Genomic DNA, 288,358 nt, shown 5'->3' on the forward strand with positions numbered 1-288,358 from the left:
TGCCGCTGTTGGTCCTGGGTCTGGGAATTTAAAATTTTCTCATAGGTAGCACCCGCTATCCAAAATCTTTTTCAAAAATTTCTAAAATTGTGGTGTTTTTTGGGGGGGATTGTGAAGCCCTGGTGTGTACTCGTGCATCAAGCAACTCCAGGCTGTGTCATTCAGGCAATATATGGGTTACTGATGCCGCTGTTGGTCCTGGGTCTGGGAATTTAAAATTTTCTCATAGGTAGCACCCGCTATCCAAAATCTTTTTCAAAAATTTCTAAAATTGTGGTGTTTTTTGGGGGGGATTGTGAAGCCCTGGTGTGTACTCGTGCATCAAGCAACTCCAGGCTGTGTCATTCAGGCAATATATGGGTTACTGATGCCGCTGTTGGTCCTTGGTCTGGGAATTTCAAATTTTCTCATAGGTAGCACCCGATATCCAAAATCTTTTAAAAAAAATTTCTAAAATTGTGGTGTTTTTTGGGGGGGGGGATTGTGAAGCCCTGGTGTGTACTCGAGCATCAAGCAACTCCAGGCTGTGTCATTCAGGCAATATATGGGTTACTCAGGCCGCTGTTGGGCCTTGGTCTGGGAATTTTAAATTTTCTCATAGGTAGCACCCACTATCCAAAATCTTCGGTTTAAATTTCTTAATTCATCTTTTAAACTTAGGGATTGTGAAGGCCTAGTGCCTACTCATGCTGCTGGCAACTCTGGGCTGTGCCATTCATCCACTATATGGTCTCCTCATGCTGCCAACACCTCCATGCTGTGTCATTCAGCCACTATATGGTCTCCTCATGCTTCAGCTTCATCCAAGCTGTGTCATTCAGCCACTATAGGGTGTCCTCATGCTGCCAACACCTCTACGCTGTGTCATTCAGCCACTATATGGTGTCCTCATGCTGACAACACCTCCACGCTGTGTCATTCAGCCACTATATGGTGTCCTCATGCTGCCAACACCTCCACACTGTGCCAGTCAGCTACTATATGGTCTCCTAATGCTGACAACCTGTCCATGCTGTGTCATTCAGCCACTATATGGTGCCCTCATGCTTCAGCTTCATCCAAGCTGTGTCATTCAGCCACTATATGGTGTCCTCATGCTGCCAACACCTCCACACTGTGTCCTTCAGCCACTATATGGTCTCCTCATGCTGCCAACACCTCCACACTGTGTCATTCAGCCACTATATGGTCTCCTCATTCTGCCAACACATCCACGCTGTATCAGTCAGCCACTATATGGTGTCCTCATGCTGCCAACACCTCCACGCTGTGTCATTCAGCCACTATATGGTGTCCTCATGCTTCAGCTTCATCCAAGCTGTGTCATTCAGCCACTATATGGTGTCCTCATGCTGCCAACACCTCCACGCTGTGCCATTCAGCCAGTATATGGTGTTCTCATGCTGACAACACCTCCACACTGTGTCATTCAGCCACTATATGGTCTCCTCATGCTGCCAACACATCCACGCTGTTTCAGTCAGCCACTATATGGTGTCCTCATGCTGCCAACACCTCCACACTGTGCCATTCAGCCACTATATGGTGTCCTCATGCTGCCAACACCTCCACGCTGTGCCATTCAGCCAGTATATGGTGTCCTCATGCTGCCAACACATCCATGCTGTGCCATTCAGCCACTATATAGTGTCCTCATGCTGCCAACACCTCCACGCTGTGCGATTCAGCCACTATATGGTCTCCTCATGCTGCCAACACCTCCACGCTGTGTCATTCAGTCACTTTATGGTCTCCTGACACTGATGCCACTACCAGGCTCTGTAATTGTGCTGCTGTGCGGCAGTAATTCTAAAAGCGATGCCGGTAATCTGCATGTTATTCTGAATAACAGTATTATTTCACTAACCCAGCACACTCCATATGTGTTTTACAACACAGGAAAGTGTTCTATACACCTATAGAGGCTGTATGTAGGCTAGAAATAGCCTTTTTTAATATAGATTCGCCGCAAAAAAATTCAAAACGAAACAAACTTTTCCGGAAAATTTGGCGAATCGTCCTAATCGAATTTTTTTAAAGTTTGCTCATCTCTAATTGTACGATATGATACACAATACACCAAACACAATTACCCCACAGGCAATTCGGTATTCGCACATGTACAAAGCACAATTACCCCAGAGCCCAATGTCTGGGGTAGAGATATCCCTATGTATGTAGATTGCCCTAAACTTAACTTTTAATAGAAAATTATTAAAAATGATTTGAAAATTATATGGTGCTCAATGTGAGTTAAAATTACATGTCACACATGCCCAGCCTCATATATCAGCAGGTGGACACACCACTTTCAATTACTAGATAAGGTGGGAGATGCGTAATAAATCCCACAATGTAAGGCATGTTTAGATATGAACTAAAACCACCAATATGTGCCCCCTCTACATGTTTTGGTGAATCATCACCGTCATCAAGAGGTATATGGCAACACAGCCAGCCCACGTTGGAAGCCTGATATATATGTCAACACTAAGTGCCTAATTGTGCGTCCAATAACCACCATACAAAATATGCTTCATAAACAGAGCATATATACATAGCAATAACAGCATGTTGGTACATTTGTGCGGCCCTTATTATTTTATTGTGTACTGCAAGGGTTGGGATATTTATTCTTTTTAGAGTTTGATCTATGGTAACCGTTTTTCTTGCTCATCTCTGTGTACCTTCTGTAGTCTGACTGTTGCTGCTACTTATTGATTGATTCCCATGTTGATAGCTTCAATTATCCTGTGGTTGTAACACTGGACCTGGATTTCAATGTGTTTACTAAGCCCATATAATGGTTTATACATGACTTGGTGTCAAAACCCTTGTTGGCAATCATAGAGGTAGTTGGCCACCAGGTTTGCACACATCTCTGGAGGGATTTTGTCTCACACCTCCTTACCCACACCCCTTTATAGATCCTATTCAAGTGATTTAGGTTTTGAGGCTTTCGCAACTCAAGCCTACAGCTCCCTCCACAGTTTCTGTGGAATTTAGGTCTGGAGACTGCCTTCACTAATGCAGGTCCTCCTTGTGACACTCCTTTGTTGAAGTGTGTTTTGGGTAATTGCCCATCCAAGACCCATTTTTAATGCCTGGATCGAGGAAGGAGGTTCTCATTATTTGATGGTACATGGCCTCATTTTGATGGGATGAAGTCGTCCTGTCCACTTAGCAGAAAAATACCCCCAAAGCATAATGTTCCCCTTCTCCATGTTTGACGGTGGGGATGGTGTTCATTTTTGGGGTTTGTATTCGTATTCCTCCAAACATGGTTGAGTTGATGCTAAAAAGCACAATTTTGGTATCAACGGAGCACAACAATTTCATCCAATGAATCAGTTCTCCTCTGAATCCTTCAGATGTTCATTGGCAAACTTCTGATGGGCCTGCATATGAGCTTTTTTGAGCAGGGAGACCTTGTGGCCACTGCAGGATTTCAGTTATTCACAATGTACAGGTGAAACTCAAAGAATTAGAATATTGTGCAAAAGTCCAATTTATTTTATTAATGCAACTTAAAAGAAAAGGAAGCATGAAGTGCTCCAAAATCTCCTGCTAGACGGATGTGTGATAGGGCCTTGGGGATGTAGTGTAGTTGGGGTGATGCTTCGGTATATGAGGGGTTAATTTAACCCCTGTCACTTGTGACGCCAGGGTGAGGGTTAATACGGTGAGGTAAATCTTCGGCCTATTGCCACCCTTCCCAGAAACGATAGGTGCGTGCTTAAATGATTGAAGGTCCACAATAGAGATGAACTTGAACTTGTATAAACTTTACTGAGGTACTTGCAGTACATCCAATTAACAGCAACAGTCTTAGCAATACAGTCTCTATACAGCACGGCAGTGATTGACAGATGCTGCGGACCATTAACTTATCCAAAGGACTAGTAGAATTAGGATTGATGCAGAGATCCGTCCGGATATAGGGGTCTGTTTAGGTCCGGTTATCTTGCAGACTTAACAGGGATTGAGGTAACTCAAAGTTTTGTAAGATGGCTGCTGCCGCACGGCTTGGGCCTAGTCACTGCTGATGACAGCTGCGCAGATCCTCCTCTATCAGTAGCCCACGAGGAAAGAGATGCTGCTTGCTTGGCAGCACGGAAACAAGAGCACGATTAATGGCCGCCGCTCCCTTATATGGGCAGGGGCAGGGCCGTTTTGGATTGGTCCATGTCAGCTGTCACTCACCGTTACAATGCATGATGGGCGATCACCTGACTTCCTCCAAACCATAGAGTTTTCGAACGCATCACGTGACCCACAGGTCCTGCGACACTACAACAAGGTAAGTACACTTTATTTACATATTTACACATTGAATTTGAATAATTTCAACTATTAAAGGGGTGACAAGGGGCTAACTATAGATGAGGACCCCACCGGTACCTAGGGACTCTGACTTTGGGGACCTCACCACAAGGTAACGGATGCAATCCGGCACCGGGACACCACAGATGTGTTGACTCTGGACTTAATGAAGCACAGTGGACCAACACCAGCAGATGACATGGCTCCCCAAATCGTAGTAATGGGGGGGAGGGGGCTTTGGGGTTTTCATGAGCTGTAAGCCATAATCATCACAATTATGACAAATTGCGGCTTGAACTATCTTTCTTTGCATGTAATGAGTCTCTCTCATATATTAGTTTCACCTTTTAAGTTGCATTACTGAAATAAATGAACTTTGCACGATATTCACATTTTTCGAGTTTCACCTGTATTTTGTGTTTCTTCCATTTGTGAATTATTGCACTATCTATTGTAAACTTTCCACCGAGTTAGTCTTGAAGCCCATTACAGCCTTGTGTAGGTCTTGTCACTGACATCCTTGAACAACTCTTTGATCTTGGCGATGGGGAAAAGTTTGGAATCTGATTGTTTGCTTCTGTGGACAGGTGTCTTTTATGCAGATAACATGCTGAGTTTAGGAGCACTGCCTTTTTTAAGAGAGTGCTCCTAATTTCAGTTTGTTACCCATATAAAAGACACTTGGAACCCAGAAATTCTGCTGATTGATAGGGCATCAAGGAAGGTAAAATGCAAACTATTAACTTATTTGATTTTATTTTTTTTAATGGAATTTTTGTTGTTATTCTGTCTCTTACTTTTCAAATAAACCTACCATTAAAATTATAGATTGATTCTTTTTTGTCAGTGGGTGAACCTACAAAATCAGCTGGGGGTCATACAATCTTTTCCTTCACTGTATCAAGGAGAGAATGACAGGTCCAAGGCTATGTCAGAGCAAAGTTATGGCAATATGGCAAAAGGGGATTAAGATGGAGGGGGGAATAATGGCACAAGGGGATAAGAGGGAGGGGAGATTAGTGGGACAGGGGGATTAAGACGGAGGGGGAATAATGGCACAAGGGGATTAAAATCAACCCCCCCCCCCTCCATCTTAATCTCTTGTGCCATTATTCCTCCCTCCCTCTGATCCTCTTGTGCCATTTTCCCACCTCCATCTTAATCCCCTTGTGCCAGTATTCCCCCTTCCATTTTAATCCCCTTGCCCCATTCCCCCTTCCTCTGATAACCCTTTTGCCATATCTGATAATAATGGCACAAGGGGATTAAGATGGAGGGGGAGGGGGGGAATGGCAAAAGGGGATCAGAGGGAGGGAGGAAAAATCACACAAGGGCATTAATATGGAGGAGAGGGAATAATGACACAATTCCCCCCTCCCTCTGATCCCCTTTTGCCATATCAGATTATAATAGCACAAGGGGATTAAGTTGGAGGGGGGGGAAATGGCAAAAGGGGATCAGAGGGAGGGGGAAATAATGTTACAGGGGGTTTAAAATGGAGGAGGAATGATAGCACAAGGGGATTACGATGGAGGGGGAATAATAGCACAAGGGGATTAAGATGGAGGGGGGATAATCAACACCCCCTCCATATTAATCCCCTTGTGTCATTATTCCCACCTCCCTCTGATCCCCTTTTGCCATTTCCCGCCCCCCTCCATCTTAATCCCCTTATGCCATTTTCATCCGATATGGCATAAGGGGATCAGAGGGAGGGGGAATGGTGCAAGGGGATTAAGATGGAGGGGAGAGGGATAATGGCGGGGGGGGGGATAATAAAGCACAATGCATTACATTTTAATGCCTTGTGTTTTATTACTCACCATTCCCCCTCCGCCATTATCCCTCTCCCCCTCCATCTTAATGTCTTGTGCTCCGTCCCATACATCCCCCCCCCTCCGTCCCATACAGTCCCCCCTCTGTCCCATACAGTTGTTTTTAACTTTTTTTTTTTTACCTGGCGTCCAGCAGTCACCTGTTAGGTGTTCCTTCACGCAGCGCATCCCATTCGGCGGGGCCGCACTGACGTGTGACGTCCTCCTGCGCTGTGCGGCAACTCCGTGCAACATCAGGGGAGGTCACACATCTCCCCGGCAACCACGCAGCTCACTTACAGTAGGCCGGCCGGTATTTGTCAGCACTTTTGTGTACCCCCAAGCAACCCCTGGTGTACCCCTAGGGGTACGTGTACCCCAGGTTGAGAACCAAGGATGTAGATAATACCATTATATGTATATTCGTAATATACATTGATAAAGAATTGTGTATATTTTTGAGTGAAAAAATGCTGTCCCTGCAGCTATTGTCTGTGTGTCTCTATGATGAGTCCAAAAACAGGAAGTGAGGGTAGGACAAGCAGGGATCTGTGCAGACTCCTGGCTTGTCAATCATCCTGATGTATGAGCCAGGAGCATGTTATAGAGCCTCAGTGCACACTGTCCTGCTTGTCCACCCTCTCTTCCTGTATTTGGACTCCTCATATAGACACACATGCAATAGCTGCAGGGACAAAAATATACACATTTTTTAACCAATGTATATTACAAATATACATATAATAGTATTATTTACAATATATAAAAACTTTTTGTTGACGACAGGTACACTTTAAACAGAGTTGCCAGGAAAGCCAATATATCCTCTTTTTGTGTTAATTATCTTTTTATTGAAAGATAAACAAGAGACAGAAAGCTATGCAAAGTATGCATCAGGCAGAAAACACTAATAAGATAATAATAAAAGCATAGAAAACACTTAACAGCATAAAGTAATCAAGGAAGGAGGTGTGAAGGAGGGGTCTCAGTGGAATGCATAGGCTAAAGAAGTTACAACTTGTCATAGACATTGTTATAAGCATCATGAAGAGCTGTGCATCTCATAGAGGCAGTTGCTAAAGAGGCATTAAAATCCGGTCTTTGCAGTGTCCAGAGCTGAGCAAGGGGAACAAATTCTTGATGAAAAGCGTGCGTGATCTATTTGTCCAGCTGGTTACTCCTGAAATATAATCTTATCAAAAACTGATAACCTCACCTGTTTCTGGACCATAGGAGGCTGTGTCTTAGGCCACTTAAGCAGGTTCAGTGGTTAAGCTCCAGCTATAAGGTGGGTGCTTTAAATTCCTGTTAAAGGGGTATTCTGCCCCTAGACATCTTATCCCCTATCCAAAGGATAGGGGATAAGATGTCAGATTGCCGCGGTCCCGCTGCTGGGGACCCCTGGGATCCCCGCTGCGGCACCGCGCTATCATTACAGCACAGAGCGAGTTCGCTCTGTGCGTAATGACGGGCGATACGGGGGACAGAGCAGCGTGACATCATGGCGCTGCCCCTCGTGACATCACGACCCGTCCCCTTAATGCAAGTCTATTGGAGGGGGCGTGATGACCGCCACGCCCCCTCCCATAGACTTGTATTGAAAGGGGCGGGCTGTGACATCACGAGGGGCGGAGCCGTGACGTAACAATGCTCCGGCCCCTGTACCGCCCATAATTACGTGCAGAGCGAACTCGCTCTGTGCTGTAATGAAAGCGCGGGGCCGCAGCGGGGATCCCAGGGGTCCCCAGCAGCGGGACTGCGGCGATCTGACATCTTATCCCCTATCCTTTGGATAGGGGATAAGATGTCTAGGGGCGGAATACCCCTTTAAGTCTGGCTAAAGTTACTACATCAGTAAACATCACAAAGAAGAGGGAGATCATAGATGTGATAATCTGCTCGATATGTTTCTAAAAAGTTGTTACTAACCCTCAGATGCATTCTGAGCTCTAATGACAAATTAATTTTCTTTATTTTGCCATCATCTTTTTCACAAGTCAGCTTGCTTTTTTGTGTGGGAAAAATTATATATTTTAATGGCACCATTTTAGGGTTTGTTAACTTTTATTAACTGTTTTTTTTTTTTTTTTTTTTTTTTGAGGTATTGGAAAAAAATTTGCCTTTATTTCTTGTTTTAAATTTACACTGTATTCTCTGGGTCAGTACAATTACAGTGATAACAGATTTTCTATAGTTTTGCTATAATGGCCCAATAGAAACCCTTTTTGTTTAAAAAAAACTTTTATTTTTACATAGTTACATAGTTCTTAAGGTTGAAATAAGACAAAGGGGGTTAAAAAAAAAGTGTACATCAAATTCAACCTATAAGTTTATTTTGTCCCTCCTGTGTTGATCCAGAAGAAAGCAAAAAAAAAAAACAAGCATGCATGCAAGCCTACTGAGGAAAGGGCCGTGTATAAAGCACATGTGAGCCCAGAAACGCGTCTAGGTATAAGAATATTATACATCACCGCTACCTGACTATTCAAAGGCGAACTCCGATCCAGTTCTGCTAAGCAGTACACCATTCCCGGAATCATCTTCCAGGCAGCATTGCCCAAGCGCCTGTGACGTCACCCACCATCGAGTTACCTAGAAGTCCGCACCTGCTTCATCGTGTGGTTACCATCTGCAGCGAAACATCAGCAATCGGTTATTATTACAGCTGGTCTGTGGCAGGCAGACCGCCGCAAGGACGCATGCCAGCATCTGGTACCACCTAACCGTGCGGACTCCACATTTTCAACTCAAGGTGACTTTCTATCGGGATGTATTGCAGACTGGTAACTATAATTTACCTATTCTACGTTTAAAAATTGGAATCTATCCTATATGGGACTTTACCTTACGTATAATTGGAATCCATACCTTTTAAGGGACATTTAACCCATTTGAAATATCGGAGGCCGGATTTAATGTACTATTGCATTGTTAAAAAATTCTCAAAAAATTCTCAATGCTAGCTATTGGTGTGTGTATAAGTTTTATATTGTAATTCTCCTCGGCACAAGGGCCCTTGTGTTTCGAGGAGTTATTGTTTAGATTTTATATGTATTTTATATTGTGTAATAAATTTGCACTTTCATATTATAATTGAAGCACGATCCAGTCATCATTTTTACCATTACATCACTGTATCAGGCAACTAATGCTAGCCTAGAGGGGTTGGCTACTTTTTTAGTTTTTGTTTCCCTCATTTACAAATCTGTTTAACTTTCTCGCACCAGTTGATTAAAAGAAAAAAAAAGTTTTCCACGGGAGTACTCCTTTAACCTCTTCAGGACGCAGGGCGTATGAATACGCCCTGAATTCTGAGTCCTTAAGGACGCAGGGCATATCCATACGCCCGTGGGAATTCCGGTCCCCACCGCTAGCCGGTTGGGGACCGGAGCCGGATGCCTGCTGAAATCGTTCAGCAGGCATCCCGGCATATCGCCCAGGGGGGTCATTATGACAATTCAATCCAGCGGTCTGCGGCGATTCCGGGTCAATCGGGTCTCCAGTGACCTGGTGACCCGGAATTACTGGCTGATCGGGGCCGTCTCTGACGGCCCCGAACAGCCAGAGCCTGCAGGGGTGAGGTGGCACTGGTGCCACCTCACGATCGCCCTGATTCATTGGCCGATTTACCGGCCGACCAATCAGGGCGCCTGCTGCAAGTGTCACTCCCGCAACCCACTCCGCCCCTTTTCCGGAGGACGTGAGCGGGTGCGGGAAGAAGACCCCGGGAGCTGGGGACCGCGATCCCCGGCATCCCGGGTGGGATCGGGGCCCCAGGAGCGACGGCTGCAGCGAGGGACTGACCTGCAGCGGAGCAGCAGTTGGAGGTGAGTGACAGCCTCCTGCTCTTGCTAAGCAACAGCTCCCAGCAGGCAAAAAGGGCATGCTGGGAGCTGTAGTTATGCAACAGCAGGAGGCAGACCACCGCAACTCCCAGCATTCCCTTGTGGGCATGCTGGGACTTAGAGTTTTGCAACAGCTGGAGGCACATTTTTTCTATGGAAAAGTGTACCTTCAGCTGTTGTATAACTACAACTCCCAGCTTGCACAAACAGCTAAAGTGCATGCTGGGAGTTGTAGTGGTGCATCTGCTGGTTGCATAACTACAACTCCCAGCATGCCCATTGGCTGTCGGGGACTGCTGTGAGTTGTAGTTTTTCCACAGCTGAAGGCACACTGGTTGTGAAACTCAGAGTTCTTTTTACCTAACTCAGTGTTTCACGACCTGTGTGCCTCCAGCTGTTGCAAACTACAACTCCCAGCATGCACCGTATATGCTGGGAGTTGTAGTTTTGTAACAGCTGGAGGCACACTGGTTGTGAAACACTGAGTAAGGTCACAAACTCAGTGATACATAACCAGTGTGCCTACAGCTGTTGCAAAACTAAAATTCTCAGCATGTACAGTCTGTCAGCGCATGTTTTGCAACAGCTGGATGTTTCCCCCCCCCCCTCCCCAATGTGAATGTACAGGGTACACTCACATGGGCGGAGGTTTACAGTAAGTATCCGGCTGCAAGTTTGAGCTGCGGCAAATTTTCTGCCGCAGCTCAAACTACCAGCGAGAAACTACTGTGAACCCCCGCCCGTTTGACTGTACCCTAAAAACACTACATATACACATACCCCTACACAGCCCCCCTCCCCAATAAAAATGAAAAACGTCTGGTACGCCACTGTTTCCAAAATGGAGCCTCCAGCTGTTGCAAAACAACTACTCCCAGTATTGCCGGACAGCCGTTGACTGTCCAAGCATGCTGGGAGTTTTACAACAGCTGGAGGCACCCTGTTTGGGAATCACTGGCGTAGAATACCCCTATGTCCACCCCTATGCAATCCCTAATTTAGGCCTCAAATGCGCATGGCGCTCTCACTTTGGAGCCCTGTCGTATTTCAAGGCAACAGTTTAGGGTCACATATGGGGTATCGCCGTATTCGGGAGAAATTGTGTTACAAATTTTGGGGGGTATTTTCTGCTTTTACCCTTTTTAAAAATCAAACATTTTTGGGAAAACACACATTTTAGGTAAAAAAAAATTTTTTTTTTACATATGCAAAAGTCGTGAAACACCTGTGGGGTATAAAGGTTCACTTAACCCCTTGTTACGTTCACCGAGGGGTCTAGTTTCCAAAATGGTATGCCATGTGTTTTTTTTTTGCTGTCCTGGCACCATAGGGGCTTCCTAAATGCAACATGCCCCCCCGAGCAAAAGTTGGTCTCAAAAAGCCAAATATGACTCCTTCTCTTCTGAGCATTGTAGCTCGCCCGTAGTGCACTTCAGGCCAACTTATGGGGTACCTCCATACTCATAAGAGATGGAGTTACAAATTTTGGGGGGTATTTTCTGCTATTAACCCTTGCAAAAATGTGAAATTTGGGGGGAAACACATTTTTGTGAAACTTTTTTTTTTTTTTTTTTACGTATGTAAAAGTCGTGAAACACCTGTGGGGTATTAGGGCTCACTTTATTCCTTGTTACATTCCTCAAGGGTTTTAGTTTCCAAAATGGTATGCCATGTGTTTTTTTTTTTTGCTGTTCTGGCACCATAGGGGCTTCCTAAATGCAACATGCCCCCCAAAAACCATTTCAGAAAAACGTACTCTCCAAAATCCCCTTGTCGCTCCTTCGCTTCTGAGCCCTCTACTGCGCCCGCCGAACATTTTACATAGACATATGAGATATGTCCTTACTCGAGAGAAATTGGGCTACAAATATAAGTATAAATTTTCTCCTTTTACCCCTTGTAAAAATTCAAAAATTGGGTCTACAAGAACATGAGAGTGTAAAAAATGAAGATTGTGAATTTTCTCCTTCACTTTGCTGCTATTCCTGTGAAACACCTAAAGGATTAAAACGCTTACTGAATGTCATTTTGAATACTTTGGGGGGTGTAGTTTTTATAATGGGGTAATTTGTGGGGTATTTCTAATATGAAGACCCTTCAAATCCACTTCAAACCTGAACTGGTCCCTGAAAAAAAGCGAGTTTCAAAATTTTGTGAAAAATTGGAAAATTGCTGCTGAACTTTGAAGCCCTCTGGTGTCTTCCAAAAGTAAAAACGCATCAATTTTATGATGCAAACATAAAGTAGACATGTTGTATATGTGAATAAAAAAAATGATTTGGAATATCCATTTTCCTTACAAGCAGAGAGCTTCAAAGTTAGAAAAATGCTAAATTTTGTAATTTTTCATAAAATTTTGGAATTTTTCACCAAGAAAGGATGCAAGTAACCACAAAATTTTACCACTAAGTTAAAGTAGAATATGTCACGAAAAAAAAATTTCGGAATCAGAATGATAACTAAAAGCATTCCAGAGTTATTAATGTTTAAAGTGCCAGTGGTCAGAATTGCATAAAACGTCCGAGTCCTTAAGGTGAAAAAGGGCTAAGTCCATAAGGGGTTAAGCTAACAGGCCTATAATTCCCGGGTTACTTTTTGTCCCCTTTTTGAACAATGGCACCACATTTGTTATGCTCCAGTTCTGGGGAACAGACCCTGTCCCTAAAAAGTCCTGCATATTAGAAATAGGGGTCCATCTATTACATTACTTAAAGGGGTACTCCGGCGCTAAGACATCTTATCCCCTATCCAAAGGATATGGGATAAGATGCCTGATCGCGGGGGTCTTGCCGCTGGGGACCCCTGTGATCTTCCACGCCGCACCCCGTTAGAATAAGCCCCCGGAGCGTGCTCGCTCCGGGTCTGATTACTGGCGATCACGGGGACATAGGGGATAAGATGTCTTAGCGCCGGAGTACCCCTTTAACTCCCTTAGAATGCAGGGGAGAATGCCATGTGAACCTGGGGATTTATCTATTTTGACTTTATTTGTAGGCAGCACTGTACTTCTTCCTGGGTTAAGGAGTTGACCTGTACAGGGGAGTTTACCTTATCCTGCTGTATTTTACCTGGCATTTCATTTTTCCCCTGTGAACACAGTGGAGAAGAATGTATTTCATATACTCGCTTTTTTCTTATCCTTGTCTATAACTTCTCCCTCATCACTTTCATTTTTAACCTTTTTACTATAGTAAACCCCTTAAGGACTCAGCGTTTTTCCGTTTTTGCATTTTCATTTTTTCCTCATCACCTTCTAAAAATCATAAAGCTTTCAATTTTGCACATAAAATTCCATATGATGGCTTATTTTTTGTGCCACCAATTCTACTTTGCAGTGACATTAGTTATTTTACCAAAAAATCCACGGCGAAACGGAAAAAAAAAATCTCTTTTTCTAAAAATTTCTACCCAGTGCATTTTTCGGTAAAAATGACACCTTATATTTATTCTGTAGGTCCATACGGTTAAAATGATACCCTACTTATATAGGTTTGATTTTGTCGTACTTCTGAAAAAAATCATAACTACATGCAGGAAAATGTATACGTTTAAAATTGTCTTCTTCTGACCCCTATAACTTTTTTATTTTTCCGCATACAGGCTGGTATGAGTGCTCATTTTTTGCGCCGTGTTCTGAAGTTTTTATCGGTACCATTTTTGCATTGATCTGACTTTTGATGGCTTTTTATAAATTTTTTTATGATATAAAAAGTGACCAAAAATAGGCTATTTTGGACTTTGACATTTTTTTGCGCATACGCCATTGACCGTGCGGTTTAATTAACGATATATTTTTATAGTTCTGACATGTACGCACATGGCAATACCACATATGTGATATTTTTATTTACACAGTTTTTTTTATGGGAAAAGGGGGGTGATTCAAACTTTTATTAGGGAAGGGGTTAAATGACCTTTATTAACTTTTTTTTTTCACTTTTTTTTTGCAGTGTTATAGCCCCCATAAAGAGCTATAACACTGCACATGCTGATCTTTTACCCTGATCCCTGCAAAGCCATAGCTTTGCATGAATCAGCGTTCTAGGGGCTAGATTGTTCAAGCCTGTAGCTCAGGCTTGGAGCAATCAAACGCCGATCGGACGTGACGAAGCAAGGTAAATGGGCTGCTCGCGTCCTAGCTGATCGGGACATCGCAATTTTATCGCAATAGTCCCCATCAGCCCAACTGAGCTGCCGGGAAGCGTTTACTTTCATTTTAGATGCGGCGATCAACTTTGATCGCCGCGTCTGAAGGGTTAATAGCGCGCGGCACAACGATCTGTGCCATACGCTATTAGCCCAGGGTCCCGGCTATCATTAGCGGCTTGACCCCGTTTTAAACGCCCTGCGTCCTTAAGAGGTGAAATAACATTTTGGGGTTAGTTTTACTCTCTTTGGCAATGGGTCTTTCTGTCTTCACTTTTGCTGCTTTTATCTGATTTTTACATATTTATTTTTTTGTCGATGGCTTTTTTGTGATGTACTTTTTGATTACTTTCTTTCTTGTTTCTTTGGGAGGATAATTAACAAAATACAGCAATTCGGCATTTTTTTTTTATATTTTCTTTACTGCACTCAACATGTTTGAATAAAAAAAAATTATAACTTCATAGATTGCATTGGATTATGGATGTATTAATACCAACTATAAAAAACGTATTTTGTAAGGAAAAAATGTTTATTTATTTATGTCATTTATTTCCATTTTTTTGGGGGGAGGGGGGTAAGAATTTCATTTTTTTATTTTATTGTTACTATTTATTGATCCTACAAAGGACCATTGGATACACTGCTCTACTATCATAGCATGACGATGACAGGCAATCGCCTGGGTTAGTGTCAGGCAGAGAGATGTATAGCTCCTTCTCCCATAAGAGAATATTGGCAGGTATATCCCTCAAAGGGATGTTGTATAGGCATGATAGAGTTACATAGGGTGATGTGCTACCGATGACAATGTTTTTATTACCTACATAAAAATTTTGACCTACATGAAAAAACTTTAACTCACCTTCCGTCGCTTACCCGATGCACCAATATCACTCTTCTGTCTTCTGGGCCCAGTCTTCTTCCTCATCCGATGTCATGTCTCGGCCACTGATACGCTGAGCACAGTATCATGTAACGGGCCTAGGCTCAGCCTTCATACTGCTGTTTGGGCCGGTTATATATATCGTATCACCAGCTGAGGCGGGACATCACTGTGGTTGACGATAAGCTGATCGTAGTGTGGAGCGTCAGGCTCCAGAAATGTGAAGACCTTCCCTAGGGCTGACAACCTGGAAGAGCAGGTCTTCAGCAATGAAAAAAACTTGTTGCTCCTCTCTTTTAAACAATAGACATCAGTGTCCTATTTAGCTTTCTGAAGTAATGTTTCTACAACTCAGATGAATGGGGTAGGAAAAAAAAGACAGTCCTGCCTGACCAGAAATTTGAAAGAGGGTGGGATAGAGTGCCATTAATAATTTTGCCCAGAAGGACTAGGGATAATTTTGCAGAGCAAATCAGACTGATGGCTTTAAAAGGCTTCACTAAACTGTCTCTCCCCTTACATCCAGCTGCAAGCCTAGCCTGTTCCCAGGGTAAAAAAGGGGGAATCATGTTACAAAGATTAGTAGCCAATAACTTAGCCCACAATTTGAGAGAAAATACAGATGGGTCAGTAGATGCCACACATTTGGGGATCTTTATGGGGAGCCCACACATTTGGAGATTCTGGGGAGCCCTTCAGAAGTGCATTGCATGGTAAGGCTAACTGACCAATTTAGAACACAAAGCTTGGAGTGCACTAGCCACCTTCGGAATGGAGATCAAGGCAATACCCAATTTATCCAGGATATAGCGTATTTGAGTCTAACCACTTCACTCATTACAACATACATATACTTTCTCTAAGGCTCTAGGGCAACAAAGATCCGGCAGGGAAATGTGGAAGGTCGAGGAATTTATCAATGAGCCACAGGTGTTACTTCACTAATGGGCGAACTGGCCCTTTAAATCTTAACCCCTTAAGGACTGAGCCCATTTTCACCTCTAGGATGAAGCCCTTTTTTGCAAATCTGACCACTGTCACTTTAAACATTAATAACTCTGGAATGCTTTTACTTATCATTCTGATTCTGAGTTAGTTTTTTTGTGACATATTCTACTTTAACATAGTGGTACATTTTTGTGGTAACTTGCATCCTTTCTTGTTAAAAATCCCCAAATTTGATGAAAAAATTAAAAATTTTGCATTTTTCTAACTTTGAAGCTCTCTGCTTGTAAGGAAAATGGATATTCCCAAAAAATTTTTTGGGGGGATTCACATATACAATATGTCTACTTTATGACTACATCATAAAATTGACGAGTTTTTACTTTTGGAAGACACCAGAGGGCTTCAAAGTTCAGCAGCAATTTTTCAATTTTTCAAAAAATTTTCAAACTCACAATTTTTCAGGGACCAGTTCATGTTTGAAGTGCATTTGAAGGTTCTTCATATTAGAAATACCCCATAAATGACCCCATTATAAAAACTGCACCCTCCAAAGTATTCAAAATGACATTCAGTAAGTGTTTTAACACTTTAGGTGTTTCACAGGAAAAGCAGTAAAGTGAAGGAGAAAATTCAAAATCTTCATTTTTTACACTCGCATGTTCTTGTAGACCCAATTTTTGCATTTTTACAAGGGGTAAAAGGAGAAAATTTATACTTGTATGTGTAACCCAATTTCTCTCGAGTAAGCACATACCTCATATGTCTATGTAAAGTGTTTGGCGGGCGCAGTAGAGGGCTCAGAAGCGAAGGAGCGACAAGGGGATTTTCGAGAGTACGTTTTTCTGAAAAGGTTTTTGGGGGGCATGTCGCATTTAGGAAGCCCCTATGGTGCCAGAACAGCAAAAAAAAAACACATGGCATACCATTTTGGAAACTAGACCCCTTGAGGAACATAACAAGGAATAAAGTGAACCTTAATACCCCACAGGTGTTTCACGACTTTTGCATATGTAAAAAAAAAAAAATATGTTTCACTAAAATGTTGGTTTCCCCCCAACTTTCAAATTTTTTAAAGGGTTAATAGCAGAAAAGACCCCCCAAAATTTGTAACCCCATCTCTTCTGAGTATGGAGGTACCCCATAAGTGGACCTGAAGTGCACTGTGGACGAACTACAATGCTCAGAAGAGAAGGAGTCATATTTGGCTTTTTGAGAGCAAATTTTGATTGGGGGGCATGTTGCATTTAGGAAGCCCCTATGGTGCCAGGACAGCAAAAAACAACCACATGGCATGCCATTTTGGAAACTAGACCCCTTGAGGAACGTAACAAGGGATAAAGTGAGCCTTAATACCCCACAGGTGTTTCACGACTTTTGCATATGTAAAAAAAAAACTGGAAACTAGACCCCTCACAGAATGTAATGAGGGGTACAGTGATCATTTACCCCCCACTGGTGTCTGACAGATCTATGGAAGAGATTGCTGTGCAAAATTTTTCATTTTCACGGACCACTGTTCCAAAGATCCGTTAGACACCTGTGGGGTGTAAATTCTCACTGCTCCCCTCATTACATTCTGTGAGGGGTGTAGTTTCCAAAATAGGGTCACATGTGGGTGTGTGTTTTTTTTTTTGCCTTTGTCAGAACCACTGTAACAATCAGCCACCCCTGTGCAAATTACCTCAAATGTACATGGCGCACTCTCCATTCTGGGCCTTGTTGTGCGCCCCCAGAGCACTTTGCGCCCACATATGGGGTATCTCCGTACTCGGGAGAAATTGCATTACAAATTTTGGGGGGCGTTTTTCCCTTTTACCTCTTGTGAAAATGAAAAGTATAGGGCAACACCGGCATGTTAGTGTAACATTTTTTTATTTTTTTACACTAACATGCTGGAGTAGACCCCAACTGTTCATTTTCTTAAGGGGTAAAAGGAGAAAAACCCCACCAAAATTTGTTAGGCAATTTCTCCCGAGTACGGCAATACCCTATATGTGACCCTATACTGTTGCCTTGAAATACGACAGGGCTCCAAAGTGAGAGCGCCATGCGCATTTGAGGCCTGAATTAGGGACTTGCATAGGGGTGGACATAGGGGTATTCTATGCCAGTGATTCCCAAACAGGGTGCTTCCAGCTGTTGTAAAACTCCCAGCATGCTTGGACAGTCAATTGCTGTCCAGAAATGCTGGGAGTTTTTGTTTTGCAACAGCTGGAGGCTCCATCTTAGAAACACTGCCGTACAATACGCTTTTCATTTTTATTGGGGAAGGGGGGTGGTAGGGGGGGCAGTGTATGTGTGTATATGTAGTGTTTTACTCTTTATTTTATGTTCGTGTAGTGTAGTGTTTTTAGGTTACATTCACACTGGAGGCAGATTACACTGAGTCTCCCGCTAGGAGTTTGAGCTGCGGCGGAAAATTTGCCGCAGCTCAAATTTGAAGCGGGGAACTCACTGTAATCTGATGCCAGTGTGAATGTAACCTGTACATTCACATGGGAGGGGGGTCAAAACTACAACTCCCAGCATGCACTGACAGACCATGCATGCTGGGAGTTGTAGTTTTGCAACAGCTGGAGGCACACTGGTTGGAAAACCTTGAGTTAGGTTCTATGACCCTTGACCGCTAGGCGGTCACTGAGACCCTAAATTTCCCACCCAATATAAAACTTAACGTTTAATGAGCCAAGATTAAAATAACCTCACACATATTGATCCATAATGCATTGATTGGCATGACACTGCATGCTATAGAAGTGAATTGAAAAAATAGACTGTGGCTGCAGTCCACAGTCTATAGTGTGAGACAATTAAAAATCTAACACATTGCCCGCCCGCCCGACGTTTCGCCACAGGCTGTGGCTTTATCAAGGGCTAAGAGGCAAATGGCGTGCAAACAAGCCTTGCAGGGGTTTAAATAACCTCCTGTCTCTAACGTCATTAGAACATGTCACTTCCTGTATTAACATGACATCTCATTGGTTACAATCACATGCAAACTAATGATTGACCGCTTCCTGGCCAATAGAATTTGGACCAGGATGCATCTTGCTATATTCGTTTGATTGACAGCATCCTTGACCAACCAGCTGAGACCAATCAAGCTTCTGAACTCCTCATTGGTGCCGGAAGCTGTACACGTATGTGCGCCAACGGTCCTGCGCTAACTGATAGCTTCCCGAACCTACGATATGAACGCATGCGCAGTACGAATGCGCAGAAGAACGTGCGCGAGTACTTAGTCATATACAGCCACTGCTGGGAGGCTGCGCGACAGACATATGCGCCGGTACTTAGCCGATTTGGCATGTGATTCACACATGGCTGTTGTGATAGAGCTGTAATACACAATATAACCACTCATGTGAACAACGACTGCATAGCAAGTAATAACTAATTCGAGAACACTAATTAGGTTACTATCTGGTAATATAGGGCGACCAACCTAGCAACGTAGGTATAGTATCAAGTAAAAATATATTATTCATAATACCGCTGAATTAGTGTAATCGATAGTAAAAAAGGGGGGAGCAAATACTCATCTGTTCTACATAGATATAGTCATAATTAATATCATCAACGGAAGTAATTCATAAATAGGATTAATAAAGGCTTATAGCGGCTCTTCTATATAGTACCAATTGTAATAAGTGATTCCTGTCCTACAAGAAGGCTGCATAGGTGAAGCCTTCATTCAGTCCATTTGGGCTTTGGGATTTTAATCTCCAAATCCATCGGGCTTCTTCTTGAAGCAGTCTGGTGTTAAGATTGCCACGTCTCGGACCCAGTTTGCACTGGGTAATGCCACAGAAACGTAATTCAAAGGGAGCATCATTGTGTACAGTCCTCATATGCCTAGCAATTGGCGTATCTTGATAGGTGTTAATAGTACTCATGTGTTTTGAAATACGTCTACGCAATTGTTGGACTGTCTTTCCTACATAGATTTTAGGACAATTGCATGTGGCTAGGTACACTACCCCCATCGTTTGACAGGTGATGAAGTCCATAATTTGATATTTCCGATTGTCAATCGGATTAGAGAATTCTTTTGTACGTGGCATAAATTTGCAAAAATTGCACCGTCCACATGGATGTGATCCTTGGATTGATGATTTCAACCAACTGGATGCAGACTCCTCTGCATAAAAACTCCTAACTATTTGATTTTGAATATTAGGTCCTCTACGATAGGTTATGGAAGGGTGAGTAGAGATCACCTCCCTAAGGTCATTGTCCACCTGTAAAATAGACCAATATTTCCTAAGTATATTCATGATTTTTTGATTGTGTTGATCAAAAGTTCCGATACACCTAATGATCTTTTGGCCACTGTTGTCTTTAGCCAATTTATGATCACGTAATAATTCAGATCTCGGAGTCGCCCTAGCTCTGGCGAAGGCCTTGTGAAGGACTTTCTTAGGATAACCTCTATTGGTGAAGCGTCTATACAGGAGATCACATTCTTCTTGAAATTTAAGAGGATCAGAGCAATTCCTTTTGGCTCGTAGATATTGACTGATTGGGATACCTTTCTTCAATGGTACAGGATGATGACTTTTCCAATTAAGAAAACTATTGGTTGACGTAGGTTTACGATATATGGAAGTGTGAATGTGACCAAGTGAATCAATAGTGATAGTGAGGTCAAGAAAATGATGAAATTTATCGTGAATTTCAGAAGTAAAGTGCATATTAATATGATTAGTGTTCAGTGCTTGAACAAAGGATTGAAATAATTGTGTAGTGCTGTCCCAAAAAATCAATATATCATCTATATAACGACCCCAAAATAAAATGTGAGAATTGAATTCTTGAAAAGTGTCAGAGAAAACGTGAGTGTCTTCCCACCACCCTAAGAATAAATTAGAATAATTCGGTGCACAAGGAGTGCCCATAGCAGTGCCCTTCAACTGAAAATAAAAGTGCCTATCGAAAAGGAAAAAATTGTGAGTAAGTAGAAAACGTAATAGGGTCAAAACAAATTTGTTGTGTGCTGTATACTGAAGACCTTTAGTAGTTAAAAAATGTTGTACAGCATGAAGTCCCTGTTCATGTTGGATGTTTGTATAAAGAGATTCCACATCCAAACTAGCTATAAGAGTACCTGGAGGGAATGTGATCTCCTGTAATTTCTTCACAGTATCCTTGGTATCCTTAATAAAGGACGGAAGAGAGGAAACAAAAGGGGTCAAGAACTGATCTACATAGTGACTGATATTTTGTGTAATATTGTCACACCCTGAAACAATGGGTCTGCCAGGGATAGGGGAACTCCGTTTGTGCACCTTGGGAAGAGCGTAGAAGGTGGCTATTGTTGGCGATGGATTAAAGAGATATTTAAATTCTTCTTCTGTTATCAATTGGTCTATTCTTGCCTCTTGTAAAATTGTACGTAAATTCTGATTAAACTCCTGAAGTGGGTTATGGTCAAGTTTACGATATGTATCTTTATCATTCAACAGTCTCATCACCATAGCCTTATAATAACTTTTATCCATCAGGACAATGTTTCCTCCTTTATCAGAGGGTTTGCAAACAATCTCATTATTTTGTTGTATTTCATCAAGTGCTCGGATTTCTTCCGTAGATAAGTTAGATGGAATATGGGGAGTCCTTGATCTTAGGGAACTGATCTCGTGTGTAACCATCTTAACGAAAGTATCAATATTAGAGTATTGTGACAAGGATGGTGTAAAACTTGACTTGGGTTTGAGATTAGAGAAGGGAGCTTCAACTGAGACAATTCCTGTCTCACTTTCTTCTTCTAGCTGTTCTAGCATAGTAACAACTTGCTGATCCTGTTGTCTGTTCACAGCAGGATTGGTAGCAAGATTTTTAGCAAGATTTTTGTGAAATTTGTGCAGAGCGAGCTTCCTGCCAAATAAATTTATATCTTTAGTCCAAGTAAAAATATTGCAAGGTGGTGTAGGGGTAAATGATAACCCCTTTTGTAATACGGACAAATGATGTTCATTCAGAACTAGGGATGACAGGTTACAAATTTGCAATTGGTCACTGGTAGCATCAGTTATTATCTGGGAATTGGATTGTATCCCCATTTGTCGCGATCCCTCAATTGGACGCCTGGTTCTAAAAAAGGATGAGGAGGATTCTGTGGTAGTCCTCCCATATGGGTAATCGTTGGAATGCCAGGTGCCCGTGGGGGAGCTGTTGTTACTATAGGACCAGGTATCACTGGGGTCATATGTACCTCTGCAGGATTGGGTATAGCAGAGGATAAAAATCCATGTGAGTGCATGGAGGGATGACCACCTCCTTGAGTAATATGAGGTGGGCATGGTTGTGAATAGCCTTGTGGTCTAGGGGTATTCTCAGATTTAAAAGTACCAGTATTTTTTCTGTATGGTTGACATCTCTTATTGCTCCTAGATCTTGATCTAGGGTGAAACCTCTTAGGGCCACTCTGGACGTTAGTACTATCCTCAGTACCTGAGTATTCAGAATCCGAAACGTCGGGCGGGCGGGCAATGTGTTAGATTTTTAATTGTCTCACACTATAGACTGTGGACTGCAGCCACAGTCTATTTTTTCAATTCACTTCTATAGCATGCAGTGTCATGCCAATCAATGCATTATGGATCAATATGTGTGAGGTTATTTTAATCTTGGCTCATTAAACGTTAAGTTTTATATTGGGTGGGAAATTTAGGGTCTCAGTGACCGCCTAGCGGTCAAATGTTAATAATATTGGATTTACCCTCCACTCATAGGTCCCTTTTGTTGCATTAGGTTCTATGACCCAACTCAGTATTTTCCAACCAGTGTGCCTCCAGCTGTTGCAAAACTACAACTCCCAGCATGTACTGAGTGCGGAAGGGAATGCTGGGAGATGTAGTTATGCAACGGCTGGAGGCACGCAAGTACAACCCCCAGCATGCCAAGACAGCCTTATGCTGTTCCTGAATGCTGGGGGTTGTAGTTTTGCAAGATTTAGAGGGGTTCAGGTTGTAAATCACTGTCCATTGGTCTCAAAACTGTGGCCCTCCAGATGTTGCAAAGCTACAACTCGCAGCATGCCCAGACAGCAAACTGCTGTCTGGGCATGCTGAGAGTTGTAGTTTTGCAACATCTGGAGGGCTACAGTTTGAGACCACTTAGTGATCTACAACCTGAACCCCTCTAAATATTGCAAAACTACAAATCCCAGCATGCCCACACAGCAAACAGCTGTCTGGGCATGCTGGGAGTTGTAGTTTTGCAACATCTGGAGGGCCACGGTTTAGAGACCACTGTAAACTGTGGCCCTCCGGATTTTGCTAGGCAACAACTCACCTAGCAGGACCCGGATGTATTGCTGCCGCCGCCGCCGCACGTGGGGGATCCCTGCATGGAGGATCGCGCTCCGGGATCCGGGATCCAGGTAAGGGACCTTCGGCACCGACCTTCCCTGGACAGTTCCCCCGTTTTGCCCGGACACCGATAGGTGGTCAAAGCGGGGAAACCGATCTTTAACACCCCTTCCCCGGTCTGCTATCAGTCGGTCGCTCAGCCTACCAATAGCAGGGATAGGAGGGTGGCACCGCTGCCACCAAACTCCTATCCCTTCAGGGGGATCGTGGGTGTCTCGGACACCCCCGATCCCTCTTACTTTCCGGGTCACCGGGTCACCAGTGACCCGTATGACCTGGAATCGCGCAGTTCGCAGGTCTGAATTGACCTGCGATTTGCGCCCATCGCAGTCATGGGGGGGGTCTCAGGACCCCCCTCGGCGATGTGCCGGGATGCCTGCTGTTAGATAACCGCTACCGGTGACGCGGCGCTCCCAGAACCGCGCGCCAAGTGACACTTTGCGGCGCCGTACATGTACGTCGCTCGTCGTGAAGGGTTAAAGCTCTGGCATTAGTGCGCCCTAGGGGACGGTGACACGTGTGCTGGAGCAGAGAGGCAGAGGCAGGGGCAGGAGAAGAACCAGGTGAGTGACGGGCTGGGATTCGCATGCGGGCACGTCCCGTTCTCCACCTGACCATTGGACTGAGGGTGGTAGGCCAAGGAGAAGTCCAGATTGATGTCCAGACAGTTACAAAGGACTCGCCAGAACTTAGAGACAAACTGCACCCCATTATCCGAAATGATATGCTGAGGAAGACCATGTAAGCGAAAGACATGCAACAAGAAGTACTTCGCCAGCTGTGGGGCAGAAGGTAGAGGTATGAAATGAGTCATCTTGGAAAAGTGATCTATAACGACGTGTTATTATGAGATGGTGGCAAATCGGTGATGAAATCCATGGCGATATGGGACCAGGGAGTCTCCGGAATGGGTAAAGGCTGTAAGAGTTCTGCAGGTCTCTGTCGAGGAGTTTTGTCATGGGCACAAGTTCCAAAGGAATGAACAAAATCAGAAACATTGTGTTCAAGATTGGGCCACCAGTAGTGCGGGGAGATTAGAAGTAGAGTCTTGCGTATACCAGGATGTCAAGGAAGAATTACCCCATTTCATTACCTTGCGACTCAATCTGGCGGGCACAAAGGATTTTCCCAGAGGAACTTGCTGAATTTTAGCAGGAGCAGCAGGAATCTAACGGTCAGGAGGAATAATATGCCTAGGCATGGAGTCTAAACCAATGACATCAGAGGACCTGGAGAGAGCATCTGTCCTGATGTTCTTATCTCTTGGACGGAAGTGGATGAAGAAGTTGAACCTAGAAAAGAACAGTGACCACCTTGCCTGGCGGGGGTTCAATGCTGAGCAGACTGAAGATATAGAAGATTCTTATGGTCGGAGTAGATGTTGACTGGATGAGAAGAACCTTCCAATAAATGTCGCCATTCATCCAAAGCCAGGAGAGAATGTCTTGGAGAAGAACCCACAAGTTTCAGTCTTGCCCTTGGTGTTTTTCTGAGTAGGAACGGTACCTGCTCCAATAGATGAGGGATCAACCTCCAAAGCAAAGGGCCTCTCCGGATCTGGTCTTGCAAGCACAGGAGCAGAGGCAAATGCAGACTTTAAACAGGAGAAGGCCTCTTCAGCCTCTTTTGGCCAAAACTTAGGATTAGAAGTCTTCTTAGTGAGAGCCACAATTGGAGCAACCAAGGACGAAAAATGTGGGATAAATTGTTGATAATAGTTAGTGAATCCCAGAAAGCGTTGAATAGCACGTAGGCCCGAAGGACGAGGTCAATCCAATACTGCAAACATTTTATCTGGATCCATCTGCAGGCCCCGATGAGAGACAATGTAGCCAAGGAACGGAAGACTAGACTTCTCGAATGGGCATTTCTCCAGTTTGGCCTAGAGATGATTCTTCCGTAGTCGAACCAGACGGACATGAGTACAATGTTTCTCTAAGTTGGAAGAGAAGATCAGGATGTCATCTAGGTATACGACAACACAGGTGTAGAGAACATCATGGAAGATATCATTGACAAACTCTTGAAAAATGGCTGGAGCATTGCAGAGACCAAAAGGCATTACGAGATACTCAAAAGGTCCATCACGAGTATTAAAGGCCATTTTCCATTCATTTCCCTTGCGGATACGAATGAGGTTATACGCTCCACGTAAGTCCAACTAGGAGAAGGCCTTGGCACCACGTAGACAGTCAAAAAGTTCTGAGATAAGAGGTAGTGGGTAACGGTTCTTGACCATGATTTTTTTTAACTCCCCTGTAGTCAATGCATGAACGGAGTGAGCCATCCTTCTTCCCTACAAAGAAGAAACCAGCTCCAGCAGGAGAAGAGTACTTACGGATAAATCCCTTTAGGAAATTCTTCTGGATATACTCAGCCATAGCTTTGGTCTCATGAACGGATAGAGTGCATATCCTTCCCCGAGGAGGATTGGTACCAGGCAGAAGATCTATAGGGCAGTCATAAGGGCGATGTGGAGGCAGAGACTCAGCCTGTTTCTTGCAGAATACGTCAGAGAAATCTTGGTAAGGTGGTGGCAGGCCAGATAAAGGAGGAAGACGAGAAAACACTTTAGACTGAACTGATTGGAGGCAAAGATTTTGACAGGATTGTCCCCAGCAAATAATTTCTCCAGTTCTCCAATCCAGTTGCAGAGAATGGTGTTGCAGCCAAGGAAGGCCAAGAAGAATCTCTGAAGTACAGTGTGGCAGAACATAGAATTCAATCTTTTCTTTATGCAATACTCACACTTGCATGAGGAGAGATTCTGTACGGAAGTGAACCATACAGTGCAGATTTTGGCCATTAACAGAGGAGATGAAAAAGAGCTTGGCAAGCCGAGTGAGGGGAAGATGATACTTGTGGACCAAAGAAGCATCAATAAGGTCACCTGCTGATCCAGAATTCAAAAATGCTGTAGCGCTGAAGGAAGACTTGGCTCAAGCGAAGACTTGTACAGAAAGTTAAGCGTGGAGAGGTAGTACCCTCTCCCACGTACCCTAGGTGCGGGCATTTTCCGGACAATGTGGGCGAACTGTAAAGTCATGGAGGAAGTGCTCCAGGCTAGCAAAATACAAGCACAAATTCTTACTGCGTCGTCGTGACCTCTCCTGTTGCGTAAGACGAGAACGATCCACTTGCATAGCCTCTTCGGCAAGAGGCGCAGGAAACTGAAGAGTTGGATGCTGAAATATGGGTGCCAGGCGAGAATATCTTCGTGTTCGGGCAGGTTTCCTCTCTAAGCGCAGTTCCTCCTGTCACTAAGCAAAACGCACATCAATGCGTGTGGCCAAGTGGATAAGTTCAGTCAAAGAAGATGGAGGATCACGTCCTGCAAGAGCATCTTTAATCCTGCTTGACAGTCCCTTTTTGAATGTGGCACACAAGGCCTCATCATTCCACGCCAGTTCTGAGGCTAGAGTTCGGAATTGAACCACGTAGTCACCAATGGAAGAATTCCCTTGACAGAGGTTCTCAGCAGAAGAGGCATGTGGGGGTTCCTCAAATACATTGCGAAATTCTGCCAAAAAAGCCGGCAAATTGGCGGATACCGGATCACCACGGTCCCAAAGGGGTGTAGCCCAGGCCAGGGCTTTTCCGGACAGTAGACTAATGACAAAGGCCACCTTCGCACGTTCTGTCAGAAAGTGCATGTAACACTGTGTAGCAAAGCCTCTGCATAACTTGGAATCACCATCATACTTAGAAGGTAAAGGCAAACGTAGCTGAGAGCAAGAAGACACTGCAGGAACTGGTGGTGGGAGAGGGCCAGGTTGCGGTACCTGCTGCTGTTGTTGCTGCAAGGCCAATAGCTGTTGCATCATAGACAGTTGGGTAAGTTGCTGTGCCTGTTGCACCAATTGCTGAGACTGGGGTACATCAAACGGAGGGAAGATCCACAACTTCAGGCAGGGGTCCCTCAGCGGGATCCATCACTCACGTTTCAGAAGACAGGAACACCGGTGAATGTGGATCCGCTGGACCTGTGTGGCAGATGACTCGGACCGACCAGGGAGCAGAGTCTAAGGTGCCATTGGTTTTCACCAGAGCCTGCCGCAAAGCAGGATGGACTTGCTGCGGCAGGCGGCACCCAGGTCGCACCCCTATCACGGCTTGACAACACAGGAGTCTGAAGAATTCGAGGCAGAGGAGGAATAAGGCAACTCTTGGTCAGTATAGCAGAAGGTCAGGGCAGGCAGCACAGTAGCGTAGTCAGGAACTCAGCAAATGGTCAGTAGGCAGGCGGCAAAGGAGCAAGGTCAGGTTGCGGAGCAAGGGTATGATACACGGCAAGGCAATACACAGGAATGCTTTCTCTTAGGCTCTAGGGCAACAAAGATCCGGCAGGGAAGTGTGGGAGGTGGAGGAATTTATCAATGAGCCACAGGTGTTACTGCACTAATGGGTGCAATGGCCCTTTAAATCTTAAAGCTCCGGCGCTCACGCCTTAGGGGGCGGGGACATGCGCGCCGGAGCAGAGAGGCAGAGGCAGGGGCAGGAAAAGAACCAGGTGAGTGACAGGCTGGGATTCACATGCGGGCGCATCCCGTGATGCGAATCCCAGCCCCGCCGGCAGCAGCAGGTAACGGGACCCTGCGCTCACGGCCAGCGTGTGCAGCTGGAGCACATAACGTAACAAGTTCTTGTGTATGGGGGATCAGAAGAGATACCCATATGCCTACAGCTATCTTATGTGTATGGCTACTTTAAGGCCTACTTGCTGCCAACTAGCAGCTATAATAGATCTCAGTGTCACTGGCAAGGGAAAAAGAGGATGATAGATCTGCAACTGTGTAATTAATTGAAATATCAGGGGAGAGTTAGGTGCTAGTCTGCACTGTGTACAAGAAATCTCAAGCACATATTTACAGACGTGGTCGTGATCACAGACATATAGAAGTGCTAGTTAGACCCATTCACATCTGGCTTACATGACAGGGGTTATTAAGAGAGAACATGTGGTCATTTCCAACAATAAGGCTATGTACCAGTCCCTAGGTGCAACATTAGGGATTAACCAAGTCCAGCATATTTGAGGATAACGGTACATGACTGAACGATAGCAGTAAAGTATAACATAACTTTTGTAATGGTGCATACATTTAACTTGAATGCAGCAAGTTAATACTGATTACATCAGCTCTCTTCTTGCCCAAGGGATCAAAGATGTCCATGGTAACCTTAGATAAAACCTCTACCACCCAGCTCTCAGGTAAGCCTTTGATGTAGATGTTGTTCCAGTCATGTCTTTTAGGGACGTGTCCTGTTTTCATATGATAAGTGCTGAGAGATAAGGAGCCCAGTGCCCCAGAGAGGGAAACTCATTCTTAGCATTTCATTTCTAAGTTCTCCACTCTTTGGCCAGTTTGTTGGAGTTGACCACCTTGAGGGAGTCTCTCCTCGGTAATACTTAGCTAAGCTGTCACACTAAGCCAAACTATCCAGATCCCCTACATTTTTTTAAAAGCCTTTTTAGCTGCCATATTGGTATGGAAGAAAGGCTTCTTTTCTATCAAAATGCCCTTCTCCCTATTAACTTTTTTTCTCTATTTACAGAGCCATGTGAAGGCTTGTTTTTTGTAAAATCAACTGTACTTTATATTGACTTATGCTATTAACATACAATGTATTCAGAGACAAAAATAAACAATATTTGTGGGGTGAAAGTAAAATTAAATAATACACAATTCAGCAATTTTTGGGGGATTTCATTATTATATTGTTTGGGTTAGTGCAATTACAGTAATACACAAGTTATGTAGTTTTTGCTTTGTTTAAAGAAATATTCCAAGATTTTTTTTTATTGACTATGCTAAAGGGGCTGTACAATTAGTGTAGTTTAAAATATAGTGTCTGTACCTGTGTTCGTTGGTGGTCTCACAATTCAATGTTTATTTTTAACAGCATACAAAATGAGTGTTGTCAGTTTTCCCAAGTTTCAGTGCGGCCCGAGACCTTAGATCACTAGTCAGGGGAGTGGGGGGGGGGGGGGGGGAGATCAATTCCTCAGGGAATTGTAGTTTTGCAACAGCTGGAGGCACCTTGGTTAGAAAACACTGGTCTGTTGTTTACAACACAGATTGGTAGGGAGCTCATGTGTGCTTCAATGGGGGGCTGATGTATGAGAGGGAGATAAGTGACTTCACACTTTCAAACAAGGGATCATGGGACTTGTAGTTGGAGGGAGGGAACTGGAACAGGAAATAGCCATTTCACAAAAAAATAGCAGCAATGTTATGGTGAACACAGCTCATTTATCCCCAAGACAAGCACAGATACTTCCTAAGCATGTACATTACTGTCCGGCAGCTAAGTGCTAAAGACACTATGTGGTGGACAACCCCTTTATTTACAAAAGCTTTGCATTGTGACCTGTAATTTTAATCCGTGTGATTTTTGGAAGGATTCATTTGGGAGGAAAGCGGTTGGGGAGGAAAGCGCTCTTGGTTCTGGATGTTACAGAACCCCCCCCCCCTCTTAGGTCTCCCCTCTTTTTGAGGTTCAAATAGTCCATTGCTATGTGAGACCAGGGAGTTTCCGTAATAGGCAAAGGCTGTAAGAGACTTGCAGGCTTTTGCCAGAGGAATTTTGTCACAGACACAGGTAACACAGGAATGTACAAAATCTGGGACATCGCGTTCAAGGTGCGGCCACCAGTAATGCCAGGAGATTAGTTGAAGTGAAGTGAAGTGAAGTGACCAGCCAGCAAAGAAGAATGTCCTCAATTCAAGACTTTACGTCTCAGTTGAATAGGCACAAAGGGCTTCCGAGGGGGAACTTGCTGAAGATCGGTAGGAGCTGCAGAGATGAATCGCTCAGGAGGAATATGCCTTGGCGTGGAGTCCAATCCTACAACATCAGAAGACCTGGAAAGGCATAGGCTCTGATGTTCTTGTAAGCGGGGCGGAAATGAATGAAGAAATTGAATCTGGAAAAGAAAAAAACCCATCTAGCCTGGCAAGGGTTAATTCGCTGAGCAGACTGGAGATATAGGAGATTATTATGGTTCAAATAAATACAGACCGGATGAGAAGAACCTTATAATAAATGTTGCCACTCTTCCAAGGCGAGCTTAATAGCTAGGATTTCTCAATCTCCAATAGAGTAGTTCCTCTCTGCAGGCGAGAAAGTCTTAGAAAAGAAATCACAGGTTACAATTTTGCCCTAGGAGTTTTTCTGGGTAAGTATGGCACCGGCTCCTACGGATGAAGCATCTACCTCCAAAGCAAAGGGTTTCTCAGGATCGGGTCTTGAAAGCGCGGGAGCAAAGGCAAATGCTGACTTTAAGTGAGTGAAGGCCTCTTCTGCCTCAGGAAGCCAAGTCTTGGGGTTAGAGTTCTTCTTAGTGAGAGCCACAATCGGAGCAACTAAGGAAGAGAAATGTGGAATGAACTGACGATAAAAATTGGCAAATCCCAAAATGCATTGAATAGTCCATAGACCAGTAGGACGAGGCCAAACCAATCCGTAGTCAGCTTGTCAGGATCCATCTGTAGGTTCTCTTGAATATATTTTGCCAAGGCTTGAGTCTCTGGAACAGATAATGGATTGATACTTCCTCGAGGAGGCGTGGTTCCAGGCTGTAAGTCAATGGGGTAGTAGTAGGGACGATGCGGTGGAAGGGTCTCAGTCTTGATTTGGAAAAGGCAGACCAGACATAGGCGGTGATGAAGAGACAGCTTTAGGCTGGATAGTCAGAAAACTGTGATTTGGGCAAAACTGTCCCCAGTGTGTGATTTCACTAGATTTCCAGTCAAGTTGCGGAAAATGGCTAGCCTGCTTATATATTCTCCATCACCACCTTTATGAACTTTTATGCACCTTAAAAACTGTCCTATCCGCTATTGGCAGCGCTGCAGCACCTTTATTTACGGACCACTGTGAGATCGCCCCCGCGATCCAACACGAGGACGCCAGAAATAGTATCTCCTGCCCGTGACCCAGAACCAGGTCGGCCAGACGCACATCCGTGCCAGCCTGCACCAGCACTTTAAGGACCACACTACAAGCAAGTCTACTCACCTGTTCTCACCAACGACCGGACGTCACTCCGTGCCAATGCCGAACGCTGCGAGATAGCCGGCTACAAATCGTGAGTATCGAACATAACTATTTGCGGACTGCAGGTACTACGAATAATACCACACTGTATTACTGCTTCGTCAACAGTGACACCATTGCTGGTTACATTGCCTATGGAACTAACTATAACAAACACTGCATTGCTCCGTAAGCTGCCATTTGAATATAAGATCTACTATTGTTGGACTACCTTGTTTGATACTCAATAGGACTATATGTATTTAAGAGGTGGATGATATAATTTTTTCTACATTGAATATATTTATTTTTTTACTAATATCCTATTGTACTTCACATCTGGTGCAAGGGCCCTGCCCAGATGTGTTAGGCTGAATTATCATTTATGCACATTTTTACTCTATCTTAGAATAAATAATAATTTTTAAATACTAATTTATTATAGATTCAGGTTTATTTATTCATATTTACAGTGGTATATTAATTATACATTTTTACTGTTCTATTTTCTATATCTATTTATTCTTTCCTTTTTTCTTTATCTTTTCATCTTCCACTGCCCCTTGAGGATTGTTTTTTGTATGTGATGGTATTTATTTATTAATATTTATTATTACATACAATAATTCATTTTCTACATAAGTTGTGGAAAATGGCGTTGAAGCCAAGGAAGACCAAGAAGAGACTCCGAAGTACAATGAGGAAGCACAAATAATTCAATCTTTGGCTTATGCAAGTGTCCCACTTGAATGGCGAGAGGTTCTGTGCAGAATAGCACTGTAGAGTTCAGGTTTTGTCCATTAACAGAGGTAATATACAAAGGCTTAGGAAGGCGAGTCACAGGAAGAAGATGTTTATGGACCAAGGAGGCATCTATGAAGTCGCCAGCAGAACCTGAGTCTAAAAATGCCTAAGGGGAGAACGAAGTCTTGGCAGGAATATAGACTTAAACTGGAATGGTCAAATGAGGAGAGGTAGTATTCACGTGTCCTAGGTGCGAGCGTTTCCGGACGCTTGTGGACGTATAGAACAGTCTTTGAGAAAGTGCTCTGGACTGGCACAATATAGGCACAAATTCGGGATCTGTCGGGATCTTTCCAGCTGCGTTAAGCGAGAGCAGTCCACTTGCATAGCCTCTTCGGCTAGTGTACGAACCGTGTAGTCGCCAACGGAGGAATTCCCTTGGCTGAGGTTCAGAAGAGCCATCTAGGCTCAGGAGACTCGTGTTGGTTCTTCAAATACACTGCGAAATTCTGCTAGGAAGGCCGGCAGATTAGAGGAAACCGGATTATTACAATCCCAGAGAAAAGTAGCCCAGGCCAGGGCTTTTCCGGACAATAGACTGACCACCAACGCCACCTTAGCTCATTCTGTCGGGAACTGATCCACCATGAGCTCCAGATACTGTGTCATGAAGCCTCTACACAACTTTGGATCACTGTCATACTTTGTGGGTAAGGGTAAACGAAGCTTGGATCAGGAAGGAACTGCAGGAAAAGGTAGATAGACTGGAGCAGGTTGCGGCTTCTGCTAGATGGCTAGAAGCTATTGCATCATGGCAGACAATTGACTAAATTTTTGCGTCTGACAGGCTAACTGCTGTAAATGTAGAACCACGATGGAAGAAAGGTCGGTAATTTCAGTCAGAGGTACCTCAGCAGGATCAATGGCCGTATCTTACTGTAAGACTCACGGCAATAAGCAGTAGCACACAGGGTGGTAGTGGATCCACTGGACCTGTGTGGCTGATGACACGGGCCCCGCCAGGGAGCAGGGTCTAAGGTGCCGCTGGTTTTCACCAGAGCCCACCGCAAAGTGGGATGGTCTTGCTGCGGCTGGCAGCACCCAGGTCGCTACCCCTGACATGATTCGACCACACAGGCGGCTGTAAAATATATGAGGCAAAGTCGGGATACAGGAAAGTCAGGGTCTGGATAGCAGAAGATCAGGGCTGGCACAGGCACAGGTGCGAAGTCAAGAACATAGCAGGAGGTCTATAGGCAGGCAGCACAGAAGCAAGGTCAGGTCATGGGACAATGGGGTCTGGGACACAGAAAGGCAAGGCAAAGGAAATATTTCTCTCAGGCACAAGGGCAACAGAGGGCAGAGGTGAGTGACAGACTGGGATTTGCATGCGGGCGCGTCCCGCAATGCAAATCCTGGCCCTGCCGGCAGGGAAGGAGCGCACTCACGGCCAGCGTGCTGGACGTTACAATTGTATATTCATTATTGGTTTTATAAAGGAAGAGGATCTGCTGACAAAGTGATGAGCCAATGATTTATGAGCATAAAACTCAACAGTTTGATATTAGCTGGATGAGGTTATGGCAGTGTGAAACAGACGAAGAGGAAAAGGAGACTGTAGGGAAGATGCCACTTGTAAGTCACTGATATTACTGTGTATTCTGCTTTTCTGTGTCCCATCAGTGCTGTAGTCATTTCTAAGTCCTGCAGTGATGAAGGATGAAACAAAAATTCCTAAAATACCCTTATTACTGCTGGGTGTTTCGCATAGTAATAACATCTTTCATGTGTTTCCCTTACTTACCAATTGGTATACTTAACTTTTACAGTAAAAATAATTTTCCATGATGTGCTACACCACAGGCAAACATTTTTAATCCCACTCCTGAGTACAGCTTTATACACTTAAAGGAGCACTGCAGCCTTAGACAACATATCCCCTATTCTCAGGATAGGGGATAACTGTCTGATTGCGGACGGTCACTGAGACCCCCGCGATCTCCTGTATGGAGTTCTGCAGTGGCTCTCCCCATGCAGGAGGAGTGTCGGCCGCAGCATGACGCCGCGGCTGACACACCCCTTCCATGTATCTCTATGGGAGAGGCACAGATGCAGCGTTCGTGGATCCCCGCCTCTCCCATAGAGCTGAATGGAGGGGACATGTGAGGTCGACGACACAAGCATTAGCTGTGCAGAGCCGCAGCAGTTCTGGGTCCCTGTACAAGAGTTTGCAGGGGGTCCATGCGGTCTGACCCCCCCCCCCCCTCCCCCGCGATTAGACACTTATTTAAAGGAATTAAAATATAACATGTAAACAATGGATCTGTTAAATTCAGCACTATAAGGGTGTCCCGTTACCTCACCAACAGGGGGTTAACACAGATCATAAATTCTATGTGCTACACCAATGCAGTGAGAAGCATACCGGCATGTATGCCAACAATATAAATTAAATATTCCCACAGTGGGTCACAATGGTATCCATCCTAAAGTCTATTCCTAACTCTTCTCACAAATTCTTATTGATGGTAGTAAGTGACGAGTTACAACTCACCCATACAGTGGTGCTGTATTCTGGACCCCCTAGCACGCTTTCACTCCTTCCTCAGGGATCTCCCGATTACAGCTGCCTGCCTTCCTGCCTGCTTTGGCCACCTGGCTCAGCCACAGCTTCATTTAGCTTCTTTGATGTCAGGATCTTCTATGTTAAGCAGCAATGCCTTATGCATTGGTTCTTATTATGTGGCCCACACAGAGACCATTGTCACTTAAGTCATTACACTTGCTGGGCTGGGCACTCTGCATCTGGCCCAGATAGTGTAGGGCCAAATCTAAATTGGTCATTAAATCTAAAACCAATTTGGCAGCCAATTCAGCCAAAACCTCCTGAAATGAATCTCAGGAGTTTTATCCATTACTGGCTGCTAATGTCTTTGTGGCAAATACTACAGAACTTTTGCAGAGATCATGTGAGGTCTATGCCTTGACAGGTACGAGCTGTTTTGGTGGCACAAGGGGGAGCTACAAATTTTTTGGCAGGTGGCTTAATTCATGGGCAGCACAGTCATGATTTTTCCCGCTATCCCGCTTATCCTTACCTCTGTCCCACTTTCAGGGCTGGACTGGCCTACCAGGATACTGCATGCCTTGCAGGCCACAGTAGCACCTGATGCTTGGTCACCCGACACCAAACATTGTCACAAGTGTGATACCCACTGCCACTGTGTGTTGGGTACATGTGTGGGTACAGTCACTGCTACCGTCCCCTAGGAGTCTCTGTGAAGACGCTGTGCTTCACTGTGTTCTGCTGAGAGGACCAGGGAACTGGGCAGAGTAAGAGGAGCCCCAAAGTTTCAGGCCCGTGTAATCTTCAGTTCCAGCTTTGCAGGCCAGGCTGGGCAATACAGATGCCAAGCAAGGTAACAATATGACACCAAGTGAGCTCTGTGCATCCTATAGTTGCCTCAGCAACTGTACCAACCAGTGTGGCCTGTGTCCTACACACAGCTGTGGTAGCTTGGGGGCGTTGGGTATATGGGAGTATAGCTGTGCGGTTACTAAGGGTGCTTCCTTAACCCTTTCTATTTTTGACGCCTGGGTGAGAGCTATTCTTTGCTTGTTCTACCACCACAATTCCCAAAAGCGATAGGGAGATAGGAAATAATTGATTGTCCACAACCGGAGATTTGCAGAAACTTGTCGGAACTTTTACTGAAGATTTTAGGCAATAATGAACAGGAACAGTCCATACAACAGAGTCTATTAGAGCTTGACAAGTGGTTGGGACCTTGTGAGTCTATTGAGCTTAGGAAGGTAATTGTTGCGGTGATCCACTGGATTTAGGGGTTTAGATTCGGTCCAGTAATCACGCTAGCTTTAGCGGGGGTTGAGATTTTAACTCACGGTTTAGGTTATGCTGAGGCCGGCAGGTTTCTGGCCTAGCTTGTCTTTGAAAGTTGCGCAGATCCGTCCTGCTAGTCTGGCATCCACGAGAGCAGCAACCCAAGAGAGCGATCATTGGCTACAGCTCTCTTATATGGGCAGGGGCTGGACTAAAGCTCACTGTTCCATACAACTGTCAATCTCCTGTATAGAGAGTTATGGGTAAACATGTGACCCAAGGACCTCCAAAGGTCCTCCAACATACCATAGAGGAACTAACATGGTCACATGACTGAAGGTCCTGCGACGCTAACAAAGTAAGTAGACTAATGTACACTATATTAAATAGACACATTATTAAATACAAACATAATTGCATTATGAGATTAGAAAAGGACGAGGCGACTAGGGACCCTACCTGAATGTAGTAACTCTGACTTTGGGGACCACCATACAAGGTACGGTATGCAATACAGGACCGGGATACCACACAGCGTGGCGTACTGCTGTGATCAATTTATCTGAACAGGAAATTACAATCTTTATCAGAAATATCCTGTACCTATGTTACAATATAAAAACCCATATTAATTTAAAGGGGCGGATTTATTAAGACTGGGAACTCACATGCTTATTTAAATAAACCCCTTGCCAACACACAAGCACGTTGGATTTATGTAGAGGCGCTTGTAAATCTCGGCACATTGGAGGCTGCTGCTTTATCACTGAAATCTAGCTAGCAAACGTAAACAGTAGTAAACTCGGCGGACTGGGTGGCCACACCCCTTCCATGTAAAACCCCGCCCTGTCCACTCGGCATGTGCATAGAGGGGAAACCTTTCATGTACTGATTTAATAAATGTGCCCTAAAAATCAACAAAATAGAGTTATCTCTGGGGTTTATTCCCTTCAAACATAAGGTAGGCCAGAAATTTCTGATAACAGATAATAATAGAGGACAACAGTGTACAGTGGTCCCTCAAGTTACAATATTAATTGGTTCCAGGACGACCATTGTATGTTGAAACCATCGTATGTTGAGACCATAACTCTATGGAAACCTGGTAATTGGTTCTGAAGCCCCCAAAATATCATCCAAAAATAGGAAAAAGTGAGGATTAAAGAAAAATAAGTAGATAACTAATATAGATAAAGCAAATCCTTACATATAAAGGTAAGAAAGATCTGCTGGGAGCTGTAATCACTGTATATGTCAGTGTTTCCCAGCAGGGAGCCTCCAGCTGTTGCAAAACTACAACTCCCAGCATGCCCGGACAGCCTTTGGCTGTCCGGGCATGCTGGGAGTTGTAGTTTTGCAACAGCTGGAGGCAACCTCTTTGGGAAACACTGGTCTATGTAGAGGACAGAAGCTTCTTCAGGGTCCTGTACAGAACACGTAATGTCCTAAAAAAAAAAGTAAAATGGAGCCGCCCTCACCTGATGCCCAAAGGAGCAGGTAACCGTGGTACAGGTAAAGAGTACAGAACATTTAATACCTCCCTGTACTGTAGGGGGCGCTACCAGACACCAGTCAGTGCATGGACAGGGGTTTTACCAGTGAAATATCCAGTAGTTTAGTTTCCAGTTAGTAGTAATTTCTGGCAGCGGCAGGGTTAGTAGTAGTTTCTGGCAGTGATAGGGTGAGTTTCTGGCAGCGGCAGGGTTAGTAGTAGTTTCTGGCAGTGATAGGGTGAGTTGCTGGCAGTGGCAGGGTTAGTAGTAGTTTCTGGCAGCGGCAGGGTTAGTAGTAGTTTCTGGCAGTGGTAGGGTGAGTTTCTGGCAGCGACAGGGTTAGTAGTAGTTTCTGGCAGTGAAAGGGTGAGTTTCTGGCAGCGGCAGGGTTAGTAGTAGTTTCTGGCAGCGTCAGGGTTAGTAGTAGTTTCTGGCAGTGGTAGGGTGAGTTTCTGGCAGCGACAGGGTTAGTAGTAGTTTCTGGCAGTGATAGGGTGAGTTTCTGGCAGCGGCAGGGTTAGTAGTAGTTTCTGGCAGTGGTAGGTTGAGTTTCTGGCAGCGACAGGGTTAGTAGTGGTTTCTGGCAGTGATAGGGTGAGTTTCTGGCAGGGTTAGTAGTAGTTTCTGGCAGCGGCAGGGTTAGTAGTAGTTTCTGGCAGGGTTAGTAGTAGTTTCTGGCAGTGGCAGTGTTAGTAGTAGTTTCTGGCAGTGGTAGGGTGAGTTTCTGGCAGCGGCAGAGTTAGTAGTGGTTTCTGGCAGTGGCAGGGTGAGTTTCTGGCATTGGCAGGGTTAGTAGTGGTTTCTGGCAGTGATAGGGTGAGTTTCTGGCAGCGGCAGGGTTAGTAGTTTCTGGCAGTGATAGGGTGAGTTTCTGGCAGCGGCAGGGTTAGTAGTAGTTTCTGGCAGTGATAGGGTGAGTTTCTGGCAGCGGCAGGGTTAGTAGTAGTTTCTGTCAGTGATAGGGTGAGTTTCTGGCAGCGGCAGGGTTAGTAGTAGTTTCTGGCAGTGATAGGGTGAGTTTCTGGCAGGGTTAGTAGTAGTTTCTGGCAGTGATAGGGTGAGTTTCTGGCAGGGTTAGTAGTAGTTTCTGGCAGTGATAGGGTGAGTTTCTGGCAGGGTTAGTAGTAGTTTCTGGCAGTGATAGGGTGAGTTTCTGGCAGCGGCAGGGTTAGTAGTAGTTTCTGGCAGTGATAGGGTGAATTTCTGGCAGCGGCAGGGTTAGTAGTAGTTTCTGGCAGTGATAGGGTGAGTTTCTGGCAGCGGCAGGGTTAGTAGTAGTTTCTGGCAGCGGCAGGGTTATTAGTAGTTTCTGGCAGTGATAGGGTGAGTTTCTGGCAGCGGCAGGGTTAGTAGTAGTTTCTGGCAGTGATAGGGTGAGTTTCTGGCAGCGGCAGGGTTAGTAGTGGTTTCTGGCAGTTATAGGGTGAGTTTCTGGCATCGGCAGGGTTAGTAGTAGTTTCTGGCAGTTATAGGGTGAGTTTCTGGCATCGGCAGGGTTAGTAGTAGTTTCTGGCAGTGATAGGGTGAGTTTCTGGCAGCGGCAGGGTTATTAGTAGTTTCTGGCAGTGATAGGGTGAGTTTCTGGCAGCGGCAGGGTTATTAGTAGTTTCTGGCAGTTATAGGGTGAGTTTCTGGCATCGGCAGGGTTAGTAGTAGTTTCTGGCAGTGATAGGGTGAGTTTCTGGCCGCGGCAGGGTTAGTAGTGGTTTCTGGCAGTGATAGGGTGAGTTTCTGGCAGCGGCAGGGTTAGTAGTGGTTTCTGGCAGTGATAGGGTGAGTTTCTGGCAGCGGCAGGGTGACTCATTTCTTTGTCACTGTTCACATGTATCCCTTCTCTGGTCCAGTGTTCTGGATACAGTACAGCTCCCCCCACAGACCCCTCCAGTGACGATCGTGCAGCAGCGCAGGGTTTGAATGGGAGAGGATGTGTAGAGATGGTTGTAACCTTCTAGCAGTGGATGTTCTGCTGCTCCCCTGCTGCTCGGACGCGCAGGCGCAGAAGGTAACTGGTCCTCTCCCCCCCCCCCCCCCCCCCCCTCCCTTGGCTTCTCTCTCACACTCTATCACTCCCTCTATCTTCTATGCTTCTCTCTTTTCTCTCTTCCTCTATTTTTGCCGGCTGGGTGCTGAAGTTAGGCGGATGGCAACAATACATCTCGGCTAGAGAGCAGAAGAGCCTCCCCCGGACAGCTCCGAGCAGGCAGCAGCTGCAGCAGCCGCCGTCCCCAGGCAGTGGTAAGAGCCCGGTGTATTCTCCTCCACCTTTCCCATCACTTCTCCATCTACACATGACAGAAATCCCAGCACATCCGCTAAGTGCACGGGAACCCGGCGGAAAGGCGGCAAATGGCAGCATGTAATGGTGTACTGCAGTGTTATTCTAATAGCCCATTATGCTGGCTGGAATAGACAGGTATCTGCACTGCTGCCCATCCTCCCGCATTCATTGTTATGTGTGTAGTGTGTAGTGTATAGTGTGGATCCATTGGGACATCTTTCCTGTGCATTTGTCTGGTAGTGCAGTAGCTGCATTTGCCTTTCTAGCATCACCATCAGAAGCAGCAGCTAGGAATGGATGAAGAGTAGATACCAGCAGCAGCTGCAACAGATCTGGGAGGGGAGAGAGAGGGGGTTCAGAATCCCCATCATCAGGAAACATTATCAAAACGTGAGAACTGGAGGCGGTGGAGGTGGATGAGGAGGAGAGGGGAGAAGAAGCAGGGAAGGGAGGCGGGGATCTAGGAGGAAAATGTACAAAATGATGGTATGTGTGTGTGATATCGGTCCGTCTCTTTCTATACATCCATATATTGGACGGGTACACTAGAAGACTAAAAGGATTTCCTCCTCCTTTGACTGACATTGTAACTAGAAGGCGATCGATAATCCGTATATGCAGCGCTCTGACGGTGAATTAAGGTCATTGTCGATTTCCTAGAGTATCCCAGTGAGCCAGGGAGGAGAGATGTATAGTATTTATGTCTTCTGTAATGCATTGCAATTAAAGGGAAGGAACGCCCACTGGATCCACGAGACCATGTTGGCAAATCCCTGTATGATCATTGCACATTGAGCATCCAGTATGTAAATATTGATAGATGTTTTGTAATGACACAGTGATTTGTGTTATATGTACGACGCTTCCTCTTCAGGAATGAGCTCTAGAGCGACTCTTCCTCCACCATAGAGGTCTGATACATTCAAACAGTGCTTTCATTCCAGGCGAGCTTTTTTTTTTTTTTTTTTACATTTTTTTTAAAAAAAATTTTTAATCAGGGGTACATTAGATACATGAATAAATAGTAATGAATAAATAGTATTTTTGGGGGGCTGATCTTGGGGTTTGTACATAGATCTGTTGTAAAGATCAGGATGACATTCATTAACTATGACATTTAAACTATGTACATATACATGTATACTTAGAGCCCAGGGATATTAGGATGGCGAAGCCTTCAGGGCATAAGTATACTGTATTATGGCATCTATGATACTGAATATTAAGGGTAAGTATATTTGCAGTTAGTACATAGTGTGAGACAGCCAACGATCAGCGCATCCGTTTCTCCCATTATATTCTATGAGAGAGCAAATTGGACAAAACCAGCAGAATGGCGACTTTAGCAGATCGGTTCTCTCGTCTGTCTGAGTAGATTTTGGAATGTTCCGGCAGCTGAATATAATGTAAATATCCTTAGAAGTTAATAGGATTGGCTGAATAAACCGTGACACAGAAAATGTCCTACTTTTACGGGAATCTGTCATCTGTCAGCCCCATTAAATAGGGAGCGTTTTAATAATCCTTAAAGTAATAGCCCTCAGTGGGTGTGACTGCCCAGGTGCCATCCATTAGCTTTCTGTATGTTAATGACAATATCCTCTAGTCCAATTGACCAGGAGACGCCATGTGGTTGTCACACAGGTGCCAAGTAGGGCTGGGCGGTATGACCAGATGTGTGTATGACGGTATTTTTTAAACTTTTGGCGGTTCCACGGTATATAACGGTATTTCCTCCTCCCCCCTCCAAATTAATTATCAGCCCAGCACTGCTCCCATCGGGGTAAATACTCACATGTCACCCACAAGCGCTGCCCTCCTCGTGCGGTTTGTTACGGCCGCCGGCGCTGACACCCCATACTGTGCGGTATCCCTATGCCCGGGCTGCAAAAGGTAAGCAAAATAAACTAACACATGTTCCGACGTCAGCCCTACGCTGGGGACGGGAATGTCGGACAGCCGTCAGCCTATCACCGGCCGCAGCGATGATAGGCTGAGCCCACTGTCATGTAAGGAGCTCTGGCCGGCTTCTTACATGACAATGTGCTCAGCCTATCACCGGCCGAGGCGGAACATCACTGCGGCCGGTGATAGGCTGACGGCTGTCCGACGTTCACGTCCCCAGGAAGCAGGTGAGGCCGGTACCGGACCAACGGGTGGTGAGTTAAAGTTTATTTTGTTTATTTTTTGCAGCCCGGGCATAGTGATACCACACAGTATAGAGAAGAGGTCTTCAACCTGCGGACCTCCAGATATTGCAAAACTACAACTCCCAGCATGCCCGGACAGCCAACGGCTGTCCGGGCATGCTGAAAGTTGTAGTTTTGCAACATCTGGAGGTCCGCAGGTTGAAGACCACTGGTATAGTGTCAGTGCCGGCGGCCGCAACAAACAGGAGGAAGAGGAGGACAGTGCTTGCGGGTGACATATGTGAGTATTTACCCCGATGGGGACAGCGCAGCGCTGGGCTAATAATTAATTGGGGGGGGGGGGCAGAACAGCGCTCGCAGGTCGCATAGGATTAGTTCCCCGATGTGGGGACAGCACAGCGCTGGGCTGATTCATTCAATCCTGAGGGGGAGGGGCCAAACCGGTATTGTGGTATGGGTTAAAATTCATATTGTGCAGCACAAAAATTTCGGTATTCGGTATGAACCGGTATACCGCCCAGCCCTAGTGCCAAGGTACTGTAACAAGTATAGAGAATACTTGGGAGCAGCTCTATGAACCATTGAGCATGTGCAACAGTACCATCTGAAGCAGATTACTGTAAAGGGGTACTCCGGAGGGGGAAAAGCCTGGTGCAAGAAAGTTATACAGACTTTCATTTAAAAATCTTAAAGGGGAACTCCGGTGGAAACAAGTGGAAAACAAATGTTTTCAAAACAACTGCCAGAAAGTTAAACAGATTTGTAAATTACTTCTATTTCAAAATCTTAACCCTTCACGTACTTATCAGCTGCTGTATACTACAGAGAAATTTGTGAAGTTCTTTCCAGTCTGACCACAGTGCTCCCTGCTGACACCTCTGTCCAGATTAGAAGCAAATCCCCATAGAAAACCTCTCCTGCTCTGGACAGTTCCTGACAATGACAGAGGTGTCAGCAGATAGCAATGTGATCAGACTGGAAAGAACGTCACACATTTCTCTATAGTATATCTGTTGTATACAGCATCTGATAAGTACTGGAAGGGTCATGATTTTTTAATAGAAATAATTAAAAATCTGTTTAACTTTGTGGCACCAGTTGATTTAAAACTTTTTTTCCACCAGAGTTCCCCTTTAAAGGAGAACTCCAGTCTAAACTAACTTATCTTATATCCTGTGGCTGATCGCAGAGGGTCCGATCGCTGACATATCCAGGATGGGACCCCGGCTGTTAATAAGGAGCTCTATTCATTTCTATGGGAGCGCCGATGATGTACTCAGGTCTTTTTGGTGTTCTCATAGAAATAAATGGAGCGCGTGCCGTCTGCATCATGCGCTCCTCACTGAGAGCTGGGTCCCGTTTCGGAGATGGGGGGAGGGGTTGCTGTGGTGCACTGGGAACCTCACTAGCCCCTTGGTGCACTCTTATGTACGCCCAGCTTGGTCCTGACCAACACCTTCTTCATAAATGTTTACAGCTGCGCATGCACGTGGTGGTTCATAAACTCTTATGCTGTTGGGATGCTAGATCTGTTGTAGTTGTGTAACTAACAAAATCTTGTGTTTTAAGATGGGCTATATCCTGTAGGAATTGTGCCGCATTTGGCAATATGGCCAACCCACCAGCAGGTAGAGTTGCAAACGAAGATCTAGTTCTGTATACACAGTTTAAAGGAAAACTGTCATCACTGTGACCGCATTAACCTGCTGGTACAGATGTGTAGTGTGGGGGACACTTATGATAACCATACTTACCTACCCACGATCTGTGGTCCTGTTGTCCCGCTATTTTCCTCCGGTCTTTTTGTTTAGCTTGGGCACGGGCAGAGTTTCCTGATGTCACTGCTGCTGTTTGCTGGCAGAGGGGCCTAGCAGAGAAATAGCAGCGATGACGTCAGAAAGCTCCGCCCCATGCCCCAGGTCACCCCCGTAATAAATAAAATGGAGGAAGATAGTGGGACAACGGGACCACGGATCGTGGACAGGTAAGTATGGTTATCATCAGTGCCACACGCACTACACACTTGTACCAGCAGGTTAGTGCGTTGACACTGATAACAGTTTTCCTTTAAGGGGTAGTCAAGGATTTTTTTTCTTAATCCTTTGAGCCCATGATGCTATATTATAATACTGCGTAATATGCTTCTAATACCTCTGTGTGCCGCTTTGTCCTGTTTTCATCCACAGGACCCACACCCAAGAGTGCTGTAGTGCAAATCTTATTATCTTACTGTTGTCCATAACCTTTCCCCGCATTCCATGTGACAAAAGACAATGGCCCTGATTTACTATTGTAAACCTGACCTGTTTTGTTGAGTTATGTGCCAAATTATTGCACATTGCGCCACACGTTGTGTATGCGCCAGAATTTGCAACCATAAAATAAAGAATAAACAACCAACTCTCTCTTTACTAAGAAAACTTAAAAAAGGGACGTGTCATCTGGAAAATGGGGTGTGGCCGTTGAAAAGGGGCATGTCCCAGACATTTTCGAAAAATCAAAACATATTTACTAATGTAAAAATGCAAAATGTAGGGAAAAGTGCAAAACGTAGGGAAACATTAGTAAATAGCGTGGAAAAATAACTGTCAGGAAACAAAACCCACAAAGAAAACTATATTATAAATCAGGGCCGATATTTTCTAAGCCACATAGTCTTTTGGGGCATTTCTATGCTGAAGTGGGTGGGTGGATAGCACGGTGGAAGGGATTTACAGAAGTAATGCTATTCTTCCACCCACTACAGCAGAGCCACAAACCCTAGAGACCATGTGACTTATGACATACTATCTCTGGCTGCATGGAATGCTGGGAAAGGTCTGAGACAACAGTAAAATAAAAAGACTTGCACTACAGCACTTCCAGGTGTGGGTCCCATGTATAAAAAAGTGGTACACAGAGGTAATAGAAGCATATTACACAATTACATAATTTGGCATCATGGGCTTAAAGGGGTACTCCCGTGGAAAACTTTTTTTTTTTTTTAAATCAACTGGTGCCAGAAAGTTAAACAGATTTGTAAATCACTTCTATTAAAAAAAATCTTAATCCTTCCAGTACTTTTTAGGGGCTGTATACTAAAGAGAAATCCAAAAAAGAAATGCATTTCCTCTGATGTCATGACCACAGTGCTCTCTGCTGACACCTCTGTCCATTTCAGGAACTGTCCAGAGTAGAAGAAAATCCCCATAGCAAACGTATGCTGCTCTGGACAATTCCTAAAATGGACAGCAGAGGTCAGAAGAGAGCACTGTGGTCATGACATCACAGGAAATGCATTTCTTTTTTGGATTTCTCTTTAGTATACAGCCCCTAAAAAGTACTGGAAGGATTAAGATTTTTTAATAAAAGTGATTTACAAATCTGTTTAACTTTCTGGCACCAGTTGATTAAAAAAAAAAAAAAGTTTTCCATGGGAGTACCCCTTTAACCCCTTAAGGACTCAGCCCATTTTGGCCTTAAGGACTCAGACAATTTAATTTTTACGTTTTAATTTTTTCCTCCTCGCCTTCTAAAAATCATAACTCTTTTATATTTTCATCCACAGACTAGTATGAGGGCTTGTTTTTTGCGTGACCAGTTGTCCTTTGTAATGACATCACTCATTATATCATAAAATGTATGGCATAACCAAAAAACACTATTTTTGTGGGGAAATGAAAACGAAAAACGCAATTTTGCTAATTTTGGAAGGTTTCGTTTTCACGCCGTACAATTTATGGTAAAAATGACATGTGTTCTTTATTCTGAGGGTCAATACGATTAAAATGATACCCATTATTACATACTTTTATATTATTGTTGCGCTTAAAAAAATCACAAACTTTTTAACCAAATTAGTACGTGTCACGATGCCGGCTGGCAGGTAGTGGATCCTCTGTGCCAGAGAGGGATTGGCGTGGACCGTGCTAGAGGATCGGTTCTAAGTCACTACTGGTTTTCACCAGAGCCCGCCGCAAAGCGGGATGGTCTTGCTGCGGCGGTAGTGACCAGGTCGTATCCCCTAGCAACGGCTCAACCTCTCTGGCTGCTGAAGATAGGCGCGGTACAAGGGAGTAGACAGAAGCAAGGTCGGACGTAGCAGAAGGTCGGGGCAGGCAGCAAGGATCGTAGTCAGGGGCAACGGCAGAAGGTCTGGAATCACAGGCAAGGAACACACAAGGAACGCTTTCACTGGCACTAGGGCAACAAGATCCGGCGAGGGAGTGAAGGGGAAGTGAGGTGATATAGGGAAGTGCACAGGTGTAAACACTAATTGGAACCACTGCACCAATCAGCGGTGCAGTGGCCCTTTAAATCGCAAAGACCCGGCGCGCGCGCGCCCTAGGGAGCGGGGCCGCGCGCGCCGGGACAGAACTGACGGGGAGCGAGTAAGGTACGGGAGCCGGGGTGCGCATCGCGAGCGGGCGCTACCCGCATCGCGAATCGCATCCCGGCCGGAGGTGGTAACGCAGCGCCCCGGGTCCGTGGAACCGACCGGGGCGCTGCAGTGAGGGAAGTGTAGCGAGCGCTCCGGGGAGGAGCGGGGACCCGGAGCGCTCGGCGTAACAGTACCCCCCCCCTTGGGTCTCCCCCTCTTCTTGGGGCCTGAGAACCTGAGGATCAGACTTTTGTCCAGGATATTGTCCTCAGGTTCCCAGGACCTCTCTTCTGGACCACAACCCTCCCAATCCACTAAAAAAAAGGTTCTTCCCCTGACCTTTTTAGAGGCCAAAATCTCTTTGACAGAGAAGATGTCCGAGGAGCCGGAAACAGGAGTGGGAGGAACAGATTTAGGAGAAAAACGGTTGAGGATGAGAGGTTTAAGAAGAGAGACGTGAAAGGCATTAGGGATACGAAGAGAAGGAGGAAGAAGAAGTTTGTAAGAGACAGGATTAATTTGACACAAAACTTTAAAAGGACCAAGATAGCGTGGTCCCAACTTATAGCTCGGGACACGGAAACGGACATATTTAGCGGAGAGCCATACCTTGTCTCCAGGGGAAAAAATGGGAGGAGCTCTTCTTTTCTTATCTGCGAATCTCTTCATGCGAGAAGAAGCCTGTAAGAGAGAATTTTGGGTCTCTTTCCATATGGTGGAAAGATCACGAGAAATTTCATCCACAGCGGGCAGACCAGAGGGCAAGGGGGTAGGGAGGGGGGGAAGAGGGTGACGGCCGTACACCACGAAAAACGGAGATTTGGAGGAAGATTCAGAGATTCTGAAATTATACGAGAATTCGGCCCAAGGTAGAAGATCTGCCCAGTCATCCTGGCGGGAGGAAACAAAATGTCGTAAATAGTCACCCAAGATCTGGTTAATTCTCTCTACTTGTCCATTGGATTGAGGATGGTATGCAGAAGAAAAATTTAATTTAATCTTGAGTTGTTTACAGAGAGCCCTCCAGAATTTAGACACAAATTGGACGCCTCTATCCGAGACGATCTGTGTAGGCAACCCGTGAAGACGAAAAATGTGTACAAAAAATTGTTTAGCCAACTGAGGCGCTGAAGGAAGACCAGGAAGAGGGATGAAATGTGCCATTTTGGAGAATCGATCAACGACCACCCAAATAACAGTGTTGCCATGGGATGGGGGTAAGTCAGTAATAAAATCCATACCAATCAGAGACCAAGGTTGTTCGGGGACAGGTAGAGGATGAAGAAAACCAGCGGGCTTCTGGCGAGGAGTCTTATCCCGGGCACAGATAGTGCAGGCTCGCACAAAGTCCACCACATCAGTCTCTAGAGTCGGCCACCAATAGAAGCGAGAGATGAGTTGCACAGATTTCTTGATGCCCGCATGACCTGCGAGATGGGAGGAGTGACCCCATTTGAGGATCCCAAGGCGTTGGCGTGGAGAAACAAAGGTCTTTCCTGGAGGAGTTTGCCTGATGGAGGCTGGAGAAGTGGAAATCAGGCAGTCAGGAGGAATGATGTGTTGAGGAGAGAGATCAATTTCAGAGGCATCTGAGGAACGAGAGAGAGCATCGGCCCTAATGTTTTTATCAGCAGGCCGAAAGTGAATTTCAAAATTAAATCGGGCAAAGAACAGAGACCACCTGGCCTGACGAGGATTCAGCCGTTGGGCAGACTGGAGGTAGGAGAGGTTCTTGTGATCGGTGTAAATAATAACTGGAAATCTTGATCCCTCCAGCAGATGCCTCCATTCCTCAAGTGCTAATTTAATGGCTAGAAGCTCTCGATCCCCGATGGAGTAGTTCCTCTCCGCCGGAGAGAAGGTCCTGGAAAAAAAACCACAAGTAACAGCATGCCCGGAAGAGTTTTTTTGTAGAAGGACAGCTCCAGCTCCCACTGAGGAGGCATCAACCTCCAATAGGAAGGGTTTAGATGGGTCAGGTCTGGAGAGCACGGGAGCCGAAGAAAAGGCAGACTTGAGTCGTTTAAAGGCGTCTTCCGCTTGAGGAGGCCAAGACTTGGGATCGGCATTTTTTTTTGTTAAAGCCACAATAGGAGCCACAATGGTAGAAAAATGTGGAATAAATTGCCTGTAATAATTGGCGAACCCCAAAAAACGTTGGATGGCACGGAGTCCGGAGGGGCGTGGCCAATCTAAGACGGCAGAGAGTTTATCTGGGTCCATTTGTAGTCCCTGGCCAGAGACCAAGTATCCTAGAAAAGGAAGAGATTGGCATTCAAACAGACATTTCTCTATTTTGGCATAGAGTTGATTATCACGAAGTCTCTGAAGAACCATACGGACATGCTGGCGGTGTTCTTCAAGATTGGCAGAAAAAATCAGGATATCGTCCAGATATACAACAACACAGGAGTATAGTAGATCACGAAAAATTTCATTAACAAAGTCTTGGAAGACGGCAGGGGCGTTGCATAGACCAAAGGGCATGACCAGATACTCAAAGTGTCCATCTCTGGTGTTAAATGCCGTTTTCCATTCATCCCCCTCTCTGATGCGGATGAGATTATAAGCACCTCTTAAGTCCAGTTTGGTAAAAATATGGGCACCTTGGAGACGATCAAAGAGTTCAGAGATGAGGGGTAGGGGGTAGCGGTTCTTAACCGTGATTTTATTAAGACCGCGGTAGTCAATGCAAGGACGTAGAGAGCCATCTTTTTTGGACACAAAGAAAAATCCGGCTCCGGCAGGAGAGGAGGATTTACGGATAAAGCCCTTTTTTAAATTTTCTTGGACGTATTCAGACATGGCAAGAGTCTCTGGGACGGACAGAGGATAGATTCTGCCCCGGGGTGGAGTAGTGCCCGGGAGGAGGTCAATGGGACAATCATAAGGCCTGTGAGGAGGTAGAGTCTCAGCTTGTTTTTTGCAAAAAACGTCCGCAAAGTCCATATAGGCCTTAGGGAGACCGGTTACATGAGGAAGCACAGGGACACGGCAAGGTTTACTGGGAACCGGTTTTAAGCAGTCCTTGGAACAAGAGGGCCCCCAACTCTTGATCTCCCCAGTGGACCAATCCAGGATTGGGGAATGGAGTTGAAGCCAGGGAAGTCCAAGAAGGATTTCAGAAGTGCAATTGGGGAGGACCAACAGTTCAATCCTCTCGTGATGAGATCCGATGCACATTAGAAGGGGCTCCGTGCGGAAACGTATAGTACAGTCCAATCTTTCATTGTTTACACAATTGATGTAGAGGGGTCTGGCGAGACTGGTCACCGGGATGTTGAACCTGTTGACGAGAGAGGCTAAGATGAAATTTCCTGCAGATCCAGAGTCCAAGAAGGCCACAGCAGAGAAGGAGAAGGCAGAGGCAGACATCCGCACAGGCACAGTAAGACGTGGAGAAGCAGAGTAGACATCAAGGACTGTCTCACCTTTGTGCGGAGTCAGCGGACGTCTTTCCAGGCGGGGAGGACGGATAGGACAATCCTTCAGGAAGTGTTCGGTACTAGCACAGTACAGGCAGAGATTCTCCATGCGGCGTCGTGTCCTCTCTTGGGGTGTCAGGCGAGACCGGTCGACCTGCATAGCCTCCACGGCGGGAGGCACAGGAACAGATTGCAGGGGACCAGAGGAGAGAGGAGCCGGGGAGAAGAAACGCCTCGTGCGAACAGAGTCCATATCCTGGCGGAGCTCCTGACGCCGTTCGGAAAAACGCATGTCAATGCGAGTGGCAAGATGGATGAGTTCATGTAGGTTAGCAGGGATTTCTCGTGCGGCCAGAACATCTTTAATGTTGCTGGATAGGCCTTTTTTAAAGGTCGCGCAGAGTGCCTCATTATTCCAGGATAATTCTGAAGCAAGGGTACGGAACTGTACGGCATACTCGCCAACGGAAGAATTACCCTGGACCAGGTTCAACAGGGCAGTCTCAGCAGAAGAGGCTCGGGCAGGTTCCTCAAAGACACTTCGAATTTCCGAGAAGAAGGAGTGTACAGAGGCAGTGACGGGGTCATTGCGGTCCCAGAGCGGTGTGGCCCAAGCCAGGGCTTTTCCAGACAGCAGGCTGACTACGAAAGCCACCTTAGACCTTTCAGTGGGGAACTGGTCCGACATCATCTCCAAGTGTAATGAACATTGGGAAAGAAAGCCACGGCAAAACTTAGAGTCCCCATCAAATTTATCCGGCAAGGATAGTCGTATTCCAGAAGCGGCCACTCGCTGCGGAGGAGGTACAGGAGCTGGCGGAGGAGATGATTGCTGGAGCTGTGGTAGTAACTGTTGTAGCATAACAGTCAGTTGAGACAGCTGTTGGCCTTGTTGCGCAATCTGTTGTGACTGCTGGGCGACCACCGTGGTGAGGTCAGCGACAACTGGCAGAGGAACTTCAGCGGGATCCATGGCCGGATCTACTGTCACGATGCCGGCTGGCAGGTAGTGGATCCTCTGTGCCAGAGAGGGATTGGCGTGGACCGTGCTAGAGGATCGGTTCTAAGTCACTACTGGTTTTCACCAGAGCCCGCCGCAAAGCGGGATGGTCTTGCTGCGGCGGTAGTGACCAGGTCGTATCCCCTAGCAACGGCTCAACCTCTCTGGCTGCTGAAGATAGGCGCGGTACAAGGGAGTAGACAGAAGCAAGGTCGGACGTAGCAGAAGGTCGGGGCAGGCAGCAAGGATCGTAGTCAGGGGCAACGGCAGAAGGTCTGGAATCACAGGCAAGGAACACACAAGGAACGCTTTCACTGGCACTAGGGCAACAAGATCCGGCGAGGGAGTGAAGGGGAAGTGAGGTGATATAGGGAAGTGCACAGGTGTAAACACTAATTGGAACCACTGCACCAATCAGCGGTGCAGTGGCCCTTTAAATCGCAAAGACCCGGCGCGCGCGCGCCCTAGGGAGCGGGGCCGCGCGCGCCGGGACAGAACTGACGGGGAGCGAGTAAGGTACGGGAGCCGGGGTGCGCATCGCGAGCGGGCGCTACCCGCATCGCGAATCGCATCCCGGCCGGAGGTGGTAACGCAGCGCCCCGGGTCCGTGGAACCGACCGGGGCGCTGCAGTGAGGGAAGTGTAGCGAGCGCTCCGGGGAGGAGCGGGGACCCGGAGCGCTCGGCGTAACAGTACGTTTATAATCCCTTTGTTTTGATGACCTCTAACTTTTTTATTTTTCCGTATAAGCGGCGGTATGGGGGCTCATTTTTTTGCGCCGTGATCTGTACTTTTTTTTGATACCACATTTGCATATAAAAAACTTTGAATACATTTTTTATAATTTTTTTTTAATAAAATGTATTAAAAAAGTATGAATTTTGGACTTTTTTTTTTTTCCGTTCACGCCGTTCACCGTACGGGATCATTAACAGTTTAATTTAATAGTTCGGACATTTACGCACGCGGCGATACCAAATATGTCTATAAAAAAAAAATTTACGCTTTTTGGGGGTAAAATAGGAAAAAACGGACGTTTTACTTTTTTATTGGGGGAGGGGATTTTTCACTTTTTTTTACTTTTACTTTTACATTTTTTTACATTTTTTTTTACACTTGAATAGTCCCCATAGGGGACTATTCATAGCAATACCATTATTGCTAATACTGATCTGTTCTATGTATAGGACATAGAACAGATCAGTGTTTTCGGTGATCTTCTGCTCTGGTCTGCTCGATCACAGACGAGAGCAGGAGACGCCGGGAGCCGGACGGAGGAAGGTGAGGGGACCTCCGTGCGGCTTTATGAATGATCGGATCCCCGCAGCAGCGCTGCGGGCGATCCGATCATTCATTCAAATCGCGCACTGCTGCAGATGCCGGGATCTGTATTGATCCCGGCACCTGAGGAGTTAATGGCGGACGCCCGCGAGATCGCGGGCGTTGGCCATTGCCGGCGGGTCCCTGGCTGCGATCAGCAGCCGAGATCAGCCGCGCATGACACGGGCATCGCTCCGATGCCCGCGGTTATGCACAGGACGTAAATGTACGTCCTGGTGCGTTAAGTACCACCTCACCAGGACGTACATTTACGTCCTGCGTCCTTAAGGGGTTAAAGGCTGAAGAATAAAAAAACATCCTGGCATAACCCTTTAACACTCCACAAGACCTGTGAAGTTGCTTTGAAGTATCTGGAATCAGCAGATATTTTAAAGTTCTGTTGTTTTGTTGAAAGAACCAATTGTCATACCCAAGTGGTATACTTTCCATGCAACTACTGCAGCTACGCAACTCCATATACATCAAGTTTTAATGCACTGTGTGTTCTGGCAACTTTCTCTTCTAGCCTTTTTAGCAGTTTGTACTACAGTTGCTCTTCTGTTGGATTGCACCAGATAGGATGTTGTTTGCTTCCCTCCAGGATAAGTGAGCCTTGTGACTCTTCACTGGTTCTCTAGGTGTCCTTCCATGGACTTTTGATAGATACCTACCACAGCAGGAATACCCAACCAGCCATTTATGAATTTTTCTGACGAGATCAGATCTGCAGAAAATTGAGGTTACTCTGGGTTACTCTGGTGGAAATAGTTATTTTTTTTAAATCAACTGGTGCCAGAAAGTTAAACAGATTTGTAAATTACTTCTATTAAAAAATCTTTACCCTTCCAATACTTTTTAGCAGCTGTATGCTACAGAGGAAATTCTTTTCTTTTTGAATTTCTTTTTTGTCTTGACCACAGTACTCTGCTGACACCTCTGTCGGTGTCAGAATCTGTCCAGAGCAGCATAGGTTTGCTATAGGGATTTTCTCCTGCTCTGGACAGTTCCTGATACGGGCATCAGGTGTCAGTAGAGAGCACTGTGGACAACAAAAAAAAAGACATTAAAAAATAAATGAATTTCCTCGGTAGCATACAGCTGCTAAAAAGTAATAGAAGGGTAAATATTTTTTTGCTTTAAATAAAAAAAAAAAGTTGCTTTAAAAAAAAAAAAGTTTTCCACCGGAGTACTCCTTTAAGTCAACACCTTGAACACTTTGTCATGTTCTTCAAACCATTCCTATACAATTTTTGCAGTGTGGCAGGGTGTGTTGTCTTGTTGAAGAAGCCATTACCATTAGGGAACAACATTGCCAAGTGGTATACTTTGTCTGCAACTATGTTTAGATAGGTGGTAGATATCAAAGTTTGCTTTATTTCCTCCCTTTTTTGGTTTAGTTCCAATACACACAAAGGGAATAAAGATTTGTTTAGCAAAACGTGTTACTGCAATCCTTTTCTGTGAGAAATATTTCATTTTCTAGAAAAATGTCAAGGGTGCCAACATTATGGCCTGACTGTATACATGCCAGGACCCAAGGTCTCTCAGCAGAACATTGTCCAGAGCATCATCATGCCTTTGTTGCTCCCTTTCTTCCCTTAGAGCATCTTGGCACAATCTCTTCCCTGTGTAATAGTCCGGTTCTAATGCTCATGTGCCCACTGTTGGTGCTTTCAGTGGTAGACAGGTGTCAGTAAGGGTCTATTCACATGGCAGAAATTCTGCCTCAAATGAAAGCCCAATATACTTCTTTGGGATTCCACATTTTGGAATTTCAGCATGCGGAATTTCCGCACTGTGTGAATAGACCCTAAGGGCACTCTGACTGAATTGCAGACATATGCAGCAAGTTTCAATACACTGTGTGTTCTGCTATCTATCATCGCCTGAATTAACTTATTTTTAGCAGTTTGAACTACAGTTGCTCTTCTGTTGGATTGTACCTGATAGGCTATTGTTTGTTTCCCTCCAGCATTAGTGAGCCTTGTGACTCTTCACTGGTTCTTCAGGTGTCCTTCCATGTACTTTTGATAGATACCTACCATAGCAGGAACACCCAACCAGATCTGCCATTTAGGAAATTATCTGACCCGGTCAACTAACCAGTTCTTCTACTCATCACAGCAACGATGTGAGGGCAGAAGTGGTCCCCCAGCAGGCTTCAGCGATGTTATGCCTGCTGAGAAACAACCACTTTCTCCTGCTGGGAGATTGCACTATGTGAGTGTCACGATCACACCCTATCGGTCCAGCAAAGACATTAGAGAGAGTGTGATGGTGCAAGGGTTAAAGCCGCCAGACCTCTGGGTATTCACTACTAGTCCCAGCAAGTCACCAAATTAACCCTTAGATAAACGTGTTTCCACCAGAGCTGCCTTCAGAAAGGTGAGCTCATATATTTAGAGATCAAAGACCAGAGCTGATTAATTAAACATTTAATCTGATAAAAGGTATCACAATGCTGACTATATAAAAATACAGAAACAAATGACATACAGGTAAAAAAATATATAAAAGAGTTTTGCAAGGCAAGTTCAGAAAACAAAAGATGAAGTTCTTACAGCATGATGATATAGCAGTCCATGAGAGTGCTGTTCTTAGGATGGTCTTGTCAGCTTGTGGCACAGCCTTGAACACCCAACTTTTAGTCTAGCATTGTTTAAATATCATATCTGCTTTCTTGGGAGGGAGACTCCATTCCCCCCTCCCCTTTGATCTCACCAGGGGGTCTTCTCTCTTCCTGACCCCTTATCTGTTTTATTATATGATGGGACCAGAGTGCAGACTTCAAAGGAGATACCAAACAGCCAGACCCGCAATAAAATGCAATACACAAACCCACAGTCTGAATGACCTCTCACCCCCAGGTCTTAGGTTATACACAGATACAATAAAAACACATGTATGTTTCCATAATCAGGCCTTGGACCTGACACCTCCCCCTTAAGATGGAGACAGAGAGATCTGTCCTCTCCAGGCTGATAGATATGTCTCCCTTAACCATCTATTTCTTTTCTTGACACCACAGGCCCTGCATTCCCAGGCAAAGATGGCACTGAAGGGGCCTAGTAACTGATTAAGCTGCCTCCTCCTTTCATCTGAGAGCTGTGGATTGATCTCCACATCCTGAAGGGATCCCTGGCTCTTAGCTTCCTCCACTAGGTCTAGTAGGGGATCACTACCCAGCCCTTCCTCTGGTGCACTACATACACTGAGTACCACCTTCTCAGGGTCATAGTATGCCATATTAATGTGGTACTGTCTCTGCCTCTGACCTTTCTCATCAAGGGCAACTACATATGTGGTGGGTTCTAGGCGCTGCAGAATGGGGAAGTGACCCTCCCAGGCAGCCTGCAGCTTATTCTGCCTGATGGGGTTCAGAACCATTACCTTCTGTCCCACTTCATAGACCCAGTCCCTTGCATTGCGATCATACCAGTACTTCTGCCTGGACTGTGCTGCTATGAGGTTGTCCTGTACCAGCCCAGTCAATGTCTGCATCCTGTCCCTGAATCTCAGAACAAACTCCACCACAGAAGTCTCAGGGGCATGTAGCCCCCCTTCCCATTCTCCCCTAACTAAATCTAGGGGTCCCCGCACTTTGCGACCATACAATAACTCAAAGGGCGAGAAACCTGTAGACTCTTGGGGTACCTCCCTGTAGGCAAATAACAGATGGGGTAAATAATTTCCCCTGTCTCTGCCCTCCGATTCTACAAATGTTTTTAGCATTTGTTTCAAGGTGCCATTGTTACCGGACACTCTGTCCAACCAATGTAGAGGGTTGTGATCAGTTATGACAGTAAAATCCCTGCCATACAGGTATGGCTGTAATTTTTGCAAAGCCCAGACCACAGCTAGACATTCCTTCTCTATGACCTCATAGGCCACTCCCAAATGTCCTGCCAGGGGGATCTCATGGGCCAGCCTCAGCAGCTCTTTCCTGTACTGCCTAGAAACCACTAACGGCCTTTCTCCCTCCTGGGCCCCTAGCATGCCTTTGGAAAGGGACTCCCAGTACAAGATATCATTTTCCCAATATACCCAATGCCCCTCTGTGTCAACATCTGTATGCTCAGCACGTTGTCTCAGCTCTTCAAGGGAAGGGTCACTGCGCAGAGCTTCCCGGAAATGCTCATTTCCCTCCCCCCATCTTTGGGCATCAGGGAGCACATTTCCCCCAGGTGAACTAGCATCTCCACCTTCCTCTCCCTCAGTTCCAGACATAACAATGTTACAGGCATCATACACAGGGCTATCACTCCTTCCCTCCTCCTCCTTAGGCTCACAGGATTGGGACATATCACTCACTGCTGGTCCCTCATCCTTAAATGTCACCAGGGGCACACCAACCCATCCCCCTAGCCCATCTCCACTAGGTTTTGGCATTGGCTATGCATTGTCACCACATTTTACAATACACCCCATTTCACTTTTGGAAAACATTACTGGTTCAGTCACAGGTAAACAATTATCAATCCCCTGCACTTCCTCCCAGTTACCACATTTCACAATACACCACATTCCACTTTTGGAAAACATTACTGGTTCAGTCACAGGTAAACAATTATCAATCCCCTGCACTCCCTCCCAGTTACCACATTTCACAATACACCCCATTCCACTTTTGGAAAACATTACTGGTTTAGTAACATTTAAACATTTATCAATCCCCTGAACTCCCTCCCAGTTTCCACATTTCGCAGTGTCTCCCAAAGTCTCGCACAGTACCTCAGAATGAACAGGGCTCTCTCCTAGCCCTTCCGGTGTGCAGGTAGTGTCCTCTGGAGCATAATGACAGAGCATCCGACCCAAATCATTCCCCAGCAGAACATTAACAGGGATGTCCTCAGAGACCCCCACCTCCCGCAAACCCTTGCCTGTACCCTAATCCAGGTACACATGGGCACAGCAGGCCGCACACCTCCAATTCCATTTAAAGCCATGGTTCTTCCAGGGATGATGTCCTCTGTATCCACCACTTCAGGCCGCACCAAGGTAAAGGAGGCTCCAGAATCTCGCAAACCCACTGTCACCCGGTCACCCACAGTTACACTCTGCAGGTTATCCGCTCTTTTCTCCACCGCTCCGGACACCAGAAGGACGGCTGTGTGTCCTCCAGCTACTGGTGGAGAATTCTTTTTTTGGGGGCAAGTGGCACTCAGGTGCCCAATATTGTTGCATCTGTAACATCGGCGGGTGTTCTCCTGACCCAATATGGCTCCTGTTGCTTTTGGGGATGATGGCAAGAATTTCCCGGCTGACCTGGTGGTGCTTTGTGGTTGTGTGGCTCCCCTCCAGGTACTTGCTCCAGCTTGTGCAGATCCATGCTTTGCTGCTGGCGCCCGGTTGTTGGCAAAGTCATCTCCTAGTTCTGCTGCTTCCATGGCTGTCTTGGGCTTGTGGTCCAAAATCCACTCTCTGGCTTCAAAGCTTCGTGTTTGGAGAAACTGATCCAGGACCATCAAGTCCTCCAGGGCCTCATAGGTAGTGACTTGTAGGCCCCCAGTCCATTGCCTGAATGCAGTCCTTAGCTGACCTGCATGTTGAGTGCAGCTTTCTGTGGCACTTTGTTGCAAAGTCCGAAACTTTTTCCGATAAGCCTCTGGAGTCAGATTAAAACTTTTTAGCAGGGCAGATTTTATTGCCTCATAGTCCTGGTCACTCTCAGAGGGAAGCGAAGCAAACACATCCAGAGCTTTCTCTCGCAGCCGTGGGGTTAGATATTGTCCCTACTGTTCCTTAGGTAGATGGAACTGCCGGCAAACCTTTTCAAATCCCCTCAGGAACACATCCAGATCACCATCTTTCCCTCCAACATGGGGAAATGTTCCAAGCAAGGTTTGTGGTCTCCTTGATCCTGCACATCCACATTCCCAAGGTGTTGTAAGGCAGTCCGCATATAAGAGTCCAAGGCCTCATGGGGAGTACTGTCCTGATGGGGAGTAATGTTGTATTCCCCAGGAGATATCAGTCCTTGGATGGCAGTTCCAGCTGTAGGACTTTGTCTCATGTCACTCAGCTCTTCTGCACGGGCATCATACTCCACAAGATCAGCAATAAGTTGTTCCTTGTTCTTTCCTGCAGTAGGGATGTCCTTTTCTTGGCACATTAGCTCCAGTGCAGACTTGGACTGCTTGTGATATGCCTCCATACTTCCGAGATTAGACAGAGGAGGTAAAACAGAGGATGGGGAGGACAGAACTGTCTTGCACTCTTTTTGTATGTCTTTTAAACCAGCACTGAGCTTGGAATTTACACACAAGAATATGTATGCAATTTCTTTTTAGGGCTAAGATTTCCTTACAGGTAAAATCCAGCAAGCAATAAAAATCTCTATATATATCCCGACGCTGCCACCAGTTGTCACGATCACACCCTATCGGTCCAGCCAAGACATTAGAGAGAGTGTGATGGTGCAAGGGTTAAAGCCGCCAGACCTCTGGGTATTCACTACTAGTCCCAGCAAGTCACCAAATTAACCCTTAGATAAACGTGTTTCCACCAGAGCTGCCTTCAGAAAGGTGAGCTCATATATTTAGAGATCAAAGACCAGAGCTGATTAATTAAACATTTAATCTGATAAAAGGTATCACAGTGCTGACTATATAAAAATACAGAAACAAATGACATACAGGTACAAAAATATATAAAAGAGTTTTGCAAGGCAAGTTCAGAAAACAAAAGATGAAGTTCTTACAGCTTGATGATATAGCAGTCCATGAGAGTGCTGTTCTTAGGATGGTCTTGTCAGCTTGTGGCACAGCCTTGAACACCCAACTTTTAGTCTAGCATTGTTTAAATATCATATCTGCTTTCTTGGGAGGGAGACTCCATTCCCCCCTCCCCTCTGATCCCACCAGGGGGTATTCTCTCTTCCTGACCCCCTTATCTGTTTGATTATATGATGGGACCAGAGTGCAGGAGATACCAAACAGCCAGACCCCCAATAAAATGCAATACACAAACCCACAGTCTGAATGACCTCTCACCCCCAGGTCTTAGTTTATACACAGATACAATAAAAACACATGTATGTTTCCATAATCAGGCCTTTGGCCTGACAGTGTGCAAGAATAAAGGTAAGATAGAGAGCTTTTTAAAGCTCTGAAAGTTTTTTTTAACGGTGGCAGGAGTGTTAGGAGTAGTTAGAGAACTTAGCCTTAGTTAACCACAGTCAGTAGCACCGCATATAAAGAGCATTCTTAGAGAATATTATACTTGCCCTCAGAAACTACAATTCAGTCACACTTTTGTTCACACTCATGAGATTATCTTTGGGTAGTGATTGTTCATCTCACCTCTAAGACAGGCTGAGTAAGCAGTCACCTGGGATGCCATTGAACGGGAGGAAATTATGGTAAAAATCCCATGCCCTTCCTTTGAATTTCTTTCCACAGCCAATGGTTGGCTGTGTCTGAGCAGCTGACTATACAGTATGACCGTGTATACATATATGAGCAGTGATGCACAATAGACATAACATGCATGTTCAGCCAGCAAAGCCAGATGCACAAGCTACTGGAAATAGTTGATCGCGGCGTCTAAAACAAAACTAAGACTGTCCTGGCAGCTCAGCAGAGCTGATCGGTACTATTGCGACAAAATCTCAATGTCCCGATCAGCTTACTGGATGACTGGGTCCTCACCTGTCCGATCAGTGATCCACTGCTCCATGCATGCTCAGCAGGCAGGAGCAGCAGAGCACTAAGAACACTGATCAATGCTATGATATGGCATAACATTGATCAGTATATGCATTCAGAAGATTGCATGTTTTAGCCCCCTATGGAGGCTAGGAAAAAAAAATTGGGAATAAAAGTTAATTAACCCTTTCCCTATTGAAAGTTTAAATCACCCCCCTTTTCCCATTTTTTAAATAAAATAATGTAATAAATAATGTAAATAACCATATGTGGTATTGCCACGTGCGTAAATGTCCAAACTATTAAAATATAAGGTTAGCTTAACCGCACGGTCGATGGCGTACACGTAAAAAAAATCCCCAAAAAGTCCCAAATTGTGCATTTTTGGTTACTTCATATACCATAAAAATATTGATAACAAGCATTCAAAAAGTCCCATCAAAACAAAAAATTAGCCCTCATATAGCCCCATATACGGAAAAAGAAAAAAGTTATAGGGGTCAGAAGATGCCAATTTTAAACATACTAAATTTGGTGCATGTAGTCTATAATTTTTTAAGTATTAAAATTAAATAAAACCCATATAAATTGGGTATCCTTGTAACCGTATGGAACTACATAATAAACATAATGTGTAATTTCTACTGAAAAGGGCACTGCGTAGAAACAGGAGCCCCCAAAACTTACAAAATGGCATGTTTTTTTTTATTTCACCCCACAAATAATTTTTTTTGTTTTGCTGCAGATTATATTATAAAATAGGTGATGTTATTACAAAGTACAATTGGTGATGCAAAAAACAAGACCTTATATGGGTATGTAGGTGCAAAATTGAAAGTGTTACGATTTTTTTAAACGGAAGGAGGAAAAAATTAAAATGCAAAAACGAAAATTAGCTGCGACCTATGACGTACGCGTACGTCATGAGTCCGTTCCCGATCTTTAACGGGGGGGGCCACGGCGTGTTAACCCTTTAGACGCGCTATTAACCCTTTAGATGCGGCGTTCAAAGTTGAACGCCGCTTCTAAAGTGAAAGTGAAACCATGCCGGTTAGCTCAGGGAGCTGTTCGGGATTGCCGCGGCATCCCGAACAGCTTACAAGACAGCTGGACTGTCCCTTCCTGCCTCCTTGCTGTCCGATCACCGAATGACTGCTCAGTGCCTAAGATCCAGGCATGAGCAGTCAAGCGGCAGAATCATCGATCACTGGTTTCTTATGAGAAACCGCTGATCAATGTAAAAGATCAGTGTGTGCAGTGTTATAGGTCCCTATGGGAGCTATAACACTGCAAAAAAAAAAAGTGAAAAAAGAGTGAATAAAGGTCATTTAACACCTCCCCTATTAAATGTTTGAATCACCCCCCTTTTCCCATAAAAAAAAACAGTGTAAATAAAAATAACCATATGTGGTATCGCCACGTGCAGAAATGTCTGAATTATAAAAATATATCGTTAATTAAAACACACGGTCAATGGCGTACGCGCAAAAAAATTCCAAAGTCCAAAATAGTGCATTTTTGGTCACTTTTTATATCATGAAAAAATTTATAAAAAGCGATCAATAAGTCCTATCAATGCAAAAGTGGTACCGCTATAAACTTCAGATCACGACGCAAAAAATTAGCCCACATACTGCTCCATACGCGGAAAAATAAAAAAGTTATAGGGGTCAGAAGATGACAATTTTAAACGTATACATTTTCCTGCATGTAGTTATGATCTTTTCCAGAAGTACGACAAAATCAAACCTATATAAGTAGGGTATCATTTTAATCGTATGGACCTACAGAATAAAGATAAGGTGTCATTTTTACTGAAAAATTTACTGTGTAGAAACAAGCCCCCAAAAGTTACAAAATTGTGTTTTTCTTTCAATTTTTTCTCACAACGATTTTTTTTTCCCGTTTCACCGTAGATTTTTGGGTAAAATGACTGACGTCATTACAAAGTAGAATTGTTGGTGCAAAAAATAAGCCATCATATGGATTTTTAGGTGCAAAATTTAAAGCGTTATGATTTTTTCAATGTAAGGAGGAAAAAACGAAAATGCAAAAACTCAAAAACCCCGGATCCTTAAGGGGTTAAGGTAAAAATGGGCTGAGTCCTTAAGGGGTTAAACTTTGTTTTGTCAGAATATATCAAACAGAAATTAATCAAATCCATCAGCATATTAGTCAACAGAATAGCCCTAAGGGAATCTAAAACAGAAGTAATAAATAAGAGATCTGTCCTATATCCACATGTCAGGTATGTGTTAAAGGACACAGTTTTGGTATATATCTGCACACCAGGTGTCAATGTAAATACTAAAGTAAATAACTATATATACTTTTTCTTGTTTTGTTTTTTCGTCTGGCATCTAAAGCTTTACCTCTAAAGTACCTTCTTTTACACAACAAAATGTATTTAAATAACTTGTACCTATAGATCTTGGGCCATAACTGTGATATTCCTGGGGAACCCTGGGTGTATGCGTGAGCATTATCCTGCCTAGATAGCAGGCAATTCATCAAAATGACTATTCTGCTTCTCTCAGTTCTATGATACAGCTCTTCTCAAAGTTTGTCAACTTAGCAGTCAAGGATAATTAGGAGGTACACAACCAAAAAGTAGTCTCTGAGTGGCTTTTTTTTCTAGGGCAGCAAGGGAAACACTTTTATGCCCTCTTGTAGAAAGACCCAGTGTCTACCAGACCTGTAATCTTTTACATATTGTTACACACGGTTCTCCGGCCTCCAGTCTGTTGCCTTGCTTGTGTATTTTGACCCTTCTGCTTCGTTATTTGACTTCCCACCTTTGCCACCTGCCTTGACCTTCTGCTAAGTCTGACTACGCCTCTGCCTCATCCTTCTGTACCTTGTCTTGCCCAGTTACCTGTGTGGTCGAGTCGTTTCTGGGATAGCAACTTGGGTGTCGCCTGCCGCAGCAAGTCCATCCTGCCTTGCGCCGGGCTCTGGTGAAGACCAACGGCACCTTAGACTCCGCTCCCCAATACGGCCCGTGTCATCAGCCACACAGTTCGGAGGATCCACATCCAGCGGCACTACTACTACTTCCGTGTGTGTTACACATATCTGTGCGAGGCATAACTGCTTGCCGAGTTTTGCTGCAATCTGATATCTATCTGGGTGTATTTTTTCTTTGTGAGTTAGAGTATATCATCAGGTGAGTATATTTGCTTATATATGTATATATGTGCCTGACTGTAACTATGGTCCTGATTATGAAGAAAAAGAACAATGTCCAGCGCTGCTCCCGTATAAATTATGCTTCTTTATTTCATATACACCATAGGTACAAAAGACAGGGTAGTCACAGGTGACGCGTTTCAGCCTGTCAGAGGGCCTTAGTCATACTTGCCGTGAGCGCATGGTCCTGTTACCTGCTGCTGCCGGCGGAACGCACCCGCATGCCATTCCCGGCTGTCACTCACCTGGTGCTTCTCCTTCCATCGCCTCTGTCTCTCTGTTCCGGCGCGCGTGTCCCCATCCCCTAGGGCGCTTTTAGTTTTAATGGGCCAGTGCACCCATTAGTGAAGTAACACCTGTGGCTCATTGATAAATTCATCCACCTCCCACACTTCCCTGCCGGATTTGTTGCCTTAGTGCCTGAGAGAAAGCATTCCTGAGAGTTGCCTTCCCATGTATCATACCCTTTGCTCCGTGACCTGACCTTTCTCCTTTGCCACCTGTCTACTGACCACTTGCTACGTTCCTGACTACGCTACTGTGCCACCAGTCCTGACCTTCTGCTATCCTAACCACGAGTTGCCTTATCCCACCTGTGCCTCGAATCTCCTCAGCCGCCTGTGTGGTCGTGCTGTGCCAGGGGTTGCTGCCTGCCGCAGCAAGTCCATCCCGCTTTGTGGCGGGCTCTGGTGTAAACCAGTGGCACCTTAGACTCTGCTTCCTGGTACGGTCCCGTTCATCTACCACACATGTCCAGCCGATCCACTATCATCAGTGTTCCAGTCTACTGAAACGTGAGTGTTACATTTGGTATCAAAAAGTGTGTAAATTTCCAAACTAATAAAAATAATTAAACCGCAAGGTCAATGGAGTAAACTTAAAAAATAACACAATAAATGTATAAAAAGCTATCAAAATAAAATAAAAAGTGATGGCACCAATAAAAACTACAGATCATGGTGCAAAAAATGAGACACATCACACATGTAAGGGGTAGAATAAGACAATTTAAGGCATACAAATTTTTGAACAAATAACTATAATTAGTTAATAAAGTAGTAAAATAAAATAAAACCTATGTGAATTAGGAATTGTTGTGACATAGATCTACAGAAAAAAAGATACTGTGGAAGCGGAAGCCCCCAAAAGTTATAAAATTATATTCTTGTTTTTTTTTTTTTTGTCCCCGTCACCTAGGGCGCTTGCGCCGGAGCTTTTAGATTTAAAGGGCCAGTGCGCCCATTAGTGAAGTAACACCTGTGGCTCATTGATAAATTCATCCACCTCCCACACTTCCCTGCCAGATTTGTTGCCCTAGTGCCTGAGAGAAAGCATTCCTGAGAGTTGCCTTCCCGTGTATCATACCCTTTGCTCCGTGACCTGACATTGCTCCTTTGCCGCCTGTCTACTGACCACTTGCTACGTTCCTGACTACGCTACTGTGCCACCAGCTCTGACCTTCTGCTATCCTAACCACAAGTTGCCTTATCCCACCTGTGCCTCGGATCTCCTCAGCCGCCTGTGTGGTTGTGCCGTGACAGGGGTAGCTGCCTGCCGCAGCAGGTCCATCCCACTTTGTGGCGGGCTCTGGTGTAAACTAGCGGCACCTTAGACTCCGCTCCCTGGTACGGTCCGGGTCATCTACCACACAAGTCCAGCGGATCCACTATCATCAGTGTTCCAGTCTACTGAAACGTGAGTGTTACATTTGGTATCAAAAAGTGTGTAAATTTCCAAACTAATAAAAAATAATTAAACCGCAGGGTCAATGGAGTAAACTTAAAAAATAACACAATAAATTTAAAAAAAGCTATCAAAATAAAATAAAAAGCGATGGCACCAATAAAAACTACAGATCATGGTGCAAAAAATGAGACACATCACACATGTAAGGGTTAGAATAAAACAATTTAAGGCATACAAATTTTTGAACAAATAGCTATTATTAGTTAATAAAGTAGTAAAATAAAATAAAACCTATGTGAATTAGGAATTGTTGTGACATAGATCTACAGAAAAAAAATACTATGGAAGCAGAAACCCCCAAAAGTTATAAAATTATGTTCTTGTTTTTTTTTGTTTTGTTTTTTTCAATTTCGCACCACAAATAATTTTTATGTTTTGCGGTAGATTTTGTGGTGAAATGATTAATGGCATTGCAAAGTACATTTGGTGACACAAAAAATAAGCCCTTGTATGGGTCTATAGGTGGGAAATGTAAGGCGTTATGTTATTAGAAGGTGAGGTGGAAAAAACGCATCCTCAAGGGACTAAATACAGGGACGTGTAAACACACCCTTAAATAAATAAATACAAGGTTAGAATTATTCCACTTAATTTTGAATGAGACATTAACATTTTGGGGCATACTAGGCTCTTGTGAAGCACTTCATTTTGGACAAGAGGAAATACTATCTATCTGCACCATGGTAGAAGGTAGTAGGAGAGAGTCCGAAATTTGAGTATCAAAATGCATGCAAAGAGGTTATAGTCAGTTATGTGGAGAGGTGTGTTGGAAAAATAGGCAAGATGGGCAGGTAAAAATAAGGTCTAATATGTGACATTCATTGTGAGTGATGATGGAGGACCACTATTGGGCCAAAGGAGAAGGTAAGCTATAAAAATTTAGAGATGGTTGATTAGTACAGTGGTCCCTCAAGTTACAATATTATTTCCAGGATGACCATTGTATGTTGAAACCATTGTATGTTGAGACCATAAGTCTATGGAAACTTGGTAATTGGTTCTGAAGCCCCAAAATGTCATCCAAGAATTGAGGAAAAAGTGAGGATTAAAGAAAAATAAGTAGATAACTAATACAGATAAAGCAAGTCCTAAAAAGTAATAAAGATCTGCTGGGAGCTGTAATCACTGTCTATGTAGAGTACAGGAGCTTCTTAAGGGTCCTGTACAGTACATACAGTGTCCCAAAAAAGTAACATGGAGCCACGCCCACCTGGAGCAGCTATCCCTGGCACAGGTAAAGAGTAGTACATAACATGTAATACCTCCCTGTACTGTAGTGCATGCACTTCAGGAATACAGGGCTTATACCAGTGAAATGTCCATTCAGATTGGTCAGTACTTCCGGGTATTGACACGTTTTGCAGATCTGGACTGTCCATAGCATTGTATTTTGAGTCTGGTTTCAAGTTACGATGGTCCAGAAAAGACCATTGTATGTTGAAAATATTTTATGTTGAGGCCATTGTAAGTTGAGGGATCATTGTATGAGTCAATGAAGATGTTAACTCATGATGATGCTGGAGATGTTCATTGAGAGGAGGAGTAGGAGCCAAGTAATGAAGTGATCAGTAAAGGTGGTGGCAGAGCTTGGTGAGCAGTAGATAATGGTCACTTGAAGTTTTGAGAAGAACAGACAGAAGGGACGGGGACGGTGAGAAATGGTAGCCATAGAGATGGGTTTAGGGAACAGGTATTCAATAACAGCAGGCCAATGACTTCACCAAGTTTTTTGCCGAGGTGGCGTTTGTGAGAAAATTGAAGGCCGCTGCAGGTGAAGATAATGGTGTCAGCCATGTTTCTATTAGACACGTAAAGAAAAGATTATGGTTAATAAAGAGTTTATGACTGTAGGGAAGTTTGTTGCGGTTAGAACATCTGTTCCAGAGTGTTCTACAGGGGTCAGGCACATGGGTGTGAGATTAAAATGGTTAAAGTGTACCTCTCATCACAGAAAAAAATAATTCTCATATATATTATTTATTGGGTCTTACTTATTCTTTGCACGTTTTTTAATGTATCTACCTTATGTATTTGGCTCACAAATCTCTACGTTCTGCTGCTCACTCATTCTGATATCCGCTGCTCAGGAAGGGGCCATGTCCCAGGCAAGCACTGGATCCGCCCTCACTCTATGAACTTCCTTCCTGAGTCTGCTGTGCTATGCTGGGTCTCTTCATCTAGTCACTGCGGGCTGCTCTGTAACCCTCTTCTTTCTTTTTTCATGCTGTAGTATGATAGGACAGGAGCAAGCACAGAAGATTGCTGATCCCACTCTCACTTACTGGACTTTGTCCTAGCTTGTGCTTCAGCTGGTGCAAAGATGATGCTGTAGCCAGACAGGATTACGTTCTGCATGGTATGGCAACCTCTTTTGTTTATAAGCCATCATTTCTATAAAAAGGGCATTTTAATGAAGTATATTAGAAAGGTTAATGTTTTGCCAAAATGAACAAAATATAAAAAAATTTTATTCTGACTGTTCCCATTTAAGAGAAGTTTGGGCAGCTGGTTCATGATAGAAGGGATATGGTAGATGGGATAAACAGACTCGGGATAGGAAAAAACAGTAAGAAGAAGCAGATGCAGTAATAGTATGTGAAGAAGTAGGATAGAGTGCAAGGTGGTTGTGAGCTCTTGGGAAAGAAGGTTTTGCTGTGGTGATAATCTGTGGTGACTGTGGGGTATTCTGGGACTTGTTGTACTGCACTAGAGATGTCACAGTGGTTACATTGCTGGTTGTGAGAGTGGTGTTGCAGTCCCATGTAACTCGCCTAGGCACACACAGCCTTTGCAATGGAGGGTCTGAACATGGTGTTTCATGTGAACAGGTCCCTGCAGATGGTCCCCATTGTACTGTGACTGGCAGGTGGAATACAACATGCAATTGGTGTTGTGGGTGCGGGATACCAGACACAGGGAAATTAGGAGAAGCTGCAACAATTTTACTTGTAACAAACCCAGTTATTTTAACAGCTCCTAAATTATAAAATTTAAATAAAATGTAGGGGTTCTCCAGCTTAAGACCAGTATAAACTCACTGACCAGGATATTCGTGCGGCTGTTCATGTGTAGGCTGTACTTGAACAGGACTTCCACACCAACTTACGTGGCCCTGCTGAGACACGTCAGATTTGCTGCATCCAGGTGGAGTTTCCACCGACTTAATAAATCAATCTGTGAACTGAACCAGGTCCTAAGGAAACTGACCCTAAGGTCTGTGGTGCAAATGGGGCCCCAGGAGCAGTGAAGCAGAATTTTTATAACCTAGGCCTCACATGTCCTGATGTGTGCTTGGAATTTGCTAGAAAGCTAGGACCTGTTTTCCCATTGCTGTCTATGGAGAGCACTGCTCTGAACCTTGGCCACTAGATGGCAGCGTTTACTAACTTTTGTGAATCTCTGCAGCACAATGTGGTATATGAGTGAAAAATTTGTCGTAAATCTTTGAATGCCAACCAGCGTAGTAGTAGCTCAGGTAGCAAGTACATAAATCTTACATTTTGTATTTAAAGTGGCAGAACATCCAAGAAATGCAGGATTTAGCATGACAAGATCTGATTTAGTCTTTTCATTAGTATACTGGTAACCTAACAATAATTCTAACATAGGTAAGGGCTGGGCAAAAAGTATATAAGTAAGTCAAGTGGCATAATTTCACCCCAAATCAGTGGCAACATATAGAATTCTGCTGCTCTGTTCAGACTGCATCGGGGGAATTGAGGTCCTCAGAAAGAATGAAGATGGTGAGTCTTCAGGCGGAATTCTGCCAGGCTGCATTAAGGTCTATAAAGACAGCACAGAGCCTTGGCATTCCTACCACCAATGTACCTGGCGGGCTTGCTGTAAGCAGAATTTCCGTAGTGTGGACAAGCCTAAGACAGACATTACATGCTGGCATTTCTAGTACTACTACCGTATTTTACAGCCCACCAGTTCCAAGTAGACAGCTTGCATTATTACTCGTCCATGGTGCACAGGAAAACACACAGCCATAATGTGGTGACACAATATTTAGAAACAGACTTCTATGTGGAAGGGAATCCATCACTCACAGGAATAAAAGATAAAAGTTCCATCTTTATTTAGATCATAGTAAGAATTTGTCCTTGTGGACTACAAAAATAGAATAGGTACCTTTATAAAGGCTTAACAAAACGTGTTTATCCCGTTTAGTTCTACACCAAAAATGTCACAATATGCTGTCTCTGCTGCACAGGAACTTAACTGGCAGCACTTCACACTTGGCTTTGAGCATGTCTTCTGTACAGGCCGGGAGGCTGCCCCTCTATATGTGTGTATGTTCTGCTAAACTGTGGTCATCTGTCTCAGCTATAATAGTCCCATGTGCACCATAAAGAGTGGAGGCATGCATGCTTCTAATGGGACCCCCATTTTCAGGAACATATCAGTTGTCAGACCCCTAGTGATTTTCAACTATCTTGTAGTGAGCCAACCCCTTTGCTTTAAAGTTAAAAAAACATGGATTATTTGTTACCTAACATTTCCACTTAAATTCTGAAATAGCATTGTTACTATTGTGAGTCAATAATCTATGGACAGGCCACAAAAGTTACTGCTTGGTAGTTTAGTAAAACAGGTAGGGAATGATGCAGATTTTGCAGGCTGCCAATATAGACTTACTTAAAGGGGTACTCTGCTGCTCAGCGTTTGGAACAAACTGTTCCGAACGCTGGAGACGGTGCCGGGAGCTTGTGACGTCATAGCCCCCTCATGCTGTCACGCCCCACCCCCTCAATGCAAGTCTATGGGAGGGGTCGTGACAACTTGCTGACGTTCACACCAAACATCAAAATGGGGAAGAAAGGGGATTTAAGTGACTTTAAACGTGGCATAATTGTTGGTACCAGACTGGCTGGCCTAAGAATTTCAGAAACTGCTGATCTACTGGGATTTTCATGCACAAGCACTTCTAGGGTTTACAGAGAATGATCCGAAAAAAGAGGAAATATTCAGTGAGCAGCAGTTGTGTGGACAAAAATGCCTTGTTCATGTCAGAGGTCAGAGAAAAGTGGTTAGACTGGTTCAAGATGTCAGAATGGCAGCTATAACTTAAATAACCACTCCAAGTTGTGCAGAATTCCATCTTTGAATGCACAACACCTTACAGCAGATGGGCTACAGCAGCAGAAGACCACACTTTGTACCCCTCCATTCAGCTAAGAACAGGAAATTGAGGCTACAATTCACACAGACTCACCAAAATTGGACAATGGTAGACTGAAATTACGTTGCCCGGTTTGATGGGTCTTGATTCCAGCTGAGATATTCAGATGACCGGGTCAGAATTTGGCAAAAAGAACATGATTGCAATGATCCATTCTGCCTTGTATTAACAGTTCAGACTGGTGTGCCGCATCAGATCTCAGTTTATTAGATCACCTTTAGGATGTGGTGAAATTGAAGATTCACATATTGGATGTGCAACCAGTAAAAATTAGCATCAACTGCGTGAAGCCATCATGTCCATATGGACCAAAATCTCTGAGGAATGTTTCTACCACCTTGTAGAAAGTGTGCCACGAAGAATAAAGACAGTTCTGAAGGCAGTTCTGAAGAGACCAGTGGGTGTTAGACAGTCAGCAGCATTCTTCAACTCTGCTATCTTCAGATTATTCAAACCAGTCATAAGCAAATGTTATTGAAATTGTTACTGCTTTGGAGAGCAAGTTTATCCATTTTTGAGTATTTTTAATCCCTTACATGATCTCTGAGCTTTAAAGCTTAATCTAATGTCTTTAGAGCTAAAATCCCTACTCCCACAACAATGAACCAATAGTTGGGACTTGATAAGGTTTGGATAAGGGAAAAAAAAAGGATACCGCAAAAAATCATTACAGGAAGTGAACGCACTTTAAGGAAAAATATCTAAAACAAGTCTACAAAGACTCTCAGAGATGTGTTGAAAAAAACTGCATATGGTATCCATTTTCCTTGTTTGCAAAATGTTATCATATTTTTAGATGTGTAGTTACGTAACTGACAAAGGTTGTTATTCCTTGCATATAAAAGTCCCAGTGAGAGAGGGAGAGTGGGGTCAACAAAATACAGAAGAAAGGCAAAAAGTAGATTGTAAAACTGATATGACTGAATGCTCTTTCAGCTTTATCTGTAAGGCAACTATTTTTTGGAAGCTTCTTGAATGTTGTAAATGATATATTGTACACAAAATTATTATAACTAATTGTTTTTTAATACCCCTTGAATAATTATATTACTTGTTAAAATCTAGTGTCTTACCTATAGAAACATAGTCTAAGTGTACATAAAGCATGAGACGCCTTAGATCATGTTCACACAGTGGACTTTCTGAGCAGAATTTTGTGGAAATATTCTCCTCGGAAATTGATTTCAATGGGATTTGTTGCAACGGTGAAATTTCCGCCTCGGAAACATGTTCTGTTTCTGAGGGTTCCACTCAGAAATGCATTGCAATTCTACTAATCACATTTGTAACCAAATGTCAGGGAGGTGTTTCCAAGTACCTATAATGCCAGGGGCTCAAACTACTTCTCCCTTCCCCTCCTGTTCCTGTTTGATTGACAGTCAGCTGGAAGTTGAGCCCTGTTTCCAAATCACATACCCGCACACAATGGCCCTTATTTATCAAACATTGTGAGAGAAAACATGGAGTGATTTTTCCACAACAACCAATCACAGCTCAGCTAACGAGCTGTGGTGAAGTGAAAGCTGAGCTGTGATTGGTTGCTGTGGGAAAATAACTCCCCTTTTTCTCTCACACAGTTTGATAAATCTGGGCCATTAATGTGTGTACACAGTGCAGGCACAAGATATCTAAACAGGGCCAAGACTATCAATCAAGCTGGGATAAGGATGGTAGGAGAAGCGAAAGGGTATTCCAATTCTTAACATTTTAGGAGCTTGGAAGCACCTCTTTGACACTTGATAGCAGAGAATAAAAGCATTGTTCTATGTTATAGAAGCCCAGACAGGTATATGAAAGGTTCCATGTGTCTACTTTCCTTAACAGTTATCTAATAGTATCACCAGTTTGGAACATGAATTGCAGAGGACTGGTTCCCTTTAAATGGGTCTTCATCTCCCCATAGGTCTCAGAGTAACTACATGGGTCACTTATCAATATACTAATCATACACTCTTAATTCACTGCATAATATGTCTTGGGAGAAATGACAAACTATGGGGGAGATTTATCAAAGCCTTTGTAAAGAAAAAGAGGAGAAGTTGCCCATAGCAACCAACAAGATTGCTTCCTTCATTTTTATAAAGTGCTCTGAGAAATAAAACAAGAAATCTCATTGGTTGCTATGGGTAACTGCTCCACTTTTCCCCTGCACAGGTTTTGATAATTGTCCCCCTATGAGCCCATTGAGGGATCAGAATATATCAGGCTGCATGCTGCCCTAGATTCTAAATTACTCCCTTTAGAACAAAAGGATCCAGCATGCTATAATCCAGATGCCTTCTCTTAACATCTTCAATCAGGTGAGAGTCAGGAGGCTCCCCATCACATTAGAAAGTACGCTATTGAAATTGAAACAGCAGTATGCCAGTCATAAAATGTCCACAAATAGTGCTATTCTTCATGTACACTCAGCAGCTTATCCTGAAAAGTCACCTGAAAGTACGTGTATACACGTCCATGTGCTGTTAACTGTGTATGGCACGGGGAGCCCGCGCCATACCGGCCTGCCCCCAGCTGATTCTTGTAGCTGAGGGCCGGCCTTAATAGCCGACACGCTTCGATCGCCGTGCCCGGCTATTAACCCTTTAGATCGCCACGGTCAGAGCTGACAGTGGTGTCTAAAGGGACATTTAAACAATCATTGCTGGTCCAGTGGGGTGGATCCCCCCTCCCCCCCCCGCAGCGCGATCGAGGGAGGGGGGGGTAGTGTTTAGGGGCGATGCACTTCTGTGGTAGCCGGAGGGATTACCTCTTCTGCTGATCTGGTCCCAGCTCTCGCATTGATAAAGCCTGGCTGAACGAGGCTTTATCAATTGAGCGCAGAGGACACAGATCAATGTAGTTCTATGGAACTACATTGATCTGTATGAGGAATCTAATGATTCCTCCTAAAAGTCCCCTAAGGGGACTAATAAAGCGTAAATAAAAAGTTTATTAAAAGTAAAAAAAAAAAAAACACCCATTAACTAGTGATTGACCGATTATCGGTTTGGCCGATATTATCGGCCGATAATCACGATTTTGGGCATTATCTGTATCGGCAATTACCTTGCCGATAATCCGATAATGCCCCGCCTCCCCGCACCGCCCCCACCGCACCGTGACCGCCCCCTCACCGACCCGCCACACCGCATCGCACCCCCCAGGCCCCATTGCCTCCCCCATCCCCGGTTTTATAATTACCTGTTCCCGGGGCCGGGGTCCACGCTACTTCGGGCTCCTGCTGCGTCCTGCGTTACGCTGTGCGCAATGACGAGTGATGTGACGCGACAGCTCAGGAGGCAGGGCCGGACTGGGGATAAAAACCAGCCCTGGAAATAACTGCATACCAGCCCCACTGGTCAAAGGGCGCAGGTGCTACATATATGACAGAAGCCTGGTAAATCAAATACCAGGTTTTTACTAGACAGGTTCTATGTACTACAGCCTGTGAGGGAAGGCTGGCATTTGATTTGTCAGGCTTCCATTCTATAATGTTGTGGACTTGATACTGTGTCCAAGCTGGGAAAGACTACAGTCTGCACACTTTAGCACATAAAATTTGTTGTAGCTGCTGGGCACAGCAGAGGCGGCTCTAGACTTTGTAAAACCTTAAGCGAACATGAGGCCCCACATACTTTTCTGCAGACTTCACATGATCCGATCGGATGTGAGATGGTTGCGCTGTCCCTGCAGCACCAATTACTGACCAACTCCTGTTTACCGAGACCAATATTACCAATAATACTAGTATACTGTTACTAACCAAATCTATTATCCCTGTACTGTGACATCACTGTCTGTATTATCCCTGTACTGTGACATCACTGTATGTATTATCCCTATACTGTGACATCACTGTGTGTATTATCCCTGTTCTGTGACATCACTGTGTGTATTATCCCTGTACTGTGACATCACAGTGTATTATCCCTGTACTGTGACATCCCAGTGTATTATCCCTGTACTGTGACATCACTGTGTGGATTATTCCTGTACTGTGACATCACAGTGTATTATCCCTGTACTGTGACATCACTGTGTGTATTATCCCTGTACTGTGACATCACTGTGTGTATTATCCCCGTACTGTGACATCACTGTGTGTATTATCCCTGTACTGTGACATCACTGTGTGTATTATCACTGTACTGTGACATCACTGTGTGTATTATCCCTGTACTGTGACATCACTGTGTGTATTATCCCCGTACTGTGACATCACTGTGTGTATTATCCCTGTACTGTGACATCACTGTGTGTATTATCACTGTACTGTGACATCACTGTGTGTATTATCCCTGTACTGTGACATCACTGTGTATTATCCCTGTGCTGTGACATCACTGTGTGTATTATCCCTGTACTGTGACATCACTGTGTGTATTATCCCCGTACTGTGACATCACTGTGTGTATTATCCCTGTACTGTGACATCACTGTGTGTATTATCACTGTACTGTGACATCACTGTCTGTATTATCCCTGTACTGTGACATCACTGTATGTATTATCCCTATACTGTGACATCACTGTGTGTATTATCCCTGTTCTGTGACATCACTGTGTGTATTATCCCTGTACTGTGACATCACAGTGTATTATCCCTGTACTGTGACATCCCAGTGTATTATCCCTGTACTGTGACATCACTGTGTGTATTATTCCTGTACTGTGACATCACAGTGTATTATCCCTGTACTGTGACATCACTGTGTGTATTATCCCTGTACTGTGACATCACTGTGTGTATTATCCCCGTACTGTGACATCACTGTGTGTATTATCCCTGTACTGTGACATCACTGTGTGTATTATCACTGTGCTGTGACATCACTGTGTGTATTATCCCTGTACTGTGACATCACTGTGTGTATTATCCCCGTACTGTGACATCACTGTGTGTATTATCCCTGTACTGTGACATCACTGTGTGTATTATCACTGTACTGTGACATCACTGTGTGTATTATCCCTGTACTGTGACATCACTGTGTATTATCCCTGTGCTGTGACATCACTGTGTGTATTATCCTTGTACTTTGTATAATAAAGGGATTATCTGGCAGGATGGTTTTGTTTTTAGAACTATGCCCATACCTTGTAAATAAAAAATAAATAAATAAATTATATATATAAAATAAACCTGTGCTCATCTCCAGCCCTCCCGCCATGCCTCCGTTGTCCTGTTCTGGTTACCAGGTGCCATCCTTTTCCTGATAGAAATTGTAACACCTGAGCCTGGAGTGATGTTGGGGCCCAGTGTGTCATACTACCGCTGGTCCACAGCGATGTCCTACCTCAGTAGTACAGCACACTGGGCCCCAACATCACTCCAGGCTCAGGTGTCACAATTTCTATCAGGAAAAGGATTGCACCTGGTAACCAGAACAGGACAACGGAGGCATGGCGGAAGGGCTGGAGATGAGCACAGGTTTATTTTTTATTTATTATGTACAAGGTACAGGCATAGTTCTCAAAACCATACCCTCCTGCTGGATAACCCCTTTAACCCTGTACTGTGACAATACTGTGCATATTATGACTGTACTGTGATGTCACTGTGCATTATGCAAAGTGACATCACAGTACAGGGTTAATACACACAGTGACATCACAGCACAGGGTTAATACACACATTGACATCACAGCAAAGGGTTAAGACACACAGTGACGGTACAGGTTAAAGACACACAGTGACAGTTAAGGGATAAGACACACAGTGACAGTACAGGGTAAAGACACACAGTGACAGTACAGGGTTAATACACACAGTGACAGCAGGATGAGGATAATAAATCACGGGTAACAGGGGCCAGTGCAGTGCCACCGGCATTATCACTATGTGTTCTTATCACTTAATGTGCACTGGCCCGTAGCTGCAATGTGATTGTGCTGGGGGGGGGGGGGGGGGGCGGTGCATGGGGGGGGCGATCGTGGTGCGGTGGGGCGGTAGGGGGCACGGAGCAGAGCGGCGGTGGGGGGGCGGGCGCAGTGGCCACTCCATTAAACCTGCACTTTCAAAAAATTACCTAAGGTGAATTCTAATTTTTTGTCATAAACTCTTACCAGAGTCTCCATCCATATAAGCTAGTGGTTAACTTTTTTTTGTGCAACTAGGCCTTCTATGTACGGTAGTTATTAACTCTGAGATGGTGGGTATTGTATCAGATTTCCATCTTTGTGCTATCTGAGAGTGGGCCACAAACAGAATGTGTTTTATAACCGTCAGTTCGACTGAGGGGGTTCTGACCACTGTCCCTCCATTCTTTTATGGAATATTTCATCTTCGTTTTCAGGATTTGTCAGGGTCCTAGCAGTCAGACCCTACTGATCAACTGGGATAACCCCCTTTAATATTTTATCAGCCCAAAATGAGCAGAGATATATAGATGTAGTGCTTAGCTATCTTGAGTGCAATGCGCTAGTATCGAAACAAATGTCAGATGAGCTGTAAAAATATGTATATCCTTCACTTTACTGGACTGTATATTTCCCAGGCCAGGTGGGAAAGTGAATGCCAGGTGAGTGGTGTTACATACTATACTGTATTCATTGTTGTTTATAACAAAAGTGAACAATGATGCACACAATATTGTATACATTGCCAATCACTGAAAGAGTTAAACAGTGATGCACACAATACTATATACATAGCTTCTCCTTAACAGAGTTAAAAAGTGATGCACACAATACTGTAAATATCCCTGATCACTTACAGAGTTGAACAGTCATTCACACAATACTGTATACATAGCTGCTCACTAACAGAGTTAAAAAGTGATGCACACAATACTGTAAACATTGTCACTCACTTACAGAGTTGAACAGTAATTCACACAATACAGTATACATAGCCGCTCACTAACAGAGTTAAAAAGTGATGCACACAATACTGTAAACATTGTCACTCACTTACAGAGTTGAACAGTAATTCACACAATACAGTATACATAGCCGCTCACTAACAGAGTTAAACAGTGATGCACACAATACTGTATACATAGCTGCTCACTAACATAATTAAAAAGTGAATCACTTAATACTGTAAACATCGCCGCTCATTTACAGAGTTGAACAGTAATTCACACAATACTGTATACATAGCTGCTCAATAATAGAGTTAAAAAGTGATGCACACAATACTGTAAACATTGCCGCTCACTTACAGAGTTGAACAGTGATGCATACAATAGTGTATACATAGCAGCTCACTAACAGAGTTGAACAGTGATGCACACAGTACTGTATACATAGCTGCTCACTAACAGAGTTAAAAAGTGATACACACAATACTGTATACATAGTCGCTCACTAACAGAGTTAAAAAGTGATACACAATTATGTAAACATTGCCGCTCACTTACAGAGTTGAACAGTGATGCACACAATAGTGCATACATAGCAGCTCACTAACAGAGTTGAACAGTGATGCACGCAATACTGTATACATAGCCGCTCACTAACAGAGTTAAACAGTGATGCACACAATACTTTATACATAGCCGCTCACTAACAGAGTTGAACAGTGATGCACACAATTCTGTAAACATAGCAGCTTACTAACAGAGTTGAACAGTGATGGACACAATACTGTATACATAGCCGCTCACTAACAGAGGTGAGCAGTGATCCACACAATACTGTTTACATTGCGTCTCACTAACAGAGTTAAACAGTGATGTACAGAATACTATATGTAAACAACCACATACTAAGGTCTGGTGACGCGTTTCGGTCTGATCACCAGACCTTAGTATGTGGGATACAACACGGTAAAAGTGACTTCATTATACCAACAGGAATGACAGGATGTCAACAAGCTTACCAGGATGACAAAACCTGTGGCAAAAATCAGTGGTACTGAGGATAATGTTTTACCATTTTAAAAATAGTGCTTATTTGTTACTCAGTAGGTCATGCAGATGCTTTTCATGTCTTTTTTATGTGTCCAGTTTCTGTATTTGGCTCACAAATCTCTCTCTTCTGCTGCTCACTTATTCTGACATGCACTGCTCAGGAAAGGGTGTGTCTGCCCTCACTCACCATACATTCACTTCCTTCTTGAGTCTTCTGTGCTGGGTCTCTTTACACAATCACTGCAGGCTGCTCTGTAACCCCCTTTATAAAAAAAAGAAGATCCAACATTTTTATGAAGATTTACAACATATAAAAAGTTTTTGATTCTGACTGCACCCATTTAATTCTGAAAGGCCATGCAGCTTTTTGCTCTATGCATCTGAGATCCCTGCCAGCCTCACCATGAGACTGATTATGGTTGGTAGGACAAGATGGCACTTACCGTATATACTCGAGTATAAGCCGACCCGAATATAAGCCGAGGCCCCTAATTTCACCCCAAAAATCCAGGAAAAGTTATTGACTCGAGTATAAGCCTAGGGTGGGAAATACATCATCGCCCCCTGTCATCATCCAGACCCCCGTCATCAACACCCTCATCATCATCACCCTGTCATCATCCCCCCTTCATCATCATTACCCTGTCATCATCCCCCCCTTCATCATTACCCTGTTATCATCCCCCCCTTCATCATTACCCTGTTATCATCCCCCCTTCATCATTACCCTGTCATCATCCCCCCCTTCATCTTACCCTGTCATTATCCCCCCCTTCATCATTACCCTGTCATCATTACCATGTCATCATCCCACACCACCCCCTTCATCATCACCGCTTGTCAATGTCTGATTTAACAGTGGTCTTCAACCTGCGGACCTCCAGATGTTCCAAAACTACAACTCCCAGCATGCCCGGACAGCCATCGGCTGTCCGGGCATGCTGGGAGTTGTAGTTTTGAAACATCTGGAGGCCCGCAGATTGAAGACCACTGCCTGGGCCTTCGTCGTCATCCAGACCCCTTCCCCCCCTCCCCCCTTTAGTTTTGTACTCATCTCCGCTCGGCAGGACGTTAGGGGGAGCTGGTCCGGGCCATCTGTGCTGCAGGGACCTTCCGGTGGGGAGGGATAGTTCATGAGCAATGTCCCTGTGCGTCGTCGTCAAGGCAATGCCATCATTCCGGGGCCGGGCCCGAAGCGCGGAAAAGAGGCCCCCCCGGTGAAGATGGACAGCCCGGAACGACTATCCCTCCCCACCAGACGGTCCCTGCAGCACAGATGGCCCGGACCAGCTCACCCTAAAGTACAAAACTAAAGGGGGGAGGGGGTCTGGATGACGACGAATGCCTGGGCAGTGGTCTTCAACCTGCGGACCTCCAGATGTTTCAAAACTACAACTCCCAGGATACCCGGACAGCCGATGGCTGTCCGGGCTTGCTGGGATTTGTAGTTTTGGAAGATCTGGAGGTCCGCAGGTTGAAGACCACTGAGGGCGGAGAGTTCACTCGAGTATAAGCCGAGGGGGGTGTTTTCAGCACAAAAATCGTGCTGAAAAACTCGGCTTATACTCAAGTATATACGGTAAGTATGTCAGGGTAAGTATGGACACCCAATGTCAATAAGTACTATAATTAAAGGCAAACAAGTTTTATCATACATTTTATGCCAACAAAATGTGGGAATCTTGCTGTGCACATAATCAATTAATATGTAAAGTTGCACAGAATAAAACTCACTGTAAAGTAGAAATATAAAATAAGCCCTTCTCTAAATAGAGTATATTCATTTTTAAAGAAGAATAACTGTTTGCAGCTATTTTTACTTTATATGCAGTGCTATGACAATGGACTACTAATAATTAGAGAGTAGCACAAAAAGGTGAGGGTGTACATACCTCTTGTGACTGTAGTCTAACTGTGAAAAACTAAAAGTAACAGAAGAATATGTTAGATATAGATTTGCTTGTGTGTGGGTGCTCTTTATTCCAAGATTTTCTTAATATGGCACTTGATAAGTATAAATGGATGTGTAATTATATGACTGTTCTCACAGAAATATAAGTTATTAGTATGATTTTGTTTAAAGGGGTATTCTCTTTTTAAATCGTGATATCAAAAAGCATATTGCATATAGTCATATGCCATATTGTTAGGATGTGCCATTACTTCATGATCTATGGGTGTCCAGTAGTATCTGGGAACCCAACCAATCCTAAGAATAAAGGGGGCACAACACTGATACCGTATATACTCGAGTATAAGCCGAGTTTTTCAGCACGATTTTTCGTGCTGAAAACGCCCCCCTCGGCTTATACTCGAGTGAACTCTCCTGTCAATCCCTTCTCAGTGGTCTTCAACCTGCGGACCTCCAGATGTTGCAAAACTACAACTCCCAGCGTCCGGTGGGGAGGGTTAGTCGTTCCGGGCTGTCCTTTTTCACCGGGGGACCCTCTTCTCCGCTCCGGGCCCGGACTAGTGACGTTGCCTTGACAATGACGCCTCCCTGCGCATGAACGTCCCTGTGCGTCATCGTCAAGGCAACGTCACTAGTCCGGGGCCGGGCTTGGAGCGGAGAAGAGGGCCCCCCCCCCCCGGTGAAAAAGGACAGCCCAGAATGACTAACCCTCCCCACCGGACGATCCCTGCAGCATAGATGGCCCGGACTGGCTCACCCTTCCTTCCCACCGAGGGGAGGTGAGTAGAAAACTAAAGGGGGGGGGGGGGCTGGATGATGACAAAAGCCGCAGTGGTCTTCAACCTGCAGACCTCCAGAGGTTTCAAAACTACAACTCCCAGCATGCCCGGACAGCCGATGGCTGTCTGGGCATGCTGGGAGTTGTAGTTTTGCAACATCTGGAGGTCCGCAGGTTGAAGACCACTGATGAGGGGATTGACAGGCGGTGATGATGAAGGGGGGGGAATGATGACGGGGGTCTGGATGATGACATGGGGGGATGATGTATTTCCCACCCTAGGCTTATAGTCGAGTCAATAACTTTTCCTGGGTTTTTGGGGTGAAATTAGGGGTCTCGGCTTATATTCAGGTCGGCTTATGCTCGAGTATATATGGTAAATTGTTCCATCACATTCACTATTTTTTTCTTCTGCACAGCGGCACCCTGGAGTAGGACCAGTCACGGTTGTGCAGGGAAAATTTAGAAGGGATCTCACAGTATAGGAAGGAAAGATGAGTACTTACCATATGTAGAACTCCAGGAAAAACTTATTTTATTCCATATCAGGAGAATCAAACATAGTGCAGTACACAGGAGGTAGACAGGTGCATGGGAGTGGGGGCGTTCTCAGGCAACGGTCCATTTCACGCAATCAGCATATTATTTGGCCCATCCGGTCATTGATATGGCATGAAACGGTCCATCGCCTGAGAATACCCCCATTCCCATGCACCTGTATTCTTTCTGTGTACTATGTTTGATCCTCCTGATATGGAATAAAATAAGTTTTTCTGCAATTCTACGTATGGCGATTTGTTTTTGATATACATCCACTAGCAATGAGCACCCAGTATTTATCATATGAGTTTAGCTGCATATAGTGAAGCATTCCGAAATAGCGAGATTGGGAACTGGAGTAGCAGTGCCGCGTTTGTATTTCTATCTGGAGGGATGATAAAAACATAGAAAGGAATACAGACCTACAGTATCACTGTGCTACTTTCACTCTCGGATCAGTGGTTGAAGTAGAATGACTAGAGGTTGGATTCCCTCCAGTTGATGGTGTACCCTTGCATTATGGCATGCTGTCACTTGTAAAGTTTGGTTTAAAATAATGTTAAATATTCTCTAATTGTGTAAAGTATTTTTTAATATGGTCCAACTATGCCAACTGGAGTAAAGGAAGCAAGCCTTTTGAATCACTAGTATAATATAATTGATCCAGTAAACTCAATAGTTGCGCTGTGGCATACATTAGGATACTTTTTTTAACGTTTTTCCACTTTCATTTTTTCCTCTTTACCTTTTATGATGGCTTATTTTTTGCACCACCAATTCTACTTTGTAATGACATCAGTCATTTTACCCAAACATCTACGGCGAAAAACACCATTTTGTAACTTTTGGGGACTTCCGTTTCTACACAGTACATCTTGACACCTTATCTTTATTCTGTAGGTCCATATGATTAAAATGATACCCTACTTATATAGGTTTGATTTTGTCGTACTTCTGGAAAAATCATAACTTCATGCAGGAAAATGTATACGTTTAAAATTGTCATCTTCTGACCCCTATAACTTTTTTATTTTTCTGCGTACGGGGCAGTATGAGGGCTAATTTTTTGCACTGTAATCTGAAGTTTTTAGCGGTACCACGTATTGATCGGACTTTTTGATCGCTATTTATTCATTTTTTCATGATATAAAAAGTGACCAAAAATACCCTATTTTGTACTTTGGAATTTTTTGCGCGTATGCCATTGACCGTCCGGTTTAATTAACGATATATTTTTATAATTCGGACATTTCCACCACATTTGTTTATTTTTATTTAGACAGTTAATTTTTTTTAAATGGGAAAAGGGGGGTGATACAAACTTTTATTAGGGAAGGGGTTAAATGATCTTTATTCACTTTTTTTTCACTTTTTTTTGCAGTGTTATAGCTTCCATAGGGGGCTATAACACTGCACACAATGATCTTTTACATTGATCAATTGTTTCTCATAGGAAACCATTGATCAATGATTCTGCCACTTGACTGCTCATGTCTGGATCTCAGGCACTGAGCAGTCATTCGGCGATCGTACAGCGAGGAGGAAGGTAGGGGACCCTCCTGCTGTCCTACAGCTGTTCGTGATGCCGCAATTTCGCCATAGCAATCCCGAACAGCCCACTGAGCTAGCCGGGAGCAGTTTACTTTCAGTTTAGACGCTGTGTTCAACTTTGAACACCGCGTCTAAAGGGTTAATAGCGCGCAGCACCGCAATCAGTGCCGTGCGCTAATAGCCACGGGTCCTGGCCATTGTTGGAGGCCGGGCCCCGCGTTATAGAAAGGGAGTGGGCGGAGGGCATACAGGTACGCCCTCCGTCCTCAACAGGTTAATGTATTCTGACATATACCTCTGACATCAAACAGGAAATATGAAATAAACTTTCTATGAAAATAGAATAGAAATATCTCAACAAGCAGCAAGCAATGCTGCAATCAAAAGGAATAAGAAACAAGGAACTGAAACATGTCTAGAAAAAAACACAATCTCTTTAAGGCCCATAAGGCTTTTTGGAACCACAGTGAGAGATGTTATCTCCAGAAGTAAAACAATGATGACTCCTAGAAATGGCTAGTCTATCGGAATGTCTCTAAATAAGCACCGATCCTCATCAGCCTGAAAGAGACTGAGCAAAAAAAGGGCTATTCAAGAGAGACAATGTTTTATGAACTGAATTGAAAATCGTATTTTGTTGAAAGCTAATGCAGCACTCCAAAATAAGAACTATATACTAACGGCAGATCACGTTGTCAATAGTGTGAGGTAGGCCATTGCAGATTTAAGACAGCCTGCCATTATTATTGGAACCATAAATTCGGCAAAGAAAGAGACTGGTCAGCAGTCCATTGATCTCTCAAGCACAATGGTCTAGAGCAAGACAATAATCTAGAGCACAATAGCAGGTTTACCTCTGAATGGCTCACAGGAAACAACATCCTGGAGTGGCCTAGTCTAAGTTCTGACTTCCATCGTGATGCTTTAGCAGTCATTTAAAGTTTAGCTCCCACCAAGTACTATATAATCTAATATGTCCCTACCTAGTAGTAATCTAGCCCTAACCCCCTACCTGGCTTAAATTTTTTTTTAAATCGCTTTAATAGAGCAGATTTAGTGCTCCTAAATCTGCTCTATAAAGCAGGGCAACAAGCAGCGCTTCCCAACAGGCGCGACGTCACTGACGCCTTGCTGGGCGCTTGCTTCCGCCCTCAGATCGTCTATGCATGAGTGTTCTTTTTCTAATAGGTTGCCTCCAGCTGTTTCCCAACTACAACTCCCAGCATGCCATGATTGCTGAGAATTGTAGTTGTGAAACAGCTGGAGGCAACCTATTAGATAAATAACACTCATGCCAGATGTATATAACATATATATTTATCAGACTTACCCATCCGGAGGATCAGCGCAGCAATGAGTGCAAAGCCAGTGGAGCTGGCCAATGCGCGCAGCCCCAGCTATCAGCATGCTCGCTCTCGCCTGTTTGATTGACAGGCGGGAGCGAGCACCGCAGTGACTGAATTTCGACTCATTGCCAGGCTTAAATGAGTCGAAATTCTGTAGTGACGTCACGGCCGAATGCATTCGGCCACTAGGAGGGCAACCCCTAGTGGCCGAATTTAAAAGTGATTTTAAGCTGGTTTCAAATTACTTTTTTTAATTAAAATATATTAGAGATATGTTGTAGTACTTAAGTACTACAACATATCAATTTTTTGATATCATGACAGTGACCATTTAAATGTTCAGTTTATTCTCACAAGTCTTCCAGTGTGGCTAAACTAAAAAAAAAATTGTTTATAAACAAAGAGACCAGAATTTCTCAGGCAGATATACCTCTGTTCTTACTATTTTGTTATAAAAACTTACGGGGACATGTACTATGGCCGAAATCAGCCTATATTGCCCACATCTGAATGTGTAACCCTGATGTGTATCACTGATGCAGATGGCTTTTAGTGGGTGGAGACTTTGCGTTTGAATCCTGGTGTATTATTTATGTGCCACATTTAAAAATGTGCTCAAAAGTCGCACAGATTTGCAGACAGCCCATACCGGTTAGGACCTGGTATAAAAGCCAGAATCCTGCTATTGTGGGTTGTGTGGGGGAATTTATAATTGCGTGCACTGCACACTGAAAGAGAAATGCCATGGGATGTGCTGTATACAGCCATGTATAGCACGGAGTGGGACTCCCATCACTGATGATGGGAGTGCCTTCTCTGAGCAGGCCCACACAACGATTTACAGTATACAGCTATGCAGAGTGTACCAGTGTATACTGTACAGGAGTAGGACTCTCTCCCTGCTCTGTTTTAGCTGTGCCTGCTGCCATAAGCTGCAAATACAATTTGACTGAGCAGGAGGTATACTGCCCAGCCAAGAAAGATTACTGTCTATCACTCCTTAACTCAATAGGGACATACAGTAACCAGCAATGTATATTCATAGTTGGTTTCTGTGTCTTCCACCTCACTGGACTGAGCACTCAGGGCTGGCCCAGCAGGCAAAGAGTTAGATAGTGATGCTGTGCATTGCTACTTAATTCTTTAGAAAACATACAGTAAACCAACAATCTCTTTAGATCGCGGGGCGAATGTGACCAACCTCTCTCCCAACACAGTTCTCTTGGCAGACTGCTAGTTAACTCCTTTCCCAATGGGCCGACACAGAAAGCTTAGCCAAGCGAGGTGGGGGCTGGGGAAGGGGGGTTACAGTAAACCAGCAATCTAAACAAATTGCTGGTTTACTGTAAGTTCACAAAAGTGTTCAGTAGTGATGCACAGCATCTTTTCTGGCTGGGCAGAAGGGATACAATGTATACAGGAGATGCTCTGAGATGGCCCAATGCCAGCTTAAAGGGGTACTTCCGTGCTGACAACTTATCCCTCTAAAGGATAGGGGATAAGTTGCCAGACCGCGCGGGGTCCCGCCACTGGGGACCCCCGCGATCTCGCACGCAGCACCCCGCTCTCATCGGGCCCCAGAGCGAACATCTGCTCCAGGTCTGATGATCGTGATGTCACAGCTCCGCCCCCTTGAGACATCACGCTCCGCCCCTCAATGCAAGTCTATGGCAGGAGGCAATACAGCTCTCTCGCCCCCTGCCATAGACTTACATTGAGGGGGCGGAGCGTGACATCACATGGGGGCGGAGCCGTGACATCACGATACTCCGGCCACGTGACCGGCAGTCATTAGACCCGGAGCGATGTTCTCTCCGGGGCCTGATGAGAGTGGGGGGCTGCGTGCGAGATCGCGGGGGTCCCCAGCGGCGGGACCCCGCAAAATCAGGCAACTTATCCCCTATCCTTTAGATAGGGGATAAGTTGTCAGCACGGTAGTACCCCTTTAAGAATAGGGACTCCAGACAGCTCAGAGCCCGGGCCCCATTACACTACACAGCGCTGAGCTAGGCAGCACTATATAGTGTACAGCCAGCAGATAGGTTTGCATGCCTCGTTGCACCCCATGCATTTATCATGCTTATGCCTGGCCAAGTGTATTTGGATCGTCTGCAGCACAAATTTGCCTGGTATAGTCTCAAACTGTACTTTTTAAAATACAATCTATTTTATAAAGCCCTCATAGAATAGTGTGATAAAAATGAAATTCTATAATAAGGCTTTATATATAGATCTAATAAAAATATTAGAAACATAATCCCTTGGGACAATATCTTGAATGACCTTGTTCAACCACCGTTCACATTATGAAAGATCATGCATACTTTTACAGCCAGGTTATTCTATTAGGTTTTTACTCTTTCTACAGACCCACTAAAAGCCTTAAATCAGACCTGTTATTCCTTGAGGAGAGAAAGGTGAAACATTTAAAGACATATTCATATTTTTTGCTGTTACTCTCTACACTATATAGATAGGGATTAAATCATGTCCCAATACATGTCCCAAAACTCTTTTATAATAACCACATGCATGTTGTTTGGGTCACTAAAATTAGTAACCTTAAAATAGGTTTTAATAACTTATAATTTTATTGCATATTACGAGGATGCATAACTACATTATGAACAGTGAGGTCCAAATGCTAACTGGCAGATCAAAGCAACTTATTTTATACTCCCACACTTAGTGATGTTCCTTCATTCTGAAAATTAGTGACAGTCATACCCCATCAACCAATAAGTAATAAAATATCCTGGTAACAAGATGCTGTAGTGAAAGAACCTTTTTATACTTTTTTTGACGCTAATTAATAGTATTAACCAATCACAGCCAATTATTTTTGACAATTGTCAAGATCTTTTTTTTTTCAGTTAATACTGGAAAGTCTATATGTGAGTTGAATTTTCTTGCATCTCTTTAACCCCTTAAGGACTCAGACCAATTTGGGCTTAAAGGTATAAACCAGTGGAAATTTTTTTTTTTTAAATCAACTGGTGCCAGAAATTAAAACAGATTAGTAAATTACTTCTATTTAAAAATCTTAATCCTTCCAGTACTCATCAGCTGCTGTATGCTCCACAGGAAGTGATATTCTTTTTGAATTTAGTTCCTGTCTGACCACAGTGCTCTTTGCTGACACCTCTGTCTGTCTCAGGAACTGTCCAGAGCAGGAGTAAATCCCCATAGCAAACCTCTCCTGCTCTGCACAGTTCCTGACATGTACAGAGGTGTCAGCAGAGAGCACTTCCTGTGGAACACAGCAGCTGTTGGGTGTGTCTGACTTCCAGAGTTTTCCAGAGAGAGAGGATTGAAGCAGTGTTTCCTACAGCCTTTTCCCCAGGAGGGTGGCAGCTTCCTTGGGAGAGCCTCCTGCTATGGAGCCCCAGACTTCCACCTCTCGAACTAGGCCGGCGGGGGGTGGGAGTGAGAGAGCTACGGCCGATTCCCAGGACAGGGTGAGAAGATCCAGCAGGCTCCTCAGTAATGTGGAGCCCACTCCCCCGTCCGTCGCTGGAAACCGCAAGGCGTCCGGTAAGAAGCTTATGATTATGTCTTCGGGGACTGTGTCTGATATTATGAAACCCCAGCAATGGGGGGTGAAGGGTCCCAGGGAGTCGCTAGCTACTTTCGGTTCCCGCATGCAGGCAAATCTAGTAGAATATGATCAGCTAGGGAAAAAGCTGAAAATCATAAGGGAAGACCTGAAGTTTGCTAGCTACCAAACAGATAACTCTGCCAAGGCTATGAGGGCTAAGTTTGCTGCCAGGGTGTGTGAGCTGAAGGCAGAGGAGCAGGAGGTGGTGAGAGCCCGAATGCTGATTGTAGAGGGAGCAGGCATGTTTAAAAAAAAATTAAAGAATGAAGACCGCTATAAAACCATGCGGACCCCTGTGAAGGAGGAAGAGGATAGTCAGGGGGAGGAAGAGTGCTTGTGTGTCACGGAGGAGAAGATGGAGGAAGGTGGTGAGGGAGATAGCGGCAGTGAGGGTGATGAGAGTGAGGGGGATGTGTGTGATACCCCATGTACCCCTAAGACCTCTGTCACCCCGAGTGCGGATTACATCAACCCTGCCCAAGTCGCCTTACCAGCCACCTCTGAGGAAAGTGACAGTAATGATGGCGGTGACAGTGGACTGGTCTGTGGGGGGCTCCTGCGGGCCATAGTGATACAGGAGTCACCCACCCGTCTGGAAAATTTCAGTTTTGGCCAGGACCTGGGCCCTGAGGAGAGGAAGAGGAAGAAAAAGAAGAAGAAAAAGGCTGAGGAGCAGATAAAGTTCGTTTTCTCTCCTATCCAGCAGTCGGGGCCACCTGAAAAGTTGGTTCAGGCTGCTGGGCCCCCCACCCTGCCAGATCCCGCTTCTGCTGTGGAACGGGACCAGCACGGGGGGTACAGTGCTGCATCCAACATGGCCGCGGGTGCTACAGTCACGCGTCCTGCTGGTAGGGAAGAGCAGGACGTGCTAATAGTGGGCAATAGTTATGCGGCAGTTTGCAAGGGGAGCGGTTCCCCTAGTATTGTGGGCAATGTTACTAGCCCTGCGGGGCACTTCCCTGAGAGGGGGGGGAGTGTCCAGGCGCCTGAGGTGTGTGATGAGATCTTCTGCTCGGGGGGGGGCGGTCCCCTGGGCACTGCTAGTAGTGTCGGTGCTGCGGGGCACTCCCCTGAGAGGGAGGGGAGCGTCCAGGTGTCAGAACCTGCTGCTGAGCCCGTGCGGTTGGGCACAGTGTGTGGCGCAGGCACTGCAGGGATCTCCCCTGTGAGAGAGGGGAGTCCCTGCGCATCAGTGGCAGGAGGAGTGGTGGAGGTGCGCCCGGAGCGGCAGCTTCGGGAGGTGATGTCGGCGGTGACATCACGAATGGAGGAGGAGTCAGCGTCGCCGACAATGGCAGCCACCGGTGACCTGAGAATGTACAAAAAGGCCAAGCTAAAGCATGTCCAGGCCAGCCCAGAGGTAGTGGGTGAAGCAGCTGCTGATCCCAAAAATACTGTCAATAAAAGCAATGTTAATACAAGGTGTGTGAAAGATGGGAGTGGTAGTGCTGTGGATGAGAGGGGTGTATGTGGCAGTGGTAGTGGTGCAGATGGGAGGAGTGGTAGTGGTGCAGATGGGAGGAGTGGTAGTGGTGTGAATGAGAGTGGTGATAGTGGAGTGAATGAGAGGAGTGGTAGTGGTGCAGATGGGAGGAGTGGTAGTTGAATGATCGGGAGGAGTGGCAGTGAAGTGAATAAGAGTGGTGATAGTGGAGTGAATAGGAGGGGTGGTAGTGGTGTAAATGAGAGGAGTGGTAGTGGTGCAGATGGGAGGAGTAGTGGTGTGAATGAGAGTAGTAGTAGTGGTGTGGATGGTAGGAATAAGAGTGGCTTTTGTGGCAGTACAGGTGGCCTAGGCGTTGATGTGGGGACGGTGTCTGGACCGGCTGCCCCCTGGTCATCAGGAGTTATGCAAGTGTGGCGGCTGGGGGTTCAGTAGGATCTTTACCTCCTGCATCTGGTGAAGGTCAGTTGCAACGGCGCCTCCTGGAGGCACTAAAGAGAGGAGAAAGGACGCTCCAGGTAGAGGGAAAGGAGATGGACCTGTCTTTTTGGGTGGAGAGACATGGTCTGGGAGCGTTCCGAGAGAGGAATGGGGAGACCGTATGGTCCCTCCAGACACCCGGGCAGGAGGTAGGTCGCAGGAATGTGGCCCGTTTGGTCTGGAAAGGCGAAGATGCATGCCCCCAAAGGGGTAAGGTGGTGGAGCTTCTTTTCCAGATGGGTTTCAGGGCTGGGGACATCTTTGCCCCGATTCACCCCTTCGGCTCCTCCGAGTTTGACGTTAGCTTTGTTAGGCCGGAAGGACTAGCTCTCTTTTGGTCTAATTATGAGCTGATGAAAAACGAGCCCAGATGGCGAGATTTCGCTGTAAAAGCGGTATCTCGCCAGAGTATGGTAAAGAAAGTGACCGTTTTGACCCGTAACGAGTCACTTTCTTGTTATGACATTATGACCTGGCTGGGCAGGTACGGGGAGGTGACGGACGTCCCCCAGAAGAACTTCGACGAGCACAATATATGGTCTGGGGCCTGGACATTTTCTGTTCGTCTCAGGCGTTCAGGGAACACGGTCACCCACATCCCTTCGGCCGCCTTTCTGGGACGCGACAGGATTCAGATCTTCTACCAGGGGCAGCAGAAGCTGTGTCACAGGTGTGGTGACCCAAACCACTTTAGTGCCAACTGCACTCAGCAGATATGCGCCCTCTGCTGTGGGGTGGGTCATCTGGTGGCCACCTGTGGGCAGATTAGGTGTAACTTGTGTGGTGACTTAGGTCACCCGTTCAGCCGGTGTCCACGCTCGTTCTCTAACACTGTGACCGCCCCGGCTGGGGAGAGCCTAACGGTTGCCCCAGCGGGGGAGGGGACTGGTGGAGGAGAGGGGGCACCAAAGCCAGTGAAGGAAAAACATAAGACAGGAGGCGAGAGGAGAAGCGCAGGTTGGAGAGGGCCCTTGAGAATGCCCAGGTGCCAGGGGTAGCTCAGGGTCCCACTACAGACACTGGCTCAGAAGGAGGTCAGAATAACTCTGAGGCTTTGGGTGGGGCCGAACTGGATGAGGAGATAGGGAGACTGCGTAGGGAAGAAGGTCAAGATGCTCCTTCCTCCAGTCATGCCTCTGAATCTGAAACTGTGGATGAGGAGGAGAAGGAGGGGCAGACAGTAAATGGTGGCCAGGAAAAGAAGAAGAGGAGGAAGAAGGGTAAGAGTAAGGCAGCGCCGTCCTCCTCTTCAGTTGTAGCCTCAGACCATAGAAGGAACAACTCAGTCTCTGACCCTCTGATCGTCCTTTCAAATCGATATGAGGCCCTTGGGGATACCATCTCCCCTCCTCTTCTCGAGGGTCCGGAGGCAGTGCGGCCTCCAGGAGGTGCCGAGCCTCCTTCCTCTGGGGCAGTTTCCTCAGGGGGAGAGGTAACACCAGATGCTGGAGGTAAAGATCCTGGGATGAATATATCCCTGAGTTTAAAAAGAGGCAAAGGGTCTTCCTCCGATTCAGATGGGGGTGGAGGGAAGGAGAGGAAGAAGGTTTAAGGGGTGAGGCCATCTAACTCAATCACCCAGGATGGCGGCACTCACCCCACTGACGTTGGCATCCATTAACTGTGCCAGCATAAAGTCTGATATGGCTAGATTCGCAGCCTTTGATTTTCTCGGCCGTGTTGAAGCCGACATTTTGTATCTGCAAGAGACCAGGTTGTCAGATCTAGCCTCCCTGGTAAAAGCCAGAAGAGAGTGGAGGCGCGGTCCCTCCCACTGGTCTCTTGCGGCTGAGCCGTATAGTGGGGTGGCGGACCTTTTTACCGCTCCTGTTGAATGCAGACGGGTTATTGAGTTAGAAATGGGGAGGTGCCTGGTCTTAGATGTCTTCATGAAGGGACAAGAGCTCCGGCTCATTAACATCTACGCCCCACAAACTAAGCGGGGCCGTAAAGATATCTTTATGAGGATTAAGCCCTTTCTTTTTAGGAGTCGGCAAGTGATCTTTGGAGGGGACTTCAATAATGTCACGAGGTCCCAAGATAGGAGAGGCTCCAATGGTCCGTTGACTTGTGATAGTGTGGCGCTGATTAGCATAGCTAGAGAAGCTCGCCTAGAGGACGCCCACATCCGGAGCCCCTTAGGCCACACGGGTTTCACCTATCATCAAGGTAGTTGCAGGTCTAGGATAGATAGGTTTTATTTAAAGGAGGAAGCCGTCTCTTCCGCAGTGTCCGTGGTTGAGGTGGAGTTCTCCGACCACTGTATGATTTTGTTTTCCCTGAATGTTTCAGAGACCCCCCGGATGGGAAAAGGTTATTGGAAGCTGAATTCGTCCCTCCTGGAGGAAGCGGAAATAAGACAGTCCTTTGAGGATTTTCTTCAGAGTCAGGTACCTTTACTGGGCCTATGTAGTAGTAAGTCAGAGTGGTGGGAGATATTCAAGAAGCGGGTTGCGGGGTTCTTCCGCCAGCTCTTGAGCCTCAGGTCCCTGAACAGGTATCGCCTGTATCAGGGTCTGAGGAGGAAACTCGAGCTTCTTGTCTCGACTGGAGGTAGCCGTGAGGATATCTCCAGAGTGAAATCCTTGCTGATGGGGTGTCAGTATGATAGGCACGCATCTTTGGCTTTTGAGAGGGATTTCGGGAAGTACCGCTCGCCCGACCCTTACAGAAACTGTAAGATGTCAGTGAGTAGTAAAGTCATTTCAGAACTGATTGATAGTACAGGATCTCTGAATCGGTCCAGATCAGGGATCTTGGAGGTCGTCAGATCCTTCTACTCGCACCTCTTGGGGAGGAAGGATCTAGATCGAGACAAGATGTCGGCTTTCCTGTCTGAAACCATTCCTGAGCCAGGGGTAGACCCCTCTCTTGATGTTTTGGCAGAAGAAATCAGGGAAGAGGAAGTGAGACTGGCGATCGAGGGGCTTGCCCCTAAGAAGTCGCCAGGTCCGAACGGCTTAACATCCGAGTGGTACAGGACCTTTAAGGAGTCTTTAGCTCCCCTCTTGACTGAGGTATTCAATGAGTGTCTCTCCTCGGGCACTCTGCCGAATTCAATGAGGAGGTCAGCCCTGATTCTTCTGTCAAAGGGTAAAGATCCCAGCCGTATTGAGAATTTGAGGCCCATAGCTCTTCTCAATACGGACAGGAAGCTTCTGGCCAAGATACTGTTTAATCGGCTGGTGAAGTTTGCACCCCGGCTCCTTTCGGGAGCTCAGCACTGCTCTGTTCCAGGCCGAAGCACCTTAAGTGTGGTCCTTAGTGTCAGGGAGGCAGTGGAGCGGAGTAGTGCGGGTTTCTGGAAGGGGTACTTGCTGTCCCTGGATCAGGCCAAAGCGTTTGATCGGGTGAACCACGAGTACCTCTGGTCCGTCCTCCTGAGATATGGCTTACCGAGTACTTTTGTTAATTGGCTTAAGATCTTGTATGCAGGGGCAGAGAGTTTCCCACTGGTGAACGGTTGGTCTGGCCGCTCTTTTGAGGTGGGGTCCGGAGTCCGTCAGGGTTGTCCTTTGAGCCCGCTTTTATACGTGTTCGCAATTGATCCCTTCGTCCGGAGGGTAGATTGCGGGCCTTGGCGGGAGTCGGGATGAGTCTGGCGGAGCTGAATTTCGCCTAGAGATTGGTGGCGTACGCTGACGATGTCACCATTTTCGTGTCCTCGCGAGAGGAGGTCGATGTGGTGATGTCGGAAGTGGACCGCTACTCGGAGGCATCCGGGTCTGAGATCAACCGGGATAAGTGTGAGTGTCTCTGGCTGGGAGGGGGAGATCCCACGTTTGATCTCCCGGACACCCTTCCAGGGCCCCAAGAGTCAGCAAAAGTGTTGGGCATCATATTCAGCCAGGATGATTATCCCACCAAAAACTGGGATGGTAAGCTCCAGGATGCCGCTCAGAAGGTGGACCAGTGGAAGGGTTGGTCTATGACCCTCAGGGAAAGGGTACACCTGATCAAATCGTACCTGCTCCCCTTGTTTATCTATCTGAGCAGCGTATGTATCTTGCCAGAGGCTTACTACACTAGGGTCTACAGCCTGTTTTTCCAACTGTTATGGGGAAACAGGATGAACCTAGTCAAGAGGGAGGTTACGTACCGCACAAGGAGACTAGGGGGGTTATCTATGGTAAACCCTGTGGTGTTCTTAACCAACACCTTCTTGAAAGCTAACATCTCAAACCTCTGGTCAGAGAGGGCTTCTCCGTGGGTACTCTCCTGCAGGGAATGGTTTCGGCCTTTCTTCCAGGAATGGGAGACAGGAGGGCAAGTGAAGGACCTCCGTACGCCCCATGGATATCTTCCGGCTTATGCTACCCTGACTCTGAAGGCGATACGTCGGTGGGGTCTGGGAGTGTGGGAGATCAGGACCCAGTCAAGGCAGTTCCTTGACAAACGGGTTCTGTTGACCCACTTCCAGAAGCCCCTGGCGCTCAGGGACTGCCCAGGTCGGGATCTGAGGGTGGGGTTGTACCTTATGATCATGAAAAGGATCCCCCAGAAGTTTTGGGACTTGGCCTGGTGCTGCTTTCAGGGGAAGCTATATGTGAGGGACAATTTGAAGTGTAGGAACTCTGATGACCGGGGATGTCCCCGAGAAGAGTGCGGGGACACGCTGGAAAGCATGGACCATTTCCTGCTTCATTGTCCCTTTAATATAGGGGTTTACAACAGGGTGGGCGCTTCCATCGGCTGGAGTCAACTTGCCGGCCTTAAAAAAAAAAAAAAAAAAAAAATGTAAAAAAAAATATATAATTTTTTTATTTTATTTTTTTTATTTTTTTTTGAGGTGTGCTTGCTACGTTTCTGTTTAGTTTTCTTGTTGCGTGTTCCCAAGTATGGATGGATGGTTTTGAGTTATAGTCGGATAATGATAACTTTTATGTTTATATTTTGACAAGCCAAGTTGTGCTATTTTATTTATTTATTTTTCTTATGTTCATTTTCGGCAAGCGTGTGAGTGTTTGATTAGATATTTTGGGCATATTTTAATATCTTAGTATTTTAGTATCTTAGTAAAGCTGGGCTGGCCGGTTAGGCAGGGTTTTGTTTATGAGGTTTTGTTTTTGGTTCTAGAGTATTTCTTATTTATGTTATAGCTGGTTAAGCTTGCTTTTTGTTTTGTATTTGATAAGTTTTGTATTTTTCTAATAAAAAGAGTGTCAGCAGAGAGCAGACAGAAAAGAAATTCTAAAACAAAAGAACTTCCTGTGGAGCATACAGCATCTGATAAGTATTGCAAAGATGAAGATTTTTTAATAGAAGTAATTTACAAATCTGTTTAACTTTCTGGCACGAGTTGATTTAAAAAAAAAAAAATTCCACCAGAGTACCCCTTTAACCCCTTAACCCCTTAAAGGGGTTGTGCGCTGCCCTGCCTTTCGGAGCTCCGCACGCAGCATCCGGAAGTTCATTACTCCGAACGCTGTGTGCGGGCTTCCGTGTTCGCGGCCACCGGGCGTGACGCCCGGCCCCCTCGTTATGTCACGCCCGCCCCCTCAACGAAAGTCTATTGTAAGGGGGCGCGACCGCTGTCTTATTTTTATTCATTTTTTCATGATATAAAAAGTGACCAAAAATGCACTATTTTGGACTTTGGAATTTTTTTGCACGTACGCCATTGACCGTGCGGTTTGATTAACGATATACTTTTATAATTCGGACATTTCCGCACGTGGCGATACCATATATTTTTATTTTTATTTACACTGTGTTTTTTTTATGGGGAAAGGGGAGTGATTCAAACTTTTAATAGGGGAGGGGTTAAATGATCTTTATTCACTTTTTTTTCACTTTTTTTTTTGCAGTGTTATAGCTCCCATAGGCACCTATAACACTGCACACACTGATCTTTTACATTGATCACTGGTTTCTCATAGGAAACCAGTGATCGATGGTTCTGCCGCTTGACTGCTCATGCCTGGATCTCAGGCACTGAGCAGTCATTCGGCGATCGGACAGTTAGAAGGCAGGTAGGGACCCTCCTGCTGTCCTGTAAGCTGTTCGGGATGCCGCGATTTCGCCACGCCTATCCCAAACAGTTCACTGAGCTAATCGGCATGGTTTCACTTTAACTTTAGACGCGGCGTTCAACTTTGAACGACGCGTCTAAAGGGTTAATAGCGCGCGGCATCTCGATCAATGCCGCATGCTATTAGCCACGGGTCCCGGCCATTGTTAGAGGCCGGGCCTGACCCGCTATGACGCAGGGCCATGCCGTGGCCCCGCGTTATAGATCGGGGGCGGACACATGACGTTCCAGTATGTCATGTGCCCTTAAGGGGTTAAGGGCCATGGGCGTATGGGTACGTCCTGACATCCTGGTACTTAAGGACCGAGGCTGTACCTGTATGCCCATGGGAATTCCGGTCCCTGCTGCTTGCCGGCAGGGACCAGACCGGGATGCCTGCTGAAATCATTCAGCAGGCACTCCGTGCAAATCCCTGGGGGGGATCCTAAGACAGATTGGCGAATTGCAGCGATTCTGGGTCGGTCGGGTCCCAGGTGTCCCGGAAAAAAGGGTGATAGGTGCTGTGCGACATGGCACCTATCACCCTATAGCAGCAGGAGTGAGGTGGCACTGGTGTGCGCCTTCTAAGGACGCCTGCTGTGGGGGTGTCCCTAACAGCACCCGCTCCACCCCTATTCTGGGTGAGAGCAGGTGCTGGGATTCTGTAACTGGACTGGGGTCCCCCGATCCCCAACATCGGCGGCAGGATCAGGGCCCCTGGAGCGGAGACATTGGCGGCGGTGGCAGGAGGATCCGGTGTGTGCGCAACAGCAGGAGGTAAGGCTTGCCAAAAGCACAAAAGGGCATGCTGGGAGTTGTTATGCAAAAGCAGAAGACACTACTAAAACTCCCAGCATTCCCTTTGGTAGTGTAACCCTCACATTTCAGAAGACAGGAACTCCGATGGATGTGGATCCGCTGGACCTGTGTGGCAGATAACTCGGACCGTACCAGGGAGCGGAGTCTAAGGTGCCGCTGGTTTTCACCAGAGCCCGCCGCAAAGCGGGATGGACTTGCTGTGGCAGGCAGCACCCAGGTCGCTACCCCTGGCACTGCTCGACCACACAGGCTGCTGAGATGTGAGCCACAGGAGGAATAAGGCAGCTCGTAGTCAGGATAGCAGAAGGTCAAGGCAGGCAGCAAAGCAGCAAAGTCAGGACGTAGCAGGAGGTCAGTAGGCAGGCGGCAGAGGAGCAAGGTCAAGTCACAGAGCAAAGGATCAGCAAAGATCCGGCAGGGAAGTTAGGAGGGTGGAGGAATTTATTAATGAGCCATAGGTGAATTACACTAATGAGCGCACTGGCCCTTTAAATCTTAACGCTCTGACGTGTGCGTGCCCTAGGGGAAGGGGACATGCGTGTCGGGGCAGAGAGGCAGAGGCTGGGGCAGGAGAAGCACCAGGTGAGTGACAGACTGGGGCTTGCATGCGGGCGCATCCCGAAGTGCTTAAGGTAGCAGTAACCCCCCCTTTGGTCTTCCCCTCCTTTTACGAGTCAGAAAACTCCTGAGAAGGTCACGGTCCAGGATATTCTCCTCAGGCTCCCAAGATCTCTCCTTAGGACTGTAACCCTCCCAGTCGACCAAAAAAAATTGTTTACCTCTCACAGTTTTTGTAGCAAGAATCTCTTTAACCTTAAAGATGTCAGAAGAGCCGGAGACAGGTGTGGAGACAAGATTCTTCTAAGAAAACCGGTTTATGACAAGGGGCTTAAGGAGAGAGACGTGGAAGGAATTAGAAATACATAACGTAGCAGGTAGACAGAGTTTGTAGGAGGCAGGGTTGATTTTTTTGTAGAATCTGGAAGGGACCAAGTTAGCGAGAACCGAGCTTATAGCAGGGGATCTTGATGCTGATGTACATGGATGAAAGCCACACCATGTCACCAGGAAAGAAGGACGGAGGAGATCTTCTACTTTTATCCGCTTGCGCCTTCATGCGTGAAGAAGCCTGAGATAACAACTGTCGGGTCTGTTGCCAGATAGTAGAGAAGTCACGGACGAGCTCATCAACAGCAGGCACACCCGAGGAGACTGGGAGAGGAAGAGGAGGACGGAGATGGAGTCCGTAGACAACAAAAAAGAGAGACAACCTCGTGGACTCGGAATCCTTATGATTATATGAGAATTCAGCCCAGGGAAGAAGGTCGACCCAATCATCTTGGTGAGCTGAAATAAAATGCCGAAGATAAGTATCTAGGATTTGATTAACCCTCTCCACCTGACCGTTGGACTGAGGGTGGTAGGCCGAGGAGAAGTCCAGATTGATGTCCAGATGGTTACAAAGGGCTCACCAGAACTTAGAGACAAACTGCACACCTCGATTCGAAACAATATGCTGAGGAAGATCATGTAAACGAAAGACATGCAACAAGAAGTACTTCGCCAGCTGCGGGGCAGAAGGAAGACCTGGTAGAGGAATGAAATGAGTCATTTTGGAAAACCGATCTACAACGACCCAGATGACAGTGTTATTACGAGATGGTGGCAAATTGGTAATGAAATCCATGGCGATATGGGACCAGGGAGTCTCTGGAATGTGTAAAGGCTGTAAGAATTCTGCAGGTCTCTGTCGAGGAGTTTTGTCACAGGCACAAGTTTCACAGGAACAAACAAAATCAGAAACATCACATTCAAGATGGGGCTACCAGTAGTGCTGGGAGATAAGAAGTAGAATCTTACGTATTCCAGGATGTCAAGGAAGAATGACCCCATTTCAGGACCATGTGTCTCAATCTGGTAGACACAAAAGATTTTCCGGGAGGAACTTGCTGAATCTCAACAGGAGCTGCAGGAATCAAACGGTCAGGAGGAATAATATGCCTAGGCATGGAGTCCAAACCAATGACATCAGAGGACCTGGAGCAAGCATCAGCCCTGATGTTCTTGTCTGCTGGACGGAATTGAATGAAGAAATTGAACCTGGAAAAGAACAGTGACCACCTTGCCTGGCAGGGGTTCAAACGCTGAGCAGACTGAAGGTATAGAAGATTCTTATGGTAGGAGTAGATGCTGACAGGATAAGAAGAACCTTCCAATAAATGTTGCCATTTCTCCAAAGCTAGCTTGATAGCGAGGAGTTCACGATCTCCAATGGAGTAATTCCTCTCAGCGGGAGAGAAGGTCTTGGAGAAAAACCCAAAAGTAACCGTCTTGCCCTTTGCGTTTTTCTGAGTAGGAACGGCACCCGCTCCAATAGATGAGGCATCAACCTCCAAAGCAAAGGGCCTCTCCGGATCAGGTCTTGTAAGTACGGGAGCAGAGAAAAATGCAGATTTTAAACAGGAGGCCTCTTCAGCCTCTTGAGGCCAAGACTTAGGATTAGATGCCTTCTTAGTGAGAGCCACAATTGGAGCAACCAAGGATTTGAATGTGGAAAATGTGGTATAAATTGACGATAATAGATTGCAAATCCTAGAAAGTGTTTAATAGAACATGGGCCCGAAGGACGAGGCCAATCCAATACTGCAGACAATTTATCTGGATCCATTTGCAGGCCCGGTGAGAGACAATGTAGCCAAGAAATGGAAGACTAAATTTCTCGAACAGGCATTTCTACAGTTTGGCGTAGAGACAATTCTTCCGTAGTCGCTGAAGAACCAGACGAACATGAGTACGATGTTCCTCTAAGTTGGAAGAGAAGATCAGGATGTCATCTAGGTATACGACAACACAGGTGTAGAGAAGATCACGGAAGATATCAATGACAAACTCTTGAAAAACGTCTGGAGCATTGCAGAGACCAAATGGCATTACAAGATACTCAAAATGTCCATCACGAGTATTGAAGGCCGTTTTCCATTCACCTCCCTTGCAGATACGAATGAGGTGATATGATTCACGTAAGTCCAATTTGGAGAAGACCTTGGCACCACGTAGATGGTCAATAACTTCTGAGATAGGAGGTAGAGGGTAACAGTTCTTGACTGTGCTTTTGTTAAGTCCCCTGTAGTCAATGCATGGATGGAGTGAGCCATCCTTTTTTCCAACAAAGAAGAAATCAGCTCCAACAGAAGAGGACTAACGGATAAATCCCTTTTTGAGATTCTCCTGGATATACTCAGCCATAGCTTTGGTCTCAGGAACCGATAGAGAATATATCCTTCCACGAGGAGGAGTGGTACCAGGTAGAAGATCAATAGGGTAATCATAAGGACAATGTAGAGGCAGAGACTCAGCCTGATTCTTGCAGAAAACGTCAGAGAAATCTTGGTAAGGTGGTGGCTAGAGATGAGTGAACTTTTCAAAAATTTGATTTGGACAATTCGTTGAAATTTTGAAAAAATTTGTTTTGATCCTAATTTATTCGCTGCAAATCTATATTAAAAACGGCTATTTCTGGCCTATAGAGAGCCTCAATAGGGGTATAGAACACTTTGCTGTGTTCTAACACACATATGGAGTGTGCTGGGGTAGTGAAATAATACTGTTATTCGGAATAACATGCAGATTACCGGCATCGCATTTAGAATCACTGCCGCAGATTAAAAACCCTGGAGGTGGCATCAGTATGAGGAGAATGACACAGCATGGAGTTTTTTTGCAGCATGAGGAGACCATATAGTGGCTGTATGACACAGCGTGGAGGTGTTGGCAGCATGAGGAGACCATATAGTGGCTGAATGACACCGCGTGGAGGTGTTGGCAGCATGAGGAGACCATATAGTGGCTGAATGACACAGCGTGAAGGTGTTGGCAGCATGAGGAGACCGTATAGTGGCTGAATCACACAGCATGCAGGTTTTGGCAGAATGAGGAGGCCATATAGTGGCTGAATGACACAGCATGGAGTTGTTGGCAGCATGGGGAGACCATATAATGGCTGAATGACACAGCGTGGAGTTGTTGGCAGCATGAGGAGACCATATAGTGGCTGAATGACACAGCGTTTAGGTGTTGGCAGCATGAGGAGACCACATAGTGGCTGAATGACACAGCTTGGATGAGGCTAAAGCATGAGAAAACCATATAGTGGCTGAATGACACAGCTTGGATGAGGCTGAAGCATGAGGAGACCATATAGTGGCTGAATGACACAGCGTTGAGGTGTTGGCAGCATGAGGAGACAATTTAGTGGCTGAATGACACAGGTTAGATGAGGCTGAAGCATGAGAAGACCATATATGGCTGAATGACACAGCTTGGATGAGGCTGAATCATGAAGAGACCATATAGTGGCTGAATGACACAGCGTGGAGGTGGTGGCAGCATGAGGAGACCATAAAGTGGCTGGATGACACAGCTTGGATGAGGCTGAAGCCTGAGGAGACCATATAGTGTCTGAATGGCACAGCCTGGAGTTTGCGGCAGATGAGGAGACAATAGGGCCTCACAATCTCTAAAAATAAAAAATGAATTTTGAAATTGCAATTGAAGATGTATTGTACCTAGTGCTACCATAAACAAATATAGGTAATGTCCCAGGCTCAGCAGCATCACTAAACCATGTAGTTGCTATATGACACATACAGGAGCAGACAGCAGCATAAGTACACAAGAGGGATTCACAACCCCTAACATTAAAAGGTGAATGTTGAAATCTCTATTGAAGATGCATATTAGCTATTGCTACCATTCAAAAATGTAAGGCCCAAGCCCAGAAGCATCAGTAAGCCAAGTAATTCCCGAAAGACACAGGAGCATTCTGGAGCAGGTAACAGCAGTACACCAGAGGGTTTCATATCCCCTTACATTGAAAGATCAATGTTGACCTTTCTATTAATCATGTATTTAGCTCGTGCTAAACATCCGAAAATGTAATGCCCAAGCCCAGAAGCATCAGTTAGCCAAGTAATTCCTGAAAGATACAGGAACAGTCAGGCGCAGGTATCAGCAGTACACCCGAGGGTTTCATAACCCCTTACATTGAAAGATCAATATTGAAATCTGAATTAAGCATTTATGTTAGCTAGTGTTACCATAACATATATTGAGTTAATATCCTTGTCCCAGCAACATCAGAAAACGATATATTGGCTGAATGACACAGCCTGGAGGTGGGGAAAGCATAAGGAGACCATAAAGTGGCTGAATGGTACAGCCAGGAGTTGGCAGCAGCATGAGTAGACACTAGGCCTTCACAATCACTAAGATTAAAAGATGAATTCACAAATTTAAACTGAAGCTTTTGGATAGCTAGTGCCACCTACCATAACAGATTTTTATTCCCAGACCCAGGGCCAGCAGCAGTATCAGTAAACCATATATTGTCTGAATGACACAGCCTGGAGTTTGCTGAAGCATGAGTACACACCAGAGCTTCACAATCTCCAAGACAAAACACAAACATTTTTGAAATTTAAAATGAAGATTTTGGATAGCTAGTCTACCTACCATAACAACATTTTTATTCCCAGACCCAGCAGCAGTATCAGTAAACCATATATTGCCTCAATGACAAAACCTGGTGGCAAAGCATGTGTTGACGCAGGGTCGTGGTGCCAACATTGGGACCCTGGCCAAGCTTCACCTTTTGCCGACATATCTTGCATGTGGCTATTTGAACCTCCTCTGGATGCTTGGTGAAAAACTGCCACACCGCCGAGTAGCTGATTTTACCCACCAACAGTCCGTACTAATTGACTGCTACTGCTGCCGTCTCCAGGAACCCCTGTTCCACTACCTCCCAGAAAGGTAGGCTGCTGCGAAGCAGGTGGTCTCCCCCGGGCACATTTGGCTCCAGAATTTCCACTTCTGCCACCATGCTGACTGCCAACCATGCTACCGCCTTGCTGGCTCAGCTGCTGCCTCACGGGCAACCCGCAACTCTCTTCTCCTGATGATGATGAAGCCCCATCTGCACCCGGCTCCCAATTGCGATCGGCTTCATCATCATCAACAGGTGTCTGCATGTCACTGATGTCCTCCTCAGGTTCCCCAACAGTGTCAACTTCAGGACCCTGAACCCTGGCAACACCGCCTCCCACGTCACTCTCCACATCACTACTTGGCCGCCTAGCGGCGCATGTCACCTCCCCTTGTTGGCTGGGCAGTAGCTGCTGACTGTCCTCTATTAGATCGTCCTCAGTGAATAGTGGAGCTGAACCCACAGCATAAGATACTTCTGTAGGAGAGGGAACAGCATAGGACAAAGGCAATGATAGGACAGAGACTGCTCCCGGGCCATGCCGACTGAGGGTTGTGTCTGAGGAACCTACCGACTGTTGACTGGGGGTGTCAGATGTCACTTGTGATGAAGTGGATCACCGTGTTGACCAATCGACGACGGCAGGTGGGTCTCTGGTCGAGACATGAAACACGCTAGCTGATAACGAGAGCTCAGGCCTCTCGCTGCGACTCCTGCTGCCACTCGCCCCTAGTCTGCTGCAACTTCTACCTGAAAGATTTAGGCCTCTGCCACTCCTCTGTGCACGTCCTGGCACTTCTCTGCCTGACATACTGAGTGCTTATATGAGGGCAGTACAATACGCTTCACTACCCTTAAAACAGTATTTGTCTAGAACAGCAGCAGGTGATTACTTTTGGCTGTTTTTTCACAGTATGTAGGCCCTTGACAGATAAACAAAATGGTACACTACTTAGATGAACGTATGTGGTAAAATGTAAAAACTGCAATTATTGTAAATATAACATGACAGTTAGATACATACGGTTGGGAACCATTTTTCAGACAGTAAATTAACTGATAACCTGCAAATCCTAAAACATTGTGTATGCTATTTTCTGCCCATGCGGCTTTTTTTATATATTGGGAAGACGCGATGCCAGCTGTTTGTGCAGAATAAGTTACACACAAGAAGTCAAACGACATGAACTTGGTGAGTTGCCGGTCTCTGTTTATCTTTGCTTGGCTATGAAGATTGTACCACTGTATATACCAGAGCACCACCACACACCCGCATTGCAGTATACATCCATCCCCACTTCCCGTCTCCTCCTCACCTCGTAGTGCCAGTCCACTCTGTATATAACTATTTCACGAACTGCCTAAAATCTATTGAAGCCCAGAGCACACGAGGTATAGTGGAAAAAAGCCACAATATATGGAGATGGAGTCGAAAGGGATGGTAGAGAAGTTCAATACTGCTATACTTACAAGGAGAGAGGACGCAGGGGGATACTTTTTGAACTGCAGCACCAGAGATGAAGTGGAGATTATGAGCATTAAGACTCTTGAACATCGTATATCGGCTCTTTCAGAGAAAGAAGTCGCAAGTTTTTGGACAGTAAATTCTCTGCAGTCGTACGTTCAATGTGAATGGGTCCCGAGGGGACTTAGAGCATACAAGGCTCCAGCCATGTTCCAAGATGATCCGGTCTTCATCTCCGCATGGAAACAGGCTCATCAAGAGCACTCCCTAAAGTTGCTACACATAGTACTGACCCTGTACAAGGATAGAATATGATAAAATTACTGAAGAACTATTCTAAATGAAAGATGAATATGTGAAGCGCGTAACAAGTGACCAGTCTAAAACATTTTTCTCTAAACTTGAAAATAAAATTCAGACATAAGAAGAAATTAGATCTAAAAAACAAGATAAGTTTCTGAGGGATGCAAAGGACTATGAACATGATAAAGTGTTCACCTGGCATACAAAAACGCAAAAGACAGGGAAGAACACTAATAAAAATAAAAAATTGACTGAAAACATGACTATAAGAAGTAAAGAAATTATTAAAACTGCACATAGTGTCCCTCCTAAGATTATTGAGCCAAACCAATGTGAACAACAGCTTATGACACAAGATGTGGCTCCGACTAGGATCCCTTTAGAGAAAAAAAGAGACACACAAGAAGAGGCAGAAATAACAAATGCAGAAGTGATGCCCATACAAGATCAGAAAAAAAAAGAAAAGTGGCCAACTGGAAGCAAACGGAGTAGATGTTAAAGGGATATTCCAGGAAAAAAACATGTTTTTATATCAACTGGCTCCAGAAAGTTAAACAGATTTGTAAATTACTTCTATTAAAAAATCTTAAACCTTTCAATAATTATCAACTGCTGAAGTTGAGTTGTTGTTTTCTGTCTTGCAACAGTGCTCTCTGCAGACATCTCTGCTTGTCTCAGGAACTGCACAGAGTAGAAGAGGTTTGCTATGGGGATTTGCTTCTAAACTGGGCGGATCCCGAGACACGTCATCAGAGAGCACTTAAACAGAAAAGAACAACTCAACTTCAGTAGCTCATAAGTACTGAAAGGATTAAGATTTTTTAATAGAAGTAACTTACAAATCTGTTTAACTTTCTGGAGCCAGTTATATAAAAAAAAAAGTTTTTTCCTAGATGACCCCTTTAATGTTATCAATTTAACTGATTAAGTCCTGGATCTAGCAACGGTTTCCCTTCTATCAAAGGGCCTGCACTACGGATTGACAAAAGATTTCAATGAGACATTTTTTGAATTAGATATGACCAGAGCAATTCAAGATATCGGACTGTATAAATTATTTTCCAATAAAAATACGAGTAGGACATTTTAGAAGGCGAAGGTCCTGTAGAAATTGGCCTGTTAGGGTTTTTTTCCCAGTGTATTTAGCACAGAGGAGAAAGGATGTGTTACTATGTTAGCTATGGGATTTTATGAGCCGGGAGTACTAGAGGGTTATACTAAAAATGAACTATATTTTCCTAAGGGCAGAAAATCTAAATTCAATCCACCTATACCTCAGGGAAGCAGTTTCTATTTATTTTCAAGGGCAGTGATGCAAGATGTAAAATCGATACTATACCCTCAATCACAACTAAATCTACCTCCTGCAGAGAAAAAAGCTCTGAAGGTTTTTAAAAAAAGGGATGATTTAGTTGTGATAAGGGCAGATAAAGGAGGGAGTGTAGTTGTACAAAAGAAGCAACATTATGAGGAAGAAGCAGAGAGGCAGTTAGCTGATAGGACTACTTACACAACCCTCACTAAAAACCCTACAGAAAAATTCTAACAAATTTAAATCTTTTCTCCATAAATATGTAGAGAAAGGTATGATTTCAAGAAAAGAAGCAGAGAAGCTAGTTCCAGAATGCCCCAGAGCCGCAAAATGGTACCATCTGCCGAAGGTGCATAAGTCACTGAGCCGACCCCCAGGAACACCCATAGTGGCTGGGATCGGCTCGGTGACAGAGCACCTCTCTCAGTATATATAGATTGGCTCTTAAATCCCCTTCTGCCCTCTATCCCGTCCTACATAAAAGACACACGTCACTTACTACAAATGGTTAAGGATCTATACTGGGAAGAAGGCTTCAAAATATGCTCTATAGATGTTGTCAGCCTGTACACCCACATCCCACATGATGCGGGTGTGCAGGCTGTGAAAGAATATCTATTGCAGACCAACAATTTGGAGGCTTTTGTAGAATTCATATGTGAAGGTCTGAACTTTGTCTTGACGAATAGTACCTTTAAACATGCAGATACCTGGTAAAGACAGGAGACCGGACTCTGGTCTCCTGTACATACGCAAATTTGTTTTTGGCAATCTTTGAAGAAAAATATGTTTATACTCAAAGCAATCCTTATTTGCAATATATAACAAATGATGGCATGTGGACGTCATATTGGTTATATGGTCTGGAAATGAACAACAGTTTTCAGACTTTGTCTCGTATTTAAATGAAAAAAAAACTCTGTCAATATGTCGTTCACAAGCCACTTTGGAGGGAATATGGTACACTACTTAGATGTACATGCCATGATTAAGGGTAGTAATACCCGAAACACGTAGGCTATTTGCTCTGTACCTGATTTTATGCCAAATAAATCCTAACAGCATTGTACACCATGGGCTGGACATTCCTTTCCTTACTACTTAGATGTAGGTATGTGGTATGCACGTATGAGGGCAAAAAAATGCGCTACAGTACAGTTGGAAAATGTATTTTCATAAAACAATAGTCAGAGATTAGTTTTCCCTGGCCTTTCACTGTATGTAGGCTTGTTACATATTAACAGGTACAAAAAAGTGCACTACTTAGATGTAAGTATGTAGTTTGCACGTATGAGGGCAAAAAAAAAAAGCGCTACGGTACACTTGGAAAACGTATTTTCATGAAACAATAGCCAGTGATTAGTTTTCCCTGTCCTTTCACTGTATGTAGGCTTGTTACAGATTAACAGGTACAAAAAAGTGCACTACTTAGATGTAGGCATGTGGTATGCACGTATCAGGGAGAAAAAATGCGCTACAGTACACTTGGAAAACATATTTTCGTAAAACACCAACCAGCCGGTGATTACTTTTACCTGGACTTTCCCATTAATAAGACTTGTTACAGATTTACACATACAAAATAGTAGACTACTTTGATGTAGGTATGTGGTATGCACGTATGAGGGCAGAAAAATGCACTACAGTCCGCTGAAAAAAATGTATTTTTGTCACAGAGTATTAAGAATGGTGTGAACGGCTGGTTATTATACCATCTACAGACTAGTATAAGCAGCAGATGATTTTTTGTGGAAAAAATATACAGAATTGCGCTGAAAAGTCATTCCTGCCTCCTATGATATGAAGTTAAGGCAGCTTGTTGATATGTATGAGGCAACGAAAAGCCCCTCTCTGATAAAATGCTGAATAAAGTGACTGGGAGGTTAATGGCTGGTGTAAAAATCCTTCTCAGTGAGAACAAGCAAAGCACTGCACTGCTCTCTGTCCACAACGCTGATGTGACTAGCAGTTGGAAGTTGAATACTGCAGTATGATCAATTCACCGTGTCTGTGTAACACACAGAGACATGCAGCCGTCCTTTCTCTCTGCAGTGAATAGCATGAAATGAGCAGCCGCAAAATGGCTGGCGATTATATAGGGCTGTGGCATCACAGAGGTCAATGAATGCTGATAGGCTGCATCCTGCATGTGATTCAGGGTCTACCTCCCTTACCGCCTTGCCTTCCCACCTTCCCGGCATCCCATGCCCCATGTACTGACATGTGGATCCGCCATTCTAGGTGTCCTGGAGCCTGGAACACTGTAAAATGGAGTTTAATTAAGTGATTTGCGCATTGGTGGCAGACCATGTGGTGGCAGACCAGGTAAAGGAGGAGGTGGCAGACCAGGTAAAGGAGGAGGACGAAAAACTATTTTAGACTGAACTGATTGGAGGCAAAGATTTTGACAAGGTTGTCCCCAGCAAATAATTTCTCCAGTTCTCCAATCCAGGTGTGGAGAATGGCGTTACAGCCAAAGAAGGCCAAGAACAAATCTCTGAAGTACAGAACATAGAATTCAATCTTTTCTTTATGCAATACACCCACTTGCATGACAAGAGATTCAGTACGGAAGTGAACCATACAGTCCAGATTTTGTCCATTAACAGAGGAGATGAACAAGGGCTTGGCAAGCTGAGTGACAGGAAGATGATACTTGTGGACCAAAGAAGCATCAATAAAGTCACCTGCTGATCCACGATCAAAAAATGCTGTAGCACTGAAGGAAGACTTGGTAGAAGCGAAGACTTGTACAGAAATAGTTAAGTGAGGAGAGGTTGTATTCACACCTAGGGATGCCTCTCCTACGTGCCCTAGGTGCAAGCGTTTTCCCTGATACTGTGGACAAACAGAACAGTCTTTGAGGAAGTGGTCGGGGCTAGCACAATACAAGCACACATTCTCACTGCGTCATCGTGATCTCTCCTGTTGTGTAAGAAGGGAACGATCCACTTGAATAGCCTCTTTGGCAAGAGGCGCAGGAAACTGTAGAGGTGGACATTGAAACACAGGTGCCAGGCGAGGATATCTCCATGTTCGGGCAGGATCCCTCTACAAGCGCAGTTGTTCCTGCATTTCAGCAAAACGCACATCAATACGTGTGGCCAAGTGGATAAGTTCAGTCAAAGAAGATGGAGGATCACGTGCAGCAAGGGCATCTTTAATCCTGGTAGCTAGTCTTTTTTTGAATGTGGCACACAAGGCCTCATCATTCCATGCCAGTACTTAGGCTAGAGTGCAGAATTGAACTGCGTAGTCACCAACGGAAGAATTCCCTTGACATAGGTTCAGCAAAGCCGTCTACGCAGAAGAGGCACGTGTGGGTTCCTCAAAGACACAGCAAAATTTTGCCAGAAAAGCCATCAAGTTGGAAGCTACTGGATCCCCGCGGTCCCAAAGGGGTGTAGCCCAGGCCAGGGCTTTTCCAGACAGTAGACTAATGACAAAGGCCACCTTCGCACGTTCCGTCAAAAACAGTTCAGACATTAGCTCCAAGTGCATGGAGCACTGTGAAATGAAGCCTCTGCATGACTTGGAATCCCCATCATACTTGGAAGGTAAAGGTAGACATAGCTGGGTGCCAGAAGACACTGCAGGAGCTGGTGGTGGGAGTGGGCCAGGTTGTGGTACCTGCTGCTGTTACAAGGCCAAAAGCTGTTGCATCATAGAGGAAAGTTGACAAAGTTGCTGCGCCTGTTAGGCCAACTGCTGTGGCTGACGTACCACAACAGAGGGAAGATCCGCAACTTCAGGCAGGGGTACCTCAGCGGGTTCCATAGCCGGATCTTACTGTAACGCTCACGTTTCAGAAGACAGAAACTCTGGTGGATGTGGATCCGCTGGACCGGTGTGGCATGACTCGGACCGTACCAGGGAGCGGAGTCTAAGGCGGCACCCAGGTCGCTACCCCTAGCACGGCTCGACGACACAGGCAGCTGAGGAGATAAGGCAGCTCGTAGCCAGGATAGCAGAAGGTCAAGGCAGGTGGCAAAGTAGCAAAGTCAGGACGTAGCAGGAGGTCAGTAGGCAGGCGGCAGAGGAGCAAGGTCAAGTAACAGAGCAATGGATCAGATACACGGTAAGGCAACTCTCAGGAATGCTTTCTCTCAGGCACAAGGCAACAAAGATCTGGCAGGGAATTGAGGAGGGTGGAGGAATTTATCAATGAGCCTCAGGTGAATTACACTAATGAGCGCACTGGCCCTTTAAATTTTAAAGCTCTGGCGCACGCATGCCCTAGGGGACGGGGACACGCGCATCGGAGCAGAGAGGCAGAGGCTGGGGCAGGAGAAGCACCAGGTGAGTGACGGACTGGGGCTCGCATGCGGGCGCGCATGCGGGCGCATGTGGGATTGGAGTTGCAGTTTTGCAACAGCTGAAGGTTTGCCCCCCCCCCCTCCTATGTGAATGTACCCTAAAAAGTAAAACACTACATATACACTCCCTTACACAGTCCCCCCCCCCCCCACCCCCCACAGGTGTTTGACAAATTTTTGTTAAAGTTGGATGTGAAAATGGAAAAAAATAACTTTTTCACCAAAATGCTGGTTTTACCCTACATTTTTCCCAAGGAAAAATAGGAAAAAAGCCCCCCAAAATTTGTAGCCCCATGTGAGTATGGAAATACCCCATATGGGGATGTAAAGTGCTCTGCAGGTGAACTACAATGCTCAGAAGAGAAGGAGCGCCATTGGGCTTTTGGAGAGAGAATATGTCCGAAATTGAAGGCATGTGTGTTTACAAAGCCCCCATGGTGCCAGAACAGTCGAGCCCCCCCCCCACATGTGACCCCATTTTGGAAACAACACCCCTCATGGAATGTAATAAGGGGTGCAGTGAGCATATACACCCAACAGGTGTCTGACAGATTTTTGGAACAGTGGTCCGTGAAAATGAAAAATTTTATTTTTCATTTGCACAGCCCACTGTTCCAAAGATATGTCAAATGCCAGTGGGATGTAAATGCTAACTGCACCCCTTATTAAATTCTGTGAGGGGTGTAGTTTCCAAAATTGGGTTGCATGTGGGGGGGGGTCCATTGTTCTGGCACCACGGGGGGCTTTGTAAATGCACATGGCCCCCGACTTTCATTCCAACCAAATTCTCTCTCCAAAAGCTCAATGGCACTCCTTCTCTTCTGAGTATTGTAGTGCGGGTTACACATTTTGGGAGGCTTTTTCTTCTAATACTCCTTGTGAAAAAGAAAACATTAGGGTAACACCAGCATTTTAGTGAAAAAAAATGAAATTTTTCATTTTCATGTTCAAATTTTGCGGAAATTTGTCAAACCCCTGTGGGGTGTTAAGGCTCACTATACCTCTTGTTACATTCCTTGAGGGGTGTAGTTTCCAAAATAGTATGCCATGTGGGGTTTTGTTTTTTGTTGTTCAAGTGCACTGCGGTGCACTACAATGCTCAGAATAGAAGAAGTCACATTTGGCTTTTGTAAAGCAAATTTAGCTGAAATGGTTTTTATGAGGCATTTAGGAAGCCCCTATGGCTTCCTAAATGCCCCCCAAAAACCATTTCAGCAAAATTTGGGGCTTCCTAAATGTGACATTTCCCCAAAAACCATTTCAGAAAAACTCACTCTCCAAATTCCCATTGTCGCTCCTTCACTTCTGAGCCCTCTAGTGCACCCACAGAACACTTTACCTTAACACGTGAGGTATTTCTTTACTCGAGAGAAATTGGGTTACAAATTTTGGGGGGCTTTATCTCCTTTTACCGATTGTAAAAATTCAAAAACTGGGTCTACAAGAACATGTTAGTGTAAAAAAAAGGAGATTTTGAATTTTCTTCAATTGCTGCTATTCCTGTGAAACACCTAAAGGGTTAACAAACTTTCTGAATGTCATTTTGTATACTTTGGGGGGGTCGGGGTGCAATTTTTATAATGGGGTCACTTATGGGGTATTTCTAATATAAAGGCCCCTCATATCCACTTCAAAGCTGAACTGGTCCCTGAAAAATACCAATTTAGAAAATTTTGTGAAAAATTGGAAAATTGCTTCAGAACTTTTAAGCCCTCTAATGTCTTCCAAAAGTAAAAACATGTCAACTTTATCATGCCAAAATAAAGTAGACATATTGTATATGCGAATCAATGTATCATTTATTTGGTATGTCTATTTTCCTTAAAAGCAGAGAGCTTCAGAGTTAGAAAAATGCGAAATTTAAAAATTTTTCATGAAATTTTTGAATTTTTCACCAAGAATTGATGCAAGTATCGACGAAAATTTACCATTATGTTAAAGTAGAATTTGTCATGAAAAAACAATCTCAGAATCAAATGCATAAGTAAAAGCATCCCAGAGTTATTACTGCTTAACCCCTTAACGACGCAGGACGTATATTTGCGTCCTGCGCCGGCTCCCGCGATATGAAGCGGGATCGCGCCGCAATCCCGCATCTTATCGCGTCGGTCCCGGCATTCATCAACGGCCGGGACCCGCAGCTAATACCACACATCGCCGATCGCGGCGATGTGCGGTATTAACCCTTTAGAAGCGGCGGTCAAAGCTGACCGCCGCTTCTAAAGTGAAAGTGAAAGTGACCCGGCTGCTCAGTCGGGCTGTTCGGGACCGCCTCGGTGAAATCGCGGTGTCCCGAACAGCTGAAAGGACACCAGGAGGGCCCTTACCTGCCTCCTCGGTGTCCGATCGGCGAATGACTGCTCCGTGCCTGAGATCCAGGCAGGAGCAGTCAAGCGCCGATAACACTGATCACAGGCGTGTTAATACACGCCTGTGATCTGTGTAAAAGATCAGTGTGTTTAGTGTTATAGGTCCCTATGGGACCTATAACACTGCAAAAAAAATAAAAAAATAAAGTGTTAATAAAGGTCATTTAACCCCTTCCCTAATAAAAGTTTGAATCACCCCCCTTTTCCCATAAAAAAAATAAAACAGTGTACAAAAAATAAAAATAAACATATGTGGTATCGCCGCGTGCGTAAATGTCCGAACTATAAAAATATATCATTAATTAAACCGCACGGTCAATGGCGTACGCGCAAAGAAAATCCAAAGTCCAAAAAAGCGTATTTTGGTCACTTTTTATGCCATTAAAAAATGAATAAAAAGTGATCAAAAAGTCCAATCAAAACAAAAATCATACCGATAAAAACTTCAGATCACGGTGCAAAAAATGAGTCCTCATACCACCCTGTACGTGGCAAAATAAAAAAGTTATAGGGTGTCAAAAGATGACATTTTTAAACGTATAAATTTTTCTGCATGTAGTTATGATTTTTTCCAGAAGTGCGACAAAATCAAACCTATATAAGTAGGGTATCATTTTAACCGTATGGACCTACAGAATAATGATAAGGTGTAATTTTTACCGAAATATGCACTGCGTAGAAACGGAAGCCCCCAAAAGTTACAAAATGGCGTTTTTTCTTCGATTTTGTCGCACAATGATTTTTTTTTCTGTTTCGGCGTGCATTTTTGGGTAAAATGACTAATGTCACTGCAAAGTAGAATTGGCGATGCAAAAATAAGCTATAATATGGATTTTTAGGTGGAAAATTGAAAGGGTTATGATTTTTAAAAGGTAAGAAGGAAAAAAATGAAAGTGCAAAAACGGAAAAACCCTGAGTCCTTAAGGGGTTAAAGTGACAGTGGTCAGATGTGCAAAAAATGCACTGGTCCTTAATTGATACTCGTGGAAAACTTTTTATTTTTTTTAAACAACTGGTGCCAGAAAGTTAAAAAGATTTGTAAATTACTTACCGTATTTATCGGCCTATAACACGCACCCTCATTTTACCAAGGATATTTGGGTAAAAAAAGTTTACCCAAATATCCATGGTAAAATGAGGGTGCGTGTGTGCGCGTGTATACCCCGATACACCCCCAAGAAAGGCAGAGGGAGAGAGGCCGTCGCTGCCTGCTTCTCTCCCCCTGCCTTTCCTGGGGTCTAGAGCCCTGCGGCCGGCCCTTCTCTCCCCCTGGCTATCGGCACCGCTGCCCGTTCTGTCCCCCTGACTACCGGTGCCGGAGCCCCTCCGGCGTGCGTCCCCTGCGTCGTTGCTATGCACTGCATGGCGCGGCGCATTGACGTCATGCGCCGTGCATCGCATAGCAACAACGAAGGGGACGCACGCCGGAGGCCTAAAGCAGCGTGGACCCGACTCCGGCAACAGGTAATTATGCCACCGGGGATGGGGGAAGGCAACGGGGCAGCGGCGCCGGCAATGGGTGCCGCTGCCCCTTCTCTCCCCCTGGCTGTCGGCGCCGCTTCTCTCCCCCTGGCTATTGGCGCCGGCAATGGTGCAAATCTGATTAACTTTCTGGCACCACTTAATTTAAAGAAAAAAAGGTTTTCCACGGGAGTACCCCTTAAAGGTGAAAATGGGCTTGGTCCTTAAGGGGTAAAGGAAATGTTAAAATCCATAACTCTTTTATTTTTGTATCTTTAGACCCATATGAGGGCTTGTTATATGTGCTACCATTTGTTCTTTGTAATGACACCTTTCATTTTAATGTAAAATATACCACTAAAGCAAACATTTTTATTTGTGGGCAGAAATGTATACGAAAACTACAATTTTGCAACTTTCGGGGGGTATGGTTTGGATTTTAGGCAGTGAACTTTATGGTAAAATGATGTATTATCTTAATTCTGTAGGTCAATGCGATTAAAACGATACCCAAATGATGAATGAAATATGTTTTTCTATTATTGTACTACTGTAAAAAAAAAAATTGCAAACTTTATTTAACAAAATTGATATGCATAAAATTGTCATTTTCTGACCGCTGTAACTTTTTTTTTTCCCCCTATACAGGGATGTATGAGGGCTCAATTTTGGGCAGTGTTCTATAGTTTTTATTGGTACATATTTTGCTTTGATGGTATTTGAGGGGGTTTAATATAATTTTGGGGATCTTTTTTTGTTCTTTATTTTACACTTTTTCAGTCCCTATAGGGGATTTTTATATGCAATCATTAGATTTATTTTATTGTATAATGCTAGGCTTATGGCATAGCATAACACAGGAAGATCGGCAATCCACTGATATAGCCTGACTAAGCCCAGGCTAAATGGCCATCGGCGGCAGGCGGCAGGTAAAGCGACTCTCCATCTTAGTTCACGGAACCCTCACGATCATGTCGCGGTGGTTTGGTGATCTGCGCTGAACTTCCGGCAACATCTTACTTCACTTTAGACAATGTGATTACTATTGATCACTGCATCTAAAGGGTTAAATGATACAACCTCTGCCCGTTATAAGCAGTGAGTGCTTGGCTACTACCAATAGGTTTTGCAATTGCTTTCATTAGAACATTTTCGGTATTTCATACTGAAAAGCCAGTCAAACAACTGCCCCACATGCCTGCTTGGACACATACTAGTCCTGCTGTGTCCATGCGTCATCACAATGTCATGGACACACTTCCTTGATTGACAGCTGTGAGCGAAGGGCTCATGGCTGGAGGAAAAATCCTCCCACTGTCAGCTTGTGTCCCGCTACTGTCAGTGAGGACAAGCTAGGAGTTGTAGTTTTGCTAATGCTAGGGGAGATGTGAGCAGACAGCATACTGAGGGAGGGGAGGAGACCTGCACAGTGAGGCCACGCCCCTTCCCTTTGAGAGGAATTCATACTAGTGAGCTAAATTTAAAATGTAATAAATAAAGGTGCTAGACACATAAAAATTAGATGTACATGGTCAGGATTAGGTACTGAGTGATATATTTAAAAAAAATGTTTTTTTGTTGGATCTGACAGGAATGCTTTAAGTACCAGGGGATAGGGGCATACCTGAATGCCCTGCGTCCTTAAGTGGTTAACAGTATCTGTATGTAATTGGAGCAATAAATAAAGAATTGTATGGTAAATCTATTCTGTTGTGTTAAAGAGTACTTGTTGTGATCGTGATCATTTTTTTAATCCTCACAGTTCACTCATACATCATGATAAACCACCACCTGTCTTTATTGTGCTGCATATTTTGCTCAGTCTCACTGAGCTCCACAGACTGGGAAGGGGCATTCCCTAGCAGGTGTGACATCATCCGAAGCCCTGCTGGGGAGAACTTACTTCCTTACTCTGCTATGCTTCTCTGAACACACAGCCCTGACCAGTTCAGTGTGAACGACGGGTGTGTCCCTTTTTAAGCTCCACAAGCTTACAGCAGATCAGACCAGAGCAGGTGGTCCATCGGCCTTTCCGAGGAGTGGGGCGGCCTCCTGGGGAGGGCCTCCCTGCGTGGAGCCCCAGTAGTCCTGGGCCTCCGCCTCCCGTTCTTCCGGGCTGGCGGGGAGTGGAAAGCATTAGTGTTGCTCGCGAATATTCGCAATTCGAATATTATTCGCGAATATCGCATATTCGCGAATTCGCGAATTTTGCGAATATAGCGCTATATATTCGTAATTACGAATATTCGGTTTTTTTTTGTTTTTTTTTTCTTCACAGTACACATCACAGTGATCACCCCTCTCTGCTTCCACCTTGTGTGGTGTAAAGAAGGCTGTAATACTACTGTGTGAGACTGGCGTGCAAAAATTCGCATATGCGAAAATTAGCACATGCTAATTTTCGCATATGCGAATTTTTACGTATGTTGATTTGTATATGCTAATTTTCACATATGGTAATTTTCGCATACGCGAATGTTCGCATATGCGAAAATAAAACGAGAATATAACGAATATGCGAATATTCGCGAATATATGACGAATATTCGTCCATATATTCGCGAATATTCGCGAATTCGAATATGGCCTATGCCGCTCAACACTAGAAAGCATACAGCAACAGCCATTATTCTGGTTGGAGGAAGAAGATCAAGCAGAGTCTGCATCAAAGCAGGCTCTGCTTCTCAGGCGACGGGTGCAAGCCAGAGATCCAGCGGTGGAAGGAAAGCAAGGAGAAACAGTCTGGAGATGTGAGCTGAGAGAGGGCCCAAGGAGTCCAGCGCGACATTCTGCTCCCGCATGACAGCGCGGTTTGCCGAGTACAAACGGTGCGGAAAGGAGCTGAGGTCAGCAAGAGAGGACCTGCGTGGGACTCTGAGTGACGTGGCAGTCTGGCAAACTCTGGGTCCAAGATGAACAAGCCAGAGCTGAAGAAAAGAATCACAGTCCTAAAGGCAGAGATAGTAAAGCTGGAGGAGAGGAGGGCAGAGATCCTAGAGGGAAGTGGTCTTTTCCGGGAGAAGCTGGTGAATGAAGTCTGGTTTGCCGCCATGAAATCCCCAGGTAAGATGAAGGTGGAGGTGGATGATGGGGAGAGTAGTGGTGGTGAAGAAAGTGAAGATGGTGGTAAAGAAGAAAAGGAGGAGGAGAGGGTGGAGGAAGATGCTGTGCCTGTGGCTGCTCCCTGTGACACCCAGACCACCCAGGACAGCTACATTGAACCAGCTCGGGTGGCACTTCCTTCTAGTGAGAGCGAGGAGGATGATGTGGAGAGTGAGGCTGGGGGATTATTGAGGGCTATAATCATGCAGGAGTCCCCAGCCCACCTCCAGAATTTCACCTTTGGAAAATGAGTTATGTGATGATGTGGCAGTTAAGAGGAAAGCTAAAAAGCAAAAGACACAAGAATCCGTGCAGTATGTGTTTGTTCCTTTCCAGCAGTCTGGGCCAGCTGCAAAGCTGGTTCAGGCTATGGGGCCCCCCAGACTGCCAGACCCCGTTTCTGTGGTGGAACGGAGCCAGCATGAGGAGTACAGCATGGTGTCAGAAAAGGCTGTGGACGCAATAGATGTGAAGCCCACCCATCCTGCCATTAGGGAGGGGCAGGATGGGTTCATGGTGAGCAGCTCTGGCACTATAGGACCGCCCCAGGCTGGCGGGGGCGTGTCAAAGTGCCAGAGACAAGCTATGCCGCCGTGTGCTTGGGGGGTGGTTCCCCGAGTGCTGTGGGCATTACCGGCGCTACAGGACACTCCCCTAGGTGGGGGAGGGAGTGTCCTAGGCACCGGTGGCAGAGAGTATTGGATCTGTCTGCTGGGGGGGCGGTCCTCCTAGTACAGTGTTTTCTGCGGGCGCTGCAGGGCACTCCACTGTGAGGGGGGGGAGTGTCCGGGCGCCAGGATCAGCTGCAGAGCCCGTATGGTTGGGCAAATGAAGCGCTGGTACTGTGGGAGAAGCTGGGGTGCGCCCGGTGGGGCAGCCCCAGACTCAGGAGGAGACATCAGCCATGGAGGAGGAGCCATCAGCGCCGACCCCAGCAGCTTAGCCAGCACAGAAAATCTAAAACCAGCAACAATACAAGTCCCAGCCAGCCTAGAATTTTTTAGGCAGGATGATAAGAGTGCAAGATGTGAGAATGATGGGTGTAGTAGTGTTGTGAATGAGAGGAATGTGTATGGGAGTGTCAGTGGAGTGAAAGTTGGTGGTAGTAGTAGTGGTATGAATGGGAAGTCTAGCATGAATTAAACTAAAGATGATGAGAGTAGTGGTGTGAATGGTGGTCTTAGTGGTTCTGGTTCTGGGTCCAGGTATCGCTCTGGGTCTGGTCCAGCTGCCCCCCCCCCCCCCGGTGGTGACTGCACCTAGGAGTTATGCCAATGTCGCTGCCGGTGGTTCAGGGGGATGCCTGTCTCCGCCCAGCTCTGGAGGCCACTTGCAACAGAGGGGCAACAGGTCGATCCAGGTAGAGGGAAGGGGTGAGGTCGAACTGTCTTTCTGGATAGAGAGGCACGGTTTGGGGGCTTTCCGAGAGCGGAATGGGGAGGTGGTCTGGTCCCTCCCGACATCCGGGCAGGATAATAACCGTAGGAATGTGGTCCGTCTAATTTTGAGGGGCGAGGATGTGTGCCCACTTCGCGCAAAAGTGGTTGAGCTCCTCCTTCAGATGGAATTCAGGGCAAGTGACATTTTTGCCCTGATTCACCCCAACGGTTTGTCCGAATTTGATGTCAGTTTCGTTCAGCCAGAGGGTCTTGAACTCTTCTGGTCGAACTACGAAGTGGCAAAGAACGAGCTCGGCTGGCAGGAATTCGCCGTAATGGCGATTTCCCGTCAGAATTCGGTCAAGAAGGTGACTGTGTTGACCGGTAACGAGTCACTTACTTGTTATGACATCATGACCTCGCTTGGACGGTATGTGGTTGTGACGGACATGGCTAAGAAAAACTTGGATGAGCACCGGATCTGGTCTGCGGCCTGGACGTTTTCCGTCAAACTCAGGCGTTCAGGGAATACGGTTGCCCACATTCCGTCAGCCACCTTCCTTGGATGTGATAGGATCCAGGTCTTCTACCAGGGGCAGCCTAAGGTCTGTCACAGGTGTGGCAGCCCCACCCACTTTAGCACAGCCTATACTGTACAGGTCTGAGCTTTGTGTGGTGGAGTGGTTCATCTGGCCACATCCTGTAGGCAGATTCGGTGCCACCTGTGTGGTGTCCTCGGGCACCCTTTTAGCCGTTGTCCAAGCGCCTTCGCCCATGCAGCGACCGCTCCGGCTGAGGAGAGCTGGGAAGTTTTCTCAGTCGGGGAGGGTACGGGCAGGGATGGGGGAGCAACAGGGCTTGTGAGAAGGAAAAAGGGCCCGGCCAAACTAAGGCGGGAGGAAAATCGTAGAAGGAGTAGGGAGCTGGAGAGTGCCCAGGTGGCGGGGGTAGCTTCAGCCCGTTCTCCTGAAGCTGGCCCTGTAACCACTGAAGCCCTGGAGGCGAACGTGCTGGATGAGGAGATCAGGAGGCTTTGCAGAGAGGAAGGCAATATGGCCGACCCTTCTGATTCCTCCCACTATGAAAGTGTGGATGAGGAGAGCGGGGAGAGGCCAAAAAAGAAAGACAAGGGCAAAAGAAAAGGGAGAAAGAAGAGGTCTGAGCCCTCTGTTGCTTGTTCTAAGGGCCAGGTCCAAAACGGAAGATTGACTGCCCCCCCCCCCCCCCCTCTGATTGACCTGTCAAACCGCTACCTCGTCCTCAATACCATCTCCTCCCCCTCCTTGGAGGGGGAAGGTGAGGGCAGGGTGCCTAGGGAGAAACTGGGCCCTGTCCTATGAAGGCACCTTCTTCGGAGGGCAGGGCTAGACCGGGGCCGGACAGAGACAGGGATCAGATGGATCAATCTGAATCTAAAAAAAGGTCCAAGAGTGATCCTGCCCTCTCATCTTCTTCCAGGGATGAGGGGGCAAAAAAGAAGGGAAAACAAAAGTAAAGGGTGTGGCCGTCTAATTTAATCACCCTGTATGGCGGCACTCACTCCATTGACGCGAGCATCTATTAATTGTGAAAATCCGGAGCCCCTCAGGCCACGCAGGCTTCACCTTTCATCGAGTTAGCTGCAGGTCTAGGTTAGACAGGTTTTATTTAAAGGAGGAAGCCATCTCTTCCACAGTGTCTGTGGTTGAGGTGGAGTTCTCCGATCACTGTATGATTTTGTTTTCCTTGAATGTTTCAGAGACCCCCACGGATGAGGAAAGGTTATTGGAAGCTGAATTTGTTCCTCCTGGAGGAAGCGGAGATAAGACAGTCCTTTGAGGATTTTCTTCAGAGTCAGGTACCTTTACTGGACCTATGTAGTAGTAAGTCAGAGTGGTGGGAGATATTCAAGAAGCGGAATGCAGGGTTCTTCCGCCAGCTCTCAAGCCTCAGGTCCCTGAACAGGTATCATCTGTATCAGGGTCTGAGGAGGAAACTCAAACTTCTCGTCTTGACTGGAGGTAGCCGAGAGGATATCTCCAGAGTGAAGGCCTTGCTGATGAGATGCATAGGCATGCATCTTTTGTTTTTGAGAGGGATTACGGGAGGTACCGCTCGCCCGACCCTTACAGAAACTGCAAGATATCAGTGAGTAGTAAAGTAATTTCAGGACTGATTGATAGTATGGGATCTCTGAATCGGTCCAGATCAGGGATCTTGGAGGTCGTCAGACCCTTCTACTCGCACCTCTTGGGAAGGAAGGATCTGGATCTGGATGTGATGTCGGGTTTACTGGCTGAAGCCATTCCTGAGCCAGGGGTAGACCCCTCTCTTGGCGTTTTGGCAGAAGAGATCAGGTAAGAGGAAGTGAGACTGTCGATCGAGGGGCTTGCCCCTAAGAAATCGCCAGGTCCGGATGGCTTAACATCCGAGTGGTACAGGACCTTTAAGGAGACTTTAGCTCCCCTCTTGACTGAGGTATTCAATGAGTGTCTCTCCTCGGGCACTCTGCCGAAGTCAATGAGGAGGTCAGCCCTGATTCTTTTCTCAAAGGGTAAAGATCCTAGCCGTATTGAGAATTGGAGGCCCATAGCTCTGCTCAATACGGACAGGAAGCTTCTGGCTAAGATACTGTTTAATCGTTTGGTGAAGTTTGCACCCCGGCTCCTTTCGGAGGCCCAGCACTGCACTGTTCCAGGCCAAAGCACCATAAGTGCTGTGCTTACTGTCAGAGAGGCAGTGGAGCGGAGTAGTGCGGGTCTCTGGAAGGGGTACTTGCTGTCCTTGGATCAGGCCAAAGCATTTGATCGGGTGAACCACGAGTACCTCTGGTCCATCCTCCTGAGATATTGCTTTTCGAGTACTTTTGTTAATTGGCTTAAGATCTTGTATTGGTGCCCAGAGAGTTTCCCGCTGGTGAAGGGGTGGTCTGGCCACTCTTTTGAGGTGGGGTCCGTCAGGGTCGTCCATTGAGTCCGCTCTTATATTATTTCGCAATTGATCCCTTCCTTAGGAGGGTGAGTCGCAGACCATTGGCAGGAGTCGGGATGAGTCTGGTGGAGCTGGTGTCGCCCAGAGAGTGGTGGCGTACGCTGATGAGAGATGAGAGAGGAGGTCGATGTGGTGATGTCGTAGGTGGACCGCTACTCGGAGGCATCCGGGTCTAAGATCAACCAGGATAAGTGTGAGAGTCTCTGGCTGGGAGGGGGGGGGATCCCTTCAAGGGCCCCAAGAATCAGCAAAAGTGTTAGGCATCACATTTGGCCTGGATGATTATCCCACCAAAAACTGGGATGGTAAGCTCCAGGATGACACTCAGAGGGTGAACCAGTGGAAGGGTTGGTCTTTGACCCTCAGGGAAAGGGTACACCTGATCAAATAGTACCTGCTCTTGTTGTTTATCTATCTGGGCAGTGTATGTATCTTGCTGGAGGCCGACTACACTAGGATCTACAGCCTGTTTTCCAAATGTTATGGGGGTACAGGATGAACCTGGTCAAGAGGGAGGTTACGTACCGCACGAGGTTCTTTACGAACACCTCCTTGAAATCAACCTCCAATAACCATCAATAAGCTTCTTACACCACTCAGTCGGAATGTTGAACCACTCTTCCTTTGCAAACTGCTCAAGGTCTCTCTTATTGGAATGGCACGTTTTCCCGACAGCAATATTAAGATCTCTCCACAGGTGTTCAATGGGATTTAGATCTGGACTCATTGCTGGTCACTTCAGAACTCTCCAGCACTTTGTTGCCATCCATTTCTGGCTGCTTTTTGACGTATGTTTGGGGTCATTGTCCTGCTGGAAGACCCAAGATCTCGGACACAAACCCAGCTTTCTGATGCTGGGCTGTTCAGTGTGACCCAAAATCCGTTGGTAATCCTCAGATTTCATGATGCCTTGCACACATTCAAGGCACCCAGTGCCAGAGCAAAACAACTCCAAAACATAATTGAACCTCCACCATATTTCACTGTAGATACTGTGTTGTTTTCTTTGTAGGCCTCATTCCATTTTTGGTAAACAGAAGAATGATGTGTTTTACCAAAAAAGCTCTATCTTGGTCTCATCTGTCCCTAAGACGTTTTCCAAGAAGGATTTTGGCTTACTCAAGTTCATTTGGCAAAATGTAGTCTTGCTTTTTTATGTCTCTGTGTCAGCAGTGGAGTCCTCTTGGGTCTCCTGCCATATCGTTTCATTTCATTTAAATGTCGACTGATAGTTTGCGCTGACACTGATGCTCCTTGAGCCTGCAGGACAGCTTAAATATCTTTGGATTTTGTTTGGGGCTGCTTTTCCTCAATCCAGACTATCTTGTGTTGACACTTTCATCAGTTTTTCTCTTCCGTTCACGCCCAGGGAGATTAGCTACAGTGCCGTAGGTTGCAAACTTCTTGATAATGTTGCACACTGTGGACAAAGGCAAATCTAGATCTCTGGAGATGAACTTGTAACCTTGAGATTTTTCCACAATTTTGGTTCTGAAGTCTTCAGACAGTTCTTTTCTCCTCTTTCCTTTGTCCATGCTTAGTGTGGCACACATAGACACACAATGCAAAGACTAAGTGAACTTCTCTCCTTTTTATCTGCTTTCAGGTGTGATTTTTATATTGCCCACACCTGTTACTTGCCCCAGGAGAGTTTAAAGGAGCATCACATGCTTGAAATAATCTTTTTTTTTCCACAATTTTGAAAGGGTGCCAATAATTTGGTCCAGACCATTTTTTGGAGTTTGGTGTGACATTATGTCCAATTTGCTTTTTTTCCTCCCTTTTTTGATTAAGTTCCAATACATACATAGGGAATACATATGTGTATAGCAAAACATGTGTTACTGCAATCCTTTTCTGTGAGAAATACTTAATTTTCTAGAAAAATTTCAGGGGTGCCAACATTTACGGCCATGACTGTTGGTTAAATGAAACTTTAATTCAAAAAGTTTTGCGATTGCTAAGCTTGGACAAGGTAAGCCTAATTTATGTGCACTTAGCCTCATATCCATACCCACGGAGCCTAATTAGTGCCTCTCTGAGCCTCATTCACACTCCCTCAGCCTAGCATTCACAACCATTTTTTAAGGTATGTTCATATGCTCGTAAGGAGCAGCGTGTTTTCCCCTGCAGGAAAGTCACTAAAGTTATGTTACCATTGACCTCTATAGGTCCGCACACAGTCCACAATAGTGGCATACTTGCAAACTGCCAGCGGACCCACTGAAATGAATGGTAGCATCACTTGCACCGAATTTCCCACAGTGTGTGAACGTAACCTTAAATAAAGCTCACATCCACCTGACTAGCACAGATAATCAACCAAACAGTAAAATCCCTATATCTCTGGAGTGGAGGGCATAACAACAAAAGAGTAACAGGGTTAGAACCAGAATACTGAGGTCACAAAATGGTACTGCGTAAAATCCAACTTTTTTTCACTGACCACAGGTCCTCTTTGAAATAAATAAAATCAGATGTCTGATTCTAGAAAAATTCCAAAAGGTACTTGGAGAAAGAGATCTTTGATGTAGGGACTTACAGTGCAAATCAAAAGTTTAGGCACCCCAGGTAAAAATTTTAATTAATGTGCATAGGATGCCAAGGAAAGATGGAAAAAATCTCCAAAAGGCATCAAATTACAGATTAGACATTCTTATAATATGTCAACAAAAGTTAGATTTTATTTCCATCATTTACACTTTCAAAATAACAGAAAACAAAAAAATGGTGTCTGCAAAAGTTTGAGCACCCTGCAGAATTTATAGCATGCACTGCCCCCTTTGCAAAGCCGAGACCTGCCAGTGTCATGGATTGTTCTCAATCATCATCTGGGAAGACCAGGTGATGTCAATCTCAAAGGTTTTAAATGCCCAGACTCATCTGACCTTGCCCCAACAATCAGCACATGGGTTTTTCTAAGCAGCTGTCTAGAAATCTGAAACTGAAAATAGTTGACGCTCACAAAGCTGGAGAAGGCTATAAGAAGATAGAAAAACGTTTTCAGATGTCAATATCCTCTGTTCGGAATGTAATTAAGAAATGGAAGTCATCAGGAACAGTGGAAGTTAAAGCAAGATCTGGAAGACCAAGAAAAATATCAGATAGAACAGCTTGCAGGATTGGGAGAAAAACTATTCAAAACCCACCTTTGACTGCACAAGCCCTCCAGAAAGACCTGGCAGACACAGGAGTTACTATTCCACTATAAAGAGATACTTGTACAAATATGGTCTTCATGGAACAGTCATCAGAAGAAAACCTCTTCTACGTCCTCACCACAAAAATCTGCGTTTGAACTTTGCAAATGAACATATAGACAAACCTGATGCATTTTGGAAACAAGTTCTGTGGACCGATTATGTTAAAATTGAACTTTTTGGCCGGAATGAGCAAAGATACGTTTGCAGAAGAAGGGGAACAGAATTTAATGAGAAGAACCTCTGACCAACTGTTAAGCATGGGGGTGGATCAATCATGCTTTGGGGTTGTATTGCAGCCAGTGGCACAGGGAATATCTCACGAGTAGAAGGAAAAATTTTTTCAATAAAATGTCAGCAAATTTTGGATGCTAACTTGTTGCCATCTGTGAAAAGGCTAAAGTTAAAGAGAGGATGGCGTCTACAAATGGATAATGATCCTAAACACACCTCGAAATCCACGGGGGATTACATCAAGCGGTATAAACTGAAGGTTTTGCCATGGCCTTCACAATCTCCTGACCTTAACATAATTGAAAATCTATGGATAGACCTTAAAAGAGCAGTGCATGACAGACAGCCCAGATCTCAAAGAACTGGAAGACTTTTGTAATTAAGAATGGGCAAAGATATCTCAAACAAGAATTGAAAGACTCTTGGCTGGCTACAAAAAGCATTTACAAGATGTGATACTTGCCAAAGGGGGCAGTACAGGATATTAACGCTGCAGGGTGCCCAAACTTTTGCAGATGTCATTTTTTTGTTTTCTGTTATTTTAAAAGTGTAAATGATGGAAATAAAATCTAACTTTTTGTTAACATATTATAAGAATGTCTAATCTGTAATTTGATGCCTTTTGCAGATTTTTCCATCTTTCCTTGGCACATTATGCACATTAATACAAATTTTTGCCTGGGGTGCCCAAACTTTTGATCCCTACTGTATGTTAATATGTTTTGTAGTTGTACAGTCTTTGTATGTGTGCAGTGTAAATAATAAAAGGCCATTCCTATGGCTGAATGCACCAGGATAAGTCATCCTCTAAATGTATCACCACTAAAATACAATCCTCTAAAAGAAAAGCATAGAACCATTTAGAGGGATATCTCCTTTTCATTATATAGTAACTCTACAGTGTTGTTTTTATGTGGTTTTCTATATCTTTCATGCCCACAGTGCTTAAGTAGCGGAAATAACAGAAATTGCAATAATTTTTAGCTTGGTAAATTCAAGGAAAGCTTAACCGTCTGCAGCATTTTATATTTGTATTAATAGCGCTGGATGATATTTGCCTTAATGCAATTCAGGAGCTTAGAGAGCTATGAATTACACAGTTCCACTGAGGGATCTCGGATCCTGACCTTTTATGTTTATACGTGTCATGAAATTTTTAAATGCTTCCCCACAAATTTTCTGAAGGATTTCTTTCTGCACTCAAGAAACGTTAAAGCACAAGGTCAGGACAGCCATTATTATGTCATCTAGACAGGGTGTATTCACACGAGGCTATGAGTTGCACCATCACTGCACCATAGCAGAAACGGTTGTAAACCAACTGCAGTTACGCTGCACATGTGGAGCAATGGACCTCTAGATTGTATGCTTAGGCTGGGTTCACATATGTGCGGCATCCAGCACAGTTTTCCTCTGGCGTGCACCAGAGAAAAACTGATGCTAGAAATGATCCCATTCATTTGAATAGATAGTATAGTTCACAATCATGCAGCATCTCAATTTTGACGCCAGATGGTTGGACACGCCGGAGGTCACCGGATAGGAGAATGCAGCTTGCATTGTCATCAGTTGTGGCATCAGTTGCATCGAGATTTTGAGATTTTGGAGTTCACCTATGCCGGATGCCGGACATGTGTGAACCCAGCCTTTCCCTCCCCAGGGACGGGATGCCAGGTCGGGACACCTTTAGGTTTTGACCTTACTGATTCCTATATGGGAACAGCTTTTGTTTGCTTGTATGTTGTTTTATTTGTATACTAGTGAATACCCGGTGTTGCCTGGTTTTTCCTTCCTAATCCTTGTTGGGTAGGAAAATAAACAAAGGAGGATGCTTTTGACTGTATATCCCGTCCTCATATATTGTTGTCATATCCCAACCCCATATCCTGTCCTCACATCCTGACCTCCTATACTGTCATCATATCTCGACCTTATATCCCATCCTCACATCCCGTCCTCATATCCCGACCTCCTATCCCGACCTCCTATCCCATCCTCCTATCCCGTCCTCCTATCTCGACCTCCTATCTCTACCTCCTATCCCGACCTCCTATCCCGTCCTCCTATCTCAACCTCCTATCTCGACCTCCTATCTTGACCTCATATCCCGACCTCCTATCCTGTCCTCCTATCCAATCCATCTAATCCCAACCTCCTATCTCGAACCTCCTATCCTGACCTCCTATCCCATCCTCATATCCCGTGCTCCTATCTCGACCTCCTATCCCGACCTCCTATCCAGTCCATCTATCCCAACCTCCTATCTCGACCTCCTTTCTCGACCTCCTATCCGGTCCTCCTATCTCGACCTCCTATCGCGTCCTCCTATCCCATCCTCCAATCCTCCTATCCCGTCCTCCTATCCCGTCCTCCTATCTCGACCTCCTATCCCGACCTCCTATCCCGTCCTCCTATCCCGACCTCCTATCCCGTCCTCATATCCTGACCTCCTATCCCATCCTCCTATCTCGACCGCCTATCCCGTCCTATCCCGACTTCCTATCCCGACCCGTAATATGTGTACCAGGTATTGAAATATCTCCAGCCATACGGAAGTTAAGGGGGAAGATACATTTCCCATTGATTTGCATGGGACTTTACACAAAAACCCTGACCCTCACAAATGGGGTAGTTAAGGGTTAAATTAACTATCCTATATTTTAAGTGGACATATAAGTAGCATGTGACCAAGTATTATCGAAATATCTCCAGCTGTTTGGAAGTTATGCCGTAACATTTATTTCCCATTGACTTGTATGGGACTTTAAACATAAACTCCGCCCCTGGCAAATCGGGGTGGGTAAGGGTTAAATCACCTATCCTAAGTTTGTTGTTGACATATAAGTAACATGTGTGCCAAGTTTCATGTTAATATCTTTAGCCGTTTGGACGTGATGCTGGAACATACAAACATACATACACACACACACGTTGAGTTTTATATATATAGATTATGTACTATTCAGCCAAATCACCCAGAGTTATGAGTAGCACTGGTCTTCAATATTATGTAAAAAGTATTGACTATTCTGGTTAGGAGGATGCATTCACCGACTGGGACTGTTTATTTTATCAAATATTAATGTGCACATTGCAGGTCTACACCTTTCCATGGTAGTCTGTATTTCTGCTATGCTTATTTATTTCATTGTTCAATAAATAGTTATTTCAATAAAAACCAACTGCAGTTAAAAAATGTTATAACATCTTTCTAAAGATGCATTTCTATACATGCTGATTGTCCACGGTTTGGTTGGAATGCAGTAACAGTAATGCACCAATTCTACACCTTTAGACTCTATTCCTATCTTAGTCAATGCTTCAATAATATTATATTATTATAATGGAAGCCAAGATGTAGAGCTGTAGCGCTATCAACTGCATAAAATGACCTGTATGGAGGAACCTGTCAGAAGTTTCATACTGTCCAATCCATATATCAGAACAACATAAAAACAACAAAACTATGGGGGGAATTTATCAAGCATTTTTTCAAGTCTTTTGGTGTGTAAAAAAGGTGCACATTTTGCACATCAACTGCTTTGCAACTTTTTGTAAGACTTTTTGCTCCTGAAGTAATTTTTTACAAACCTGTAAACTTACGATTTTGCCCTTTGACTTTGTAGTGGTTGTGAATTTATCATGTGCGACTTTCCTCCAAATTTTGTAGCGGTTCCAAATGTTGCAAATCATCACTAGCAATCTTTTTAAAATTTGCTTACTACAACTTCCCAGAAGAAAAAATCCCACACATGCACATGCGCCAAATTTTTCACACCCCATGCAACTCTTGATAAATGAGGTGCATGTACGCATAACTTGAGATTGGTAAGTTAGTTTTTAAAACATTTAGCTAAACACATTTAGCTTGCACGTTGCACTCACCAGGTTCTCTGACCAAAATATACCAAAAACCCGACCAACTCTCCATTTTACTTAGAAAATGGACGCAGAGGAAAGTGGTGTGGCCCCCAGAAAAGTGTCCCAGACAGTTTTGAAAAATTCCAACAAATTTACTAATGTTCCCACATCATGTGGTTGATTTAAATGGGCTCTGTCAGATTCAAAAACTTTTGTACATCTTGGCAGAGCATTAACCTTTCTAATATACTTTATAAGAAAATGTGATTTCCTTTTTATAGAAATCATGGCTTTGTCCAAGCTAAAGCTGATGGACAAAGTCCAGTAAGTGAGGGTGGGCTAGCACTCCTCTGTGCTCTCTCCTGTCTGATAGGACTCATCTGTGCTTTCTCCTTTATGATAGGACTCCTCTGTGCTCTCTCCTGTCTGATAGCACTCCTCTGTGCTCTTGTCTGTCTGATAGCACTCCTCTGTGCTCTTGTCTGTCTGATAGCACTCCTCTGTGCACTCTCCTGTCTGATAGTACTCCTCTGTGCTCTCTCCTGTCTAATAGCACTCCTGTGTGCTCTCTCCTTTCTGATAGAACTCCTCTGTACTCCCTCCTGTCTGATAGTACTCCTCTGTGCTCTATCCTGTCTGATAGTACTCCTCTGTGCTCTCTCCTGTCTGATAGCACTCCTCTGTGCTCTCTCCTGTCTGATAGCACTCCTCTGTTCTCTCTCCTGTCTGATAGTACTCCTCTGTGCTCTCTCCTGTCCGATAGTACTCCTCTGTGCTTTCCCCTGTCTGATAGTACTCCTCGGTGCTCTTTCCTGTCTGATAGTAGTCCTCTGTGCTCTCTCCTGTCTGATAGGACTCCTCTGTGCTCTCTCCTGTCTGATAGGACTCCTTTGTGCTCTATCCATTCTGATAGTACTCCTCTGTGCTCTCTCCTGTCTGATAGCACTCCTCTGTGCTCTCTCCTGTCTGATAGCACTCCTCTGTTCTCTCTCCTGTCTGATATTACTCCTCTGTGCTCTCTCCTGTCTGATAGTACTCCTGTGTGCTCTCTCCTGTCTGATAGTACTCCTCTGTGCTCTTTCCTGTCTGATAGTAGTCCTCCGTGCTCTCTCCTGTCTGATAGAACTCCTCTGTGCTCTCTCCCACCCTCACTTATAAAAAAAAAAGTTTTTGCATCTGACAGTGCCCATTTAAGTTCTGAAAACCCCCACAGCTAGAAGCAGGTGTATGTAAAGCAAAATTTAGGAAAAGCATCATATTAGTAAATACCATGGAAAACTACCTTTCGGGGGGGGAAAAAACACAAAGAAAAACCAGTCAGGAAAGGAGTAACTAGTCATCTGGGCAGTCCCAGATGGCGTCTCTCCACCTGTCTCTCCCTATTTGTGTATACTGCACCGCGTATGCTTGACCAGAAAATATCAAACTGCCACAGACATGCAACACATGGCCATTAAACTTTATTAAGGAATAGTAATGATAACAAAAAAGTTGTTGCTCATGACAACTCATCAGATGCCCTCTTTACCCACTAACCAGCACTAACTACTCTGGTTGCTACAGGTAACATCCCTCATCTTTTTTCGCCATCCAAGAAATATGTGTGTTGTCCTCCTGAACAGCAGACAGGGAATAATGGATGCATAGGCTTGTTATTATCAGAGGGAAAATATACAATTGTGGGCTTCATGATCTATTTACAAAGGCAGTGAATTAGGCATTGAATTGACAAAAAATCTGTGTATTGCATTTGAGCTTCACCATAAATCATCATAATTAAACCCTGAATCATTATTTATAAGATCCACAACAGTTCAGCAAATGTTTCTTTTCAAGCAAATTCGCATTTTACTGCCGGAAAAAAATGATATAATTAGCAGCTGAGTTTGGAGGCAATGAATCCAGCCCGCCAGGCATATTTCTTTCCCTCCGATCACATATTTTTTTTCTCATTTCGTTTTTCTCTATAAGACCCGACGCATTGAATCACATTTTTGTGATGACTTAATGGCTTATTGTGTGATTCTAATTAATATGTGGGGGCCTGCTGTGTGGGAAACAAAGGGCCCGCTAACCGAAGTGCCAAAATCAAGTCTATATTATTATATTGCATTCTGGTCATTGCCTTTCCTTGTTAAATATTTATTTGTGTACAAATAGACTGACAATAGATCTGTATTTCTTTCAGAAATGTAAACACTTCATGTGACAGTTCTTTCTTTTTTGTGAACAACGTGAATTTCTGGGGCAAATACGTTCACAACATAAGTCTGCTGCCTGTTGAGAGTATATGGTTGAATGAAAAAAATATATAATAACACATTAAAAATAACGCTCAACATACCCATAGTAAAATATAGTACAAAAAGAGCAGCCTTTTTTTTTTCCCGAGTTTTTTTTAAGGGATGGAATTTCCATTATTCCACAATTTTTTTTGTCTTTCTTAACAACCTATTACTGAACTTTTCCTGTTTTTTTTATTTATTTTTTTATTTATCTTTTACTTTTGAGTCAAATGGAAACTTATGGAAACATAAGGCTTCATGTATATATGTTTAATGTAGCTGTCTTTTTATTATTTTTTATTTTAGGCATACAAGAAAATGCTAAAAAATGCCCAACCCTGCCCTTTTGCCCTCCTTACAAAACTTTATTTAGAACTATAGAAAAACACAGATACCCCTATAGTGGGTTAAATGGGCACTCTCATTAAAACACATTTTTATGGTAAATAAAAAATCTTTCTATGTTTTGTTTGTGTTTAAAAAAGCTGCCACTAGGTGTCTCCCAACTTCTCTTGCACAGACTTTGGACTTCTGCTGGCCTGGCAGAAGTCCAAAAATCAGGAAATGCATTCTGGAATGCTGAGATAGGTGTGTGCAGCCTTAGCCAATCATAGCTCATCTCACACACTGAAACTCTTTTTATTAGAAAAATACAAAATGTATCCAATACAGAAACACAAAACCAAGCTTAACCAGCTATAACATAAATCAAAAACAAAACCCTGCCTAACTTGCCAGCCCAGTTTTCAAAAACACAACTAAAATATGCCCACTTGCCTAACCAAACTATCCAAACTATCTAAACAGCACACTGACACGCATACCGAAAATAAACATAAAAACAGCACAACTTGGCTTATCAAAATATAAACATAAAATTTAGCACTACCCGGCTATAACTAAAAACCATCCATATGCGGGAGACATACAACAAGAAAACTAAACAGAAAACATAACAAGCACACCACTGCAAAAAGAGAAAAAAATATTTTTTTCTTATGTAAAAATAATCACACACATTCACTTATAAAGCTAAATCAAACTAAATCCACATCCGAAACTAATGAAAGCACCAAAGAAACATAAGAAATACTCCTCTGCTCTATAATAAAAAAAATAAAAAAAACCTGACACCACATAACACAAAACAACATCTGGTCCTACTGCCATATCTATTATAAAAGCTATATAATACAAAACCATATAGAAATAAAACACAGTATAGATACAAAAACACATAAATATAATATATATATATATATATATATATATATGCACTGCAGTTTTTTTCCCCCCTCTATGAACACCTACAAAAACAACAGAAAACCCTACACTAAAATTGTCCCTTCACCCGCACCACCCCTCATGTACATGGGTCAGAGTCCATACCGTTCATACAGTTCACAAAGTCAGTCCTCTTCTGACCCATGTCAGGTCCCCCAAAGAAGCAGAACACCACCAACCACAAATATCCAACCAACTTATACACAACTAATACACACTGAACCACACCCATTTTAGGCCCAAGTTTGGTCGCCTGTAAGCCCTTCATGTTACGCCGAGCGCTCCGGGTCCCAGCTCCTCCCCGGAGCGCTCGCTACACTCCTCCCGCTGCAGCGCTCCGGTCAGATCCACTGACCCGGGGCGCTGCGATTCCGCTTCCAGCCGGGATGCGATTCGCGATGCGGGTAGCGCCCGCTCGCGATGCGCACCCCGGCTCCCGTGCCTGACTCGCTCTCCCTCGGTCCTGTCCCGGCGCGCGCGGCCCCGCTCCCTAGGGCGCGCGCGCGCCGGGTCTTTGCGATTTAAAGGGCCACTGCGCCGCTGATTGGCGCAGTGATTCCAATTAGTGTGTTCACCTGTGCACTTCCCTATATCACCTCACTTCCCCTGCACTCCCTTGCCGGATCTTGTTGCCATCGTGCCAGTGAAAGCGTTTCCTTGTGTGTTCCTAGCCTGTGTTCCAGACCTCCTGCCGTTGCCCCTGACTACGATCCTTGCTGCCTGCCCCGACCTTCTGCTACGTCCGACCTTGCTTCTGTCTACTCCCTTGTACCGCACCTATCTTCAGCAGCCAGAGAGGTGAGCCGTTGCTAGTGGATACGACCTGGTCACTACCGCCGCAGCAAGACCATCCCGCTTTGCGGCGGGCTCTGGTGAAAACCAGTAGTGACTTAGAACCGATCCACTAGCACGGTCCACGCCAATCCCTCTCTGGCACAGAGGATCCACTACCTGCCAGCCGGCATCGTGACAGTAGATCCGGCCATGGATCCCGCTGAAGTTCCTCTGCCAGTTGTCGCTGACCTTACCACGGTGGTCGCCCAGCAGTCACAACAGATAGCGCAACAAGGCCAACAGCTGTCTCAACTGACCGTTATGCTACAGCAGTTACTACCACAGCTTCAGCAGTCATCTCCTCCGCCAGCTCCTGCACCTCCTCCGCAGCGAGTGGCCGCTCCTGGTCTACGCCTATCCTTGCCGGATAAATTTGATGGGGACTCTAAGTTTTGCCGTGGCTTTCTTTCCCAATGTTCCCTGCATCTGGAGATGATGTCGGACCAGTTTCCCACTGAAAGGTCTAAGGTGGCTTTCGTAGTCAGCCTTCTGTCTGGAAAAGCCCTGTCTTGGGCCACACCGCTCTGGGACCGCAATGACCCCGTCACTGCCTCTGTACACTCCTTCTTCTCGGAAATCCGAAGTGTCTTTGAGGAACCTGCCCGAGCCTCTTCTGCTGAGACTGCCCTGTTGAACCTGGTCCAGGGTAATTCTTCCGTTGGCGAGTATGCCGTACAATTCCGTACTCTTGCTTCAGAATTATCCTGGAATAATGAGGCCCTCTGCGCGACCTTTAAAAAAGGCCTATCCAGCAACATTAAAGATGTTCTGGCCGCACGAGAAATTCCTGCTAATCTACATGAACTCATTCACCTAGCCACTCGCATTGACATGCGTTTTTCCGAAAGGCGTCAGGAGCTCCGCCAAGATATGGACTCTGTTCGCACGAGGCGTTTCTTCTCCTCGGCTCCTCTCTCCTCTGGTCCCCTGCAATCCGTTCCTGTGCCTCCCGCCGTGGAGGCTATGCAGGTCGACCGGTCTCGCCTGACACCTCAAGAGAGGACACGACGCCGCATGGAGAACCTCTGCCTGTACTGTGCTAGTACCGAACACTTCCTGAGGGATTGTCCTATCCGTCCTCCCCGCCTGGAAAGACGTACGCTGACTCCGCACAAAGGTGAGACAGTCCTTGATGTCTACTCTGCTTCTCCACGTCTTACTGTGCCTGTGCGGATGTCTGCCTCTGCCTTCTCCTTCTCTACTGTGGCCTTCTTGGACTCTGGATCTGCAGGAAATTTTATTTTGGCCTCTCTCGTCAATAGGTTCAACATCCCAGTGACCAGTCTCGCCAGACCCCTTTACATCAATTGTGTAAACAATGAAAGATTGGACTGTACCATACGTTTCCGCACGGAGCCCCTTCTAATGAGCATCGGATCTCATCACGAGAGGATTGAACTTTTGGTCCTCCCCAATTGCACCTCGGAAATTCTCCTTGGACTTCCCTGGCTTCAACTTCATTCCCCAACCCTGGATTGGTCCACTGGGGAGATCAAGAGTTGGGGGCCCTCTTGTTCCAAGGACTGTCTAAAACCGGTTCCCAGTAACCCTTGCCGTGACTCTGTGGTTCCTCCAGTAACCGGTCTCCCTAAGGCCTATATGGACTTCGCGGATGTTTTCTGCAAAAAACAAGCTGAGACTCTACCTCCTCACAGGCCTTATGATTGTCCTATCGACCTCCTCCCGGGCACTACTCCACCCCGGGGCAGAATTTATCCTCTCTCTGCCCCAGAGACTCTTGCCATGTCTGAATACGTCCAGGAAAATTTAAAAAAGGGCTTTATCCGTAAATCCTCCTCTCCTGCCGGAGCCGGATTTTTCTTTGTGTCCAAAAAAGATGGCTCCCTACGTCCTTGCATTGACTACCGCGGTCTTAATAAAATCACGGTTAAGAACCGCTACCCCCTACCCCTCATCTCTGAACTCTTTGATCGCCTCCAAGGTGCCCACATCTTTACTAAACTGGACTTAAGAGGTGCCTATAACCTCATCCGCATTAGAGAGGGGGATGAGTGGAAAACGGCATTTAACACCAGAGATGGACACTTTGAGTATCTGGTCATGCCCTTTGGCCTGTGCAACGCCCCTGCTGTCTTCCAAGACTTTGTTAATGAAATTTTTCGTGATCTGTTATACTCCTGTGTTGTTGTATATCTGGACGATATCCTAATTTTTTCTGCCAATCTAGAAGAACACCGCCAGCATGTCCGTATGGTTCTTCAGAGACTTCGTGACAATCAACTCTATGCCAAAATTGAGAAATGTCTGTTTGAATGCCAATCTCTTCCTTTTCTAGGATATTTGGTCTCTGGCCAGGGACTACAAATGGATCCAGACAAACTCTCTGCCGTCTTAGATTGGCCACGCCCCTCCGGACTCCGTGCTATCCAACGCTTTTTGGGGTTTGCCAATTATTACAGGCAATTTATTCCACATTTTTCTACCGTTGTGGCTCCTATCGTGGCTTTAACCAAAAAAAATGCCGATCCCAAGTCTTGGCCTCCTCAAGCGGAAGACGCCTTTAAACGACTCAAGTCTGCCTTTTCTTCGGCTCCCGTGCTCTCCAGACCTGACCCTTCCAAACCCTTCCTATTGGAGGTTGATGCCTCCTCAGTGGGAGCTGGAGCTGTTCTTCTACAAAAAAATTCTTCCGGGCATGCTGTCACTTGTGGTTTTTTTTCTAGGACCTTCTCTCCGGCGGAGAGGAACTACTCCGTCGGGGATCGAGAGCTTCTAGCCATCAAATTAGCACTTGAGGAATGGAGGCATCTGCTGGAGGGATCAAGATTTCCAGTTATTATTTACACCGACCACAAGAACCTCTCCTACCTCCAGTCTGCCCAACGGCTGAATCCTCGCCAGGCCCGGTGGTCTCTGTTCTTTGCCCGATTTAATTTTGAGATTCACTTTCGGCCTGCCGATAAGAACATTAGGGCCGATGCTCTCTCTCGTTCCTCGGATGCCTCAGAAGTTGAACTCTCTCCGCAACACATCATTCCACCTGACTGCCTGATCTCCACTTCTCCAGCCTCCATCAGGCAAACTCCTCCAGGAAAGACCTTTGTTTCTCCACGCCAACGCCTCGGAATCCTCAAATGGGGTCACTCCTCCCATCTCGCAGGTCATGTGGGCATCAAGAAATCTGTGCAACTCATCTCCCGCTTCTATTGGTGGCCGACTCTGGAGACGGATGTTGTGGACTTTGTGCGAGCCTGCACTATCTGTGCCCGGGATAAGACTCCTCGCCAGAAGCCCGCTGGTCTTCTTCATCCCCTGCCTGTCCCCGAACAGCCTTGGTCTCTGATTGGTATGGATTTTATTACTGATTTACCCCCTTCCCGTGGCAACACTGTTATTTGGGTGGTCGTTGATCGATTCTCCAAAATGGCACATTTCATCCCTCTTCCTGGTCTTCCTTCAGCGCCTCAGTTGGCTAAACAATTTTTTGTACACATTTTTCGTCTTCACGGGTTGCCTACGCAGATCGTCTCGGATAGAGGCGTCCAATTCGTGTCTAAATTCTGGAGGGCTCTCTGTAAACAACTCAAGATTAAATTAAATTTTTCTTCTGCATATCATCCCCAGTCCAATGGACAAGTAGAAAGAATTAACCAGGTCTTGGGTGATTATTTGCGACATTTTGTTTCCTCCCGCCAGGATGACTGGGCAGATCTCCTTCCATGGGCCGAATTCTCGTATAACTTCAGAGTCTCTGAATCTTCCTCCAAATCCCCATTTTTCGTGGTGTACGGCCGTCACCCTCTTCCCCCCCTCCCTACCCCCTTGCCCTCTGGTCTGCCCGCTGTGGATGAAATTTCTCGTGACCTTTCCATCATATGGAGAGAGACCCAAAATTCTCTCTTACAGGCTTCATCACGCATGAAGAAGTTCGCGGATAAGAAAAGAAGAGCTCCTCCCATTTTTTCCCCTGGAGACAAGGTATGGCTCTCCGCTAAATATGTCCGCTTCCGTGTCCCTAGCTACAAGTTGGGACCACGCTATCTTGGTCCTTTCAAAATTTTGTGTCAGATTAATCCTGTCTCTTACAAACTTCTTCTTCCTCCTTCTCTTCGTATCCCTAATGCCTTTCACGTTTCTCTTCTTAAACCACTCATCCTCAACCGTTTTTCTCCCAAATCTGTTCCTCCCACTCCTGTTTCCGGCTCCTCGGACATCTTCTCTGTCAAAGAGATCTTAGCTTCTAAAAAGGTCAGAGGGAAAACTTTTTTTTTAGTGGATTGGGAGGGTTGTGGTCCTGAAGAGAGATCCTGGGAACCTGAGGACAACATCCTAGACAAAAGTCTGCTCCTCAGGTTCTCAGGCTCTAAGAAGAGGGGGAGACCCAAGGGGGGGGGTACTGTTACGCCGAGCGCTCCGGGTCCCCGCTCCTCCCCGGAGCGCTCGCTACACTCTTCCCGCTGCAGCGCTCCGGTCAGATCCACTGACCCGGGGCGCTGCGATTCCGCTTCCAGCCGGGATGCGATTCGCGATGCGGGTAGCGCCCGCTCGCGATGCGCACCCCGGCTCCCGTGCCTGACTCGCTCTCCCTCGGTCCTGTCCCGGCGCGCGCGGCCCCGCTCCCTAGGGCGCGCGCGCGCCGGGTCTTTGCGATTTAAAGGGCCACTGCGCCGCTGATTGGCGCAGTGATTCCAATTAGTGTGTTCACCTGTGCACTTCCCTATATCACCTCACTTCCCCTGCACTCCCTTGCCGGATCTTGTTGCCATCGTGCCAGTGAAAGCGTTTCCTTGTGTGTTCCTAGCCTGTGTTCCAGACCTCCTGCCGTTGCCCCTGACTACGATCCTTGCTGCCTGCCCCGACCTTCTGCTACGTCCGACCTTGCTTCTGTCTACTCCCTTGTACCGCGCCTATCTTCAGCAGCCAGAGAGGTGAGCCGTTGCTAGTGGATACGACCTGGTCACTACCGCCGCAGCAAGACCATCCCGCTTTGCGGCGGGCTCTGGTGAAAACCAGTAGTGACTTAAAACCGATCCACTAGCACGGTCCACGCCAATCCCTCTCTGGCACAGAGGATCCACTACCTGCCAGCCGGCATCGTGACACTTCATACCATATCAGCTTAAAAACAAAACAAAAAGCTAGCGAGCACATGCATTAGCCCACCACCAGGAAGAAGGATGGCAGACTTGATACATTCAAATAATTTTAAACTCTTTCCCTAACTCCACCTACAATTCTCCTTAATTCTATCCCTCTATTAAAACTAACCCTGTTCTCACCCTATCTCTATCCCTATAACACTGCCCCTAAATGATATATACTCTATAGGTCTAATACCCAAAAGGTCTAGTACCTAGGGCACAGCAAAAGAAAAACCTCTCCAAAGGAGAGAAACCCAACTGGTACCAAGACTGCCATACTCCAAAGAACTGATCTTCCAGTGATCTGGAACTGGTCACCAGTGATATTCTTACAGACCTCCACCTCGGAGAGGATTTTCTGTTTGGTCGACACCAAACACCGTGCATTCCACGTATAGTACCTAACCACTAAGCTAACTGAATATAAAGTGCCCCGGTCTCGGCCACCCAAGTGTCTAAATGCCCCATAAGCCCACTCCAGATAGTTAAGGCCAGCAAGTTGCCTAAAGGACCCATGACGTACAGGTACGTCATGAGTCCACTCCCGTTCTATAACGCGGGGTCATAGCGGTGCCGCGCGCTAGTAACCCTTTAGATGCGGCATTTAAAGTTGAATGCCTTGTCTAAAGTGAAAGTAAATCGTTGCTGATTAGCTCAGGGGCCTGTTCGGGATGTCCATGGCGAAATTGCGGCATCTCGAACAGCTGTGACTCAACAGGAGGGTCCCTTACCTTGCCTCCTGGTGTCTGATCGCCGAATGACTGCTCAGTGCCTGAGATCCAAGCATGAGCAGTCAAGCGGCAGAATCATTGATCAATGGTTTCCTATGAGAAACCATTGATCAATGTAAAAGATCAGTGTGTGCAGTGTTATAGCCCCCTATGGGAGCTATAACACTGCAAAAAAAAAAAAAAAAGTGAATAAAGATCCTTTAACCCCTTCCCTAATAAAAGTTAGAATCACCCCCCTTTTCCCATTAAAAAAAAAAAAGAACTGTGTAAATAAAAATTCCACAAAGAACTTCCGGTTCCGGCGCGCGTATGAGCGGACGTGAGTGAAGGAGCTCCGCTCTCGCTACCACCGATACATCTCCGTCCTGCCTCCAGACCGACGCCAGCTGAGGGTAATAACTACCTGCTGGTACAGCATAACTTCCCGCATCGTATGGAGAAATTCCTCCGCCGCAGCGGAGACTCGGGACCTGACGCGCCTTCTCCCCGCACCTCGCAACACCAGGCGGCCCTCAAAATGGCGGCGGTGACAGAGGAAGCAAGGGACCCCCAGGCCACCACGCAGGTCAGCAAACAGGGAGACGGGGCTATGGAGAAGGAGGAGCAGACCTCCCCACCTGATAATGGGGCCAGTGGGGGAATCCCTTATACGGACATGGCAGCAGTGGTGGCACGCATTCTCCTGCCGGAGATAAGGGCCTCGGTGGAGGCGGCCTTTGCTAGTTCTATCCAGCAGATACAGGCTGAGGTGAATGTGCATACCTCGAGGCTCACTGATTTGGAGCAGCGGGTCAGCAGCCTAGAAGATGGGGTCGGCACGAGTAATACAACGGTCCAAGCACTGACCAGAGCTAATCTCCTGTTAAAAGAGAAGGTGGAAGATTTGGAAAACCGCTCCAGGAGGAGCAACTTGAGAATTGTAGGATTACCTGAGTCTATAATGGCTAATCAGCTGTTACAGATCTGTGCCAGGGAGCTACCTGAAGCTCTGGGACTGTCGGGTCCCTGTGTAGCGGAAAGGGCTCATAGGATTGGGCCGCCGTTACATTTATCAACGCAGTCACCAACGGATGATATTAAGCCTCGTCAAGTTATTGTTAAGTACTTGAACTATGCTGATAAAGAACTTATATTGCGCACCTTTAAAAAAGCACAAGCACCCTTGAAGATCAGAGGCGTGAAAGTGTTACTCTTTGGTGATTACTCGATAGAGGTGGCTAAGAGGCGCAAGGCTTATGCAGCAGTCTGCTCCTCCCTGGTACAGCAACAAATACGCTTTGTTCTGCAATACCCGGCGAAATTGAAGATTTTCTTTCCCAATGGTAACTCAGAAAGCTTCTTGACTCCTGAAGCGGCAGCAGCAAAGATGGCTTCTCTAAAGCTACAGGATGACGGTTCGAGATCTCAGCAGAAAAGGCGCAGAATGGAGAAAGACGGCGCAATACCTGCGCCTCCTATCTGACGGAATGGGACAGTGTGTGGCAGACTATGTCATTATTGTTCTTCTAGGTGGAGATTGAGAATTTAGTGGGAGACTAAGGATCCACTGTTTGAGTGCACTACCTAAAGTTTTAATGTTACGGCTATTATGCTCTCACTGTTCTGTATTCACTATTGCACACCGATGCTGCGTGTTATACCGGACGATTACAGGACAGTGGGCCATGTGTTGCAGGTGTCTACCTGCATACTTTATCTCTATGACCTGTTTTGTTCTATTTTAGCGGGGTTTGCTATTTTAGTGGAGTTATTACCCCTCTCTTCTTTATATTATGGCTCCAAGGAGTCCTAAGGTATATTGGTCTTGGGTACAGTACTGGGGGGAGGGGGGAGAGTTCGAAATATTTCTACGAGACAAGGTGAGGGGGGGTTGAGTCGGGGACACATATATCTGCCATGGTCATTGGTGGGGGAGGGAGTGGGTGGGAGGGAGTTGGGCTAGTTAGAGTAGTCCTCAGAGGGGAGTGAGTGTGCCCCTCGCCGTACGCGGAAGAAGAGAAGTCTGGGGCGAGGATTTAGCACTAGGTTGTTGGGGGAGTTGTGTTATCTTCTGGCACTCTTTGACCAGAAGCAGGTACTATTGTTAATAATTGATGTATTTGGACCTATGTCTGTTTTTGCCTTCTATTATACGTCTTTCACTGCTTTCCGTGCTTTCCTCTTTTCTCCTTTCTTTCTGTTCCCTCTTACCTCTCGCGCTGGGGGCCCTCGCCACTCCTGTTTTACATGTGCTACTATATCTACTGTTTTTCCAACTCAATTATGAGATTAGTCTCGTGGAATGTGAAGGGACTTAGGTCCCCTGCTAAGCGCAGGATGGTCTTGAGACATCTTAAAAAGCTGGATGTAGATGTGGCATTGTTGCAAGAAACGCACCTGTCAGACTTGGATTTCCCGCGTATGAGGCAGTTCTGGGTAGGGGAGGTGCTGGGATCGCCAGCAGTGCAAGGGAAGGCGGGGGTGTTAATGTTGTTCCATAGGAGACTGCAATACCATATACGCTCTCAGGAGAGTGATGATCAGGGGAGATTGCTGAAGGTTGTGGTAGATTCGCCAGCGGGGACATTGACAATATATAATGTTTACGCCCCTAATGTGTCTAATGTGCCTTTTTTCTCGTCTCTAGAAGCTCAGCTGTTACAGGAGGATCCGACTGCTACTGTAGTAGGAGGAGATTTCAATGTGGTGTCTTGTACGGCCGAAGATAGGCAGCGTACTAGGAGCTTATCATCCGTGGGTTCCAGAGAGGTACATGTATTGCAAGATTTGATGACCTCCACGTCTCTAGTGGATGTATGGAGATATTTTAATCCTATGGGAAGGGAGTTTACGCACTTCTCGCATGTGCAGCAGGCCTGGTCGCGCATAGATTATTTCTTCCTGGTACAGGGACTTCTAGCGAGGGTGGAGGACATACACATAGGGGATCTGGTGATCTCAGATCACGCCCCGGTGTGTCTGACCATACGGGAGACATATCAGAAGGGCACAGACATACTGTGGTGCTTCCCTAATTATTTGGCGTCGGATGCATGTTACGCCGAGCGCTCCGGGTCCCCGCTCCTCCCCGGAGCGCTCGCTTCACTCTCTCCGCTGCAGCGCTCCGGTCACGTCCTCTGACCCGGGGCGCTGCGATCCCGCTGCCAGCCGGGATGCGATTCGCGATGCGGGTAGCGCCCGCTCGCGATGCGCACCCCGGCTCCCCTACCTGACTCGCTCCCCGTCTGTTCTGTCCCGGCGCGCGCGGCCCCGCTCCCTAGGGCGCGCGCGCGCCGGGTCTCTGCGATTTAAAGGGCCACTGCGCCGCTGATTGGCGCAGTGGTTCCAATTAGGGTAATCACCTGTGCACTTCCCTATATTACCTCACTTCCCTTGCACTCCCTTGCCGGATCTTGTTGCCTTAGTGCCAGTGAAAGCGTTCCTTGTGTGTTCCTTGCCTGTGTTTCCAGACCTTCTGCCGTTGCCCCTGACTACGATCCTTGCTGCCTGCCCCGACCTTCTGCTACGTCCGACCTTGCTTCTGCCTACTCCCTTGTACCGCGCCTATCTTCAGCAGCCAGAGAGGTGAGCCGTTGCTAGTGGATACGACCTGGTCACTACCGCCGCAGCAAGACCATCCCGCTTTGCGGCGGGCTCTGGTGAAAACCAGTAGTGGCTTAGAACCGGTCCACTAGCACGGTCCACGCCAATCCCTCTCTGGCACAGAGGATCCACTACCTGCCAGCCGGCATCGTGACAGTAGATCCGGCCATGGATCCCGCTGAAGTTCCTCTGCCAGTTGTCGCTGACCTCACCACGGTGGTCGCCCAGCAGTCACAACAGATAGCGCAACAAGGCCAACAGCTGTCTCAACTGACCGTTATGCTACAACAGTTACTACCACAGCTTCAGCAGTCATCTCCTCCGCCAGCTCCTGCACCTCCTCCGCAGCGAGTGGCCGCTCCTGGGATACGCTTATCCTTGCCGGATAAATTTGATGGGGACTCTAAGTTTTGCCGTGGCTTTCTTTCCCAATGTTCCCTGCATCTGGAGATGATGTCGGACCTGTTTCCCACTGAAAGGTCTAAGGTGGCTTTCGTAGTCAGTCTTCTGTCCGGAAAAGCCCTGTCATGGGCCACACCGCTCTGGGACCGCAATGACCCCGTCACTGCCTCTGTACACTCCTTCTTCTCGGAAATCCGAAGTGTCTTTGAGGAACCTGCCCGAGCCTCTTCTGCTGAGACTGCCCTGTTGAACCTGGTCCAGGGTAATTCTTCCGTTGGCGAGTATGCCGTACAATTCCGTACACTTGCTTCAGAATTGTCCTGGAATAATGAGGCCCTCTGCGCGACCTTCAAAAAAGGCCTATCCAGCAACATTAAAGATGTTCTGGCCGCACGAGAAATCCCTGCTAATCTACATGAACTCATTCACCTAGCCACTCGCATTGACATGCGTTTTTCTGAAAGGCGCCAGGAACTCCGCCAAGATATGGACTCTGTTCGCACGAGGCGTTTCGTCTCCTCGGCTCCTCTCTCCTCTGGTCCCCTGCAATCTGTTCCTGTGCCTCCCGCCGTGGAGGCTATGCAGGTCGACCGGTCTCGCCTGACACCTCAAGAGAGGACACGACGCCGTATGGAGAACCTCTGCCTGTACTGTGCTAGTACCGAACACTTCCTGAGGGATTGTCCTATCCGTCCTCCCCGCCTGGAAAGACGTACGCTGACTCCGCACAATGGTGAGACAGTCCTTGATGTCTACTCTGCTTCTCCACGTCTTACTGTGCCTGTGCGGATGTCTGCCTCTGCCTTCTCCTTCCCTGCTGTGGCCTTCTTGGACTCTGGATCTGCAGGAAATTTTATTTTGGCCTCTCTCGTCAACAGGTTCAACATCCCGGTGACCAGTCTCGCCAGACCCCTCTACATCAATTGTGTAAATAATGAAAGATTGGACTGTACCATACGTTTCCGCACGGAGCCCCTTCTTATGAGCATCGGATCTCATCATGAGAGGATTGAACTTTTGGTCCTCCCCAATTGCACCTCGGAAATTCTCCTTGGACTTCCCTGGCTTCAACTTCATTCCCCTACCCTGGATTGGTCCACTGGGGAGATCAAGAGTTGGGGGTCCTCTTGTTCCAAGAACTGTCTAAAACCGGTTCCCAGTAACCCTTGCCGTAACTCTGTGGTTCCTCCAGTAACCGGTCTCCCTAAGGCCTATATGGACTTCGCGGATGTTTTCTGCAAAAAACAAGCTGAGACACTACCTCCTCACAGGCCTTATGATTGCCCTATCGACCTCCTCCCGGGCACTACTCCACCCCGGGGCAGAATTTATCCTCTCTCTGCCCCAGAGACTCTTGCCATGTCCGAATACGTCCAGGAGAATCTAAAGAAGGGCTTTATCCGTAAATCCTCCTCTCCTGCCGGAGCCGGATTTTTCTTTGTGTCCAAAAAAGATGGCTCCCTACGTCCTTGCATTGACTACCGCGGTCTTAATAAAATCACGGTTAAGAACCGCTACCCCTTACCCCTCATCTCTGAACTCTTTGATCGCCTCCAAGGTGCCCACATCTTCACTAAATTGGACTTAAGAGGCGCCTATAACCTCATCCGCATCAGAGAGGGGGACGAGTGGAAAACGGCATTTAACACCAGAGATGGACACTTTGAGTATCTGGTCATGCCCTTTGGACTGTGCAACGCCCCTGCCGTCTTCCAAGACTTTGTCAATGAAATTTTTCGTGATCTGTTATACTCCTGTGTTGTTGTATATCTGGACGATATCCTAATTTTTTCTGCCAATCTAGAAGAACACCGCCAGCATGTCCGTATGGTTCTTCAGAGACTTCGTGACAACCAACTCTATGCCAAAATTGAGAAATGTCTGTTTGAATGCCAATCTCTTCCTTTTCTAGGATATTTGGTCTCTGGCCAGGGACTACAGATGGATCCAGACAAACTCTCTGCCGTCTTAGATTGGCCACGCCCCTCCGGACTCCGTGCTATCCAACGCTTTTTGGGGTTCGCCAATTATTACAGGCAATTTATTCCACATTTTTCTACCATTGTGGCTCCTATCGTGGCTTTAACCAAAAAAAGTGCTGATCCCAAGTCCTGGCCTCCTCAAGCAGAAGACGCCTTTAAACGACTCAAGTCTGCCTTTTCTTCGGCTCCCGTCCTCTCCAGACCTGACCCTTCCAAACCCTTCCTATTGGAGGTTGATGCCTCCTCAGTGGGAGCTGGAGCTGTTCTTCTACAAAAAAATTCTTCCGGGCATGCTGTCACTTGTGGTTTTTTCTCTAGGACCTTCTCTCCAGCGGAGAGGAACTACTCCATCGGGGATCGAGAGCTTCTAGCCATCAAATTAGCACTTGAGGAATGGAGGCATCTGCTGGAGGGATCAAGTTCTCCTGTTATTATCTACACCGACCACAAGAACCTCTCCTACCTCCAGTCTGCCCAACGGCTGAATCCTCGCCAGGCCCGGTGGTCTCTGTTCTTTGCCCGATTTAATTTTGAGATTCACTTTCGTCCTGCCGATAAGAACATTAGGGCCGATGCTCTCTCTCGTTCCTCGGATGCCTCAGAAGTTGATCTCCCTCCGCAACACATCATTCCACCTGACTGCCTGATCTCCACTTCTCCTGCCTCCATCAGGCAGACTCCTCCAGGGAAGACCTTTGTTTCTCCACGCCAACGCCTCGGAATCCTCAAATGGGGTCACTCCTCCCATCTCGCAGGTCATGCGGGCATCAAGAAATCTGTGCAACTCATCTCCCGCTTCTATTGGTGGCCGACTCTGGAGACGGATGTTGGGGACTTTGTGCGAGCCTGCACTATCTGTGCCCGGGATAAGACTCCTCGCCAGAAGCCCGCTGGTTTTCTTCATCCTCTGCCTGTCCCCGAACAGCCTTGGTCTCTGATTGGTATGGATTTTATTACTGATTTACCCCCTTCCCGTGGCAACACTGTTATTTGGGTGGTCGTTGATCGATTCTCCAAAATGGCACATTTCATCCCTCTTCCTGGTCTTCCTTCTGCGCCTCAGTTGGCTAAACAATTTTTTGTACACATTTTTCGTCTTCACGGGTTGCCTACGCAGATTGTCTCGGATAGAGGTGTCCAATTCGTGTCTAAATTCTGGAGGGCTCTCTGTAAACAACTCAAGATTAAATTAAATTTTTCCTCTGCATATCATCCCCAGTCCAATGGACAAGTAGAAAGAATTAACCAGATCTTGGGTGATTATTTGCGACATTTTGTTTCCTCCCGCCAGGATGACTGGGCAGATCTCCTTCCATGGGCCGAATTCTCGTATAACTTCAGGGTCTCTGAATCTTCCTCCAAATCCCCATTTTTCGTGGTGTACGGCCGTCACCCTCTTCCCCCCCTCCCTACCCCCTTGCCCTCTGGTCTGCCCGCTGTGGATGAAATTTCTCGTGACCTTTCCATTATATGGAGAGAGACCCAAAATTCTCTCTTACAGGCTTCTTCACGCATGAAGAGGTTCGCGGATAAGAAAAGAAGAGCTCCCCCCGTTTTTTCCCCTGGAGACAAGGTATGGCTCTCCGCTAAATATGTCCGCTTCCGTGTCCCTAGCTACAAGCTGGGACCACGCTATCTTGGTCCTTTCAAAATTTTGTGTCAAATTAATCCTGTCTCTTATAAACTTCTTCTTCCTCCTTCTCTTCGTATCCCTAATGCCTTTCACGTCTCTCTTCTCAAACCACTCATCCTCAACCGTTTTTCTCCCAAATCTGTTCCTCCCACTCCTGTTTCCGGCTCCTCGGACGTCTTCTCGGTCAAGGAAATTTTGGCTGCCAAAAAGGTCAGAGGGAAAAATTTTTTTTTAGTAGACTGGGAGGGTTGTGGTCCTGAAGAGAGATCCTGGGAACCTGAGGACAACATCCTTGACAAAAGTCTGCTCCTCAGGTTCTCAGGCTCCAAGAAGAGGGGGAGACCCAAGGGGGGGGGTACTGTTACGCCGAGCGCTCCGGGTCCCCGCTCCTCCCCGGAGCGCTCGCTTCACTCTCTCCGCTGCAGCGCTCCGGTCACGTCCTCTGACCCGGGGCGCTGCGATCCCGCTGCCAGCCGGGATGCGATTCGCGATGCGGGTAGCGCCCGCTCGCGATGCGCACCCCGGCTCCCCTACCTGACTCGCTCCCCGTCTGTTCTGTCCCGGCGCGCGCGGCCCCGCTCCCTAGGGCGCGCGCGCGCCGGGTCTCTGCGATTTAAAGGGCCACTGCGCCGCTGATTGGCGCAGTGGTTCCAATTAGGGTAATCACCTGTGCACTTCCCTATATTACCTCACTTCCCTTGCACTCCCTTGCCGGATCTTGTTGCCTTAGTGCCAGTGAAAGCGTTCCTTGTGTGTTCCTTGCCTGTGTTTCCAGACCTTCTGCCGTTGCCCCTGACTACGATCCTTGCTGCCTGCCCCGACCTTCTGCTACGTCCGACCTTGCTTCTGCCTACTCCCTTGTACCGCGCCTATCTTCAGCAGCCAGAGAGGTGAGCCGTTGCTAGTGGATACGACCTGGTCACTACCGCCGCAGCAAGACCATCCCGCTTTGCGGCGGGCTCTGGTGAAAACCAGTAGTGGCTTAGAACCGGTCCACTAGCACGGTCCACGCCAATCCCTCTCTGGCACAGAGGATCCACTACCTGCCAGCCGGCATCGTGACAATGCAGACTTTATGGCAAGACTCAAGGGGTGGTGGTTGGAGTATGCGGAGACTAACTCAGACGTTCTTGATAGGCCGTCCCTTTACTGGGATGCGGCAAAAGCAGTCATACGGGGGAGGATTATTGCTTATGTGGCAGCTAAGAAGAGGAAGTGCAGGGCTGACTTTGCAACAAGGACAGATAAGGTGAGGACTGCTTATACCCAGTGGCGGCCAAAAGAGATTTCGAAGCCTGTGTAGAAGCTTGGGACATAATGTACAGGGATCAAAAATCAGTGGATTTATTCAAGTTTGGCAACAAGGCTGGGAAGTTGCTGGCTAGACTGGCCAGACCAAGGGGGAAAGGGGAGTTCATTCGTTCCCTAACGGACAGGTGGGGTGTTTCTCACACTAGACCTAGAGACATAAATTCTGTATTGCACCAATTTTATACTGGTCTCTATACAAAGGACAACACTGATGATGCGGGGGGGGGCGAGCATTTCTTACAGACATCGACTTGCCTCAGTTGACCAGTGCAGATAGAGATACACTCAATGCGCCCATAACACAGGAGGAGGTGATGGCTGGAATTAAGTCCCTGAAAAATGGAAAGGCGCCAGGTCCTGATGGATTTGGAGGGGAATTTTACAAGGCCTTGATGGTGGAATTGGCGCAGCCGCTGACTTCACTGTTTAATAGTGTGTTGGGAGGAGAGCCTATTATGCCATCTAGTAACACGGCCTATATTAAGGTGTTGTATAAGGAGGGCAAGCCACCAGAGGACCCGGGATCGTATAGGCCCATCTCTCTGATTAATCAGGACCTCAAGCTACTTGCAAAAATAATGGCGGATAGACTGGCTACTTTTCTACCTTCTCTACTAGGCCCACACCAGACTGGTTTTGTTAGGGGGCGCTCTGGAGTAGTCAACATTAGAACGGTGTTGGCCGCATTGGAGACCATGCACAGGAAGGGTTACTGTCCAGACCCGTCCGGCCTTTTGGCCATTGATGCGGAAAAGGCATTTGATAAGGTCAGTTGGGCGTGGCTGGATAGTGTCCTTGACAAGTTTGGGGTGAGGGGTGCTTTTAGAACGTTCCTTACTGCTTTATACTCTGACCCTAGAGCTAGAATATATACGCCAGTTTTTTTATCTGATAGTATTAGTCTGCAGAAGGGGACCCGCCAGGGGTGCCCTCTTTCCCCACTATTATTTGATCTAGCTTTGGAACCGTTGGCAGTTCACTTAAAGAGGTCATCACTGTATAGGGGTATAGGGGTAGGTAGTGTGGAGGTGAAGTTGGCGTGTTTTGCAGACGACATGCTATTGTTTATGGGATCTCCTAATTCACAATTACATAATGTCCTGGATGCTCTAACTACTTTTTGCCGCTACTCAGGTTACAAGGTGAATGCTTCTAAATGTCAGTTGCTCTATCTGAGCCAGGGACCGCATTGCACTTCTCAAGAGCTGGGGGTGGGGGTCGCGCCCAAGTCCATCACTTACTTGGGGATCAAGGTCGGCACCACACCTTCTTCCTTGTACACCCTGAATTACGCTCCTCTCTTCAAACGTATCACCCAGGAACTGACCAGGTGGCAGGCTTTACCACTATCTCTGCTCGGTAGGGCACATCTCCTCAAAATGGTAGGCTTTGGTAGGTTTCTCTACCCCTTGCAGATGATACCGTTGTTGCTCCGTCATTCAGATGTAGCCGCGTTGCAATCGGCATTCACGACCTTCTTGTGGAATGGCAGAAGACCTCGGATTGCCTTTAAAAAATTGTGCCTGCCTCTGCATGATGGAGGAATTCAATTACCTGATTTACGCCTGTATAATCTTGCTGCTCTCATGCGACATGCTAGGGACTGGTGTCTAGATGCCACCTGGTTCTCTAATACGATGTTGGAAAACGCGCTTGCGGAACCTTGGGATCTAAAGGCCTTGCTGCATGTGCCCTATGCGTCACTCCCGTCCCATATTAAATGTAAACTATTGTTGAAAGATACAATAGCCGCATGGAAAGCAACCAGGAAAATTTATGGCTTACCTTATATCTTGTCGAGCTTCTTACCTCTCTGGAACTCCACGCTATTTCCACGGGGAACTGATAATCACTTTGCTCAGTTATGGAAGGCTAAGGGGCTGCATAGTGTGCATCAGTTGTTTTCTGGGGAAGACGGGGCCATATGGGAATGAGATACCTTACGTAACACATTTAATCTGCCCCCGGGGCATTTCTTGCACTATATGACAGCACGATCCTATGTTAGGGGCCTTCCCAGGAGTAAAGAATATCTTTCCAGGGAGGCGGTCTTCACCACTCACTTGGGTCCGGCTAGGGGTAGACTGTCTCTATCTGATTTGTATCTTATTCTTAAACAGACGACGCTACATGTACTGGGAGAATCACTTTTCAATTCATGGGGAGAGGAATTGGACATTAATGATGCGAGGGCCAAATTATTGGTGGGGTTACAACACGTCAGAAAATCCATAGTGAGTGAGAGGTGGAGGGAAATGCATTTTCGTATTTGACATAAAGCGACGTATGCATTTAACTTTTCATATGCGGATGCCCCAGCACACTATCTTAGGAGTTGCCCTAAGTGTGATCTCCCTAAGGCCGATTTACTTCATGCACTGTGGAAATGCCCGAGATTGGAATCATTATGGAGTGAGGTGCAATCTCTCATCAAGACGATTTGGGGTGTGGAGGTTCCTCTGTCCCCATTGGCGATGATATTTCACTATATTCCCCTTTCCCTATCGGGAGGTGCGGAGGGTCCAGTAGTGGCATCTAAGGGTGTACATCTCATGTTGCTAGCCACGGTCAAAAGTTTGTTGCGACGGTGGTTACAGAAGGAACCTCCTACATGTGGGCAAGTGGTAGAGGTCATGAAGGACCTATTATTCATGGATCGATTGGATACCCTACGTGATACGGAGAAGAAAGCTACAAGATTTTTTAAGACCTGGAGGAGATTTATGGAATATGCATATGCACCCAGTGAGTTACATAGATTGATGAAGGAGTTTGTTGACTCCTCATGGTATTGTACGGCCAGTCTTGCAGGCTCGCTGGGTGTTTTGAGAGTTGATTAGTGGATGGGGGGGGGGAGTCCAGCACGGGAGGTTTCTTTTTTCTTCTTCTTTGTCTTTGTCTATATGTTCATCTTTCTACTTGTGCTTTCTATCCTGTTTCTGACCCTACTCTTTTTCTCTTTCTTTCCTTTCTATACTTACGTATATCTGCTGTTCTTATCATTCATGTGCCTTACCTCGTAGGCAGCACAATCCAGAGTTTCTGAACAAGTGGTGAGAGTCCCAATGTTGTCTGGGGGGAAAGGCCCCCATATATATAATGATGGATTCATTGTTAAGATATCCATGTCTCTATGTCTGCAAATACCGGATACCATTGTAGGGGGAGGAGGGTGTACCAACACTGAAGGAAGATGTGTTTCATTAGGAACTACACGTGTCTGTGAGTTTATACGGACGTCTACCTTATAAGATAACGCTCAGGATGACCCGAATATGGCCTATCCATCACCCTGGTTAGAGGACCAGAACCATTGTCATTTTGAGCTATTACTGATTTTGGTCCTATGTTATAACCGAGGGTATTCACGGGGACAGGATCAGATAAATGGGGACTAGTATACGCTTTTGGAGCGATGTTGATATTAATAACTCTTACCATATTGTTGTCACTTCTATAATGTATCTTACCACGTGCAGATGTATCTTATTTTATTGTATACGGTTTGTTGAAACGCAATAAAACATTGTGGAAAAAAAAAAAAAAAAAACATTCCACAAAAACATATGTGGTATCGCCGCATGCAGAAATGTCTGAATTGTAAAAATGTATTGTTAATTAAACCGCACGGTCAATGGCGTACGCGCCAAAAAATTCCAATGTCCAAAATAGTGTATTTTTGGTCACTTTTTATATCAATAAGTCCTATGAATACAAAAATGGTACCGTTAAAAACTTCAGATCATGGCACAAAAAATGAGCCCTCATACCGCCCTATACGCGAAAAAATAAAAAAGTTATAGGGGTCAGAAGATGAAAATTTTAAACGTATAAATGTAGTTATGATTTTTTCCAGAAGTACGACAAAATCAAACCTATATAAGTACGGTATCATTTTAATCGTATGGATCTACAGAATAAGGACAGGGTGTCATATGGTGTTTAAAGAAAAATGTACTGTGTACAAACGGAAACCCCCAAAAGCTATAAAATGGTGTTTTTTTATTTTGTCTCACAATGATTTTTTTTTCCGTTTCGCCATAGATTTGTGGGTAAAATGACTGATGTCATTACAAAGTAGAATTGGTGGCTCAATAAATAAGCCATCATATGGATTTTTAGGTGCAAAATTGAAAGAGTTATGAGTTTTTAAAGGTAAGGAGGAAAAAACAAAAATGCAAAAATGGAAAAACCCCGGGTCCTTAAGGGGTTAAATGGGACAATGAAGCAGGAAGTGGTCCATGCTTTCCAGCGTGTCCCCACACTCTTCTCGGTGACATCCCCGGTCATCAGAGTTCCTGTACTTCAGGTTGTCCCTTACATATACCTTCCCCTGAAAGCAGCGCCAGGCCAAGTCCCAAAACTTCTGGGGGATCCTTTTCATGTTCAAAAGATACAACCCCACCCTCAGATCCCGACTTGGGCAGTCCCTGAATGCCAGAAGCTTCTGGAAGTTGGTCAACAAACCGTTTTTCAAGGAACCGCCTTAACTGGGTCCTGATCTCCCACACTCCCCGAAACCCCACCGACGTATCGCCTTCAGAGTCGGGTAGACTAAGCCGGAAGATATCCATGGGGCGTACGGAGGTCCTTCACTCGCCCTCCTCTCTCCCATTCCTGGAAGAAAGGCCGAAACCATTCCCTGCAGAAGATTATCCACGGAGGAGCCCTCTTTTTCCAGAGGTTTGCGATGTTGCTTTCAAGAAGGTGTTCGTTAAGAACACCACGGGATTTACCATAGATAAACCCCCTAGTTTCCTCGTGCAGTACGTAACCTCTCTCTTGACTAGGTTCATCCTGTTCCTCCATAACAGCTGGAAAAACAGGCTGTAGAACCTAGTGTAGTAAGCCTCTGGCAAGATACATACGCTGCCAAGATAGATAAACAAGGGGAGCAGGTACAATTTGATCAGGTATACCCTTTCCCTGAGGGTCAAAGACCAACCCTTCCACTGGTTCACCCTCTGAGTGGCATCCTGGAGCTTACCATCCCAGTTTTTGGTGGGATAATCATCCTGGCCGAATGTGATGCCTAAGACTTTTGCTGATTCTTGGGGCCCTGGAAGGGTGTCCAGGAGATCAAACGTAGAATCTCCACCTCCCAGCCAGAGACTTTCACACTTATTCCGGTTGATCTTAGACCCAGATGCCTCGGAGTAGCGGTCCACCTCCGACATCACCTCATCGACCTCCTCTCTCAAGGAGACGAAAATAGAGACATCATCAGCTTACACCACGACTCTCTGGGCGGCAGCCAGCTTCGCCAGACTCATCCTGACTTCCGCCAATGGTCCGCGACTCACCCTCCTAAGAAAGGGATCTATCGCGAACACATATAAGAGCGGGCTCAAAGGACAACCCTGGCGGACTCCGGGCCCCACCTCAAAAGAGTGGCCAGACCACTCGTTCACCAGCGGGAAACTCTCTGCCCCTCCATACAAGAACTTAAGCCAATTAACAAAAGTACTCGGTGAGCCATATCTCAGGAGGACGGACCAGAGGTACTCGTGGTTCACCCGATCAAATGCTTTGGCCTGATCCAAGGACAGGAAGTACCCCTTCCAGAGACCTGCACTACTCCGCACCACTGCCTCCCTGACACTAAGGACAGCACTTAAGGTGCTTCGGCCTGGAACAGTGCAGTGCTGGGCCACTGAAAGGAGCCGGGGTGCAAACTTCACCAACCGATTAAACAGTATCTTAACCAGAAGCTTCCTGTCCGTATTGAGAAGAGCTATGGGCCTCCAATTCTCAATAAGGCTGGGATCTTTACCCTTTGAGAGAAGAATCAGGGCAGACCTCCTCATTGACTTCGGCAGAGTGCCCGAGGAGAGACACTCATTGAATACCTCGGTCAAGAGGGGAGCTAAAGACTCCTTAAAGGTCCTATACCACTCGGATGTTAAGCCATCCGGTCCTTGCAACTTCTTAGGGGCAAGCCCCTCGATCGCCAGTCTCACTTCCTCTTCCCTCATCTCTTCTGCCAAAAAGCCAAGAGAGGGGTCTACCCCTGGCTCAGGAATGGCTTCAGCCAGAAAACCCAACATCACACCCGGATCTAGATGCTTCCTTCCCAAGAGGTGCGAGTAGAAGGATATGACGACCTCCACGATCCCTGATCTGGACCTTTCAGAGATCCTGTACCATCAATCAGTCCTGAAATGACTTTACTACTCACTGACATCTTGCAGTTTCTGTAAGGGTCGGACGAGTGGTACCTCCCGTAATCCCTCTCAAAAACCAAAGATGCGTGCCTATCATACTGACACCTCATCAGCAAGGACTTCACTCTTGAGATATCCTCTCAGCTACCTCCAGCCGAGACAAGAAGCTCGAGTTTCCTCCTCAGATCCTGATATAGGCGATACCTGTTCAGGGACCTGAGGCTTGAGAGCTGGCAGAAGAATCCCGCAACCGCTTCTTTAATATCTCCCACAACTCTGACTTACTACTATATAGGCCCAGTAAAGGTACCTGACTCTGAAGAAAATCCTCCAAGGACTGTGTTACCTCTGCTTCCTCCAGAAGGGACGAATTCAGCTTCCAATATCCTTTACCCATCCGCGGGGTCTCTCAAACATTCAAGGAAAACAAAATCATACAGTGATCGGAGAACTCCACCTCAACCATGGACACTGCGGAAGAGACGCTTCCTCCTTCAAATAAAACTTATCTAACCTAGACCCGCTGGAGGACCACAGTTTGGAGACCACTGTCTAGTGGTCTCTAAACTGTGGCCATCCATATCTTAGAAAACTACAACTCCCAGCACACGAGACAGCCAACGGCTGTTGGAAGTTGTAGTTTGGCCACATCTGGAGGGCCAGAGTTTGGAGACCACTAGTCTGTAACCCTTTTTTTGGCAGCAGATGGTACTGCTGTGGGTCACTTAGACCAATGGGCTCCAGAGGTTGCAAAATTACAACTCCCGGACTGTTTTGCAACTGCTAGAGGGCCAAAGGACCTCCGCACACCCGCCGCCCCTGATGTCCAGACCAATCACAATGGTCCCTGTCAGGGATTAATCATGCTGGGAGTTGTAGTTTTGCAACATTTGGTGGGCCAGACTTTGAAGACCACTGGTCTAAGTGACCCATCAGTGCTTGCTGCTGCCTGTCCCTAGCTTTTTATGGGGTGCAGTTTTTTGGCACATTTTTAGGGGCACGTATGTGGTCTGTGCCACCAGCGACTGTTTCCGGACCATCAGGCTTGTCCTGATTGCTGATCAGTGAATTATTACTGATCAGCACTTTTTTGCAGTACAGGCATTTTTTTTTTGGGGGGGGGTAGTTTATGGTTTGGCCACACAGTGAAGAACAGTCGCTGGTGGCACGGACCACAAACACCCACAAAAAAGCGCAAAAAAATAAAACCTGTGCCCAAAAAAGTGCTGATTAGTAATAATTCACAGATCAGCAATCAGTGCAGTCTGCACACAGGGTACGGTCCAGCAACACAGTGCAGAACAGTTGCTGGTGCCATGGACCGCAAACTCTCCCCAAAAAGTGCAAAAAAACAAAAACCCTGCAGCGCAAAAAAAAAAAAAAAAGCCTACAGTAAACGTAAAAAGCTCTACACTGTACCTACACTACACCACATTGAAATAAAGTGAAAACACTACATTTACACACTTACTACTTTTGACTTTTCACCTCCACTTTGCTGCTATTCTTGTGAAACACCTAAAGGGTTAACAAACTATCTGAATGTCATTTTGATTATTTTGAGGGGTGCAGTTTTTATAATTGGGTCATTTATGGGGGATTTCTAACATGGGGGCTCCTCAAATCCACTTTAAAGGGGTACTCTGGTGTTAAGACATCTTATCCCATATCCAAAGGACAGGGGATAAGATGCCTGATCGCGGGGGTCCCGCCACTGGCGACCCCCGTGATCTTGCACACAGCACCCCGTTATAATCAGTCCCCGGAGCATGTTCGCTCTGGGTCTGATTACTGGCGATCACGGGGTCCGGAGCATTGTGACGTCACGGTTCGGTGTGATGTCACACTCCACCCCCTCAATGCTTGCCTATGGGAGGGTGCCTGATACCCTATCCTTACAAGCAGAGCATTTCAAATGTAGAAAAATGCTAATTTTTAATTTTTTTTATATCATTTTGGAATTTTTGGAAATGATGCAATTATCAACGAAAATGTACTGTCAGGGATGGACCGAGGTGAGGCCTACTATCCTAATGTAGAATATGTCGCATAAAACAATCTCAGAATCAAATGATAAGTAAAAGCATCTCACAGTTATTAATGCATAAAGTGACACAGGTAAGATTTTTTTTTCAAATCAACTGATGCCAGAAAGTTAAAAAGATTTGTAAATGACTTCAATTAAAAATTCTTAATCCTTCCAGTACTTATTACCAGCTGTATACTAGAGTGAGGATCCGCCGCTCTGCTGTAAATGAAAAGTACTTTCAATTTGCAATCACTCCAAGTAAATAAAGTAAATTCTAAGCGAAATATTGGTCACAGACACATAAATATTATATGTACATGATCAGGATGAGATACTGAGCAACATATAACAGTTTTTTTTTAATAATTTTTTTTGGGATGATCTGACAGGTACGCTTTAAGGTAGTAATAGCAGTTCCCTTTAGTAACCCTCTTTAAGTAGTAACAGAAGTCCTCTTTAGTGACCCCCTTAAGGTAGTAATAGCAGTTCCCCCAAAGGTAGTAGTGGCAGACCCCTTTAGGCAAGTGTAATGGAGGCCCCTATTGACAGGAAAAAAAAAAATACTCTCCAGGATCCTTCGTTGCATCTCCTCTCTTCGGCTCTTCTCTCCTGCAGTCTGTGCTCTGGTGCATAATGACATCATTCATGTGCCGGAGCGCAGAGGAAGGACGCTCGGGCCTCTTGTGATTGCCTGCACATCGTGGGCGGCCAAAGAGTGATTGACAGAGCGAGCAGCCAATTTCTGTTTGCTCTGTCAATCAACCGAGCAACATAATTAACTATAGGCGCGTCTGTAAGACTGGCCCTTGCAGCGGTTATTGGAAAAATACCGGCGGCTGCATTGCCGTTCAAAATACTGGCCATGCCGGTAAAACACCGGCCGGGTGGTGACCCTACTAATCAGATGTTTGGGTTAGCCATGGCACCTGCACGACAAAGCTGAAAGCAGAAGGCTATGTACATTGGGTAGTGGACATGCTAGGTTACTGCTTCTCTCCCAGACAACTGAGCAGTGAGGAAGCCAGGGGTTGGCACCCTACCAATAAAGTATTGATGGCCTGTCGTGGGGATAGGCCATCAGTATGTTTTCACTGAAAAATTCCTTAAGGCTAGTTTTTTTTCCAGGTGTTTTTTGGAAAAATTCTTTTTGAGCCAAAGTCAGAGGTGGATCCAGTAGGAAGGAGAAATATACATCCTTTTTTATATTTCCCATTCCGCCTGGAGTGAAAGCCCGATACACTTCTATGGTTTTCCACACTCTGATTGTTGGGAAATTCCGAAGTGTCAACTGGAGTGAGGAAACCCATAGAAGTGTATTGGGCTTTCACTTCAGGCGGAATTCTGCCGTGTGAATAGCCCCTTAGTTATCTCATACTGCACCAGAATTCATGCTAGACATTGGCTAATTTTTGGTGCACTGTGCCATGCCACACCCTTTTTTTTCGTAAGGAATACCCCTTCTACTGAGGTCTTGCTCTTTTTGTACCCAGTAGAAAAGTTTAAAAAATGAACTCATTTCAGTACAATGTATGTATTAAAAACCAGAGGACCCCTTGAAATGTTGTGAATTAATATTTTCATCTCTTTTTGCTCTTCAGCCACAGAGGAATTGCTGAAATGAGAAAGAGGCAGCAGTCACAAAATGAGGAAACCTCGACGGTACCACAAGCTCCTGGTGGGAACCAAAGGCCGAATACTTGCTGCTTTTGCTGGTGCTGTTGTTGCAGCTGCTCATGGTATGTCTTGCAGTATATTTGCTACCTTATCTGATGCAGGTAAATAAAATGAGGGTTGCCTTGAACTAGTGGCATAAAGTAAAGGTATTCCTATCTTTATAAAGTTATCCCTTAATCACAGGATAGGGAATAACAGGCTGATCAGTGGTGGTCCAACTGTTTCAACTTAGATTAATCAATGTATTAACACCAGTTTTCTGACATATATAAATATCCATTTATATAAAACTTAAAAATATGCCACTAAAAAAGTTAGGAAACCCCTACACCAGTTATTTTGTGAGAAAATAATGCTGTCTTTAGTTTGCCAGTGTTTTTAGTCTGCCATATTAATATACAGCTTTGGTCCATTTGATCAGAATAATGCACACTACACTAGGGAACAGACACCACTCAGACAGCACAACACTATAAATTCCTCCATAGTGGACATGGCTTGAAGCTTAGTATAACTTATTAGGGCTCCCTGTGATGTATACAGGAGGGAATAAAGAAGCCTTTGACTGACTCCTCAGGCGAGCTAGCAGAGAAGAGGGGGAAGATTGAGATGGAGGAAGGAGAGGATGAAGGAGAGAAGAAAGATGGTGTGACATAACTGAGCTCATCATGCTGGATTCTGCTGTAGAGGAAGAGCAGGAAATTTGTAAGGTGAAGGTTCAGTCAAAAGCTGTAGAGTGCTATCGGAGATGTAGTATTTTTCATGTGCACCAATATGTTACTGGTGTTACAGGGGTAGTCCACTGGCCACTGGCCAGTGTAATGTTTTGAATGCTATTTTCGCGCATGCCGTCACAGCCATGCCCCCTCAATGCAAGTCTATGGGAGGGGGTGTGGTGGATGCCACGCCCCCTCCCATAGACTTGCATTGAGGGGGCATGGCTGTGACATCACAACGGGGCGTGGCCGATCCATGCAGTTCGAAAATAGTGTTCGGAATATTTAGTTCCATGCTGGCCAGCTGAGTACCCCTTTAAAGTGTACCTTTACTTTCAAAAGAATTTTAGAAAGCTGCATAATTTTGTTATGTTAAAGAATTACTGTCAACATTAGTCTCACTCATAAGAACCACTGTGATCATGAGTTATTAGCCGGGGAATTGGGTCCATTGCACACCGCTCCATGGCTAGCTGGCACATGCAATCTTTTCTCTGCATAAGGTTTTGCAAAGAAAATAATGAATCTAGCCACCAGGGGGCAAAGTGCAATGTGGCTCAGATCTCAGGAGTGACACCTGGTGCGCTCAACAACTTTTGACATGTCTGACAGCAATGATTTAAGTCTTCAAAATAGTGACATGGTGATTTTAGTGCTCCCACTGTTTTTATTGAGCCCCAGAGATTCCCTTCCATAGTGAACAGCTCTAATACTCTCCATTTCCATGGAGGTGGATTGTTTGCCAGCAGTACTCACATCTGGACTTCCTTTCCACTATTTCACAGTAGGACACCACCTATGCTATGACATGATATAGTGCCAGTGAAAGTAAACTCGACTTAACAGACTGACACTGTTCTGGGGGAGGATTTACAGTATGCTACTTTAGATGTAGAAGCATGTGGAAGGAGAAGGGGGCTATTGATTCACTAGGTTTGCAAGGTGTTGTGCAGAGAAAAAAACTGCAACTGCACCACAGCAAGGAATGTTGCTGATGATGATGCTGATGATGAAAAGCTGAAGGAAAGGGGAGAGGGGATTACAACAAGGAAGGGTTTACATACCACAAGCAGACCTGATCTAAGCAGTGAACTACTAAGACTGACAAGCTACACAAGGGACAGCTGCCCAGAACTAGATGGGTAGTCAGAGATAAGAGTGAAGCCTTGATATTACCTTTCAGACAAGGTGAGTACCCCCTGGAGAAGTCAGACAGTCATCAATGTCTCTGGTAGGTTACAAGACTCTAGTAGCTCCATTTTAGTAATTATGGTGGTACTAGGCTACCAGAATCTACGAGGCAAGAGTAGGCAGGACATTCTAGTGCACATAGAAAACTGTTTACAATAATCTCAGTAATATTACTCTCTGGGTGTCCTTGACTAAATAAGAGTCAATGTAAGCTTATGAAACAGCAGTGTATACCCAGTCTGCTCCATCCCTCTAGGAAAACAGACATTGATCTCATAATCAATATCCAGAAGAGAAGGGAAAAAAAATATTTTGCCGGATAGTGCCAGGGTCACTGCAACCAGATAATGTGTTAGTTTCCTAGGTAACTCACAATGGTTGGGGGCATATGATGTGATCTGTATCCCTCTTCTAAGCACTGTGTGGATATCCGATCAAGTAGGCAATGACCGTGACCATTATTTTTTTTTATTATAGTCATATTCAAAAATGTTTTATTTTTTTTTTAATCATGGTCATGGAGGAAATTTCAATGACTAGAATTTTGATATGGCTAGAGCTTTGAAATATGCCCTGGCTGGGTTGGGGCTTCACAATCTGAATAAAGAGAAGCAAAGGGGCTTCAACTAAATGACATATACAAATCTTTATGTTATAGACCTAAATCTGGGAAAAGAGCAAACCTCTAGCAAGGGATACCACATGGAAGTGTAAAAATCAATTTGCAAGTAGTTCTTCAATGTGTTGGGTGTGTGCTATCTCCAAAAAACAATCCTGCATAGATGTTGAATGCACTGATTTTCAATGCCTGTGTTTCACGATTTTTATGGCCTGACAGAGATTAAAGATACATCATTGTACCCTTGGCATTACCACACCACCAACAGGTATTCGAAACTAAAGGGTACCAACTATGGAGAGATGCAGGTACTCTGTACAAGCATGACAAAATCTTCTCCAAAAGTTATTTGCCCCTCTTCATCTCCCAAACCCTACAGTGGGGAGGATGATTCTGTGACCTACAAAAAATCAGCGATCCATAAATGGCCAAGGTAGAGTGCCAGGGATATGAAAGTCTTTCAAAATTAGTAAGCAAATGTTGTAAGTTAGACTGGCCAAGATATCCTATAATAACCTTTTTTGGCATCAAGCAATAGGATCTATTAGCCACAAGTTTGGTGTACATATCAAATCTTTAAATCTACATTTAATAAAGAAATGTCAGGGTAGCTATTGGAAGACTGTGGATCTTTTCCAGTTTTAGGAAACACCACCACATAAGCCATAGTGGATGATGATGGAAAAAGAGAACAAATGGAGATGGAGTTAAAAGTGGCCAACATCAAGGGACAATTGGTCTGAGAATATTTTACAAATTTTAGCGGTATGTCTATCAAGGCCAGGACTTTTTTTGACAGGTAGGTTCATAATCAGTTATTTTTTCCAGGGAAAAAGGAAGCCTCCAACTCATTAAAGGATTCCCTTAGGACTTGGGAAAAGAGGGTGAGTGGAGAGTCATGGGGCCAAAGAGGGGGTAGTAGGCATAATATAAAGGTCAGAAAAGTAAGAATGGAAAACTGACAGTGGACTTGGCTGCAAGTCAGATGTATTACCATATTCATAAAATCTGCTACAGCAGGCCGGAAGAAGGCATCCCCAAGAGACTTCCAGGAGACATTTTACCTCTAGTCTTACCAATCGGAAATCTCAAAGGATTAGAGAAAAGAGTACACGCTTGTGAGCCAGTACAAGAGAACAGGCCCTATGAAGAGCAGTTTTTAGGGCTTGAAGATAAAAAGTATGTTTTCAGGTCTGCCACACAAACAACATCTAAAAAAAAAAGACTTATTGAGTTTCCATTACCAAACAGACACAAGATACATGGAGGGCGGTGGAACAGAAAACATGGCCAGACCAAAAGATATTCCTGATGGACTAGAAGGACATGTTGGATTAAAATATGATCTAGGTGTCTGTGGGTAGAGAGGAAATTATAATCCTGATTGGAGGAATGTAACTGCCTCCAGGAGTCACACAATTGTGACAGTGCTAGAGACCTTTTGACCATCTTGGTTGCTGCATATTAGATACTAAGGTGTCCTGTCATGTTGTCAAGAATGGGTATAGTTTGTGTCTCTCCTCTTAACTAATTTCTGTCTTATTAGCCATTATGATGAAGTGTATATCCTTTCACCTGCATATTGTGAGTCTTTTGTATTTTATTTTTGGTACTGAACAGTGGTCCCTCAAGTTACAATATTCATTGGTTCCAGGATGACCATTGTATGTTGAAACCATTGTATGTTGAGACCAAAACTCTATGGAAACCTGATAATTGGTTCTGAAACCAACAAAATGTCATCCAAAAATAGGAAAAAGTGAGGATTAAAGAAAAATAAGTAGATAACTAATATAGATAAAGCAAATCCTTACATATAAAAGTAAGGCTGGGTTCACACCACGTTTTTCCCATACTGTTTTAAATCAGTTTATCTAAAGAAAACCATATGGCAAAAAAAAAAAAAAAAAAAAAATTGATGGAACCATATGGGGAAAAAGTAAACCATATGTGTTTTTAAACCATATACTGTTTTTATAGTGCATATGTTTCGTCCGTTTTTATAAAAAAAAAAAAAAAAAACACAAGTTTTTGAAAATGTTGTCCATTTTTAAAGGGAGGGGTGTTGGGTGGGGACTATAGGATGCAAATACACATGTGCAAAGTAAAAGCCTTATACGGTTTACCGGATGGAACCGTATACATGGGCGTTTCCCATTGACGCCCATGTTAAAAAAAAAATGTATGTGGGTGAAGTACGGTTTTTTAACCAGAGACAAAACCGTGGTCAACCGCATACGTTTTTTTGTTAACGGGAAATGGGAAACGTACATGTACACGGTTCCATACGGTTTTTACTTTGCACATGTGCATTTGCATCCTAAAGTCCCCACCCACACCCCTCCCATTAAAAATGGACAAAATTCTCACAGACGTATGTTTTTTTTTCTTTTTTATAAAAACGTCCGGAACCCTATGCACTTTAAAAAACAGTATACGGTTTAATAACGCATACGATTTACTTTTTCCCAAACGGTTCCATCCGTTTTTTGCCATACGATTTTCTTTAGAAAAACTGATTGAAAACAGTACGGCAAAAACGTGGTGTAAACCCAGCCTAAGAAAGAGCTGCTGGGAGCTATAAATCACTGTCTATGTAGAGGACAGGAGCTTCTTCAGGGTCCTGTACAGTACACGCAATTTCCTAAAATAGTAAAATGGATCCGCCTTTACTTGGTGTCCAAAGGAGCAGCTAACCGTGGCACAGGTAAGGAGTAGTACAGAACATGTAATACCTCCCTGTGCTGTAGGGAGACGCTACCAGACAGGAATTCAGTGCATGCACTTCAGTAATACAGGTGTTTTACCAGTGAATGCCCATTCTAATTGGTCAGATCTTCCAGCCATTGACATGTTTTGCAGATCTGGACTGTCCATATTGAGTCTGGTTTCAAGTTACAGTGGTCCAGAAAAGATCATTGTATGTTGACCTATTGTATGTTGAGACCATTGTAAGTTGAGGAATCACTATATTTTGTACTTTATTTTCATGTTTTGTGGTTTTCTGTTGTTAACACTATTCTGTCTTGTTTGATAAAATGTTAAATAAAGAATTGATGAAAAAAAATAATAATAATAATAATAGGGTCTAGTGTCAGATTTAAATAACTACATTACAGCACAGTCCCCCAGCGCAAGGAAAGGGAAAAATCAATCAATTTAACAAGGAAACCTGTTTGACCTGGCAAAGATGTGCTAGAGATAACTGGTCTATTTTCACCTGAGGACGAGACCATGGCCCAGATTTATCAGAGAATGTCTACGGTAGAGCTATTTTCCCACATTTATTTGGGTGGTGGGTTTCACTAGCGTGCATCTTATTTATCAAGAAGGTGCAGCGGGATGATGAATTTTGCGCAGCTCTGCTGTGGTGGGAAAAGCTCTACCACATACACTTTTTCTAGACGCTTGTGAGGGAGGGAAGTAGACACTTTCCCGGGTCCTGAATTTGGCAGGTTAGGTGTTTATACTTACTTTCACAGAGCTGCCTGGACATTTTTACTTGCATTTTAGACGCTACAATCAAATTTGATTGCGGTGTCTAAGGGGTTAAAGCCGGGCATCACCGTGATCGGTGATGTCTGGCATTAGCTCCTGAACACGTGTCATAGAAGGGGAATGGAAAGCTGTCATCCACAAGAGGTTAAAGGTTGAATTGGGGAATGTAGAAATTATTCTCACGCCTACTGTCGTCTTCCTGTACTGAGTATCAGGTCAGAGAGGGGGAGGGACGGAAGCAACACTGCAGCCTGGAGAGGTCAAAGGCTAGCAAAGTGAGGAGCTTGCCTGTGCCGTTCGTCCTGTGCCCTCCTCCTCTTCATCACCTCTGCTGCTCTTCTTCTCGCTGCAGATCCCCCCCCCCCTCACATCTTTCCAAGAATGGAGGGAGTTACACATGTTAGGAGACTGCAAAAGCATAGATTATTACAGTGGTCTCCAAAGGGACCTTTTGCTGTTGCAGACTACACACCCAGCATGCCTAGAAAGCCTTTGGCTGTCCAGGCATGCTGGGAGTTGTAGTTTTGCAACAGCAGGAAATCGATAGTTTGGAGACCACTAGTGTATTGTTTGAGAATTAGTTAGCCTGTTAACCCCCTGTTAACCCCTATGGGGACATAAAAAGTCAAAGTTTTTTCAAAATGTGAATAAGACCCCTTCCCCAATAAAAATGAAAATACCCCTTTTCCCATTTTCAAAAAAAGTTTAAAAAGGTAAATAAAATAAACTTATTAAACATATCCAAACTATTAAAATATAATGTTAATTATCCTGTACAATGAACAGCATCACATCACATCCCAAGAAAGTTAAATAATAAGTGATCAAAAAGTCACATATACGCAAAAGTAGTACCAATAAAATCTACAGATCACGTCACAAAAATTACCCTCATACAGCCCCGTATACGGAAAAATTAGAGTTAGAGGGGTCAGAGTAGGGTGATTTAAAACATACTAATTTTAAAGAGGTGTTCCAGGATTTTTTTTTTGACTATGCTACAGGGTCTGTAAAGTTAGTGTAGTTCATAATATAGTGTCTGTACCTGTGTGTGACGGTTTTCTCACAATTCTTCTGTGATTTTCACCCCAATATTAATTTTTAAAAGCATACAAAATGACTGTTGTCTCAGATTTTTCCCAGGTTGCAATGCGGCTGAGACCTGCTTGGTGGGAGAAAATCAATCTGCAACTAATGCAACAGCTGTAGGCACCCTGATTGAAAACCACAGGTCTTTTGAATGGATGCAGCTCATTTATGTTTCAATGGGTAGGGTGGCTGATGTGTGGGGGAGAGGAAAATGGAAATATGGGATTTGTAGTCAAAAAAAGAAAACTGAAACAGGAAATACCAGTTCACAAAAAGCTAGCCACAGTATTATGGTAATCTCACAACATAGCCATTTAGCCCCAAGACAAGCGCAGATCCTTCCTAAGCATGTTCATTACTGTCTGGCAGGTACGTACTAAAATCACCTTATGGTGGATAACCTCTTTAAATTTAAAAAGTATGATTTTTTTTAACCCCTTAAGGACTCAGGGTTTTTCCGTTTTTGCACTTTCGTTTTTTCCTCCTTACCTTTAAAAAATCATAACCCTTTCAATTTTCCACCTAAAAATCCATATTATGGCTTATTTTTTGCGTCGCCAATTCTACTTTGCAGTGACATTAGTCATTTTACCCAAAAATGCACGGCGAAACGGAAAAAAAAATCATTGTGCGATAAAATCGGAAAAAAAACCCATTTTGTAACTTTTGGGGGCTTCCGTTTCTACGCAGTGCATATTTCGTTAAAAATTACACCTTATCATTATTCTGTAGGTCCATACAGTTAAAATGATACCCTACTTATATAGGTTTGATTTTGTCGCACTTCTGGAAAAAATCATAACTACATGCAGGAAAATTTATACGTTTAAAAATGTCATCTTCTGACCCCTATAACTTTTTTATTTTTCCACGTACGGGGCGGTATGAGGACTCATTTTTTGCGCCGTGATCTGAAGTTTTTATTGGTATGATTTTTGTTTTGATCTGACTTTTTGATCACTTTTTATTCATTTTTTAATGTTATAAAAAGTTACCAAAATACACTTTTTGGGACTTTGGAATTTTTTTGCGCGTACGCCATTGACCGTACGGCTTAATTAATGATATATTTTTATAGTTCGGACATTTACGCACGCGGCGATACCACATATGTTTATTTTAATTTTTTTTTACACTGTTTTATTTTTCTTATGGGAAAAGGGGGGTGATTCAAACTTTTATTAGGGAAGGGGTTAAATGACCTTTATTAACACTTTTTTTTTACTTTTTTTTTGCAGTGTTATAGGTCCCATAGGGACCTATAACACTGCACACACTGATCTCTCATCCTGATCACAGGCGTGTATTAACACGCCTGTGATCAGCATTATCGACGCTTGACTGCTCCTGCCTGGATCTCAGGCACGGAGCAGTCATTCGTCGATCGGACACCGAGGAGGCAGGTAAGAGCCCTCCCGGTGTCCGATCAGCTGTTCGGGACGCCGCGATTTCACCGCGGCGGTCCCGAACAGCCCGACTGAGCAGCCGGGATACTTTCAGTTTCACTTTAGAAGCGGCGGTCAGCTTTGACCGCCGCTTCTAAAGGGTTAATACCGCACATCGCCGCGATCGGCGATGTGTGGTATTAGCCGCGGGTCCCGGCCGTTGATTAGCGCCGGGACCCACGCGATATGATGCGGGATCGCGGCGCGATCCCGCTTCATATCGCGGGAGCCGGCGCAGGACGTAAATATACGTCCTGCGTCGTTAAGGGGTTAAAGCTGTACAAGAACAGCATGTTAACATGGGATCATTTTAATTGTATTGACTCACAGAATAAAGAGAACATGTCACTTTTACTATAAAGTGTACAATGTGAAAACAAAACCCTCCGAAAGTTGCAAAATTTCTGTTTTCTTTTCCATTTTCCCACAAAATAATATTTTTTTTGGTTGTACCGTACATTTTAGGGTAAAATGTTGTTACAAAGAACAACTGGTCTTGCAAAAAACAAGTGAAAAAGCAAAAATGAAATTGTGTTCTTAAAGGGGTACTCCGGTGCTTAGACATCTTATCCCCTATCCAAAGGATAGGGGATAAGATGCCTGATCGCGGGAGTCCCGCTGGGGACCCCCGGGATCTTGCACGCGGCACCCCGTTTGTAATCAGTCCCCAGAGCGTGTTCGCTCCAGGACTGATTACCAGCGACTACTGATTACCAGCGACTGTCACGCTCCGCCCCTCAATGCAAGCCTACGGGAGGGGGCGTGATAGCTATCACGCCCCCTCCCGTAGGCTTGCATTGAGGAGTGGAGCGTGACATCATACAGGGGCGGGGGCAAGACGTCACACGCCGCCCTGTAGTCGTCGGTAATCAGTCCCGGAGCGAACATGCTCCTGGGACTGATTACAAACGGGGTGCCGCGTGCAAGATCACGGGGGTCCCCAGCGGCGGGACACCCGCGGTCAGGCATCTTTTCCCCTATCCTTTGGATAGGGGATAAGATGTCTAAGCACCGGAGTACCCCTTTAAGGCCAAAATCTGCTGTGTCCCTAAGGAGTTAACTCCTTAAGGACCAAGCCCATTTTGACCTTAAGGGCCAGGCCAATTTTATTTTTGCGTTTTCATTTTTTCCTCCTTGCCTTCTAGAATCCATAACTCTTTTATATTTTCATCCCCAGACCCATAAGCATGCTTGTTTTTTGCGTGACCAATTGTACTTTGTAATGACACCTCTCATTTTACCATAAAATGTACAGCGAACCCAAAAAAAATAAATTTTGTGAGGTAATTAAAATGAGAACAACAATTTTGCAAATGTTGGAGGGTTTCGTTTTGGACGATTTACACTTTTATTGGGGGAGGGTTTTTTTCAAATTTTATTTACTTTTTTTTTATACACTTTAATAGTCCCCATAGGGGACTATTTACAGCAATCAATTGATTGCTAATACTGTTCAGTACATAGGGCATAGCACTGATCAGTGTTATCGGCGATCTTCTGCTCTGGTCTGCTCCATCTCAGACCAGAGCAAAAGACCCCAGGAGACAGACGGAGGAATGTGAGGGGGACCTCCGTCCGCCATTTTAGATGATCGGATCCCCGCAGCCTGCATTTCCACAGATGCCGTGATCTGTATTGATCACGGCATCTTAGGGGTTAAAGGGGTATTCCAGGATTTTTTTAAATTTGACTATGCTACAGGGGCTGTAAAGTTAGTGTAGTTCATAATATAGTGTCTGTACCTGTGTGTGACGGTTTTCTCACAATTCTTATGTGATTTTCATCCCAATATTTATTTTTATCAGCATACAAAATGACTGCTGTCTCTGAATTTTTCCCAGCTTGCAATGTGGTCGAGACCTGGCTCAGTAGACAGCTGATGACAGGGAGACTGTCTGCTTCAGTGGGTATAGAGATCAATCTGAAAGTAATGCAACAGCTGGAGGCACCCTGTATTGAAAACCACAGGTCTGCAGCTCATTTATGTTTCAATGGGTGGGGTAGCGGATTTTTGGGATGGAGGAAAATGGTATCATGGGATTTGTAGGCAAACAAGCAAACTGAAAACAGGAAATACAAGTTCACAGAAAGCTAGCCACGGTGTTATGGTAATCTCACAACACAGCCATTTAACCCAAGACAAGCGCAGATCCATCCTAAGCATGTCCATTACTGCCAGGTACGTTCTAAAATTACCTTATGCTGGAGAACCCCTTTAATGGCAGACATCAGTGTGATTGCTGTTGTCTGCTACTACCGTCAGGTCTCCAGCTGCTGATAGCAGCCGGGACCTGCAGTGCATGACGCGAGCATCGCTGTGATGTTTGCAGCAATGCACACGACCTAAATGTACGTCCTGGTGTGCAAAGTACCGCCGCACCAGGATTTACATTAATGTCCGTGGTCGTTAAGGGATTTATGGGGTTGTAATGGGGGGAGGGGAGACACCATTTTCTACTGCACCAGGTGACACCAACCCTAGCAACGCCACTGCCTCCCCACAACCATTTATTTTTATGTCAGACATACACAACAACTATGGTGAGAAATAGTAAGTAAAGTAAAGGAGGCAGTTGGAGTGAGTTACGCAAGATTAAGGCACGTCTCTTTAATTTGCCACCTTTTCACCTGTGTTACAATAAGGAAATGAAATCTATGTCTATGGCTTCTTTCACACTGCCGTTGTGCACCGCCCGAAGACGGCCATTAGGCCCTCCTTTTTTTTTGCCTTCAATGCCTGTTATCAGGATCGGGCACAATGGACAACAACGGGTCTCGATGGATCCCATTGACTATAATTGGGTCTGTCGGGCACCATTGTTATATAGCGGGAGAAAAAGACAACACATGTACAAATTTTTTTCCTGCTATTCTCCCCTCACTTTTCAACGGCCGCTGTACTGCCGGGACATAATGCCAGTGTGAAAGAAACCTAAGATGGGTAGATATATGGTAGATTTGTGGCACAATATATTGTTTTCTTTCTTTTCCAGACTTAGGGTCCTATTACAATTATTGACTGAGTAGGCCAATATTGCCCTGTGTAATAGACCAAGCGATCATTTGATAAACACACAAAGGCAATCCTTGTCATCAGTAACGTGATATATCCTTATGGCTATGAAGAATACTGTAGAAAGACATTAAGGAATCGCCGCCTTTCGCTCATTTACTGATACTCTAGAGATGCTGTAAGTGGTAGCATTTTGTCAGTGTGTATATAGCTACGCTGTTTAAAGCTTTTTAGGATTAGGTTTGAAAGCCCTTTAAATATATATTACTTCTTGTACTGAGAAATGGGAAAACCAGATTAGTACGTTTAAGAAGCATAAAAATACATGCCACTGATATTTACAGCTATTCTCGTGCCTGCTTCAGTCATTTGGCCCTGCTGTCTTAAATATTTCTATTTTGTCTTATCTCTGTTTTAAAATGTCCTAAAAAGGGACTAAACTTGACCTCCTGAATTTCCACAAGACATAATGTAATACTTCTGTGCAATACATGGCTTTCTTGTTGGCATCCTGCCAAATTGCTGTATCATGGTAGCCAGTGCTGTTTCTATGGGAAGCCTAATGTTTGTAGGGGGACATAAAATAAATATTCGAGGCCTTATTTATCAAAAATGTACTTGATGCCTATAGCAACCAATCTAAGCTTTTATTTTAAGGAGCCTTTTCACATCTTATTTTGCATTATATGTCAGAGTTTTAAGGCATCCATCGCTCTAATTCTAGCTGGCTGGGCTACATTATAAAGCAAATAAGCATAAATGCAGGTGTATAATGTCTAAATAGAGGTGAAAGTTACACTCTTTTGACCTTCATCCGATAATGGAGTCCTGTGAATGTTTGCTATACTATGTCAGGAGCTTTTCTGGTTTATACATTAAACTTACAATGTTAACATAGTGTAAAAGAGCCCTTGGAAATATGCCTCTGGAAAAATAAAATCTGTAATGTGATTGAGTAACAAGGCTACCGTATATACTCGCGTATAAGCCGAGTTTTTCAGCACAATTTTTTGTGCTGAAAATGCCCCCCTCGGCTTATACTCGAGTGAACTCTCCACCTGTCAATCCCTTCTCAGTGGTCTTCAACCTGCGGACCTCCAGATGTTGCAAAACTACAACTCCCAGCATGCCCGGACAGCCATCGGCTGTGCGGGCATGCTGGGAGTTGTAGTTTTGAAACCTCTGGAGGTTCGCAGGTTGAAGACCACTGCGGTCTTCGTCATCATCCAGACCCCTCTTTAGTTTTCTACTCACCTCCCCTCAGTGGGAAGGAAGGGTGAGCTGGTCTGAGCCATCTATGCTGCTGTGGAGGGTTAGTCATTCCGGGCTGTTCATTTTCACCGGGGGGCCCTCTTCTCCGGCCTTCCCCGGACTAGTGACGTTGCCTTGATGACGACGCACAGGGACGTTCATGCGCAGGGAGCGCATGAACGTCCCTGTGCGTCGTCGTCAAGGCAACGCCACTAGTCCGGGGGGTGGGGTCTGGATGATGACAAAGGCTGCAGTGGTCTTCAACCTGCGGACCTCCAGAGGTTTCAGAACTACTACTCCCAGCATGCCCGGACAGCCGATGGCTGAAGGGATTGAAAGGCAGTGATGATGAAGGGGGGGGGATGATGACGGGAGTCTGGATGATGACGGGGGTCTGGATGATGACATGGGGGATGATGTATTTCCCACCCTAGGCTTATAGTCGAGTCAATAACTTTTCCTGGGTTTTTGGGGTGAAATTAGGGGCCTCGGCTTATATTCGGGTCGGCTTATACTGTACTTTTTTTTGAGTGCAACAAAGTATGTAGTAGTTGGACTTCCCACTACATTTCAGGCTCTGTTCATACCTGCGTTCTTTATTTCGATTGTTCTGACTTGTCATAGGAACAGAATATAAAAAATGACGGCAGTGCTGAATCCATCACATGACAGATACCAACGACAGATCTTATTGATTAATAATGGGAGTCAGTTAGCCTCCAAAGCAGATGCCAATCATCGCTCAGTGATCTGCAGCAGGTGAATGGAACTGAAATATGCATTTTTATGGCCCATTGAAGTGTCAGAGAAGTTGGCTAGGGTCCTCTGTGGCCTATGACTGCATTTCCTCTGTGCTGTAAATCCGCACAGCACAAGTGCAGAACTTCAGCAAGCCCTGTCTGTCAGATTTACTTAAAATTGTGAGCAGGTAAGAAAAAGGGGGGTGGAAAAAACCCAAACTGTAAATGTGAATCCAGCCTTTAAACAGCTAGAAGATTTTTTAAATCAACTGGTGCCAGAACATTAAACAGATATGTAAATTACGTCCATTTTAAAAATCTTAATCCTTCCAGTACTTATCAGCTGCTGTATGATCCACAGGTTCTTTTCTTTTTTAAATGGGCACTGTCAGATATAAAAACTTTCGATTTGGTTGTTAAGCATACAAAACCAATAGGTTTTGAAATTGCTTTTATAAAAAAAAGTTTCAGTATTTCATACTGAAAAAGCCAGTCAAAGAAGTGCCCCCCCCCTCCCCATGCCTCCTAGGATACTTACTAGACCTGCTGTGTCCACTTGTAATCACCTACTGTCATGCACCCACTTCATAATTGACAGGTCTTCAGGTCTAAAGCTGCTGCTTGCATGTTCAGAGTAAAGGCGGGGGAGGGGCAGTGCAAAGGTTCCCTCACTGTCTGCTGTGTGAAGAGAAGTGGGGGAGGGGTAGAAGCACACTACTCTAGGCTCCCTCACTGTCTGCTGTGTGAAGAGAAGGAGGAGGGGCAGAAGCACACTGCTGCCGTGACTTATCAGAGACAGAAGACTGAATGGAGGATTTCTTTGTTTAAAAAGTTTGTGTCCCTGCATGTATGTATGTGTGTGTGGATATATATACATATATATATATATATATATATATATATATATATATATATATATGTATGTGCATATATCTGTGAATATATGAAGTGAATGTGTGTGTGTGTTACAGGGGGACTACAATCATATGCTTTCAGCTGTTGCAAAACTACAACTCCCAGCATGAGTTGTAAGATGTTGCAAAACTACAACTCCCAGCATGCCCGGACATGCCGATGGCTGTCCGGGCATGCTGGGAGTTGTAGTTTTGAAACCTCTGGAGGTCCCCAGATTGAAGACCCTAGCGGCCTTCGTCATCATCCAGACACCCCCCCCCCTTTAGTTTTATACTCATCTCCCCTCGGTGGGAAGGAAGGGTGAGCTGGTCCGGGCCATCTGTGCTGCAGGGACCGTCCGGTGGGGAGGGTTAGTCGTTCCGGGCTGTCCAGCTTCACCGGAGGGCCCTCTTCTCCGCTCTGGGCCCGGCCCCGGACTAGTGACGTTGCCTTGACGACGACTCACAGGGCGTCCCTGTGCGTTTTTGTCAAGGCAACGTCACTAGTCCGGGGCAGGCCCTAAGCGCGGAGAAGAGGGGTGAAAATGGACAGCCTGGAACGACCAACCCTCCCCACCAGATGGTCCCTGCAGCACAGATGGCCCGGACCAGCTCACCCTTCCTTCCCACTGAGGGGAGGTGAGTATAAAACTAAAGGGGTGGGGGGTCTGGATGATCACAAAGGCCGCAGTGGTCTTCAACCTGTGGACTTCCAGAGGTTTCAAAACTACAAACTCCCAGCATGCCCAGTCAGCCATCGGCTGCTGGGAGTTGTAGTTTTGCAACATCTGGAGGTCCGCAGGTTGAAGACCACTTAGAAGGGATTTACAGGCAGAGAGTTCACTCGAGTATAAGCCGAGGGGGGCGTTTTCAGCACGAAAAATTGTGCTGAAAAACTCGGCTTATACTCGAGTATATACGGTAAATATATAGCCCTGAGGTACTGGCACATTAGCCTGAAGCAGTGTTCCTTCATGTTGTAAGCCAAACAGATTGCTTTGTAATGCCCCCAAGGCTTTGATGATATATTTAAATGCTCAGCATGAGGACACTGTAAGTACAGCCTAGAGACATGAGGTCCCTGTACACATAATAAAAAAGGTGGCTGAACCAACTTATTTCAGCAGGACTGGCTGGCTTTGTATTGGGGACTCCCTTCTTAGGCATTCTAGATTTTAACTGTCTGATCCTTTTTGCCTCAGAGAGACATTTTTCCCAGAGCTTGAATTTTCACCAGCAGTACCTGGCAGTAGTACCCTTCTCCTTTCATTTTAGAACACATGAACACTCACTCAGCTGAGCCAAATGTTCATGTTTATTGAGGCATCCAGTGAGATATCGGCCGGACAAACATTCGGCCAACTGCTATCATATGTGTATGGGTATCTATAATTCCATTTAAAAAAACCTGAAACCCCTAGGACGCATCAGAGCAAACCTTCTACTGATGAAAGGAACTTTTTATCCCACAGCAATTAGGAAATAAAATCCAGTGCTTTATTGGGGTCTCAAACTATAACATGTTTTTGGGTTAAAGTGCCTCTTAAAGTCTTCTTACTGATAGAGCACAGTAGTTTCTGTGTGGCTGCAAAGTTTTTTTGCAGTGAAATGAAATTGTGCTGTACCAATGTATGAGGATAATATGAATAATAATAATAATAGCGATGGCTGCCTGCCAAGAATACTCATAGGAAATATGAAGGAATATGGAGATCCAGCTGTTGCTATTATCATTTTAAACAGAATGAATGCCTAGTCACAGGCAGATATAAGATCAGATGATATTCAGATACATGCTGGGAAAGACTGGCAAATAAGCTTACTGTGACATAAAAACTCATGCTGAAACTCAGAAAGATGGATACCAACAAACTATAGAGACAATATCAACTAGTGGGCTACTAAAATAAAGTGTCATCTACAGTCACACATTTACAGTTGTATTTAAAGTTTGTGAAACCTTCACACTGTCCAATATTTCTGCATAAATTTGACCTAAAACTACATCAGATTTTCAGATTATTGTTAATGTTTAAGAATCCACCATCAGAAGTACAATGGTGTGCATGGCAGGACTGCAAGGAAAAAAGTAACTTCTCCACAAAAAGAACATTGCTGCCTGTCTGCAGTTTGCTAAAGATCACGAACAAGCCAGGAGGCTATGAGAACAATGTTTTGTAGACAGATGACACCAAATGAAGCTGTATAAGAAGCAATATGTTTTGAGAAAGGAAAGCACTGCATTCCAGCATAAAAACCTAATACCATCTGTGAAATACACTGGAGGTGGTATCATGGTTTGGGACAGTTTTGTTGGTCATACTGGATACTGAAAGCATAGGTTCACATATTTTTGCTGTTCACAGAAATGTGACATTGGAGCATTTTCTTCAATAAATAAATGACCAAGTCTAATATTTGTTTGCTGACGCTACACCATGCCCCCTTGTACGGTAAAGCCACGCCCCCCCCCATTCCTGTCTATGGGAGGGGGTGTGGCGTGATGTCACGACCACAGCCCCGAACCCAGCATTCAGAACGAAATGCCGGGGTGCATGCATGAGATCGCGGGGGTTTCCAGCAGCAGGCCCCCACAATCAGGCATCTTATCCCCTATCCCAGGCATAGGCAACCTTCCGCACTGCAGATGTTTTGGACTACATCTCCCATAATGCTTTTACAGCCAAAATATCAGTGCAGTGCCGAAGGTTGTCTATGCCTGCCCTATCTTTTGGATAGAGGATAAGATGTCTAGGGGTGGAGTACTTAGACAGTTCAAAGTTCAAATATGATAAATTGCAAATATTGTGTGTGTTTACTTCATGGTCTCTTTTTATAATTTGTAGTCAGGCTTTCTGTGTTATGATTGTGATTTAGGTATCCTTAATGACATGTTAAATTATATGTTAAAAAGAAAAAAAAATTTAAAACCAAATTTGGTATCATTTTTTTTTCTTTCATATTGCTTCAGCGACACTGGTTCTTCATTCTACTGTAAACATTAAAGGGAACCAATCACATTTGAGCCCCTGTAACTATTCAAAACACCTCCTAGAGCATTAAACAAACGTTCCTACAATGTTTTTATAAATGTTTCTGGTGACTGTAATCTTTAGAAAATGAGGTTATAAAATGTCCTGCACTCTATGCAAATGCAGCTCAAGTAGTCCCCTGCGGTGCCCAGGGCTGTAATCACTCCCCTCCTGTTCTGAACATGTCTACAGGGGGGTGATTAACAGCACTCTGTATGGGAAACACTGGCTTATCCTATTACCCAGTGTCTGGGTAGCTATGGAATCATTGCTGCAAAACTGCAACTCCCAGCATGCCTGCACAGCCTTTGGCTGTGCAGAAATGCTGGGAGTTGTAGTTTTGCAAACACAATGATCACATACTAACCCTGATTAAGAAGTTATGTACTGAGATTAGCTAGTGTTTCCCATACAGAATGCCTCCAGCTGTTACAAAACTACAACTCTCAGCATGCCAATACCGGAAGTTGAATTTTACAACAGCTGGAGGCACACTCTATGGGAAACACTGACATGGAATATGGGATGATGAAGGTTACATAGTTACATAGTTAGTATGATTGAAAAAAAGACATACGTCCATCAAGTCCAACCAGGGAATTGAAGGAAAGGGTGTAAGGGGATAAGGGAAAGGGATGTAGTTTTATAATTCTGCATAAGCATTAATGTTATTTTGTTCCAGGAATGTATCTAACCCTGTTTTAAAGCTGTTAATTGTTCCTGCTGTGACCAGTTCCTGAGGTAGACCGTTCCATAAATTCACAATCGTCACGGTAAAGAAGGCGTGTCGCCCCTTTAGACTAAACCTTTTCTTCTCCAGACGGAGGGAGTGCCCCCTCGTCCTTTGGAGGGGTTTAACCTGGAACAGTTTTTTAGGAAGGAACCCCTAGCTAACATTTTATTAAACAATCTACCTAAATCAGGGGTCTCAAACTATATGGGGGCCACTGGAGGTAGCGGCTGGGTGAGGCTGGGCTGCATGCGCCCCTCACATATAATGCCCCCATCATGCGCCCCTCACATATAATGCCCCCATCATGCGCTCCTTACATATAATGCCCCCATCATGCGCCCCTCACATATAATGCCTCCATCATGCGCCCCTCATCATCCACCAGCAACACCCCCCACCAGCGGCGGCCTGGTGAGTGACGTCACTGACGTCCTCCTACGCGGGTCTGTGGAGGGATGTCACATGCGCGACATCCCTCATCAGTCTCAGGCCGGCCGATTGGACACGGGGGGGGGGGCGAGTAGGTGAAGGCAATCGGCTCTATTGGATGGGGCGGGGGGGTTTTGATCGCGAACGCAGATGAAGACCAGGGGGAGGGGGGTGTACTGGTGGCAGCGCGGACGCAGATGAAGAGCGGCCAGACACACACACAGGGGACGGAGATGCGCCCCTATCAAGACTTGTGTGAAGTCTTCCAGCATTTAGCGCTGCTTGCCTGAAACAGGGCTAAATGCCTGAAGAAATCACCTGCCCGACCCCCAGAACTGCATGTCCTGGGCCTCGGGCGATACAAATTACACATCCCTGGTGTGGGCTGCAAAATTTTGTTCTGCGGGCCGCAAATTGTTTCGTTGCGCGGAACAATTTCAGCGGTGGAATTGCCCGCCGATTAATTTTCTGAGTGTAAACGGGTCTCGCGGAAGACCCTTTCACACTGATGTTAATATTTACTGCACGTAATTCCGCTTGCGGAATTCCGTGGGAATTACGCAGTATTAACATACCCTAAAGCAGATACTGAGAAATGTAACAAAAGTATAGTCCTATAGTAGCAAAAAATTGTTTCATACAGAGTTTCTACAGATCTGTTATACAGATTTATAGGGAGTTCATATGCTGTTGTTTAAGGCAGCTGATGGGAGAATATGAAAGCTGCCAACTGCCCTATCCCAGCTGGACCCACACCACATCCACATTTGAATGAGCCAGACAGAGTCAGATAGTGACTCCGGTCAGCTCATTTTTTGGACCATATCCAGTTTTGTTGCTCTGACTTTGTCCGACACATTCAAAAACCTGGTGTGAATGCGCCCTAAGGTTAATGCACGCAGCTACAACTACATATGATAAGACAAAAAGGTTATCAGATAAGAAAAGTTTTTAATATCCAACCCATTAACTGTAGAACATACACTTATATTTTGAGCAAAAAAAATAAAAAATCTTTAAACGGTACCTTTCATCAAAAAAACTTTTGATATATTATAGATTAATGTATGCAGAATAAATTTCCAATAGCATGTTATTAAAAAATATGCTTCTTTCTATTTAATTTTCCACTTTGAAAAATGACCACTAGAGGTCTCCCTACCATTCCTTATTTATAGATTTCAGACTCATGCAGGAGTCCTAAATCTCAAACTGCAGCCGGAACACAGACAAACTCAGCACTGCTCACTGTCCCAGCAGCAGTCGGAGATTTATGACTCCAGTATGAGTCTGAAATCTATAAAAAAAAAAAAGGACTGGTAGGGAGACCCCTAGTGGTCATTTTTTCAAAGTGGAAAATTAAATAGAAAGAAGCATATTTTTTAATAACATGCTATTGGAAAGTTATTCTGCATACATTAATCTATAATATATCAAAAGTTTTTTTGATGAAAGGTACCCTTTAAATGCTTTTATGGCTCACTGTAAAAGGAATATTTTGGCATTTAGAAAGAGATCATCTGAAAAAATATTTCTTCCTTTAAATATCGCCATGTGGAGTTCCTAAAGCTTCTTCTTACTTTTTTCTGGATGTCGTTGTAGGATTTGCGTTGTCTACACATCTCAGGTCAGCAAAGATACCTATTTATACAATAGAGAAGAAAAACCAAGTTCTTAAAGGACATGTATATATGGGATTATAAACAGTTGCTATTTTTCAGGCCTAGTACTACTCTTGCCCATGTGCTCTGTTAGATATACCAGCTCAGCCCCATTCAAGTTAATAACGATTTAAGCTGCACTACTACACATAGCCCACGAACAATAATAAGACTATTTCTAGAAGTGTCAGATATGTTTTTTTTTATGTCATATAATCTCTTTAACAGATTTTTTTTTATAGCTTTTGCACCTTTTTATCTCCCTTAAATGACATCTTGTGGGCTGAACTGGTGGAATAATATCCTTTAGGGATAGGCAGTATTGATACATTTAATGATTGTGTTTAAATTACTTAACTTTCTCTAGACAAAATAAAGTGTTGTACTACATTGCAGCCTCACTGTTAGGAATGAAGATAGAGGTGAAAATTCAGGAAGAACGCCCCACACGACAAAGATGGAGAATATACAAGCTGTAGAAGAATGGTGAGTTCCCATTTCAATGCTTCTGTGCAGCGTGTCAACAATTCAAATAATTCAAATCTTAAGGGGCATTTTCCCGTACTAGTTCTTTTTTTAGGTTAACCTTGAGGCATGTACAAAGAGATAAAAGACTTTCAAATCTGTTCTCAGCCTGAGCATTCTGCAGTTTTCTCTACTGAACCGATCACATGGTTTTGGTTACAGGAGTCTAGCTACAAAATTCTTCCCAACTAATATGACGTGTATTTGGAATGACAAGCCAATACAAGCATAATATGTCCATAGGAACATATTTTGTATTTTTTGTATTTTTCATCTATGTATTGTAATATCTTCATCATATTATAGCTATTTGCCTAAAAATTATAATTAAACAGTCTTATATCTCTTGTATGACTCATCCATAGCCCACAGTGACAGGCTTTCTATCAAATTTCACTAAATATTGGACGTTGCCTGTAGCTGCTACATGGGCCGTGTGGACAACAAAGGTTAACACAGGTTGAAAGAGACTGTTGGGTATATGATAAGGAAAAAAGCAAAAGTACTGGCCAGTAATATATTGTAGCTAATATAAAGCTAAAACATCTACAACGGTATATGTCAATTTTCTATACTAACCAGGGAAAGGTGAGTGACTTAAGAGTTTAGAAAAAGCAAAATATTACATTATTGCAAGTTGGCATTGAGCTCTTCCCGTTATTCTGGAAATGTATCAATAAATGTATTACTGAGTGATACTATTCCTTTTTAGTCCTTGTGACCTATATACGTTGAGTCTGTTCATTCATAGTTGATAGTGTTAGAGCCTTATTACAAAGCCCTGTTCAGCTGATAATTGCCCTATGAAATAGCGCGAGTGGTCAGCTGACAAACAAATATAAACAGCAGTTTCGTAATGAAGACAGAATGCACCTGGCTACTGCTATTTTAGTGAGCTGTCTATTGTGCAGATACTAAGGGGGAAATGCAGGATATTCATTAAGCCTGGGCTACATAAGCTATCGGTGGTGTTCAACGTTTCGAAAGACAAGTCTAATAATACATCACAAGTGAGGAAGATCAAACGGAATCACTCACCGAATCTTTGCTGTTAGCATAGAACCTTTATTCAGTATAAAGCGTACAAAAGGAGCAGCATGTGTGGGGAGACGGTAAGGACAGGCGGAATAGGAAAGAGCTCCTTCCTATTCCGCCTGTCCTTGCCGTCTCCCCCACACATGCTGCTCCGTTTTTATGCTTTATGCTGAATAAACGTACTTGTCTAAGCACTAACTTGCCCACGCTATACAGGTGCCTTATTACCAGCCACCTAACAAAACAGACTTTATGTGCTACCTCACACAAGGGCAATTGTCCCAGAAGTGGCTAGCAGACCTCAGAATTTCAACTCAAACACCTCTCAATGCAGGCTTTGTTACATGTTTGTAAACCCAATATTGACTGGCCTCAGCACCAGTGCTAACTTTATCCCAATAGGAAAATCTGGCCCAGGAAGGGAATGAAAAGTCCAGTACCAAACATGCCTTTTATTCCATAAAAATCCAGGCCCAATAACAGGTCTTACCAAATTTTCTAGCAAGCTAAGTCTTGCTGTCACTGCCTCCTACCACCATTCTATCTGTTGAGATGGGTGTGGGAAGTCTCATCTAGGCATAGAATGAAGAGACACATGGCAATAAATCCATCAATAGATCAAAAGGATATTCCTATCTGAGATATTAAAAACATATCAATGGCTGTTTCCATATCTCCAACAGAAGTGGATAAAGAGTGGACGGCTTCTCGGCCACCTTTCCATTCTTTTCAGGTAGACCGGGGGTCATGTCATGTGCCATGAATGTATGAGATGAAAATCTCCCTTCAATCTTTTTTTTAACATATTTAGGGACCTTGTTTTTCTGAGGAATCACTATGTAAGCAGATTTCTGATGTATTCTGAAATATATAGGTCTAAAGTGCAGGTAACTTCATTATGTTAGCTTACTTAAAGGTGTTTTGTAGTGAAATATAACTTATCCAATATCCAAAGATCGTGGGGAGTCTGACCACTGGGACCCCCTGCAATCTTCTGAACCCCACAGGGAGCGGCGGCCGATAGGCCCCCTTCATGTATCCCATAGAGATACATGGATGGGGCGTGTCGGCTGCGGCTTCCTGCAGGGGTCGAAACGGCCACTTCCGGCAGACTGCCGGGCCCCATTCGCGAGATCGTGGGGGGTCACAGCGGTCAGACCCACTACGATCTGTAACTTATCCCCTATCCAAAGGATAGTGGATAAATTATATTTCACTTCACTACTCCTTTAATAACTATTAGATATTTCATCACAGGTTAGTTCTACTAGTGAACCTATTATCAGGACTCTTGCTCATAAATGGGATTTCTACAAAGCATTCTTCCCTTGTGAAAATGTTTATATTTTTTTCTTGCAAATTCACTTAAGATATCAGGCAAAATGTAAACTTGATGCATCTCATGTTTTGGCCATACAAGCAACATAAAATACTGTTCCTCTATAGGATAAACAATTTTATTCTAAATTGAACTGACTGTAATTTACTGTATATTCTCTTTACTGTGGTTAATGAACATTTTTATTGTGAGCTGTCTAATATTACAGTAACTTCACCACTATTTTGGGTTGATCAAAGTGAGGTGGAAGGAAATCACACATTTCTCAATATCCAAGTGTGAGTGGATTTTATGCCATCTTTCCGTTATCCGTGTCATGTGAAATTTGGAAAACTTCTGTAATTTAAAACAACTTCTTACTTCCATGATAATGACACATAAAGGCTCAGCTACATAGCTGTATTATAGATTTACACAAGCCATATGAACCAAGGGCACAAGTGGATCCAGTCTTAGGCGATTGCTTTAGGCAGTGTTCACACACTGTAAAATCAGTAAAGTCTATGGAAAATGCTCATTACTTTGCACAGGTTTTATAAAAATGTAATTCCAATGGCCATTACATTAAAGAGAATGTTTATTCATTTCAGCAATTTTTCTCTAAAAACTTAAATAAGAGAAACAGTCATAAAATGAAAAAAGTTTTGGCACAAAAAGTTTTCAATATGACCCCAGTATTTCAATTAGTATCTTGGTCAGTATTTTTATCCAAAACCAGAATTGGAACCAACACATAGAAACCTTTCTTCTGTGTTTTGGATCCGATCCACTCTTGGTTTTGGGTAAAAATACTGACCATAATATTATATGTGAACACAGCCTTAAATAAAATGTTGTACCTTCTGAGATATTTCACTTTCTGTGGAATGCATGGAGGCACACAGAATGCATCTAGATTCCTCAGAGTTCCCACAGCATCTGAGTCTGGGAAATCCTTATGCTCTGGGAAGGTGGAGCACATCTTTGTTTTGGCCTATAACCAAGTTAGATTTTAACCTCATATAGAAAAACAGCCAAAAATCTGAAAACAGACTGTTTAAAAATAGCTATTTTAATCTCAGTGTTTCTTGGGAATCAAATATGTGTTTACAAAGCTAGACCTTAAGCTATGTGCCCACCGAAAGTGAATTATCAGTGGGAAAACATTCTCCTGAAGCAGAATGCAGTGTATGCCAGCCATCTGCAGCACATGTATATAAATATACAAGAACATGTGTTCTTGTACAAGTTCTGAAAATTGCAACAGCATATTTCAGTATTTCACATTAGTAGGAATAGCCCGTAAGTCATGATTTTTAGGAAAGGGTATTCCATCAAAGAAAGCTTCTACCTTGTAAACTTACATAGCAAAACTAAGGTAAAAGGGGTACTACACTGGCTAGCCTTCCAGCTGCCTTCGGAACATTTAGTTCCAAACGCTGTGCTCGTGCTGCGGGTGTGGGCCACACCCCCTCATGCAGTCAGGTCACTCCCCATCAATGCAAGTCTATTGGAGGGGGCATGATGGCCACCACGCCCCCTCCCATAGACTTACATTGAGGGGCGTGGCCTGACACCATGAGGGGGCATGGTGGACCCCCGCAGCACGAGCACAGCGTTCGGAACTAAATGTTCTGAATGCAGCCAGAAGGCTGGCCAGTGAAGTACCCCTTTAAGCTAAAAGATTGTTGCTTTGTGGAAAACACTATACAACAGCAAGATAATAAAAACTAGTTTTTCTTTTTTCTTTTTTCACGGAAATATACCATTTTGACTATATATGAAATGATAGCATACTACTTTTTTTTTATAAAATTGACCTTCGTTTGAGATTTTTGTAAAATTACAGGTTACCACAAACAATTTGGCTTTGGGTTGCTCTGGATGGTGAAAGCAAGGAATGAGGTGATTTAGTGCTTTTTCTCATAGTTGGATGTCCCCTTAAAATGTTTTTTTTTTTTTTTTTTTTGTCCTTTGGGGTAGAATTTAATGTCTATCTTCAGTTATAGAAAACTTCTGACATATCATATTGCACTGGTACTGGCAGACTGCAGTCTAAACATGGCCTTCAGCTGCCGATTGTTTAGACCAGAAATCAGCACCTCCACCCATAGCTGCCTGGAGAGATTCGATCTTCCTGCATTCAATTGTATTGGCTTCTTTAAGACACCAATACAAGTGAATAGCTAATAACTAGCTGGAGCAGGGAACACTCTGCAGCGTGATTAGTGTGCCTGCATCATTCTGCTTTGGCCAGGCCTAGGTAGAAGTGCTCCTTAACTCATTGGGACACTATGCGGTGATGATCACTGGATAGTGTGCCCCAATGTTGGGCTGAGTGCTTTGGGCTAGCCTGGCACTGAAGGGGTTTCTGAGATTTACAGTATACAGCCATATATATAGATGGCTGTATACTGCTTAGTGTAAGGAGCCTTGCACTTACCCGACTTGGTTCCTGTACACTGTCTTCTTGCTTCTGTAGCTCTGCCTCTAATGACGTCATGATCACTAGAGGCAGAATTACAGAAGAATGAAGACAATGTAAGACAATTTTTTAAAGGCATGTTAAAAAAAAAGCTGTGTGTGAACACTTAACCCATCTGGGTTGCTGTACATTGTCTTCTTTATCCTGCCTCTAATGAGATCATTAGAGGAAGAGCTACAGAAGTAAGAGCATGCTGTACAGGAACTCGGACAGGTAACTTTCAGGCTTTTTACCCTATAAGGTATACTGATATATTGTAGAAGAAGTGCAGAAAATGCGGGGGTTCTGGCCACCGAGCGCTACTGTGATGGTAAAATTATGCAAACATGCCAAAGGTACACAGGAACTTTTTTTTATTATGAATAAAAGTAAAAACTGGACCAGTTGTCCAGTTACATAGTTAGTATGGTTGAAAAAAGACATACGTCCATCAAGTCCAACCAGGGAATTGAAGTGAAGGGTGTAAGGGGATAAGGGAAAGGGATGTAGTTTTATAATTCTGCATAAGCATTAATGTTATTTTGTTCCAGGAATGTATCTAACCTTGTTTTAAAGCTGTGAATTGTTCCTGCTGTGACCAGTTCCTGAGGTAGACCGTTCCATAAATTCACAGTCCTCACGGTAAAGAAGGCGTGTTGCCCCTTTAGACTAAACCTTTTCTTCTCCAGTTGTTACTTTAATTCATAATAAAAAAGTTCCTGTGTACCTTTGGCATCTTCGCATAATTTTACCATCACAGTAGCGCTCGGTGGCCAGAACGTGCGCATTTTCTGCACTTCTTCTAAAATATTGTCTCTTCCGTACCCCGGACAAGGGGGCACCGAGCAGCAAGCTGAAACATCCCACCACTTACCAATAACCCCTTTGGAGCTGTGCTATACCCTACGTACAGCTCCCAGAGGTCAGTACCATCACATAGGTTTGGTGGTGGGCCTCTGTCCTTCGCTTTCTTATTTATTATCCAAGTACCCAACCTACTACGCCAGAGAGTGCCCCGTATCTTTTCTCTTTTTTTCTCCTGCATTAATCAATATAGTGACTGTGTACTGTATAGCCCAGAAGGGGTTAACTAGTTCGCTAGTTAACCCCCTCCAGTTCTGAGCTGGTGCAGACACTATTTAGTGATGTATATACATTGCTGAATAGTGTCCGTAAAGAGTTAAGAAGTGATGCAGAGCATCCCACCTTATCTCTTTCCTGGCTGGGCTCAACCAAGCTGTGGGCACAGCTAGTTCAGAGTGGGGAATCCCATTAGTAAAGTGACAGTGGTGCTGCCCCGGTACAGTATACAGCAGTAGCATAAAAACAGCGGGCTAGAATAAGTATCCTTAGTGACCACTGTACAAGGCATAAGGACGGTCATTAAGAGCTTAATGGCAACAGGCAAAGGGCAAACAAACTTTCTGGGAAGATTATGAGAATATTCTGAACAGCACTTTCTGTATTTTTCCTTTTTTTTTCTTTAATGTGAGACAACCATTTCACTCTGTATAACTACTGTAAATGGTTCAAAGTTCATACAAGAATATACTAATAAGACTTTCTTGACTTTTAGCCAAATTCCAACCACGGAGGAAATTCTATCATGGTCTCATAATTTTGACAAGATGATGAACAGTCCTGCCGGAAGAAATCTCTTCCGAGAATTTTTACGCACAGAATATAGTGAAGAAAATTTGCTTTTCTGGCTGGCATGTGAGGACTTAAAGAATGAAGAAAACAAGAAGCTTGTTGAAGAGAAAGCTAGAAATATTTATGAAGATTATATCTCCATACTTTCACCAAAAGAGGTATGTCTTTCCTGTTTGCCACCAGCATGGCGCTACACCATCTACGTTATTTACATAGCACAGTACTCATATATATTACATTAGAGTGGCCACACTACGCAAATAGCATAACAGAACAAATGTTATTTTGGCACAACAAGCATATCTTTAACTCCTGCTACATTTGAAGGTCCTTTGCAGTTGATTAACAATGGAAAAATAAATGCATGATACATAAATGTTTCTGTATGTGTAATGAACATTTAGAGTAAAAGAAAAAATATACATTTTGGGGGGAGTAGACCTTAGCTTTATACAGAACAGGGATTTGCACATGTGGCCACCACTCCATTTATTGTCTATGGAACTGCCGATAAGAGCCAAGTACAGCACTTGGCTCTCTAAGGCAGCTCCATAGACAATGAATGGAGTGGAGGCACTCATGTTTGAGTCGCCTCTCTGTTTAAGACAAAGAAGTTCAGGAGATAGTGGCAGTGGTCCTAGCAGTCAGACTCCCCGCAATCAGACACTTATTCCCTATCCTATAGATAGGAGATAAGTAAATTTAACTTGAAAATTACCCTTGAAAAGCTCCCAGCCACTGCCACTGCAAGGAACAACTTGTAAGGTGCCCAGAGTGCTCTGCATTGGGAACATTCTTGACCCCTCCTCTTAGCTATGACTGACAGCTCTAGCGTCAGTTGTAGCTGAGAGGACGACTAGGAACACTCTCAATACAAACCACTGAGGGCACCTAACCTGAAGAACTTACATTCTGTGCACATGCAGCGGTTACAGCAGCTGGAAGCCCAGACAGTACTTTTCTCAGTAATGCTATCCGCATGAACAAGGCCACAAGTATGGCTCTACTTCCCTCCTAAACCTCTTTATAGAGCTTCAGCAGTTTTATTAGCTCCAAGTGCTGACAGATCTGATTTGCCTTTAATATGGTGCTGTAATATATAATATCTACCTCAATGAGTTGGAATTAGGCAAAAGCCTTGCACCTTTTTCTGGCAATAAAAAAAAAATCCTAGTCTGGACAATGCCTTTTATTAGAGTTAAAGGAGTAGTCCAGTATTGAAAAATGTATCCCCTATCCTAATGATAGGGGATAAGTTTCAGATTGCAAGGGGTCCAACCGCAGAAAGGAGGCGTGTCGACCACCACACGAAGCAGCGGCTGACACGCCCCCTCAATACAACTCTATGGGAGAGCCGGAGCGCTGCCTTCGGCAATTTTCGGGGCTATGGCAGACCCGAAAATTGCCGAAGGCAGCGCTCCGGCTCTCCCATAGAGTTGTATTGAGGGGGCGTGTCAGCCACTGCTTCGTGTGGTGGTCGACACGCCTCCTTTCTGCGGACTGCTGGGGCCCCATATGGTAGAACGTGGGGGGTCCGACCACCGGGAACTCCTTAGTAAGTTTTTCAATACTGGAGATCTCCTTTAAAGACGTTGAGGAAAGCTTTATTCAGGAGGAGAGCTCTGCCTCCCCACAATCACCTCACTTCTAAGTAACATCTACTCTGTATAGGGAGACTTCTGACTCCTTAGCATGAACTGTTGTTTTTCTTCTACTTTGATATAAAAGAAAAATGTTTTGTGCAATTTGGCTCGGCAGACCTGTATTAATATACACCATATCAATGGCAGCGTACTATAAGTGATGTTTTTACTTTAATGGAATGTTATTATACTGTAGAGAATGATATTTCTTACATTACTATTTCTGAATACATCCGCCATCGTAAAGAATAAAAATGCATGTACTCACCTTAGATATATAGTACAAGGCAGCGATGTTTTTCATGGAATTTGTGTGGTTGAATACTGGTGATGAATCCTCAGGGATATATCCTGGGACAATCCCCAACATCCTTAGCAAGACAAGGAAAGGTAAACGCAACATTTGAGATCAATGTAATATCGTAAAGCAGAGAGCATGACAAAATGTCTGCCCCCTCCCTTAGGCTACCTTCAGACACAGATTTAGTTCAGCTTTGTTGGTCTGAAAAAAAAAATGGCATAACAGAAACTGTCCCTTTTGTTTTGTCCTCCATAATGCCTCTTTTGTGTTGTTTTTCTCCAAAATAGTGTGTATTAGAATTTGCGTGTTTTTTTTTTCTTTTTGCAGGGGCGTAGGGGGCATTTTTGTCACCTACATTTTTTTCATTACAAGTCATGAAATTCTTTCATCATATGATTCTAAGATTTCTATTAAAGAACATGATGGGGGAAAAAACACCCACATTTTACGTTTAAGCATACTCTCTAGCATTTCTTTAACCTATAGAGGTCTGTGGGAGGAAATATGCCACAAACTGGGTGACTAAACAGTAAAGCCAAAAAAAACTGCCACCAACCCAAAAAAAGACAGGAAAGAGGGGGAAATGCCAAAACCTAAACTGCTTTGTGAGCATGATGAATCATATTACATATACAGTAGATATCTACCGACTGCAGTTTTCTGTCTAGTTTGTTGTGATTATAAATCTTTTTTTCTTGCTTTACAAGACCTGGAATGGTGCACCTTGCTGCCTGGAGCATGTACAGACTGCATCAGAACTAAAAATAATCAGAGTTGCTTCAGAACTAACTCCACATAATATACCTGGATATGAAAAAGCTGACACTAAAGTTCAAAGTATTTGAAAACAGCTAAACTATAAACTATTCCTACCGCCTTCAGTGTTGGCATCTACCCAAGTTCTTGCAAATGTGTTTTGTGTTTTATTGTTATTTCCTTAAAATTATGATCCTTACAGAATTTTTTTCAGAACATTGCAGAACTAGCAATTTTAGCCTGAACTAAAGTCTTTAGAAACAGACGTTGGGGGAACTATTTAAAATGTCATTAATAGTTTCTAGTAACTTATTATAATTATTACTTATAATGTTCACATTAACTAAATAGCATTAAAGTGCTATTCTCAAGAATTGCTTAGGGTTTCAGGAAAAAATTAAAAAGATGCTTTTTTAACAATGCCAGTTTCCGCTGTTAGCATTTCCTGTTCTTGGTCCCGATACATAGGAAGGGCCCACTCAGGTGCTTACTGGCATTTCCTCTGTGATGTAGTGGAGAACAGGGAGTATTGGTGGTGATGACTGTCACCATGAATGGATTTCACAAGACCTCTGTAGACATTAAGTGATATCTGGCACCAAGATGTTAGCTGTAGATCATTTAAAGAGTGACTGTGGTTAGTCTAACAAATTGGACCAGAACGACTTCTTTCATAACTTCATGGTCCAATTCTGATGCTCACAATGCTACATAGTCCCATAAGGGCAAACAGTAATGCACTGTGTGCTCTGACTCTGTTTTGTCTTAGCTCAGCAGTTTGTACTACAGTAGGTCTTCTGTATGATTGGACCAGATGGACTAGTCTTCGCTCCCCTCGTGAACCGCTGGCACCTATGAACTTGTCGGTTCACATTCTTTTCTTTTCTGACCTAGTCATCTAAAAGTTACTCAGATCCTTACCCTTGTCCAGTTTTCCTGTTTTCAACACATCAACTATAAGAATTGACTATTCACTTTCTGCCCAATATATCTGACCCCTTGACAAATGCCAATGAGACAAATTAACCAAGACCTTAGATCCATAATGATTCATGGCATGTTTGTTATAAAAGTACACAATGATCGTTGCATAAAAATAATGCTTCCTGTAGCATTAGCAACCAAGAAATTGTATCTTTCTGTTTTTTTGTTTTTTTTTCTTGACAGGCCTGAAAAAAAGTAATATAACTTTCTTCCATAAGTAACAATGACACTTAATCTGGCCACACACATTACATAACTGGTGGTTGTGGCAGGATCGACCAACTATCTATTGTGTATTGAGGCCTCCCAACTCTCCTTTAATGGCAGATATCAGCAGCCAGAGAGAACAGACAGGCATGTTGTACTTTAAACACTTCCAACCATTTGTTCTCAGAGATTAAACTACCACCAGAGGTGTCAAATAGCAACTTTCTCCTCTCTACCCATTCCAAAAACATGCACATTAAGCTGCCTCGAGTGGATGTATATAGGAGGGGATTGGGAGCCATTGACCATTTATGTTGAATGTATTTTTTACTTGCAAGTTAAGATAATTTTTGAAACATGCTTTGTATGGCAGCCCACGCTTTCTATGTCATATTACAAAAAATTGTGAAAGTGGGTATTGTGACCAATAAACACATGCATAGAGATCTACAATGTGTCTTCTTTGGTCCAACAATGCCAATTGTTTCCACATAATAGAGAAATATGGATCAGTGCAGCACATAATTAATTAACCGTGGTATACTATGGTTAAACACCTTCACCTTAGGTGTTGAGTAAATTTGTAGTAAAAGCAAGAATAACCATAATTCTCTAGGCAAATATCAGATTTACTGATACATGATGTAGATGAAAAACCGTGCTTCAATTACAAGATGAAAAAATTTGATTAATTAAAATTCTTACATATATTAAAATTATGCTTCACCACCTCTCATAGGGCCCTTGTGGGGAGGTGAATAATGTATAACAAGTAGTACAATGTTTAAAACCACACCACTGCAAAAGATTATGCTTTGTTCATTAATCCGGCATTCAGTATTTTGGAATATATATGGTAGTTTAACTGTTACGCCGAGCGCTCCGGGTCCCCGCTCCTCCCCGGAGCGCTCGCTACACTCTCCTCACTGCAGCGCTCCGGTCAGATCCACTGACCCGGGGCGCTGCGATACCGCCTCCAGCCGGGATGCGATTCGCGATGCGGGTAGCGCCCGCTCGCCATGCGCACCCCGGTTCCCGTACCTGACTCGCTCTCCGTCGGTCCTGTCCCGGCGCGCGCGGCCCCGCTCCTTAGGGCGCGCGCGCGCCGGGTCTTTGCGATTTAAAGGGCCACTGCGCCGCTGATTGGCGCAGTGGTTCCAATTAGTCTGATCACCTGTGCACTTCCCTATATCACCTCACTTCCCCTGCACTTCCTTGCCGGATCTTGTTGCCATCGTGCCAGTGAAAGCGTTTCCTTGTGTGTTCCTAGCCTGTGTTCCAGACCTCCTGCCGTTGCCCCTGACTACGATCCTTGCTGCCTGCCCCGACCTTCTGCTACGTCCGACCTTGCTTCTGTCTACTCCCTTGTACCGTGCCTATCTTCAGCAGCCAGAGAGGTGAGCCGTTGCTAGTGGATACGACCTGGTCACTACCGCCGCAGCAAGACCATCCCGCTTTGCGGCGGGCTCTGGTGAAAACCAGTAGTGACTTAGAACCGATCCACTAGCACGGTCCACGCCAATCCCTCTCCGGCACAGAGGATCCACTACCTGCCAGCCGGCATCGTGACAGTAGATCCGGCCATGGATCCCGCTGAAGTTCCTCTGCCAGTTGTCGCTGACCTCACCACGGTGGTCGCCCAGCAGTCACAACAGATAGCGCAACAAGGCCAACAGCTGTCTCAACTGACCGTTATGCTACAGCAGTTACTACCACAGCTTCAGCAATCATCTCCTCCGCCAGCTCCTGCACCTCCTCCGCAGCGAGTGGCCGCTTCTGGTCTACGCCTATCCTTGCCGGATAAATTTGATGGGGACTCTAAGTTTTGCCGTGGCTTTCTTTCCCAATGTTCCCTGCACTTGGAGATGATGTCGGACCAGTTTCCCACTGAAAGGTCTAAGGTGGCTTTCGTAGTCAGCCTTCTGTCTGGAAAAGCCCTGTCTTGGGCCACACCGCTCTGGGACCGCAATGACCCCGTCACTGCCTCTGTACACTCCTTCTTCTCGGAAATCCGAAGTGTCTTTGAGGAACCTGCCCGAGCCTCTTCTGCTGAGACTGCCCTGTTGAACCTGGTCCAGGGTAATTCTTCCGTTGGCGAGTATGCCGTACAATTCCGTACTCTTGCTTCAGAATTATCCTGGAATAATGAGGCCCTCTGCGCGACCTTTAAAAAAGGCCTATCCAGCAACATTAAAGATGTTCTGGCCGCACGAGAAATCCCTGCTAATCTACATGAACTCATTCACCTAGCCACTCGCATTGACATGCGTTTTTCCGAAAGGCGTCAGGAGCTCCGCCAGGATAAGGACTCTGTTCGCACGAGGCGTTTCTTCTCCTCGGCTCCTCTCTCCTCTGGTCCCCTGCAATCCGTTCCTGTGCCTCCCGCCGTGGAGGCTATGCAGGTCGACCGGTCTCGCCTGACACCTCAAGAGAGGACACGACGCCGCATGGAGAATCTCTGCCTGTACTGTGCTAGTACCGAACACTTCCTGAGGGATTGTCCTATCCGTCCTCCCCGCCTGGAAAGACGTACGCTGACTCCGCACAAGGGTGAGACAGTCCTTGATGTCTACTCTGCTTCTCCACGTCTTACTGTGCCTGTGCGGATGTCTGCCTCTGCCTTCTCCTTCTCTACTATGGCCTTCTTGGACTCCGGATCTGCAGGAAATTTTATTTTGGCCTCTCTCGTCAACAGGTTCAACATCCCAGTGACCAGTCTCGCCAGACCCCTCTACATCTATTGTGTAAACAATGAAAGATTGGACTGTACCATACGTTTCCGCACGGAGCCCCTTCTAATGTGCATCGGATCTCATCACGAGAGGATTGAACTTTTGGTCCTCCCCAATTGCACTTCTGAAATTCTCCTTGGACTTCCCTGGCTTCAACTTCATTCCCCAACCCTGGATTGGTCCACTGGGGAGATCAAGAGTTGGGGGCCCTCTTGTTCCAAGGACTGCCTAAAACCGGTTCCCAGTAACCCTTGCCGTGACTCTGTGGTTCCTCCAGTAACCGGTCTCCCTAAGGCCTATATGGACTTTGCGGATGTTTTTTGCAAAAAACAAGCTGAGACTCTACCTCCTCACAGGCCTTATGATTGTCCTATCGACCTCCTCCCGGGCACTACTCCACCCCGGGGCAGAATTTATCCTCTGTCCGCCCCAGAGACTCTTGCCATGTCTGAATACGTCCAGGAAAATTTAAAAAAGGGCTTTATCCGTAAATCCTCCTCTCCTGCCGGAGCCGGATTTTTCTTTGTGTCCAAAAAAGATGGCTCCCTACGTCCTTGCATTGACTACCGCGGTCTTAATAAAATCACGGTTAAGAACCGCTACCCCCTACCCCTCATCTCTGAACTCTTTGATCGCCTCCAAGGTGCCCACATCTTTACCAAACTGGACTTAAGAGGTGCTTATAATCTCATCCGCATCAGAGAGGGGGATGAATGGAAAACGGCATTTAACACCAGAGATGGACACTTTGAGTATCTGGTCATGCCCTTTGGCCTGTGCAACGCCCCTGCCGTCTTCCAAGACTTTGTTAATGAAATTTTTCGTGATCTTTTATACTCCTGTGTTGTTGTATATCTGGACGATATCCTGATTTTTTCTGCCAATCTAGAAGAACACCGCCAGCATGTCCGTATGGTTCTTCAGAGACTTCGTGACAATCAACTCTATGCCAAAATTGAGAAATGTCTGTTTGAATGCCAATCTTTTCCTTTCCTAGGATACTTGGTCTCTGGCCAGGGACTGCAAATGGATCCAGACAAACTCTCTGCCGTCTTAGATTGGCCACGCCCCTCCGGACTCCGTGCTATCCAACGCTTTTTGGGGTTCGCCAATTATTACAGGCAATTTATTCCACATTTTTCTACCGTTGTGGCTCCTATCGTGGCTTTAACCAAAAAAAATGCCGATCCCAAGTCTTGGCCTCCTCAAGCGGAAGACGCCTTTAAACGGCTCAAGTCTGCCTTTTCTTCGGCTCCCGTGCTCTCCAGACCTGACCCTTCCAAACCCTTCCTATTGGAGGTTGATGCCTCCTCAGTGGGAGCTGGAGCTGTCCTTCTACAAAAAAATTCTTCCGGGCATGCTGTTACTTGTGGGTTTTTTTCTAGGACCTTCTCTCCGGCGGAGAGGAACTACTCCATCGGGGATCGAGAGCTTCTAGCCATTAAATTAGCACTTGAGGAATGGAGGCATCTGCTGGAGGGATCAAGATTTCCAGTTATTATTTACACCGGTCACAAGAACCTCTCCTACCTCCAGTCTGCCCAACGGCTGAATCCTCGCCAGGCCAGGTGGTCTCTGTTCTTTGCCCGATTTAATTTTGAAATTCACTTTCGGCCTGCCGATAAGAACATTAGGGCCGATGCTCTCTCTCGTTCCTCGGATGCTTCTGAAGTTGAACTCTCTCCGCAACACATCATTCCTCCTGACTGCCTGATTTCCACTTCTCCAGCCTCCATCAGGCAAACTCCTCCAGGAAAGACCTTTGTTTCTCCACGCCAACGCCTCGGAATCCTCAAATGGGGTCACTCCTCCCATCTCGCAGGTCATGCGGGCATCAAGAAATCTGTGCAACTCATCTCTCGCTTCTATTGGTGGCCGACTCTGGAGACGGATGTTGTGGACTTTGTGCGAGCCTGCACTATCTGTGCCCGGGATAAGACTCCTCGCCAGAAGCCCGCTGGTTTTCTTCATCCCCTGCCTGTCCCCGAACAGCCTTGGTCTCTGATTGGTATGGATTTTATTACTGATTTACCCCCTTCCTGTGGCAACACTGTTATTTGGGTGGTCGTTGATCGATTCTCCAAAATGGCACATTTCATCCCTCTTCCTGGTCTTCCTTCAGCGCCTCAGTTGGCTAAACAATTTTTTGTACACATTTTTCGTCTTCACGGGTTGCCTACGCAGATCGTCTCGGATAGAGGCGTCCAATTCGTGTCTAAATTCTGGAGGGCTCTCTGTAAACAACTCAAGATTAAATTAAATTTTTCTTCTGCATATCATCCTCAATCCAATGGACAAGTAGAAAGAATTAACCAGGTCTTGGGTGATTATTTACGACATTTTGTTTCCTCCCGCCAGGATGACTGGGCAGCTCTCCTTCCATGGGCCGAATTCTCGTATAACTTCAGAGTCTCTGAATCTTCCTCCAAATCCCCATTTTTCGTGGTGTACGGCCGTCACCCTCTTCCCCCCCTCCCTACCCCCTTGCCCTCTGGTCTGCCCGCTGTGGATGAAATTTCTCGTGACCTTTCCATCATATGGAGAGAGACCCAAAATTCTCTCTTACAGGCTTCATCACGCATGAAGAAGTTCGCGGATAAGAAAAGAAGAGCTCCTCCCATTTTTTCCCCTGGAGACAAGGTATGGCTCTCCGCTAAATATGTCCGCTTCCGTGTCCCTAGCTACAAGTTGGGACCACGCTATCTTGGTCCTTTCAAAATTTTGTGCCAGATTAATCCTGTCTCTTACAAACTTCTTCTTCCTCCTTCTCTTCGTATTCCTAATGCCTTTCACGTTTCTCTTCTTAAACCACTTATCATCAACCGTTTCTCTCCCAAATCTGTTCCTCCCACTCCTGTTTCCGGCTCCTCGGACATCTTCTCCGTCAAAGAGATTCTGGCATCCAAAAAGGTCAGAGGGAAAACTTTTTTTTTAGTGGATTGGGAGGGTTGTGGTCCAGAAGAGAGATCCTGGGAACCTGAGGACAATATCCTAGACAAAAGTCTGCTCCTCAGGTTCTCAGGCTCTAAGAAGAGGGGGAGACCCAAGGGGGGGGTACTGTTACGCCGAGCGCTCCGGGTCCCCGCTCCTCCCCGGAGCGCTCGCTACACTCTCCTCACTGCAGCGCTCCGGTCAGATCCACTGACCCGGGGCGCTGCGATACCGCCTCCAGCCGGGATGCGATTCGCGATGCGGGTAGCGCCCGCTCGCGATGCGCACCCCGGCTCCCGTACCTGACTCGCTCTCCGTCGGTCCTGTCCCGGCGCGCGCGGCCCCGCTCCTTAGGGCGCTCGCGCGCCGGGTCTTTGCGATTTAAAGGGCCACTGCGCCGCTGATTGGCGCAGTGGTTCCAATTAGTCTGATCACCTGTGCACTTCCCTATATCACCTCACTTCCCCTGCACTTCCTTGCCGGATCTTGTTGCCATCGTGCCAGTGAAAGCGTTTCCTTGTGTGTTCCTAGCCTGTGTTCCAGACCTCCTGCCGTTGCCCCTGACTACGATCCTTGCTGCCTGCCCCGACCTTCTGCTACGTCCGACCTTGCTTCTGTCTACTCCCTTGTACCGCGCCTATCTTCAGCAGCCAGAGAGGTGAGCCGTTGCTAGTGGATACGACCTGGTCACTACCGCCGCAGCAAGACCATCCCGCTTTGCGGCGGGCTCTGGTGAAAACCAGTAGTGACTTAGAACCGATCCACTAGCACGGTCCACGCCAATCCCTCTCCGGCACAGAGGATCCACTACCTGCCAGCCGGCATCGTGACATTAACAGTCCGCAATATGGCAGCCTGGGCATTTAATACCCGAGTCCATAAGTCTACCACCTAAAAAAATGGATTTATAATTACCAGCCACACTGTGGTTGAGATATTTTCTTCCTCCAATGGAATGCAGGTGCCGGCAGGCACTTGTCCAAGCCGCAGTCTGTGTGCGCTGAAAGGTAAGCGCTGGTGTGCGCTGATGTGGCTGGTCTGTCTGCCACAGATCTGATGTTCTATGGAGACGGCTTGCAGATCCCCGATGTCCGGGCCTCGTGGAATTTGGCGTCTGATGTCAGAGACAGTGGGCTGAATAGGTGGAGGCTGCTGTTGTTATCAATGGATTCCGGACTACTGGTTCGCATAAGTGAGTATATCATACGGTAGTGGTGCCTTCATACTTTTACTGAGGAAAAGGTCGTGTACATCCAAAAGTACCCTGAAACGCATCTAGACTTATGAATTAAAGCACCACTGCCACATGATATACTCACTTATGTGAACCAATAGTCCGGAATCCATTGATAACAACAGCAGCCTCCACCTATCCAGCCCACTGTCTCTGACGTCAGACGCCAAACTCCACGAGGCCCGGACATCGGGGATCTTCAAGCTGTCTCCATAGAACATCACCCGGCATCCATATGATCTGTGGCAGACAGACCAGCCGCATCAGCGTATGCCAGCGCTTACCTTACAGCGCACACAGACCTCGGCACCTGCCGGCACCTGCATTCCATTGGAGCTAGTAAATATCTCAACTACAGCGTGGCTGGATATTATAAATCCATTTTTTTTAGGTGGTACACTTATGGACTCGGGTATTAAATGCCCAGGCTGCCATATTGCAGACTGTTAAACAACCATTTATATTCCGAAGTACTGAATGCCGGATTAATTAACTAAACATAATCTTTTGCAGTGGTGTGGTTTTAAACATTGTACTATTTTGTAACGCTTGTTATACATTATTCACCTCCCCACAAGGGCCCTGTGAGAGGAGGTATAGCATAATTTAAATATATGTAAGAATTTTTATAAATCTAATTTTTTCATCTTTTAATTGAAGCATGGTTTTTATCTACATCATGTATAGTAAATCTGATATTTGCCTAGAGGTTTATGGTTATTTTTGCTTTTGTTTCCACATAATTCTTGTAATTACAATCCAAACCCAGTTCTTGTGTCTATCCACAGGTCAGTCTTGACTCCAGAGTCCGGGAAGTGATCAACAGGAATTTGCTAGACCCAACACCTCATATGTACGAAGATGCCCAACTTCAGATTTATACACTGATGCACAGAGACTCATTTCCAAGGTTTTTGAACTCACAACTATTTAAAACTCTTCTTGAGAGTACAGAAGGTTCTACCGATGACTCGTAGCTGAAATCTATGGACAAAGTATACCGGGGTTTTCTCTCAACAGAACAAATATGTAGTTTAATAACATCAGACACCGAGTTCCTGGAGAACTCCAGTTGTGCACTACTCAGGCTACTGTGAAAAATAAACCAGAAAACTGCTTTCTGTCTCCATTTCCCCAAGGTCTTTCATGCTTGATTTTGAGAGGGAAAAAAAACAACACTGGAATTGCCACGTTTGTTTTATACACAGTTCACTTGAGCGTAAGATCTCTTTGATGGACTATGAAAATACCAATTGTTTTATCTCATTCTGCATGTGTACAAATAGACATTTTCCTTAACTCACACTCACGTTGCAATATATAGGTGATTACATTAAACATGTACTTAGCCCTATTTTACAGGGAACGCCAGTGAAAGCGTTAACAGACCTTGGCTTGGTTTGCATTTCCCTACTTGACAGATGTGTATTGATTAGACCATTAGAACATTAAATGATATTGTTGTCTGCGGCAATGGATATTGTAAAGCCAATACACGAGAAAGCTTATAACACTTTGATGAAAGTTTAGGAGATAGAAGTTGGGTTATTCACAGATATTCACTGCCAAATGTGGCTTTTTTATTTTTGTTACAGAGTTTGCAGTGTCAAAGAAGCACAAACCACATAAAGGATAAATGTCTGGATGACCAAATCTCTGAGCTGACATTGTTTATTGTTCTTAACAAAAGGAATAGCATATTTATGTACATTTCAGATGTCATATACATACAATGATTTAATAAAACTGGTCATCCAGTTTTAAGAGCGTTGTCTAACAATGTATTTCAGCAAAAAAAAAAAGAAATAACAAAGAGCTTGATACTTTAATATTTTGAATAAAATATAATAAAATATTTACCTATATGTAGCATTTGAAACATTTTAATGAAAAAAAAACTCTGTCTTTTAAATGAATATTACTGTGTGAAAAATGCTATGAATGCTTGGTTTAAGTTTGACAAAGAAGTTACCTTTTCAACAGTTATAGAAAAGTTATTCTCTTAGCCTCTTCACTTATTGTACCTCTCTTTGAAAATAAGGGAAGCTGTAGAGGTCAGCAAGAAAACCAAATTTGATTTTTTTAGCTCTTTTTTTTTTTTTTTTTTTTTTTTTTTTAGGAATTAAACAACAGAAAAACAACAGTGTTTTTGCTTGTACTGTTTCAATTATGATTTTATCACTGGTTTTTGACATTTTCTTTTAACCTGCCTTTTATATCTAAATATGTGTGGATTTATGTTTATAGGTTTACACACATACACTTGACTGCTTACATATACTTTTTACATAGGATCTTAAGTAAAGCAAAAGATATAATACAGTTATTCATTTTACTGTCAACAATAGTGGAAATAAAATAACGACTTAAAATATTACTTGCATGAACTCTAAGTGGCAGACTGGGCCTTACATCATTTAAAATGTTATTGTTAATTACATGTTACTACCTCTATTTTTTTTATTTATTTATAATTTTTATTATTTTTCTCTTTTTTATTTCATACAGATTTAGTATTTTACTTGAAGCATTACATTTTATTTGCATGATTTCACCTATACAACATTGTGTACCATAAGTACTCTACATTTGTATCTTGTACAGAAATCAGGAGAAATGGATATAAAGGGCTATTATATGCTCCCTATGCAAATAGTTTACTTATATTAGTATTAAAAAAGATAGCATTTAAAGAAACAATGATTTAAAATAGATAAAAAATAGCTTCTGTTTACACTGAGACTACTGAATATTCAAAATTTAATATTCAGCACTTTTAAAATGTTATTGTTTATACAGTTGTAGATAAAGTGAAAAAAATATTTATTACAATCATTTCTTTAAGATAAAACATTTTGACTGACAATGTTATTGTGCTATTCAATATTATATTCATATTGGTTTTATCTGCTCACCAAATAAATGATGGTGAAATTACTCTCAGTTGAAAATATATATATATATATGTACGTAGCAAAAAAATACATTTACTTTTTTTTCCGAGAATGTGAAAAATAGCAATTTTCATAGAATTTTGTTTGAAAATTCTCTGGTTTTATGAACTACAGGTACCATGCTGTAGTAGAAATATTTTTTTCCTAAATTATCTTCTATTTGCTGTGTGTTTCAATTTTTTGGTGTCATAGATGTTATGGTGTTCAGTGCGCAATAACACAATACAGATATAAAATCTGTGTCGACATTAGAAAATATGTATAGAAACGATGGCAAGATTTATACTCAGTAGTTGTTAATGGCGTTTGTTTACAGTATGAAACTTTACACTTCCGAGGAAAAACGTGATCTCATTTTTGCATGAAAAAGTACTGAAAGGAAAGCTTTACTGTGCCATATGGGGGACTTTTCAAGTCTCCTATTTTTACTAGTGGAAGTACAGTGCTCAAAAAATAAAGGGAACACTTAAACAACACAATGTAACTCCAGGTCAATCACACTTCTGTGAAATCACACTGTCCACTCAGGAAGCAACACTGATTGACAATGCAAAATGACCACCAGAAGGCAACAAATGTGCATGTGTCCACTCAAACGGTCTGAAACAGACTCCATGAGGGTGGTATGAGGGCCCAACGCCCACAGGTAGGGGTTGTGCTTACAGCCCAACACCGTGCATGTTGTTTGAAATTTGCCAGAGAACACCAAGATTGGCAAATTTGCCACTGATGCCCTGTGCTTTTCACAGATGAAAGCAGGTTTACACTGAGCACATGTGACAGATGTGACAGAGTCTGGAGACGCCATGGAGAACATTCTTCTGCCTACAACATCCTCGAGCATGACCGATTTGGCGGTGGGTCAGTAATGGTGTGGGGTGGCATTTCTTTGGGGGGCCGCACAGCCCTCCAAGTGCTTGCCAGAAGTAGCCTGACTGCCATTAGATACCGAGATGAGATCCTCAGACCCCTTGTGAGACCATATGCTGGTGCGGTTGGCCCTGGGTTCCTCCTAATGCAAGACAATGCTAGACCTCATGTTACTGGAGTGTGTCAGCAGCTCCTGCAAGAGGAAGGCATTGATGCTATAGACTGGCCCTCCTGTTCCCCAGACCTGAATCCGATTGAGCACATCTGGGACATCATGTCTCGCTCCATCCACCAACGCCACGTTGCACCACAGACTGTCCAGGAGTTGGCGGATGCTTTAGTCCAGGTCTAGGAGGATATCCCTCAGGAGCCACCTCATCAGGAGCATGCCCAGGCGTTGTAGGGAGGTCATACGGGCACGTGGAGGCCACACACACTATTGAGCCTCATTTTGACTTGTTTTAAGGACATTACATCAAAGTTGGATCAGCCTGTAGTGTGGTTTTCCACTTTAATTTTGAGTGTGACTCCATATCCAGACCTCCATGGGTTGATACATTTCATTTCCATTGATAATTTTTGTGTGATTTTGTTGTCAGAACATTCAACTATGTAAAATTGAAAGTATTTCATACGATTAGTTCATTCATTCAGATCTAGAATGTGTTATCTTAGTGTTCCCTTAATTTTTTTGAGCAGTGGATATAGATAGGACCACATGCAGCTAATTTTTTTTCTACCACAAATCCACAGCGAATCCTGAGAAAACCCTGTATCTTTAACATGCAGATTTTCCTCCATTTCACTGTAGATTTTGTCCCTGCTTATTTCAAGAGGTGACACCGCAGTGACCAACAGAAAAACTGACACTTTTCAGATTAAAAAAATCAGCACTTTCCTTGCGGACAATGAATGTTACTATAATTCGCTGTGGATTTTACCTTCTTAAATCTAATGGTAAAATCCTCAGCCTTTCTGTAACATGTAAAGAAAAACAATACAATAAGGGCATGAGCTCTCTCTGAATTTTTCCCTTCTTTTTGTAACAAGAGAAATGATAATGTTAATGGATTAACATTTCATTGGTAATTTTTAAATCCCTATGCTTTGAAAAGCTTTGACTGCATGATAATTCTATTTATTACAAGACATTTATTATTACTGCTGAGAAAAGTAAAACTGCATGGGTTGTGCTTGTACCAGAGTATTTTTTACTGGTTAGGAAAATGCTCATGTGTTATGTTGCTGTGTCCAGCTTTGGAATATTTAAGTTAAAGGGCACATCATACTTTTAAGAACATATATCAAAAGGTGCAGTCACACTTCTTTGCTTTTATTTAATTTGCCAAATACTTTGCCGTGACACTGGTTGTATATTCTCATGTTTTAAAGGATTGTTCACAAAGACCTGCAAATATAAAAAGCTTTATAATCTGCACCGGGTGTACAGAAATAAATCTGCTAAATGATCCAAATTATGGCTCCAGGATTATAAAATATCCCCTATCCACAGGTAAGGCGATAACTAGATGATGGATGAGGTCCGACTGCTGCAACACCCACTGAGCACAAGAATGGAAGTCAAATGTCAAGGAGTTAATGGAGTAGCAGTGAGCATACTCGGCCATTGCTCTATTCACTGTCTATATGACTTCAGAATATAGCTGAGTAAAGCTCTTGGCATTGTTCCTAAATCCCTTTGAGAGTGAATGGATGAGCATATGCACTTGTATACTGTTTACTCAGGGGACATTTAACCTCCATTGCTATGATCTTTAGGGTGCCAGTGGCCATTCCCCCACGGATCAACTAGTTATTCTCTAACCTGTGGACAAAGGATAGTTATTAACCTTGGGGCAATCCCTCTGAACCACTGAAATACAATGTTAAAAGAAAAAGTGAAAAGAAAGAGTTGATTTTCTTTCAACCCTAATAGTAAGTCACATATTAAATAAGCATTCCAGGAATTGAATATTTCTTTATTTGCATTTTCTTACATAGTACAGCATAAGCTATTATTAGAGAATACTGTAGAGCTTCTTGTGTATGCCTTTTGCCTATCTATTTTTGCTGATGGTCCAGGCATGGGATAGGCTCCATTTTGGTTTACAAATACTGTAATACTGTCCACATTTCCGACGAGTCCTCTGGCTTTGGTTGGTAGTGGTGGACGTTACCCAGTTGAACTCATTAGAAGCATAAGTGGGTTGGTGTCAGTTTACACTATGTGCAGCTTTCATATGTTTACTTACTCAACTAACATTTTTTATAGAAATATTGCCACAAGAAGAAAGTGATTGACCCATGATCACAACTGAGGTTTTATTATTATTATTTTTTTACACACATTTACCTAATTTTAACAGTTTTGCAGCGTTTTTCAAAATTGTGGTAAAAATTACATGTTTTTACCATATTTTAAACACTTGCTGTGATTTAGAAAAAATCACAGCAAAACCAGAAAAAAACATCAAGAAACGCAATGGGTGAACACAAACTCAGGGGAGGTCTATATCTAATTTATATATCTTGATCACAAAGAGATAGCAGATGGAGCTAGGAGTGGTGGAGAGGGGTCTGAGGGCTTGTAGGAAGGATCTGTTAGGTGATAGTGTAATCCTATCATTTATGGGAAATCAGAAACCAGATCTGACATCCTCTCAGTCACATTAAGCAGAGTAACTTTTTAAAGTCAGACTGGTGATCACATGACCAAGTTAGAGTAATGAAAAATAAACTAGTGATTGTGAGTATGCATGATATGGGCAAAACAAAAAAAGCAAAAACACCTGGAGTGCTTCTTTAATAATAAATCCAAAACATTCTAAAGCAAAATGATATACAAATGGTGCTGTGTTCACTATAATGGCTTCCATTTTTAACAGAGTACAGTACAGTACAGTACAGTACAGATCACTATTATAAAAATCTCAATATATCCTAATAGATTCTCTTGACTTATTGTGGGGTCCTTCGGATTTCCATCAGTGTTTCAGGGTTTTTGGCTTCACTGTTCTTGCTCTCAAAGACCTGGGAACCCTGTTGGAAAAGAACCAAGTAGAAGTGCATACAAAGCCTTCAACTTAGGGTATGCTTTGAACAATATGGAATATAGTTATGCATCAAAATTCTGGTACCACTGTAAATAATAATGGTATATGGCCCTTTATAATGTGTTTGCAGAACCCAGGCCTAATAATCTGTTAATAAAAATGTGTGCCATGTATGCATAGGTAGCCCTAATGGGTACCTATGTACGTGGTCAGGGCCCTTGGTTAAACGGAATGACCACCTTCTTTGATTACTGTGGTCATCATATACACATCTTATTTGTCTTCTTTACTACTGTTTTTTTTTTTGTACCAGATTTGCACTGGTCACTCATGTGAAGCCTACTGTCAAATCAGATCCTTTAAAAATGATAGGGGAAGTTCATTGATTTATTCTCTGTTTTTCTTGTTCTTTCATGTTTACCTATTTTATGTTTTCTTGCGTTTTGTGTAAGTATGGCTGCACCTTTGTATGCTAAAGATTAGTTGACCTCAATTGTGTATTAATAGGCACAAAATATATCTCTCAACTTTTCTGCAGAGCTATAGAAGAACAAAATGTGTCTTGTGGGTCTCCGGCCACATCACCGGTTTTGACTTTACAACACTTTAGTTTGAAAAATGTCCTAACAGTAGGTATCCTAGAGAAGGTCCGTACCTGAAAATGCTTATACAATGTTTAAGTTCTCTGTATGTGTATTTTCATACCTGTAAAAAATTGAGGCCAACAATCTCACTTCTTTTAAACAACAAAGCTCTGCATTCAGATGGTGCTAGATTTAAGCCATTTGCCTTTGCACTGTGGCTATTTTGATGTCTCAACACAAAAAGGTAATGTTGAGGTGCCAGTTATGCCAAATATGCTATATTGACACAACCAAACATAAGCATATCCTTATACTTCAGAAGCAGACTATCAAATTTCCCATCATTTTGAGTGTCCCCCCATTTAGATCGACAGGCAGTGTACTTATCACAACAGAAGGTCTGGTGAACAAGCAGTGGAGCATGTGGCCATCAACTCTACAGTATTGGTGTAGTTTGACTTAAAGAGTTATATCAGTAAGATTTAATACTGTCTGTTGTGCTACATCAGTCACATAGATAGACCATAAAAGTAGACAATATATTGCTAAACCTTTTTCCAAAAAAGCTCCAGTTTGGGATTGACTATTTACCAAAAACAAAAAAATTAAACTTTTTTTGCGGTTGGAAAGAAAATTTTGAAAAGCAGAAATGGTATACGATATTCTTATTCCTCAATAAATAACTTTTTCCCCAGAAATGCCTAAAGTAGACATATATATCATGCACAATTGTTTCAGTTTAGCATTTGGCATATACTGTGCTATGTCCTCAACCAAAAATGGAAATCTGCAAACCAAATAACTTACAGTATTCTAGCAATTTCCATTATATTTATTTATTTGATAGCACTTTGATTTTGGAATTGTTCATGATAGAAATTGCTGGCGCTTATATTAAAATGGAAATATGAGTTGTATTTCCCTTTAAATGTTTGTCTAACAATAAAACAAGTACAGTATTTCAAATTATGTAAGTGCTTTGTGCATTAGTCTAGCCATCTAAGTTTCCCTGCTAGGAAGTTCAGCATTATAACCTTAGCAAGATTTTTGTTATATTATCACAAATGGATGTACATTGTTGCGCTGTAAAAGTGGATTTGTCACTATTGTTGTAAATTCAATTAAGATGTGAAACAAGCAAAAAAAACAGATATAGAAAAGTATATAAACCATATTATATTACGTTCTGAAATGTTATGCTTAAAAACAGTTTTGCACCTTTTATAATATAATAAAGTATATTTCTTTAAACTGCTCACGTTCTTAGTGTTACAGATTGTGTGCTTTGAAAGAAAATATTATTAAAGTACACAAATGGAGTGACATTTTTGTGAATAGTTCATACATTTAGTATTGTCAAACCTATCGCCAACTATTTTACAGCTTACAAATATAAAATTAATCTACAGAAAATCTTAAATAAATTTGTAAATACTCATCTTGAATTGAGTTACAGTATGTTTATAAACCAGAGATGAATTAACAATTCATCTTACTTCAGAGAAAAAAATCCTCAAATTTGCTTAAATCTGTTACGTTTAGTCCTTACACCAGGATATGTGCAAGAATCTGTGCCTACATTATAGGATCTTAGCCCAGATGTTAGGGATGTGTCATAACAATGAGTGGAATTGAGAATGCAGCTCTGCACTTTCATACAGAAATCAGGATTAGTACTAAATATGTTGCAATTCAAAAGGAATGGTGCCAAATTATAGCCGAGAGAACATAACACTAAGCACTTTTTTGTGCGACTTTTGTGGGTAAGCAAAAAGTTACAGTCTTACCTAAGCAAATTTCAGTTTTCACTTTGCAGTGGTAAGGTATTTATGAAAGTCACACGTACAGTGGGGATTAAAAGTTTGGGCACCCCAGGTAAAAATTTGTATTAATGTGCATAAAGAAGCCAAGGAAAGATGGAAAAATCTCCAAAAGGCATCAAATTACAGATTACACATTCTTATAATATGTCAACAAAAGTTAGATTTTATTTCCAACATTTATACTTTCAAAATAACAGAAAACAAAAAAATGGCGTCTGCAAAAGTTTGGGCACCCTGCAGAGTTAATATCTTGTACTGCCCCCTGTGGCAAGTATCACAGCTTGTAAACGCTTTTTGTAGCCAGCCAAGAGTCTTTCAATTCTTGTTTGAGGTATCTTTGCCCATTCTTCCATACAAAAGTCTTCCAGTTCTTTGAGATTACTGGGCTGTCTGTCACGCACTGCTCTTTTAAGGTCTATCCATAGATTTTCAATTATGTTGAGGTCAGCAGATTGTGAAGGCCATGACAAAACCTTCAGTTTACGGCTCTTGATGTAATCCCCCGTGGATTTCGAGGTGTGTTTAGGATCATTATCCATTTGTAGAAGCCATCCTCTCTTTAACTTCAGCTTTTTCACAGATGGCATCAAGTTAGCATCCAAAATGTGTTAAAATTTTATTGAATCCATTTTTCCTTCTATTCGTGAGATGTTCCCTGTGCCACTGGCTGCAATGCAACCCCAAAGCATGATTGATCCACCCCCATGCTTAGGACAGAGGTTTTTTTCATTAAATTCTGTTCCCCTTCTTCTCCAAATGTACCTTTACTCATTCCGGCCAAAAAGTTTAATTTTAACCTCATCTGTCCACAGAACTTGTTTCCAAAATGCATCAGGCCTGTCTATATGTTAATTTGCAAAGTTCAAACGCAGATTTTTGTGGTGAGAACATAGAAGAGGTTTTCTTCTGATGACTCTTCCATGAAGACCATATTTGTATAAGTATCTCTTTATAGTGGAATAGTGTACCGCAACTCCAGTGTCTGCCAGATCTTTCTGGAGGGATTGTGCAGTCAAACGTGGGTTTTGAATTGTTTTTCTCACGAGCTGTTCTGTCTGATATTTTTCTTGGTCTTCCAGATCTTGCTTTAACTTCCACTGTCCCTGATGACTGCCATTTCTTAATTACATTCCGAACTGAGGATATTGACATCTGAAAACGTTTTGCTATCTTCTTACAGCCTTCTCCAGCTTTGTGAGCATCAACTATTTTCAGTTTCAGATTTCCAGACAACTGCTTACAAGAACCCATGGTGCTGATTGTTGGGGCAAGGTCAGATGAGTCTGGGCATTTAAAACCTTTGAGATTGACATCACCTGGTCTTCCCAGATGATGATTGAGAACAATCCATGACACTGGCAGGTCTCAGCTTTGCAAAGGGGGCAGTGCATGCTATAAATTCTGCAGGGTGCCCAAACTTTTGCAGATGCCATTTTTAGTTTTCTGTTATTTTGAAAGTGTAAATGATCGAAATAAAATCTAACTTTTGTTGACATATTATAAGAATGTCTAATCTGTAATTTGATGCCCTTTGGAGATTTTTCCATCTTTCCTTGGCTTCTTTATGTACATTAATACAACTTTTTACCTAGGGTGCCCCAACTCTTGATCCTCACTGTAGGCAAAAAAAAAAAGTCGGGAGTACAAAACTCCCATACGTGAGAAAATGTAAAAAGTTGCAAAAAAGTCTCAGCTGTGACTTTTTGTTTTGCTTATGTGCTCCAAATTTATCACCCTCCTGTGATTGCATGTTAAATATGTAGCACATAAGCAAAACTAAAGCATAAAATAGACTACAGAACTTGCTTATCAATGCAAACAATGATAAATGTTCCCCATAGTATTTTTCCACGTTTTATCTATACTACACTACAAATGTTCAAAGTGATTTCCATTGGTGACACAGCAGATGTCTAGGCCATAGTTCAGTTCTGCACAGACTTGTGCCAGCATATCCTCTGATATGGACTTCACTGTTTTAGTGATGTATTGTCTCATCTCATTCAAATCCTGTGGTTTGGAGGAAGGGGTGCTGGTTGAAAAGTCCTTTATATAGCCCCCACAGAAATAAGTCACAGGGTCTTAGATCTGGTGAATGGTTGTTTCCGATGCAGATGATCAATTATTCCAGTGAATTTTCATTCAAATGTCTACAAACATCGAAATGGAAATGTAGAGGTGCAGCATCTTGGTGATAGGCTACTTTTGTAGGGATGTCCCAATACCATTTTTTTAAGACAGAGTACGAATACTGGTACTTTAATTATAATACTCGCCGATACCAATTTCGAGTACTTTTATTTTAAAGGGAATCTGATACCAGGGTGACATGGTTTCTGGTGCTGCTTACCGTGCTGATATGTGGGTTCCTTGTTGTGTGCAATGGAGGCGGCTGCTGTAGTATGAGCCAAGATTTATCTCTTCTGCATTGGGCAGAACAGGGAATTTGCTGATGTCTCCGGAGCAATTGCGCTGATGTTCACATGGTGAGCAGTGGTAGAAACCGGGTCACCTGCACTATCTACCTATAAATTGAAGTTAGTGCAGGTGACTAGTAGGTAGTAGCCCCTTGTAGGTAGTATAGATAGTTGCAGACATAAGCAACAGCTTAGAGATGAGCGAAGTTTAAAAAAAAATAGATTTGGCCGATTCGCTGAAATTTCCGAATAAAATTTGTTTCGGTCCGAATTTATTCATGGCGAATCTGTATTAAAAACGGCTATTTCTGGCCTACAGAAAGCCTTAATAGGGGTGTAGAGCACTTTGCCTTGTCCCAACATGCATACTGAGTGCGCTGTGTTAGTGAAATAATACTGTTATTCAGTATGACATGCAGATAATCACTGCTGCAGAGCGTTGATGTGGCAGCAGGGAGACCATATGGTATCAAAATTGAAGAGAATAAAGGGATTTTTTACGTAATTTTTATTTAATTAGAATTTACTTACATTTTTGGAGTACCCATTCTGGTGAGCATCGAACTGGCAGTCCTCCGCCAGGCAAGAGACCACCTGTTCCAGGCCCTGCCCCTCAGCGTCCCCCTGACTATGAAAGTGCGAATGTTTCATTTAATCAGTTATGCTCCAAGCTGTTTCATTGCTTCAAGCTGTTTCATTGGATTTTTGAGAAAATTCCACAGGTAATATGACGTACACGACCATAGGGCCTCGGTCTTGGAAAGATTACATTGATTTTTTTTAAATTAAAATGTAAGATTTATATTAGATTCCCAAGTTTAATGTCCCGGTGTTTACTTATTATTAGTAGTGAACTAATACTGTATGACAGCAAAACCCAATCTAACAAGGAGTCACATGGTGGCACAATGACAGAGCCTAGAGGTGGCAGCAGCATGAGGAGACCATATTCTTGCAGAATGACACAGCCTGGAATTGGCAGCAGCACAAGGAGACCATATAGTGGCAGAACGACACAATCTGGAGGTGTCAAGTGCCTGACAAGACCATAGGGCCTCACAAAAGAGAAGATTAAATATATTTTTGAAATTTTAAATTAAATATTTTAGATATATAAAAATTTTTAAAGTTTAATTTAAGGTGCCAACAGCATAAGGAAACCATATATTGGCTGAATGACACAGCCTGGAGCTGGAGGCAGCATGAGTAGACAATAGGGCTTCACAATCCCTCAGATTAAAAAATGAATAAAAAAATAGAAATTGAAGATTTATGGTAGCTGGTTCTACCATAAAATATTTTTAGGTAATGTCCCAGGCCCAGCTGCATCAGTACACCATATAGTGGCTGAATGGCACAGCCTGGAGCTGGCGGCAGCATGAGTAGACAATGTAATTTTTATTTTATTTTATTTGAATTTTTTTACATTTTTTGAGTTCCCATTCTGGTGAGCATCAAGCTGGCAGTTCGCCACGAGGCGAGCTACCATCTGTTCCAGCTCGTGCCTCTCACCGCCCCCGGACCACTGTCTTACTCTTTTGTGGAACTGCAAATGTTTCAATTAATCAGTAATGGTTCTTTGTGATCGCTCCAATTTGTTTAATTGGATTCTTTTGGTAAATCAACAGCTAGTATATGACGTCGACGACCATAGGGCTTCAGTCTTGAAAAGGTTATATACATTTTTTTTAATTGAAATTTAAGATTTTGAAATTTAAATTTAAGACTTTGAAATTTAAGATTTAATGTCCCGGGCCCCGGCGTGTGGTTACAAAGGACCAAATTTAACAAGGAGTCCCATGGCAGCACAATGACAGAGCCTGGAAGTGGCATCAGTATGATGAGACCATATAGTGACCGCCTGGAGTTTGTAGCAGCATGAGGAGACCATATAATGTCTGAATGGCAGAGCCTGGAGGTGGCTGAAGCATCAGGAGACCATATAGTGTCTGAATGGCACATTCTGGAGTTTGTGGCAGCATGAGGAGACCATATAGTGTCTGAATGGCACAGCCTGGAGTTCACTGAAGCATGAGGATAGCATAAAGTGGCTGAATGGCACAGCCTGAAGTTATTGGCAGCATGAGGAGACCATATAGTGTCTGAATGACACAGCCTGGAGGTGGCTGAAGCATGAGAAGACCATATAGTGGCGGAATCATACAGCCTGGAGTTGGCTGAAGCATGAAGAGACCATGTAGTTGCTCAACGGCACAGTCTGGAGGTGGCTGAAGCATGAGGACACCATATAGTGGCTGAATGGCACAGCCTGGTGTTGGCTGGAGGAGAGCATATAGTGGCTGATTGGCACAGCCTGGAGGTGACTGAAGCATGAGGAGACCATATACCGCGTTTCTCCAAAAATAAGACCGGATCTTATATTAATTTTAGTCACAAAAAACACACTAGGGCTTATTTTTGGGGTAGGGCTTATTTATTTATGGTATGTACATTTAACAACATACATTGCCCCCCAATGTCCTCCCCCCCTGCCGGTTTATCAGCCTAGCGCTGCACCCCACATCGGGGGACTAATCGTACCGAATGTCACCCGCGAGCACTGCTTCTCTCCCCCCCTGCCAAATAATTATCAGCCGCTGCGCTGTACTTTGTATTCCTGTGCCCGGGCTGCAAATATTAAAAAACAAACTTGAACTTACCTTCGTCCTCTGTTCCCCTGTTGCTAAGGAACCGGCCTCATGGTCCCTCGGCTGTTCTTGCTGCTTCCTGGGGATGGGAACGTCACAGAGCCTTCAGCCCATCATCGGCCGCAGCGATGTCCCGCCTCTGCCGATGATAGGCTGAGCCCACTGTCATGTAAGATGCCTGCTGGCTCCTTACATGACAGTGGGCTTAGCCTATCATCGGCAGAGGCGGGACATCGCTGCAGTCGGTGATAGGCTGAAGGCTCTGAGACGTCCCAACACCAGGAAGCAGCAAGAGCAGCGGAGAACAGTGAGGCCGGTTCCTTAGCAACAGGGGAATGGAGGACGAAGGTAAGTTAAAGTTTGTTTTTTAATACAGTATTTGCAGCCCGGGCATTGCCTAGGTCTATTGCAGCCCACCCCGATAATCCAGCTAGGGCTTATTTTCGGGGTAGAGTGTATTTTTGGGGAAACACGATAGTGTCTGAATGACACAGCCTGAAGGTGGCTGAAGCATGAGAAGACCATATAGTGGCTGAATGGCACAGCCTGCAGTTTGTGGCAGCATGATGAGACCATATAGTGTCTGAATGGCACAGCCTGGAGGTGGCTGAAGCATGAGGAGATCATATAGTGGTTGAATGGCACAGCCTGGAGGTGGCTGAAGCATGAAGTAACCATATAGTGGCGGAATGGCACAGCCTGGAGTTTGTGGCAGCATGAGGAGACCATAAAGTGTCTGAATGGAACAGCCTAGAGTTTGTGACAGCATGAGGAGACCATATAGTGTCTGAAAGGCACAGTCTGGAGGTGGCTGAAGCATGAAGAGACCATATAGTGGCTGAATGGCACAGCCTGGAGGTGGCTGAAGCATGAGGAGACCATATAGTGGCTAAATGGCACATCCTGGAGTTGGCTAAAGCATGAGAAGACCATATAGTGGCTGAATGGCACAGCCTGGAGTTGGAGAAAGCATGAGGATACCATATAGTGGCTGAATGGCACAGCCTGGAGTTTGTGGCAGCATGAGGAGACCATATAGTGGCTGAATGGCACAGCCTGGAGTTGGCTGAAGCATGAGTATACCATATAGTGGCTGAATTGCACAGCCTGGAGTTTGTGGCAGCATGAGGAGACCAAAGAGTGGCTGAATGGCACAGCCTGGAGGTGGCTGAAGCATGAGGAGACCATATAAGGGCTGAATGGCACAGCCTGGAGTTCGTGGCAGCATGAGGATACCATATAGTGGCTGAATAGCACAGCCTGGATGTGGTGAAGCATGAAGAGACCATATAGTGGCTGAATGGCACAGCCTGGAGGTGGCAGCAGCAGCATCAGGAGTCCTGAAAGTTAGCCGTTAATAGAGTGGTGCGGTGGGTGGCAATACCAGTACCCTGTAACGAAGGTGGGTGATAAAAGGTCTTATGCGGAGGAATGTTTGTAACTGGGGAGCAGCGCCTTAAATCTGTTTGGCACTATCCATATTTGTGAAGTGTTGGTATGGCACCTTGGTCAATCTACTCTGATGCATCAGGCATTGGTGGGTGGAAATCCTGGCTGAACCATGCCTGATTCATCTTCACAAAGGTCAGTCTCCACATTTTTTGTGGACAGACGAGTTCTCCTTGGGATGACTATGGCCCCCACGGCACTAAACACCCGCTCTGATGGCACACTACTGGCCGGGCAGGACAGCTTTTCCAGGGCAAACTCTGCTAGTTGCGGCCACAAACCAAATTTGGCTGCCCAGAAGTCCAGCGGATCTTCAAGGTGTGTTGGCATGGGCATGTCTAGGTATGCCACCACCCTCTGGTTCAGGTCCTGCTCCTGATGGGTTGCTTCACTATGCGGGTGAAGAAAGGTACTCATCAGTGACCATAGACTCAGGCTGCTGCTGATGGACCTGGTACTGCTCCTGCCACCCCACCCCTCCCCAGCAGCCATGGCAGTGGAAGGTGAGCGCAGCCCCCCCCCCCCCCCCCCGATCCAGACCTGCGAGAGGATGGACAATGGCACCGACAGTAGGCCAGTTTGTCCTCCCTCTCAGTGGTTGTCAAAAAAGGCCCCTATTTTGTGGCAGTGGCGAGGGTCCAACAAGGTGGAGAGCCAGAAGTCATCCCGCTGCCGAATGGTGAAAATTCGTCTGTCAGTACGCAAGCAAGCATGCATCGTGCCATTTATGCAAGTGACTCAGAGGGACACCCTGCCTCCATCTCCACTGAATATTGCCACGGTGTGTCTGGGTCCTCTGTCTCGCCTTCCTCATAACCCTCTAGCTCCTCTGGCTGCTCCTGCTCCTGTCAGTTTACTAGAAAAAATGCCCATTTGGGCAAAACCTAAACTGTGCTCCACTGTGCCCCTCCCCCTCCTCCTCTAGTTCAGCCCCCACAGGGCTCATGTGACCGTGAGATGCAGGCACCAGTGCCCTGACCAGCCATCATTTCCAACACGTGTTGTAGGAAATGAAGCAGTGGAATGACGTCGTTCATCCCGTAATCCTGGGGACTTACTAATAAAGTGGCTTCCTCAAAGGGCCTGAGCAAACGGCAGGTGTCACATATGAGCTGCCACTGGTTCACTTTGAAGTCACACAGGGGAGTACCCCTATCCGCTTGGATCATCAAGAAATCGGTGATGGCTTTTCTCTGTTCGTACAGTCGGTCCAACATATGGAGGGTGGAATTCCAATGTATGGCAACGTCACAAATTAGACTATGTTGGGGGATACCATTCTGGCGCTGCAGCTCAAGGAGGGTTTGCTTTGCAGTGTATGAGTGGCTAAAGTGCAGCAAAGTTTACTTCCCATTGTTAGGATGAATTGCAAATGGAGGGAACACTTCAGGAACCGCTTGACTTCCAGATAGAACACGTGTGCCATGCAGGGCGCATGGCTCAACCTTCCCAGTCACAGCGCAGACAAGATGTTCTTCCCGTTGTCAGTCACCATGGTTCCCATGGTGGAATGAGCCATGCTCTGATTTCTTTACAAATGAATTTTAGCAGTTCCTCCCCTGTGTGACTCTTTTCGCCAAGGCAAATCATGTGAAGAACAGCGTGACTGTCAGGATCCAGACTGGTATGCAGCGAGGACACTGGTGGTGGATCCTCTATGTCAGTGGGGTGATGACGTGGGCCGTACCAGGGGAACGGAGTCTAAGGGGTTACTGGTTTTCACCAGAGCCCACCGCAAAGCGGGATGGACTTGCAGCGGCAGGTAACCCCCCGGTCGTTCCACCCGATAGCGACTCAACCCCAGCTGACAACTGAGACAGGTGAGGTACACAGGGACAAGGCAAGAGCAAGGTCGGACGTAGCAGAAGGTCAGGGCAGGCAGCAGGAGTCGTAGTCAGGGGCAACAGCAGAAGGTCTGGGTAAACAGGCTTGGGAACACACTAAACGCTTTCACAGGGCACAAGGCAACAAGATCCGGCAAGGACAGGAAGGGGAAGTGGGTTAATATAGGAAAGGTACAGGTGAAGGTACTGATTGGGCCAGGCACCAATCAATGGCGCACTGGCCCTTTAAATTTCAGAGAGCCGGCGCGCGCGCGCGCCCTAGAGAGCGGGGCCGCGCGCGCCGGGACTGAGCCGACAGAGAACGGGGCAGGTGAGGAGATTGGGATGCGACCCGCGGGCGGGCGCGTCCCGCTACGTGGATCGCATCCCCGCCGGCGATACTAGTGCAGCGCTCCTGGTCAGTAGGTCTGACCGGGGCGCTGCACAGAGATGAACGCGCCGAGCGCTCCGGAGAGGAGCAGGGATCCGGAGCGCTCGGCGTAACAGTGACACCGCCGTGCCCTGCACACATGGCAGTGGAGGCTGAGGACACGTGGAGGATGAGGAGGCAGAGTCACACACTGTCACAGGACCAACGGCCTGAGAGCGTGGAGGAGGAAGCCTTGTGACCTGTCCAAGTTGCTGTTGTGGCTGTGCAGGAACCACATTCATCCAGTGAGCCGTAAAGGACATGGATTGTCCCTGACTATAGTTACAGCTCCAGACATCGGCGCTGCAGTGCACTATGGTACACACTGACAGGCTCACCTTCTCTTCCACAAAATTGTGCAGGGCTGGTACTGCCTTCTTTACAAAGAAATGTTGGCTTGGCACTCTCCACCTCGGCTCGGCACAAGCTATCAGTTGGCGCATACTGTTGTCTCTTAGACATGGCTTCACCTATGGATTGTTGGCGGAATGACTGACTAAAAGTAGGAGGAGCGGGAGCAACTGGAGCGACAGATTGAGAGTATGACACACAGCTCCCTTCGGCTAAGGTGGTGGAGCCTTGGTTGTCTGAAAGAGGTAGCGGCGTGCCACTGGGTGATGCAGCAGGCTGGACTACTACATCAGAGCCATGGTTTTCCCAGGCACCTTTATGGTGGCGAAGCATAAGTTGACACAGGGCCGTGGTGCCAACATTGAGACCCTGGCCACGCTTCACCTTCTGCTGACATATCTTGCATGTGGCAATGTTAACCTACTACGGATGCTTGATGAAAAACTGCCACACTGCAGAGTAGCTGATTTTGCCACCAACAATCTGCACTGATTGACTGCTACGGCCACCGTCTCCAGTAACCCCTGTTCCACTACCTCCCAGGAAGATAGGCTGCCGCGAAGCAGGTAGTCTTCCCCGGGCACATTTGGCTCCAGAATTTTCACTTCTGCCACCATGCTGACTGCCAACCATGCTACCACCTTGCTGGCTCAGCTGCTGCCTCACGGGCAACCTGCAACCCTCTTCTCCTGATGATGACGAAGCCCCTTCTGCACCCGGCTCCCAAGTGCGATCGGCTTCATCATCATTGAGTTGTGTCTGCACGTCACTGATGTCCTCCTCAGGTTCCCCAACAGTGTCTGCTTCAGGACCCTGAACGTTGGCAACACCGCCTTTCACGTCACTCTCTTCATCACTACTTGCCCGCATAGTGGAGGAAGCGGCGGATGTCTTCTCAACTTCTTGGCTGGGCAGTAGCTGCTGACTGTTCTCTATTAGATCGTCCTCACTGAATAGTGGAGCTGAACCCACAGCATAAGATACTTCTTTAGGGGAGGGAACAGCATAGGACAGAGGCAATGGGAGGACAGGAACTGCTCCCGGGCTATGCCAACTGAGGGTTGTGTCTGAGGAACCAACCGATTGTTGACTGGGGGAGTCAAATGTCACTTTTAATGAAGTGGATGACCGTGTTAACCAATCAATGACGGCAGATGGGTTGCTGGATGAGATACGACCGGTAGCTGATACCAGGAGCTCAGGCCTCTCGCTGCGACTCTTGCTGCCACTCGTCCCTAGTCTACTGCGTCCCCTGCCTGATGAATTTAGGCCTCTGCCACTCCTGTGCACATCCTGACACTGCTTTGCCTGAAATACTTAGTGCGTATATGAGGAGACTACAATACTCTTCACTACGCTTAAAACTGTATTTGTCTAGAACAGCTGCAGGTGTGTACTTTTGGCTGTCCTTTAACAGTATCTAGGCCTTTGACAGATTAGCAGGTACAAAATAGTACACTACTTAGATGTAGGTATGTGTTATGCACTTATGAGGGCAGAAAAATTAGCAAAAGTATGCTTAAAAAATATATTTTAGTAAAACACCAGCCAGTGAGTTCTTTTGCCTAGACTTTCACAGTTTCTAGGCCTTTGACAGATTAGCAGGTACAAAATAGTACACTACTTAGATGTAGGTATGGGGTATGCACTTATGAGGGCAGAAAAATGCGCTACAGTAAACTTAAAAATATGTATTTTTGCACAACACCAGCAGTACACAGTCGTTGTGTACTGAACCCAAAATTGCAATCTCTCACAGACTATTAGGAATGGCTGCTGGGTATGTATTATACCGTCTACAGACTAGTATAACCAGCAGATGATTTTTTTGTGGAAAAAAGAGGGCGGAAAAATGCGCTACAACTTACAGGGGTATTCCAGGATTTTTTTTTTATTTGACTATGCTACAGGGGCTGTAAAGTTAGTGTGGTTCATAATATATTGTCTGTACCTGTGTGTGACAGTTTTCTTACAATTCTTCTGTGATTTTCATCCCAATGTTTATTTTTAACAGCATACAAAATGACTGTTGTTTCAGATTTTTCCCAGGTTGCAATGTGGCTGAGACCTGACTCACTAGTCAGATGATGACAGGGAGCCTATCTGCTTCAATGGGTGGAGGGATCGCTTGGTGGGAGAGAGTAATGCAACAGCTGTAGGCACCCTGATTGAAAACCACAGGTCTTTTGAATGGATGCAGCTCATTTATGTTTCAATGGGTGGGGTGGTTGATGTGTGGGAGGGAGGAAATGGAATCATGGGATTTGTAGTAAAAAAAAAAACTGAAACAGGAAATATCAGTTCACAAAAAGCTAACCACAGTGTAATGGTAATCTCACAACATAGCCATTTAGCCCCAAGACAAGCGCAGATCCTTCCTAAGCACGTCCATTACTGTCTGCCAGGTACGTACTAAAATCACCTTATGGTGGATAACCCCTTTAAAAAAACTTATTGGAGTAAAACACCAGCTGGTGATAACTTTTGCCTGGACTTTCACAGTATCTAGGCCCTTGACAGATTAACAGCTATAAAATAGTACACTACTTAGATGTAGGTATGTGGTATGCACTTATGAGGGCAGAAATATACAATACAGTACGCTTTAAAAAAACAAAACATATTTTTGCACAAACACCAGGAGTACACAACAGTGCTGCAGCACACACAAGCTTTGTACTAAACCCAAAATTGCACTCTGTCAAAGACTATTAGGAATGGACTGCTGGGTATTATATCATCTACAGACTAGTATAACCAGCAGATGATTTGTTGTGGAACAAAGACACAGAATTGCATTGAAAAATTATTTCTGCCTCCTCTGCTAAGGTTAATGAAGTTGAGTCAGCTTGTTGAAATGTATGAGACAACACACAGCTATCTACCCCTCTCTGTAATATAATGCTGTAGAAAGTGACTGGGAGGTTAATGGCTGCAGTAAAAATTATTTTCAGTGAAGAAAAGCACTGCTCTGAAGTGACGAGACGGAATATGGCTGCCGTTTATATAGGGCTGCCGTTTATATAGGGGTGACTGGCTGCTGATAGGCTGCATGCGATTCAAGGTCATCCCGCCTACCGTCGTTCCCACCTTCCCAGAGTTCCTTGCCCCATGTCCTGACATGTGGATCTGCCATTTTAGATGCCCTGGAACCTGGACCGCACTAAATGGAGTTTAATGAAGCGCAGTGATATTTGCATTAGTTGCAAATTGAATTTTTCATGAAATTTGTAACAAATTCGGATTCGTCAGCTTTGATTCGCTAATCTCTAGCAGCCTCCCTGTAGACCACAGCCCCCCTGCAGACATTAGTAGCAGCCCTCCTGTAGACCGCAGCCCCCCTTGTAGACAGTACGCCCCCACTGTAGACAGCGCCCCCCCTTTAGACAGCACTCCCTCTTGTCCCTTCTACACAGTGCCCCCCTTTGTAGACAACAGACCCTCCTTGTAGACAGCAGTCCCCCCCTTTTAGACAGTGCTCCTTCTTGTCCCCCTTGTAGACAGCAGGCCCCTCCTTGTAGACAGCAGCCCCCCCCTTGTAGACAGCGCCCCCCTTGTAGACAGCAGTCCCCCCCTTGTAGACAGCAGGCCCCCCCCTTGTAGACAGCAGACCCCCCTTGTAGACAGCAGGCCCCCCTTGTAGATAGGGACCCCCTTGTAGACAGTGCTCCCTCTTGTCCCCCTTGTAGACAGCAGGCCCTCCCCCTTGTAGACAGGGTCCCCCTTGTAGACAGCACCCCCCCTTGTAGACAGCAGCCCCCCCCTTGTAGACAGTAGCCCCTCCCCCCTTGTAGACAGCAGGCCCCCCTTGTAGAAAGCAGGCCCCCCTTGTAGACAGGGACCCCCCCTTGTAGACAACGCTTACCTGCGGCTGTCCTCGGGTGTTGCCGCTCGTTCTCCCTTCCTCCTGTCCGCATCATGGCATCCTATGGAGGAGCATGTGACATACACGTCACTCTGCTTCCTCTGTAGCGTTACGCCGGGCGCAGGGGAGGAGGTGGAGTTACGTGTGTATCACATGCTCCTCCATGGGACGCCATGATGCGGACGGGAAAACGGGCAGCGGAGCCGGGCTGCACTGCCGCAGGTATCGGACAGGGTATAAGGGACATTAAAGGAGCCCCCGATAACATGCAAATGCCATATATCGGCCCCGATACTGATAATAGTATCAGTATCGGGACATCCTTATACTTTTGAAAGATCTTTCTCTATCTGTGGCAAAATGTCCAGGTAGGAGTGGCAAGTGACAGTTTCCTTAGCAAAAAAGAGGGGACCATGGAATTTGTGGATGCTCATTGCACAGAACACTCTTACTTTGTTGCACCTATAGTGTCATACTAGTCAATAGAGTTCAGCAATTTTTTACTGAATATTGTGAAAAAGTTCAGGTTCTGAGCGAATAAGTTTGAGGCAAAACAGGAAATAAGCAATAACTCTAAAACTTAACACTGCCTAATCACTTAGGAATGTATCCAAGTACTTTTGAAGCAGTTTTAAGGCTAGGTTAATTTAAAAGTTACCCCAACATGTAAGTAACTTGTGGTAACTGAAAGGTTGTTTAAAAACACACTGCACTAGCAGATTTTGTATGCGTCTTAAAACATTTTTTTTTTTTAAATCTTTTCAAAAATGATCCTTTATTGGGAATAGCAACATGTTTTGCTCCTGGCAAGTGAACAAGAAAGGGCTTTTTAACAAATGAATTGCTAAGAAATATATCCTTGATTCTATAATCCTTTGGTTGTGTAGGCCTGGAAGTAGCAGCAGAAGAGGTGGTGGTAGAATTAGGTGCATCAGTGACAGTAGAGTGTAAAACAAAATAGAGGAAAGAGGATCTGTGCTTAGATATGCCCAGTAGTAGTGAGCAGCAGCAGGGGTGGTGGACATCAGGGAATTGTAAAGAGTGGACAGCAGTGGTGCGGGACTAGTGGAAGTTGTAGGGGGTGAAGAGAAGGGTTGTTGGACTGGTGGTAGTTGTAGCACTAGCGAGTGGACAGAAGGGGGTGGTAGACTGGTAGTAGTTGTAGGAAGTGGACAGCAGGGGTGCTGGATTGCTGGTAGTTGTAGCACTAGCAAGTGAACAGCAGATATGGTGGGCTAGAGGTAGTAACAGCCAGTAGAGGTAATGATAGTACTAGTGAGTAAACAGCAGCAATTGTATATCTAATCAGTGGCATCTGGCATAGGAGTTTTAAATTCATCACTGATCCATACCTGATTCAACAAATTGATTTTAACAAATGTGAGTTTTTCCACTTTGCTTGCAGACAATCACATTTACTTAGGAGTGACGACACCACCTTGCCATGCTTAATACTTTCTCTGACACTACACTAGAGGCAGGACAAGACCGAACACCCATGGCAAACTGGGCAAGGTCTGACTAATGGTCTAATCCTGTAACCCAGAAGTCCATGCGGTCTGGGCTGAAAGTGTCTGCCAGAGAAAGGGCACAGCTTAGGTATGAATCAAGCTGGTTGGTGATGATGAACATACCTTTGGTGACAATTTATGTCAGGTTAGCATCACGATGTAAAAACTTAGTCATCATGTACTCTATAGTAGCACTGGCAAAGAAAGTGCAAGGTTGACTCAGGAGGGAGTGGAGAGTGGCACCCTTGCTCGACAGGTGTTTGCTGTTAGAAAAGCTGTGGCAAGTTGGCCGTGTAGCTTCTCTATATGAAAATACAACTAAGTCTTCCTCTTGGAAGGTGAAAAAAGCCCTAATTTTGGTTTTATAGAGGGTCTAAAAGTGAGGCTATCCAGTGCTCATCTCTTTGCTTTATGCTCAAAATATGGCTGACCGCTGTGCTAGCTACTAAGTACACAGCTTGCCATCCTTTTCAAGGACCCAGCTGGTTCCACCTCCTGGTCATGGTCTGCACATCCTGAAGACCGACATTTGATTTTAGGAAACACCTTACAAGCAGATTTAGTACATGTGCCATACACGGAAAATATGTCATGCCACCTAGAAAAAGAGCAGGCCAATTTCATATTATGAAGGGGAAGCCAGCATGACATTTCCTCCTGCAGACAGGGCAGAAACTCCAATGTTGTGTGACGTTTTTCACCCAGGCTTTACAGAGTCATACAGCATGGCAATGATTTACGTTGCATATATGAAAGGAGAAGGAGGTTACACTATGCTGTGCCTTGTGGGAGACTGTAAGATGTCCATGAAGTGGAGCAGGATAGGTGTCAAGTGTCCTAAGTTGAACCAAATCAGCGTGACCATGGAGATGTTACTAATTCCTGGCCTTGTTGCGGTGGAGCATTGTACTTGTAGATGTTTATCCAGTGGGCCATAAAAGCCATGTACTTGCCCTGATCATAGCTACTGCTCCAAGTATCTACTGTCACATGCTTTGTGGTGTACACTGACAACTGTATGGAGTGGCACACCATTTCCTCCACATGACTGTGCAGGGACAGTTTTTAGAGAACTAATGGCAACAAGGTATAGGTTGGGCTCACCCATTAGTTTTCTAAAGACGGTGGATTTGACTAGGTGATATGGCACCAACAACAACTGGGCCGGTGTGAACGATGATAATGACAGAATGATGAGGACAGATGATGACAGAACAGGGGACTGTATTGCCTATTGATGAGATCTGACTACTAGTCAAATGACAAAGATTGGGAGCTGCAGAAGCAACAGCAGCAGCAAAGTTCTATTATAATTGTGGTGCATTTCAACTGTCCCACGTGGCCTTGTAATGCCGCTCCATGTGCTAACATAGTTCCTAAACTTGGGCTCTGGATAAGCCTTACTTTCTGCTTGCAGATCCAGCACAGTGCCTGGCTATTTTACTCTAGGCAGGTAAAAAAGAAATGCCACACAACAGAGTACCCTTTCTCTGAGTGTTTTTTTCTGAAACCTACAGCAGCATCAGCAGTGTGGCCGTCACCTGCTACTGAGCTAACCACACCAGCAAAGACTTTTTGCCGAGGTTCTGGCCCTACCTAATCTTGGTTTCTTATTACTGACCGTGTCACCGCTACCCTCCTGCTACGTCACCTCGTCACCAGGTTCTCACATCCTGTCCAAAATCACATCATCTACATAGTCCTCCTCATCGTCCCCACTAGTCTGAACTTCAAATTTTTCATAAGCTTCTTGTCCCCATCGCCATATCAACCTCCATGACTGACACTATCACTGCCTCTACCACAGCTATTCTCGGTCACTGCTTCCACCTCCACCACCACTGCAAACACACTTCAAAGGCTGATTGTCCTTCTCTTAAGCACTCAGAGTTCTGTCTCCTGGGAGAAAAAGTGAGGCCCAACTAGGAGGGGCAGCAAAGAGATTATGTAACGGACAGGCTAAAAAGTCAGAGTAATTGTAGAGGAGATAAAATCCACTGACACCTGGCTCAATTTACATTCCTCCTGAGAAGACTGAGGACAAACCAACCAATCCACAATGGCCTGGAGGATATGGACAACGCTGGCTTGCTGATGCAGCTGCTACTATCAGGCACATGGCTGCTGCTGCTGCTACTTGTCCTGGACATGGGCTGATTCCCACAGTGCTGCAACTGCCTCAAACATGCCTACTGGCACAGGACACAGCAGGGCGTACAGGTACGCCCGTGGGAATTTCGGTCCCCGCTGCTAGCTGGTCAGGGACCGGACCGGGATGCCTGCTGAAATCATCCAGCAGGCATCCCGGCACATCGCAGAGGGGTTTCCTGAGACCCCCCATATCGGCGATTGCCGCAAATCGCTGGTCAATTCAGACCAGCGATTTGCAGCGATTCCGGGTCATATGGGTCTCCGGTGACTGGGAAAATAAGGGGGATTAGGGCTGTCTGACACAGCCCCCATGCCCCTAAGGGATAGGAGTGAGGTGGCAGGAGTGCCACCCCTCCTATCCCTGCGATTGATCGGTATGGAGCGACCGAACAATCACAGAAGGGGGGTGGGGGGTTTAAGTTCAGTTCCCCCGCTATGCCCACCCATGGGTGTCCGGGCAGAGCGGGGTGACAGTAGAGTTCACCCGATCAAGGTACAGGCGGCAGCTGCGATGACATAATCCAGCGGCGGCGATCCTGATGTCATGGTGACAGCAGCGCAGAACTTCGGCGGCGATCTAGGTAAGTGGCCTGGAGGACCACCGTTTAGAGTCTCTAGGCTGTGGCCCAACAGATCTTGCAATACTACAAATCCCAGCATGCCCAGACAGCAAATGGCTGTGTGGGCATGCTGGGATTTGTAGTTTTGCAACATCTGGAGGGCCACAGTTTGGAGATCAATGTGCAGTGGTCTTTAAACTGTGGCCCTTCAGATCTTGCAAAACTACAACTCCCAGCATGCCCACACAACCATTTGCTGTCTGGGCATGCTAGGATTTGTAGTTTTGCAACATCTGGAAGGCCACAGTTTGGAGACCACTGTGCAGTGGTCTCTAAACTGTGGCCCTCCAGATGTTGCATAACTATAACTCCCAGCATGCACGAACAGCAAACTGCTGTATCAGCATGCTGGGAATTGTAGTTGTGTGCCTCCAGCTGTTGCATAACTACAACTCCCAGCATGCATGGTCTGTCAATGCATGCTGGGAGTTGTAGTTTTGCCACAGCTGATGGCACACTGGTGAGGAAACACAAAGATAGGTAACAGAACCTAACTCAGTGTTTCCCCACCTATGTGCCTCCAGCTGTTGCAAAACTACAACTCCCAGCATGCACCGACAGACCGTGCATGCTGGAATTTGTAGTTTTGTAACAGCTAGAGGCACACTGGTGGGGAAACACTGAGTTAGGTTCTGTTACCTAACTTTGTGTTTCCTCACCAGTGTGCCTCCAGCTGTGGCAAAACTACAACTCCCAGCATGCACGGTCTGTCAGTCCATGCTGCGAGTTGTAGTTTTGCAACAGTTTGAGAGGTTTGTACAGGGTACATTCACATGGACAAGGGCTTACAGTGAGTTTTCTGCTGCAAGTTTGAGCTGCGGCAATTTTTCCACCGCAGCTCAAACTCCCAGCGGGAAACTCGCTGTTAACCTCCGCCCATGTGACTTTACCCTAAAAACACTACACTACACAAAATAAAGGGTAAAACACTACATATAAAAATCCTTACATGTCTCGCACAGCAATGTAAAATGTCTTGCACAGAAATGTTTCCAAAAAAAAGAGCCTCCAGCTCTTGCAAAACAACAACTCCCAACATTGCCGGACAGCCATTGACTGTCCAGGCATGCTGGGCATCTTGCAGCAGCTGGAGGCACCCTGTTTGGGAAACACTGCTGTAGGGTATTTGTGGTGGTGAAGGCAATTGTAATGCTTGCACCCGTGTCCGCCCTTGTGCAAATCCCTAATTTAGGCCTCAAATGCACATGGCGCTCTCTCACTTCAGAGCCCTGTCGTATTTCAAGGCTACAGTTTAAGGCCACATATAAGGTATTTCCGTTACAAATTTTGAGGGACTTTTTCTCCTTTTACCCCTTATGAAATGGAAAAGTTGAGGTCTACACCAGTATGTTAGTGTAAAAAAATAAAACATTTTTACACTAACATGCTGGTGTTGTCACATGATTTTCATTTTCACAAGAGGTAAAAGGAAAAAATGACCCCCAAAATTTGTAATGCAATTTCTCCTGAGTACAGAAATACCCCATATGTGGGTGTAAAGTGATCTGCGGACGCACAACAGGGCTCATGCACCATGTACATTTGAGGCCTAAATTGGTTGCAACGGTTCTGACAAACGCAAAAAAAAAACAAAAAAACACCTACGTGTGACCCCATTTTGGAAACTATACCCCTCACGGAATGTAACCAGGGGTATAGTGAGCCTTAACACCCCATAGGTGTTTGACAAATTTCATTAAAGTTGGAAGTGAAAATGAAAAACTTTATATTTTTCACTAAAATGCTGGTGTTACCCCAAATATTTTATTTTTACAAGGGGCAATAGGAGAAAGATTTACAATTTGAATAGAAGTAATTTCCAAATCTGTTTAACTTTCTGGCACCAGTTGATAAAAAAACTAATTTGTTTTCCAGAGGAGTACCCCTTTAAGGGGAATTATGGAATTCTGAGGGGCCATGATTACATAGAGGGCAATATGGTGGTGCAATAATACTACATTAATATTAACCTCCTAACGACGCAGGGCATACCTGTGCGCCCTGAGCCTGGGGTCACGCCGTAATGATAGCTAGGACCCTGAGCTAATAGCGTGCTGCGATGATCGTTGTTCCACGTGCTATTAACCCTTTAGACACGGCGATCAAAGTTGATCGCCGCATCTAAAATGAAAGTGAAAGCTTTCCGGCAGCTCAGTCGGGCTGATCGGGACCATTGCGATAAAATTGCGATATCCCGATCAGCTAGCACACGAGCGGAGGACCCCTCACCTGTCTCCGTCGCGTCCAATCGGCGATTGATTGCTCCAAGCCTGAGATACAGGCTTGAGCAATCGACCACCTAAAACACTGATCAATGCAAAGCTATGGCTTTGCAGTGATCAGTGTAAAAGATCAGTGTGTGCAGTGTTATAGCCCCCTATGGGAGCTATAACACTGCAAAAAAAAAAAAAGTGAAAAAAAAGAGTTAATAAAAAAAAGAGTTAATAAAGAGTTAACCCATTCCCTAATAAAAGTTTGAATCACCCCCCCCCCCTCATTTTCCCATAAAAAAACTGTGTAAATAAAAATAAACATATGTGGTATCGCCGCATGCGAAAATGTCCAAGTTATAAAAATATATCGTTAATTAAACCGCACAGTCAATGGCGTACGGGCAAAAAAAATTCCAAAGTCCAAAATGGCGTATTTTTGGTCCCTTTTTATATCATGAAAAAATGGATAAAAAGCGATCAAAAAGTCCTATCAATACAAAAATGGTACCGATAAAAACTTCAGATCACGTCACAAAAAGAAGCCCTCATACCGGCCTGTACGCGGAAAAATAAAAAAAAGTTATAGGGGTCAGAAGATGTGAATTTTTAACGTATACATTTTTCTGAATGTACTTATGATTTTTTTCAGAAGTACGACAAAATGAAACCTATATAAGTAGGATATCATTTTAACCATATGGACCTGCAGAATAAATATAAGGTGTAATGTTCATCGAAAAATGCAGTAGGTAGAAACGGAAGCCCCCAAAAGTTACAAAATGGCATTTTTTTCTCCAATTTTGTCGCACAATGAATTTTTTTTCTGTTTCGCCGAGGATTTTTTGGTAAAATGACTAATGTCACTGCAAAGTAGAATTGGTGGCGCAACACATAAGCCATCATATGGAATTTACTGTGCAAAATTTAAAGCATTATGATTTTTAGAAGGTGATGAGGAAAAAATGAAAATGCAAAAAAGAAAAAACCTTGCGTCCTTAATGGGTTAAGGGGGCATGATTACATACAGGGCAATATGGGGTGGGGTCAATAAAAATACATTAATATTTAGGGGGCATTATTAAATACAAGAAAATATGGAAGAACATTAATACTAAGGGGACATTATTACAGGGAAGGCAATGTGGGGAACATTCATACCCGTTGAGTCTCAGTTGCGATTAGCAGCTAGGACCCACGGCTAATGATGGACATTGCCAATTGGGCAGATGTCCGACATTATCCCTTTGGACTCCACGATCAAAGTTGATTGTGGTGTCTAAAACAGGTAGAGAAGAAAAAATAGATGGCGATAGCTGAGTGCAGCTGATCGGGACACCCACAGTGAAATCGTGAGGTCCCGATCAGCTGAGAAGACAGCCGAAAGGCCCTTACCTGCTTCCCTGCCGTCTGATAGATGCTCCAGGAAGCCATGGCAGCCTAGAGCAATGGAGCACCAATAACACTGTTCAATGCTACAGCATTGAAAAGTGTATGCAATCTAAAGATAGATTCAAATCTATTGTAAGGATTCCTCCTTGGGGATTAGCTCTGGGATCGTCCTGGTCACTGCCATGGGACACGTTCCTCACAATAACACCACAGACCACAGTTCCGCATACAAGTCTGACTCCTCGCCAGCTTCATTTCCACAGGTTGCAGGTAAAACAAAACATAAACAGGAACAAAATAAAGTCCTAGACCATTTGGTCACTGACTACACATAGCATGCCCTGACTACGAACTGGTGAGCTACCCTCAGCCAGTTAAACATGTGACTCCTGCAACCTGTTACTCACAGTTCACACCACTTCTTGGACCACTCGCAGCGCCTTCTGCGTGTTACCTAAACAGGGTCCGTGTGTCTCCCCCTCTAACAGCCAGCATACTGTTTCCCAGGGAGAGACCCAACTATTCTGTTTCCTTTCCTTTTAAACACACTTTCCCTTCCTGATACCTCATTAATCAGGCCACAAGTGGATTCTCCAGAGTTAGTAAGGGAAATACACCCTTTCCTTGTCACACTATCTAAAGGTGGACTAAAATAGTGTGAAGAATGTAAGTGAAAAAAAAAGGTCTGAATCACCCCCCTTTTCCTGATTTTTAATAAAATTATGTAGAATAAATATACACAAAAATATATGTGGTATCGCCACGTGCACAAGGCGGGGGGATGGGGAGGCCTGTCTAAAATGTTGAATGACGCTGATTCAACATATGCCAATTTTGCTTGACTGGAGTGCCACTGGGCCTTGGAGCATGTTTAGTGGACTCTCCAAAAATTGCAATTTACAGGGAGGTTCCCATCCCTGGCTCCATATCATAATCATTTCTCTATCTCTGCTCGCCTAGCTCCCCCTCCTGTCCCCCATATGGGCCGTGCATGTGCACATACTGGCCCTCATTTACTAAGAGTGTCGGGTTTATCTCTGAGTGTTTCCTCATTTACTCTGTGTATTTTTCTCCCTGATTTACTAATGTGTCGCACGGGAAAAAAATGTGTTGCACGGGTTGGAAATTGTGTCGCAGGGTAAATTGTATATATGCCCCCCGCACAGCTCTATCATATACCCCCTGCAGCGCATGTGTATATATATATATATACCCCCCCGCACAGCGCTATTATATACCCCCCACAGCGCATGTGTATATATATATACCCCCCGCACAGCGCTATTATATACCCCCCGCAGCGCATGTGTATATATATATACCCCCCCGCACAGCACTCTCATGTACCCCCCGCATAGCGCTATTATATACCCCCCGCAGTGAATGTAGATATATATTATATATGCCCCGCACAGCGCATCTATATACGTATGCCTGAAGTGCTATCAATGACTAATGCAGTGGTCTCCAACTTGCGGACCTCCAGTTGTTGCAAAACTACAACTCCCAGCATGCACGGACAGCCGTTGGCTGTCCGGGCATGCTGGGAGTTGTAGTTTTGCAACATCTGGAGGTCCGCCGGTTGGAGACCCCTGCTTGTCAATGATAGTGCTTAACAAGCATACGCATATAGAAGCGAAGTGGGGACCAGACATATAGTGTTATCCGGTCCCCACTTCGCTTCTATACACAATCCTCAGCAAACACCACAGCTGCCCCATCGCCTCCCCCATCCCCGGTGTTATAATTACCTGTTTCCGCACTGGGTCCGCGATCATTCTGGCTTCGGCGCTGTTACTGTGCGCTGTCACTGTGCGCACTGACAAGTGATGTCCCCAACGCACGTCGTGACGTCACCAAAGAGGAGGAATTAACCCATTCGGTCAAAAAAGACCTAATTGCTGTTTGTGCGATAGTTAGTAAAACCAAAAAAAGGCAGAAAAGGCAGAAAGAAAGGGGTGGGGGTGGGAGGGGGAGAATAAAAAAATTAACAAAATTAATGCAATAACTTAATGGGAAAAAAAAACTTTTTTATCAAAACAAAATAAAAAATTTTTTTTTTTTTTTGTAAAAATAGGAAAGATCATGGGGGGGGGGGGGGTTTAAAACCCTTGCGGGTAGCATGAGTCCGCTTCCTTTTATGTACGGCATGAGACCAATCACCCCCTCTCTGGGTACACATTCTATTCCTGTTACTTGAATATAGCTTGGGTCTCCCGCATGATTTCTTAAAATATGTCTACTTTCTCCTTTTACATGAAAATGTTCATAAAAATGTTTCTTTAATTTTCTCGAGGTGCAACCTATGTACTGTACAATGCATTGGGTACAAATTGCTGAATACACTACATGGGTACTCTCACAGTTTATGAAAGATTTAATATTATAAATTTGACCATTAGACGGTGATTTAAACTGTTTGGTACATGTCATGTATTTGCACAGGTTGCATCTCATTCGTGAACATCTGTAATTACCCACTGTATTCAACCAACAATCTTTTTTCTTTTCTTTGAAGTCACTGTTTGACAATCTTGTTTGTAGGGATCTACCTTTTTTGGCTACAATTCTGACTCCATTGTTCAATATTTTACAGATGTCCTCATTCTCATACAAAACAGGTAAGTGTTTCTGTATGATATTTTTTATGTAATTGAAATAAATACTATATGGACTGGAAAATGTTACCGGGTGATTAGTTTTTTGATAATCATTGTGTTTTTTTTCTTTTAGGTTTTTGCTGTCATTTGCACTCTCTGTTCTAAGATAGGCAATACGATCTTTACTCTCAACAATATTTTAGCTCTATTCAAGATATTAACTCCATAGCCTCTTTTACGCAATCTTGTTGTTATATCCTTGCATGATTGTTCATAGGCTAGGTTATCAGAGGACGCCCTCTTGGCCCTAACATATTCCCCAATGGGAAGATTTCGAATTGTGTGTTTAGGGTGGCAACTGGTGGCAGAAAGGATGCTATTTCCCGATGTAAATTTTCTGTATAATTTGGAATAAATACAGCCCTTTTCAGGGTCCCCAGTCAATGTAACATCTAGGAAATTGATATGATTATCACCCCATTCCAAAGTAAATTTGAGGTTCATTGTATTATTGTTAATATACAAAAGAAACTCCTCCGCTTTTTCTCTGCCACCTGACCACACTAGGAGGAGGTCATCCATATATCTGCCATACCATCCTAAATATGATGAAAATGGGTTGATAGCAGAATATAGATGACTCTCCTCCCAGTAAGCCATAAACATATTGGCCAAAGTGGGTGAGAACTTCGCACCCATAGGGCAACCAGATACTTGAACATAGAAATCATCATCAAACCGAAAATAATTGTGCTTCAACAAAAAATCCAATACCTCCAAAATAAATTCACAAAGTGTATCATCATATGCACTGTATTTTTTCATATGAAATTCTACTGCTAAAAGGGCTTCTGTATGAGGTATACAAGAATATAGTGAAGCAACATCACAGGAAATCCATGCTTCTTTTTTCCCCCATTTCATCATTTTCACAGCAGATAACAGGGACTTTGTGTATTTTAAGTGCCCCAAAGAACGGACAGCAAGAGGTTGGAGCAAGCTGTCTATCCATGCGCCCAGTCTTTCCAGCACTGCTCCTGCCCGTGACAATCGGCCGCAATGGGGGAGGGAACAATTTTATGTATTTTTGGCAGTGCGTGGAAGACTGGGCACACTGAATACGGGGACGCGAAATATTCCTGCTGCTGTTTTGTAATAACACCTAAACTGTAACCCTCCATAAGCAATTTTAATTTGATTTTAATATCCCCTACTGGGTCACTCGTTATGCGTCTGTATATCGACCTATCATCAAGCATATTGATCACCAGTTTTCTATACAGAAGCCTGTCAATGACAACAACAGCTCCACCCTTATCTGCTTCCCGTATAATGATATCTTTGTTTTTTTTCTAATTCCCTAAGAGCAGATTTTTCATTTTTGGTTAAATTGGCATCAGTAGTTGGAATGCATTCCTTTCTAAATTATTTAGATCTCTTTCTATCCTGCTTTGAAAAATGTCCATGGAATTAGTGCGGGAATTGATAGGGTAAAAACTTTGATTAGAGGTAAAAAAAATAAATCTTTGGTATCTTCAATTTTTAATTCTGGCACCATAGGTTGTCCTGTACATTGGAGATCAATAAAATCCAACAGCATTTTCTGCTCATGGAAGGTAGTATGAAGTGGTAATTTGCTGGATCCCTGAATATTGAGGCAGTTGTGAATTGTTTCAGATATTGTATCAGGTTGCAGGGGTTAAGCAGGTTCCTCTGTCTGTAAAAAATGTTTTTTGACAGTAATAGCTCTGACGAAACGATTGACATCTTGCAAAGTTCCATATAGCTACAACTACATCAATGTGGTCTAAAATGGCAGACGATCCTTATAGGTTCCATAAAGGTCAAAAGATTGAGTCGGTACAAAGTTAAGCCCCTTTGAAAGGATGTTTATTTGATAAATGCAGATAAAATTGTAGCAGAAAGATTGATGACATCCTTGTGTATTTGTTTCATCCTCAGAGCCATCCGTTCCATCAGTACAATAATCCGTGGCCTCCAAATCTGAGGAACTGAACGTAACAATTTTTGGGGGGAATTGATCCACTCCATCACCATTCACATTATGCGTTTTTTTGAGAATTGGTTTAGGTTGCTTATTTCTAGGGTTTCTTCTCCATGTGTATACTGAATTGGTTGCATAATCTTTTAGATCCCTATTAAATTTGTTTTTTTTCATGGTAGTAATGGATTCCTCGAGATCTTTCAAATATTCATCCATCTTATTTTGTAGATTTTGTAATTCTGATGTACCTTTATATTTTTCCAGGTTAGCATTTATTACTTTTATATTGTTTTCAATGTCCAGCAGTTTTTTATTTTCTCTATCCACAAGTGCTCTCATATGTTTGAAAGAACACTCTGTTAGGGCATTATTCCACACTTCCATAAAATCTTCATCAAAAAGACCAGTTGAATGCTTCCTTATACACAGTCCCCTTGGGATCATTAATTCATCTAGATACTGTTTTAGGGTGGTTGCATCCCACCACAATCTTAGTTGTCACTCGCAAGTGGGATGCAAAAACTTGAATTTATTCACTCACATAAGTCGGGCAGGTAAAGTAGTGTGGGAAGGAGCAGATAGAATGGAACAATGTCCGTTTCGCGGCCACCTACTGCTTCTACTAGGAACCAGTAGAAGCGGTAGGTGGGCACGAAACGGACGTTGTTCCATTCTATCTGCTCCTTCCCAAACTACTGTACCCGCCTGACTTATGTGAGTGAATAAATTCAAGTTTTTGCATCCCACTTGCGAGTGCCATCCACCTTTCTTTCCTATTGGGACCATTGTGTATTGCTATTCGCTACTAGGATTAGAGCACCGCTGAGAGTGGATTTTGCTGGGAATCGCACCTTCACCTCCAGGGACTCTGATTGTGTAGAAGCCTGTAGTGCCATCCTCTACCCTCTTTCTTTTGTGACAATCTTAGTTGTTGCGATTTTAAACGTTCCAGATCCCAAAAGGATTTTTTTAGATCAAAAGGTACATCTGCATTGTCACGACCCGAGAACATATTATTCATACGGGTGATACGTTCCTCATTATATATCACAACAACCTTCCGCTATGGCGGAAGGTTTGAATTTGGATCTTGGAAGTATTTTGGACAATGAGGAACGTATCACAACATCAAAAGATCCCCAGGGATTCCAGGGCAAATTATATATCACAACAACCTTTTTAGGGGTCGCCTCCCAAGGGGTTAGTCCTAAACTAGAAACCCCCCTTAAAACTGAATTTTATTGAGTCACTTTAAAATATATAAGCTCTGGTATAGTGGTTAAAAACACAGCTAGTAGTTGCCTGTATAATATGCGTGCATCCAGTAACTTTTAAACAGTGATACTGTGCTTTAAGCAACACTATTGTGCAGATGCCGCTGCTCTGACAGATGGACACTGATAGCTGCTAGTTAAAACATGAATAGCCCTCCGCTGCCCAACGTTTCGTTGGCTAAGCCAACTTTATCAAGGTACAGAGGCTAATGGCCGTTCGTTTGGTCCGCTCTCCCTTTTATACTCTCTGCTAGTGATGTCAGGAACCACTACATTTCATGATATGTCTATGACATACATTCTATTACAACAACATATTAAAATAAAAAACAAAATAATCACTTAGCACACAGAGCTGGATCTCATCATCACAAATATTCATCACTAGCATTCACACTTTCGTGTCCAGGATTATCTGATAAATAACATCGATCATCACCATATACACCTTTACATGGAAGCAAAATAAAATAACTATTTGGTATATATAGCTGGATTTTATCACCACTAACAACCACTATCAGCATTTACATCTTTGAGTCCAGAAATATTGATTAACAACATTCATCACTATGATCCCCGATATGACCAAGTCCACTGACATATATGCATAATAATATCTACTACAATAACAAAGTCCGTAGATATGCGTTGAACTTATGGAACTCACTGCCTGTATCGGCGAAAATGACCAAGTCCGCAGATATGCACGGAAGTCACCAATAGAATTTTTAGAACAACTAAGTGCAATCTATACTAGTCTTTGCCATTACTGGCGAAAATAATTAAGTCCGCAGACATGCGCGGAACTTACCATCAGAATACTTCAGGTGAAATGCAGGCGCAGTCACTGACAGGATCTAAGATTAAGTCTAAGTCCACTGACATGCGCGGTAGATCTGGACGGTAGGTTACCGTGAAGTGGATATGCGCAGCTGTCCAGAATTGTAACCGATAGGTGCTAAGTGTGTAGACATGCGGCGCGCACCATATACACGTAGTAAGGACAGCGGGGGATAAAGGGTGATGATTGGCAGGGAAGATATCAACACACAGTGACGTGACATGACCGGATTGGTCAGTCACACTACCTTAGTCAAGATTGGCTTAGGAACCGGCGCATAGTGATGTAGTGGTTCCTGACATCACTAGCAGAGGGTATAAAAGGGAGAGAGGACCAAACGAATGGCCATTAGCCTCTGTACCTTGATAAAGTTGGCTTAGCCAACGAAACGTCGGGCAGCGGAGGGCTATTCATGTTTTAACTAGCAGCTATCAGTGTCCATCTGTCAGAGCAGCGGCATCCGTACAATAGTGTTGCTTAAAGCACAGTATCACTGTTTAAAAGTTACTGGATGCACGCATATTATACAGGCAACTACTAGCTGTGTTTTTAACCACTATACCAGAGCTTATATATTTTAAAGTGACTCAATAAAATTCAGTTTTAAGGGGGATTTCTAGTTTAGGGCTAACCCCTTGGGAGGCGACCCCTTAAAAGGTTGTTGTGATATATAATTTGCCCTGGAATCCCTGGGGATCTTTTGTTGTTGTGATACGTTCCTCATTGTCCAAACTACTTCCAAGATCCAAATTCAAACCTTCCGCCATAGCATTTTTTAGAAGGAATATATGTATCTGAATATAAACAATTTTAAAGAAAAATGGTGTCAATCAATTCCATGCAAATTATAATAAGAAAGAGTGCTTTGTATTATATGAAAAGTCAGTGGTTATAACATAGGCGGAAGACTTGGCTGAAAAACGGCAATATGAATACAGACAAAGAAAAATGTAGCCAGCTCATCGCCTGTAATAGATCAGTCCTTATGCACTCTTCATTTATATCCGGAAGCCAGGCGAGGGCCGAGCCGATGTTCTCGATAACATATAGAGAAAGGAAAGGTTTCCAGCTCCCCGGAAAAAATCTTCAGAAAAAATTTTAAAAATCCAAAATTTATTTAGTCCATCTTAAAATCAAAAAGGAAAAAACACCCTGTGAGGATAAAACAACCCCTGCACCGACGCGTTTTGGACTATCTGTCCTTGGCATAGAAGGAACAGAGAGTCATGGCATAGAAGGAACAGAGAGTGCAAATGACAGCAAAAACCTCAAAAAAAAAATAAAAACACCATGATTATCAAAAAACTAATCACCCGGTAACATTTTCCAGTCCATATAGTATTCATTTCAATTACATAAAAAATATCATACAGAAACACTTACCTGTTTTGTATGAGAATGAGGACATCTGTAAAATATTGAGCAATGGAGTCAGAATTGTAGCAAAAAAAGGTAGATCCCTACAAACAAGATTGTCAAACAGTGACTTCAAAGAAAATAAAAAAGATTGTTGGTTGAATACAGTGGGTAATTACAGATGTTCATGAATGAGATGCAACCTGTGCAAATACATGACATGTACCAAACAGTTTAAATCACTGTCTAATGGTCAAATTTATAATATTAAATCTTTCATAAACTGTGAGACTACACATGTAGTGTATTCAGCAATTTGTACCCAATGCAATGTACAGTACATAGGTTGAACCTCGAGAAAATTAAAGAAACGTTTTTTATGAATATTTTCATGTAAAAGGAGAAAGTGGAGGCTCTCGTGCACTCTCTGATCTAAGTAGACATATTTTAGAAAATCATGCGGGAGACCCAAGCTATATTCAAGTAACAGGAATAGAATGTGTACCCCGTCCCCAGAAAGGGGGGGGGGTTGGTCTCATGCCGTATATAAAAGGGAAGCATTCTGGATATTAAGGCTAGACTCACGCTACCCGCAAGGGTTAAACTCCCCCAATGATCTTTCCTATTTTAATTTTTTCTGTTGTTTTGATTCAAAAAGTTTTTTCTCATTAAGTTATTGCATTCATTTTGTAAATTTTTTGATTCTCCCCCTCCCTCCCCCCCCTTCTTTCTGCATTTTTTGGTTTTGCTAATTATCGCACATACAGCAATTAGGTCTTTTTTGACCGAATGGGTTAATTCCTCCTCTGTGGTGGTTACTACTCCTCCCAGGAAACCACAACAGATGCCAATTTCCAACAGGAAATGGGAGTTTCTTCCTGACCCATGTGTTCGTTTTCTTACGATATACAGGGTGGGACATTTATATGGATACACCTTAATAAAATGGGAATGGCTGGTGATATTAACTTTCTGTTTGTGGCACATTAGTATATGTGAGGGGGGAAACTATTCAAGATGGAATGGTGACCATGGCGGCCATTTTGAAGTCGGCCATTTTGAATCCAACTTTAGTTTTTTTCAATAGGAAGAGGGTCATGTGACACATCAAACTTATTGGGAATTGCACAAGAAAAACAGGGATGTGCTTGTTTTAACGTAACTTTATTCTTTCATGAGTTATTTACAAGTTTCTGACCACTTATAAAATGTGTTCAATGTGCTGCCCATTGTGTTGGATTATCAATACAACCCTCTTCTCCCACTCTTCACACACTAGCACAGGCACAGGCTTCCAGTATCTGTAGTTTCAGGTGCTGCAAAATGGGCAAAACAAAAATTGGAACAGGACTTACGCAGAAGATTTTGTTCAGTGAACAAAAATTTATGGTATGGTGTGGTATATGGGGTACAAAGATAGTGGGGCCATTTTTCATCAATGGAAACCTCAAGGCCACTGGATATGTGAAATTGCTACATGATGATGTGTTTCCCTCTTTATGCACTGAAGCTGGCAAGTTCCCTGAGTTTTTCCAGCAAGATGGTGCACCACCACATTATGGGTGTCAGGTCTGAGCATTCCTAGATGAACAGTTCCTGGAAAGTGGATTGGTTGTTGTGGGCCAGTTGAATGGCCCCCAAGGTCTCCCAATCTGACCCCCTTAGACTTTTATCTTTGGGGTCATCTGAAGGCAATTGTCTATGCTGTGAAGATGCGAGATGTGCAGCACCTGAAACTATGGATACTGGAAGCCTGTGCTAGAATTTCTCCTGCAGTGTTGCTATCAGTGTGTGAAGAGTGGGAGAAGAGGGTTGCATTGACAAGCCAACACAATGGGCAGCACATTGAACACATTTTATAAGTGGTCAGAAACTTGTAAATAACTCATGAAAGAATAAAGTTACATAAAACCAAGCACATCTTTGTTTTTCTTGTGAAATTCCCAATAAGTTTGACGTGTCACATGACCAGGGCCACCATCAGGGGGGTACAACCCATACACCTGTATGGGGCCCAGTGGTTCAGAGGGGCCCGGACGTCCCTGGACTTTTTTTTTTTTTTTTGGGCCTGTCAGTGAGTGACTGCGTCTGTCACTCACTGACCACTGGGTGCCCCCCAGGACTATGTCCGCACATTTCTATTAAATTTACCTTTTTGTAGGGCGCAGGCCCCTTAAGAAAAAAAGCAGGGCCGGACAGGTCAGGGGCTGATTGGAGTAGAGACGTCAAGTGCCCCGCGCAGGCACGCATGTCTACTACAATCACCTGACCTGTCCCTGCTTACGTCCCTACGCGATCCCCTGCAGAGACGATCCTCAGTGACTGGACTAGGAGCAGCCTCACGCCGATGCATCGATCCCCCGGAAGGGTAAGTAAACTGGCACGGGGGAGGGGAATGTGTTATGGGGTGATGAAAGCGTTGCGGGAGGGGGGGTGATAGGTGCGGGAGGGGCGCATTTGATAGGTGCAGGGGGGGTGTTATGGGGGGTGATGAGAGGTGCGGGGGGGGGTGATGGGGGTGCTGAGAGGTGCAGGAGGTGTTATGGGGGTGATGAGGGGTGCAGGGGGGTGTTATGGGGGGTGATTAGAGGTGCGGGGGGGGTGATGGGTGTAATGAGAGGTGCAGGGGGTGTTATGGGGGTGATGAGGGGTGCAGGGGGGATGATGAGGGGTGTAGGGGGGTGATGAGAGGTTCTGGGGTGGTGGTGATGAGAGGTGCCGTGGGGTGGTGGGGGTGATTAGAGGTGCAGGGGGGGTTATAGGGGTGATGAGAGGTACAGGGGCTTATGGGGGTGATGAGAGGTGCAGGGGGTGGGGTGATGAGAAATGCAGGGGGGTTATGGGGGTGATGAGAGGTGCCGTGGGGTGGTGGTGATGAGAGGTGCAGGGGGTTATGGGGGTGATGAGAGGTGCAGGGGTGTTATGGGGTGATAAGCGGTGCAGGGGGGTGATGAGAGGTGCAGGGGGTGTTATAGGGGGTGATAAGAGGTGCAGGGGGTGTTATGGGGGGTGATAAGAGATGCAGGGGGGATGTTACGGGGGTGTTGAGAGGGGAAGGGTGTGTTATGGGGGTGATAAGAGGTGCAGGGGGGTGTTATGGGGGTGATTAGAGGTGCGGGGGGGTGATGGGTGTGATGAGAGGTGCAGGGGGTGATGAGAGGTTCTGGGGTGGTGGTGATGAGAGGTGCCGTGGGGTGGTGGGGGTGATTAGAGGTGCGGGGGGGTTATAGGGGTGATGAGAGGTACAGGGGCTTATGGGGGTGATGAGAGGTGCAGGGGGTGGGGTGATGAGAAATGCAGGGGGGTTATGGGGGTGATGAGAGGTGCCGTGGGGTGGTGGTGATGAGAGGTGCAGGGGGTTATGGGGGTGATGAGAGGTGCAGGGGGTGTTATAGGGGGTGATAAGAGGTGCAGGGGGTGTTATGGGGGGTGATAAGAGATGCAGGGGGGGTGTTACAGGGGTGTTGAGAGGGGAAGGGTGTGTTATGGGGGTGATAAGAGGTGCAGGGGGGTGTTAGGGGGGTGATAAGAGGTGCAGGGGGGTGTTATGGGGGTGATAAGAGGTGCAAGAGGGTGTTATGGGGGTGATGAGGGGTGCAGGGGGGGGGTGATGAGAGGTTCTGGGGGGTGATGAGAGGTGCAGGGGGTTATGGGGGTGATGAGAGGTGCAGGGTGGTGTTATGGGGTGATGAGATGTGCAGGGGGTGTTATGGGGGTGATAAGAGGTGCAGGGGTGTTATGGGGGTGATGAGGCGTGCAGGGGGGTGATGAGAGGTTCTGGGGGGGTTGATGAGAGGTGCCGTGGGGTCGTGGTGATGAGAGGTGCAGGGGGGTGATTAGAGGTGCAGGGGGTTATGGGGGTGATGAGAGGTGCAGGGGGTTATGGGAGTAATGAGAGGTGCAGGGGGTTATGGGGGTGATGAGAGGTGCCGTGGGGTGGTGGTGATGAGAGGTGCAGGGGGTTATGGGGGTGATGAGAGGTGCAGGGGGTGTTATAGGGGGTGATAAGAGGTGCAGGGGGTGTTATGGGGGGTGATAAGAGATGCAGGGGGGGTGTTACGGGGGTGTTGAGAGGGGAAGGGTGTGTTATGGGGGTGATAAGAGGTGCAGGGGGGTGTTAGGGGGGTGATAAGAGGTGCAGGGGGGTGTTATGGGGGTGATAAGAGGTGCAAGAGGGTGTTATGGGGGTGATGAGGGGTGCAGGGGGGGGTGATGAGAGGTTCTGGGGGGTGATGAGAGGTGCCGTGGGGTGGTGGTGATGACAGGTGCGGGGGGGGGGTGATTAGAGGTGCAGGGGGTTATGGGGGTGATGAGAGGTGCAGGGTGGTGTTATGGGGTGATGAGATGTGCAGGGGGTGTTATGGGGGTGATAAGAGGTGCAGGGGTGTTATGGGGGTGATGAGGCATGCAGGGGGGTGATGAGAGGTTCTGGGGGGGTTGATGAGAGGTGCCGTGGGGTCGTGGTGATGAGAGGTGCAGGGGGGTGATTAGAGGTGCAGGGGGTTATGGGGGTGATGAGAGGTGCAGGGGGTTATGGGAGTAATGAGAGGTGCAGGGGGTTATGGGGGTGATGAGAGGTGCAGGGGGTTATGGTGGTGATGAGAGGTCAGGGTGGTGTTATGGGGGTGATGAGGGGTGCAGGGGGGTGATGAGAGGTTCTGGGGGGGTTGATGAGAGGTGCCATGGGGTCGTGGTGATGAGAGGTGCAGGAGGTGATGGGGGTGATTAGAGGTGCAGGGGGTTATGGGGGTGATGAGAGGTGCAGGGGGTTATGGGGGTGATGAGATGTGCAGGGGGTTATGGGGGTGATGAGAGGTGCAGGGGGGTTATGGGGGTGATGAGAGGTGCAGGGGGGGGGTTTGGGGGGTGATGAGGAGAGGTGCCCCCCCCCTGGTTATAGTAGTGATGAGGAGAGGTGGGGGGGAGGAGTTATAGTAATGATGAGGAGAGGTTTGGCGTGGGGTTATGGGGGTGATGAGGACACAGAGGATAAGAGGAGGTGTATATGTATATATGATGTATATGCATGAGTGGCAGTATAATATTCAGTGGATACAGTGTGGGGCAGTATTTAGGGTACAGTGTGTGGCAGTATTATATTTAGTGGGTACAGTGTGCGGCAGTATTATATTTAATGGGTACAGTGTGTGGCAGTATTATATTTAGTGGGTACAGTTTATAGCAGTATTATATTCAGGGTACAGTGTGTGGCAGGATTATTTTTAGGTTACAGTGTGTGGCAGGATTAAATTTAGTGGGTACAGTGTATAGCAGTATTATATTCAGGGTACAGTGTGTGGCAGTATTATATTCAGGGTACAGTGTGTGGCAGTATTATATTCAGGTTACAGTGTGTGGCAGTATTATATTCAGGTTACAGTGTGTGGCAGGATTATATTTAGTGGGTACAGTGTGGGGCAGTATTATATTCAGGGTACAGTGTGTGGCAGTATTATATTCAGGTTACAGTGTGTGGCAGTATTATATTCAGGTTACAGTGTGTGGCAGGATTATATTTAGTGGGTACAGTGTGTGGCAGGATTATATTTAGTGGGTACAATGTATAGCAGTATTATATTCAGGGTAGAGTGTGTGGCAGGATTATTTTTAGTGGGTACAGTGTATAGCAGTATTATATTCAGGGTACAGTGTGTGGAAGTATTATATTCAGGGTACAGTGTGTGGCAGGATTATATTTAGTGGGTACAGTGTATAGCAGTATTATATTCAGGGTACAGTGTGTGGCAGGATTATTTTTAGTGGGTACAGTGTATAGCAGTATTATATTCAGGGTACAGTGTGGGGCAGTATTATATTTTGGGGATACAGTTTATAGCAGTATTATATCCAGAGTACAGTGTATAGCAGTATTATATTTAGTGGGTACAGTGTGGGGCAGTATTATATTCAGGGTACAGTGTGTGGCAGTATTATATTCAGGGGTACAGTGTATAGCAGTATTATATTCAGGGTACAGTGTGGGGCAGTATTATAATCAGGGTACACTTTCTGGCAAGGTTATAATGATTACTGTCTTCATGCAGAGGATGAGGATCTGCTGACAGTGAGGAGCCAATGATGTCTGGATGTCAGACTCTGCAGAGAAGATGGAGCTGAAGGAAGACCTGGTCTCTGAACAGAGAAGATATCACTCAAGTCAGAAGACCTCACTCAGGTCACTGATATCATTGTGTGTTCTCCTGACTGTCCCATCAGAGCTGTAGTCACTTCTGCAGTGATGATGTTAAAACTGTGTCCAATCTGTGTCTCTTCAGCTGTTACAAAACTACAACTCCCATTGCCTGAGGCTCTCCAGACATGATGGGAGTTTTTGCTTTCCAACAGCTGGAGAACCACTTCAACCGAGGTGATCGGTGGGGGTCTCAGCAGTCAGAACCCCACCAAAAAAATGGCCCGGGGGGGGGGGTCTGGACAGGGGGTATGGGTAGGGAGCCCCGAGGTCATTTTTTGCATCGGGCCCTGTGGTTTCTAGCTACACCTATGGGGGCAACTATTAACAGAGGGGCCTACCCAAACTATATGGAGCCCCCTATATAGTTTGGGTAGGCCCCTCTGTTAATAGATGCTTCCATATAGTTTGGGTACGCCCCTCTGTTAAAGGAGTAGTCTGGGGAAAAATAACTTATTCCCTATCCAAGGATATGGGATAAGTTATCGATCGCAGGGGGGTGCATGTGCTGGGACCACCCTTGCGGGGCCCTGGCAGTTTGCTGGAAGCTGACATCTGTGCCCGCAGGAAGCCGCGGCCAGCACATCCCCTCCATGTATCTCTATGGGGTACATGGAGGGGTGTGTCGACCGGCGCTCCGTGGGGGGTACAGCATGCCCCCCCTCCAGCCGTACAGGAGATAGCAGGGGGCCCAATGCTCGGACCCCGCTATCTATAACTTATCCCCTGTCCTTGGATAGGGGATAAGTAATTTTTTACCAGACAACTCCTTTAATAGCACACAGTGTTCAACACTGCACTCTGCTCTAATCTAATTAGAAATATATAATAAGAAGATAAAATAATATTGGGGGCAGGCCGCGGGGGGCAGGCATTGAGCTGTGTGAGGAGCCCCGAAATTTCTGATGGCAGCCCTGCACATGACCCTCTTCCTATTGAAAAAACAAAATTTGGATTAAAAATGTCCGACTTCAAAATGGCCGCCATGGTCACCACCCATCTTGATAAGTTTCCCCCCTCACATATACTAATGTGCCACCAACAAGAAGTTAATATCACCAACCATTCCCATTTTATTAAGGTGTATCCATATAAATGGCCCACCCTGTATAAGACCAAGTCTTACCTTCCTTCTATGCCATGACTAAGGAGATAGTCCGAAACACATTGGTGCAGGGGTTGTGTTATCCTCACAGGGTGTTTTTTTTGTTTCTGATTTTAAAGGGGTATTCCAGAAATTTTTTTTATTTGAATATGCTACAGGGGCTGTAAAGTTAGTGTAGTTCATAATATAGTGTCTGTATCTGTGTATGACGGTTTTCTCACAATTCTTATGTGATTTTCATCCTAATATTTATTTTTAACAGCATACAAAATGACTGCTGACTAAGATTTTTCCCAGCTTGCAATGCGGTCGAGACCTGACTCACTAGTCAGCTGATGACAGGGAGCCTGTCTGCTTCAATGGGTGGAAAGAGCAATCTGCATGTAATGCAACAACTGGAGGCACCCTGATTGAAAACAACAGGTCTGCAGCTCATTTATGTTTCAATGGGTGGGGTAGCTGATGTGTGGGAAGGAGGAAAATGTTATCATGGGATTTGTAGGCAAACAAGAAAACTGAAAACAGGAAATACAAGTTCACAGAAAGCTAGCCGCAGTGTTCTGGTAATCTCACGGCATAGCCATTTAGCCCAAGACAAGCGCAAATCCTTCCTAAGCATGTCCATTACTGTCTGCCAGGTATGTACTAAAATTACCTTATGCTGGATAACCCCTTTAAGATGAACTAAATAAATTTTGAATTTTTAGAATTTTTTCTGAAGATTTTTTCTGGGGAGCTGGAAACCTTTCCTTTCTCTACCACTTATATAACACTGCTTTACCCATTCCCTGATGCCAAAGCAACATTGTAGTTTACTACATTGAAGGTTCTGATCTACATTTTTCCTGTGATCCAGTGTTCTTGACCTAAGCCTTCTTCCTGACTATATCTCTGTCTCATCCTCCTGTACCTCTTTGTCTTCCTTTGTATAAACTGGACTGTCATCCACACCCCTGTACTCTGAGCTAGCTTACACCGACTTACTGCTTCTGAGCTACTCACCTCTTCTAAAACACCAACTCAACTCTGCTTTTTCAGACCCTATTTGCTGCACTATTACCATATACAGCGTCAGCTCGCCCCTCCTGCTTGGCACCGAGGCGTTCTGGCCTGCCTGGCCAGCTGCTACTTAACGGAAACCACTCTTGTAGAAACAACCTGGTATCTCCCCTGTAGCTAAAGTCCAGCTTCTGCATCCTGGAGCGGGATACAGGGTGAAATTCAGGGAAAAACATATACTCAGCTCACAAGTTTGGCCCAAAGTCAAACCAGTAAATGGCACAGCAGGTCCAAACTTGTTGGAGTGTTACAACTAGGATAGTTTAAAACATCCCAAAGCTATTAATACATAAAGTAACACGTCATATTTTAAAAAATGTGGCTGGGTCCTCAAGGCCCAAATAGTAAATCCCAAGGGGGTAAGGGGGTCATCTGATAAAGACAACAATGGATGTAATTAATTTTACAGGGGAACTCTATTGCTAGCCAGAACTTTCCTAGGGATAATAGCTGACATCTGGGATTCCCGGAGCTAGACTTATAGTGATTAGCTGGTTGTTGGGGTGGCTATTTGTACAGGAGTGATTCTACATGAAACAACCCCTACATGTTCATCTTGATACAACTGCCAACAGTTATGTCAAAAACAAAAGAAGTTCTGCTGCACCTGTATTTGTCTCTTTAAGTCAATTATTTACTATCTGGTAAAATCATCAATAATGTTCCATCTTGAGAAAAAAGAAAACCAAACAGTGATGCCAATGCATTAGATTAACCCGATAACGACCACAGACGAGTATAGACATCCAGGTTGGCGGCCGTTCCCGCACCTGGACGTCTATACTCGTCCATTATTCTCGTGGGTGCTGCCCAGTGCACCCACGAGATCGCGGCAGGGACTCGGCTGTATCACACAGCCGGGACCCTGCTGCACTGCCAGGACCGAAGTAAACTTCGGTCCCGGCAGTTTTAACCCTTACAGCCGCGGTCAGAAGTGACCGCGGGCTGTAAGTGTTATGACAGAGGGAGGGAGCTCCCTCTGTCACTCCTGCAGCACCCCGCATCGCGATCGCGGGGTGCTGCGTGTAATACGCGGCTGGCCGGGACCTGCCGCACTGCCGGGAGTGAAGTTCACTTCACTCCCGGCAGTTTAACCCTTACAGCCATGGTCAGAAGTGACCGCGCGCTGTAAGGAGTTCTGACAGAGGGAGGGAGCTCCCTCTGTCTCCTCTGCAGCACCCCGCAGCGCGATCGCGGGGTGCTGCTGCATACCTGGGCCCTGGGTCTGCATACCTGGGCCAGGTCTGCCCTGGGTATTGCCTGAAAGGACGTGCCAGAGGCACGTCCTAATATGCTGCCTGCTAGTGAAAACTGGCAGGCAGCATATAACTGCAATGCTTTGGAATACTAAGTATTCCAAAGCATTAAAAAGTGTAAAAATAAATAAATAAAAGTGTAAAAATAAATAAAAATGTAATAAAAGTGTAAAAAAAAAAAAAAAAAAAAAATATATATATAATATATATATATATATATATATATATATATATATTAAAAATACATTTATTAAATGAATCTAGTTTTTAAAAATGTGTAGGATCGCATGTAATATGCTGCGGATGTCCACCATGTGATCCTTCACATTATGCAGCAGTCACGGTAATGAGCTCCCTGCTGCGGCTAAGTAGCTTTGTGTGTCCACTCATAGCGGCGGATTTCCCACCAGCAGTCATGAGCGGACACACTGAGCTACCCAGCCGCAGCTGTGATGGATATATTCGCCATGAGCGGGTGCTTATTCCCACAACATGGCGGATATATCCATCAGGAGCCTTAATTGTCACAGACAGACGCGTTATACTAACAGCTGACCAAGGACCAATCAGAGAGGTCCCTGGTCCAGCCAATAACTTGTAGGGGTGCGGTATATAAATGGGGTCACTTGTGGGGGTGGGGGTACTGTTCTGCCCTGAAAGCCAAATGGCGCTCCTCTCCTTCTGAGTCCTACCACGCGGCCAAGGAACCATATATGGCCAAAGCGGGGGTATTTCCGAACATGGGACAAGCAGCTAAATAGAATATAGGGTGCATTTCTTTCAATATCAGAAGTGATGTACAAAAAATATGCCCCCCCAAATGACCCCCTAGCGAATACCTTGAGGGGTCTAGTTTTGAAAATGGGGTCATTTGGGGGGTGTTCCTATGTTCTACTACCTTTTAATTTCTGCAAACCTTGCATAGCACACAAAAAAAGATGTACTTTTCAAATTTTCAAAATTTTCAAAATTTCAAGTTAAATTGTTAGGCTTCTAACAAATTTAAAATGTTAATTAAAAACAAAAAAATTATGTCAAAATAAAGTAGACATCTGAAAGTATAAGTTTCAAACTATTTGGTCAGTATGTATAAATTTATGCAACCTATTAGTGTTAAAATAGCAAAAAAATCTAAATTTTGTAAAAATTTCATGATTTTTTGCATTGTAAAAAAAAACTACAAATGATATCGGCTTACTTTTACTATGTACATGAAGGACGACTTGTGACAAAAAAACAATGTCAGAATTATCGTGATTGGCAAAACATTACCAGAGTTATTCTCTAATAAAGACAGACATCCCCGATTTGAAAAAACAGGCCTGGTCTTTCAGGGGCGTACAGGTTTATTTGTATTGGTCCTTAAGGGGTTAAAGAGCATCAAATAAAGGATGGTGGAAATTGTTCTCTCTGTGTTATTAAACTTAATTTGACAAGGTTTTCTCAACAAAGTAAATATGAGATGCACAGAGTATGTTAAATATGTAAGCCTTTTAATTAAATCTTTTACTGACAGCTGCAGGTGTCACAATCTTTTGGAAACACCTAGCTACTCTTTTTTTTATCTGTCTTCCTAAATCATGTTCACCGATTCAGGTCAGTTGCTTGAAAAGTGCTATTTTTTATTCTAACGAGGAAAAGGATTCTCTTGATGAACAAAAAAATAATAGGCAATCCTCTCCTTAACCCATTAATGTATTGGGAATGTGTACACTGTTTCAGTTTGCTAATAAGATGCTGAAACATATTCTCCATCACTTTGTAGAGGTTTTCACCAGGGCCGTACTGAGGTATTAGGCGACTGGGGCAGATGCAATGTTTGCCCTCTCCCCCTTTCCCCAGAGCCATACTGTTATTGCATAACAAAAGTTATACACAGACTAATTTTTCCTTATTTAGTGACCATATGGCAGTAAATACCAGCAGTCACTCACTGGTGAGATCTTTGTTCTATTGTTTAAGTTGTTCTATTTCCTAACCACTATGACGACTTCTTCCAGCCATGACTCTTTTCTGCAGAATGTGCCAGAAAATCATCTAAGGCTCCTTTCTTTTCCAACACCCATCTTACCTCTATACAGTCATCCTTAGTCCCCAAACAGTAATGCCCCCTTGGGTCCCGAAACAGTAAAAGTGGGTATGTAAATTGGTCCCCTAATAAATTTGTCTCCCACCAGTAGGCAACAATCAATCACCTATAACCATAGATTGATTCCGTTTAAAATACTTCATAAACTTAAGTAGCCTATATATATATATATATATATATATATATATATATATATATATGTGTGTGTGTGGTGTCCCGGTACCGTATTGCATACCATACCTTGTATGGTGGTCCCCAAAGTCAGAGTCACTACGTTCAGGTAGGGTCCCCCAGGTGGGACAGCCCCTAGTCGCCTCTTTTGTAATGTTTAAATGTATATATTTGATATGTGACTATGTTAATTTCTCTAGGGTATGTTGGAGGACCTTTGGTGGTCCTTGGGTCACATGATTATCCATAACTATGTGCAGAAGATTGACAGTTGTTATGGACCAGTGAGCTTTCGTCCAGCCCCTGCCCATATAAGGGAGCTGTAGCCAATGATCGCTCTCTTGGGTTGCTGCTCTCGTGGATGCCAGACTAGCAGGACGGATCTGAGCAACTTTCAAAGACAAGCTAGGCCAGAAACCTGCCAGACTCAGCCTAAACTAAACCGTGAGTTAAAATCTCAATCCTCGCTAAAGCTAGCGTGATTACTGGACCGAATCTAAACCCCTAAATCCAGTGGATCACCGCAACAATTACCTTCCTAAGCTCAATAGACTCACGAGGTCCCAACCACTTGTCAAGCTCTAATAGACTCTGTTGTATGGACTGTTCCTGTTCATTATTGCCTGAAATCTTCAGTAAAAGTTCCGACAAGTTTGTGCAAATCTCCGGTTGTGGACAATCAATTATTTACTATCTCCCTAACGCTCTTGGGAAGGGTGGCGGTAGGACAAGCATACAGAGAATAGCCCTCACCCTGGTGTCACAAAGAGAAAGGGTTAAGCAAGCACCCTTAGTAACAGCACAGCTATACGCCCATATACCCTACTCCCCCAGGCTATCACATAGCTTTTTGGCGTCACAAACAGGATACGGGTGTGTGCCTACAGCTGTTGCCACCAGTTAGGGTACATTCCCACACGGCGTATTTGCTGCGTATTTGCTGCTGCGTATTTTATTTTCTCTGTTGAAGTCAATGGGTAGGAAAATACGCAGCACCAAATACGCAGCAAATACGCAGCAAATACGCAGCAAAATACGCCGTGTGGGAACGTACCCTTAAAGTGTACTCCCCCTATGTAAAGGATTTTACTTATGTACTGTGAATCTCATTCAAAGCTACGGGACTGTGTTTCTGGTGCTGTGTGCAAAAAGTGTGCATGAAAAGTAAGGGGGGAGGCGAAAAGTACAGCGGAGCCGCAATTCACAGCGCAAGGGGTTAAAGGCAGCGCTGGGCTTTCCCGCACGTGCGATCCTGAAACTCCGCCCACCGAGGTTTCCGGAGCCGCGGCAGCCATCTTGGTGGAGCCTCAAACAGAAGACCTACAGAAAAGCACAGTCAGAACAGCAAAGAAAAGCAGAGTGTTGCAGAGGACTGAAAGCTTTACAGAGCCAGCACAGTATAAAACCCTGAAGTACCAGGTCGCTAAGTTAAGATCTTGTCTGGACTCACTCCAACTCCCGATCGTCGCACTCAAGTTCCAGCTCAACACACTCAATTTCCAGATCAGCGCTCTCAAGTTTGAGATCTACGCACTCAAGTTCCAGATTAAAGAACAGCTGCGTCTCTTAAAGGGGCCGACGTTCCCGAGCTTCATTTAAAGGGTCAACTCCGTTTGCCAAAATGTTGGATCCAGCAGCACTAATACCGCTTCTAGGACCTGCTCCACCTCCAGAACCTGCTCTAATGCCTGTTCCAGCACCTGCACCCCCTATTCAGCAAAATTGTGGTGCTCCGGTGGTTTCATCAGCAGGACCAGCACAGTCAGCAGGACAAGTTCAACCTGATTCACCTCCAGCTTCTGCACTCATCTCAGGAACCCCTGCTGCCGCACCTGTCTTCCAGGGAAATCTTGTCCTTCCAAACTACAACAGTGACCCTTTTACATTGAGGGACTTCAAGGAGAAGATATACAGCCTCTTCGGTTTTTATGCTTTCCCCCCTCATCAACAGGTGCAGTTACTTACAGGGCAGTTGCAAGGGCCTGCATTAGAGGAGGTACGCACCTGGCCACCGGCCGACAAGGCTACAGTAGAAAAAATCTTTGAGGGGCTCTATCAAGTGTTCGAGTCTCACTCCCCCTCTGAGGTACGTCTGGGACTGTATGAGCGACGTCAGAAGCCAGGTGAGACTCTTCGGGCTTATGCTGTAGCCCTGCAGAACGCTTTAGAAGCAGTACAAAAGCTAGATGGTATTACACCTGACCAGGGTAACAGGGTGCTGATGGACCGGTTCACAGAATAAGTGGGATAAGGCCCAACTTAGGATGCTGGCAGCACAGAACCCCGATATGGCTTTCCCAGCCTTCAAGAGGTTAGCCATTAAAGTCATTGAGTCAGGGCCCGAGGAGGAAGAAGTTAGGTCCCCCTCTGCAGACTCACTGGGGGCCTTGGCTCCGACTGCAACCACTCCTCCACCTGCGACTTTCTCGACTCCCTCTAGTCCCTGGGCTACTGACTTACAACATGTGTGGCAGGACATTGATCAGTTGACCAAAGCCTTTCAAGAGATGGTAGGCAGCCCCTCACCCTGCCAGGCCACCTAGTACTCCCCCTGTGAGGCCACCTGGGACTCCATGACCTGTCTGTAGTTATTGTAATAAGACTGGACACTGAAAGAACCAATGTTGGGCTTTAAAAGGGCATCCCCTGGGGTCGAGGACCGCACCCCAGGAGTAACCATTGAGTGCAGGAGAAAGGAATGAGCACTGCACTGGCCCATGTTACCCGTGATTTATTATCCTCATCCTGCTGTCACTGTGTGTCTTAACCCTGTACTGTCACTGTGTGTCTTAACCCTGTACTGTCACTGTGTGTCTTAACCCTGTACTGTCACTGTGTGTCTTAATCCTGTGCTGTGATGTCAATGTGTGTCTTAACCCTGTGCTGTGATGTCACTGTGTGTATTAACCCTGTGCTGTGATGTCACTGTGTGTATTAACCCTGTACTGTGATGTCACTTTGCATAATGCACAGTGACATCACAGTACAGGGATAATATGCACAGTATTGTCACAGTACAGGGTTAAAGGGGTTATCCAGCGGGAGGGTATGATTTTCAGAACTATGCCTGTACCTTGTACATAATAAATAAAAAATAAGCCTGTGCTCATCTCCAGCCCCTCTCACCATGCCTCCGTTGTCCTGTTCTGGTTACCAGGTGCAATCCTTTTCCTGATAGTAAGTGTGACACCTGAGCCTGGAGTGATGTTGGGGCCCAGTGTGCTGTACTACTGAGGTAGGACATTGCTGTGGACCAGCGGTAGTATGGCACACTGGGCCCCAACATCACTCCAGGCTCAGGTTTCTATCAGGAAAAGGATTGCACCTGGTAACCAGAACAGGACAACGGAGGCATGGCGGGAGGGCTGGAGATGAGCACAGGTTTATGTTATATATGTAATTTATTCATTCATTTATTTATTTATTTTTTATTTACAAAGTATGGGCATAGTTCTAAAAACAAAACCATCCATCCTGCCAGATAATCCCTTTATTATACAAAGTACAAGGATAATACACACAGTGATGTCACAGTACAGGGATAATATACACAGTGATGTCACAGTACAGGGATAATACACAGTGATATCACAGTACAGGGATAATACAAGTCACAGTGATGTCTAAGTACAGGGATAATACACAGTGATATCACAGTACATGGATAATACACACAGTGATGTCACAGTACAGGGATAATACACACAGTGATGTCATAGTACAGGGATAATACACACAGTGATGTCACAGTACAGGGATAATACACACAGTGATGTCACAGTACAGGGATAATACACACAGTGATGTCAGAGTACAGGAATAATACACACAGTGATGTCATAGTACAGGGATAATACACACAGTGATGTCACAGTACAGAGATAATACACACAATGATGTCACAGTACAGAGATAATACACACAGTGATGTCACAGTACAGGGATAATACACACAGTGATGTCAGAGTACAGGGATAATACACATAGTGATGTCACAGTACAGAGATAATACACACAGTGATGTCACAGTACAGAGATAATACACACAGTGATGTCACAGTACAGGGATAATACACACAGTGATGTCAGAGTACAGGAATAATACACACAGTGATGTCAGAGTACAGGAATAATACACACAGTGATGTCACAGTACAGAGATAATACACACAGTGATGTCACAGTACAGGGACAATACACACAGTGATGTCAGAGTACATGGATAATACACACAGTGATGTCACAGTACAGGGATAATACACACAGTGATGTCACAGTACAAGGATAATACACAGTGGTCACAGTACAGGGATAATACACACAGTGATGTCACAGTCCAGGGATAATACATAGTGGTCACAGTACAGGGATAATACAGACAGTGATGTCACAGTACAGGGATAATACACACAGTGATGTCACAGTACAGAGATAATACACAGTGATGTCACAGTACAGGGATAATACACACAGTGATGTCACAGTACAGGGATAATACACAGTGATGTCACAGTACAGGGATAATACACACAGTGATGTCACAGTACAGTGATAATACACACAGTGATGTCACAGTACAGGAATAATACACACAGTGATGTCACAGTACAGGGATAATACACACAGTGATGTCACAGTACAGGGATAATACATAGTGGTAACAGTACAGGGATAATACACACAGTGATGTCACAGTACAGGGATAATACACACAGTGATGTCACAGTACAGAGATAATACACAGTGATGTCACAGTACAGGGATAATACACACAGTGATGTCATAGTACAGGGATAATACACAGTGATGTCACAGTACAGGGATAATACACACAGTGATGTCACAGTACAGTGATAATACAGACAGTGATGTCACAGTACAGGGATAATACACACAGTGATGTCACAGTACAGGGATAATACACACAGTGATGTCACAGTACGGGGATAATACACACAGTGATGTCACAGTACAGGGATAAAACACACAGTGATGTCACAGTACAGGGATAATACACACAGTGATGTCACAGTACAGGGATAATACACACAGTGATGTCACAGTACAGTGATAATACACACAGTGATGTCACAGTACAGGGATAATACACACAGTGATGTCACAGTACAGGGATAATACACACAGTGATGTCACAGTACGGGGATAATACACACAGTGATGTCACAGTACAGGGATAATACACACAGTGATGTCACAGTACAGGGATAATACACACAGTGATGTCACAGTACAGGGATAATACACACAGTGATGTCACAGTACAGGGATAATACACAGTGGTCACAGTACAGGGATAATACACAGTGATGTCACAGTACAGGGATAATACACACAGTGATGTCACAGTACAGGAATAATACACACTGATGTCACAGTACATGGATAATACACACAGTGATGTCACAGTACAGGGATAATACAGACAGTGATGTCACAGTACAGGGATAATACACACACTGATGTCACAGTACAGGGATAATACACACAGTGATGTCACAGTACAGGGATAATACACAGTGATGTCACAGTACAGGAATAATACACACAGTGATGTCACAGTACAGGGATAATACACAGTGATGTCACAGTACAGGGATAATACACACAGTAATGTCACAGTACAGGGATGATATACACAGTGATGTCACAGTACAGGGATAATATACACAGTGATGTCACAGTACAGGGATAATACACACAGTGATGTCACAGTATAGAGATAATACACAGCGATGTCACAGTACAGGGATAATACACAGTGATGTCACAGTACAGGGATAATATACACAGTGATGTCACAGTACAGGGATAATACACTGGGATGTCACAGTACAGGGATAATACACATAGTGATGTCACAGTACAGAGATAATACACAGAGATGTCACAGTACAGGGATAATACACTGGGATGTCACAGTACAGGGATAATACACGCAGTGATGTCACAGTACAGGGATAATACACAGTGATGTCACAGTATAGGAATAATACACACAGTGATGTCACAGTACAGGGATAATACACAGTGATGTCACAGTACAGGGATAATACACACAGTGGTGTCACAGTACAGGGATAATATACACAGTGATGTCACAGTACAGGAATAATATACACAGTGATGTCACAGTACAGGGATAATATACACAGTGATTTCACAGTACAGGGATAATAAACACAGTGATGTCACAGTACGGGGATAATACACACAGTGATGTCACAGTACAGAGATAATACACAGCGATGTCACAGTACAGGGATAATACACAGTGATGTCACAGTACAGGGATAATACACACAGTGATGTCACAGTACAGGGATAATACACAGTGATGTCACAGTACAGGGATAATACACACAGTGATGTCACAGAACAGGGATAATACACACAGTGATGTCACAGTATAGGGATAATACATACAGTGATGTCACAGTACAGGGATAATACAGACAGTGATGTCACAGTACAGGGATAATAGATTTGGTTAGTAACAGTATACTAGTATTATTGGTAATATTGGTCTCGGTAAACAGGAGTTGGTCAGTAATTGGTGCGGCAGGGACAGCGCAACCATCTCACATCCGATCGGATCATGTGAAGTCTGCAGAAAAGTATGTGGGGCCTCATGTTCGCTTAAGGTTTTACAAAGTCTAGAGCCGCCTCTGCTGTGCCCAGCAGCTACAACTAATTTTATGTGCTAAAGTGTGCAGACTGTAGCCCTTCCCAGCTTGGACACTGTATCAAGTCCACAACATTATAGAATGGAAGCCTGACAAATCAAATGCCAGCCTTCCCTCACAGGCTGTAGTACATAGAACCTGTCTAGTAAAAACCTGGTATTTGATTTACCAGGCTTCTGTCATATATGTAGCGCCTGCGCCCTTTGACCAGTGGGGCTGGTATGCAGTTATTTCCAGGGCTGGTTTTTATCCCCAGTCCGGCCCTGATCCTTTGGACAGGGGATAAGATGTCTCAGGGCCAGAGTACCCCTTTAACCCTTTAAGGACCCAGCCAATTTTCACTGTAGGACCCGGCCATTTTTTGAACATCTGACCACTGTCACTTTAAGCATTAATAACTCTGGAATGCTTTTACCTTTCATTCTGATTCTGAGATTGTTTTTTCGTTACATATTCTACTTTAACATGGTGGCAACATTTTGTGGTGACTTGCATCCTTTCTTGGTGAAAAATCCCAAAATTTGATGAAAAATTTGAAAATTTAGCATTTTTCTAACTTTGAAGCTCTCTGCTTGTAAGGAAAATGGATATTCCAAATAAAAAAAAATTTGATTCACATATACAATATGTCTACTTTATGTTTGCATCATAAAATTGATGTGTTTTTACTTTTGGAAGACACCAGAGGGCTTCAAAGTTCAGCAGCAATTTTCCAATTTTTCACAACATTTTCAAACTCACTATTTTTCAGGGACCAGTTCAGGTTTGAAGTGGATTTGAAGGGTCTTCATATTAGAAATACCCCATAAATGACCCCATTATAAAAACTGCACCCCCTAAAGTATTCAAAATGACATTCAGTCAGCGTTTAAATTCACAATCTTAATTTTTTACACTTGCATGTTCTTGTAGACCCAATTTTTTAATGTTTACAAGGGGTAAAAGGAGAAAATGTATACTTATGTTTGTAGCCCAATTTCTCTCGAGTAAGGACATACCTCATTTGTCTATGTAAATTGTTCGGCGGGTGCACTAGAGGGCTCAGAAGCGAAGGAGCGACAAGAGGATTTTGGAGAGTACGTTTTTCTGAATTGGTTTTTGGGGGGCATGTTGCCTTTAGGAAGCCCCTATGGTGCCAGAACAGCAAAAAAAACACATGCCATACTATTTTGGAAACTAGACCCCTTGAGGAACGTAACAAGGAATTAAGTGAGCCTTAAAGAGTACCTGTCATCAACAAAAACTTTTAATATGTTGTTAATAATCATTAATGAAGAGATATTGTAATATATCTTCATTAAAAAATATTAATATTTATACCAGTTTTTTCATTTTATACTTTTGGCCACTAGGGGTCACTCTTCTATGCCTGGTCTGCAAGCAGCATCCTATGCTTTTCATAGTAAGTGTACAGCTTTTAGGACTAATGCTGAAGGGCTCTGGTCCTTCCACGGGAAGTTCAGTGCTCTCAGCTCTGGACTCACTCCCAGCCTGTGAGCTACAAGCCTGCACATGCCTCTCATATAACAGCCAGTCACCTCCCCCTCCCCGCTGCTCTGTGTTCTCCCTGCCCCTCACCACACATTATCTTATACATTGTATTATCTCACTGCACTCCCTGCTCTGTGCCCCCCCCCCTGACATTAATCTTAATTACTGCCTCTGTAATTGCTCCCACAGCCCCTGGTTCTCAGCATTGACTTTTTAGTGCAGAGAGACACAGGAGATAGAGACAGGCTGCTGTCCCTCACCTGTACTTAGTCTGTACGCACATTGCAGAGCAGTGTTTCCCAACCAGGGTGCTTCCAGCTGTTGCAAAACTACAACTCCCAGCATGTCTGGACAGCTGTTGGCTGTCTGTGCATGCTGGGAGTTGTAGTTTTGCAACAGCTGGAGGTGCCCTGTTTGGGAAACACTGCTGCAGAGGGAGAGCAGCATACAGGAAGACTGGCAGAAGCAGAGTCCCGACCAGGCTTCATGTGACATCATGACTGCTGGGACCCGCCTCCTTCCACCCCTCAGAAAGTCAGTGTTCTTGAGCTAATGAAGAGAAAAAAATGTATTCCCACTGCATTTTAAACCTCAATAACACAGGGATAGGCATAGTTAGAGAAGGGGACAGATGGGAAGGGGGATCAGGGAAAGTTTAGATGATGACAGGTACTCTTTAATACCCCACAGGTGTTTCACGACTTTTGCATATGTAAAAAAAATAAAAAAAATGTCACTCAAATGTGTGTTTCCCCACAAATTTCACATTTTTGCAAGGGTTAATAGCAGAAAATACCCCCCAAAATGTGTAACCCCATCTCTTCTGAGTTGACTTGAAGTGCACTACGGGCGAACTACAATGCTCAGAAGAGAAGGAGTCATATTTGGCTTTTTGAGAGCAAATTTTGCTCGGGGGGCATGTCGCATTTAGGAAGCCCCTATGGTGCCAGAACAGCAAAAAAAAAAACACATGGCATACCATTTTGGAAACTAGACCCCTTGAGGAATGTAACAAGGAATAAAGTGAGCCTTAATACCCCACAGGGGTTTCACGACTTTTGCATATGTGAAAAAAAAAAAAAAAAAATGTCACTAAAATGTGTGCTTCCCCCCAAATTTCACATTTTTGCAAGGGTTAATAGCAGAAAAGACCCCCCCAAAATTTGTAACCCCATCTTTTCTGAGGATGGAAATATCCCATGTGTGGACATCAAGTGCTCTGCTGGCGCACTACAATGCTCAGAAGAGAAGGAGCACCATTGAGCTTTTGGGAAAAAAATTGTTTGGAATGGAAGTCAGGGGCCATGTGCGTTTACAAAGCCCCCCGTGGTGCCAGAACAGTGGACCCCCCCACATGTGACCCTAACTTGGAAACTACACCCCTCACAGAATTTAATAAGGGGTGCAGTGAGTATTTACACCCCACTGGCGTTTGACAGATCTTTGGAACAGTGGGCTGTGCAAATGAAAAATTTAATTTTTCATTTTCACGGACCACTGTTCCAAAAATCTGTCAGACACCTGTGGGGCGTAAATGCTCACTGCACCCCTTATTACATTAGGTGAGGGGTGTAGTTTCCAAAATGGGATCACATGTGGGTATTTAATTTTTTGCGTTTATGTCAGAACCGCTGTAAAATCAGCCACCCCTGTGCAAATCACCAATTTAGGCCTCAAATGTACATAGTGCGCTCTCACTCCTGAGCCTTGTTGTGCGCCCGCAGAGCACTTTACGCCCACATATGGGGTATTTCCGTACTCAGGAGAAATTGCGTAACAAATTTTGGGGGTCTTTTTTTCCTTTTAACGCTTGTGAAAATAAAAAGTATAGGGCAACACCAGCATGTTAGTGTAAATTTTTTTTATTTTTTTACACTAACAAGCTGGTGTAGCCCCAACTTTTCCTTTTCATAAGGGGTAAAAGGAGAAAAGCCCCCCAAAATTAGTAGTGCAATTTCTCCCGATTACGGAAATACCCCATATGTGGCCCTAAACTGTTTCCTTGAAATACGACAGGGCTCCAAAGTGAGAGAGCTCCATGCGCATTTGAGGACTAAATTATGGATCGCATAGGGGTGGACATAGGGGTATTCTACGCCAGTGATTCCCAAACAGGGTGCCTCCAGCTGTTGCTAAATTCCCAGCATGCCTGGACAGTCAGTGGCTGTCCGGAAATGCTGGGAGTTGTTGTTTTGCAACAGCTGGAGGCTCAGTTTTGGAAACACTGCCATACAATACAGTTTTAATTTTTATTGGGGGGGGGGGGCAGTGTAAGGGGTGTATATGTAGTGTTTTACTCTTTATTATGTGTTAGTGTAGTGTAGTGTTTTTAGGGTACATTCGCACTGGCGTGTTACGGGGAGTTGCCCGCTAGGAGTTTGAGCTGCGGCAAAAAAATTGCCGCAGCCCAAACTTGAAGCAGGAAACTTAACTGTAAGCCTGCCCGTGTGAATGTACCCTGTACATTCACATGGGGGGGGAGGCAAACCTCCAGCTGTTTCAAAACTACAACTTCCAGTATGTACTGACAGACCATGCATGCTGGGAGTTGTACTTTTGCAACAGCTGAAGACACACTGGTTGGAAAACCTTCAGTTAGGTTCTGTTACCTAACTCAGTATTTTCTAACCAGTGTGCCTCCAGCTGTTGCAAAACTACAACTCCCAGCATGTACTGATCGCCGAAGGGCATGCTGGGAGATGTAGTTATGCAATAGCTGGAGGTACGCAACTACAACTCCCAGCATGCAGAGACAGCTGATTGCTGTTTGGACATGCTGGGATTTGCAGTTTTGCAACATCTGGAGGGCTACAGTTTTAGAGAACACTGCAAAGTGATCTCCAAACTGTGGTCCTCCAGCTGTTGCAAAACTACAATTCCCAGCATGCCCTGACAGCAAACAGTTGTTTGGGCATGCTAGGAGTTGTAGTTTTGCAAGATCTGGAGGGCTACAGTTTAGGGACCACTATATAGTGGTCTCAAACTGTAGCCCTCCAGCTGTTGCATAACTACATATCCCAGCATGCCCAAAAGAGACCCACAATACTAATATTATTTGAAAAAGTATAACAATCTTTATTAGACAATATAAAACAAACAATTAAAAATAATTAAAAGGCAGAGGATGACCTTAGGCAGGAGACAACAAGTGCCAGTGAACCTGGTATGGGCGATGTAGGTATTCAGTCAGGAGCATACACAATGTAAAACTGGCACGGCTGCAGACTCGTAATATAGTATAATATAGATATAACATCTAACATACATCAGTATAACATGGGGAGCAGCAATGCAGTATAACAGACATGAATAGGGACCCAAAATGGGTAATACCTAAAGAGACTACCTGTCATATACCCACAAGCCAGGAACACCAAGCACCAACACCCCAACGCACGTTTCGCGTATGGGCTTCGTCAGGGGGCGTGTGAGTTGTAGTTTTGCAACATCTAGAGGGCTACAGTTAGAGACCACTGTATAATGGTCTCAAACTGTACCCTCCAGATGTTGCTAGGCAACTCACCGGCTTCCGTCGGATCCAGCCGCACGTCATCGCCGCCCGCCGATCTCCGTCGCCCGCAGCCTCCGTCGCCCGCCCGGATCGGTAAGTGGATCTTCGGCGCCAGTCCCCGTCGTTTCACCGTCCTGCGCCGCCTATTGTGGGAGGGCAGGATGGGGAAAACGAAAGTAACCCCCCCCGCCCCCGATCTGCTATTGGTGGTCGCATCTAGACCAACAATAGCAGGGATAGGAGGGGTGGCACCCGTGCCACCTCACTCCTATCGCTTCAGGGGGATCCTGGGTGTCTTAGACACCCGCGATCCCCCTTACATTCCGGGTCACTATAGACCTATAATGACCCGGAATCGCGCAAATCGCAAGTGTGAATTCACTTGCGATTTGCCGCGATCGCCGACATGGGGGGGGGTCTGATGACCCCCCTGGGCATTTGCACGGGATGCCTGCTGAATGATTTCAGCAGGCATCCCGGTCCGATCTCTGCCCGGCGCACGGCGGGGACCGGAACTGCCCATGTCGTAACTGTACGTCATGGGTCCTTAAGACCCAGGGTGTCAGGATGTAACGTTACGTCATAGGTCCTGAACGGGTTAAAGGGGTACTCCGGTGAAAACCTTTTTTCTTTTAAATCAACTGGTGCCATAAAGTTAAACATATTTGTAAGTGACTTCTATTAAAAAAATCTTAATCCTTCCAGTACTTATTAGCTGCTGAATGCAACAGAGGAAATTCCTTTCTTTTTGGAACACTGATGACATCACGAGCACAGTGCTCTCTGCTGACATCTCTGTCCATTTTAGCAACCGTGCATAGCAGATGTATGCTAAGGGCAGCATGGTGGCTCAGTGGTTAGCACTGCTGCCTTGCAGTGCTGGGGCCTTGGGCTCAAATCCCACTAAGGACAACAATAAATAAAGAGTTATTATTATTATATTGACGTCAGCAAAGAGCATGGTGCTCGTGATGTCATCAGAGAGCATTCCAAAAAGAAAATCATTACCTCTGTAGTATTCATCAGCTAATAAGTACAGGAAGGATTAAGATTTTTTAATAGAAGTAATTTACAAATATGTTTAACTTTCTGCCACCAGTTGACTTAAAAGAAAAAAGGTTTTCACCGGAGTACCCCTTTAAGTATAAGCATACAGGTCATACCTTTATATAAGCATCTGGTGCCTTTACATTGCAGAAAACTATTCTATGGGAGCCAAGATTGTGAAAGAGGCATGCCAGGGTCCACCATGTCCCTGGGCCGCAATGCCTCCCTCCTAAAGTTACACCAGCTCCCAGTTTAAATGACACACATGGCTCACCTGTCAGCGTACAGGCCATGTGTAAATGCTGCACTTACTAGTCCATGGGGTTTGTGAAAGGTGAGCAGTAAATCTGACAGGTCAGGAACCAAACCCATAGGCACATCTGTGTACTGCAAACCTTATTCACTGCACAAGTAAGGGATTGCTGCAGACAGGGAGCAGGTGTGACATCACAGAGGGGACACACAGCAGACCCAAGGCCACACTTCTTATGACCCTCTGGACTCAAAAAAATAAAAAAGAGTTTTGTTTTTTCCAACAAATTAAACAAAATACCAGCATATATAAAGGTATAGGATGTATCTTTACACAAAAAAGTTAGATGACTGTGTCAGGAGTTTTATAAACATAAACCAGGTGACTGGTGGAAGGTTAATTGAATAATTAACCTGAATTTGTAGGAGGGGCCGAGGCCTAAATTAAAATCCGCTCTGCGCCTCAGTGTCTGTCACGCTTCGCTTAGTACCCTTCTTGTGAGCTTGAATTTCCCGCCCTTTCTGCGAGTCCGGTCAGCGCTGCTCCCACTAAGACGCTAGTAGGTGTGACGTCCCTGCCTGATAGCGTTCCCCATATTATGCTGCTGTCCGCGGCCTTTGCAGTGAATAAGTGGTTTCCTGGTGTAGTGACCTTGGTTCACGGGACGGCCGTCGGAAACTGTAAGTGAAGGAAGAGCTCAGGGCCGTAGGTTTATTCGCTTATTCAGCTGTACGCACGGGCTGTCAGGCAACATAGGGAGCTGTGGTGAGTCCGCAGACTCGGCAGGGACTGTCTCCACTCCCCCTTACCTTATATGGATCTGCATGTCCAATAGTCATATTGTACTAGGCCATTCCACAAACAGTCACTAGAGGGGGATATTGTGTAAGGAGTGTGACGTGATAATCGTGTATGATGAATTTGTTAGGGGCATACTGTACTTCCGTTCATACCAGTACTACTGTAATCATTTATCATTGTTGTCTTAGGTAAGTGAATGCTGGGGTGCCCCCCTTATGTGCTATGTATTTATCACACTAATGGGAGGTTGATGATAAATATGAAGCACATGAGCAAAATAGGAATGTCGCGTTTATGAAGAGGGTTTTTTTTTTTTTTTCCTACATGCAACATTTTCACATCATATTCGCGACCACTGCAAAGGGAAAACTGAAAGTTGCTGAGGTAAGGATGTTTGCAACTTCATGCCTACCCACAAATGTTGCAAAAAAAAAAAGTGCCCACAGTAAGCAAAAAAGAGGTTCTAAACACCACGATAAATATCCCCCTATATCTTCATGTCTTTTTACTGTTCTGCTGGTGGCGCTGTGTACACGAATTATTGCTGGTCCCATACTGATCTCGGGCTCTTCATTCTGTTGGTAGGGGCACATGCATCACATGATTTTGGTACTTTGCCACAGGGTCATGCCCACTAGTCTGGGAAAGACACTATATACATGCATTGTAGGGATCGACCGGTATCGGGGTGTTTTATTTATTTATTTATTTTTTTAAGGGCCGATAATATGTGGAGGTTAGGGCCGATAACTTATACCGATATTCCAGTCCCAGTGTCCCCATCATTATTAAGTGAGGGTAGCGGGGAGGCAGTATGAGGAGCCCGGGCGGCTGCACTGTAATGTCAGCCCGGGCTCCTTATAACATATACCGGCGCCGCAGACTCCTAAATCTCCTGCTGTCCTTTCACATTTCCCGCTGGGTCCTGTGATTGGCCAGGACCAGCAGCCAATCACAGGACCCGCCCCCCCCCCCCCCGGCCTTCACCTGCTCTGTGTGTGTCGCTCTGTGTGTGTGTGTGTGTGTGTCGCTCTCTGTGTGTGTGTGTGTGTGTGTCGCTCTGTGTGTGTGTGTGTGTGTGTGTCGCTCTCTGTGTGTGTGTGTGTGTCGCTCTGTGTGTGTGTGTCGCTCTGTGTGTGTGTCGCTCTGTGTGTCGCTCTGTGTGTGTGTGTCGCTCTGTGTGTGTGTGTCGCTCTGTGTGTGTGTGTCGCTCTGTGTGTGTGTGTCGCTCTGTGTGTGTGCGTGTCGCTCTGTGTGTGTGTGTGTGTGTCGCTGTGTGTGTGTGTCGTTCTGTGTGTGTGTCGCTCTGTGTGTGTCTCTCGCTCTGTGTGTGTGTGTCTCTCGCTCTGTGTGTGTGTGTCTCTCGCTCTGAGTGTCTCTCTCTCTCTCTCTCTCCCCCCTCCCTTTGCAGGACTACAACTCCCAGCATGGCCTTAATGTAAGGACATGCTCGGAGTTGTAGTTGTGCAGTGCAGGTGAATGGCAAGCTTGTCCCCTGCCCCCAGCTGGAGGACTACAACTCCCAGCATGTCCTTACTGTAAGCGCATGCTGGGAGTTGTAGTCCTGCAGCTGGGGGCAGGGGACAAGCTTGTCACTTGCCCACACAATCTCCTGCACCACACAACTACAACTCCCAGCATGTCCTTACTGTAAGGGCATGCTGGGAGTTGTAGTCGTGCGGGGCGGGAAATGTGCGAGCAGGTGATAATAAATGTACTAACCCTTTTTTTTTTTCTCATTTCAGATCAGTGTATCCTGTGGACTCCTTCGGATTCGGTGGACTACTTCGATGTCCAACGTTTTTCTTTGATTTTAATAAAATGGTTAACGAGGGCTTGTGGGGGGGGTGTTTTTTCCTTACTTTACTTGATAGGCTTAGTTGTGGAAGCTGTCTTATAGACGGAGTCCATTACTAAGCTGGGCTTAGCGTTAGCCACAAAAACAGCTAGCGCTAACCCCCAATTACCCCGGTACCAAACGCCACAGGGGTGCCGGGATAGAGCCGGTACAAACAGGCCCGGAGCATCAAAAATGGCGCTCTGTGGCCTAGACGGTAACAGGCTGGCATTATTTAGGCTGGGGAGGGCCAGTAACAATTGTCCTAGCTCACCCTGGTAACGTCAGGCTGTTACTGTTTGGTTGGTATTTGGCTGAGAATAAAAATAGGGGGGACCCTATGCGTTTTTTTTTTTTGTTTTTTCTTTTTAAAATAAATAATGAAATATAAAAATAAAAAAAACACACAAGGTCCCCCCTATTTTTATTCTCGGCCAAATACCAACCAAACAGTAACAGCCTGACGTTACCAAGATGGGCGCGGACCATTGTTACTGGCCATCCCCAGCCTAAATAACGCCAGCGTGTTACCGCCTAGGCCCAGGAGCGCCATTTTTGACGCTCCGGGCCTGTTGATACCGGCTCTTTCCAGCACCCCTGTGGTGTTGGGTACCGGGGTAATAATTGGGGGTTAGCGCTAGCTGTTTTTGTGGCTAACGCTAAGCCCGGCTTAGTAATGGACTCCGTCTGTAAGACAGCTTCCACTACTAAGCCTGTCCAGTAAGAAAATAAAAAAACACAACAGGTTTAAAAAAAAATTTATTACAAAAACATTCCCCCCACAAGCCCTAGTTAACCATTTTATTAACATCAAGCAAAGAAAAACGCTGGTCGTCGTAGTCCACCGAATCCGAAGAAGTCCACAGGATACATGGATCTGTAGAAGAAGTAACAAAAAAAAATGGAGTAAGTACATTTAGGGAGAAAAGTGTTAAAAATTTAATAAACGCACACACAATATATATATATATATATATATATATATATATATATATATATATATATATATATATATATTTACACCACTTTGCAGCTTTGAAAAAAAAAATGTGTTCTGTAGTCATTATTTGGTTTTTGCTTATGCTTTGTGTGCTAAAAAAATGGTATTTAACCCCTTAAGGACCGGGGTTTTTTCCGTTTTTGCATTTTCGTTTTTTGCTCCTTGCCTTTAAAAAATCATAACTCTTTCAATTTTGCACCTAAAAATCCATATGATGGCTTATTTTTTTGCGCCACCAATTCTACTTTGTAATGACATCAGTCATTTTGGCCAAAAATCTACGGTGAAACGGGGAAAAAAATCATTGTGCGACAAAATTGAAAAAAAAAACGCTGTTTTGTAAATTTTGGGGGCTTCTGTTTCTACGTAGTACATTTTTCGGTAAAATTTTTTTTATCTTTATTCTGTAGGTCCATACGATTAAAATGATACCCTACTTATATAGGTTTGATTTTGTCGGACTTCTGGAAAAAAATCATAACTACATGCAGGAAAATTAATACGTTTAAAATCGCCATCTTCTGACCCCTATAACTTTTTTATTTTTCCGTGTATGGGGCGGTATGAGGGCTCATTTTTTGCGCCGTGATCTGAAGTTTTTAACGGTACCATTTTTGCATTGATAGGACTTATTGATCGCTCTTTATTCATTTTGAAATGATATAAAAAGTGACCAAAAATGCACTATTTTGGACTTTGGAATTTTTTTGCGCGCACGCCATTGACCGAGCGGTTTAATTAATGATATATTTTTATAATTCGGACATTTCCGCACACGGTGATACCATATGTTTGTTTTTATTTACACTGTTTTTTTTATTGGAAAAAGGGGGTGATTCAAACTTTTAATAGGGGAGGAGTTAAATGATCTTTATTCACACTTTCACTTTTTTTTTTTTTGCAGTGTTATAGGTCCCAAAGGGACCTATAACACTGCACACACTGATCTCCTATGCTGATCACTGGTTTCTCATAAGAAACCAGTGATCAACGATTCTGCCGCATGTCTGCTCATGCCTGGATCTCAGGCACTGAGCAGTAATTCGGCGATCGGACAGCGAGGAGGCAGGAAGGGGCCCTCCCGCTGTCCTGTCAGCTGTTCGGGATGCCGCGATTAGCCGCGGCTATCCCGAACAGCCCGACTGAGCTAGCCGGGAACTTTCACTTTCACTTTTAGCCGCGCGGCTCAGCTCTGAGCGCGCGGCTAAAGGGTTAATAGCGCGCGGCGCCGTGATCGGCGCTGCGCGCTATTAGAGGCGGGTCCCGGCTTCACTATGACGCCTGGCCCGCCGTGATAGGACGCGGGGTTACTGTGTAACCCCGCGTTATATCAGAAGAGCAGGACCAAGGACGTACCGGTACGTCCTTGGTCCTTAAGGGGTTAAAGGGGTACTCCGGTGAAAACCTTTTCTTTTAAATCAACTGGTGCCAGAAAGTTAAACATATTTGTAAATTACTTCTATTAAAAAATCTTAATCCTTCCAGTACTTATTAGCTGCTGAATGCTACAGAGGAAATTTTCTTTTTGGAACACTGATGACATCACGAGCACAGTGCTCTCTGCTGACATCTCTGTCCATTTTAGCAACCGTGCATAGCAGATGTATGCTAAGGGCAGCATGGTGGCTTAGTGGTTAGCACTGCTGCCTTGCAGTGCTGGGGCCTTGGGTTCAAATCCCACTAAGGACAACAATAAATAAAGACTTATTATAACGTCAGCAAAGAGCACTGTGCTCGTGATGTCATCAGAGAGCGTTCCAAAATGAAAAGAATTTCCTCTGTATTATTCAGCAGCTAATAAGTACAGGAAGGATTAAGATTTTTTAATAGAAGTAATTTACAAATCTATACATACCAGTAACAAAGAAAAGGGGTCTGCAAACTCACAGTAAGACGCTAGCTGCTAGTCAACACAAGGTCCGTTCATGGGGAAGGAGAGAGAGGGAAGCTCAGGAGGCGATTAACCGGTTGATTTCATGCACATGCACTTCATCCAGCCTTTGAATTACGTCATCGCAATCGTAATTTACAAATCTGTTTAACTTTCCGGAGCCAGTTGATTTAAAAGAAAAAAGGTTTTCACCGGAGTACCCTTTTAAAAGTGATTTCTTGGTTTTTGCTCATGTAAGCCAAATTTATCAACTCCCTGTGATAGTATGATAAATGTCATACATAAGCAAACAAAAGCAAGAAAAAAAGGACTACAGAATTTGCTTACCAAAGCAACGATGATAAATGTCCCCGATTATGACCTATACTGTCGGTGGTTTTGCTTTGTTTTTTTTTGTTTTTTTTTATTTGCATTTGCTTTCCACAATACCCCTATGAATAATGCCATAAAATCAGTATACTATTATGCATATAAGCACTAATCACCTGTTGGAATGTTAGACCGGAACAAGCGTGGTTCTGACATGAAACAGCCTATTGTCTGTCTGTTCCTCTCCCCTGCACGAGCAATCCCCTCCCTGCTTTTGTTCTGCAAGCTAGCTGTATTCATCAGATGTACTAGAAGTAAGCAACAATAAAGACCGATGATATCAACAGTCATGAGTGCTCTATATATATTTCTCTGTACAGTTGGATTGCATCTACTATTGTTTTCATACAGAGCATTCCATACTAGCATGGCGGATTCGGTCACTCCTAGAATATGAGGTTGATAGGAAGCAGTGCCTAGTAAACGTTTTGTTCCTTTGTATTCTCTCCCTATGTTCTGTCAATCTGTTCACAATTCTTCATTCAAATACAAATGTTTGTAATAAATGTCAGTTAGCATGGCACTTTGTTTTTTTGTGTTTTTTTTTAAGGATAAAATAGGATTGAGGTATATAACTTATGCTTTTCTGTTATTCAGGTTCAAGGTCTTAAACAAGCTCTGTTCTTCATTCAGTTCCTAATCACAACAGTTTACGGTAGGGGTTACTTTTGTTAGAACATTAGTGTAGTTGGATGCATTTAGGATGCTTGGTCACTGGTTACAAATGATGTATTAAATGTCCTAATTACTTTTGTCTGGTTACTACAGGATATGTCTCACTCTTCTGAGGATGAAGATAACTCCTCTATTTCTCTGTCCCCATCAAGGTTCTCCGAGCAGGGTAGTACAATGTCCCTGAGATCATGGACTATCCCAAAGATTACAGCAGAACTCCGTCGTCGGGGGATTCCTTTTTCAGCCACAGCTAGGAAAGCTGAACTGTTTAGGTTACTCTGCTCCAAGAGCTCACCCTCCAGTGAGGACAATGTTACTCTTGCCACTATAAACAATTCGCTATTGCAACTCCATGTTATGTTAAACAGCTTGTTGGCTTCACTTAATGATGTTCAGCATAGGTTAGAGGTGGTTGAGGCTCGCACAACCACTTCACCCATTGCAGTAAGCTCTGGCAAGACCAGCATTGTTCCGGGTAGTCAAGTTTGCATAGGTTCTTCTATATCTACGCCAGTTTTAACTAAAGTCCATTTCGTGCCAGAATCTATCAAGCAAGATATTCTGAATGGAAAGGAATTTAATTTAGCGTCCTTATTGATAGACTATCGTGATGTCCTAGAAAATGAGTGTTTTTCATTTGGGGAGGTGTCTGTCATTATGAAGGCCAAAGACCCTAGACTTAACAGGAAGTTAAACATTTCAGAATTTGTGTTGGCTTTTAGTATCTTTCGAGACGTGCTGTGCTCTGTTAATCCGGGTAGGCGGGAAGAGCTTGATCAATATCTGTATACAGTAGTAGATCTGGGTTACAAGTATGGTGGATTTATGTTTTATGATCATTTTCAGCGAAAGCCGCTGCCTCTTTGGCACAATTCCAGCGGGTTATCAATTGGGCCCTATTGGATACAGAACTCTTCTGTTGGCACTTTGCAGGATTAAGGGCCACAGTATGCAATACATGCCATTCATCCTTACATACTACTAATTGGTGTCCTAATGCCAATCAGAATGCCATTCCTGGTACTTCTAATGCCCTCTCTAGTACACACACTGCCAGCACACAATCTCCTCCTGGGGTGGACAAGTTAGGGAGGCCCATTCACTACCTCGGTAAAGTGCAGATTTGTAACAATTACAATGTTTTGTCCTGCAAATATAGCCAATGCCGGTTATTACATATATGCATATCATGTTTCAAAGCACACCCCAAGGTCCAATGCCCCAAAACAATTGGTTCTGGCTTATGATTAGGCGGGATCTTACAGATTTCCTGTAATGGGTTTGCTTTTGGGATTCACAGTGGGTTCATTACACTTTTCCAAGATACTTTTGAATGCAGGAATCTGTCTGCTGCAAAGTTTGTTATAGGCCCCTTTAGGTAATCACTATTTCTAAGGTGGAGGGTCAATCCCAGTGGGTGTGTGTAAAATTCTTAAATAAATATCAGTTAATTTACAATTTGTATGTTTCACATTCCTCACACGTTTCCAGTCTTAAATAATTGAGTTCTCGTTGACGTACACATCTGTAGATGAAGCCATGCAGAGAATCCTTACACTAGATCCAGGCACATGGCTGTCCAAAACTGACATATCATCTGATAATTTTAAACTCCTGCCTATCCATCATTGTAGCTGTGGCACAGAATTAAGTGGGAAAGGAATTGTTGTTTTGTGATTAGGTTAACTTTTACAATAAAGACAATGTAGGAATACAGACCTCTAGATATAAATGTAATGTTAAATAATTAGACTAAATAGCTAGTTGTACTAAAAACAAGTTTAACGTAATTGTATAGCAATAGATAAGTCCAAGCAGGGCCCTTGCTATGGACTGCATACAATTAAAACACTCTGTATGTGAATACATAAAATGAATGAATGGATAGATATCAGCAGTTACAGCCACCCACAGTCCTGTGTAAATTCAACAAGGTATTGTTAATCCAATAGGTGTGGTTCAACAAGGTATTGTTATATCCAGTATTGTTATAGATAGTAACAGATTTGCAGTTGTTTTGTAATAAGGTTTGATGCTCCGCACCGCTGTGTGAAGATCTCCAGAAAGTGTCAGGGCAGACTTCGCTTCTGTGGACTGGCACGGCTAGGCGGTCGGCCTGGGATGGTATAGATGTCCGTATGAAGGAAGGTCTTGCTGTGTCCGGAGTGGCACAAATCTGCGTGCGGCCATTAACTACGGTGGAAGGCTTGCAGTGGTCCGGCTGTGAGTGGGAGCGTTACGTCCTCATGTATCAAGTGCTGGCAGGTGCACATCTGGGCGGTGGGCCTCAAACTGGGGGGTTCCAGCAGTTTAGAATGGTGGATGTAGGTTCTAGGATGTAGTTCTTCTGGTGGGTGGTCTGTGTTGCTGGGTCATACATCAATGCTAGACACGTTTCGGGGTGTCCCCTTCCTCAGTAGCAGTACAATGATATAGTGGTTACCCCATGTGGGTATTGGTCTTATATAGTCCATAAAATGGTGACGTTAGTGGTAATTGGTATTTTGGACCGGCTTTTTCGCCTGGAGACACTCAAAATGTGGACCAGATTGACGTTATTAACTTGACTACAACTAGCTAGTTGATTTAACATAGTATAATAGATATTTTTTTTTGTCTCTCTTTATTTTTTCTATACCTATATAGATTAATTGAGATGGATCCTGATTATGGAACTGAAATTTTATCTTGGTGCAATAAATGCCAATTCTTTTTGATAATCCTCTCTACTTTTTTGTACTCATGGCTGAAGGGGAGGATAAGGCGTATTTTGTCTTCTACGAATGTCTGAGATGTATTGTTAGAAAAATAGGAGAGAAGTTCATATTTTATCTTTTCTTTGGCTTTATTTAAAATTCTCTTAGGGTATCCTTTATCAATTTGTGAGTAAGAGATTGGGCTTCAATTTGATTGTCATTTGTGCAATTGCATTTGTCTTATATATTGGCCTGACGGTATGTTTAACAGCCATCTAGGAAGGTGGCAACTTGAAAAAAGGATGTAGCTATTTTTTTCGGTTGGTTTGTGGAATGTACTAAGTTCTAATCTGCCTCCTGTGTTGGTGATTTTTTAGATCTAAAAATTCAATGTATTTAAAAACCAGTGGCTGCAGTGAAGGTGAGGTTCCAATTATTAATATTAAGACCATCTAAAAAGGTATTCAGTTCTTCTGGAGTTTTTTGCCAAATTAAAATTATATCCTCGATATCTTCGCCATAGGACCAGACCTGCGCCCAGATGGGGAGTGATGTTGAGAGCCTCCCATGCTGACATAAATAAATTAGCGTAGCTGGGCGCGAATATGGTTCCCATGGCGGTACCTGTTTTTTGTAAATAATATGTATCATTAAAACAGAAATAGTTGTGTTAAAATGCTATCTAAAATGAACTGTATCTGTGTCGGTGGCATATCTCCTTGTATTAAAAATGTCCTCACTGCACCAATACCTAATTCATGTTGGATAATAGTATATAATGAACTTGCATCTAATGTAGTTAATAGGTAATGTTCCTTCCATTCTAGGCCTTCGAGTATAGAGATGATCTGGGTGGTGTCTTTGAGATAGTATGGTGTCAATTACACGTATGGTTGTAATATTCTATCTATATATTGGGATAAATTGGAAGTGATGGATTCTATCCCCGAGACAATGGGGCGGCCTGGTGGGTTAGTGGGATTTTTGTGTACCTTAGGAATATAGTAGAAGACTGGTATTCTTTTCTGGGTGCCTGTTATGAATTTGTATTCCTTCTCAGTTAATAATCCCAATTCTGAAGCTGTGGTACCTAATATATCCAGTTCTTTGCTAAATTTATGCATTGGATCTGATTTTAATAATTGATATGTGTTGGTGTCTGTCAATTGAGACAGACATTCTTTGTTTCTGTGTCTAGTATAACAATCCCCCCCCCCCCCCTCCTTGTCGGCAGGCGGATTGTTACACTCTCTCATTTTCTTGGAGTTTTTTTATGGCCTCTCTTTATATGTCAGATTTGATTTGCCATTAAGGGTAGGTGTGAGTCTGCGGATATCACATTCTACTGATTGTTTGAAGGCTGTTATGTGAGGGCCAGCTTCATATCTAGGGTAGAAACTGGATTTCAATGAACATTCTGTATGTATGTAACTGTCCTTGTGGGGAATTTTGTATCTCCAGGGGGGCGTCTTTAGTGAAATACTTTTTCAAACATAATTTCCTTTATGAATTTTTTCACCCCTATATAGGTATCAAATTTATGAAATTTTTTTGGTCTGAGCAAATTTTTGTCCTTTTTCTAATAATTTTGTTAGGGATTGGGTAAGATTAATGGAACTCAGGTTAATAATGGAGCTTTCAGTATCCATCAATTGGGCTTTCCCACTTTCATGGGTGTTTGAGTTGGGGTGTCTATTTCTTCTAACTCTTCTACGTATCCTTTTTCTTGGAGTGGGTTGGGTTTGGAGACTGTGAGTTGAGTGATCGTTGGGATATGGTGGATGTTTGCCTGAATGGTGCTTTGTCTCGGGTGTGGAAGAGGTGGTTGTTGTGAGGAATTAGTGTGTGGTAAGTGAGTGTTGACTGGTTGTGTGATTTGTGGAGTGGGAAGAAGTGGTGATGTTTTGTGATATTGTGGTTTTGGTTGGTATCTGTGGTATTGTGTTCTGTATCCTCTATTGGGAGGGGAGTGATATTGGGGATGTCTGTCTAAATAATTATCAGACTGGGGTGAATCTATTATGTGTAGGTACACTGTAATTGGGGTAAGGTTTAGAGGGAATTCTGGCCACTGGTGGGGGGGGGGGGTCTAGCTCCTTTTGAGGTCTGGTCTATTTGGGTCTTGTTAGAGAGCCAGCTTAATTTTTTTAGATTTGTTATATATTTCTGTATATGCCAAACAAAATACACAGGTTTGAAGAGGGAAAAATTAAGGGGCTTGGAAGGGGAGGGGAAGGCAAGGAGAAAGGGGAAGGGAGAGTGGGGAGAAGGTAAAATTAAAACCCAAAAGTACACCTCTAGAGTGAGCATCTAGAACAGTTTGTAAGAACAATGCTGTATCAAGGTCAATAACAATTGTTGCAGTGAAAAAGGTAAAGGTCCCATATAACAGCAGGCAGAAACCAAAACCATAATGACATGCAATAGGGGTATACAGTTACTGAAATCATCAGGGACGAAAGTCTCAAATTATGTAGATTTACTATAGTTTTAGTGTATCCACTTGTCCCAACACTGAAGAAATTGGAGCTCCCCTCCCAAACGGGCAGCAATCAGTCTTTCCATTGAACAAGAGTAGTCAACTTTAGCCATCAATTGTGGAAAATCCAGGACATCTTCCGATTTCCAGAGGGAGGCCAGAAGCACACGAGCAGAGGTAAATATATGAAAGGTAATAGTACGGGAGTCTGCAGGGAGATCTTGGAGTTGGAGGGAGATCAGTGCCGTGCCTGGATTTAGAGTGACTGGGAAGTGTAGGATATGAGAAAGGACATCAAATAGACGTTGCCAGAACAGAGTAAGTTTAGGACACGATCTCCATATATGAAAATAGGTACCTCTTTGAGCACCACACCTCCAGCACAATTGATTAACCTTAGGATAAATGCAGGATAAGTGGTAAGGGGTGTAGTACCACCTATATAACAATTTACGTGAAGATTCAATATGGTTGGAGCATTTAGAGAGTTCGAAGGGTAGGGAGTATAAAGACAACCACTGCTCCTCACTAATGGACATACCCAAATATTTCTCCCAGGATGACTTAAAGGGAAAGGAGGTACAAGGTAGGGTACATTGTAAAGCTTTGTAGGCCTCTGAGACTCCCCCTCTAGTACCACTATGGTTTAGAAAATATGACGTATACAGCTGATCTCCCTCAGTCTCAGGCCATGTGTGATAGGAAACAAGGTGTCGGAGTTGGAGGTATTTGTAGAAATCATGTGCAGGGAGTGAAAATGTAGATCTAATATTCTCAAATGTGAGTAGGGACCCCTCAGAGCAAATATTCCCCAGACATGAGATGCCACTATCAACCCAGTTGGAGAAAGAGACATGAGGTAGAAGGAAGGGAAATCAAGGAGAGCAGGTGAGAAGATAAAGCAAAAAGCCAAATATCTTGACTTGCAGATATAGTAGGACTGAGGGGAGGGACAGGTGTTCCGGTGATCGCTACCTTCCAAAAGAGTTGGTGCATAGAAGGGACCTCTGCAATATCTGCTTCCATATAAAGCTACCTAGCCCCCGAATCAGAATTCCACCATTGATGGAGCCCAACAAGATGGGCAGCCCTATAATAATTCAATAGTTCAGGGCACCCAAGTCCGCCCAATTTGGTTGGTAGATAAAGTAATCTAGCTGAGACTCTGGCATGGTTCCCCAACCAAATAAATCGCATCAGCTGCGATTGTAACAGTTTGATGGCAGCTAAGGGAAACTTAACAGGTAAGTTACGGAATAAGTACAGAATACCAGGTAAAAGAAACATTTTTACAACTGCTATGCGACCAGACCATGATAAGGGGATTTGGGTATAGCGTTTAATTTCTGTGGAAATCTGGGTAGTCAGTTTAGTGAGATTAGAAGTGACTAAAGAGGCAGGGGAAGGGGTAAGAAGTATGCCTATGTAATGCCCGTGGTAGCCCACTGGAATGGATAATGGTCCTTGACTGTTGCAACTGTTAGGGGGTCAAGATGTAGAGGAAGAATAATAGATTTAGAGGTGTTAAGTTTGTAGAATCTAGCAGAAATGAAGAGGTTAATAAGGGAGAGGACTCGAGGTAAAGATTGGAGAGGGTAGGTCAACGCGATCAGAACGTCGTCAGTGAAAAGGCTAATCTTGTGCTCAACCCCACCCACCAAAACTCCCGTCACTGAAGCATCACTCCTAATTCGCGCAGTGAAAGGTTCCATGATTAGGGTGAACAAAAGAGGGGAAAGGAGGCACCCCTGGCATGTGCCATTGGCTATGTGGAAGGGGGAGGACACCGCTCCAGAGGTAAAGACTTTTGCAGAGGGAAGTGAATACAGAGACATCAATGCTTTAATTACAAGGGGAGGGAAAATTTAGCTAGAACACCACGCAAAAAAACCCTAGAGTCAAACATTAGGTGGATTTACGTTTCCCATACTTTACCACAGACCATTCACCCGATAGCCTTCAAGGTGAGTGTTGAATGGCCTCCGTGTCCCCCGGGGAAGGAGAAGGAAAGTGCCAGGCATGGCAAAGATCCAGTAACCCCTCAGGTGAGGAAGCAACGTGCTTAGAGCCATTGTGAGTAACCACGACCTTGGTAGGGAATCGCCATTTTTACGGGATCCCCTGAGCTCTTAGCATAGCCGTGCCTTGAGCGAATTCCCGCCGACGGGAGAGGGTTGCTGCCGACAGATGAGCAAATATGGAGAGGCTGGAAAATCGGGCAGGCGGGTCTGGAGGATGACGAGCAACCAGAGACAACTTTTCTTTTACGTGAAAGAAGTGGACTCTCAGAATGACGTCTCCGGGTGATCTAGAAGGCACTGACTTTGGCTTAGGCAATTGATGTACGCGGTCTAGCAGAAGATCCTGTGATAAAGCTGAGGGAAGAATTGCCGCAAAGAAATCTGTGACGAACCCGGCAAGGTCCTCAGTCTTAACCTCCTCCGGGATCCCCCGGATTCGGAGGTTATTCTTCCGGGAGCGATCCTCCATGTCTGCCAGCTTGGATCGTAATGAAGCCACCTCCTCCTCCAGAGCTGTAACGTTGTCCACAACTGCATTGTGAGCTAAAGTGCATAGGAGATATGTGAGCGCCAGCAGCGGGCAGGCCGCCGGTGCCATCTTGCGGGTCCGCAGCGGGTAAAAATTTGGTTAGTTTCAACGGGCTTTTCTTCCCTTTTTTTGCGCAAGCCATGGTGTAGTCCGAGCAGAAGCAGTTAGGGAGCAAATGGTGAAGATTAGGGCAGTGTATAGCCGGTGTGTGCTGCTAGAGTACCGGAGTTAGACGGAGCTCACAAATCAAGCATCTTCTGCCATGCGTGTCCAGGCCACGACCCCCTTCTATTAAAAAATCTTAATCCTTCCTGTACTTATTAGCTGCTGAATACTACAGTGGAAATTCTTTTCCGTTTGAAACACAGAACTGTCTTCTGACATCATGAGCACAGTGCTCTCTACTGACATCTCTGTCCATTTTAGGAACTGCCAGCGTAAAAGGAAATCCTCATAGCAAACGCGCTGTTCTGGACAGTTCCTAAAATGGACAGAGATGTCTGCAGAGAGCACTGTGCTCATGATGTCAGCAGACAGCTCTGTGTTTCAAAAAGAAAAGAATTTCCGCTGTAGTATTCAACAGCTAATAAGTACAGGAAGGATTAAGATTTTTTAATAGAAGTGATTTACAAATCTGTTTAACTTTCTGGATTAAAAAAAAAAAATGTTTTTCACCGGAGTACCCCTTTAAGTGGGAAAGGAATTGTTTTGTGATTAGGTTAACTTTTGCCTCAGCCCTAGAATGGATTTTGTTAAAGGGTAGCTCCCACCATCACTTTTTTTCTGTCCCTGCCTATTACCCATCTATCCCTAACCCCCTCCCTGCCTATAATTTTTTTTTTTTTTACATATTAAAAATGGCTTTTGTCTCAGTGTCCTCACTACCAGGCAGACTTCCCCAGCAGGCACCACGTCACTGATTCCTGCTGGGGCCGACACTTCCGCCATTAGTTCACCTATATGGGGCGCCTCCTGCTGTTTCCCTACATTTATTGGCTGTCAGGGCATGCTGGGAGTTGTAGTGGGGAAACAACTGGAGGCACCCTGTATAGGTGAACACACGGATCTGTGATGGCCACACATACCGCTCCCCGCCGCGCAGCCCGCAACCCCGGCCCCGTCGCGCCGCTCAACTCGCTCCCCCACCCCCTTAGTTCACCCATTCAGAGTACCCCCTCCCCGCCGCGCAGCCTGCAACCCCCCTGGCCCCACCGCGCAGCCTGCAACCCCCCTGGCCCCGCCGCTCCGCTCAACCCACTCGCCCTCCCCATCCCCCTTAGTTCACCTGTTCAGTGTCCCTCCAGCTGTTTCCCCACTACAACTCCCAGCTTGCCCTGACATCTATTGGCTGTCAGGGCATGCTGGGAGTTGTAGTGGGGAAACTGTAGGCATACTGTATAGGTGAACACGCAACCCCCCCCCCCCCCCGGCATAATACCATACCTTGTTCCCGGAAGCCTGCGCGCATCCACTTCCTTCAAAGCGCTTGCTCCCGCCTGTCTGACAGGCGGGAGCGAGCACCGCAGTGACTGAATTTCGACTCATACCCAGGCTTAAATGAGTCGAAATTCAGTAGTGACGTCACTGCCAAATGCATTCGGCCGCTAGGAGGGCGACCCCTAGTGGCCGAATTTGAAAGTGATTTTAAACTGGCTTAAAATAACTTTTTTTTAATTAAAGTATATTAGAGATATGTTGTAGTACTTAAGTACTACAACATATCTATTTTTAGATTTCATGACAGTGCCCATTTAAATGTTTCTTTGTTTCAGGTTTTGCATTATCTCTGATTTCTTGTTGCTAGAAGATTCTATTGCCCCTCTCAAAGATCTTGATGTTTTGCTGAATGTTTATCGCAAGTTAGAGATGCCAGTTGTGCCACATAAGGTAGAAGGGTCGGGCACAGAATTTACTTTCTTGGGCATCACCTTAGATTTAAAATAAATAAATAAAATGCTAGCTGGTCATACTGTGGATAAACTGGACATACAGGTCAGTTATTCAGAACATGGTCACATCAAGGGTATGCAATAGACAACATTTACAATCATTCATCATTGTTAGACATACTTAATTTCACCATATGCATTATACCCCAGCGAAAATTATTAGTATCTCTCCTACACGCATTGTTGCCCAGCACACCCGATGCTGCCCCCCCCCCCCCCCCCAAAATATGGTTAGGTCAGTTGGCAAAGGAGGATCTCATCATGTGGGATTAGTTTCTTGCAGAATTGAACAGGGTATTAATGTTTAGCCCTAAATTTTCACACTCCTCCGCAGTGATTTTACTGATGTGGCAGCTTCAGTAGGTTACAGCATTGTACATTCCAGACACTGAATGGCAGAGGCATGGCCATCAGACGTATTGACTGATGCTGCCTGGTTTCGAGGAATCGTCTCCTGCATTTGAATCCAGATTAGTTGCAGTATGAGTGTGGGGGCATTTGTGGTCAGGTCACACTGTTATTTTTATTTCAGACAATATGGCTACTTGCCAGATTATTTCTAAGGGCGGGTCTATTTCTTGGTTATGTTCTTTACGAGAGCTCGCATGGCTGGCACAATTTTCATATTCAGAGCGTGCATTAAGAGATGTTAAGGAACATGGCTGCTGATGCTCTTATTTAAATTTTCCAGGTGTTTCATGAGATGCCAGAAGCAGACTTACACCCTATGGCAGCCCCTCAGGTTTTAAATCTGGTGTTGGACTGAATGCTCTTTTTATCTGATGCAGTCATGCTCATGAATAGAGCTTTAGCAGCCAATATTGCCCACATATACGGTATTTATGTACAACACAAAGAGAAACACAGCCCCACATCCACCATTTGTATTTTGATCTACTTGCTTCTCAGCATAATTTAAAACACTAACAGGTTGTTAGTATACATTTTGATTAAAAAGTACCAGCCCACTCGCCACTTCAAGGCCACCTAGTCAGAGTGGGTCCCTAACCTAACACTGGCATAGTGCCAGAGCGAGACACTATGGCCCAGATTTATCAAAGAATGTCTATGGTAGAGCTATTTTCCCACGTTTATTTGAGTGGTGGGTTTGACTAGGGTGCATCTTTATTTATTAAGAAGGTGCAACAGGATGATTAATTTTGCGCAGCTCTGCTGTGGGTGGGAAAAGCTCCACCACATACACTTTTTCTAGACACTTGTGAGGGAGGGAAGCAGACACTTCCTGGGTCCTGAATTTGGCAGGATAGGTGTTTTTACTTACTTTCACAGAGCTGCCTGGACATCTTTACTTGCATTTTAGACACTACAATCAAATTTGATTCCGGTGTCTAAGGGGTTAAAGCCGGGCATCCCTGTGATCGGTGATGTCTGGCATTAGAGATGGGTCCTTGTGGCACCAGGAGCACCCATATATGAACCACACTCAGCTCCTGAGCACATGTCATAGAAGGGGCGTGGGACGCTGTCATCCACAAGGGCTTAAAAGTTGAATTGTGGAAGGTAGAAATATTATTATTTATCCTCACGCCTACTGGTAGGTAATGTAGCTTTGCACCTAAAGTACCTTTGCGCACAAAATAGCGACTTTTGTCAAAAGTCGCAAATGATAAATATGTGACCACTGCATGGTCAAAAAGAAAAAGTTCTATTGGTATGCAAAAAGAGTAAAACTGTCTATATCAAAAGGCGCATAAAAGTCTCAAAATATGCTGCTTGCGCCTGAACTGCGCCTAAACATAGACAAAAAAATAATTCTCTAAAGGCTATGATAAATCTCCCCCCATTTCCACAGGGGGAACGACTCGGTGGCCAGGCAGCCCCACTGCTGCCCTACCAAGTCCCTGCCTTTGGGCCGCACCGCCCCACAGGCAAAGCATCACAGAAACTATGGCCGCCACAGAGAATCACACCAGTGTGAACACTTACCGTGTGCTCCCTACCAGAGGGCAGGGAGAATGTAAGGAGGAAACCCTTATGCAGTCTCCTGCTAATTAAAAACACCTGGGCCGAACGGGTGCGGTGGAGTGCTTGCCATGGAAGAAGGGAGAGGCAACAAATGTACAACACAAAGAGAAACCTAGCCGCACATCCACCATTTGTATTTTGATCTACTTGCTTCTCAGCATAATTAAAAAAAACTAACAGGTTGTTAGTATACATTTTGATCAAAAAGACAAGCCCACTCTCCACATCAAGGCCACCTAGTCAGAGTGAGTCCCTATCCTAACACTGGCGTAGTGCCGAGTATACAGTATTAACACGAGTAAAGAAGGTGGAAGGTTAATGAAATAATTAATGGAGTGTCCTGAAGCCTCAGTCCGTCCCAAACCCCTAATTTTATCAAACCTCCTTACCATCAACTTGATATGCCTTCTTTCAGGCTACTTCTATGGTCAGCCAAGGAATACTTCATATGACATTACACCCCCTTCTAGGACATCACTTCTTTACTTAGGCTTAATTTCTACATAGGTTTTTCTCTGGCATTTTTTGGATTACTTCCACTGCAGTTTTCAGCCAAAGTCAAAAGTTGATCCAGTAGAAAAGAGAAGCATAAGTCTTTCCTTTTATATTTGCCATTCCTATACAAATACACTTCTGGCTTTGGCACAAAAACTGCAGTTTTCAAAAAAAAAAAAAAAAAAAGTGTGGAAACCTAATTTTACACAACCACAAATGCAATTTAAGGTTTGTGTCACATCCTCAAATTGGATTAACCCAATGTATTGACTGTGAGTGTTGGTTGCTGATGGCAGCAGTCACATTCTCTATAGCGACCACAGCTCCTGTGCTTGCTTCATAGGCAGTAAACATTGAGGGTATACATATATACCCTATGTCCTCTACAAGTTAAAGAGGGTACTCTGATTTAATTAATAATCAAATCACAGTGTGCTACGTCTATAACATAAGAAACTAAAGTGTACTCACCTTGCACTCCAGTCCCTCTGTTTACTTACCCTACTGTGCTGGTCACATTCCAAACAAAGCACAGCCTCAGTAATTGGCAGTGTGTCATTAGAGGAAGTATACAGAGGGAATGGTGAAGATCGGAGCATCAATGCTGGAATGGGAAATTGTAAATCCCTGAAAATTCTGGAGAAGGCATCTCACATAGTGTTACATGATTACCAGTGCCCATACAAGACATAACTGTATGAATAAAACACATTTTATGTGAGTGCAGGTTCAGTAACCATATAGAAAAAAAATATTTTTTGTAACCTTTTCAAAGAATACATTTTTCAATAATTGATTAAATAACCATTTCTGTGATTTCTACAATAGCAAAGAGCTGGTGTGAATTTTTTTTATGTAAAATGGACTCTCACCCCATGAAATTTACATAACTACGCCCACTTTTACAAAATTGTTGTGACTAGTGTATACCTTGACAAGTCAAATGGCTACATAAATGCATTGGCTGGAAAAAAATGTATCAGTCTGTTTTATATTGGCAACGGCTAGTAAGGCAATGACAGCTTCTGGATTTGATCAATCAGTCAGTTGTAAGGTATAAATGTCTGCTTCTTATCATTCTCAATAGAGAGAGGATTGTCAGGACTTTTTATTAGGTTACAGAGAGCCCAGAAATCTTAACATTTCACGGAAGGGCAATTAAAATTAAATGAATAAATGGAAAATGTCTTTTACTGTCCAATTTCTAACCTATTATAAGAACATGAAGATGTTAAAAATTTAAGGTTAACATTCAGACAATTTTGAGTATTTTTAAAGATGCATGACAGGGGTTAAACTTTTATACCTGGAGATACATGACTGAATGATGTGTGCCGTCATCCCCGCTTCCGGGACCGCCCACCTGTGCCTGTTGTGCTGGAGATGGCTCCGATCAATGGACCCCGGAGAACCCGGCGTGCTCACTGGCAGGCCCGGTGTACCACCAGGATGGAGTGTCATGGGGAAGCGCCCGCCTGCTGCGCAATAGGACTACTCTGGTTCCTGGGGGATTTCGCCGGCCGGTGTCGGAAGCTGGAGGAGCTCCCAGTGTGGGCTGGATCTCGTGAGAGGTGAGAGTGGATAGGTGATGCAGCCACAAACCAGATGCTGGGTATGATTTAAGGTGCGGGATGCTGACAGAGTTCCCGCAGCGGCCTTGTCCCTGTACCGTGACCGCATGTGTGAGCTCGGCACCCACCAGAACAGACTGTAAGTGATATTTGGAGATGCGGGGCGGGGGGGGGGGGGTCGGGGGTTGCTGTTGCTAATGAACTGATGGGTGTCTGGTTGAGGGTACCTCCAGCAGTCGCTAGTTAAACAGCTATTAAAACGTGATTGGGGGGGGGAGGAGAGTTCTTTTCTTTTCCTTTCAGGAAGTTACATAAATTTACATGAAGGGTATATGCACACTATATAGTGCATGAGCAAGAGTCATTTAAATGGAACACATGCTGTCTCCTTGTTCCTGGATCCAAGTGGCGAATATCTCCTCAAACAAAACTGGTTTTATTACCTCAACTACTTCTCTCCTCCTTTTGGTGGTTAATTTGGGTATTGTGAGCTGTTTTTGACCCCTCTCTAATGTGTGTGCGGTTGAGTTAATGTAATTTAGATACTGCTCAGATGTAAGGCTAGGTTCAGACTATGGAATTTCCGCCTGCAATTTCACTTTGAAATTGCAGGCGGAAATTCCGCTTGCTAAAATATATAGTGTAGTGAATGGGTTTCCGTTCACAAATTCACACTTCAGAATTTGTGAAGCGGAATTTGTGAACGGAAAATCTGCTTGGAAATTGCCGCCTGAAGAATGGCGTTGCTCTTTCTTCAGGCGGAACACATTGCAGTCTATTGGAGACTGCAGTGTCCATGCGGTCCTAGCGCCGACTGATTCAGTCAGCGTTGGCCGCACTCGGAATCTCCGGGCGGAAATTTTCTGCCCGAAGATTCCATAGTCTGAAGCTAGCCTAAGTGCAACTCAAGCAACTGCTAAATAAAGCTCTATGATGGTTTTACATCTTACAGATGCTAGCTGCTCTAAATGTTTTTATGTAAGTGAACTAACTGAAATATTTCTTGGTACAGTGCATTGAGCAGCAGCAATCCTGGATGATTGGAGGAAAACAGAAAATAAAAAGAAAAGGGAAGACAAGGCCCTCTAAACAACTAATCGTGAGTTAAACTTGATACCCCTGTTGTATATTTATATACATACACACAAGTAAAAAAAGGAGGGCAGGGGGGCGTGACCTACTATGTGAGGAGACGGATGCAGGCTGCCTAAGCTCCGTCTCCACGGCCTTATTTCGGGCTCCTCTTTCGGGGCGACACCACAAGTCCCAGCAGACACCACAGCACCCCGCGGTCCCCATTTCTAACTTTTTTGCCCTGCTGCAGGAGCTCCCGGAGACCGCAAGGGAGTTGCCTAGACAGTACAAGATGGCGCGGGAGCTGCCGACTGCTTTAGCTCCCGCCCCTTCCCTGCTTGCTGCGCAGAGAAGCGGAGCAGATGCCAGAGCTCCGCTACACAACGAGCGCATGGTGGCCCTGCTGGATTTGTCCTGCCTCCTACCCCAGCTGGAAGAGCCCCCTCATCTTACCCAGTCAGTGGAGGGGGCCGCTGGGACATCCCTCCTGCGGCTCAAGACAGATACTTGGACTCAGCTGCACAGTGCCCTATGAGGCAGGAGGTATGTGGACCACATGACCCAGCTATACAGCACCCCCAGCAGCTTCACTTGCCTCCTTCACCTGGGAGCCCTTCCATGGGAGCCCCATCACCCTCCCACAGTCTACCCTCAATTTTCAGGAGCCCGGCAGGCTCCCCAACGCACAACCAGCTGCCATCTTCCTCTGAGGGGAGCAATATAGGAAGTGCTTTGCCTAGGGAGATTACTTGCCTGCTCCAGGGCGAGGACAGTCCAGGGAACCTTGGGATCGGGGGACTGCCCTCTACATCTCGGGGCCCGGCTCCTGCTACATGCATGGAGACCGACCGCCAGGGCCCTGAGACCCTCCACCACTCGTGCTGCCAGTCTCCATCTCTCCATCCTCCTGGTCAGACCGTGCACCCAGCTGCCTGGGGAGGTGACATGCTCTCCTCCACTCTGCCACCACCGGCTCAGGTTGTTGCGCTTCTGAAAGGCCACCCGGAACTACAGGCACTTCCTCCCCACAAAGTCTGATATGTCTGCCTTAGCATCTGACCTGAAATACGCCTGGCGACAGGACTTGCAACCGGTCAAACAAAACGTATCTGAACTCCAAGGATGGGAAAGAGCCCTGGAAGATTTCCAAGTGACAGTACTGACTGCCATGCAGGACGTACAAACAACCTTGCGTACCCAAGAATCCAAGAATCGGGCGCTGGCAAACAATCTGGATGATATCGAAAACAGGAGTCTCTAGAACAATGTTTGCATCCGTGGGCTCCCAGAAACCACCCGAACCCCTGATCTCCTGCCTACGGTCACAGGGATCTTCAACATGCTACTTAATAGGCCCCCAGATGCACATATCGAGATTGGCCAAGTTCATCGTGCTCTGAGGACACAGGATTGTGCACTCGGTGAGACAAAGAGGGGACATCGACTTTCATAGGGTGACTACAAATTTACCCCGACTTGTCGAGGCGGACTCTGCGTCAGCGGACACTACTGAAACCCCTTCTGAGATTACTCCAAGAGCATAACATGCATTACAGATGGGGCTTCCCCCTTCGCCCTCCATGTCACCACTGGGGCAACGAAAGCCTCCCTCCATACTCCTGAGGACTTATCTTCCTTCCTGGCTGCTCTTAACCTCCCTCCGATGTCCTTACCGGATTGGCTGACTTTCTTGCAGAACCCTTATGCTCCGACACCCAGGCCCTCCCAACGGTCACGTGTTTATCACACTGAGATAATATTGTCTGGGACTACAGTTACATATAACCCCTCCCCCCCCCCCCCATTGTTGCTTTTAACCCATGCTGTGGTGTCTCCTCCAGGTGCTGCTGACTGTTTCCCCTCCCTTCCCCTACATAATTACCCTCCCCCCCCAGTTGCCCACTGTGCTTCGACCCACTCATACCCCCTTCACACACCCTGCTGGACTCCCTGGTCCGCCTTCTTACTTACCCATGGCCGTGGCCGGACATATGCCTCCGACCCTACTGATATATACTGTATCTCACCGTGATTTAGGTGTAATATTCTTACAATAGTTCTCTATCTGCTCTCATTGTCCCCACTTAGGCTGGGTGTGCGTATTGTACACCTGTTTTGGCAGTCATTATCTCTCTGCCGTTAGAATTATCTTGCAAAAGGAAGGGGAAGGGGGAGAAAAAAAAAAGGGAAAAACACTCCCCCCTGCCCTTTTTTTTTTCTTGATTTTTACCTGTTATTAAAACTGTTTTTTTTCCCCTGTTTGTTTTAACAGATTCTGCCGCCCCCAGTCACTCGTCCATTCGTCTATCCATCGCTCCAGTCCCTGACTCCATCTCTGCCTGTCTGGAACCATGGCAGACGTGAAACTGACTACTCTGAATGTCCAGGGCTTTAATGTTCCCGAGAAGAGGTCCAAGATCTTGTACCACATGCACAAATTGAAGGTTAGCATTCTGTGTCTCCAAGAGATGCATTTCAAAGAAGGCCATGTTCCTGAAAGGCTTAGCCGATACTTTCCCACCTGGTTCCATAGCCCGAACCCGGACTCTCGCTCGAAGGAGGTCTCTATTGGTTTCCACCGATCACTACCCTTCGGCGCACAAGAGGTTCGAGCTGATCCGGAGGCTCGGTTTCTCTTTGTGAGAGGCATGATATTGGACCAGGTGGTGACTGTGGCGGCGGTCTATGCCCCTAACAGCTCCCAAGTCCACTTTCTCATCCGCGCCATAGAGGAACTTGCGGGTTTCACCCACGGTATGTTACTTTCTTCTGGCGACTTCAACCTCCCCCTTCAACACCTTGCTGGATGTGTCCACACAGCACTCTGTCATGTCTTATCGGCAGTTGAGCCGTCTTAGACGCCAACTGCACTCCATTGTGTGATGTGTGGCGCCTCCAGCACTCGGGGGGGGGAAAGGGATTACACTTACTTCTCCAGCCCTCACGTCACCTACAGTAGAAGGCCCTGCCTCTCTTCTACGCAGATTGGGAATCTCTTCCTCTCAGACCATGCCCCGGTTCATTGTACAATTCAGATTCCCTCTTTGAGTATCCCGCAGTTCTCGTGGCGACTTAATGAGTCCCTCCTCATCGACTCTGTGTACGTCAGACCTAAAAACTACAATTGCCAATTTTCAGTATGACCACGCAATAGATTCCAACCACACCCCCCCCCCACACACACACACACACACACAATGGGAAGCCCTTAAATGTGTGTTACGTGGGGTCTTAATCCATCATGGCTCCCGCCTCAAAAAAGGCGAAGGTGGCAAAATTTAAGGAAACTCCTTGAGACGCTGTCGATACTAGAAGCCCAACACAAGCAGTCTCAACTGAATTCCACCTTGCGGTAACTCATTAAGATTCATTACATCTGTGTTCTCCTAAATGATAAATATAAACAGTTCAGACAGAGATGCTCCAAGACATTCTACGAATGGGGTAACAAGCCAGGAAAATACCTAGCCAGGGCTCTCCGGGAACAATGCACATCTCGGTTCATCCCACCTATTACCATGCCAGGGGGAGAGAAATCTTCACTTACTTTGGACATTCTGAAGGCTTTTGAGGGCTATTACACAGACCTTTTATAACCTCCCTTCACCTACACTGCCCCTCCCACCCCCCACCCCCCCCCCCCCGACTCCATAGACGTGCATCTCTTTGTCTGACTACATTCAGCAGATGGCCCTCCCACGTTTATCTGAAACAGATATAGAATCCTTAGAGGCCCCTTTTACAGAGGAAGAAATAACGTTTGCCATTACTAATTTGCTATCTGGCAAGAGCCCAGGTCCCGATGGCTGTACCTCCCAGGTTTTTTTAAAATCCTTAAAAGGGGAGCTCACCCCCATTATCTCTAAAACTTTTAACAGCATATCTCCAGCCACAGGCATCCCCATGGCTTCCCTTAGCGCCCACATAACAGTAATACCCAAAGAGGGCAGGGATCCTAACCTATGTGCTAGTTACCGCCCCATATCCCTGCTCAACGCGGACACAAAGTTGTTTGCCAAGCTCTTGGCGGACCGCCTGGCGGCCGTCCTAGGGCCTCTGGTCCACCCCGATCAATCTGGCTTTCTTCATTCAAGGGAGACACGTGATAACACAGTGAGGGCGTTCTCAGTGATTCACAAAGCCTCCACTGGCCGCAGGCCCTTAATGCTTCTCTCACTCAACGCCGAAAAGGCATTTGATCGGGTGTACTGGAGGTTCATGGAGGCCTCTCTGGCACAGATAGGACTGGGCCCTTCGATGTTAGGCCGCATAACTGCACTGTATCGTAATCCACAGGCCCAGGTGAAGGTAAACGGCTCCCTGTCCTCTCCTATACCCATTCACAACGCCACATGTCAGGGTTGCCCGCTCTCCCCTCTTCTCTACATTCTTTGCATGGAGCATTTATTGAATGCACTCCGGAATGTCCCTGCAAATGAGGGATTTTCCCTGGGGGAAGACGTGCACCTTTGCTCGGCATTTGCGGACGATTTGTAACTTTTTGTCCCCCCCTCACACCTCCCTCCCCGCAGCCACACGTACACTCCAATTGTATTCTCACTTTAGTAACCATTAAATGAACATGACGAAAAGTGTGGCCTTAAATATCACGCTCCCAGAGGGTGAAGTCTCCCATCTTAAATGGATACACCCATTCCAGTGGGCCTCGAGATCTATCAAATATCTGGGGATCCGGGTCCCTTCTGATCCACTGGATGCCTTCCCTCTTAATTTCAAGTGGTCTTCTGGCATGTTTTCCTGGGTGGGTAGAGCCAACATTCTTAAAATGAATATACTCCCCAGACTGTTTTATCTTTTTTTGACAGTTCCAGCAGTCATCCCCCCCTTCATACTTCTGCAAACTTGATATAATGTTCAGAAAGTTTGTTTGGGCAGGCCGGCAGTCGAGGATTTCCTGAAAGATCTTGCTTAGAAGGAAACAATCGGGTGGGCTTGCGGTCCCAGACTGCAAAGCCTACTATATTGCGGCCACTTTGGCTAGGTTTCTGGACTTCTTCCACGGCCGCTCCGACAAGCGATGGGTGGGAATAGAACTTTTTGGTACTAAAGGCGAGATTCTCTGCATAGATTGTTCCCAAATACTTCTGATCTGTGTTGACATTGGTGGTGGGGGGGGGGCAAAGGTACTATGTCCCACATATGGTGGTCCTGTCCATCCCTGCGTTTATTTTGGTCCACCGTACTATCGCGTATCCTGACCATTACCGGAGAAACTCTTTTCAGATGACGTTGAGGTGCTTCTCCTCTCTATCATGCCTAAGACTAGGAAATCCCCTTCCAAAACTCTAGAATGCTTCCTTCTAATGGCAGCTAGAACTGTAATGCCTAGACATTGGAAGAAAACCAACCCTCCCACAATCTCCAATTGGTACAAGGAGATCCACTTTCTTTGTCGCATGGAGGAACTGATGCCAGACTCCTCTGGCGCCTCCAAAAGATACACTGTGATATGGTGGCTGTGGTTCGCCTTCACTGAAATTGCCCTGTACCATACAGCCTAACCTCTGTCTTTCCACTTGAGACCTCTTCTCAGGTTCCAGGAAGAGTTTTGGTGTAGTGCTGAATGGAGACCTTTTATAAATGGACGAGTTGACTGACGGCACACAGGTTTGTGACTACGGTTATCCTCCTCTTCCGTCCTTACTGCCTCCCCCCCCCCCCACCTTATCATTTCACCAACCAAGTTATTACCTGTCCCTGTTTTCCTATGCCTCTGCAGTACTTTGTCAACACGAATGTCATGAGTTTGTAGTCCATTGCATTCTGGTGCTGTCTGGTGGACACTTGGCTGATGGCTCCTTTTGGACTATAACACTGTTATTGTAATTCGATTTGTATCTTGATTATTTACTAATGTTTTCACTACCTTTCACGGTAGACTCTCTACTGTTGAACTGTTATTACCCTGTGTTCTTTTAATAAAACTTATTTTTGAATGAGAGAGAAAAAGAGGGCAGCCGGTAAAATCATTATGCCATTGTATTGTAGATCCTGGAAGGCTGTAAAAGGCTGCAACAAGTTATTAAGCAGAATAATATCTATATAAACAGCTGACCCTCTTGTGTAACAGTTGGACTGCCCTGAAACCAGCAACGGTGTTTGTAATGACACCTAAAGCAAATGCTAGAAGGTCGGGAGGAGGCACTGCTGAGGGCATCCAATCCATTGAAAATGGATAAATATCTGAAATCCCCCCACAACACTATTAAGACGTGCACACAATATTTAAATACACTGGGAGCCCAGCAGGCAAGAGGCTCAAGATTTAATGTGCTACAGGTTGAGGAAGGTGTGAGAGAAGAAGTTAATTCACAAGTGTTATCTACAATACTAAGAGGTGCAATAAATAAGGTGAAACGCTCCCTGGCCCAACTTCAACTCTGTGACACCTGGCATCTCCTGCATCCCTCTGGGGTTATAGTTTCTTTTCCCTCCCTCATGATTCTTATAGTCGGATTTACTATGTCCTGGTGCAACATAGTGCCCTGCCCTGGCTCAAAAGCTCCTATATTGGAAACATTCTGTGGTCAGACCACGCACCTATATTTTGCTCTTTCTCTGTTCCCTTTTTGACTCGCCCTGCGTGGTACTGGAGGTTGAACGAATCATTGCTCCTGGACACGGTTTGCCTAGCGGATCTCTCCCGGTTTCCAATTTTGTAACTGATCATTCCTCGGATACAACCTCGCCCATGGTCCGCTAGGAAGCTCTCAAATGAGTCCTTCAGGGCATCCTAGTGACGCATGGTGCGAGACTCAAACGCCAAAAAGCCCACGCCCTATGTCTTGTCCTCACCCGGGTCTCCTCCCTCGAACTAGCCCACAACTGATCTCTCACTCCTTCGATCCTCCTGGAGCTTACCCTTGCCAGGCTCTAAGTGAAACGCCTTTTAAGCATCTTGAGGCCGCTTCCTTCAAGCAAGTCGTAGCAAATTCTACAAATATGGTAACAATGGTCGTATATTGGCCAGGGCATTGCGATCCAGACTCGCTCAGTCCCATATCCCTTGTATTAAGTCTTCTTCGGGCCCATTCGTCCATATCACTCCTAACATCCTCTCTGTTTTCCATTCCTTTTTCTGTGATCTTTACAACTTCCCTCGCCTTCCACCCCTAACTCCTCTTCCCTTCTGCCGTCCCCTTTCTCTTCCCTCTTCCCTTTCCTCTGATGTTGTGGAGGAGCTTGACGCTCCTTTTATCACCAAGGAGTTGGCTGGTGTGATTGGGGACCTTCCTGGTCCTGGCCCTGATGACTACACAGCCAGATTTTGTAAGACATTGGAATCCTCATTGTCCCCCTCTTGCCCTCCGCTCTCAATTCTATTTCCTCTGCTCCCTTTCCATCTGCTTCTACTCTGGCCATGTTGTTCTTATCCCTAAACCTGGGAAAGACTCCCAATTGTATAGTAGTTATCGCCCCATATCCTTACTGAATATGGACTTCAAGATATATTCCAAGTTGCTGGCCAACCGTTTGAATTCTGCTCTCCCCTCTCTAGCTCACTTGGACCAGGTGGGCTTTGTGCCGGGGAGGGAGGCCAGGGATAACAAGCTTAAAACTCTTGACATTATTCATCATGCACATTCTAGGGGGGGTTACCACTGGTGGTCCTCTCTCTCGATGCAGAAAAAGCCTTCGACCGTGTGTCCTGGTCCTCCCTGGCACAGACCCTCCAGCATATTGGTTTAGGCCCATCGTTCATGGAGAAGATTCTAGCTTTGTATCATTCCCCAATGGCCCGTCTTAAAATTAATGGTTCTTTTTCTGCCCCCTTCCCTATCCATAATGGCACCAGGCAGGGATGCCCCCTATCTCCCCTCTTGTACATCCTGGTGATGGAGCACCTATTGTCCTCTATCAGAAATGACCCAGATATCAGTGGCATTCGAGTGGGTGCCCACGAATATAAATGCTCTGCCTTTGTCGATGACCTATTGGTCTATTTTACTAATCCGTTGATTTATGGCCCGTCTCTCTGATTTTGGCCGCTGGTCCAATTCCAAAATTAATTACTCTACATCGGAGGCTCTGGGTCTTTCTTTGCTGGGATGTATGTTAGACTTCTTAACTTCCTCATTCCCATTCTCCTACATAGAAACATAGAATGTGTCGGCAGATAAGAACCATTTGGCCCATCTAGTCTGCCCAATAATCTGAATTCTATCAATAGTCCCTGGCCCTATCTTATATGAAGGATAGCCTTATGCTTATCCCATGCATGTTTAAACTCCTTCACTGTATTTTCAGCGATCACTTCTGCAGGAAGGCTATTCCATGCATCCACTACTCTCTCTCAGTAGTAATACTTCCTGATATTACTTTTAAACCTTTGCCCATCTAATTTAACACAGTGTTCTCTTGTGGTAATTTTTCTTCTTTTAAATATGCTCTCCTCCTTTTACCGTGTTGATTCCCTTTTATGTATTTAAAAGTCTGTATCATATCCCCTCTGTCTCTTCTTTCTTCCAAGCTATACATGTTAAGGTCCTTTAACCTTTCCTGGTAAGTTTTGTCCTGCAATCTATGTACTAGTTTTGTAGCTCTTCTTTGAACTCTCTCTCTCCCCAGGTGCATTTTCTTTCACTTATCCACATAAAAATTTTTTTTAGTTTTTTTTAAATCAACTGGTGCCAGAAAGGTAAACAGATTTGTAAATTACTTCTCTTAAAAAATCTTAATCCTTCCTGTACTTATTAGCTGCTGAATACTACAGCAGAAATTCTTTTCTTTTTGAAACACAGAGCTGTCTGCTGACATCATGAGCACAGTGCTCTCTGCTGAGATCTCTGTCCATTTTAGAAACTGTCCAAAACAGAATATGTTTGCTATGGGGATTTCCTTTTTATGCTGGACAGTTCCTAAAATGGACAGAGATGTCAGCAGAGAGCACTGTGCTCATGATGTCAGCAGACAGCTCTGTTTCAAACGGAAAATAATTCCCACTGTAGT

General features: G+C 44.8%; 2 protein-coding genes across 12 annotated transcripts; both read left to right on the forward strand.

Moving 5' to 3' along the window:
* The first annotated feature begins 39,408 nt into the window (after positions 1-39,408).
* RGS17 (regulator of G protein signaling 17) lies at positions 39,409-201,568 on the forward strand. 11 transcript variants are annotated; one of them, XM_056567264.1, is made up of 6 exons: positions 39,409-39,455; positions 39,586-39,688; positions 156,741-156,878; positions 177,523-177,612; positions 184,045-184,279; positions 195,698-201,568. In XM_056567264.1, the coding sequence occupies exons 3-6, from the start codon at positions 156,760-156,762 to the stop codon at positions 195,884-195,886; spliced, it is 633 nt and encodes a 210-aa protein (XP_056423239.1). In that variant the 5' UTR covers positions 39,409-39,455; positions 39,586-39,688; positions 156,741-156,759; the 3' UTR covers positions 195,887-201,568. The 11 variants fall into 11 exon arrangements, with proteins under 11 accessions (XP_056423239.1, XP_056423238.1, XP_056423237.1 ...); XM_056567263.1 differs by lacking the exon at positions 39,409-39,455 and having other exon boundaries at positions 39,502-39,688; XM_056567262.1 differs by lacking the exons at positions 39,409-39,455; positions 39,586-39,688 and adding an exon at positions 39,848-39,866.
* A 62,954-nt stretch (positions 201,569-264,522) lies between these two features.
* On the forward strand, positions 264,523-266,292 carry LOC130362568 (uncharacterized). Its single transcript, XM_056567258.1, has 2 exons — positions 264,523-264,568; positions 264,682-266,292. The coding sequence occupies exon 2, from the start codon at positions 264,685-264,687 to the stop codon at positions 265,525-265,527; it is 843 nt and encodes a 280-aa protein (XP_056423233.1). The 5' UTR covers positions 264,523-264,568; positions 264,682-264,684; the 3' UTR covers positions 265,528-266,292.
* The last annotated feature ends 22,066 nt before the right edge of the window (positions 266,293-288,358 follow it).

The sequence above is a fragment of the Hyla sarda genome, chromosome 3 (assembly GCF_029499605.1).
Source record: "Hyla sarda isolate aHylSar1 chromosome 3, aHylSar1.hap1, whole genome shotgun sequence".
In the NCBI taxonomy this organism is placed as follows: domain Eukaryota; kingdom Metazoa; phylum Chordata; class Amphibia; order Anura; family Hylidae; genus Hyla; species Hyla sarda.

Excerpts from the sequence above, each read along its gene's own strand:
- RGS17 (XM_056567259.1), top strand. The coding sequence starts at position 80,240 with ATGGCCCGGACTGGCTCACCCTTCCTTCCCACCGAGGGGAG. Across the intron at positions 80,281-156,740 it reads TTCCTTCCCACCGAGGGGAG|CCACAGAGGAATTGCTGAAA; the intron begins GTGAGTAGAAAA and ends TTTGCTCTTCAG. Across the intron at positions 156,879-177,522 it reads TGTTGTTGCAGCTGCTCATG|CCTCACTGTTAGGAATGAAG; the intron begins GTATGTCTTGCA and ends ACTACATTGCAG.
- LOC130362568 (XM_056567258.1), top strand. The coding sequence starts at position 264,685 with ATGTCTCACTCTTCTGAGGATGAAGATAACTCCTCTATTTCTCTGTCC.